Genomic DNA, 288,358 nt, shown 5'->3' with positions numbered 1-288,358 from the left:
TTCAAACTCTTTAAAAGCATCAGTTATTGGTTCTTCGGATACCGATTCTCCTGGCAATCTTTTTCTTTTCCGTACTACTTTTGCAGGGAAGAAATCTTCTATAACAATATCCTGTGTGGGACTTCGCTGATCAAGTTCCTCTGTTGCCCACACAATGAAACCAGAAACTGTCATTTTTATTTCTTCAATGTATTTTTTTCAACTAGTCCAGAGTACCCATCACCATTTGATGTGCCTTTAGCAGATCAATTCCAACTGTTTGCAGGTATTTGGATAAGGGTGTTGTCAGTTGAAAGATGTGCAAATATATGAATCCTGTCATGACCATTTCATACCGCGAAAGTGCTTCTTTAAAATTTCTTGCTTTTGCCCTCATTTCAGATGAGTTGTGTTCACTTTTTTCAATGATGTATAGTGACAGATTTACATCAACATACATTGAACTCTTTGGGTTTCCAAATGAACCAAATATTTTGGTCACTATTGGATCCTTTGCCCACCAGCATGTTTCACTAATGCTTTGCAACCTCCGGTGATGACCAGTGTCACTCTTTCCACTAATCTGATCCCATACATCCATTCTTTTAAAAGATTTCTTAAAAAAACAGCAATCAAATTCAAAAGAAAAAAGAGTGATGTAGCAGCAATAGGTGATCGGGTTGCATCACCAATCACAAGATTTAATATATGGCTATAACACCAGACATGAATTTGTCCTGGTGACTCCACGTTTAGGCATGTTGAAAAGACACTGTATGTGCCTTGCATATTTGCAGCACCATCAGTTGCATTACCAACACACTGCTTTATATCCAAACCATTTGCCTTCAGTGCATTCTTGTTTTGTGTATCTGCTGGCTTTTCTTGACGACTTTGTCTATATGTCTCTTCAACAGTGGATCATATTTACTAAGCAGTATTATTAGCAGTTATTAATTCTAAAAAGTTCCCATGGTCTAGGAGTGAATCAAACAAGGAATGTGCAGCTTCAGATGTACTTCCCCTGTAGCTTAATCCTCGCTTACCAATGAATTTAATGACTTCAATCACTCTTTCCATCACTTGTCTGTTATTTTTAATTTCCTCTCTTCTCTGAAGATTGGTAATTCACCAATGTCCTTATGTGGTGCTTACTGTTTTCATGCTCCAGAATGTGTTGGTATGAATGCATCAAGTCTCTCATTCCATCTATAAATACACTCTTTTCACTTCATTTGCTATATGCCAGGCAAATTGTGCAGTAGAGTGCATTTGCTGAGCTGCTGTAAGATGGCCACTGACGCTGGGAACCATTTCCCCTTAAAAATGACAACACCGGAGCCATAGGCGGAGCAGGAACATGATGGTGCTAAGGGGGGACCTTTAACGCCTGTATTGATGTAAGATGATGGTCCTTGTTAAAAGAACAGAGTAGGTGGGATAGTGTAGTAATGTAAGAAGGAAGGGGCTCAGGAGTAGATGTCACTTCCTGTCCTATATCTCTCTTTCTCTCCCTAGAAGAACAGAAAGAAACATGTCCCTCCCACCCAACCCTGTTCTTTCAGTAATTTACAGCTGGTTATTTACCAATTACATGTATAATGCTATTAAAATGTTTGTCTGTTATTTGTTAAACTTTGACACTGTTTATCTTGTATTATGTAACATTTTTAATTGAACATTGATGAGATGAAGTTGATGTTATCCTCCTAAGGGAAGGGCAATTCTTCAGCCATGTTTCCCTAGTGATTTCCTCCACTGGGGGTTTTTCCTCTCCTGAGTGCTGTGGGATGACTCTATGTGAGTCGGAGGTTGCCCATAGTTAAAGTTTCCGCCTTGGGATTAAAATTTCTCTATGTTATGTTCCTGGCTTTGGCAGAAAAAAGAAAAAAAGAAGAAATAAATATCTAAATAGAAAAATAAAGATATAAAATGGAAAATAAATAAATAAAAGAATATGGATATGAAGAAAATTGAATGAATGGGAGTCAAAGTTTGGTATTTTGTTATCTGTCGCAGCTTTTATTTTGCAGTAGAGGAGTCAGGTGGAAGGTGCAGGCAAGTTATTGGTGGACTAATTTAACTTATAGAGGATGTAAAACCTCATGGGGGTCAACATGCTGAGCTTTGGAAGTGACCAGACTCAAAAGTCTGGTAATGGTAAAAAGCAGCCAGGGGCGGGCACGTTGGTGAAGCACACAATGGATAATCTTCACTAGGGTCATTGGTGCCCTTAAAGTGTACTGGCTCTGCTAGAATGGCAAGCCAGAGCGTGCCACCCCCTTACGTGATGTCTGGCCGCTTGCTGTATGTCAAGCATCTGTAGATTGGGGTATTGGTCAATCCTAGCATGTCACCTGACTGGTTTTACTTTTCACATTATTTTTCGGCCCCACCTTCAGGTTTTCTTTTTCGCTCCATCTATTAAATTAAATACATTTAACTACTACATATTGTGCAGTAGGGTTTGTTTTATATAGGCATATTTTGCCATATATTTATCTTACCAATAGCTGTCTTGAATCCTACTGGCTGTTTCTCTCTGGTGAACTTTCTTGTAGGCTGTATTTGTCAAAGATGGTTTAGAAAATATGTCACTGTATTGCTCCCTGTGGATAAAAATAACTACTATAATACTGCCTCCTATGTACAAGAATATAACTACTATAATACTGCCTCCTATGTACAAGAATATAACTACTAAAATACTGCCCCCTATGTACAGGAATATAACTACTATAATACTGCTCCCTATGTACAAGAATATAACTACTATAATATTGCCCCCTATGTACAAGAATATAACTACTATAACACTGCCTCATATGTACAAGAATATAACTTCTATAATACTGCCCCCATGTACAAGAATATAACTACTATAATACTCCCCCTATGTACAGGAATATAACTACTATAATACTGCCCCCATGTACAAGAATATAACTACTATAATACTGCCACCTATGTACAAGAATAAATATACTTCAATACTGCCGCCTATGTGTAGCAGTTGTTTTAGAGTAATGATGGGGTAATAAGATGGCAGCAGCGCTATTTTTACAATATGGAGCTACCCAAAGGAATGCTGCAACCTGTAGCCCCATGTTTTACATTAGGGCAGCTACATTTCTTTCTTTTCATATAGGACTGCTGCCACTCCATTTATAACATGTAAAAAGTCCCGATTGAATACTTTAAATAAAACGATTGATACTTTACATCTGATTCCTTTACCAAAAGGGAGTGGGAGAAGTCCTGTGTCAATTAAAGGACACCTTTAAGAATCTCCCTAATCCTCGCCCACTTATTGCACAATTTCTAGCTTTATCGAAACATACCGAAAAGCTGTCCCACAATGAGGCACGTAGCAGTTCGATTGATAGACCTAGATTACAGCGGTCCAGCGTATGCATAAGGGGGCCATCCAAGGACCTCCCATCCTTTCAGATTTTCTCCTGGACTGCCACTCCCACACCAGATGCCGGTGGGGAATGTTAGGCTTGATGCTGCCTCCTGAGACAGCTTTAGACTGTCCCAATAAATAGACTGCTGTCCGCTATGTTCCTCAGTGTGGCAAAGCTTTTCAGTATTTTCCAAGAAAGCTAGAAATTGATTGCAATAATTGGGGGAGGGCTAGGGATATTCTTACATTAATATGTGCAGCTATTCTGCTATAGTGAGACAAGTGTCCTTTAAGAAAGGGAGCACTCTGCATCAGAGCAATGTAAAATATAGAGATATGGAGTGCAGCAGTCTTGTGTAATTTATCCACAGGGATAATGCACTTCATTACCCCATATTTAATGAAGAAATACTGCAGCATACGCCCTCAGATGTTGTCGGCTCCTTGCATCACATCTCCAGAAAGCAATCCTAAAGATACCACAGTCACTTTCACTATAGTGTCACTATTCAGTTACCTCCTAAATAATCATACCCCTTGTACCACAACTGAGCACACCCTGAATAAATATTTAATTATGTGTAATATACAGAGGCCCGTTTAATTTACTATTATACATTTACCAGGGTAAGCACAAGACCCTAATTTGGTCACCCATATTGTACTTATCCATTTCTCTGTAGTTTGCAGAATCTCCAGATCAAATTGTACACTAGCAGCAGAACTCTGGACTTCCTTTCATTACTGGATGCACAATAAATGTTCTGGTTACACCCCTCCAACCACTGATATGGGAGTGGTTATATTGTAAGGGTTAACATACATTATTGACTGCATGACCCTACTAGTCCATCCACTGAAAGACAGGAGACTGCTTGTAGTGAATCACGTGACTGTTACTTTTGCACTTGACTTGGTAAACTTACTCATTATCAGTCATTAAGCCAAGGGGGCTGCTTATACTATAAATTATGAGGGGATGTAACTAGTAAAATATTATGTACACCACCCATTTGTTATTTATATAAGCAATAAATTGTCCAGAGCCCCCTCTGCATTAAAGGAAATCTACAGTCAGGAATTTACTGTGCTATGTACAGGATCGGTTCTTTAGGTTTGTACTTAGGTTGAATTTATTTGTAAGTTGGAACTGCTATATTTTATTATTGTAGCTCCAGGGGAAAAAAATTGTCCCAGTGATTATGCTGTCATGGGAACAAGGATTATCAATAAAGCTTCATTAGAGACACTTTACAGCTGATCATTGCAGCCTGGGGCTAAAGTAACATCCAGAGAGCTTCACCAGAGGTCACAGGGGGCAGAGGGGTCCGTCTGTAACTAGGGGTTGTCTGTAAATTAGGTGTTCTCAAGTAGAGGATGGCCAGTATACTTATAATCTATGCAGTGCCCATCCGTCCCAATCCCCCCGCCGCAATATACTCATAACTTGTGCAGTGCCCATCCATCCCAATCCCCCCCCTCCCCGGAATATACTCATAACCTGTACAGTGCCTATCCATCCCAATCCCCCCCCACCCCGCAATATACTCATAATCTGTGCAGTGCCCATCCATCCCAATCTCCCCCAATATACTTATAATCTGTACAGTGGCTGTGGCACAGTGCCCATCAGTCCCAAGCCCCCCACACATACATATTATACTCCTATCTAGCTCTGATACCCCTGCCCCTCAAGCAGTAAGTAAATAATCACCTCACAATTCATTTTATAAGTAGTGGTGGAACTGTGGCAGTAATTATCCAGATTTGACAACCCCCTGAGGCTGCGAGTACTAGTGGCTTAGCGCTTATAAAAAAACAAAAAAAAGTTAAGTTACCTAGCTGACACTGGCACAAGGTCCCACTCCATTTTTTCAGGCCGCTCCTTGTGAGGACGGAGCTCTCAGCGCGCAGCACAGCACAGGATGACGTCTGTGCGTGCCAGAACGGGACTGCTTCACAGTCCGCACGCCGTAGAGCAACCTGCCTGCGCCTTAGAGAAGCGTTCAGTCAGTGTGCTGTGTACACTTGTCGGCCCGGCACCGATCTCTAAAGAGTTTTAATGTGAAGCTGTGAGCATCAGTTATGTATTCACTGCAGCATTATTTTTTTGTATTTTCACTGAGTCATGATATGACATGATATATATCAGGGCTTTTGCGCCACACAAGTGACACTTGCAATTATTTGCCCCTACTTACCAATAAGCACCATTTTTGATAGAACATTGCTACATTCAATAACTAATCCCCGCAGTGACTTCTATACACATAAATACTGATGATTGGGTTTGTTGAAATTTGGGTCTGGATGAATTCCAGTGAAGTTTGGTTTGTATACTGAGGACTGAGGAAACAAAAGATGGCCCAGAGTATCTCTGTGATAAACCCCCACTCCCAGGTCACGGGATGCACCTATGGTAGAGAGCCTCACAATCTAGCACATAAATTTCCTTATGAGTTTACTCATTAACTTATAATAAGAAGTCAGCTAGGTGCCCGTCTACATAAATCCCCCAACAGTTTAGAAACACTAATATATATATATATATATATATATATATATATATATATATATATATATATTAGGGGTTAAGCTCACTGGTGCAAAGACAGTTCACAGAGACACAGAGGCAGACTTGTAGATCCAAACTGGTGTATTTTCCAGACTTTATTAAAAGATTAGTCACAGAACGAGTATATACAGGCTCATCAAGTAAAATAAAAACAAAATACAACCAAAAGACCTAGCTAACTTAGTAGCTTTTCCCTCTCTAGCTACCACACACAAAACAAACGCTAAGGCAATCTGTACTTTCAAACTTGCTTCAATTAGCTCAACCTCTAACTCTGGTAGAGAGACCCTTTGTAATGATCTGCGTCTAATTCTGCTGCCCCAGAATCTGGATTTATCATCAATCGCCATCCCTTTACCAAGCATAGGTAAAAAAACCTAGCTGGGACTTAGATACCATTAATGACCTTTCCAGCCACTGCCTTACAATATAGAACTGTTACACAATTCCCTAAAATTAACCTATTCACGCTCCCGCAGGTGTTAGTTTTGGTATGGACAAGTGCTGCATGTATACCGGACGTCACCATGTCACAAGAAATGGTGATATCACAAAACTTGTGTGATGGAGGCATGAGAACCTCCTTCCAATGTCACCTGGTCAAGTGGATCAGTACTGCCCCGGCAATTGCTAGGACTGGTCAGTCAAATCTGACTGGCCAATTGCAGCATTTTTACAGTAAAATAGCCTTGTTCCCGCTCTCCAGTGGTACCATTTTACTTTGGTATTGCTGGAGAGAGGGTCTGAGCATTAATGTGTGACAAACACAAAACCTTCACTACATTACTACTACTAATATTTTTTGATGAGGAGCTAATAAATTTAATTGTAGTCCAGACAAATCTATATGCTGCCCAAAACCCCTCTTCTTTTTATACATAACCATATTGGGGGACCCCTGTCAGTGCAGCAGAAAAATAGTATTTTCTGTACTATTGGGGTATTGGCGGCATAATACTGATTATGGGACTAGTAAAGAAGCCATCAATCAGGGACTACTGGAGCACAGACATTCTGTATCATACCCCAATGTTCCACATGGCCATGAGTAGGATATGCTTTAAAGCCATCCATAAGTTTTTGCATTATGCCAACAACATTTGCTAAGGGTAAAGCCCACATCAGGTCATTCTAGTGCCAAGTTTGTACAGGCATATACCCCCCAAAAAATTTGTCCATAGACCTGTCCCTGGTACAATTTAACGCCGAGGCACTTTTTTCATTTTTGCGTTTTAATTTTTCCCTCCCCACCTTCAAAAATCTATAACTTTTTTTCTTCCTTGTAAAGAGCTGTGTGAAGACTTGTTTTCTGTGTAAAAAAATTGCACTTCCTAGTGATGGTATTTAATATTCCATCCTGTGTACTGGAAAGTGGAAAAAAAAATTCCAAATGCAGTGAAATTGGTGAAAAAACACATTTGCATTGTCTTCTTGTAGGCTTGGATTTTACGGCTTTCACTGTGCACCCCAAATGACAGTATACTTCATTCTTTGGGAATGGTGAGTTCATGGTTTATTAATTTAATGTGCTGGACTGGCTGGCTGTATACAGTGAGGGGGGGTGGCGGTGGCGGCTGGCTGTATACTGAGGGGCAGTACAAGCTGGCTATTTGCTGGGGAGAGGCTGGCTATAAACTGGGGGTGCTGGCTGACCATTTACTGTGGGGGAGGGGGCATTCTGGCTATTTACAGGGGGCAGGCAATATACTGGGGGGCTGTTTGGCTATATACAGGGGGCTATATGTATACTGGGGAGCTGGCTATATACAGGGTGGGCAGGCTGTATACTGGCAGGGCTGTTTGGCTATATACTGTACAGGGGGGGCTGGCTGGCAATATACAGGGGGACTGGTTGGCTGTATACTGGGGGGTAGCTATATACTGGGGAGGCTGGCTGTCAGTGTTATATGGCATAGTAGTTATATTTCTATACAAAGGGACAGTATTATAGTAGTTATATTCTTGTACATAGGGAGCAGAGATTTAAAGGGCCGGTGCGCTAATAATTGGCCTGATTTAAATTCCAGCCTCTTCCTTTTGCCCTTGCTGGATCTTCAAGTCTTCCCATGTAGTGAAAGCTCCCCTGTGTTTCCTGCGTCCCTGTGATTCCTGCGTCCCTGTGATTCCTGCGTTCCTGTGATTCCTGCGTTCCTGCGTTCCTGTGATTCCTGTGATTCCTGTGTCCTGCGTTCCTGTGTGCCAGCTCCTGCGATTCCTGACGTGAGTGGTGTCTCCTGTATTAGTACCTTGGCAGCCACCGCGGGCTAGTCGCACCTGTGGAACGACCTGGTGGAATCCCGCCGCAGCAAGTCCATCCCGCTTTGCGGCGGGCTCTGGTGAATACCCCCCAAAAAATTTGTCCATAGACCTGTCCCTGGTACAATTTAACGCCGAGGCACTTTTTTCATTTTTGCGTTTTAATTTTTCCCTCCCCACCTTCAAAAATCTATAACTTTTTTTCTTCCTTGTAAAGAGCTGTGTGAAGACTTGTTTTCTGTGTAAAAAAATTGCACTTCCTAGTGATGGTATTTAATATTCCATCCTGTGTACTGGAAAGTGGAAAAAAAAATTCCAAATGCAGTGAAATTGGTGAAAAAACACATTTGCATTGTCTTCTTGTAGGCTTGGATTTTACGGCTTTCACTGTGCACCCCAAATGACAGTATACTTCATTCTTTGGGAATGGTGAGTTCATGGTTTATTAATTTAATGTGCTGGACTGGCTGGCTGTATACAGTGAGGGGGGGTGGCGGTGGCGGCTGGCTGTATACTGAGGGGCAGTACAAGCTGGCTATTTGCTGGGGAGAGGCTGGCTATAAACTGGGGGTGCTGGCTGACCATTTACTGTGGGGGAGGGGGCATTCTGGCTATTTACAGGGGGCAGGCAATATACTGGGGGGCTGTTTGGCTATATACAGGGGGCTATATGTATACTGGGGAGCTGGCTATATACAGGGTGGGCAGGCTGTATACTGGCAGGGCTGTTTGGCTATATACTGTACAGGGGGGGCTGGCTGGCAATATACAGGGGGACTGGTTGGCTGTATACTGGGGGGTAGCTATATACTGGGGAGGCTGGCTGTCAGTGTTATATGGCATAGTAGTTATATTTCTATACAAAGGGACAGTATTATAGTAGTTATATTCTTGTACATAGGGAGCAGAGATTTAAAGGGCCGGTGCGCTAATAATTGGCCTGATTTAAATTCCAGCCTCTTCCTTTTGCCCTTGCTGGATCTTCAAGTCTTCCCATGTAGTGAAAGCTCCCCTGTGTTTCCTGCGTCCCTGTGATTCCTGCGTCCCTGTGATTCCTGCGTTCCTGTGATTCCTGCGTTCCTGCGTTCCTGTGATTCCTGTGATTCCTGTGTCCTGCGTTCCTGTGTGCCAGCTCCTGCGATTCCTGACGTGAGTGGTGTCTCCTGTATTAGTACCTTGGCAGCCACCGCGGGCTAGTCGCACCTGTGGAACGACCTGGTGGAATCCCGCCGCAGCAAGTCCATCCCGCTTTGCGGCGGGCTCTGGTGAATACCCCCCAAAAAATTTGTCCATAGACCTGTCCCTGGTACAATTTAACGCCGAGGCACTTTTTTCATTTTTGCGTTTTAATTTTTCCCTCCCCACCTTCAAAAATCTATAACTTTTTTTCTTCCTTGTAAAGAGCTGTGTGAAGACTTGTTTTCTGTGTAAAAAAATTGCACTTCCTAGTGATGGTATTTAATATTCCATCCTGTGTACTGGAAAGTGGAAAAAAAAATTCCAAATGCAGTGAAATTGGTGAAAAAACACATTTGCATTGTCTTCTTGTAGGCTTGGATTTTACGGCTTTCACTGTGCACCCCAAATGACAGTATACTTCATTCTTTGGGAATGGTGAGTTCATGGTTTATTAATTTAATGTGCTGGACTGGCTGGCTGTATACAGTGAGGGGGGGTGGCGGTGGCGGCTGGCTGTATACTGAGGGGCAGTACAAGCTGGCTATTTGCTGGGGAGAGGCTGGCTATAAACTGGGGGTGCTGGCTGACCATTTACTGTGGGGGAGGGGGCATTCTGGCTATTTACAGGGGGCAGGCAATATACTGGGGGGCTGTTTGGCTATATACAGGGGGCTATATGTATACTGGGGAGCTGGCTATATACAGGGTGGGCAGGCTGTATACTGGCAGGGCTGTTTGGCTATATACTGTACAGGGGGGGCTGGCTGGCAATATACAGGGGGACTGGTTGGCTGTATACTGGGGGGTAGCTATATACTGGGGAGGCTGGCTGTCAGTGTTATATGGCATAGTAGTTATATTTCTATACAAAGGGACAGTATTATAGTAGTTATATTCTTGTACATAGGGAGCAGAGATTTAAAGGGCCGGTGCGCTAATAATTGGCCTGATTTAAATTCCAGCCTCTTCCTTTTGCCCTTGCTGGATCTTCAAGTCTTCCCATGTAGTGAAAGCTCCCCTGTGTTTCCTGCGTCCCTGTGATTCCTGCGTCCCTGTGATTCCTGCGTTCCTGTGATTCCTGCGTTCCTGCGTTCCTGTGATTCCTGTGATTCCTGTGTCCTGCGTTCCTGTGTGCCAGCTCCTGCGATTCCTGACGTGAGTGGTGTCTCCTGTATTAGTACCTTGGCAGCCACCGCGGGCTAGTCGCACCTGTGGAACGACCTGGTGGAATCCCGCCGCAGCAAGTCCATCCCGCTTTGCGGCGGGCTCTGGTGAACACCGGGGTTCCACTTAGACTCCGGTCCCAGGTCGGCTAGTACCACCTCCCGCGGTGGTCCAGAGGGTCCACAGACTTCCGGCCTTGACAGTAGTTATATTCTTGCACATAGGGGGCAGTATTATAGTAGTTATATTCTTGCACACAGGGGGCAGTATTATAATAGTTATATTCCTGTACATAGGGGCAGTATTATAGCTGTTATATTCCTGTACATGGGGGGCAGTATTATAGGAGTTGTATTCTTGTTTAACAGAAGGTATTGTATTAAGTTGTGTTTTTAAAAAAGAGGCTTTATTCCTGTATAAGGGAGGTAGTACGAGTCTCTTTCGCTTTGCTGTACATGTTGATTTAGACAATCTAAAAACAGTTTGTGTGGAGTTTAGTAGCTCCACCCACATCACATGATCACGCCTACTTGTTTTGACCCCACCCACAGAATGGGGCCACTTACATTTTTTTCCAGGGCCACTTTAAATTCCCAGTCTGCCCCTGATTCCATCCCAACTTTTATCTAGTTAATTGACACGTCATTCTAAAATCTTCATTTTCTTTATTATATTAATGAGCCTGGGCACATGGAGAGAGAAAGTGATGTCATCCCTGTCACCCCTCCCCTGCTCATGTGTGTGTGTAATGTGTAGTAAAGCATTGCTAGTTCTTGTGCTTTATCTGCTGCCTGTGAGAGACAGTTGCAAGAGCTGCATGTTAGGCTCTTACAACTACTACAGGCTGTCAGTATCGGAGTATCTCATACACACAGGCTGCAGGGGTTGTGGCCGCCAGAAGCACATAGAAGCAACCATCCCCAGGAGATACACATCATTATATAGGCATTATATAGCCTGTTAGTCAAGCACTGGGGGTATGGCTGTGCCTCACACTCATGAATAAGTTGGACTGCTGATTATGGTAATGACTAGAGATGAGCAAACACTAAAATTCTTGAGTGCTCATTACTCGAGTCAATCTTTTTCCGATGCTCGAGTGCTCTTTTCGAATAACGAACCCCATTGAAGTCAATGGGAGACTCAAGCATTTTTCAAGGGGACCAAGGTTCTGCACAGGGAAGCTTGGCAAAAAACCTGGAAACCTCAGAAAATTATGGAAACACCACGGAAATGGACAGGAAACAGCAGGGGCACCATGCATGGATGCCTCTGAGGCTGCCTAATCGTACCATTATGCCAAAATCCTGGGCAACAGCATGGCGATGACAGAGTGACCGAGTGAGGGTGCTATGGAGACAATTACATTTGGATAGTGCCTGTATGTGGCAGTCTCAAAAAGTTTTCAAAACAGAGGACGGGGTAGGTGGCCCTCCAGAAAAATTAAATAGATACAGTACCGGTATGTGGCAGTCCAAAATAGTTTTCAAAACAGTGGACCAGGTAGGTGACCAGCCAGAAAAATTAAATAGATAGAGTATTATAGCTAGAGCCAGTTGGCCCTGGCAAAAAATAACCAATTGCCTCTGCTTTAGTGTACAAAGAGGAGGAGAAGGAGGAGAATGAGGAGGAGGAGTGAAATCCATGCTTGCTTCATCTTGATAAGCGTCAGCTAGAGCCAGTTGGCCCTGGCAAAGATAACCAATTGCCTCTGCTTTAGTGTACAAAGAGGAGGAGAAGGAGGAGAATGAGGAGTGAAATCCATGCTTGATTCATCTTGATAAGCGTCAGCCTGTCAGTCGACAGGCGTGTACGCTTATCGGTGATGATGCCACCAGCTGCACTGAAAACCCGCTCTGACAACATGCTAGCTAGCGGCAGGGCAGGCAAGAACCTCCAAGGCGTATAGCGCCAGTTCGGGCCAGATGTCCGGCTTTGAAACCCAGTAGTTGTAGGGAGCTGTGTAATTATTTAGGATGAAGGTATGGTCATCTACGTACTCCCTCACCATCTTTCTGTAAAGATCAGCCCTACTCTGCCGAGACTGGGGACAGGTGACAGTGTCTTGCTGGGGTGACATAAAACTGGCAAAGGCCTTGTAAAGCGTACCCCTGCCAGTGCTGGACAAGCTGCCTGCTCACCTACTCTCCCTCGCTACTTGTCCCGTAGAAATATGCCCTCTGCCGCTAGCGGTGTCAGATGGGAAAGACTTTCAGCTTGTGCACCAGGGCCTGCTGGTATTCATGCACTCTCACACTCCTTTCCTCTACAGGGATGAGAGTGGAAAGATTTTGCTTATACCGTGCGTCCAGGAGAGTGAATACCCAATAATCGGTGCTGGAAAAAATTCTTTGAAAGCGAGGGTCACGGGATAGCATGAAATCTACCATATGCGCCAGAGTCCCAACGCGCAAGAATTCACTCCCCTCACTGGCCTGACTCTCCATTTCCTCCTCCTCATCTTCTGCCTCGCCAACATTCTACTCCTCCGATACGCGCTGAGAAACAGACCGGAGGGTGCTCTGGCTATCAATAAGGGAATCTTCTTCCCCTGTCTCTTGTGACGAGCCCAAAGCTTCCGACTTCATGCTGACCACAGAGTTTTTCAACAGGCCAAGCAGCGGGATGGTCAGGCTGATGATGGCGGCATTGCCACTGATCATCTGTGTTGACTCCTCAAAGTTACTCAGCACCTGACAGATATCAGACATCCACGTCCACTCCTCATTGTAGACTTGAGGAAGCTGACTGGAAACTGGAAACCTAACTACCAGTTCTGGTGAAAGTTGAAATCTGGCAGTCTACAATTGCTCTGTGCTGTTGGTAAGCTCTGGATAAGGAGGAGGAGGCATAGTAGGCCTGAGAGACCGTGACCGAGGTAGGCTCCGCAATTCTCGGCATAGGCAGTATATGAGTCACCCCAGGGTCAGACTCGGTCCCAGCCTCCACCAAGTTAACCCAATGTGCTGTCAGCAATATATAGTGGCCCTGCCCGGCAGCACTCGTCCACGTGTCCGTGGTTAGGAGGACCTTGTCAGAAACAGCGTTGGTCATGACACGGATAATGTTGTCTGACACGTGCTTGTGCAGGGCTGGGACTGCACATCGGGAAATGTAGTGGCGGCTGGGGACCGAATACCGAGGGGCAGTCGCTGACATGAGGTTGTGAAAGGCTTCGGTCTCTACCAGCCTATAAGGCAGCATTGCCAGGCTCAGTAATTTGGAGATATGGACATTGAGGGCTTGGTCGTGTGGGTGGGTGGAACTGTATTTCCTCTTGCGCTCCAGCGTCTGGGGTATAGACAGCTGAACGCTGCGCATGGAGACATTGGTGGACGCGGTGGAGGCGAAGATGTGGTTTTTGAGCGGGAGGTGTTTGTGCCGGTGTCCTTGGCAGGGAGCTGACTAGTAGAGGCAGCAAATGACACAGGGGAAGGAGCAGTGGTGGGCCGGAGGTGAATGGCCTTGGTTCCATTAAGTGGAGTGTTTAGCACTCATATGCCTGCGCATACTGGTGGTGGTTAAGCTAGTAGTGGTGGAACCCCAGCTAGAGATGAGCGAACATACTCGTCCGAGCTTGATGCTCGTTCGAGCATTAGCGTACTCGAAACTGCTCGTTGCTCGGACGAATACTTCGCCCGCTCGAGAAAATGGCAGCTCCCGCCGTTTTGCTTTTTGGCGGCCAGAAACAGAGCCAATCACAAGCCAGGAGACTCTGCACTCCACCCAGCATGACGTGGTACCCTTACACGTCGATAGCAGTGGTTGGCTGGCCAGATCAGGTGACCCTGGGATAGACTAGCCGCTGCCCGCGCTGCTCGGATCATTCTGTGTCTGGATGCCGCTAGGGAGAGAGCTGCTGCTGGTCAGGGAAAGCGTTCGGGTGTTCTATTAGCTTACTGTTAGGCAGGAGTGATTCTCCAAGAACCCAACAGCCCTTCTTAGGGCTACAATAACGTTATACTTTTTTTTTTTATTTGCAGCTAGTACCATATTGTGAGGAATTTGCAGGGGGACTTGCTACCGTTGTGTTTAGCTCTTAGTGACACACATATCCACCTCAAACACCAAAGTGGGAAAATGTATTAGGGGTTGGATTTCAATTAGGCACAGTCTGCCATTTACTTTTTATTTTACGTTTATTTTTTTAATAACTCAGTGTCATCTCATCTTGCATAGTAGTGTGCTTTCATACTTGGCTAGAAAATAGCCATAGGAGAATCCAAACGGCTTACTTACGCCTACAGTAGCGTTATATATATTTGATTTCTGGTTGATCTGCTGGTGGCTGTACTTGCTGCAGTGCATCTACTAGCAAATTGTGAGCAATTTGTAGTGAGACTTGCGACCGCTGTGTTTTGCGCTTAGTGACGCACATATCCATTGCAAAGACCGAAGTGGGAAAATTTATTAGGGGTTGGATTTCAATTAGGCACAGTCTGCCATTTCCTTTTTTATTTTACGTTTATTTTGTTTAATAACTCAGCGTCATCTCATCTGGCATAGTAGTGTGCTTTCATACTTGGCTAGAAAATAGCCATAGGAGAATCCAAACGGCTTACTTACGCCTACAGTAGCGTTATATATATTTGATTTCTGGTTGATCTGCTGGTGGCTGTACTTGCTGCAGTGCATCTACTAGCAAATTGTGAGCAATTTGTAGTGAGACTTGCGACCGCTGTGTTTTGCGCTTAGTGACGCACATATCCATCGCAAAGACCGAAGTGGGAAAATTTATTAAGGGTTGGATTTCAATTAGGCACAGTCTGCCATTTCCTTTTTTATTTTACGTTTATTTTTTTAATAACTCAGCGTCATCTCATCTGGCATAGTAGTGTGCTTTCATACTTGGCTAGAAAATAGCCATAGCAATAGGATAGCATCGTTTGGTTTTAAAAACTAAAAAACACAAAAAAAAACAAAAAACACAAAAAAAAGTAAAAAAAAAATTAAAGTTATAACTCTCATTTTCAAAATGTTTAACCCGAGGGCTAGGGGTAGAGGACGAGGGCGGGGACTTGGACGTCCAACTACTGCAGGGGTCAGAGGCCGTGGTCCTGGGCGGGGTGAGACACCACCTGCTTATGAGGGAGCAGGGGAACGCCGCAGAGCTACACTCCCTAGGTTCATGTCTGAAGTTACTGGGACTCGTGGTAGAGCACTGTTGAGGCCAGAACAGTGCGAACAGGTGATGTCGTGGATTGCCGACAATGCTTCGAGCAATTTGTCCACCAGTCAGTCTTCCACGCAGTCCACCCATGTCACCGAAATCGCCACTCCTCCAGCTCCTGCACCTCAGCCTCCTCCCCCCCAGTCTGCCCCTTCCCAGGAAAATTTGGCCTTTGAACCGGCATACTCTGAGGAACTGTTTTCTGGACCCTTCCCACACTCACAAACCACTTGTCCGGTTGCTGCTGAGCAATTTTCCGATGCCCAGGTTTTCCACCAGTCACAGTCTGTGGGTGGTGATGACCTTCTTGACGTAGTGGAAGAAGTGTGTAAAGAGATGTCCGACGATGAGGAGACACGGTTGTCAGACAGTGGGGAAGTTGTTGTCAGGGCACGAAGTCCGAGGGGGGAGCAGACTGAGGGATCGGAGGATGATGAGGTGACAGACCCAAGCTGGGTTGATCGGCCGGGTGAACACAGTGCTTCTGAGACGGAGGAGAGTCCTCGACCAGAACAGGTTGGAAGAGGCAGTGGTGGGGCCAGACGGAGAGGCAGGGCCAGAGCTGGTGCATCAGCGCCAAATGTGTCAACTAGTGAAGCTCCCGTGGCGAGGGCTCTTGCGGCGAGGGCTAGATTTTCAGAAGTCTGGAGGTTCTTTAAGAAAACACCGGATGACCGACGGACTGTGATGTGCAACATTTGCCAAACCAGGCTCAGCAGGGGTTCCACCACTACTAGCTTAACTACCACCAGTATGCGCAGGCATATGAATGCTAAACACCCCACTCAGTGGCAACAAGCCCGTTCACCTCCGGCCGTGCACACCACTGCTCCTTCCCCTGTGTCAGCTGATAGTCAGCCCCCTGCCCAGGACCCTGCCACAAAAACCCCATCGTCGCCTCCACGATCCTCCACAGCATCCACCAGCGTTCAGCTCTCCATACCCCAGACGCTGGAGCGGAAACGCAAATATAGTGCAACCCACCCGCACGCCCAAGCCCTTAATGTCCACATCTCCAGATTGCTTAGCCTGGAGATGCTGCCCTATAGGCTAGTAGAGACCGAGGCCTTTCGCAACCTCATGGCGGCGGCCGCCCCTCGGTATTCGGTCCCCAGCCGCCACTACTTTTCCCGATGTGCCGTCCCAGCCCTGCACCAGCACGTGTCAGACAACATCATCCGTGCCCTGACCAACGCCGTTTCTGACAAGGTCCACTTGACCACGGACACGTGGACGAGTGCTGCCGGGCAGGGCCACTATATATCGCTGACGGCACATTGGGTTAACTTGGTGGAGGCTGGGACCGAGTCTGACCCTGCGGCTGGTCATATACTGCCGACGCCGAGGATTGCGGGGCCTACCTCGGTCCAGGTGTTTCAGGCCTACTATGCCTCCTCCTCCTCCCACCCCTCCTCCACCTCTTCCTCCGAACTACCATCCGTGGGCATGGCGCCATCAGTCGGTAGCTCTAGGCACAGCAGCAGTGCCGTCGCTAAGCGACAGCAGGCGGTGCTCAAACTGCTGAGCCTAGGCGATAAAAGGCACACCACCCAAGAGCTATTACAGGGCATCACGGCGCAGACTGATCTGTGGCTGGCACCGCTGAACCTGAAGCCAGGCATGGTTGTGTGTGACAACGGCCGTAACCTGGTGGCGGCTCTGCAACTCGGCAGACTGACACATGTGCCATGCCTGGCCCATGTGTTAAATCTGATAGTTCAGCGTTTCCTCAAGACGTACCCCAATCTGTCTGATTTGCTCACGAAGGTGCGCCGCATCTGTGCGCATTTCAGGAAGTCCAGCACAGATGCTGACACTCTCAGGGCAGCGCAGCGCCGCCTCCAACTGCCCGCTCACCGACTGTTGTGCGACGTGCCCACGAGGTGGAATTCAACACTGACCATGTTATCCAGAGTTTACCAGCAGCGCAGAGCGATTGTAGACTGCCAGATGTCAACTTCCACCAGAACTGGTAGTCAGGTCAGTCAGCTTCCTCAAGTCTACAATGAGGAGTGGACGTGGATGTCTGATATCTGTCAGGTGCTGAGTAACTTTGAGGAGTCAACACAGATGGTCAGTGGCGATGCCGCCATCATCAGCCTCACCATCCCGCTGCTTGGCCTGTTGAAAAACTCTCTGATCAGCATGAAGTCGGAAGCTTTGCGCTCGTCACAAGAGACGGGGGAAGAAGATTCCCTTGTTGATGGCCAAAGCACCCTTAGGTCTGTTTCTCAGCGCATATCGGAGGAGGTGGAGGTGGAGGAGGATGAGGAGGAAGAGGAGGAGAATGTTGGCGAGACACAAGAGGGGACCATTGTTGAGTCCTTTACTGTTCAGCGTGTATGGGCAGAAGAAGAGGAGTTGGAGGAGTTGGAGGAGGAGGAAATGGACAGTCAGGCCAGTGAGGGGAGTGAATTCTTACGCGTTGGTACTCTGGCGCATATGGCAGATTTCATGCTAGGCTGCCTATCCCGTGACCCTCGCGTTCAAAGAATTTATTCCAGCACCGATTACTGGGTGTTCACTCTCCTGGACCCACGGTACAAGCAAAATCTTTCCACTCTCATCCCTGGAGAGGAAAGGAGTGTGAGAATGCATGAATACCAGCAGGCCCTGGTGCACAAGCTGAAACAGTATTTTCCTTCTGAGAGCGCTAGCGGCAGAGTGCGTAGTTCTGCGGGACAAGTAGCGAGGGAGAGTAGGCGAGCAGGCAGCTTGTCCAGCACTGGCAAGGGTACGCTTTACAAGGCTTTTGCCAGCTTTATGTCACCCCAGCAAGACACTGTCACCTGTCCCCAGTCTCGGCAGAGTAGGGCTGATCTTTACAGAAAGATGGTGAGGGAGTACGTAGCTGACCATACCATCGTCCTAAATGATCACACAGCTCCCTACAACTACTGGGTTTCAAAGCTGGACATGTGGCACGAACTGGCGCTGTACGCCTTGGAGGTTCTTGCCTGCCCTGCCGCTAGCGTCTTGTCCGAGCGGGTTTTCAGTGCAGCTGGTGGCATCATCACCGATAAGCGTACACGCCTGTCGACTGACAGCGCTGACAGGCTGACGCTTATTAAGATGAATAAAGCCTGGATTTCTCATAATTTCCAATCTCCACCAGGTGAAGGAAGCTCAACCTGAATAATTGATCCACTCCTCCTCCTCCTCATTTTCCTCCTTCTCCTCCTCTTTGTACAGTAAAGCAGAGGAAACTGGCTATTTTTTGACAGGGCCCACTGGCTCTAGCTATAGTACTTTATGCATTTAATTTTTCTGGAGGGCCACCGACCCGGTCCTCTGTTTTAAACAATTTTTGGGAGTGCCACATACAGGCACTCAATCTATTCAATTTTTCTGGAGGGCCACCTACCTGCTCCTCTGGTTTGAAAACTTTTTTGGACTGCCACATACAGGCACTCAATCTATTCCATTTTTCTGGAGGGCCACCTACCTGCTCCTCTGGTTTGAAAACTTTTTTGGGCTGCCACATACAGGCACTCAATCTATTCCATTTTTCTGGAGGGCCACCTACCTGCTCCTCTGGTTTGAAAACTTTTTTGGACTGCCACATACAGGCACTCAATCTATTCCATTTTCTGGAGGGCCACCTACCTGCTCCTCTGGTTTGAAAACTTTTTTGGACTGCCACATACAGGCACTCAATCTATTCCATTTTCTGGAGGGCCACCTACCTGCTCCTCTGGTTTGAAAACTTTTTTGGACTGCCACATACAGGCACTCAATCTATTCCATTTTTCTGGAGGGCCACCTACCTGCTCCTCTGGTTTGAAAACTTTTTTGGACTGCCACATACAGGCACTCAATCTATTCCATTTTTCTGGAGGGCCAACTACCTGCTCCTCTGGTTTGAAAACTTTTTTGGACTGCCACATACAGGCACTCAATCTATTTCATTTTTCTGGAGGGCCACCTACCTGCTCCTCTGGTTTGAAAACTTTTTTGGACTGCCACATACAGGCACTATCCAAATTAAATTGTCTCCATAGCAGCCTCCACACGTTGTCTCCATTGCTACCTCCAAAAGTCGTCCATATAGCTGCCTCCATACATCGTCCCTTTATCAAACGAGGTGTGTCAGGCAGAAATTTGGGTTGTTTTCATGGATTCCACATCAAAGTTGTAAACTTTGTCGCCACCCAGCTGTGTTATCCACAAAATATACTGGCAAACTTTTATCATTTACCAATATTATTTCAGCACTTCTTGCGCTTCTGTTTACATTCCCCTCACCCGCCATATCCTATACTTATAAGAACGCTACTACACTTGATCTTATACAAAATGTTCTTAGAAGTGCTGTTTGGGGAGTAGCCTAGAGACAGGGGCTTGGATTGGCGAAAGCTCGCCTGGCAGCGGAGCGCCAGCTCCATGCCAAGATCCAACTAACATAGTTTTAACTGCAGCACCTTTAATCTACTACTAGTTCACTGCCTCCATACATGGTCCCCTTATCAAACGAGCTGTGTCAGGCAGAATTTTGGGTTGTTTTCATGGCTTCCATGTTAACTTTGTCGCCACCCTGCTGTGTAATCCACAAAATATACTGGCAAACTTGTGTACCTCATGTACCGATATTATTTGAGCGCTTCTTGCTCACCTCCTTTGGTTCCTCTCTGCCACCCATTGGTTTGAAGCCTGACTCCATTTAGGGTATGTCGCCATGCCACTCTCTAGCCTGCCGCTGCTGCCGCTGCCTCTGCATGCCGTCCCCTATAGTGTCAGGGTCAATTATTGCATGTTTTAGATGCTATCTAGCTTCATTCTGTCACTCTGTCATGGCCATGCTGTTGCCCATGATTTTGGCATAATGGTGCGATTAAGCAGCCTCAGAGGCATCCATGCATGCTGCCCCTGCTGTTTCCTGTCCATTTCCGTGGTGTTTCCATCCTTTTCTGAGGTTCCCAGGTGTTTGGCCAAGCTTCCCTGTGCAGAGCCTTGGTCCCCTTGAAAAATGCTCGAGTCTCCCATTGACTTCAATGGGGCTCGTTATTCGAGACGAGCACTCGAGCATCGGGAAAAGTTCATCTCGAATAACGAGTACCCGAGCATTTTAGTGCTCACTCATCTCTAACCCCAGCTTATCCTGGTGTGGCACAGGTTGCACACCACAGTCCGTCGGTCATCCGTTGTTTCTTTAACCGGTTAAGGACCGGGCCCTTTCCCGTTTTTTTATTTCCATTTTTCACTCCCCACCTTCAAAAATCTATAACTTTTTTATTTTTACACGTAAAAAGCTATGTGACGGCTTGTTTTTTGCGTAACAAATTGCACTTCATAGTGATTGCATTGAATATTCCATGCCCGGTACTGGGAAGCGGGAAAAAAATTCCAAATGCAGTGAAAATGGTTAAAAAACGCATTTGTGTTGTATTCTTGTGGGCTTGGATATTACGGCTTTCCCTTCACGCCACAAATGACGCATGTAATTTATTCTTTGGGTCAATACGATTACAGGGATTCCAAATTTGTCTAGGTTTTATGTTTTCATACATTTACAAAAACTAAAACCTCATGTACAAATTTTTTTTTTTTTTTTTGCCGTCTTCTTGTGCTTATAACTTTTTTATACTTCGTTGTATGGAGTTGAGGGTGGTGTCCTCTTTTGCGACTTTTGATGATGTTTTCAATGATATTATTTTTAATACTGTACGACCTTTTGATCACTTTTTATAGAATTTTAAATTTTTTTTAAATGGCAAAAAAGTGCCAGTTTTGACTTTGGACGCGATTTTCCGTTACGGGGTCAAACGCAGTGAAAAACTGTTATTATATTTAGATCAGGCATTTTCGGACGCGGCGATACCTAATGTGTTTATGATTTTTACTGTTTATTTATATCAGTTCTAGGGAAAGGGGGTGATTAGAATTTTTAGGTTTTTTATTATAATTTTTTTTTTAACTTTTTTTTTATTTTTACTATTTTTCAGACTCCCTAGGGCAGTGATGGCTAACCTATGGCACTGGTGCCAGAGGTGGCACTCAGAGCCCTTTCTGTGGGCACTCAGGCCATCACCAGAGATGACTCCAGGTATCTTCCTGCAGTCCCAGACAGCCCAGGACTTGCTGTGCACAGAGCTATTTTAAAGTGACAGTGCTACCTGGGACTATTTTCTGCTTTGTTGGTGTCCTTAGGGTGCTGGTATCAATGAAAACTGTGACAGAGAAGGGAGTATAAATCACAAATTAAATTTCTGTGTTGGCACTTTGCGATAAATAAGTGGCTCTTTGTTGTAGTTTGGGCACTCGGCCTCTAAAAGGTTCGCCATCACTGCCCTAGGGTATTTTAACCCTAGGTTGTCTGATCGATCCTACCATATACTGCCATACTACAGTATGGCAGTATATGGGGATTTTACTCCTCATACATTACAATGTGCTGACAGCACATTGTAATGAATGGGTTAACCCGAAGTAGCTTCGGGTCTTTGTGAGACCCGAAGCTACCATGGGGTCACGGTGAGCGGCGATCCTCAGAAAGATGGCGGCGCATGGGCCCCACGATCGGCAAGAAAACACCCGCGATCGGTGCCAGCACCGATCGCGGGTGTTACCGGTAAGCCTTTGCTGCAATATGCAGCAGAGACTTACCGGCTATGGAGAGGGCTCGGCCCGCGAGCCCTCTCCATGCATCGGAACGCGATGGCCGCCGTGAATACACGGCGGGCGGGCGAGAACCGGTTAAAGAACTTCCAGACTTCAGAAAATCTAGCCCTCGCCACGGGAGCTTCACTACGTGAAACATTTGCCGCTGATGCACCAGCTCTGGCCCTGCCTCTCCATCTGGCCCCACCACTGCCTCTTCCAACCTGTTCTAGTCGAGGACTCGCCTCAGAAGCACTGTGTTCACCCGGCCTATCAACCCAGCTTGGGTCTGTTACCTCATCATCCTCCGATCCCTCAGTCTGCTCCCCCCTCGGACTTCCTGCCCTGACAACAACTTCACCACTGTCTGACAACCGTGTCTCCTCATCGTCCGACACCTCTTTACACACTTCTTCTACTACAGCAACAATGTCATCATCACCCACAGACTGCGACCAGTGGAAAACCTGGGCATAGGGAAAGAGCTCAGAAGCAACCGGACAAGTGGTTTGTGGCTCTTGGAAGGGTCCAGAAAACAGTTCCTCAGAGTATGCCGATGAAATTCCACATTTTCCTGGGAGGGGGCAGACTGGGGGGAAGGAGGTTGAGGTGCAGAAGCTGGAGGAGTGCTCACTTGGGTAACATGGGTGGACTGCGTGGAAGACTGACTGGTGGACAATTGGCTTGAAGCATTGTCCGCAATCCACGACATCACCTGTTCGCACTGTTGTGGCCTCAACAGTGCTCCACCAAGAGTCCCAGTAAGTTGAGACATGAAGCTAGGGAGTGTAGCTCTGCGGCGTTCCACTGCTCCCTCATCAGCAGGTAGTGTCTCACCCAGGACCACGGCCTCTGACCCCTGCAGTAATTGGATGCCCACACACTCGTCCTCTATCCCTAGCCCTTGGGTTTGACGTTTTCCAAATTAATGTCTATTTTATAGACAAAACAGAAATATAAACTGTAATTTTTTTTCTTTTTTATAGAACAAAATGTGCAGAAGAAATCAGACAGTAACCTCAGAAGATGAATGCTACGGCTAGTTTCTAACTAACACTGACAGCACACAAAAGGATTTTGTGCTGTGACTGTCAATTTAACTTTTGAAAAATGCTAATGTAGCCCTAACAAGGGCTGTTGGGTTCTTGGAGAATCACTCCTGCCTAACAGTAATCTACTAGAACACCCTAACGCTATCCCTGACCAGCAGCAGCTCTATCCCTAACGGCATCCAGACAGAGAATGATCTGAGCAGCGCGGGCAGGGGCTAGTATATTCCAGGGTCACCTGATAAGGCCAGCCAACCACTGCTATTGACATGTAATTGTACCACGTGATGCTGGGTGTACTGCAGAGTCTCCTTTTTCTTGAGCTGGCAAAATACTCTTCCGAGCAATGAGCATTTGCGAGTACGCTAATGCTTGAACGAGCATCAAGCTTGGACGAGTATGCTCGCTCATCTTTAGTAATGACTCATTGGACCCATCTGAGGTAATTTGCATACAGGTTTAGGACCTGATAGTTTAAGTTTACAGGAATGTAGATGGGCAATGTAGGGATAGGGGCAATGTTTTCCAATGGGAATTTATGAAAATATATTTAGTTTTGGGTGGTTAATTTCCCTGACTGGTTTGAGAGTTGGAAATATATCAAACACATTAAAAGTATAATTTTGTAGGATCTGCTTTTTTTAGATCCACTATTGTTGACTATGCTAGTAAATGTTTTCCTAAGCATAGTTAATTAATATCAGCAACACACTGGGGCAGATTTACTTACCCGGTCCATTCGTGATCCAGTGGCGCGATCTCTGCGGTGGATTCGGGTCTGGCTGGGATTCACTAAGGCAGTTCCTCCGACATCCACCAGGTGGCGCTGCTTTGCTGAAGTTCCCCGAGGCCCGCCGGAATGCACTGAAGTTCACCGGCCTATACCTAGTGAAGGTAATTGCGTGTCCCGCGACCCTTTTTTTTTGTAAATGCGGCGGTTTTTCCGAATCCGTTGGGTTTTTGTTCAGCCACGCCCATCGATTTCCATCGTGTGCATGCCAGCGCCGATGCGCCACAATCCGATTGCGTGCGCCAAAATCCTGGGGCAATATCGGTGCAAATAGGAAATATTCAGGTAACATGTCGGGAAAACGCGAATCGGGCCCTTACTAAATGACCACCATTGTGTTGCCCACTTCATACCAAGCTGCCGTTTACAGCAAGTTCCCAAGAGCCTAAGGCATGCAGAGGGAATGCTTGTGCAGCAAATGCAGCTCTATGCAGGGAAGCTGCATCCACTGGGCAGTGATATTTCAAATTACATAACGTTGAACTCTTTGATGCTATATATAATATGACTCCCATTGGTGCCAGAATGCCAGAACTGGTGTCAGAGGATGGGGGTGTGCATGATAAATAAAGAAACACAAGTTTGTAATGTGCCAAAACTGAGCTACTAGAGCTGGTGGACCTGAAACAGATACACAGTAAAATTCTTATCCTGCATTACCTTGAAGGTGCTCATACATGGAGTAGATGGAGAGAAACAGACAGTGTGATATATGGTTAAGAAAAATGAGATGAGAAGGAGTAGATGAAGTATATACCAATTAACAGCTATTATGCTGAATTTAAGGGACAATAAAATAGGCACATTCTGAAACCTTTGTCTTGTGTACAAATAAAGTTTGTCCTATGAATGGGGTAATTTCTGCCCACTTTCCCTGTTTTAAAATCTTTACCATTTTAATTCAAACATTGTATTCTTATACAAAGTCAATTTGAATATCTGATTGTAAATATGTTTTCATAAAAGTATTTAGGTAAGCAGACAGAGCTTTATTTTCAGTATAACATTCATTGAGGGAGACAGTAATTATGATATATTTAGCATTGTCTAAATCTACTAGAGTATGGAACAATTGCTGGCAGACAAGCATTCATTTAGAAATTGCTGTGTTCATACAAAGAATAAAAATCACCACATAGAGAATAAAATAATAACTGTAAACTCCGGATTGCAATAATAAATTTGTGCAAGAAAAATGTCATGTGCGGTAGAAAAAAGCCGATCTCCAAATAATTGAGAAGCATGTACTTTTCAGTGAAGCAAAATAAATCCTAATTTTTTGCTTCTGTCACCTGATATACTCCATATGGCTACAATTATAGATTATGCTAGTTTCCTCATTTGTAGAGTCAGCAGTTTTTTTACTAATTTTCACCCTCCGGAGAAAGACTGACATCTGGCTAAATAAGAAGAGTGGTTATAATAACATTGGTTAAGAACTGTGTGCTTCATCTAACTTTCTAATATCTAGAAGTAATGTTATTTATCAGATTTATAATAGTTTACAAAGATGTTATTTCTTTTTAACTAAATATAATTGTAGTTTTTTTGCAGTAAATATTTTGCATGTTGATGGAAAGACAAAGACATACTTATTAAAGGGGTATTTCAGCTTCTAAAAAAATTAAAAGTGCTATAATATGTATTAAATAAGACCAGCCATGTTAGTACAGTTATTCATTCCCATGCCCCTACCTGACTGTGTATGATGCTGTGCACTTCTTGGTTACTTTGTGCTGTGCTGATCCCATAACTATTCTTACTCCATTGCTCCTGAATTTCCTTCTCCTTTGGTTTTCTATTAATACTATGATGCACTAGCACAACATTACATGAGTAGATATATGGAAGAAGATTGCGGCACTCACCAAGAAAGCTTCAGTGTTTATTGAGAACAACACAGGTGATACAGGACGCCGACATGCGGCAAGGCGACGGGCCGTTTCGCGCTGAACAGCGCTTCCTCTAGCCTCTGACCTTACATGAGCAGCCAGATACTATGTATAGTCGCTTGGGATGCATTGAATATCCTCTCCATCTATATTCTTTTTAATAAGCTGAGATGTCATAAGTCAATGGTCTGGAAATCTGAAGTGTGAGCTCTTGATTATAACTGTGTGCACTTAAGTAATCATTTGTGACTGTTAGGAGTTTATGTCCTCTGTGCCCGAGGAAGTGTGGTATAGTCCATCGTACAGGAAGATTTAGAGCTTGTGGTGGGTATAGATATTCATTAAAGTATAGAAACCATGTCACCAAAGGAAGATTCACACTGCTGAAAAGCAAAAATCCACTGGGAGATTTACCAAGTGCTGGTCCATTGTGCATCAGTGCTTAATGTTAACCCTGCCCCATAGGTGCCTTAGATTTATCAAAAGGTTCCAGCCTCTTAGATCCACTGCCAGACGCCAGCTGTTGTGTGGGATGTCCCCACTCCATGACAGCCCACTCCATTGCTCCTTTGTGAAAAGATGGCATTAAATGGTAAAGTTACAATTGTTTGAAATGCTCCAGGAACTGTGACTTTTTCAAGGCTTGTAAATTTAAAGTGTAACCTTCATTTCAAAAAAACTTTTGATATGTTGTAGGGCAGGTAATTTTAAGTCCTTTTGCAATTGGATTAGTTACCTGAATCTTGCTCTTTCCTCTTATATTCTGCAGACTTTCCCTAGATGGCAGTGACTGCTCAGATAGCTGTTACTATGGACATTCCGCCTTCATAAAGAAGCAGAGACTACGGAGGGAGAGACACTTCCCCATCCCCCTCCCTGCACACAGCTGATTACCTCTTGTCTCACTACCCCAGCCCTCACTAATGTAGTGAACAAACAACTACACTTATCTCTCGTCAGCTTTCCCTACACTTGTGTATAAACACATAATCCACACAGACACAAGCTGCAGCCCCCCCCCCTACTCTATGGGCTATTACATAGATAGATAGATAGATAGATAGATAGAGAGACATAGATAGATATGAGATAGAATATACATACATAGATATGGGATAAATAGATAGATATGATATAGATAGGATAAAGATAGATAGATAGATAGGATATACATAGATAACTATGATCCCATTGGTCAGCAGCAGGCGCTTGTGATGAGGTGACAGGAGGCAGGCCCCGCCCTTCCATCTTGCTGATTGTAGTTTTTTTGAGAGCTTGGGACCATGGTTGCTACGGGCCAAAAGAAGAACTAAATAAGGACTGAGAGGCAAAACACTTTGAGGAATGATTCCCAGGGACACCTGGAGCAGAATTATGTATTTTAGTTTTTTTTTGCTCATAATGATGGTTACAATTTAAATCCTATCATGCCACTTTTATATATCAAAAACCCATAAGAATATAGTGCCACCTCATATGCGATCAGTCATTTGGGGTATATGATCGATTAATTCATGTCTATGTGAGTTGCTTGACCATTATCACCAACCATTAGAGCAAAGAGTCACTGGTTACCTAGGGAATTAGATAACATTATGAGACACTAGGGATGTTTTATCTGCGATGCGGGACAGAACATGGAACAAAGAGTTTGTTTGGGTTAGTTGCAATATTGTTGCACTATTTACTTCCATTCCACATGATGCGGCATTAACTGTGTTGAAACTTCATATGAATCGTTAAAGTACTTACAGCACAAACCCTCAGAAGTATATTTTGAGGGTTATCACTATCTAAAAAAAACACAATTTTTCTTCAAACAAATTGGCAAACCTGGTGATGTCATGTTGGGAGAAGGAAGCCACACCACATATAGCAAGATGCTCCAGCTTCTTTAGATATCTGGTAAGGTGGGCACCTGTCTGGCATAGAATTTAACTAAAGCCTGTGCCTGGTGCAGGGCGGCTTGGCACCACTCCTTCCTCACTTATGAGGCAAAGAGGCAACAGTCTCAATGCCTGTATCTGTGCCTACTTCCTCCTCAACATTGCGTCTTTCTAACATTTGACTTGTGGATGATATCTTCCCTGTGCTCAGTAACAGGGTCTTGCTTGGTCATGGGCAGCTTTTCCTTTTTTTTCCTCTCTTATTTGGTTCTATATTTTCATATTTTAGGCTATTCACTGGTTTTCACCAAAATTGCTGTCTTGCTATACATTTACACTTGTATCTATATATCAGTATTTAGGTATTTACTTCTTTGTATAACAATTTTACACTAACTTACCTATATGTGGTCTTTTGGTCTGTGTAGCCACCTATATTATTATACACATCCCAATCTTGCATATTTTTGGTGATACATTTAAGGTAGTGGATCTGTGTAGGTGGACTGTTCATGCATTATTGGGTTCTATGGTCTATCTTTGGTTGTTCCTGGGTACATTATGCCTATCCTGGTGTTGGGTCTCTATGTATATGTCTTTATGAATTAATAAATTCTCCCTTCTCTATCCTTAACCACTCTGCTGCCTAAGTCCCATGTATAAAAATCCAGAACCTTGATATTCCCCTTTCCCTTTTCTGTCTCCAGCCTTCCCCTTTCTTTATCCTTGACAGACCCTGCACCTCTCTCTTTAGCTCTCTAACTACTTGTAGATGCAATTTACTGGGTTAGTTCACCATCTGCTTTGCAGTGGTTAGTAGTTAACACCTATCCATCCATTTGATGTATCGCTCTTCATTTTTTCCCCAATCTTTACTACTATACACTATATATAATTGTGCACATGTTCAGGGTCTGTATGTTTTATTGGTCATTGCCTCCCTTTTTCCCTTTTTCACGTGCTGGTATTTAAAGGTTACCCTTATTTGTTATGGGGTCTTTTGTGCCTGTAACTTGTACCCTACCATGAGCTTTACTGCTGCAGAACTTATGACAGCATGGGTGTAATCTCCCTCTTGTGTATTTATTCTTGTGGGTATGTCAGGGATAACCGCTTTATATAATCACACCTGATTCAGTGTGTACTGTTGTCTGTCTCTTTGTTGGTCCTGTTTTAAACTGCCACTTTTTTACCCCTTTGTGTGAACTTGACAATTTTGTATGTATAGCACTCAATAAAGTATTTGTACATTTTTACATTCGTGCCGTCTGTAGTGTTTTTAGCACTAAGTTAGTGTCAATGTCATTATATAGTAAAATACCTTACAATAATTTTCACCACCAATATTTACATTTACTAGAGATAATAATAATGCTTTTATGAATGTATCTACCTTCAAGTTCTTTGGTAGGTGTGTAATGGGTTAATTTGCCAGGTGTGTCTACACACATCTATAATGGTAATCAGAGGCAGATATCATTATAGCATATGTCACAATTATTGGTTTGTGAGTATAGATGGGCAAATTTGTTGAAATTCAGTTCGACCCGATTCACCAAATTATTTTAAAAAATTAGTTTCGACCCGAATCGAATCATGACAAATCACATTAAAAACAGGTATTTCCTGGGTGCAGAGAGCCTGCAGGGTGTTTTAGAATGTTGAGCCATGCTCAAATATGCATAGGGAGCATGGTTTAGTCTTCAAACAATGCTGTGTCTGACATGCACATGACAGTCACCGCTCTTAGAATCGCTTCACTCTTCAATTCCATGGGCACTTACATGGGCCAAGTTCACCAAATAAGTGAAGCGGGAATGCAGCTTAACAAGGTAACGTATGTGCCAGCTCGAAAGGACTGAGCTGAAGGCCAAGATCCCACTATAACGTCAAAGAGTGCACTCTTTTTACAATGACATCAGATGATTCCATAGATTATGACAGACCCTGTTCTGTTAAACACAGATACATTTAAAACCCCCCAAAAGATTGGAGAGGGTGTCGGCAGTAATTGCATTGACGTCACTGATCATTTAGCCCTTCACTTCATCAGTCAGTGTCCGCTTTCAGTCATCAATAATCCATCAGTATTGCTAAAGCCAAAATCAAACAGGAGTGGATCGAAACAGAGATGAACAATAAATGGGATATTTGCATGTCCTTTGTGTTCTGTAACCACTCCTGCTTTTTGGCTATCAATCCTGAGGCTTTTCTTTCCTTCCCAATGAAGGGGAAAACCAAACATAGTGGCAACGTCATAGAGTGGTGGAGGATGAAAAGAGCATTATGAAAATCACAGGGTGTTCCAGGGAGATAGCGGTGAGTTGGCAGCAGCATGAGTAGGCCGCACAGTGGCACAATGACAAATTATGGAGGTGGCAGAAACATAGTAGGCCACAGAGTGGCACAATGACAAAGTTTGTTGGTGGCAGCAACATGGTAGGCCACAGAGTGGCACAATGATAAAGTGTTGAGATGGTAGAAGCAGCATGAGGTCAAAGAGTGGCATGATGACAAATTCTTTAGGTGGCAGCAACATGGTAAGCCACAGAGTGGCACAGTGGGGGTGGCACAATGACAGGTTGTGGAGGTGGGTGACAATTCCAGTCCCTGGTAAAGATGGTGGGAGGCAGATGGAGCAACTGGCAGCAGATGTGTGGCATCAGGCAGGTGGCAGCATCAGAATAGTGGCTGAGGCAGGTAGTTAGAATCCATACTAATTTCTCAACATTTGGGGAGGCGTCATGGCTGATCTAATCTGATGCATAGGGCATTGGTGTGTTGAGTTCCTAGCCGATCCATGGGTAGGCAGGACAGCTTCTCTACTGCAAACTGTGCAAGTCGAGGCCATGCATCAAATTTGGCTGCCCAGTAGTCCACGGGATCCTCTACCTAGTCAGCGGCCATCTGTCTTTTCAGTATTTCTCTATAGTATGCCAGTTGTTCCTGCCTCAATGCGTAGCGAGGATCAGAAGCATATGGACTGGGAGATGATGTCAAAGACAAATAGCTCCCTTCGGCAGAGGTGCTGGAGCCTTGATTAGCTGAAATGGCATGTGTGCCACTAGGTGCTGCTGCTGTTGCTTCAGCGGCAGCATGGACCTCCACATCTGTACCATGTTTCTCCAAGGCCATTGGATGATGACGCTGCATGTGTTCACACACGGACGTGGTACCAACGTTAGCTCCCTGGCCATGCTTCACTTTCTGACCTCAGATTCGACATATACACACGCTCAGCTTCTCTGGTGTCTTAACAAATAACTGCCAACACTCTGCACTGAATGACTACTAATGTCGCTGCCTCGCTGAGTCTCTGTGCCACTGCATACTTGGACCTGCGAAGCGGGGTTTGTACCCAGCAACCGTTTGGCTTCAGTCCTCGCACTGCTGCCACCCTGCTTACTCACGGCCACAATAGTGACTTGCTGCCTGCTTCGCTTCCTGACGCGCAAGCTGACATCCTCTTCTCCTGATGATGATAAATCCGTGTCTTAACCCGGCTCCCAAGTGCAATCGGCTACATCATCATCGATTTGTGTTTCCCTGTCACTGCTTATCTCCTCAACGGTTTCAGTATGCACAGCCCGACTACTTGCAGGTGCAACATAACCTACCGTGCCACTCTCCACAAATCTACTTTCCTGGCTACTGCACAAAGCAGCAGATGTTTGCCCCACCTCTTCCCTGCCAAGCAGCTGCTGACTTTTCTCGAGGAGTTCATCCTCACTGTCTAGTGGCGCTGACCCCAGAGCACCTAGTATATCTCTTGCTGAGGGAAATGAACAGGACATAGGCTGGTTCAGGACAGGTAAATGCCGCTGACCTGCTGCTGGGCCATGCCAACTAAGAGTTTTATCTGAGGAACCCACAGACTTTTGGCTGGGGTTGTCAGATATCATTTGGGAGGAAGTGGATGACCGAGTCAACCAATCAACAACCTTTGGGTTGTTTATCAACACACTGCCGCTAGATGACAACACTGCCGCTAGATCAACACCACTGCCGCGACGTCCCCTTACTGTGCTGCGACCTGTGCCAGCTCCACCTGCCACCTCTCTGTGTGCCATATTGGTTAATCAACTATGTTGATTTAAAACTTTATCTAAAACTTGATTTAAAACTTGAAATTTTAGAACTGACACCTGACATACAAGCAGAAATCACAACAGAAAGTATGTGCATTTTGCACAAATTTCTTCCTCTCTCTTCAGCAACAAAAAAGTGCTTCTATTTGTGTATACAGATCCCGCAAAACGGACACCCTGTGATATGTGCAGAAATCACTACAGAAAGTATGTGGATTTTACACAGACTTCTTCCTATTTACTTTAGCAACAAAAGAAGAACTACTATTTGGGGTATACAGATCCCCTCAAAACGGACACACCCTGAGATACGAGCAGACATCACTACAGAAACGATGTGGATTTTACAAAGATTTCTTCCTATTCACTTCAGCAACAAAATAGAACAGATTTTTAGGGTATGCAGATCCCCAAACGGACACCCTTGGAGCAAAAATCACTACAGCACAGTACAGTACAAGCAACTGGACGCTTCGGACCGAATTCCACTTCGTTAGAATCAATTCCCCCATCTCTATTTGTGAGTGATTTTGGACTGATCTCATCTTTGTGGCTATTATTTCAATAATTCCAGACATATTGTTTATTTTTTGAGCATATTATAGATGCAGAAACAAATATTGCATCTCTTAGTCTGTAAATGTATTTATCAAAGAATAAAATTACTTTTAATCAAACTAAACTTTTTGGTGAAGCTTGGCATGGCCGAATTTCTATTTTTGTAATAAATATATAACACATTTTAAAAGGTAGAAGTACACCCACACATTGAAGCACATGCAATATATGTATTTTAGAAAAGAAGCATTGACATTTTCAAATTTTTTTTCTAGTATTTGCCAAAATATACTAGAAGAAACTGAATTTTGAGAACACTGTTAATGCAAAACAAACAGAAAATGCTTAATCTTTCAGTACTCCTAAAGATATGTATAAATACCAATATAAATTCAGTTTCTTAGCACTTATGAATGTAATGTCCAATATTTTGTTTATCCAGAAAAAAAGTGTTTATTTTTTTTTTACAAGCTGTGTTGAAGGAGATGGCATTATTGGCTATTTATGTCCACCAATCCCCATATTTCCACTCTGTATTGCGTTTAGATATGTGGACGGGTGGGCATGGTTGGCCACCTCAGGTGACCGGAAGCTAAAATCAGGACATGGACCAGAAAATGGCGTTGTGGGACACTGGGACAGACCACAAAGTTAAGTAATTTTTTTTTGTTTTTTAATGCAACCACCTTCCGGCCACATATAATTTTTTTGCGCTCTCAGGCAACACCTTTAATAAAAAAAATATAATAAACTTTTTTTTTTTCAACTTATGCATTTAATTTTTGCTCAAACTGTAAAAAATAGTATATGGTTAAAAGGGTGGGCTGTCAGTACCTGTCCAGCAACCGCACAACCACAACCAGGCTTGGCACTAGCTGTCAGACTAGGTAAGTGGTGGGGAACTCACCCTGTGACTTCCCTGCGGGCTAATGACCTGCCTTCAACAGATAAACTGCCCTAACAAGGGCGAACCCACTATCAGGAACCTAACTGACGGTCCCTGAGTGACCCTACAAGATGATAGGGAAGACTTACTTTGTCTGGCAGCTGCTGGATGGTGGAGCAGACAGGCAACCAGAATACAGATATAGGTCACACAGGTACACACTGGAAAGTGGGGTCAAACTAGGAGATAAATGATACTGAGGGGCAAACAACAGATACAGACAGACAAGCGGAGTCAAACAAACCAGGTCAAAACCAAGATGGCAGCAAATGTACATAATCACAAATAGAATGGTCAGTAGGCAAAGCAGAAGTCAATACACAGAATAACAAGAAACGCAATGGCATGAGATCTAGATACACAGATTAGACTGAATAACCAGCAAGGTCTGATGGGAGTAGGCAGGTAAATAAGACAGTTCCCGGAACTGTCAATCAGGCTAGTAACCCTTTCTGGGCAGGGCTGAAATGCAAGGAGCAGGGTGTATGCTGGTGTATGCTGTAAACTTCTGGGGGCAGGCTGTATACTACTAGGGCAGGCTGTATACTACGGGGGCAGGCTGTATACTACTGGGGGAAAGCTGTAAACTACTGGGGGCAGGCTGTAAACTACTGGGGGCAGGCTGTATACTACTGGGGCAGGCTGTATACTACTGGGGGCAGGCTGGCTATATACTGGGGGGGGCTGTGACCAATGCATTTCCCACCCTCAGCTTATACTCGAGTCAATAGGTTTTCCCAGTTTTTGATGGTAAAATTAGGGGTCTCGGCTTATACTCGGGTCGGCTTATACTCGAGTATATACGGTAAGTTTCCTAAGCAGTTTAAAGGGGTTTTTTCATGAATCCTGATTTGCATTCTGAAGCACTGATTTTTTTTTTGTCACTTGTCACATATGAGGATGTGACATTCCATGATCAATGAAGGCCATTGTTTGACCAAAGCCAGTATCATGATTCTCAGTGTTTCCAGTAAAGCCGTATGTACTGAAGAACCTAAAACCACAAGCATGTACAGTATTTGTAATGAAGAATATATATTGAAATCAATGATTCATAGCCGGGCTATACAATGTATGTTTCAGCGATAATTTTTTAAATCTTTTTTTATGGAGAGCGCTGAATAATAAACACAGATAACTGATAAACTTTTTGTAGAAGAGTTGAAACAAACTGCATTCAATTTAATGTCAAATATGCTTATTAATTTATATTCAATTATGCCACAATCCCAATTATTTAAAATTTTAATATTGAAACAGTTGTGATCACTGCAATGTTTGTCTAAATTTTAATTAATACTTTATTTCAAAGGTAGGAAAATAATCAAGGCAGTGTAAGTATATATGTGTTATATAATATTATAATATTGCTATTTTAGTTTTCTATATGGTTGCAGCTACCAAAATGCTAAATGATGTACAAAATTGGTTTGCTGGGTGGATTTAAAAAAGAAACATCATTTGATCAGGGACACAGCAGCAAGCATATTAGCTATATCACAAGGAATATTCTTGGTCCTTTATGGCTTCCTGTTGAATAAACACTTACTATTAAATGACTTGAAACATGCTTTCATTTACTCTTTAGGTTCTCTCGCACGCATTCAATTGTCCCTCGGCTAATGGACAAAGATGATCTGATGTCTCCCATACACTGCACAGTGTTAGGATTGGGTAAAACAAAAGACAGGGGATAGTGTGCCCTGAGCTTGCCCCAACCTCTGTCCCTTCCTATAGCCCCCCCACGCTAAACCGTGGGGCGACTACTTGAAGACTCGGAATACACTGGATAAGTGTGGGAAGGGAAACACAAACAGACTGACAAACATAAAACACAAAAGAATAGTGAACTAGCCGGATTCACAACGAGAGGGTACGTCAATAGCAAAATCAGAAGGCAAAGAGTCAATGTCAAAAAACGAGCCGGGGTCACAACGATACAGATACAGAGCAAGTCAAACCTAATGCTGAGAGCGAGTGGAGAAGGGATTTCAAACACTGGCACAGGTGACTAGTGAAGCTGCAATTTATGCAGCCAGAACTCCACCTCCAGAACCTGATAGGAGCTGGACAGCTTCTGGGAATTAACCCCTCATGGTGCAGAACAACCAGGCATCATGCAGAGGTACACAAGTCCCAGCAGTTCCGAAAACAACTCCTAGACAGCGCGAGATCTTAGCAGCCGCTGCCCGGGACGGGGGTCGGAGAACGCTGCTGGCACCAGCAGAAGAACCTGAAGTCCCAGCATTCTCCCTAGCGACCCTGACACACAGAGAAAGCAGAGGAGGAAATGGGGGTATGATTTGGCCTCGTAAGTGTTGAGAAGCTCCTGAAAGACACATTTTTTTGCAGCATAGATGACTTTTAGTGACTTATTTTCAGCATTTCTTTCCAAACAAGCAAGCAACAAGTCAAGCCACTTTTTATGACAAAACTGAACTAGCATTAAGATGGTTTCAGTAAGTTCCAAGGCAACTCTAGATTATTGATATTCCTTGCATTTGTCAATGCAGAGAAGGCATTGGACAGAGTGAATTGGTTATAAGTAGTGATGAGCAAGTATACTCGTCCGAGCTTGGTGCTCGGTCGAGTATTAGCATACTCGGACCAGCTCGTTGCTCAGAAGAGTATTTGCCCTGCTCAATAACGAGCATTTAATTAAAAAAAAAAGTGAAAAACAGTAAAAAAAATACAATTAAAACATTTAATTTAATCTTTTAATTGAAGAACACAGTGCAGAATAGATTGCAGATGTTCGCGAACATCTGCGATCTGCTCTGGAGACACGCGTGCAGAACGGTGTTCTCCGCAATAGTATTTGAAGAACGATATGTGTGAAGAACAACTTGCAAATGTTTGGAAATATCTGCAAGTTGTTCTCTACACATATTGTTCTTCAAATACTATTGCGGAGAACATCGTTCTGCACGCGTTTCTCCGAAGCAGATCGCAGATGTTCGCGAACATCTGCAATCTATTCTGCACTGTGTTCTTTCAGTGAAAAATGCTCGGGTCTCCCATTGATTTCAATGGGGCTCTTTACTCAAAACGAACACTCGAGCATCGGGAAATGTTCGGCTCGAGTAACGAGCACCCGAGCATTTTAGTGCTCGCTCATCTCTAGTTATAAGCCTTTTGGGTTTTTGTAAGTTTAGACTTGACAACCTCATTCTGTCTACAATTTGCACATTTTACTGAAATCTGACAGGACAAGTATTAGTCAATAGCAGACTTTAACAAGTAATAACCCTTTCTAATGTGACTAAGGTTTCTACTGTCTCCTAAATGTTTTCCCTCTCTAAATTTCCATTGTAAGCACACTCTGGTACCAGGGATAACGCCATCCTCGACATGTGATGTGTTGTGTGCGCTATATAAATAAAGGAATTATTATTATTATGTGTTTCAGCTTTGATTAGCCTTCACCAGGAACGAAGGTTTATCAAAGCCGAAAAAAAATTCAGGGATCCCTGCTACCGGAGTGTGCTTTGGATTTAATATGGGTAAGATATAAGATTTCTCTTGACATACCATTGTTGTGAGCATCATGGGGAACTCCTCTTCTGTGTTCTACTGCCTTCCATTTTTTACCCATCGAGTAATATTAATAAAGATTGATTGATTCACTATTTTTGTAGTTATTCTATAATATATCCCCAGTTTTGGGGTACAATAGGTAGTATGCCATTTATGTGAACCAAAGAAGTTTGGTGTTAAGACTAATGTGGATTTACTGAGCAGTCATGGCCGCAATTAATTTTCTGAATAGTAACATATTGCAGGAGTAAATATTGCTTTCCTTATTTTTTTTGGTTTGCTTACAAATTTTGGTATTATGTTATTGTTAGTGCAAAGTATGACACAACGCTGACAAGGGATCTGCCTCTTTTTAGTGATAACAAATTGAGTTAAAGGAAACCTACCAGTACAAATGGTCGGTGTAAGCTGTAAATACCGAGCACCAGCTCAGGGTGAGCTGGTGCCGGAGCTTACTTTCGTTAGCGTTCTAAACCGCTGCATCCAGGTTTAAACACTTTTTAATGTTTATAGCTGTAGCTGCTTCGGTGCTTGGTGCGCACGACCGGTTGTACGCAGCGCCGAAGCAGCTACAGCTATAAACATTAAAAAGTTTTTAAACCGGGATGCAGTAGTTTATAACACTTACGAAAGTAAGCTCCGGCACCAGCTCACCCTGAGCTGGTGCTCGGTATTTACAGCTTACACCGACCATTTGTACTGGTAGGTTTCCTTTAACTCACTTTCAGTCATGGTAACCAGGATGTCATCTCTACTAATATGGTAATTACTTACTTATTTATTATATTAAATAACTCCTTGTGTTATTTTATTCCTGATTTCAGCAATTTGTATAAATTGGCTTCCTGATCTGTATTTAACTAAGAGAGAAAAGGAACCTAACAATGGGGATATTTATCTATCTTTTTCTTCTTTTTCTTTATCAGTTTTAATCAATTTTGAATTTTCGCATTCATCTGCAACTTTTCCATATTTGCACATCTCTTGGTGCACAGCTTTTAGACGTATTCATTGTAATTATTTAATAAATCCAGTTGTTTAGACTGTTAGTTGTACTGATCATCTGAGTCTTTTTAAACAGTTGCAAAAAAAAGTCTGCAAAAGCTTGCCTGAGATGGAAAATTTGCCAGGAAGAAGTAGAAGAACAAAATTTGCAACTTTAATACAAAAATGTTGCACACCAGGTAGCAATGTTAGACTAACAGGCACAGCTCCAATTTAAAGGACATCTATCACCAGACCAAGGATTATAAACCAAGCAGACCGCATACTGATGTGCACCCCACTGGCAGGATTTGCTCTTCTTTTAGCTTATGCCCTGCAAATGAGCCTTAGGGGCTCCAGGCTCCTTAGGAGTTAATGGAGCCTGGAGGGCCTAAGGCTCATTTGGATACTTTTTAAAACACTTTTTTTCTTAAAAACAAGGGTATAAGGAGGAAATGAACAGCAGATCTTGCCAAAGGGAACACATACCAGTATGTTTGTATGTTTGGTTTACAATCCTTGATCTGGTGATATATGTCCTTTAACAAAGAAAGATTAGACTAAGAAACAAGAAAAAAAATGGAATTAGACTGACAGGAAAACTAGAAAGAGAAAACATAAATCTCCACGTATGTTTCTAATAACCTAACTTTTTACAGAAAATCACTGGACAGTATAATCTCCTTGGAGAGTTGAACCATAAAGTGAAATTTGCCCTTGGTATGGAAAGTATAAGTACTTCTTCTTGAGGATAAAGAAACAGAGGTGGCACTCACCCAGTAAATATCCAAATAGTCTTTTTTAAATTGCAACCGGAGGTTCATTTGGCGCTATAGAGCGTTTTTTTGGGTGAGTGTCACCTCTGTTTTTAATCCTTGTGATTGCTTTGCTTAACCTGGTTGAAGCCCCTTTTTTTCCTGTTGCCGATTCAGCCTACCTATCCTCAGGGTAGTGGAGATCTGGAGTTTGGTGTTGTCATGTGGATGGTACCCATCCTTTTGTCTTTCTTCTCTCGATAAGTACTTCTTCTACTGAATACAGGACAAAGCATAAGCAGAAAAAAACAAAAAAGAAGCTGTTTTGAATTATATTACAAAGTTAACTTTTATCACCGGTACTATTCATTTCTGGAGACAAAAACGTGCTTCAAATTTTAAGTTATGTGTTAATTGGCTATAGATAGTCAATGGCTTTGGTTTCTTCTGGTACTTTGTTACAGGGGAACATTATTCATAACTGGACCTTCTGCTCTATTATATATATATATATATATATATATATATATATATATATATATATTACATATAGTGTAAATGGATACAGTATATACTGATAGCAATCACTGATATTCTGTGGTGAGATGTGTGCGTACTGAAGCCATTGGGTCATTAACATATCAGAAGGCTTTGAACAGTAAGAAGCCACCATGAACCAGGTGTAAGATTCCCTGTACCCACTGGGGTGTTTCCTAAGACGGTCTTGGGATGAAGTTATAGGGTGGTGGGCAGGGACTACACACAGGGATATTTAAAGCAGGTAAAACCAGAATTCAGTCTCTCTTTCTCTCCTGGCTTCCTGACCATCCCCCCCCCCCCCCCCCCCGGACGGCTAGCACTTAAGAAACATAAGGAACAGGTTATATTGCGTGTGCTTTCTGTGTATGTATATCATTTTATAACAGTAATTATAACATAGTACTTATTATAATATAGTAGACTTTATACGTGTACCTATAGATATCCCAGGTGTTCTGTGTTTTACCACATATATATATATATATATATATATATATATATATATATATATATATATATATATAGCTAAGTGTCTGCAGTGAGTGTGTATATATTAGTGTAACCACATGTACAACCTGTATGCTATTGTGCATACGTCTCTATATGTACTTGTATATGGTCAGGTACTGGGTGTGACTCCTGATTGAGGATATATACAGGAGCTGCTGTAGTGTTAGAATATATTGTATATACATACACATTACTGGGTGTCCATGAGGGGTCAGGAAAAGGAGGTTTGTGTGTAGTTGTGTTCTCTATGTATTTTGTATTGTATTTTATGTAGTTACTTTGTCACATGTATGTTGTTAGTAAAGTCTTTTTGTATATAAGTATCTGCGAGGGTTGTATGTTATTCCTGTGATATATGAAGGACTGGAGTGGGTGCTTATGGTAAATAGCACAGACTAAGGGGCTGGACAGAACCACTGAAACGTATAGGAACTGAGGAAAAACCCCAATCCCCAAATCCCCTTTATCATACTTTATACATTAGAAAGTAACTATATGTTGTTGTTATTGAATATTAAAAGAGAATGACCAGCAGAAACAGAAAGAGTGAAAAGATTCTATAATTATATATTGACAGTGTTATATAATAAATTTCAGATTATTGATTTGTGCCCTAACATGTAGATTATAACTTTTGGCTGCTATATAATGCTAGTTGCATCTCAAATTTATTTTGCGGTATATACTGTGTGAAGCTTTGATGTGCTTAACAATACAAATGGCTTCTGAAATTGCAATTTGTAACATGCAGTAACAGATAATTCACTTAAATTCTTTGGTTGGACTTAAGAGAGAAAACAGATAAGAAACTGCAAGTGCCATCTCCAGAGATCCAGCTAATTTTCACACTGATCTCCACAGTATTTCAAACCTCAAGGAAGTACATTGAATGGATGAGATCTTGTTAAAGAGTTTATTTTCAACATGTTTAAAAGTGAAGTAGAAGGATTAAAGACATTTTTCTGTTTTAGCCATTTTGAGTTTTTCTACGTTTGCACTGTTTTTTTAATTAGATATCTGTGTATTATATTTTAATAGCAATCTGATTTATAGTCAATCATATCTTTTGTTTGAAATAAATAGTAATTAAAAGGGAACTTGTCACCACAGTTTCACAAATAAAGCTAGTGACAGATTCACATAGAGCGTATGACACCCTTCTTTCAGCTAAAAATTGTTTCCCTTACATTCCCATAAAATCAACTTTATAATCTTGCCTGGCATACAGCCAGGTCTAGCATGAGTCAAGCTTAATCCAGCAGCTCCTTTCCTTGCCTCCTCAGCATTCAGCAAATAATGTCATGTGACCAGGGTGACACCATCTAAAGTCCCTTTGTCTCCTAACATTTTCAAACCATACCCCATGCATGTAACTGAACATATGAAACCACAGCATGCCTCCATGGAGGCATGTGTAGGAGTAGAAGCTCTACCAGTGGTCAGCTTTAACACTGACCATGGTCATTTAACCATTTACGTACTATTTTCAAAATTAAATGGATAGGAGCGGAGGAGGAGATAGGAGTTTCCAATGAGTTGGTATTCTGAGTATGAACAATTACGAGAGGAGGTTGAGACAGGAATTTCTAATGAGATGATATTCTGAGTATGAACAATGCATTATTGGAGCAATGAAATGATGGCTGTCAATACCTGTCCAGCAACTGCGCAACCACAACCAGGCTTGGCGCTATCTGTCAGACTAGGTAAGTAGTGGCAAACTCCCCCTGCGACATCCCTGCATGCTAAAGCTCTGCCTAAAGCAGATAAACCGCCCTGGTAAGGGCAAACCCACTATCAGGAACCTAACTGATGGTCCCTTAGCAACCCTACAAGATCAGGGAAAACTTACTTAGTCTGGCAGCTGCTGGATGGTGGAGCGGACAGGTAACCGGAATACAGGTATAACCAGTGTTCACACTGGTAACAGAAACCGACACTAGACAGACAGGAAGGTGGGGTCACACTAGGAGATAAACGATACTGAGGGACAAACAACAAATACAGACAGACAAGCGAAGTCAAACAAACCGGGTCAAAACTAAGATGGCGGCAAAGGTACAGAATCGTATAGCAAATAGAATGGTCAGAAGGCAAAGGGGAACTCAATACACCGAATAGCAAGAACCGCAAGAGCACTAGATACAGAGAAAAGAATGAATAACCAGCAGCCAATGAAGGGCTGGGCAGAATATAAGGCAGTAATGGACACTACATCCAGCACTGACTGGCTCAGCCGCCCATCATTCAAACCGCAGCGGTAGACAAAACGAGTACAAAGACATACTCAGATTTCCCAGGATCAGAAATGGAGCTGTCAATCACAAGCAGCACTGGGTGGGGTTTTCCAGCAAGAAGCCTGAAACCTGATCCTATCAGAACAATTTGCGAGTTCTGACAATGGCATTGTGATGTAGAGGGGCCAAAGAAACAAATAGTTTAAATTAAGTTTATTTAAAATGTAAAAAGCACAAATTAGAAACAAAAAAAATAGCTTAATTGAAAAATGGTTTTATTTTGTGAATTGAAAAAAACATACACATATTTGGAATCCACAGAAACTCAGTGATCACCAAAATAAAATGTCACGTAACCTGTAAATTAAACACTATAAAAAAATAAAACCCACCAAAAATATAAGATTTACATTTTTTCTACCTCTAGTAAGAAAATATAAAAATAAAATCAATAATTCCAAGATATGTAAATGCAATATAAATAAAAAGCCTTCTTATCCCTCTAAAATTAAGCACAATTTAGGTACATATACAAAAAAAACAACACTAATTATTTATTTTAAAAAATCATCACAACATGTAGAATAAATGTAAAATGTTATCTTATTTATGCAGTGGGGGACATGAATCACTCCTATTGCTTGCTCTTTTTTTGTGCAACTTTTTGTGTGACTTTTTGCAATTTAAGACGTTTTAGATGCAGAATCAAGCAGCGTACCAAAGTTAGCTGCCTCAAAGATTAAATGCAGTGTACCACATTTATCTTTGTAGTCCAGATGTTTGACTTACTTTTGGTAAACTACTATTTGGGACTAAAATGTCACAAACAACAAAAGTCACAAACAGACAACTCATCACATGTATCACAAAGGGAAAATGTAAGATACATTGCAATGAGTAGGCCAACTTCAGGAAACTTTAAAAAAGTGGCAGACAAAAAAACTATGATAGATGTGCCCCAGTGACTTACACAATGGGGCAGATTTATCAAGCAGTCTGAAAGTCAGAATATTTCCAGTTGCCCATGGCAACCAATCACAGCTCAGCTTTCATTTCACTAGTGCTCATGAATATCTTAAAGGGGAGCTGTGATTGGTTGCCATGGGCAATTGGAAATATTCTGACTTTCAGACACTTGATAAATCTGCCCCAATGTTTAAGCCTTAGAGGGCTCAGTTTTTTTAGCTTTTGCATTTCTGTTTTTTACTCCCTCATTCCAAAAGCAATAACTTTTTAATTTTTACGTTAACAGAGATGTATAAGGCCTTGTTATCTGCATGACTAAATGTACTTTTTAGTGGCTCCATTTAATATTCCATGCAATTTACTAGAAATCTGGAAAGAAATTCCATGTTTGGTGAAATCGACAAAAAAACACATTTGCTGCTTTTTCTTGTGGGCTCTGTTTTTACAGCTTTTATTTTGTGCTCCAGATTACAATAGCTTTTTATTCTTTGAGTAGGTATATTAACAGGGACACCAAATTTATGTAGGTTTTATTAGGTTTTAATAGATTTTTAAAAATTTAAAATCTTTTGTACAAAAATTTTTTTGCCATTTTTCCAATTCCAAAAAGACCAATAAATTTTTCATACTTTCATGTATGGACCCATGTATGTTTATTTTTTTTTTTTGGTACATTCTGGCATTTTAATTTATATCAATTTAGAAACTATATAAGTGTTTGATTTTTTTTTATTCAAATATTCGTATATATGCTCTATTTTCTTTTATTTTAACGGTTTATTAATTTTTATATGTATTCTAGGGAAAGAGGGTCGATTTAAACTTTTACCTTTTTTTAAATTATTATTTCTCCACCCTCCGATTATATATCACCACAACGGTGTCAAGAGGCTATTTAAGATGGTGGTGCCCACCGGTAGCTCTGTTAGGTACCATGGCAGTTACAGGCGAGTATCAAATGTATTATACAGCTGACACCCACTGTGTATGGAGAAAGTGGAGCTCTCCTCATACACGCCTGCAGCACCAAGTTGTAATAGTATATCCTGGTGCACAAGGCGGTTAAAACAGCAGCAGCTGATACACAGAGAATAAAATTACAACAGAGAGCAAACAGCTCAATTGTAGTGGTGATGCCAAGGCATCAACTCCTATTCATTCCAATGGAAGCTAAACTGCAGTGTATTGTTTAAGCCCCTAGAAAGAGAACAAAGCTCTCCGTTTACTGTTCTATTCTCTTTTAATCAGCATTTTGCATAACAGCAAATTTAAATTTTTTTCAATATGTATTTATTCATTTTAGCTGTCCGTGACTTAACATGCCTTAGTTTAACATAAAGTAATTAAAGCTGTGTGACATCTGTGTGGCTATCCCCTGTAAGCTAGTAATGAAGCTTCCTGTGGAATGCTAGAGTTTAGAAATCTAGAAATACACAAACAATGACATTAATAGGTTGAAATTGGACAACCCTTTAAATGGAACCTGTCAGCAGAAGCTAACCTAATAAATTACTTCCAGTATATTCTCAATCGGATTAACACTTTCCATGTGTTAAATCATGTTTATTTCATGGCCCATTATGGTGCCATTACCGAGAAAATCAACTTTGAAGTGAGATGTAAATTTATAATATAAGGTCACAAAGACAGAGTCGCAAAGTCAAGATCTACCCATCACAGAATTGCTTTCTCTGCTATGATTAAAATAATGAACCAGACTTCACGAGAGATAACTTTTATGTGCCTGAATACTGGACCAGTTACAGTGAAGAGAACATTTTATTGAATGGAGAGATAGATTTTATTGCTGAGCTCTCTGCTTTCATGACTTATACAGCCATATTTTCATTCTTTAAAGTAAAACTTCTGTATTATGCAAACCACAATGGACCATAAAAGAAACATGATCTGGAAGAAGTTAAGCTGTATGTTGTTTATTTGCTGCTGACAGGTTCCCTTGAAGAAGAATTTTGCATCAAAAGTCAAATGGGATATATCAGTTAACTGTTTGCCAAGTATTTGGGCATAAATAATCAAAATGTCTAACACTCATGTATACAGAAATTCCACTGCTCTAGTTTCTGCAACGCACTAGAAAAAAATGCACAAAATCTTCTCACTTATGTGTACCAGAACTCCTCTACCCTTCTGCCCGGTTGTTATCCCAAGAACCATTATAACAGCATAGTTAAAGTTGTATGGATTGTCAGTTTCGTGCCCATTGATGGCATTATTATTATTTATATTATTATTATCAAATTGTTTTGTCAGTTGCCATGAGTGCCCCATGTAATGTAAATAATATTATGTGCATAACGTTAGTTTCATTAACATAGTATTTGAATTGTAAATGATTAAAATGATCTGAAATAAAACTATTTTACATGTCATTTTCAGAATTTACCATTCTTCAGAAAATGTCTCCCTACAGATTTTCACACAAACTAGTATGATTTCACTGAAGCTAAATGAACTGGATTTATATCAATCTAAATTATTTACCTCAAGGACATCATTACTAATTAGGTTTACATGTGATTTTTAATTAAAAATATGCAATACATTTATGTCTAATTATGTAGAGAAATGTCTAGTTGGAAATATATGTACTAATTAGGATCATTTCTATAATTTGTAGGTTGACAGTGGTTCATCTTCTTAGGTACATTTATTTGTGATGGAGATAGTATTAAAATGCTCAGATCAGCAATATGCCACAGACCATCGGTAACAGACAGTCGGGGCTTCACAGTTTGGCACCATGCTGGACATCTGTATACCAATCATGCGTCTGATATATACCGTATATGTCCTACTCACTCAAATAGGTAAGGTCTGTAAGAGATGTAATACCAGGCACTGCCATAAATAACAGTATAGACCTGTGTCTGGTGTCGAGATTAAAAAAAAAAAAGATTTTGTTACTATAAAGGCTACATATCAGCTACAGTGTTGCATCTATTTTTGAGAATTTTTATGTTATTACTTAAAAACATCATACTGTGACAATCTCTGGTTTTCTTCTCTGTACTTGAGGCTTTTACGTTAACACTAGAGATGAGCGAACATGCTCGTCCGAGCTTGATGCTCGGTCGAGCATTAGGGTACTCGAAACTGCTCGTTGCTCGGACGAATACTTCGCCCGCTCGAGAAAATGGCAGCTCCCGCCGTTTTGCTTTTTGGCGGCCAGAAACAGAGCCAATCACAAGCCAGGAGACTCTGCACTCCACCCAGCATGACGTGGTACCCTTACACGTCGATAGCAGTGGTTGGCTGGCCAGATCAGGTGACCCTGGGATAGACTAGCCGCTGCCCGCGCTGCTCGGATCATTCTGTGTCTGGATGCCGCTAGGGAGAGAGCTGCTGCTGGTCAGGGAAAGCGTTAGGGTGTTCTATTAGCTTACTGTTAGGCAGGAGTGATTCTCAAAGAACCCAACAGCCCTTCTTAGGGCTACAATAACGTTCTACTTTTTTTATTTTAATTTGCATCTAGTACCATTTTGTGAGGAATTAGCAGGGGGACTTGCTACCGTTGTGTTTAGCTCTTAGTGGCACACATATCCATAGCAAAGACCGAAGTGGGAAAATTTAGTAGGGGTTGGATTTCAATTAGGCACTAACTCAGTGTCATCTCATCTGGCATAGTAGTGTGCTTTGATACTTGGCTAGAAAATAGCCATAGGAGAATACAAAGAGCTTACTTACGCCTACAGTAGCGTTCTATATATTTGATTTCTGGTTGATCTGCTGGTGGCTGTACTTTCTGCAGTGCATGTACTAGCCAATTCTGAGCAATTTGTAGTGAGACTTGCGACCGCTGTGTTCTGCGCTTAGTGACGCACATATCCATAGCAAAGACCGAAGTGGGAAAATTTAGTAGGGGTTGGATTTCAATTAGGCACTAACTCAGTGTCATCTCATCTGGCATAGTAGTGTGCTTTGATACTTGGCTAGAAAATAGCCATAGGAGAATACAAAGAGCTTACTTACGCCTACAGTAGCGTTCTATATATTTGATTTCTGGTTGATCTGCTGGTGGCTGTACTTTCTGCAGTGCATGTACTAGCCAATTCTGAGCAATTTGTAGTGAGACTTGCGACCGCTGTGTTCTGCGCTTAGTGACGCACATATCCATAGCAAAGACCGAAGTGGGAAAATTTAGTAGGGGTTGGATTTCAATTAGGCACTAACTCAGTGTCATCTCATCTGGCATAGTAGTGTGCTTTGATACTTGGCTAGAAAATAGCCATAGGAGAATACAAAGAGCTTACTTACGCCTACAGTAGCGTTCTATATATTTGATTTCTGGTTGATCTGCTGGTGGCTGTACTTTCTGCAGTGCATGTACTAGCCAATTCTGAGCAATTTGTAGTGAGACTTGCGACCGCTGTGTTCTGCGCTTAGTGACGCACATATCCATAGCAAAGACCGAAGTGGGAAAATTTAGTAGGGGTTGGATTTCAATTAGGCACTAACTCAGTGTCATCTCATCTGGCATAGTAGTGTGCTTTGATACTTGGCTAGAAAATAGCCATAGGAGAATACAAAGAGCTTACTTACGCCTACAGTAGCGTTCTATATATTTGATTTCTGGTTGATCTGCTGGTGGCTGTACTTTCTGCAGTGCATGTACTAGCCAATTCTGAGCAATTTGTAGTGAGACTTGCGACCGCTGTGTTCTGCGCTTAGTGACGCACATATCCATAGCAAAGACCGAAGTGGGAAAATTTAGTAGGGGTTGGATTTCAATTAGGCACTAACTCAGTGTCATCTCATCTGGCATAGTAGTGTGCTTTGATACTTGGCTAGAAAATAGCCATAGGAGAATACAAAGAGCTTACTTACGCCTACAGTAGCGTTCTATATATTTGATTTCTGGTTGATCTGCTGGTGGCTGTACTTTCTGCAGTGCATGTACTAGCCAATTCTGAGCAATTTGTAGTGAGACTTGCGACCGCTGTGTTCTGCGCTTAGTGACGCACATATCCATAGCAAAGACCGAAGTGGGAAAATTTAGTAGGGGTTGGATTTCAATTAGGCACTAACTCAGTGTCATCTCATCTGGCATAGTAGTGTGCTTTGATACTTGGCTAGAAAATAGCCATAGCAATAGGATAGCATTGTTTGGTTTTAAAAACTCAAAAAAAAACAAAAAACACAAAAAAAAACAAAAAACACAAAAATAAACAAAAAACACAAAAAAAAACCAAAAAAAGTTAAAAAAAAAAAAAAAGTTATAACTCTCATTTTAAAAATGTTTAACCCGAGGGCTAGGGGTAGAGGACGAGGGCGGGGACGTGGGCGTCCAACTACTGCAGGGGTCAGAGGCCGTGGTCCTGGGCGGGGTGAGACACCACCTGCTGATGAGGGAGCAGGGGAACGCCGCAGAGCTACACTCCCTAGGTTCATGTCTGAAGTTACTGGGACTCGTGGTAGAGCACTGTTGAGGCCAGAACAGTGCGAACAGGTGATGTCGTGGATTGCTGACAATGCTTCGAGCAATTTGTCCACCACCAGTCAGTCTTCCACGCAGTCCACCCATGTCACCGAAATCGCCACTCCTCCAGCTCCTGCACCTCAGCCTCCTCCCCCCCAGTCTGCCCCCTCCCAGGAAAATTTGGCATTTGAACCGGCATACTCTGAGGAACTGTTTTCTGGACCCTTCCCACAGTCACAAACCACTTGTCCGGTTGCTGCTGAGCAATTTTCCGATGCCCAGGTTTTCCACCAGTCACAGTCTGTGGGTGATGATGACCTTCTTGACGTAGTGGAAGTGTGTAAAGAGGTGTCCGACGATGAGGAGACACGGTTGTCAGACAGTGGGGAAGTTGTTGTCAGGGCAGGAAGTCCGAGGGGGGAGCAGACTGAGGGCTCGGAGGATGATGAGGTGACAGACCCAAGCTGGGTTGAGAGGCCGGGTGAACACAGTGCTTCTGAGACGGAGGAGAGTCCTCGACCAGAACAGGTTGGAAGAGGCAGTGGTGGGGCCAGACGGAGAGGCAGGGCCAGAGCTGGTGCATCAGCGCCAAATGTGTCAACTAGTGAAGCTCCCGTGGCGAGGGCTCTTGCGGCGAGGGCTAGATCTTCAGAAGTCTGGAGGTTCTTTAAGGAAACACCGGATGACCGACGGACTGTGGTGTGCAACATTTGCCAAACCAGGCTCAGCAGGGGTTCCACCACTACTGGCTTAACTACCACCAGTATGCGCAGGCATATGAATGCTAAACACCCCACTCAGTGGCAACAAGCCCGTTCACCTCCGGCCGTGCACACCACTGCTCCTTCCCCTGTGTCAGCTGCTAGTCAGCCCCCTGCCCAGGACCCTGCCACAAAAACCCCATCGTCGCCTCCACGATCCTCCACAGCATCCACCAGCGTTCAGCTCTCCATACCCCAGACGCTGGAGCGGAAACGCAAATATAGTGCAACCCACCCGCACGCCCAAGCCCTTAATGTGCACATCTCCAGATTGCTTAGCCTGGAGATGCTGCCCTATAGGCTAGTAGAGACCGAGGCCTTTCGCAACCTCATGGCGGCGGCCGCCCCTCGGTATTCAGTCCCCAGCCGCCACTACTTTTCCCGATGTGCCGTCCCAGCCCTGCACCAGCACGTGTCAGACAACATCATCCGTGCCCTGACCAACGCCGTTTCTGACAAGGTCCACCTGACCACGGACACGTGGACGAGTGCTGCCGGGCAGGGCCACTATATATCGCTGACGGCACATTGGGTTAACTTGGTGGAGGCTGGGACCGAGTCTGACCCTGGGGCTGCTCATATACTGCCGACGCCGAGGATTGCGGGGCCTACCTCGGTCCAGGTGTTTCAGGCCTACTATGCCTCCTCCTCCTCCCACCCCTCCTCCACCTCCTCCTCTGAACTACCATCCGTGGGCACGGCGCCATCAGTCGGTAGCTCTAGGCACAGCAGCAGTGCCGTCGCTAAGCGACAGCAGGCGGTGCTCAAACTGCTGAGCCTAGGCGACAAAAGGCACACCGCCCAAGAGCTATTACAGGGCATCACGGCGCAGACTGATCTGTGGCTGGCACCGCTGAACCTCAAGCCGGGAATGGTTGTGTGTGACAACGGCCGTAACCTGGTGGCGGCTCTGCAACTCGGCAGACTGACACATGTGCCATGCCTGGCCCATGTGTTAAATCTGATAGTTCAGCGTTTCCTCAAGACATACCCCAATCTGTCTGATTTGCTCACGAAGGTGCGCCGCATCTGTGCGCATTTCAGGAAGTCCAGCCCAGATGCTGCCACTCTCAGGGCAGCGCAGCGCCGCCTCCAACTGCCCGCTCACCGACTGTTGTGCGACGTGCCCACGAGGTGGAATTCAACACTGACCATGTTATCCAGAGTTTACCAGCAGCGCAGAGCGATTGTAGACTGCCAGATGTCAACTTCCACCAGAACTGGTAGTCAGGTCAGTCAGCTTCCTCAAGTCTACAATGAGGAGTGGACGTGGATGTCTGATATCTGTCAGGTGCTGAGTAACTTTGAGGAGTCAACACAGATGGTCAGTGGAGATGCCGCCATCATCAGCCTCACCATCCCGCTGCTTGGCCTGTTGAAAAACTCTCTGGTCAGCATGAAGTCGGAAGCTTTGCGCTCGTCACAAGAGACAGGGGAAGAATATTCCCTTGTTGATAGCCAAAGCACCCTCAGGTCTGTTTCTCAGCGCATATCGGAGGAGGTGGAGGTGGAGGAGGATGAGGAGGAAGAGGAGGAGAATGTTGGCGAGACACAAGAGGGGACCATTGTTGAGTCCTTCACTGTTCAGCGTGTATGGGCAGAAGAAGAGGAGTTGGAGGAGTTGGAGGAGGAGGAAATGGACAGTCAGGCCAGTGAGGGGAGTGAATTCTTACGCGTTGGTACTCTGGCGCATATGGCAGATTTCATGCTAGGCTGCCTATCCCGTGACCCTCGCGTTCAAAGAATTTATTCCAGCACCGATTACTGGGTGTTCACTCTCCTGGACCCACGGTACAAGCAAAATCTTCCCACTCTCATCCCTGCAGAGGAAAGGAGTGTGAGAATGCATGAATACCAGCAGGCCCTGGTGCACAAGCTGAAACAGTATTTCCCTTCTGACAGCGCTAGCGGCAGAGTGCGTAGTTCTGCGGGACAAGTAGCGAGGGAGAGTAGGCGAGCAGGCAGCTTGTCCAGCACTGGCAAGGGTACGCTTTACAAGGCTTTTGCCAGCTTTATGTCACCCCAGCAAGACACTGTCACCTGTCCCCAGTCTCGACAGAGTAGGGCTGATCTTTACAGAAAGATGGTGAGGGAGTACGTAGCTGACCATACCATCGTCCTAAATGATCACACAGCTCCCTACAACTACTGGGTTTCAAAGCTGGACATGTGGCACGAACTGGCGCTGTACGCCTTGGAGGTTCTTGCCTGCCCTGCCGCTAGCGTCTTGTCCGAGCGGGTTTTCAGTGCAGCTGGTGGCATCATCACCGATAAGCGTACACGCCTGTCGACTGACAGCGCTGACAGGCTGACGCTTATTAAAATGAATAAAGGCTGGATTTCTCAGAATTTCCAATCTCCACCAGGTGAAGGAAGCTCAACCTGAATAATTGATCCACTCCTCCTCCTCCTCATTTTCCTCCTTCTCCTCCTCTTTGTACAGTAAAGCAGAGGAAAATGGCTATTTTTTGACAGGGCCCACTGGCTCTTGCTATAGTACTTCATGCATTTAATTTTTCTGGAGGGCCACCTACCCGGTCCTCTGTTTTAAAAAATTTTTGGGACTGCCACATACAGGCACTCAATCTATTCCATTTTACTGGAGGGCCACCTACCTGCTCCTCTGGTTTGAAAAATGTTTGGGACTGCCACATACAGGCACTCAATCTATTCCATTTTACTGGAGGGCCACCTACCTGCTCCTCTGGTTTGAAAAATGTTTGGGACTGCCACATACAGGCACTCAATCTATTCCATTTTACTGCAGGGCCACCTACCTGCTCCTCTGGTTTGAAACATTTTTGGGACTGCCACATACAGGCACTCAATCTATTCCATTTTACTGGAGGGCCACCTACCTGCTCCTCTGGTTTGAAAAATGTTTGGGACTGCCACATACAGGCACTCAATCTATTCCATTTTACTGCAGGGCCACCTACCTGCTCCTCTGGTTTGAAACATTTTTGGGACTGCCACATACAGGCACTCAATCTATTCCATTTTACTGGAGGGCCACCTACCTTCTCCTCTGGTTTGAAAAATGTTTGGGACTGCCACATACAGGCACTCAATCTATTCCATTTTACTGGAGGGCCACCTACCTGCTCCTCTGGTTTGAAAAATGTTTGGGACTGCCACATACAGGCACTCAATCTATTCCATTTTACTGCAGGGCCACCTACCTGCTCCTCTGGTTTGAAACATTTTTGGGACTGCCACATACAGGCACTCAATCTATTCCATTTTACTGGAGGGCCACCTACCTGCTCCTCTGGTTTGAAAAATGTTTGGGACTGCCACATACAGGCACTCAATCTATTCCATTTTACTGCAGGGCCACCTACCTGCTCCTCTGGTTTGAAACATTTTTGGGACTGCCACATACAGGCACTCAATCTATTCCATTTTACTGGAGGGCCACCTACCTGCTCCTCTGGTTTGAAAAATGTTTGGGACTGCCACATACAGGCACTATCCAAATTAAATTGTCTCCATAGCAGCCTCCACACGTTGTCTCCATTGCTACCTCCAAAAGTCGTCCATATAGCTGCCTCCATACATCGTCCCTTTATCAAACGAGGTGTGTCAGGCAGAAATTTGGGTTGTTTTCATGGATTCCACATCAAAGTTGTTAACTTTGTCGCCACCCTGCTGTGTTATCCACAAAATATACTGGCAAACTTTTACCATTTAGGGATATTATTTCAGCGCTTCTTGCGCATCTGTTTACATTCCCCTCACCCGGCATATCCTAAACTTATAAGAACGCTACTACACTTGATCTTATACAAAAGGTTCTTAGAAGTGCTGTTTGGGGAGTAGCCTAGAGACAGGGGCTTGGATTGGCGAAAGATCGCCTGGCAGCGGAGCGCCAGCTCCATGCGCATCATGCGCTTCTTGCGCATCTGTTTACATTCCCCTCACCCGCCATATCCCAAACTTATAAGAACGCTACTACACTTAACTTGGTGCAGGCTGGGACCGAGTCTGACCCTGGGGCTGGTCATATACTGCCGACGCAGAGAATTGCGGGGCCTACCTCGGTCCAGGTCTCAAAGGCCTACTATACCTCCTCCCACCCCTCCTCCACCTCCTCCTCCTCCGAATTACCATCCGTGGGCATGGCGCCATCAGTCGGTAGCTCTAGGCACAGCAGCAGTGCCGTCGCTAAGCGACAGCAGGCGGTGCTGAAACTGCTGAGCCTAGGCGATAAAAGGCACACCGCCCAAGAGCTATTACAGGGCATTCCACATCAAAGTTGTTAACTTTGTCGCCACCCTGCTGTGTAATCCACAAAATATACTTGCAAACTTTTACCATTTAGGGATATTATTTCAGCGCTTCTTGCGCATCTGTTTACATTCCCCTCACCCGCCATATCCTAAACTTATAAGAACGCTACTACACTTGATCTTATACAAAAGGTTCTTAGAAGTGCTGTTTGGGGAGTAGCCTAGAGACAGGGGCTTGGATTGGCGAAAGCTCGCCTGGCTGCAGAGCGCCAGCTCCATCCCAAGATCCAACTAACATAGTTGCAGCACCTTTAATCTACTACTAGTTCACTGCCTCCATAATAATAATAATAATAATCTTTATTTATATAGCGTCATCATATTCTGTAGCGCTTTACAAATCATAGGAAACAAATACAAATGTAATGTAACAGAGCACAACATTTGTATGGAACAACAGGAGTGAGGTCCCTGCTCGCCAGAGCTTACGGTTTATGAAGATGATGGGGTAACACGAGGTAAAAGAATATTTAATGGTCAAGCCATTCTTCTTAGGGAATAGAAAAAAATATAATAAATGGAATTGCTGTCGCTTGAACCACTCAGCCGTCATCTTATATACCAGGTCCAGGGTGAATGGGACTGCAGAGAAGTCTGGTGCCTGTTGGTTGCTGGATAACAGATGGGAGGACGACACAGGACGGGTTAGTAGAAGAGTTAAAACTTCATGCAGTTAATGAGTGTTATAGGCTTGCCTAAAGAAATGGGTTTTAAGAGCACGTTTGAAACTTTGGAGGTTAGGTATTAGTCTGATAGTCCGGGGCAGAGCATTCCATAGAATTGGTGCAGCTCTAGAGAAGTCTTGGAGACGCGAGTGGGAGGTCCGCACTAGGGTAGAGGTTAATCTAAGATCACTGGCGGATCTAAGAGCACGGGTTGGGCGATAGACTGAGATAAGAGAGGAGAGGTAGGGGGGTGCAGCATTATACAGAGCTTTATGGATGAGGGTTATTATTATTTTAAACTGTATTCGAAAGGAGACTGGCAGCCAGTGCAGCGACTGGCATGAACTGTAAGCATACATGGTCCCCTTATCAAACGAGCTGTGTCAGGCAGAATTTTGGGTTGTTTTCATGGCTTCCATGTTAACTTTGTCGCCACCCTGCTGTGTAATCCACAAAATATACTAGCAAACTTTTATCATGTACCGATATTATTTGAGCGCTTCTTGCTCACCTCCTTTGGTTCCTCTCTGACACCCATTGGTTTGAAGCCTGAGTCCAATTAGGGTATGTCGCCATGCCACTCTCTAGCCTGCTGCCGCTGCCTCTGCATGCCGTCCCCTATAGTGTCAGGGTCAATTATTGGATGTTTTAGATGCTATCTAGCTTCATTCTGTCACTCTGTCATGGCCATGCTGTTGCCCATAATTTTGGCATAATGGTGCGATTAGGCAGCCTCAGAGGCATCCATGCATGCTGCCCCTGCTGTTTCCTGTCCATTTCCGTGGTGTTTCCATCCTTTTCTGAGGTTCCCAGGTGTTTGGCCAAGCTTCCCTGTGCAGAGCCTTGGTCCCCTTGAAAAATGCTCGAGTCTCCCATTGACTTCAATGGGGTTCGTTATTCGAGACGAGCACTCGAGCATCGGGAAAAGTTCGTCTCGAATAACGAGTACCCGAGCATTTTAGTGTTCGCTCATCTCTAGTTAACACCTGACTACCTGATTTCTTGACCTCTCTGATAACACCAAGGGCCAGGTGAAGTTCTCATACCGTATTTCTCTATAGAAAACTAAATATAGTCTCCATGGATTGCACAAATACTGTTAAATGCACATGCCATCTTTTTTTTTCTAAATTTGAATAATTTTGTTCAGAGAGCACTTACAGTTTAAGTGCCATTCTTGAAAATATATTTTGATTTTAAACACTACAGTACTTTATTCTCAAGAATTTCCATTTTATATCAGTATGCCTTGCAATGAGGAGAAGTAACCTTCCTCTTACTTATATCTTGCTTACCAAACAAGTCCTTCCCTGTTCAAACATTAAAAGTAAGCTGTTATCTATCTAAATCTATTCTGAAATGTAAGCTGCTTGTTACAGAACAGATTGATTTATAGTTTTGTGTGAAACGTTTCAGAATAACTTTATATTTTTCCATGTATATCATAAATATAATTATGCTTAAAAACAATAATCGATTTAGGATTCCAGAGTGAGGGGTGGTTCAACATAATTTCTTCCTCTTTAGTTTATGTGTAAGGAAAAGTGTAGAGGTATGAATTACATCATTGTTAACTGGTTCGCTACCGCCCGCCGTGTATTAACGGCGGCGGTTGGGTCCTGCTGCATGGAGAGGGCTCACAGGCTGAGCCCTCTCCATAGCCGGTAAGTCTTTTCTGCATATTGCAGCAAAGACTTACCGGTAAAACCCATGATCGCTGCTAGCACCGATCGCGGGTGTCATCACAGCGATGGCTGCCGGCAAAGCTGCCGGCAGCCTCAAAAAGATAGCGGCGCATGGGCGCCGCCATCTTGCCTAGAATCGTCGCTCCCCGTGACATCATCGGGGAGCGGCGATTCATCTCCATGGTAGCCTCGGGTCTTCCGAACACCCGAGGCTATTTCGTTTTAGCCCTTTTCATTACAATGTGCTGATAGCACATTGTAATGAATGAGGAGGAAAATCCCCATATACTGCCATACTATAGTATGGCAGTATATGATAGGACTCCCTAGGGAGTCTGAAAAATAGTAAAAATAAAAATAAAAAAAAGTTTAAAAAAAAAAATTATAATAAAAAAAACCTAAAAATTCAAATCACCCCCCTTTCCCTAGAACTGATATAAATATAAATAAACAGTAAAAATTATAAACATATTAGGTATCGACGTGTCCGAAAATGCCGATCTATCAAAATATATTAACGTTTTTTCACTGCGTTTAACCCCGTAACGGAAAATAGTGCCCAAAGTCGAAAATGGCAATTTTTTTTTCCATTTTGAAAAATATAAACAAAAAAATCTATTAAAATTGTGTACAGTCCTAAAAATGATATAATTGAAAATATTATCAAATGTCGCAAACAATGACATCACCCACAGCTCCGTACAACAAAGTATAAAAAAGTTATAAGCACCAGAAGATGGCAAAATAAAAAGCTCAGTGTAAGCTGTAATATCCAAGCCCACAAGAAAATGGCGTTTTTTTAACCATTTTCACTGCATTTGGAATTTTTTTCCCACTTCCCAGTACACGGCATGGATTATTCAATACCATCGTCATGAAGTGCAATTTTTTACGCAGAAACCAAGCCATCACACAGCTCTTTACGTGTAAAAATAAAAAGTTATAGATTTTTGAAGGTGGGGAGTAAAAAATGGAAATGAAAAAACAGGAAAGGGCTCTTTAACCCGATTTTACCCAATTAAAAACTACTAGCCCTCTCAGATATAGTATCATTTGTGGAATTCCCTCTTTTATGTTAAATCTCACGTCTTACCTGTAAATAATCTGAAAGATGAGATGCATATCTTTAACACCTTCCAAAACCTTTTGGATTAAGATTTGGCTGCCCACCTTCAAAAATCTATAACTTTTTCATTTTTCCATGTGCTTTTTGATGGCATCATTGTGTATTAAATTGATGGTTTTTGTTACTCCATGCCATGTAATTGGAAGCGGGACAAAATTCCAAGTGTGGTGAGTTTGGTGCGCTCTAAAGGATACATCTCTTTTATTCTGTAGTTCAGTACAGTCATGGAGACACAAAATGTATACCGGTTTTAAGTTGTTTGAATACATTTTTTTAAAAAATTAAAACCTTGTGTACAAATATATGTTCTGCTATATTCTGAATCTAACAACTTTTCCATACTTCAGTGTACTGAGCTGTGTAAGGTGTCATTTTTGTGGGATGTGATTTTGCTTTCATTGCTATTATTTTGAGGACTGTATAACCTTTGATCACTTTTATTATATTTTTATATGATACAAAATGGCAGCGTTTCAGACATTTTTCTGCTATTTTCCATTACAGGGTTCCCCGCTGGGAATAATCATTTGTATATTTTGATAGACTGGGCATTGTGGGAGACAGCAATACCTTACAGGTTTAAGTTTATTTCTAAGAAAAAGGGGTGATTTGAACTTTTAGATTTGTTTATTTATTTATTTTTTTACTGTATTTTTACATCTCAAAGGATACTTTAATCAGATTAAATCAGATTGTTACTGCTACCTACTGCAATATCTGACAGATCACTTCCAATACTGCCGTCTACTGCAATACAGTAATATTGCAGTAGACGGCAGTATTGGAAGTGATCTGCCTGTAATACAAAGGCAGTATAAGATCTCCCCTAATGACATGTCCTTAAGTCTGATATAGACTCCAGGCTATCATGGAAATACATTGTTGCTCCTCTAAGACATAAAAGGTCTGCTGATTTTCCCAAGATGGTGAAATGCCAGCTGCATTTAAAAGCTTAACACCTGGGATTGGTGCCAGCACTGATCATAAATGTTACTTACCGCTGAGTGTTTGCTGCATATTGCAGCAAACCCCTGGCCTGTATTCATATGGATTACCCAGAAAGCCCTCTTCATACATCTTTAACAGCTCCATCATGTACATATATATCATGAAGCATTAAGAAGTTAATATGACACCATATACATATTTCTAGGTACTATAGAACCAAAAGAGAGGGGTGATCTGAAGTGACATCCCCCTGTAAGGTTTTGAAACATGGCTCATCTTAAAGGGAACCTGTCACCAGTGACTTCATTTTCACTTAAGACAGGTTGCAGAAGCTCTTTACACCTGCAGTGCAAAAATGCCTTTTTACCTTTTATAAGTATTTGCATTACAATATAATTGTGTGTTATAACTTACCTTGCACCCTGTCAAAATCCAGGGGTAGTCACAGGGGCTGGGCTTTGTTTTGGATGCATTTCAAAAAACAACATGTGACTTGTCTGTGTTACTCACTCCTCAGATCCTAGCCCCCTCTTTGTGTTCCTGTACAGATCCACCCTCCCCCACTGATGTCAGTTCACCAGGCTGTGACCTCTGTCAAGGAGCAGGAGGGATGAGCTGTAACATCAATACACAACATGTTACACACTCCTGAATGTAGTCTTTAAGCAACCCTTCCAATATTTTTCCTACAATGGAAGTTAAATATTGGCACAACATTTGCCTTGCGTCAGTCACTTGGCACCCAACCAGACATTAGGGAATTCCTGAAGACTTTAGATAGCAGTACAGCAATAACAGAACAGTTCTTTAAGAACTCTGGGGTGTAATCCATCTAGTCCAGGAGCCTTGTACACATTGATTGTATTGAGCCTTTAATGGATCATGTCTACATTCAGCCAGTCTAATATATTACAGGATGCGTGACCCACACTGGCACCACCCACCGCAGAGGTTCATTCTTCTATAGTATAAGTAGAGCTAAAAAACCCATTTAGTATCTCTGCCTGCTCTTGGTCTCCACCCCTCAATTCCCCATTTTCAGAACATAGAGGTCCTACTTGTTCTGATCCATTTTTTCACATTGATATACTTAAATAATTTCTTAAGATTTGTTTTTCTATCTTTGCTTAACTATTGTAAAACACTGGAAGTGTTTCCATCAATGTACTTTTGGTAAAAGTCACAGAGCACCAAGTAGTCAATAATCACATTTTCTCCAATAGCCAACTGTCAGCCCCTGTAGTCAATCGTTTTTTGGGGGTAGATTTATTAATGTGCCGCTGTCTGCAACAGTGCAGAGCAGGACAAAACTAGTATTTGTGCCAGCTGTGCCAGATTTATAATTGTGATGAATTTGGCGCAGTTTAAGACTGTTGGTTTCTATTTTAGAAATGCATTTATCTGCTCTAAACTGTACTCTACAATGTGAGGCACAAGCTTTTCTTTTTAGTTTTGGCACATTCACTATTTCCCATCTAACCATGCCCTCTTTTCCAAAAACAAGCCCCTATTCTGAGATATTTAGGAAAAAAAGCCTTCATAAATGGGTGGGGAGGTATATGTCATGCAATTTCAGCTATAATTTCAGCTTCAATTTGAGTTTACAAAAGTAAATTCAGTATTCTTATTGCAAGACATCAAAAAATCAATTGCTCAATAGTGGCTTGTGAGCATAAGTGAAGAGTTGAAAAAAGATGGTTTTTGTTTGTGTTAAGAGTGAATCTGTTGTTTGGGTGATTGTGGACTGAGTATATAGGTTATAGCAAGGCACTTTTTTTAGTGTCATAATTGAAATAGCTTTTTTTCCTTTCTTTGCTTGGTCTGCTAATTGAGAGGAGGGATTAGTGTTCACACCTGATAAATTAAGTGGGAGTTACTCAGTTTTAAGCTTGCTCATTTTGGCTTGTGGTTCTAAGTGGCTTGTGAGCATAAGTGTAGAATTGAAAAAAGCGGAGTTTGAAAAAGAGAAGTCCACAGAACTGTAAGTAATCTACATTTTATATCTCTTAGTCTATATACTCATCACAGTTTTGTCTCTAGGATATGGCTTGCAAGATTGGTGGTATGCTCCAGTGCACACTCTGCCATATGTATACACTGCTGGAGCAGGAATTCCATGGTTAATACCGCTGCAACATATGTGCCCATATTTTTCTTCTGGAAGCTTGTGTTAGAGATCTGGAGGAATATATTGTACGGCTGCGAGGAGTGGAGAAGTGGAGGGTGGAGAGGAAAGCCAGCAGGGCCAGGTGGGTAGCTGGGTTACTGTAAATAGAGGGGGGTAGAAAGGAGTCAAAAAAAGGAAGGCCAATTCTGACTCTGAACATCCAAGCAAAATTGCAAAATTGTGCAATGATGTAAGGACATCAGTGTCTAAATGGCAGCCTAGCGGATCCTACTCTCCCTAACAGCGGGGGGAGCAGACCAGCTAGTAGTAGGGTGGATGGGAGTGCAGGTAAGTGTGGTTGTAGGGGACTCTATAATCAGTCCGACGGATAGAATAATTTATCGCCAAGACCGCCTCAACCAAATGGTTTGCGGTCTCCCTGGTGCCAGGGTTCGGCATGTGGTGGAAAGGGTGGATCCTAGCAGGGGTGGTGGAGTATTTAAACTAGGATCGGGGCAGGAGGAAAAGGAAGACACTGAAGGGGTAGACAGGTCAGAGAGAGGGCAGGTTATGTTGGTGGGTGGTGAGGTGGACGGTGTATGTGGGACCAAGGCAGTGGATAAGGAGATCGACCAGTTGCAAAACAGTAGTGAGGATATATGTGCCGGTAAAATTACTTTAAATCAGATAAATAAATGTGGAAAATTAAACTGTATGTTTACAAATGCCAGAAGTATCACAGGCAAAAAGGGCAAGCTTGATGCTCTGGTATTGGAAAAACAGTTAGATGTTGTTGGTGTAGCAGAGACATGGCTCAAGGCATCACATGATTGGGGTGTTAATATTCAAGGTTTTACACTCTTTCGGAAAGACAGGGCAAAATGGAGGGGAGGTGGTGTATATCTGTATGTCAGAAGAGACTTAAAAGCGATTGTGAAAGAGACACTGGTCTCAGAAGAGTGTGAGGAGGCTGAAACTTTGTGGGTTGAAATTCAAAGCCAAGAGAGCTTTGAGAAAAATTATTTTTGGTGTAATATATAGACCCCCTAACATCTCTGAGGAAATAGAGGGTCACCTATATAAACAGATGGAGCGGGCCGCACAGGAGGGGACCGTCGTGATGATGGGAGACCTTAACTTTCCAAATATAAATTGGTGTCAGGGCTCTTTCTGCAGGATACTTTTATGGTGTAGCTTGTAGAAGATCCCACAAGAGGTGATGCATTGTTGGACCTTGTGATTTCTAACAATGAGGAGATTATCCAAAATGTCTGTGTCTGGGAACTCCTTGGGAACAGCGATCATAATATAATTCTTTTCCTCTTAAACTGTAAAAAGCAGAAACAGATGGGAAAATCAAAAACTTTCCAGAAATTCAGGGCTGAACTACAGGATATAGACTGGGATTAGATTCTGTCAAATGATGATACTAATGTTAAATGGCTATCCAAAAGAGTGTAACAGGGTGGTATAGGCAAGAAATAAACAAGTTTACCCCCAGTTAAACTAATAATGATAACCAAAAGTTTGTAAGTCAGAAAAAAATTACACCAAAAAGCATAATTCAACTTTAAATATTTATTCAGTTCACAAAACATGATTAAAATTTAGCCATTGGCAAAGAAAGCCAACAAAATTAAAAAGGTGTGTGTTATAATCCATATCACTAATTAACCCGAAGTATAAATATGGTACAAAGCATATTCCAACAGAACAGACCTAATCACTCTAAATTTAATTGTATTATACTAATAACAACAGAATTCATACATAGAAAACAATGGGATAAATCATACCAGTAAATAGGACACCACACCAGCCAGCACCGACACGTGTTTCGCAATAAGCTTCCTCTGGGGGGAGTGTCTGGTCTCTAGTATTCTCCTCCTATTTAAACCACCTACAGCCAATCAGTATGTAAGAAAATTTACCTACGTCAGATGCTTTGTCAGTCAGGAAATGACGAAGACCGGAAGTAAAAGAAACCACTTGCGCCAGAAGCAAAGTTACGCGGGACCCGATCAGAACAATTGTGGCGCATGTGCACAATAGAGCCGAATGTGCCGTGCGACACAAAAATGCGACGTAAAAATGTGGCGCGCGTTATGAACATCAGGTGGCGCTAAAGGCACAAAGGATGAAATACCACCCAATAGGAATACCTAAAAATGACATATTGCAAAAAAAGTCTATAAAAGTGATGTGTTTATGTGTAAACAACTGGGACATAATCAATCAAGTCTATTGCACAATTCCCATGTGTAAACCATTAAAACTGCCTAGAGATATTGCATAAATCCCAAAAATAGCAGCATTTATAAATAAATAAATACATATCATAAGTGACAAGTGACAACAAGTGCAAGCGAGAGTGCAACAAACGTGAAATAGTGAGGTGAAACATAAAAAATTTTAGTGATGAAAATAATGTACAACGTAGTAATGGCCAAAGAAAATGGTGGCCCTTCATGTGCAAGTAGATATAGGTTCGCCTGGAATATGTCCTAGGAATTGAAGAGATGGCTGGGAAAATTTTTTGGGGGGGGAAGTGGAGGTGGAAAAAAAAAAAGATTAAAACAACAAAAACAACAAAAGAACATAGTTAATAAATACCAAACACTGTAACAAAAAAGTTAAAACATTTATAAAAGATCCGATTTTTATATAACAAGCTATTTATAGGAATGGAGCATAACTTATTTGCTCATTAAGTCCCTTAGGGGCCACCGTATCCAGTATGTATATCCATCTGGCCTCCCTCTGGGCCAAATTCTTTTTCCAATTTCCCCCTCTAGTGGAACCCTATCTATTCCCCTTACCTTTAATTTGGACCTATCACAGTTGTGGTGCTCTTTGAAATGACGTGGAATTGTCTTCAAGGTGCTTGTGTCATGCTCGTTTTTGGCTGCCTCAATACCCAAAACATGCTCTCTCACTCTGCGGCGAAGCTCTGTGGAGGTAAGTCCGATGTAAATCAAATCACATGGGCATGTCGCAAAGTAGATTACTCCTATCATAGTACATGTGATGGTATGAGTGATGTTATACTGTCGTTGCATGTTGGAGTTAAAAAAAATAGTAGTATTCTCGACATTGGGGCAGGCGACGCAGTTGCCACATGGACGACTGCCCCATCTCAGACCTCGAGATCCAAAAGTCTCTTGTGGTGTTTTGCCATTGTAAAGGCTTCTAACCAGATGATCTTTCAGATTTTTAGATTTACGGTATGTAATGGATGGATTTTTGGGTAAGTATTGTTGTAATGTGTGGTCACTTGTCAACAGTGGCCAATATCTAGCCAGAATTTCTTTCACTTTATCCCACTGGGGATTATAGGTAGTTATAAACCTTACCATCTCTTGCTTCTTACCTTTGTCATGTTTTGGGGTGAGTAGATCCTCCCTTTTGCTTCTTTTTGCTCTAAGATATCGATTTTTGATAGAGCGGTTAGAATAACCTCTTTCTCGAAAGCGTTGTTGTAAATCAGCAGCCTGTCTTTCGAAATCTGTCTCGTTGGAACAAATCCGCCGGATTCTGAGGAACTGGCCTGTCGGAATACTATCAATAAGTTTTCGTGGGTGTGAAGAGCTGGCATGAAGAAGTGTGTTACTTGAGGTCTTCTTCCTAAAAACATCAGATGACACTGTACCATCGTCCTCAACATTAAAGAGAACGTCTAGGAACTCCATGTCTTGTCGTCCCATTTTGTAAGTTAAAGTCACATTGATTGTGTTGTTATTCAGGTCCTGTATGAATTCGTGAAGTTCGGTCTCTTGTCCCTGCCAAATCATAACAATATCATCAATATAACGTGCAAAAAGATGAACTTTGTCGATGTGGCAAGGGGGGTTAGTCAAAAATATCTCCCTCTCCCACAGCCCCAGGAATAAGTTAGCATATGAGGGTGCACAAGGCGCCCCTATAGCTGTACCCTGGAGCTGTAGGTAAAAATTCCCTTTGTAAGTAAATAAATTATGTGAGAGGGCAAATTCCAAAAGTTTTACCAAGAACTTCACTAAATCAGGGTCAAGGTCTGAGGACTCAAGGAAGAATTTAGTGGCTGATATACCGTTACTGTGGCGAATCGAGGTAAATAATGACTCGACATCACATGTGACGATATACATATCAGGATTAGAGATGAGCGAGCACTAAAATGCTCGGGTGCTCGTTATTCGAGACGAACTTTTCCAGATGCTCGAGTGCTCGTCTCGAATAACGAGCCCCATTGAAGTCAATGGGAGACCCGAGCATTTTTTTAATAAATCTGAACAGTAAAAGAACAGTGCAAAAAAAAAAATTTCAGATGTTTGCAGATGTTTTACTTGTAAGAACACATTGAAATAACACTATTCTTCACTTTGCAGGTGTTCGCGCGTGTCTCCCGCTAAGTTAGGAGATGTGCACGAACATCTGGAATGTGAACCAGGTGTGCGCGCGTATCTCCCGATAGGTTCGGAGATAAGCGCGCATAGCTGCAAAGTGAAGAATAGAATTAAAACATTAAAAACAGGGAATACAGGACCATTTAAGTGCAGAACACATTGAAAGAACAATATTCTTCACATTCCAGATGTTCTGAACATCTCCGAACCTAGCGGGAGACACGCGCGAACACCTGGAAAGTGAAGAATAGTGTTATTTCAATGTGTTCTTACAAGTAAAACATCTGCAAACATGTGTAATATTTTTTTTTTACAATAAAAATACTTTTATTCAATTTATTTTATTAATTTACTGCTCGATCTCGAGCCGGCGAGATACTCGTCCGAGTAACGAGCCGGTCCGAGTATGCTAATACTCGACTGAGCAGTATACTCGGACGAGTATACTCGCTCATCTCTAATCAGGATCTAATTGAAGGCCATTGAACTTCCTCAACACATCCGTGGTGTCTTTCAGATATGAGGGTAGTGTTTCTACCAATGGGCGAAGATGATGATCGATAAATTTACAAATAGGTTCACAAAGGCTCCCCATGCCCGAGACAATTGTGCAGCCAGGTAGATTTTGGGGGCGTTTATGAACCTTGGGGAGTAAGTAGAAACACGGAACCTTAGGGTACTGAGGTATTAAACCTGTAATTTGTTTCTCCGACAGGATGTTGTTTTCCACAGCATCTCTTAATGTGGCACTCAATTCATCCTTAAATATTAGGAGAGGATTATAAGTGAGTTTTTTGTAGCATGTGGCATCACGTAATTGGCGAAAGACCTTTTTTTCAAAATCCCTAGTGGGCCACACTACTACATTTCCCCTTTTGTCAGAGTGTTTAATCACTGCATCCCAGATCATGCAAGTTTCCGGTACTATCCAATCATCCTAATATTGAGTTATTTGTGTACCTCGTAGGTTTAGTAGAGACAGTAACTGCACTATGGTGCAGAGAAGAGCTATTTTTGAACTCAGCAGAATTAAGGATGTAGTGATTAAACCCTCTGACAAAGGGGGATATGTAGTAGTGTGGCCCACTAGGGATTTTGAAAAAGAGGCCTTTCGCCAATTACGTGATGCCACATGCTACAAAAACTCACTTATAATCCTCTCCTAAAATTTAAGGATGAATTGAGTGCCATATTAAGAGATGCTGTGGAAAACAACATCCTGTCGGAGAAACAAATTACAGGTTTAATACCTCAGTACCCTAAAGTTCCGTGTTTCTACTTACTCCCCAAGGTACATAAACGCCCCCAAAATCCACCTGGTCGCCCAATTGTCTCGGGCATGGGGAGCCTTTGTGAACCTATTTGTAAATTTATCGATCATCATCTTCGCCCATTGGTAGAAACACTACCCTCATATCTGAAAGACACCACGGATGTGTTGAGGAAGTTCAATGGCCTTCAATTAGATCCTGATATGTATATCGTCACATGTGATGTCGAGTCATTATATACCTCGATTCGCCACAGTGACGGTATATCAGCCACTAAATTCTTCCTTGAGTCCTCAGACCTTGACCCTGATTTAGTGAAGTTCTTGGTAAAACTTTTGGAATTTGCCCTCTCACATAATTTATTTACTTTCAAAGGGAATTTTTACCTACAGCTTCCTGGGGCTGTGGGAGAGGGAGATATTTTTGACTAACCCCCCCTTGCCACATTGACAAAGTTCATCTTTTTGCACGTTATATTGATGATATTGTTATGATTTGGCAGGGACAAGAGACCGAACTTCACGAATTCATACAGGACCTGAATAACAACACAATCAATGTGACTTTAACTTACAAAATGGGACGACGAGACATGGAGTTCCTAGACGTTCTCTTTAATGTTGAGGACGATGGTACAGTGTCATCTGATGTTTTTAGGAAGAAGACCTCAAGTAACACACTTCTTCATGCCAGCTCTTCACACCCACGAAAACTTATTGATAGTATTCCGACAGGCCAGTTCCTCAGAATCCGGCGGATTTGTTCCAACGAGACAGATTTCAAAAGACAGGCTGCTGATTCCTCATTCTCCTGGATCTATCGGCAGCGTTCGATACTGTGGACCACCAGCTCCTCCTCAGGATGCTTCACTCCATTGGCCTAAAGGACACTGCACTCTCTTGGTTTTCTTCCTATCTCTCTGACCGCACTTTCAGTGTCTCCTTTTCTGGCTCTTTCTCTTCTCATCTTCCTCTCAGTGTTCCTCAGGGATCAGTCCTAGGTCCTCTTCTCTCTCTATACTGCCCCCATTGGACAAACCATCAGCAGATTTGGTTCCAGTATCATCTTTATGCTGATGACACCCAGCTGTATACCTCAGCACATAACATCACCCCTGCCTTAATCCAGAACACTAGTGATTGTCTCTCTGCTGTCTCTTACATCATGTCCTCTCTCTTCTTGAAACTTAATCTTTCTAAGACTGAACTTCTTGTCTTTCCACCATCTACTAACCAAACCACCCCTGACCTCTCCTTCTCGATCTGTGGGATCACTATAGCACCGAGGCAGCAGGCCTGCTGTCTTGGGGTTGTGCTGGACTCTGACCTCTCCTTTTTACCATATATTCAATCTCTTGCTCGCTCTTGCCGTATGCATCTCAGAAACATCTTCAGAATCCGTCCGTTTCTGACATTTGAAACTTCTAAAATGCTAATTGTTGCACTTATTCACTCTCGACTAGACTACTGTAACTCCCTACTAATTGGTCTTCCACTCTCTAAACTCTCTCTTCTTCAATCTATTCTTAATGCAGCAGCCAGGCTCGTCTTTCAGGCCAAACGCTACACGGATGCCTCCAGTTTGTGCCAATCACTGCACTGGCTACCTGTCTCTTTCCGTATTCACTTTAAAATAATAACCCTCATCCACAAAGCTCTGAATAATGCTGCACCTCCCTATCTCTCTTCTCTCATCTCAGTCTATCGCCCTTCCCGTGCTCTTCGATCTGCCAGTGACATTAGATTAATCTCTACCTTAATTCGAACCTCCAATGCACGTCTCCAGGAATTCTCCCGAGTTGCACCAATTCTCTGGAATGCCCTTCCCCAGACTCTGAGACTAATACTCACCCTCCAAAGCTTCAAACGTGCTCTTAAAACCCATCTCTTTAGGCAAGCCTATCACACTCGCTAACTGCATGAAATGTCAACTCTCCCTTTACTAATCCATCCTATGTACTATCCTATCTGTTATCTGGCAAACAGCTGATATATACCAAGCTCCAGGCTTCTCTGCAGTCTTTTTCACCTAGGACCCTGTAAATAAGATGGTGGCTGATGGCTGGTTCAAGCAGCAACATCGTTGTTTAGTAAATTATTTATTAAATGATTTTATATTGTTCCCTTATAAAGAATGGCTGGACCATTATACAACCTCTTGTGTCACCCCCTCATCCTCATAGTCTGTAAGCTCTTGTGAGCAGGGCCCTCACTCCTAATGTTCCATATGACTGTTTGTTCTTTGTAATGTAATATAGTTGTATATGTCCCCTATGATTTGTAAGCGCTACCTAATTTGATGGCGCTATATAAATAAAGATTATTATTATTATTATTATTATATATTATTATTACAACAACGCTTTCGATAAAGAGGTTATTCTAACCGCTCTATCAAAAATGGATATCTTAGAGCAAAAAGAAGCAAAAGGGAGGATCTACTTACCCCAAAACATGACAAAGGTAAGAAGCAAGAGATGGTAAGGTTTATAACTACCTATAATCCCCAGTGGGATAAAGTGAGAAATTCTGGCTAGATATTGGCCACTGTTGACAAGTGACCACACATTACAACAATACTTACCCAAAAATCCATCCATTACATACCGTAGATCTAAAAATCTGAAAGATCATCTGGTTAGAAGCCTTTACAATGGCAAAACACCACAAGAGACTTTTGGATCTCGAGGTCCGAGATAGGGCAGTCGTCCATGTGGCAACTGCGTCGCCTGCCCCAATGTCGAGAATACTACTACTTTTTTTAACTCCAACAGGCAACAACAGTATAACATCACTCATACCATCACATGTACTACGATAGGAGTAATCTACTTTGCGACATGCCCATGTGATTTGATTTACATCGGACTTACCTCCACAGAGCTTCGCCGCAGAGTGAGAGAGCATGTTTTGGGTATTGAGGCAGCCAAAAACGAGCATGACACAAGCATATTCCAGGCGAACCTATATCTACTTGCACATGAAGGGCCACCATTTTCTTTGGCCATTACTACGTTGTACATTATTTTCATCACTAAAATTTTTTATGTTTCACCTCACTATTTCACGTTTGTTGCACTCTCACTTGCACTTGTTGTCACTTGTCACTTATGATATGTATTTATTTATTTATAAATGATGCTATTTTTGGGATTTATGCAATATCTCTAGGCAGTTTTAATGGTTTACACATGGGAATTGTGCAATAGACTTGATTGATTATGTCCCAGTTGTTTACACATAAACACATCACTTTTATAGACTTTTTCTGCAATATGTCATTTTTAGGTATTCCTATTGGGTGGTATTTCATCCTTTGTGCCTTTAGCGCCACCTGATGTTCATAACGCGCGCCACATTTTTACGTCGCATTTTTGTGTCGCACGGCACATTCGGCTCTATTGTGCACATGCGCCACAATTGTTCTGATCGGGTCCCGCGTAACTTTGCTTCTGGCGCAAGTGGTTTCTTTTACTTCCGGTCTTCGTCATTTCCTGACTGACAAAGCATCTGACGTAGGTAAATTTTCTTACATACTGATTGGCTGTAGGTGGTTTAAATAGGAGGAGAATACTAGAGACCAGACACTCCCCCCAGAGGAAGCTTATTGCGAAAAACGTGTCGGGGCTGGCTGGTGTGGTGTCCTATTTACTGGTATGATTTATCCCATTGTTTTCTATGTATGAATTCTGTTGTTATTAGTATAATACAATTAAATTTAGAGTGATTAGGTCTGTTCTGTTGGAATATGCTCTGTACCGTATTTATACTGTGGGTTAAATAGTGATATGGATTATAACACACACCTTTCTAATTTTGTTGGCTTTCTTTGCCAATGGCTACATTTTAATCATGTTTTGTGAACTAAATAAAGATTTAAAGTTGAATTATGCTTTTTGGTGTAATTTTTTTTCTGACTTACAAACTTTTGGTTATCATTAATGTTAAATGGCAGAAATTTGAATCTATCCTGGGTTTTTATACTTCTGAATTTATTCCAATAGGTAACAAGTATAGTCGGGCTGGATCACACCCTGCGTGGCTTACGGCTAGAGGTAAAAGGGCAATTATTGAGAAAAAGAGGGCATTCAAAAATTATAAATCTCACGGGTCACCTGAGGCTTTCAATACTTACAAAAAACTTTCCAAGATCTGTAAAAAGGAAATCAAATCAGGCAAAATACAAAATGAAAGACAGGTGGCTAAAGATAGCAAAACAAATCCCAATAATTTTTTTAAGCATATGTAAGCCAAAAAAAGATGGGTCAGAACAGGTTGGGCCTTTTATTCAGAAAATGGGGCATCAGTGACTGGAGACCAAGAAAAGGCCTAAATAGTTAATAGGTTTTTTAGCTCCGTTTATACGATAGAAGAAAAAACTTCTGACGTGGGTGGCGCAAATGCGGGTCATGCATCCTGTAATATACTAGACTGGCTGAATGTAGACAAGATCCAATCTAAGCTCAATAAAATTAATGTGTACAAGGCTCCTGGACCAGATGGCTTACACCCCAGAGTTCTTAAAGAACTCAGTTCTGTTATTGCTCTACCGCTGTCTAAAATCTTTAGGGATTCCGTAATGTCTGGTGTGGTGCCAAGTGACTGGCACAAGGCAAATGTGATGCCAATATATAAAAAGGGCTCTAGAACTGCGCCAGGCAATTACAGGCCTGTAAGATTAACTTCTGTTGTGGGGAAAATATTGGAAGGGTTAGTAAAAGACTATATACTGGAGTATGTTACATCAAATAGTATAATAAGTGACAGCCAGCATGGGTTTACTAAGAATAGAAGTTGTCAAACTAACCTGACCTGCTGCTGGACCTGCTGCTGGATGCCTGGATAGAGGAGCTTCTGTGGATATTGTGTTCTTGGACTTTGCAAAGGCATTTGACACTGTACCTCATAGATGCCTGATGGGTAAAATTAGGGCTATTGGTTTGGCAGAAATCATTTGCAATTGGATTGAGAACTGGCTGAAGGATCGTATCCAGAGAGTTCTGGTCAATGATTCCTACTCGGAATGGTCACCAGTTATGAGTGGTGTACGACAGGGTTCTGTGCTTGGCCCACTACTATTTAATATATTTATTAGTGATATAGAGGTAGGAATTAATAGCACTGTGTCTATTTTTGCAGATGACACCAAGCTGTGTAGTGCAATACAGTCTATGGAAGATGTTCATAGGCTGCAGGGGGACTTGGACAAACTGAATGTTTGGTCATCCACTTGGCAAATGAGGTTTAATGTGAATAAATGTAAGGTTATGCACCTGGGGGCTAATAATCCAAAAGCAACATATGACCTTGGGGGAGTAAATCTGGGAGAGTCCCTTGTTGAGAAGGACCTGGGGGTACTAGTAGATCATAAATTGAATAACAGCAAATTGAATAACAGCATGTAATGTCAATCAGCTGCCTCTAAAGCCAGTAGGATCTTGTCATGTATCAAAAGTGGTATGGACTCTTGGGATAAGGATGTAATATTACCACTGTACAAGGCATTGGTTCGGCCTTACCTGGAATATGCTGTCCAGTTCTGGGCATTGGTCCATAAAAAGGATGCCCTGGAGCTGGAGAAGGTTCAATGTAGAGGCACAAAAATGATAAGGGGTATGGAGGGTCTCAGTTATGAGGAAAGATTAAAAACAACTAGATTTATTTAGTCTGGAAAAGACTATTATGAGGTGACATGATTAATTTATTTAAATATATGAATGGTCCATACAAAAAATATGGTGGTAAGTTGTTTCAGCTTAAATCAAATCAAAAGACGAGAGGGCACTATCTTCGTTTGGAGAAATCAAGGTTTAATCACCGGAGGTGACAGGGCTTTTTTACTATGAGAACTGTCAATCTGTGGAATAGCCTGCCTCAGGCGCTGGTCACAGCAGGGACAGCAGAGAGCTTCAAGCAGGGTCTAGATGCCTTTTTACAACTAAATAACATTGATGGCTATGTTATATAGAAATGTTTCCCCTAAATCCCTCCCTCATCGAATCCCTTCCCTTCATTGGTTTGACTAGTGTCTTTTTATCAACCGTATAAACTATAAAACTATAACTCATATCTCATAAAATGTCAAACTCTTACTAAACAACCACTCAGAACAACAGAATTTCAAAACTTTTAATACAGAAACATATGCAATAGATTCTAGCCGCTTTCAGCTGGCTAGAAGAATTCCAAGTGGCGCATGGAAACCCCCACCATTTTCCATAGGGTATATTATGAGTAACTTGTTTTCAGTGGAAAGCATATGTATTTATGAAAGCTTCCTAGTGTCCTTGTTAATCCATTTTAAAGTAATTTTGAAGCTGTTCCTGATAAAGAAAAGTTTATCTTAAATGGTCATATATTTTAATATGTATCCTATTTATTTTACTTAATGGAATAATCCTTATGCAGCTGTTTTGTATATTAAACAATCTAAACAAGCTGTAACAGTTCTAATAATCATCCTTTATGATTATCCAGGATCCATAAAAAATAATGTTTATAGTGCTGTTGTTTTAATGTTGTAATGCCAAGCTAAGTGTATTCATACATACATTGATAGATTAATAATCTTTATCTTGGCCTCTCTATATATGTATACATAATTATAATAATTCCAAATGTATTAAATAGTGGGAATAAATGCTAGTAAAAGAGGACTTATTACATAAAATAGATTTATATAGAAAACTACATACATGGAGGTAGAAACAGAAAAGCTCAGGTCATATATTTTTTTTAATAACGTGCAGTTAAATCATTATTTCAATAAAGTATATAATTTAGAGCATAAAAAGAACCTTTAAAAGTATGATTTAGAAATGTCAAGTACTGCCAAACTCATCACAAAGTTGTCATGATGTTCAGAGCTGTTAATAGATAATGAAAAATAATGACTTTTCTTCTAAATGTGCTGTCAAAATTGCAATGCAGGACAAATGTACATTTACAACCTATAAGATCTGAAGCCTATTCTTTATCAAGCTAAGTACAAGAGTACAAGGTACTGTATATACTCTTATGTGTGGGTAAAAAATGTATTGATTCATGAGGCACTGACTTATTTTTTTTCAGAAGGATAATCAGATGTAGCACTGGATATGATGATTGGCTTAACTGGACTGTAGTCTTAAAGGGGTATTCCCGTTTCAGAAAATTCATTTGTTATGCAACTGTTTTGCAATATTCCAATACACTTTCTGTATCAAATCCTCATTGTTCTCTGCTTGCTGTCCTTCTATAGAAGATTGTAATCAGAGCTCTGTGTTTGTAAAGAGTTGTGCAACTGTGTGTCTGTCAACTGTAAATATAGAAACTTTTTATAGAATGACAGCAAACGAAGATATAAAAAACAGATGAAGAGGAATTGATACAGAAAGTATTTTGGAAAATTGTATAAATTTTTATCATGCAAACAACAACATTCATTTGCCAACACAATTTACTGACACTAATTTAGGTTGTTTTAACTGTTTACTGAAACATTTTCAAATCATAGTTACAGTATATAATGGACATGGACATAATGTCCAGACTTTCTGGTTTCATTTAAGGCTATCCATATTAACCCATTAGTGACCAAGCTCATTTGCGCCTAGATGACCAAGGCCTATTTTTAAAAACCAGCATGTGTCACTTTATAAGGCTCTATAACTTTAGAAGGCTTTAACTTAAGTGTTTTTGAGTTTTTCCATGACATTTTCTACTTCAAGTTAGTGGAAAATTTTGGTTGATATATTTAACATTTATTTATGAAAAAAGGTGAATTTGGTAAACATTTTGATGTTCTATTTTTAACTTCAAAATGTTCTGTTTTTCAAACTGATAGTTGGGTAGTAAACTAATTTGGGTAGTAAGACTAACATTTACCATATCTCAACTTTGTGTTGGCATAATTTTAGCAGTGTCCTTTTTGTTTTGTTATCATGCTAGAAAGAGCACAAATCGAACAGCATTCTCTCAAATTTTCAAGAATCTTTAAATAATAAATTATTTTAGGGACCATTTCATTTCTATAGCGGTTTTGGAGGTTCTGTTAATAGAACCCCCCACACATCCCCCCGTTCTATTAACTTCACCCCTCAAACTATTCAAAACAGCAGAAAGGCAGCTTGTTAACCCTTTATGTATTTTACAGAATTGCAAACAATATGAAGGTTTCATTTGGAATTCTCTAATATTTATCATTAATGCATTCATTTAACCGCAGTTTTTTCTGAGTAAGAGGACTCCTAACATAAGGATGTAACCCGCTGTCAGGGCACATGGCGGGCGTGGAAGGGAAGGAGCCATTGAGCTTTTGTAGGGCAGAATAGTTTTTAGGCGTCATGACGTGTCTGGGGCCACATTCATATGTGGCATTTTGGTTGCATTTTTAAACACAATCTAAAGGCTCTACCTGCGATCGCATGTTGAGGTAAGATTGCATTTACTTTGCATTTAGTTAACTTGTTAGAAACACAATGTTGCCAAAATATGTTATCACAATTGCAGCTTTTAAATTGTGTTTCCGAGGACAACCTTAATGCCACGTGTGAACGTGGCCTCAGGTACCACAAACCTTTATCCCAGAGAATTTGTAAACTTTTTATCATGTAGTATATTAACCCCTTGCTACTGATGGGCTTTTTCTTTTTAACTTTCTGTTTATCATTCCCCACTTAATAACTTTTTTATCTTTCCATGTGCAGAGCTGTTTGAGGGCTTATTTTCTACATAAGAAATTGTACTTCCTAGTGACAGTATTTTATGTTCCATCCCTTGTACTGGGAAGTGGGAATACAATTCAAAATGGGTTAAAATTGACAAGAAACCGCATTTGCGCCATTTTCTTGTGGGCTCTGTTTTACCTCTTTCACTGAATATTCCAAATGACATCTCTAATATATTATTTTGTTTAGTACGATCATAGGGATACCAAATTTATATAGGTTTTATTATGTGTTAATAGATTTGACCAAAAATGTAAAACTTGTAAAAATTATTACCTTTTATTAACTTATTACCTTTTATTAAAATTATTAACTTTTTCACTTTTATTATTATATTTTTCCTTTTTTTTTCTTTCATATTACAGGGGGTGGACCAAGCAGGAAGATGCTGTAGGCAGACCCAGGGACCTTCGTTAGGACCCCAGCTGCCCAGCTAAGAAGACGGCATCCAGAGATTGCATCACGGGTGCCAGGAGGAGAGGTAAACAGATCCCAAGGTCAAAACATTGAATGCGGGATCTAATGGGTTAACCTTTCCAATCCGGCTGTTAGAGCAGGATCCCAGCTGTCATAAGACAATTGGCAACACTACTCCTCCCTGCATGGGGGCCATGCAGAACTTAGGTTAGGCCGGAGTGTCTAGCCTAAGGGACCGATCATCTAGTGATTGATGTAGAAACCTGTATGGGTGCTTACTAAGGGGTTAAAATTGAATGAAGGTTTAAGAAATTTCAGCTCCTTAACATGTGCAACATCCCCCAACGTGGCCTAGCCTTTTCTTGGGGCCTGGAGGCAGCCTGGGCATGAAATACTGGAGTGGGTGGCAGTTGCGGCCTAGGCACACTGATGTCACAGTGCTTGGTATGGGGAACGGAGGGCTGTCCTACACCCTGGCAGGTCTCCAGCAGTTGGTGTGTGCATGAAATAAGGAGGGAGAGGCTGAGGTACTGTTTCTCCCTGGGGCAGCCCCTTAGGCTGTGGGCCTAAACAATCTCACAGCAGAACTGGTACTGGAGTGGTCTTGGAGAGGGTCCTCAGGAATGGATCACCAGCCTTGTAGTAGATGCAGCCTAGGAGGGAGCTGTGTCCAGTTGTGGAAGCTGCAGCTCTGAGTCTTCAGACTCCGGTCCTGGGATTAGCTAAATGTCAGCCCTGGTGGTGGACTGACACCGTCTCTCTCTCTCTCTCCTCACTCTGTGTGCGGTGTTCTGTCTGACTGGACTGAACTCTATCCCCTCCCTGTCCAGGGGTTTTATTATCCTGGTCAGGTGGTGGCTAACTCTCTAATCACAGTCCAGTGTACATGGTAAAACACAATTAGTTGGAAACTTACATCCACTTAGCCCTTGCCTTTCCAGGCAGGATCTACAGCTGCTAATTTCCTAATACCAAGTGCTAGAACCTTCTAGAGGGTTCATGACTCCCTCTGACAGCTCCTAACCTGGAGAGGGCACTGTTTGCAACTCCTCCCTTGCCCGTGTATTGGCAGGGGTCTTGCACATGTTCATCATAGTCAATAGTAACAGGACAATGTCATTCTCAATTAAGCAGACATAATTTGAAGAGTAGTGAAAACATGCGGTCAAAGCAGATCACCATGCAGGTGAAACAAGCAATCCTTAAGCTGTAAAACAGAAAGAAATCAGAAAGAAAGAACTGGTGAACTCTTAAGTGAAAATAGGAAGCCCACGGTAGACAACAGCGGTGAATCATCATAGACTAATTTCCATGTCAAAGAGAAAAAAAAAGGGGGGGGGAGCTACAGTGTTAGATATTTTAGATCAGCAGTGAGATTGTACAGCTCAAGTGGGATATGAATGAAATTATGACCTACGTAGTTTAGATCAATCAGAATACTTACCTGAGCGTTGAGACAGGGCAAAATAAGGTAGAACCACTTCCGTCCTGTAGGCATGGAGGACATATCTTGTAGGGAAACACTACCCTGAACCCAGTTTATACTTACCTGGAACTTACTTACCTGGAACTTAGGGAGGACCCACGTACCCCCTCCTAATATTCTGAGGGGAATCTTAGGGAGGACTGATGTACCTCCTATAGAGTCCTAAATACTAAGAAAAATAGCCCTGTATATCAACACTTGACAAATGAATTACATGAACTCCTGATAAGGGGCTAAAGTAAACACGAGTTGTCGCGTACTGTCGCGTACTGAGCAGAACAAACGATCACGATGATCATACAGAATAGCTCTTAATTTATAAATGCAAAAAAACGACTATTACCAGTACTAACATAGGTCATCTTCCTACCCATTACTACATGGAAGCTGTGATAAATCACTGACTGTAATTTTAAACCACATTGTGTGTTGGACGAAGTTGCACCCTACTTTATACTTCTTTATTTTTTATAAGCATTAATAAAAGTTAAGTCTTAGTGACAATTGGGTAGATACGAAAACCCTTCACAACAGCCAACCAAAACACTCTCCAGTATAAAGGTATATCAATATCCAAATCTACCATAAAAGAGAAGACTGAATGAAAGTAAATTCACTGGCACTTATAAGCCTCAAGAATAAAACGGTTAGATTAGACTATGCTAAAAAGCATCTTAAACAGCCTGCACAAATCTGAAAGAACATTAATTGAACTAATCAACATCTATCAGAATGATGGAAAGAAGGCGTGGTATAGCTTATGATCCAAAGCATAGCACATAATTTGTAATACACAGCAGAGTTAGTGTGAGGGCTTGGGCATGCATGGTTGCCAGCGGCACTGGGTCACTAGTGTTGACTAATGATGTGACACAGGAAAGAACCAGCTGTACAAATTCTGAAGTATTCAGGAACATAATGGGGGTAATTTACTAAGGGCCCGAATCACGTTTTTCCATCGGGTTACCCGAATTTTACCGTTTTGCGCCGATTTTCCCTGAATTGCCCTGGAATTTTGGTGCATGCGATTGGATTGTGGTGCACGCAACGGAAATCAGGGGCCGTTGCTATAAGAAAACCCGACGGATTTGGAAAAACCGCCGTATGTTTTTTTTTAAAGTGTTACTTGACACGCGCTTACCTGCACCCATGATAGCTTGGTGAACTCCGGCGGACTCCAGCGGACTTCAGCGCAGCAGCGACACCTAGTGGACATTGGGCGCACTACCTTAGTGAATTGCCGGAAAACCCGAATCCTCCACAGAGAACGCGCCGCTGGATCGCAAATGGACCGGGTAAGTAAATCTGCCCCATTGTTCTCAAATACAGCCACCAAACTAAATGGTCAGCAGATTGGCAATGACCAAAAAGATAAAGCCAAAGGAACGTAGGGGTTTATTAAGGCAAAAAAGCGGAATAGTTTTGTATGGCCAAGTCAGTCACCTGATCTCTGCCTAATTGAGTGAGCATTTCACTCAGTTAAGACTGAACTTCAGACAGACAGGCCCAGAAACAAACTATAACTAAAAAACACTGCAGTAAAGGCCTGGTAGAGCATTAAAAAGGAGGAAACACATCATTTGTTGGTGTTTTCAAGTATTAGAAATTAACATTTTATTTACCATTAATTAATTTGTTAAATTACTTTTGATGTTCTGAAATGAAGGGATTGTGTTTAAAACATGCTTCAGTCCTTTACATTTTTATTCAATCATTTTGTTCAAATTACTGAATTACAGCTGAAGACTGAACCTCAATTACGTCTGAATTGCTTTTTTCAAACTTGTGGTAGTTATGTACAGAACCAAAAGTAGAAAATGTTGTTTCTGTCCAATTCTTTATGGAACTTACTTTATGCAAAGGTCATAGTGCAATCACTTTTAGCATCAGGGCTACATTTGGGGGCACTTTGAAGGACATTGTTGCTATCTAGGGAAAGTGACTGTGTTTTTTTCTGGGTAGAGATGTGTAGCAAGGAGCTGAAAACATCTGGGCAGTCAATTTGGTAGCAATAAATCAGAGCCATAAGTCACCATGAATTACTTTATAGAGATTGTGAGTTCACATCACAGTTGAGAGTATTCCAACATGATGAAGACCATGGCAGACCAATCCATTATGAAACCAGCAAAAACTTTGCGCTTATTACGAACCTGTCAAGCAAACAGTGCAAACACAACCAGACTTGGTGCAAGATGTTAGACTGGGTAACTGGTGGTGAACTAACCTTGTAACATCCCTGCACTATGGCACTACCAACAGCAGATAATACCGCCCTAATGAGGGTGAACTCACTATATGGAATCTGATTATAGAGCTGAAGAGATTCTTCAAGGTGACAGGGAAAACTTCCTTTGTCTTCAAGCTGCTGGATGGTGGAATGGACAGGTAGCAAGAGGACAGAGACAGGACAGTTTTCACCCAAGTACACAGAAAAGCATCAAGAACCGGTATAACATGGGGTCAAATGCAAATCCAAGATGATGTCAAGGCACAGAGTCGAATAGTAATATAATGGTTGATTAAATGTAGCTGAGGTCAGACATACAGAATAGCAAACATAGAAATAGCACTAGATATTAATAAATAGTGAACTGAAATATACAACACAATCTGATAGAACTGGGTAGAATATAAAGGGAGGAATGGACACTTCATCCAACACTGACTATTTTCAAGCAAGAAGTCTGAAACCTGATACCAATTGAGTTCTGTCAACAATGCTTTGTTTTTTTCATTTTCTAGACTACATTTGATGTAATCACATCAGATACACTGCAACTATAAAACTCAGCAGGCTAATCTGCTGTGATTATGCAATGGCTAATATGCTGTGTTTTCAAATACATGTGGCTCAAACAAATACTTTATGGCAAATCTAGACGAAAGCGCTTTTCTATTTTATTGGGTAATACAAAGTGACATGGGCTATTACCATATATATTCAAGTATAAGATGAATCCCACTGAGCTTATACTCGAGACAGAGTCACGTCTATGTGCTCTACCCAAGCACACACTATGACACGACTGGGATACCCAGCAGTGTTTGCCAAATACCAGACAGTGTTAGCCACTATCTTCAGATTATGCATTCATAACTGAGATTCACGCATAGATACGTGTTATGAAGTGTATTTTTTGACCTTGTGAGGGTGTCACTTGTTTTGGATCTGTGCGATTTTGTTATTTTAGTTTTTTAGATTATTTTGTATTTTATGAACCTGTTGACTATATGTGATTTCATAAAGCAATAGTTTTAATATTTACATGATATGTCTAAGATTCTATTAGTAGGTTATATTGTTATAATACTAAAAATTATCCACATGATGCTTATAGTACATCAGTTACTTGAGGCAAAGATTGCCACTAAGTTAATCTTAGGTACACCAGAAGTCTTATGGATGCTCCATTTAGGTTTCTGGGTAAGGGACATGCAAATATGTTTTCCAAGAAGTATTGTAACATAATAATGGGATCATTTCCAAAGAAGTAAGTCTCTTTTAAAACAAATTGACACCCAATTGTTCCAGTTGCTCCTTTGGAGGCATAAAACTTCTGAGCATACTGCTCACTCAGTTGATCAATGAGAGATACTGGAAACATGTTTCCACATGAATGCAATGGCCTTTCTAAATCTTTTATTTCCCACATATTTATTATATTGTCTTCTTCAACTTTTTTTACAGTATAGAAAAAAATTAAAGCAGGTGTCATCATGGTAGATATAAAAATAGAGACTTGAAACTTATAAACAGGATTTAAAGAAACAGCAGAGCTATATTGTTTTGTAACTCCCATAAATAAGACATTTCTGAAACAATGTATCATAGGGAGCTGAATTGTTTCCATGGCATTCTAGTTTTTGAAACAAAGTACAGCACCAAACTGTGACATGTTTTTTTTTCAAAAGCTCATATTCCTGTCTATGGGAGTTAAGGAAAAAAGCGTAGTAGCTTGGGCTACTCAACCATGACTTACTAAAATGGGAAAACCTATTACGCTCAACTAAAAGAAAAAAACATGATAATTAAAGCCCCAACACTTACAATTTCAATATTCTCATTATGTGTTGATGTTCATTTTTTTTTATTTTTTATAGACACTTTGAGGGTATTTTGCCATATGAAGGCTATTCTATATGACACCGCATTTCTTAAACCTAACTGCTCAGAGAATGAATTCCATGTCTGACTGTAAAACATTGTCTTTCAACTAAAAGGAAAATTGCACTGGAAATGTCTTTGTAGCTGCTATTGTTGTTTTTATATAAAATGAAACTTCATAAAACACTAGACGGGCTCTATCTTTCTTGCTGCCAATTTCAAGTAGAATTGAGAAACTGAAGTAGCATGTAGAGAATAGCTAGCATAGCAGAGGTTATTGAGAAAAAGGCCAGATACTCAAAACAGAACTGTATGAAATTAGAGGTAATACACTATTATGGATTTATTATACACCACTAAAGGCTATGGAAGGCATTTTGCTGGAAAAAGGAGATTTAGCCATATGAGTATCGTATGTAATAATATCCCTAGAGGAGATAAGTGGAATTGGTTGTCAATGTACTGCCATAGTAAAATAAAAAACAAAATCTCTGCACAAAGCTTTTTACTCTCCCTGGTGTCCCTTATCTAGTAGAACATTTACTTTTTTAAGAATGTTTTTTTTTTCACTGCACACTGGAAAACAAAAAAATAAAGGTAATATTAAATGGTTATTTTATAAAAAAACATTTTCTTTTCATATCAAGGCTTGGGGAGGAGGGGTGACTACAGAAATGCCATTAATGTATTGAACAATTGATACTTTGGTTTTGAAAGCATTGCTGCAGGGTGACATCTTCAGTATGTACCACTCTCCTTATATCCAAGCCAAAAGAGGATTGGCACTACCCCAAATATAAAACAAGTTTCAAATCCATACTTAACTATATTAATCCAGTTTTAATCAATATTTCAAATAAGATAAAGAAAATGCAATGACACTTATCATTTTCCTGTGACACATTTAATTTGTTTTACTTACATAAGTTTATAAAGGGGAGGGTGGACAGACATAGTTCCTTCCCAGCCACTCAGGTGGGAGGTATTCCCTATATTACAAATAATCAGAAGTGTACTGTGTATAGTAGATTATAGAAAAATGCACATTACATTTGATAATCAATTTGGGAGCAATGTATAGAAAATACAGGCAGTCCCTGGGTTACATACGAGATAGGGTCTGTAGGTTTGTTCTTAAGTTGAATTTGTATGTAAGTCGGAACTGTATACTTTATCATTGTAACCCCCAGCCAAATTTTTTTTGGTCTCTGTGACAATTGGATTTTAAAAATGTTGGATTGTCATCAGAACCAGGATTAACAATAAAGCTTCATTGCAGACACCTGTGAAAACTGTTATAGCTGTTTATTGTAGCCTGGAACTTAAGTACAGTAAATTACCAACATCCAGAGGTCCGTTACCCTTCAATCCCCTACCCAACGCCTCAAAATCTGATGTAAAAAACATCTTTTCTTCACAGCAATTTTACTCACACTGATCATGACAATTAGGCTGGGTTTACATAGTTTTCTTAATATACGATCAGCATTTACATTTGAAAGCTGAGTATACCGACTGACATACTGACTGGAGGAATAGATGTTTCTTCTGCCTGCTCAGTATACAATGTACCTGTGTCTTTCCATCCTGTTCCCTCCATGCAGAGTCCACCAGCTTCTGCTGAGTGGTTACACTGCACACTGTTTGTCTGCCATGAGCCTATATTAAATGTTTTTGAACAGATGACTGGAATCAGGAATAGCAATCAAATTTTCTTTATATATATATCAAAAATGTGAAAAGACATAAAACACATGTACATCACCAAATCTTCGGCGAACTGTGCCAATTGTCCATAAGATAGTTGCACACTAGGAGATCATGGCCTTTCACTGAGCCGCCAACGCCCGTATGTCTTTTATGTCTTTTCAAATTTTTTATATATATATAAAGAAAGTTTGATTGCTATTCCTGATTCCGGTCATCTGTTCAAAGATGTTTGTGGATGGGGTATGAGAGCCCTTATCATTAGACCGGTGTACACACTAGGAGCTGCATAAAACAGAGCTTATGTTGTTTTTTTGAATGGTTGCCTGTATTAAATGTTAACTCACAGTAAACATGCATCACTATTTGGGATCTGATTCAGTAAGTGCCATGCTGCCTTATTCACTGTTATCCTTCTCTGGGTGCTTAGGTCTTTAGAGGGGGCTGCTATTGTTAAGGACAGGCGGAACTCTGAAATAATTGCCCTTAATAGGGCACTCTGAAGAACTGCATGAGGCTGCTTGCGTGCAAGGACATTCTTATTGCTTATAGAGGATTATACAGAAATACAGACAGAAAGTGCTGCTGGTACTGGTGAGGGAGCTGTTGGTACAGAAAGAGGATGGGTTCCCTCTCTGCCTGCTCTAAGATAATTGATTAGATGGCAGACAGTGCATCAACTTCCATGGGATTATCTTTACCATGCTCAGCCTCAGTTGTAGAGCCCTTCACCTCACCCTTCTTCAAAGTAGCAAAGCCGTTTCAACCACGAGTCATGGTGCTGTCAGTCATGCTGTACAATGACTCTCCTAACTGGGAATCTGTAGCCCATCTACCTGCCCCAGGCATAGAGTTGCAAGACTATTTTATTGGAGGATGAAGAGTTTGGGCGGAGGACCATCAGAAGAGACTTATGGTACTGATGAAACACAACTGCCAATGGCTTACTGCAATGTGTAGATGGAAAGGAGGGTGGTTGTGAGGGCTCAGTGGTTGAAGAAACGAGGGGTAATACTGAGATTTTCCACCCAACATGGGTAGTAGGCAGTGAAACTCTGGACAAAGAGGTGGTGGTAAATAAGGTGGTAGGAAAGTGGGCAAGCTGAAACAGTCAGCTAGTAGCCACATTGTCAACTGCTACTGCCATGGCATGCTGCTACTGAATGACATTTTTGCTCACAGAATGCAGAAGACTAAAAATGTGTTATTTCTCAATTCCACATAGTGTGAACATTGCCTTAATAATCTGAGCACTTTATATATGAGCAGGCACCTGGAGTGACTGAAGCACCAAAAAAAGCCTGGAAACACCTAAGGCTTCCTTGCTGGTTTAGTCGCCCTAGCCTGTTTCACCACCTTCTACATCACAAGGCAACCTATCTCCCCACAAAGGGTGGATGTGACGCCACCAATACCACTACCGCCACCAGTAGAAACACTATCACCATCACCAAACCACAAGTTCAGCTCTCATTCCCCAAATCATGGAGAGAAAGCAAATGTTTGGCCCATCAAATGCACAAGGTCTCGTCCTGAATAGTAGCATTACCAATCTACTGTCCTTTAAAATGATCCCATTCTGACTGGTGGATATGGACTGCTTTAAAGATCTGATAGCAATAGCCACAGTATGAAGTTCCTAACGGCCACTACTACAAAAGGTCGTGGACAAAATCAGATGTGCACTATGCAATACTGTTAGTCCCGAGGTGCGCCTCACAACAGACATGTTCACCAGTAAGCATGAGCACAGACATTAATGTAATGTGATGGCTGGTTGCAAGTCAGGAAGTGCTCTAGCTCATATTCTGTCCCCTCCTATAATGCCAAATATCATTCCTTGCCTCCAGTTGCTTCCTACTCCACTTCTTCCTCACCTTCCTCTCAGTCAGCACCACTTTTAGCCATAGAGAAATGGCAGCAGACAGTGATAAAACTCATCTGTCTGGGTGAAAGACCACACATGTCCAGGAAGCTGTGGAATAGGTCACTGAACCTCAAACCTGGCAATGTTGGTGAAACTTGCAGCAGCTTTAGGCCAAACCTTGTTGACAAATGTCCCATGTATTGCACCTGTGCTCAACTTGGTGTTGGAATGGTTCCTGGTCGACTATACAGACCTCCCCAGAAGACCACCATGGTCACAATGTGGAATGCAATGTTGACTTCTGCTTAAACTCCCCCTCTATTGGATGGGGCACCTAGTACCGGAAGGGAGAATGTGTCACATATGGTGGAGGATTGTCTGCCCACAAGTCACCCGGTACCAAAATATCGGTCTTTCCCTTAATATTTCGGGGTCTGAAATGGACATGTGCTGTCCTCCTTGTGGCTAGTGTGTTCTCAGGGCAGGTGTTCAGCACTGCAGTCATGATATCACCAACAAGAGGATCTGCCTCTCTACAGCCAACATACAGTAGATATCCTAGATATTGATTTTACCAGTGACTAAGTTCTGCATTCCCAGTATTTAACTTTATAATTTTTCAGTACTGCATTCCCGAAACGATGATTCCAAATGTTTCAAATGCAGATTCCCAAAATGTTCATTTCAAATCTTTCATTTCTGCATTCTCATTAGGTCAATTTCAAATTTTTCATTTTCGCATTCCCATAATGTCAATTTCAAATCTTTCAAATCCGCATTTCCAGAACAACAATTAGATTTTTTTTAAATCTGTATTCCTGAAACGCCAGTTTCAAATCTTTTATTTGTGCATACCCAAAACGTCAATTTCAAATATTTCATTTCTGCAGTCCCAGACTATTAATTTCAAATCTTTCATTTACCAATTCCCAGAACATCAATTTAAAATTTTTCAATTCCCAGAATTTTAAATGCAGTGAGAGAAAGGGTGTCTGGTTTTACAATTGGCTCTTAAATCCTTTATGTATATAAGGTTTCTGGTTTTCCCATTGTTTCTTTAATCCACTCTTTAAATAACATGCACAGAGAGCCACTAACCACTGAGACATTATTTATTCATAATTTTTTAATAATATTTTTTGTCTTTTATGAGACTTTTAAACATTTTTCCTCAATTTAATGCTATAAAAAATATCCACTGTGAAGCATAATTTGTCTGAGAAGCCACATTATAGCTGTTACCTATATTGAAAAAGAGGCTAATAGGGATGAGGAGAAAGAAAATAGAACAGCTCCACTAATTTAAAGACACATATAGCGCTCCAGAACAGAAAAAGTCCACTTTCAGTTTTGGGTCACCACAGTCCCCTGGCCCTCATGGGTTTTTTTCGACAATCACTGAAAAATCCCTTAAAGGGGTGTTCCCACGAAGCCAAGATTCTTAAATGTACTCAGGATAACAAAATAACCCATTCTCTAATTCAATGTTATTACATTGTTTCACAGATATAATTCCAACCTGCCTCTATCGGTCCTGGTGTACACAATTTTGGACCGATAGAGACAGGCACATAGAACTAGAGGAATAATGAAGTGTCTCCTTTGAGAGTCCCTGCCCACACTCTGGACTCTTACACTGACCAGCCCAAGTAGTTAAAGGAGCTAAAACAGAAATAAAACTGAGTAAAATTGTAAAGTTATGGGTTAAAATGATCTTTATTGTATAAGCATCAGTAGGGGATAGAAATTTGAGAATTTTATTTCATGGGCAAACCCCTTTATGTAGTTTATCTTACTTCAGTGCTTATTTTAAATCTGCATTATTCTTTTACCTCAGTGCTTGGTTTAAAGTGGAAGTGCTTATTATCACTGTACAGTTTCCTCCATGTAGTTTCCAAGTGTAAGAAAGATCTCCTTAAATGGTTAAGTCAGATTTCTTATATGTACTCAGGATAACAAAATAACACATTCTCTAATTTACTGTTATTAACAAAAATTCAACATTTCACAGATATAAGTCCAACCTGTCTTTATCAGTCCTGTGTGTATATAAATCACAATATCATTAGGGGATTTCAATTTGAGAATTTTCTGAATGACATTCCCAAAAGTGGAACTGAGTGGAACACTGAGAACCTAAAGAAAGGTTATATATATCATGTAAAATCCATAAATAATCTTCACATGTACACACACATGAACCTTTTCTAAAAAGTCACCTCAAAAATTGTGCATGCTTTAAGAGTTTATCCCATGCATACATTCTTTTATCATCTAAAAATTGGGCCCATGGTTTTCTTTTACAGGACTTGCCATGATAACTATTATTGCCAGATAGTCACAGATTCATAAGATCTTATATCAATTGTACGACTGGCGTCTTTGAAATTAGTTATAGAATGCATAGAATGCGTAAAAACCAGCCTTTCCTTTTCATGAAAAGAGCTAAATAATTAACCAATCACTAAGCATGCAAAGACCAATGTTTGTTTCTAAATGCTAGATTTCACAAAATAAATGCAATATTATTCGGTGTGTATCTTTGATGACTGCTAACATCAATAAATACTGCATGTAAATTAAAGTTTTCAGGCAAATCAATCCCTGGTGCTGAATTATAATTAAAAAGGATCACTTATCTATAGTGACTGTAGTATAAGAATGCTTTTAAGCTCAAGAATTCAAAATGTAATGCATTTTGTAATCGTAAAATATATCTGTTCATAAAATAGATTAAAAGCATTCTTGATTAATATTTAAGAATATTATCACATGTCCACAAAGAGTATAATAAAGTGGTACATGTATTTGATTATCATTATGATAGATAAAAGTATAGCCTTTAGCAAAGCAATTGAAAGAGTTTTAAACAAATTAAGTCCAGAATTTGCGAACTCTCTTCAGCCAGCTCTACAGTCATTAAACACAGCAGGTGTCCCCACTGTGTGTCTTCCTTAGGAAATACTTAAAAATATAGAATTGTTCATGTTTAACTGGACTTCTAATAAGTCTCAGACTATTTTTTACAATAAATCCATATGCTTCTGTCAAAACATGTATGGAAATAGTCCATATTGGTCTCTTTAGAATTGAACACAAATTTAGTTTAGAGGTGCTAGCATTGATATAGTAACACAGAACCCAGTAATATTTGAAATGCATGTCCATTTTTAAAATAATTTATCACCAGTTGCTATGTAATATTTTTATAAATTTTCTGCAGATTTGTCCTTCTTTAACTTTCCTCAGGATGACAAACTGTAAGAACATTATTTTAGTGAAAGTGTGTCAAGATCCCTGCACCATAATTATTTGCTATATTTGTGGCCACTAAAACCTCCCAGTATTTATAACTGTAACCTTACTTGCCTGCCTCCTTGGCTGCACTTGTCCAGGTACATTGAGGCAGAATTATCAGTCCGTTTACAACATAATTCTGTAGCAATTTGTGCCAAAAATTGAGATTTTTTTCAAGGGTTTAGTACAGCTGTTAAATTATTTTGTACAGTTTGGCTCCATGCATAATGTGAGTCAAATACATTTAAAACACATTTGCAAATACAAAATTAAAATTGCTACTTTTGCTCTATTTTGAGACATTAAATTTGAATACAATGTGATCAAAAAAGTCTTACAGTTCCAACACAGTGCAACCTAGTTCTCTTCTTGCAGCTTTTTGCTTGGGGTTCTTTACAAATATCCCTATATTAATGCACTCAAGCTTGTTCAGTTTACCTGAACCTTTTGGTGGTCCCAAAATCTGTGCAACATGCCTTTAAACCAGGTGCTCCCTATGACCATAGCTTCACCCCCAGCAACACTGACGGAGGTGCAGTTAAGTGTGGACTAGAGATGAGTGAGCACTAAAATGCTCGAGTGCTCGTTACTCGAGTCAAACTTTTCCCGATGCTCGAGTGCTCGTTTCGAATAACAAACCCCATTGAAGTCAATTGGAGACTCGAGCATTTTTCAAGGGGACCAAGGGGACCATTAAAATGTGTCATTTTATTGCGAAATAAGGAAGTCAGTCCTGTTTCTTCATTTTTTTTTATTCAATGGAATATTCGTGGAACTTTAAAAAGGAGAATGACCCGTGGTAAACATCTGCAATGTGTTCTTTACACATATTGTTCTTCACATACTATTGTGAAGAACACCTTTCTGTACCAATGTCTTCTGATAAGTTAGCAGATGCTAACTTATCCAAAGACACGAGTGCAGAACGGTGTTCTTCACAATAGTATGTGAAGAACAATATGTGTGAAGAATCTTCACACATATTGTTCTTCACATACTATTGTGAAGAACACCTTTCTGTACTAATGTCTTCTGATAAGTTAGCAGATGTATGGAAACATCTGCAATATGTTCTTCACTGAAGAACACATTGCAGATGTTTCCATACTTCTGCTAACTTATCCAAAGACACGAGTGCAGAACGGTGTTCTTCACAATAGTATGTGAAGAACAATATGTGTGAAGAATATTCACACATATTGTTCTTCACATACTATTGTGAAGAACACAGTTCGGCACTAATATCTTCTGATAAGTTAGCAGATGTACGGAAACATCTGCAATGTGTTCTTCACTGTGTTCGTCACTTAAATGATCCTGTGTTCACTGTGTTCACTGTGTTCTTCACTGTTCTTCACTGTGTTTCCTTAAGTGAAAGCTCGTTATCGAGCAGGCGAAATACTCGTCCGAGCAACAAACTGTTTCGAGTACGCTAATACTCGAATGAGCATCAAGCTCGGACGAGTATACTCGCTCATCTCTAGTGTGGACCAATCAATCCGCTGCTGGTAACCCAACAGAGATGCTCATTATGAGACCGTGTTGATTGATGGACATCTTAGGAGGTTTTCCACCATACATGCAGCACTCCCACCAGTGTAATTCTTTAAAAATAAAATATACTGCATTTTTTGCATTTTATAAATCTGTCTAAATATGTGTATATATTGCTAAATGAAATAACATGATTTTACAATTTCCATCACAAAGTAGTGTATATATAGTAAGTGTGACATACCTGTAATTGAAAAAAAGGGTTCTCCGATTAGTCCAATTAGTTATGTTTATCATTTTTCCTGCAATCGTATATAAAGCAGTGGTATATGTATTGTAAAAAATCTGAAATGTGTAGTTAAACTGATTGAGCAATGGAAGCACAATACTGCTGGTAGTAAACAGTTAATCACATACTGTAGTATACATTTAGCCTTTATAATAATATATACATAACTTACAATTTACATAATGTATAATACTAATGTTATAATGAATGCAGACAGAGTATTTTTACAATTTAAAAAATACATAGGTTGTTAGAAAAGCTAGATCTTGCTAAATACTTGTAGATAAACATTTGGAATTTGAGTATTTTCTTGAGCAAGCTTCAATTCCTTAGTGGTAAACCATAAGAAAAACTGAGATTGTTTTCATAAAATAATTAACGTCAATGGGAGTTTTACAGTTGGATGCATAAGCATTCAGAAAGTCTAACGTATTATATTTTATTCATTTAATGAACTCCATCTGTGCTATATTAATGTGATGGCAGACAGGCAGGGAATGCATGCTCTTAGACAATGGCAATGAGTCTGTGGGCATTGATAAAAGAGCATTAATGCATTTGTAATACACTCCACTCAGCTGCTTTCTCCTAATTAATGTTTGTCTTTGCTAGATTTTCCTTTGTAGGAAGGTATCTTCTTGATTCTTCAATTGAACCATTTTGGTTGTTTATTGATTAATTATACACAGAGCTGAAAATAAAGCTGCTAGAGAGCAGATTGAGAATTTGGAGGCAACAGTTGCTAACAAAACAACACAAGGATATCTTAAATTTCAAAGAAAAATAAATACATGAGAAAATTATTTCCTTATTGTAGAATAGATGTTAATTGTTTATTTCATGTTTACAGATAACATGAGTTTGTATAAAAGACTTGTTCTTATTAATTTTTTGTTTTTGACAGCATATTCAACCTATTCATAATTGTGTAAACTCTGTGGCAGTTCCAATTTTATGGTCTTATGTTGAGTTATTTTCACTATCAATATCTTCTAGTCCAGAATGTAACAATAGTTTTATAGCTTCTTCATTTTTGTACATACAGAGACATAATTAAAATCTAGAAATTACTACATGCAGTAAGGCAGAAATGGTGGAAATGTGTTAATCTGCTTCTAGATTTAAAATCATTTTTGGAAAGTTCAAAAAGCATATGGCCTTTTTGGTGATTGTGACAATGAGCATCATTTACTTGTGGATCCTCTCAATTTAAGTGGGACCAGGGAATGTAGCCTTGGAATGTCAGCTCCATATTCTTTAACCCCTTAAGGACCAGGCCCTTTTTCGTTTTTGCGTTTTTATTTTTCACTCCCCACCTTCAAAAATCTATAACTTTTTTATTTTTCAATGTACAGAGCTGTGTGATGTCTTATTTTCTGCGTAACAAATTGCACTTCGTAGCGATGGTATTAAATATTCCATGCCGTGTACTGGGAAGCAGGAAAAAAATTCTAAATGCAGTGAAAATGATGAAAAAAACACATTTGCGCCATTTCTTGTGGGCTTGGTTTTTACAGCTTTCACTGTGCGCCCCAAATGACAGATCTACTTCATTAATTGGGTCAATACGATCACAGGGATACCAAATTTGTATAGGTTTTATAATGTTTTCATACATTTACAAAAATGCGCTAATAACTTTTTCATACTTTAGTGTACAGAGCTGTGTGTCGTGTCATTTTTTGCGAATTCTGATGACGTTTTCAACGCTTTTATTTTTAGGACTGTGCAACCTTTTGATAACTTTTTATAGAATTTTTTCTATTTTTCAAAATGGCTAAAAAATGCAATTTGCGACTTCGGGCGCTATTTTCCGCTATGGGGTAAAACGCAGTGAAAAACGTTTTTTTTTATATAATTTTTTTTTTAACTTTTTTTAAATTATTTTTTTTACTATTTTTCAGACTCCCTAGGGTACTTTAACCCTAGGTTGTCTGATTGATCCTACCATACACTGCCATACTACAGTATGGCAGTATATGGGGATTTTGCATACCATCTATTACAATGTGCAGATCGCACATTGTAATAGATAGCCTCGATCATGACAGCCTGGGATCTCTGTGTGATCCGAGGCTGTCATGACAACGGATCGCCGCTCCCCGGTGACGTCACGGGGAGTGACGATCGGAGCCAAGATGGCGGCACCCTACTACAATATATAAGGTATGTTTATCATAAGCCCTGAAGTAATAAATGTGTTACCAACCACAGGCCACGTGCTGCTTGTGATGTGAAGTGCATGTTAAAAGAAGGACAATTAGGGTTATATTGTTCCATGTCTTGTATATGGTTTTTAGAACATGAATTCAGCTTCAGTTGAGCAGTATACCTGCTTACTTTGGTGTATACTTTCTTAAAATATTTATCAACTGTGTTGGCAAAGCACTATGTTATAGTCTTGGCTGTCAGAAAAATGATGCAGAACCAGGAAACATGGCAATTGCTTGAAAAAAAAGACAAAGCTTTTAGCCTGCTGTATTTTCTGAAGAGGCTCAAGCAGCAATAAACTATATTTCTAGGTGTTTACTCAGACACATCATCCATAAGTCTGTCAAACTGTGCCCGTCAAACTTCTACCTGCAAGTTAATATTCCTTTAGATATATTGTTTCTGCAATCAGCTCCACTTTGGTGGTTCCATAACAATATGACTTTATGATTGCTTTATATACATTATTTTAAAATTCTCTAACAATCTTTTAATTTTTTTTTTCTACTTAAATAATGTTCCAACTAATGACATTCATGACAAGGGTCTGATCACAAGAATAGGGAACTGCAAGTCCTCCAAGTATTTCAAAAGAGTTACACTCCGGTCTGCATTCTCCATCAATGTTGCATGCACTAAATAGAATTGTGAACGGTCAAGCGCGCACAGCCATGTGCCTTTAATATGGATTACCTACCCTTGGTTCCTGTTCTCATGATTACTAGACATCCCTATGTTCAGACAATTGTGAGTGTCGCTTGTGGTGTCCCTAGAGGGAAGACTCAAGATCAAAAGCTTTCTTCACTAAATTACCAAACACAGCACATATAGTACCAGATACAGCACACATGTCATTTTCCTTGCAGTATGAAAAAGAGCAGCATCTTGATTTGAATAGTTTGCTGCAACAGAAGTAAAATAATTAGACTTGCATGAATAGTTGCAGGCAAATAGATTTAACCGATTGAAAGTGGAATAGAAATATATTTACATAAACAGTCACAGGAATGAATCTTGTGAAATCAGCTCACCCACTCCGTTCAAACAATCCACATGGTCTTGACTCTGGACACTCCAGCACGGACAACCTCGGCCACAGGTGCATACAACGATGAAGTAAGAAGAAAACTGTTTCCAGCTGGACATCAGAAGTCGGTTTTTGAGTAAAATATAACAAAATGTATTTGGAATCCATTAAAAATGACACAAATAGTGCATGACACAGCATAAGGAGTAAAAATAGCGTCAAAGCTTACGCGTTTCGGTAGTTACTATTTGTGTCATTTTTAATGGATTCCAAAGAAATTTTGCTATATTTTACTCAAAAACCGACTTCTGATGTCCAGTTGGAAACAGTTTTCTTCTTACTTCATAGAAATATATTTGCAATTATTGACCGGGGCCTGACATAGACTTTGAACTGGGACCTATAGTATCAGCATCAAGTCACACCACTATATTTGCTGCAATGTAAAGGGAAATTATAACACAAGTATAAACTAAGGATGTTCTTTTATTTGGAATCAGAATCTGTTGGTGCAATAGAAAAGTGGAATGTTTAGTTTAGGATCCACAACCTTTAGATAAGTAGAGTGCCCACAGTTTGTCAGTTTGGGAAACCTACACACAAGGCTTTGTACTGAACATGCAGACGGATTTCCAGCTCTTGTGATCTGACACTAAGAGCATCCACATATTTGTATGCAATAACCTACAGGTTTTGCAATGGTAAATTACATCTTTTTGTAGTGGTCTGTGTAGATGTATTTTTATGTATTAGAGATTATTGGGTGTCTATGGGCCCTGTTATAATAAACCTTCCCATTTATTTATTGATCCCAATTGATGAAACCTTCCTATTGTTGATCCCAATCAACTAATGGGGTTTGTGGAGCTTAGTCCACTCCTATGGAGTCCTTTCCTATACATTGAGCCAGTTTACATCAAATAGTGCTGTAGTTAAAATAGATAGGAGATTTTGATTAGTGAGAATCACAAAGAAGAAATTTCCAGTTGGACGTGAGGAGTCGGTCAGTAGGTAAAAATAAGCAAAATTTATTTAATCCATTTAAAAAGAAATATACAGCACAGCATGTGGGAAGGATAAAAGGACATGAAGGCAACAAGCCTACGTGTTTCGGTATAACACCTTTTTCATGACTTCTGCGTTACTTTTTGCAGCGTTCCCTTATACACCCAACTTCCAGATCACATGACCGCGCAAACAGATTTAACTCTTACCATACTCAAAAACTTAGAAAACAATCCACTTCATGAATTTCATAAACAACACATAATGAACAAAGTCATATATGTTTTAGCAAAAATGAATTAGATCTTGATTTTTGTTTAGACCATATGGGACTCTAGTTTGCAATGTAAATATCCCAAAAGTTTTGTGATTTAGAAGAATTCGTTTAAGATCCCTACCCTTTTTTGGTCTAATAAATTTTCACTATTCCCCTGCATCTGCGATTACTGTAATCACCTGCATGTCAGTCTCTGATAAGTTTTGAGACTGCAGAGATCTTAACTGCATTCTCTGCGTTAACATTTGACAGGTTTCCTCTATTGCGCGTTTTAAGGCTGTCGGTGGTACATCCAATGTAATTTATGCAGCAAGAAGTGCACTGAATTTGATACACTACATACTTAGTGTTACAATTAATGAAATGCTTTATTTCATATTGTGTACTAGTAGAGTTGGATGAGAACATTTTACTCGAAGCTGCAACAGAGCAACATTTGCATTGTGCGTCTCCGCATTTAAAAAAAGCTCTTGGAGCTTAGCGAGGTGGTTTTCGTTTCTTTGGTTTGATACAGACTTGACGATAATAGGTTGCCACCATACCTGGCTTTCTTAAAGACACCAAGAATGTTATTTCACTCTTAGATGGCAAAAGCTGGAGACAGGAATATATGTGGTTATCTTTAGATATCGTCAGACTGTATCCATCACATAACATTGCGTCACAATATCTTTCTTATTGCCTTGGAAGATACAGTGATATTCACCTGAAGTTAAAGAATTTATTGTGGCATCTGTGGAATTCTTGCTTAAAAATAACTATTTTGGATTTGATGATACATTCTTTTTACAGCTGTGCGGCACATCCATGTGGGGAATATGTTCCCCATCTTTGGCTAACTTATATATGGCCAGATGGGAGGATCTCTACCTCTTCATGTTTTCTAATCCTTACCTCTCCCATATCAGGTGGTATGGACGTTATATTGATGACCAGCTACTGATATGGGAGGGTACGGTACTTGAAGCTGAAAAATTCATTCAATACCTTAATTCTAACGAGATGAAGTTAAAATTTACTTATAAAACCAAAAATATTTTTTGGACATTGAGCTAAAAAGCACAACTACAGTGCAAATGTTTCCCTATGAAAAACCTACTGCGTCTAATTCTATTCTCTTAGCCAGTTCCTGTCATTCCAGCCACGTTATTTAAAACCTTCCAACAGGTGAACTAATATGTACCAAAAGGAACTGTACTATAGCTGCTACGTATGAACTAGAGGAAAAGAGGGCATGCAACAAACTGACAGATAGGAATTATCCAAAATGGAAGTTAAATAGAGCTTCTCACATTGTCAAAAAATTCCTCTTGCCAATTTGTTGCGTTCATTTAGAAATAATTCCAAAAATTCGAACCTACACCAGAAAAACATTCTTCTCCAATGATTTTTTCCACTGTTTATAGTGCTCAATACATAGAAATTGAGAAAATAATATACAAAAATCTTCCAATATTGTATACTGATCCAACACTATTAGAATTAGCTACATTTTTGTACACTATAAGTGTAGCTAAAAAAGCCCCCACTCTAAGCAACCTATTATCGCCAAGTCTGTATCAAACCAAAGAAACGAAAACCACCTGGCTAAGCTCCAAGGGCTTTTTTAAATACAGAGCCGCATGATGCAAATGTTGCTCTGTTGCGGTTTTTAAGTAAAACATTCTCATCCAACTCTACTTGTACACAATATGAAATAAAACATGCAGTTAAGATCTCTGCGGTCGCAAAACTTTTGGGATATTTACATTGCAAACTAGAGTCTAAACAAAAAGCAAGATCTAATTCAATTTTGCTAAAATATATACGACTTTGTTCATTATGTGTTGTTTATGAAATTCATTGTTTTCTAAGTTTTTAAGAATGGTAAGAGTTAAATCTGTCTGCGGAGTCATGTGATCCGGAAGTTAGGTTTTAAAGGGAAAACGGCAGAAAGTAAGCAGAAGCCATGAATAAAGTGTCATACCGAAACCCCTAGGCTTGTTGCCTTCATGTCCTTTTATCCTTCCCACGTGCTGTGCTGTATATTTCTTTTTAAATGGATTAAATACATTTTGCTATTTTTTACCTACTGACCGACTCCTCAGGTCCAGCTGGAAATTTCTTCTTTGAGATTCTTGCTCTGTGTGCACCTGTGGCCAAGGTTGTCCGTGCTGGAGCTATTGAAGTCGGAGAGTTGAGGACTTTTTGAGCAGTATGGAGAGCTGATTTTACAATATTTTTTGTCAATTTGTTTGTATGTTGATAAGTAGTTATACAGTGGAGATATCATAAATACTAGAATGAATCCAAACAATTGAAGAGCAATTTCCCTCTAAAAGCACAATGAAGGATAGGACAAATAAAGGGAAAGTGGTGACAAATTGTCTTCAAGTGTTTTATGTATCTAATATTGGATGCATGTTAAACCATACTAAAGAACTTCTAAAGAGGTCTGCTACCTGATTGAACATGGAGAGCATTATTACTACCATTTTTTATTTTTTCTGAGAAAAGTAATAACTACTGAGCCCTGAACTCTCATTTCCACATTTAACGAAACATGCAAAGCAATTTCCAGCAAGAGCATTTATTGTAAATGATGTGATTGCAAATGTAGAGAAAAAATATATTTTCAGAGATGTAATTGACTAAAGAAGGCATGATTGATTTTTTTAAAAAGAAAATGACAGTAAAAAGAAGAAAATTACTATGTATTTCTCATTTGTTAAATGTTTTAATTTTGGCTATGGAAAACTGTAGACAACATTTGCAATTTTAACAGATTTTACATTGATGTATAAGTTTGTTGTAATGATTTTTCTTACTTTTAATCATGTTTCAGCAAGGCTACAGTGTCAATTTAATAATTTCTATACTAGATGAAGTTCATTATTTCCAAACTATTTGCAATGAACAACTTCAGGATGCAGGCAGTTTCGACCAACAGCAGTTGACACTGCTTAGTTTTTTTAATAAAAAATTTAAAAAGTAGTGACCTTTTTCCTCTTTCCTACATTTTAGTTGGTTGAGAATATTTTTTATATTTTATTTAGAGTACTTTAAACAAAAACACAAAAACAACAACACAATAGATTTTTTTTAAAAATAAAAATCAGTTTATACAGCATAAAAACAAAAATAGACAAAAATATGTCCAATACTCACACTATCAGTATCCCCACTGCCTCCTGATCATCCATGTGCTCTGCCCACTCCACCTCCCTTTGGCATCTGGCACTTCCCAACCCTTCCTCCTCTCACCGAACTCTCTCACCTGCTCCGTCATTCTCTGGCTGCATATGCTTGAGATATCCGTACAACTGGGGAGTGACAGAACTGGATAGTGACATTGGTGAGATGAGCCAGGGCTGGTAAGTGCCAGACCTTTTAAGTAAAAGAGTATATTTTATTTTTTCTCATCACAATAAATAGAAAACAGGCAATCATGAAGACTAGAGCTGCCACTCATTGGTTAAAATTAATCAGTGGTGCTATAGAGGGTCCCAGTGTAGACCTAGGGAAAAAGATCTACATAACCTCCTATGTGATGTGTGGAAGGATATGGTTAGCAAATTTCTTTTTACAGTGGTCAGTTCCATAGATTTATTTCACACACAAACGCTACACAAATTCTATTGCAATCCTGTCGGATTACTGCACTTAATATTTTTGACAGCCAATATAAAGTAATCTGTACTGTACTTTCAATGCCACTTGAATTTTACAGTAAGTTCAATATGGTCTTGGTTCTACTGTGATCTGAGCTGAATATTGCAATTTAAAATATTTCACTTCCTTTTAATACAATTTTCAATTTTATATTTAAAAAAAGACAATTTAATGGCTCTAACCCTGCGTGACTTCAAAGCTATGTTTTTACAAACATCAATAGACCCTGCCAACAGCCACACATGCCTGCTTGGCAACCAAATGATCCTTTAGCTCTTGTTCACTCTAAGTTTGGATAATGGCTCCACTGGATTGAGTGAGGTAGGTGAACACTCATAGAGTTGTTACTGTATGACCAAACCTTTTCACACTCAGTAGAGGCTAATATTCTTATTTGTGCTGTGGATTCATTGGAGCAGATTTATCAAGCTGTCTGAAAGTCAGAATATTTCTTGTTGCCCATGGCAACAAATCACAGTTCCCCTTTAAAATATTCATGAGCACTGGTAAAATGAAAGCAGAGTTGTGATTGGTTGCCATGGGCAACTAGAAATATTCTGAATTTCAGACAGCTTGATAAATCTGCCCCATTATGTCTTTTTAAGATGAGTTTTCCACTATTTGTGCTTACTGTTAGGCTTACTTGAACAATCTCATTAGTGCAAAATGACCTATGACCTGATCAAAATTAGACCTATTTCACCTGGTAATAAACAAGGTAAACATGGTTTGTGTGCCTGTTCCATTTCTCAACCCTATCACAGCTCCTGTGAATAGCATCATTCATAATGCAGCAAGCTATAAAGTTACTGATAGTATAAAATATATAATATAAATATTATATAATATATATTCCACAAAAAGGATTTAAGTCCAAAGAAAACGTACTTTTATTCCAACATGTCAAGCAACGCTTCAGATCTTATTATCCAGAGCCTTTTTCTTAGAGTACTGCCTTTTTTTTGGATTTTATACATGACAGAGTAGTGTATTACTAATGGTAATCGTTAAGACTGTGTTCCCAGTTGGCTACAGGTTATTGACCAGGTCCTGCTGTAAACTTCTGGTGTGATTCCTGACCTTTCTCAAAATCATCCTAAGCCCACAAGGTGAGATCTTGCATGGAACCCCAGATCAAGGAAGATTGATGATCATCCAGTGTTTCTTCCATTTTTTAATAACTGTGCCAACAGTTGCTGTCTTCTCACCAAGCTGCTTCCATATTGTCCTGTAGCCAATCCAAGACTTGTGCAGGTCTACAGTTTTGATCACGGTTGCCTTAGACAGCTTTTCAGTCGTTGCCCATGGAGGAGAGGTTGGAGTGTGATTGATTAAGTGTGGTGCAATTAGAGTGCAGGCTAACAGAACAGAGCAAGAGGGCGAACTAACCCTGCGCTGTTCTACCAACTAGACCCTACCAAGGCTGAACCCCCCTTGAAGGTAGGGAGCCTCTGCTGCAGGAACCTCCTATCTACCCTGCAAGGCCCTGGGAGGTGAGAGGAACCTAAATAGGTCTGTCAGCCGCAGTGAGGTGCTACAGACAGAAAACTGCAATGTTAGGACATTATTCAGACAGGGGGAAAAAATAGGACGAACACGGATGAAACAAGCGGGGTTCAAGACAGCATAAGAAACTGAAGCAGACACGAGGAAAGAAAACTAAAGATGTAAAGACACTGAACATAGAAAGTTAATCCAAACCGCTGGGTCACACCAGAGGGTACGTCAAGGTCAAACCACTAGACAAGGGAGCGTAACCTAACTGGTGAATACAATACCAGGGTGAAGCAAACAATGCTACAGGAGACCAGGAATCCAGCTAGGCTGTAAGTTCCAGAAGGACAAACACTGGCACAGGTGGAAGGCCCAGATCCAATTTGTGCAGCCTGAGATCTGCCCCAGAATCCCATAGGAGCAGGTATCCAGGCTGACTCAGAAGACAGACAGCTTTAATTTCCCTAAAGCGCATGCGTCTTGGATGCCCGCTTCCCCGCGTGTGCAGCAGGGTTAACTCGCTGTGAACTGGGGGCGGAGGCAGCGCGGAGACGCGCAGAAACTCAGGGAGGACCGCTAGCATTGTCAGCATGGAGGGTAGAAGGACCAGCAGACGCGGTGTCCCTTCCAGCGGATCTGACAGTGATTTTTTGGATTTGTTTTAGATTCTATCACAGTTGAACTGTACCTGTTGATATCCATGATATATGATATCCAGTCTTGAAATTGGGTATTAACTAGAGATGAGCGAACACTAAAATGCTCGGGTACTCGTTATTCGAGACGAACTTTTCCCGATGCTCGAGTGCTCGTCTCGAATAACGAACCCCATTGAAGTCAATGGGAGACTCGAGCATTTTTCAAGGGGACCAAGGCTCTGCACAGGGAAGCTTGGCCAAACACCTGGGAACCTCAGAAAAGGATGGAAACACCACGGAAATGGACAGGAAACAGCAGGGGCAGCATGCATGGATGCCTCTGAGGCTGCTTAATCGCACCATTATGCCAAAATTATGGGCAACAGCATGGCCATGACAGAGTGACAGAATGAAGCTAGATAGCATGTAAAACATCCAATAATTGACCCTGACACTATAGGGGACGGCATGCAGAGGCAGAGGCAGCGGCAGCAGGCTAGAGAGTGGCATGGCGACATACCCTAATTGGACTCAGGCTTCAAACCAATGGGTGTCAGAGAGGAACCAAAGGAGGTGAGCAAGAAGCGCTCAAATAATATCGGTACATGATAAAAGTTTGCCAGTATATTTTGTGGATTACACAGCAGGGTGGCGACAAAGTTAACATGGAAGCCATGAAAACAACCCAAAATTCTGCCTGACACAGCTCGTTTGATAAGGGGACCATGTATGCTTACAGTTCATGCCAGTCGCTGCACTGGCTGCCAGTCTCCTTTCGAATACAGTTTAAAATAATAATAACCCTCATCCATAAAGCTCTGTATAATGCTGCACCCCCCTACCTCTCCTCTCTTATCTCAGTCTATCGCCCAACCCGTGCTCTTAGATCCGCCAGTGATCTTAGATTAACCTCTACCCTAGTGCGGACCTCCCACTCGCGTCTCCAAGACTTCTCTAGAGCTGCACCAATTCTATGGAATGCTCTGCTCCGGACTATCAGACTAATACCTAACCTCCAAAGTTTCAAACGTGCTCTTAAAACCCATTTCTTTAGGCAAGCCTATAACACTCATTAACTGCATGAAGTTTTAACTCTTCTACTAACCCGTCCTGTGTCGTCCTCCCATCTGTTATCCAGCAACCAACAGGCACCAGACTTCTCTGCAGTCCCATTCACCCTGGACCTGGTATATAAGATGACGGCTGAGTGGTTCAAGCGACAGCAATTCCATTTATTATATTTTTTTCTATTCCCTAAGAAGAATGGCTTGACCATTAAATATTCTTTTACCTCGTGTTACCCCATCATCTTCATAAACCGTAAGCTCTGGCGAGCAGGGACCTCACTCCTGTTGTTCCATACAAATGTTGTGCTCTGTTACATTACATTTGTATTTGTTTCCTATGATTTGTAAAGCGCTACAGAATATGATGACGCTATATAAATAAAGATTATTATTATTATTATTATGGAGGCAGTGAACTAGTAGTAGATTAAAGGTGCTGCAACTATGTTAGTTGGATCTTGGGATGGAGCTGGCGCTCTGCAGCCAGGCGAGCTTTTGCCAATCCAAGCCCCTGTCTCTAGGCTACTCCCCAAACAGCACTTCTAAGAACCTTTTGTATAAGATCAAGTGTAGTAGCGTTCTTATAAGTTTAGGATATGGCGGGTGAGGGGAATGTAAACAGATGCGCAAGAAGCGCTGAAATAATATCCCTAAATGGTAAAAGTTTGCAAGTATATTTTGTGGATTACACAGCAGGGTGGCGACAAAGTTAACAACTTTGATGTGGAATGCCCTGTAATAGCTCTTGGGCGGTGTGCCTTTTATCGCCTAGGCTCAGCAGTTTCAGCACCGCCTGCTGTCGCTTAGCGACGGCACTGCTGCTGTGCCTAGAGCTACCGACTGATGGCGCCATGCCCACGGATGGTAATTCGGAGGAGGAGGAGGTGGAGGAGGGGTGGGAGGAGGTATAGTAGGCCTTTGAGACCTGGACCGAGGTAGGCCCCGCAATTCTCTGCGTCGGCAGTATATGACCAGCCCCAGGGTCAGACTCGGTCCCAGCCTGCACCAAGTTAAGTGTAGTAGCGTTCTTATAAGTTTGGGATATGGCGGGTGAGGGGAATGTAAACAGATGCGCAAGAAGCGCATGATGCGCATGGAGCTGGCGCTCCGCTGCCAGGCGAGCTTTCGCCAATTCAAGCCCCTGTCTCTAGGCTACTCCCCAAACAGCACTTCTAAGAACCTTTTGTATAAGATCAAGTGTAGTAGCGTTCTTATAAGTTTAGGATATGCCGGGTGAGGGGAATGTAAACAGATGCGCAAGAAGCGCTGAAATAATATCCCTAAATGGTAAAAGTTTGCCAGTATATTTTGTGGATAACACAGCAGGGTGGCGACAAAGTTAACAACTTTGATGTGGAATCCATGAAAACAACCCAAATTTCTGCCTGACACACCTCGGTTGATAAAGGGACGATGTATGGAGGCAGCTATATGGACGACTTTTGGAGGTAGCAATGGAGACAACGTGTGGAGGCTGCTATGGAGACAATTTAATTTGGATAGTGCCTGTATGTGGCAGTCCCAAACATTTTTCAAACCAGAGGAGCAGGTAGGTGGCCCTCCAGTAAAATGGAATAGATTGAGTGCCTGTATGTGGCAGTCCCAAAAATGTTTCAAACCAGAGGAGCAGGTAGGTGGCCCTCCAGTAAAATGGAATAGATTGAGTGCCTGTATGTGGCAGTCCCAAAAATGTTTCAAACCAGAGGAGCAGGTAGGTGGCCCTGCAGTAAAATGGAATAGATTGAGTGCCTGTATGTGGCAGTCCCAAAAATGTTTCAAACCAGAGGAGCAGGTAGGTGGCCCTCCAGTAAAATGGAATAGATTGAGTGCCTGTATGTGGCAGTCCCAAACATTTTTCAAACCAGAGGAGCAGGTAGGTGGCCCTCCAGTAAAATGGAATAGATTGAGTGCCTGTATGTGGCAGTCCCAAAAATGTTTCAAACCAGAGGAGCAGGTAGGTGGCCCTGCAGTAAAATGGAATAGATTGAGTGCCTGTATGTGGCAGTCCCAAACATTTTTCAAACCAGAGGAGCAAATAGGTGGCCCTCCAGTAAAATGGAATAGATTGAGTGCCTGTATGTGGCAGTCCCAAAAATGTTTCAAACCAGAGGAGCAGGTAGGTGGCCCTGCAGTAAAATGGAATAGATTGAGTGCCTGTATGTGGCACTCACAAAAATTGTTTCAAACAGAGGACCGGGTAGGTGGCCCTCCAGAAAAATTAAATGCATGAAGTACTATAGCAAGAGCCAGTGGGCCCTGTCAAAAAATAGCCATTTTCCTCTGCTTTACTGTACAAAGAGGAGGAGAAGGAGGAAAATGAGGAGGAGGAGGAGTGGATCAATTATTCAGGTTGAGCTTCCTTCACCTGGTGGAGATTGGAAATTCTGAGAAATCCAGCCTTTATTCATTTTAATAAGCGTCAGCCTGTCAGCGCTCTCAGTCGACAGGCGTGTACGCTTATCGGTGATGATGCCACCAGCTGCACTGAAAACCCGCTCGGACAAGACGCTAGCGGCAGGGCAGGCAAGAACCTCCAAGGCGTACAGCGCCAGTTCGTGCCACATGTCCAGCTTTGAAACCCAGTAGTTGTAGGGAGCTGTGTGATCATTTAGGACGATGGTATGGTCAGCTACGTACTCCCTCACCATCTTTCTGTAAAGATCAGCCCTACTCTGCCGAGACTGGGGACAGGTGACAGTGTCTTGCTGGGGTGACATAAAGCTGGCAAAAGCCTTGTAAAGCATACCCTTGCCAGTGCTGGACAAGCTGCCTGCTCGCCTACTCTCCCTCGCTACTTGTCCCGCAGAACTACGCACTCTGCCGCTAGCGCTGTCAGAAGGGAAATACTGTTTCAGCTTGTGCACCAGGGCCTGCTGGTATTCATGCATTCTCACACTCCTTTCCTCTGCAGGGATGAGAGTGGAAAGATTTTGCTTGTACCGTGGGTCCAGGAGAGTGAACACCCAGTAATCGGTGCTGGAATAAATTCTTTGAACGCGAGGGTCACGGGATAGGCAGCCTAGCATGAAATCTGCCATATGCGCCAGAGTACCAACGCGTAAGAATTCACTCCCCTCACTGGCCTGACTGTCCATTTCCTCCTCCTCCAACTCCTCCAACTCCTCTTCTTCTGCCCATACACGCTGAACAGTAAAGGACTCAACAATGGTCCCCTCTTGTGTCTCGCCAACATTCTCCTCCTCTTCCTCCTCATCCTCCTCCACCTCCTCCGATATGCGCTGAGAAACAGACCTGAGGGTGCTTTGGCTATCAACAAGGGAATATTCTTCCCCTGTCTCTTGTGACGAGCGCAAAGCTTCCGACTTCATGCTGACCAGAGAGTTTTTCAACAGGCCAAGCAGCGGGATGGTGAGGCTGATGATGGCGGCATCGCCACTGACCATCTGTGTTGACTCCTCAAAGTTACTCAGCACCTGACAGATATCAGACATCCACGTCCACTCCTCATTGTAGACTTGAGGAAGCTGACTGACCTGACTACCAGTTCTGGTGGAAGTTGACATCTGGCAGTCTACAATCGCTCTGCGCTGCTGGTAAACTCTGGATAACATGGTCAGTGTTGAATTCCACCTCGTGGGCACGTCGCACAACAGTCGGTGAGCGGGCAGTTGGAGGCGGCGCTGCGCTGCCCTGAGAGTGGCAGCATCTGGGCTGGACTTCCTGAAATGCGCACAGATGCGGCGCACCTTCGTGAGCAAATCAGACAGATTGGGGTATGTCTTGAGGAAACGCTGAACTATCAGATTTAACACATGGGCCAGGCATGGCACATGTGTCAGTCTGCCGAGTTGCAGAGCCGCCACCAGGTTACGGCCGTTGTCACACACAACCATTCCCGGCTTGAGGTTCAGCGGTGCCAGCCACAGATCAGTCTGCGCCGTGATGCCCTGTAATAGCTCTTGGGCGGTGTGCCTTTTGTCGCCTAGGCTCAGCAGTTTGAGCACCGCCTGCTGTCGCTTAGCGACGGCACTGCTGCTGTGCCTAGAGCTACCGACTGATGGCGCCGTGCCCACGGATGGTAGTTCGGAGGAGGAGGTGGAGGAGGGGTGGGAGGAGGAGGAGGCATAGTAGGCCTGAAACACCTGGACCGAGGTAGGCCCCGCAATCCTCGGCGTCGGCAGTATATGAGCAGCCCCAGGGTCAGACTCGGTCCCAGCCTCCACCAAGTTAACCCAATGTGCCGTCAGAGATATATAGTGGCCCTGCCCGGCAGCACTCGTCCACGTGTCCGTGGTCAGGTGGACCTTGTCAGAAACGGCGTTGGTCAGGGCACGGATTATGTTGTCTGACACGTGCTGGTGCAGGGCTGGGACGGCACATCGGGAAAAGTAGTGGCGGCTGGGGACCGAATACCGAGGGGCGGCCGCCGCCATGAGGCTGCGAAAGGCCTCGGTCTCTACTAGCCTATAGGGCAGCATCTCCAGGCTTAGCAATCTGGAAATGTGCACATTAAGGGCTTGGGCGTGCGGGTGGGTTGCACTATATTTGCGTTTCCGCTCCAGCGTCTGGGGTATGGAGAGCTGAACGCTGGTGGATGCTGTGGAGGATCGTGGAGGCGACGATGGGGTTTTTGTGGCAGGGTCCTGGGCAGGGGGCTGACTAGCAGCTGACACAGGGGAAGGAGCAGTGGTGTGCACGGCCGGAGGTGAACGGGCTTGTTGCCACTGAGTGGGGTGTTTAGCATTCATATGCCTGCGCATACTGGTGGTAGTTAAGCTAGTAGTGGTGGAACCCCTGCTGAGCCTGGTTTGGCAAATGTTGCACACCACAGTCCGTCGGTCATCCGGTGTTTCCTTAAAGAACCTCCAGACTTCTGAAGATCTAGCCCTCGCCGCAAGAGCCCTCGCCACGGGAGCTTCACTAGTTGACACATTTGGCGCTGATGCACCAGCTCTGGCCCTGCCTCTCCGTCTGGCCCCACCACTGCCTCTTCCAACCTGTTCTGGTCGAGGACTCTCCTCCGTCTCAGAAGCACTGTGTTCACCCGGCCTCTCAACCCAGCTTGGGTCTGTCACCTCATCATCCTCCGATCCCTCAGTCTGCTCCCCCCTCGGACTTCCTGCCCTGACAACAACTTCCCCACTGTCTGACAACCGTGTCTCCTCATCGTCGGACACCTCTTTACACACTTCCACTACGTCAAGAAGGTCATCATCACCCACAGACTGTGACTGGTGGAAAACCTGGGCATCGGAAAATAGCTCAGCAGCAACCGGACAAGTGGTTTGTTACTGTGGGAAGGGTCCAGAAAACAGTTCCTCAGAGTATGCCGGTTCAAATGCCAAATTTTCCTGGGAGGGGGCAGACTGGGGGGGAGGAGGCTGAGGTGCAGGAGCTGGAGGAGTGGCGATTTCGGTGACATGGGTGGACTGCGTGGAAGACTGACTGGCGGTGGACAAATTGCTCGAAGCATTGTCAGCAATCCACGACATCACCTGTTCGCACTGTTCTGGCCTCAACAGTGCTCTACCACGAGTCCCAGTAACTTCAGACATGAACCTAGGGAGTGTAGCTCTGCGGCGTTCCCCTGCTCCCTCATCAGCGGGTGGTGACTCACCCCGCCCAGGACCACGGCCTCTGACCCCTGCAGTAGTTGGACGCCCACGTCCCCGCCCTCGTCCTCTACCCCTAGCCCTCGGGTTAAACATTTTTAAAATGAGAGTTATAACTTTATTTTTTTTTTAACTTTTTTTTGTTTTTTTTTGTGTTTTTTGTTTTTTTTTGTGTTTTTTGTTTTTTTTTGAGTTTTTAAAACCAAACAATGCTATCCTATTGCTATGGCTATTTTCTAGCCAAGTATCAAAGCACACTACTATGCCAGATGAGATGACACTGAGTTAGTGCCTAATTGAAATCCAACCCCTACTAAATTTTCCCACTTCGGTCTATGCTATGGATATGTGCGTCACTAAGCGCAGAACACAGCGGTCGCAAGTCTCACTACAAATTGCTCAGAATTGGCTAGTACATGCACTGCAGAAAGTACAGCCACCAGCAGATCAACCAGAAATCAAATATATAGAACGCTACTGTAGGCGTAAGTAAGCTCTTTGTATTCTCCTATGGCTATTTTCTAGCCAAGTATCAAAGCACACTACTATGCCAGATGAGATGACACTGAGTTAGTGCCTAATTGAAATCCAACCCCTACTAAATTTTCCCACTTCGGTCTTTGCTATGGATATGTGCGTCACTAAGCGCAGAACACAGCGGTCGCAAGTCTCACTACAAATTGCTCAGAATTGGCTAGTACATGCACTGCAGAAAGTACAGCCACCAGCAGATCAACCAGAAATCAAATATATAGAACGCTACTGTATGCGTAAGTAAGCTCTTTGTATTCTCCTATGGCTATTTTCTAGCCAAGTATCAAAGCACACTACTATGCCAGATGAGATGACACTGAGTTAGTGCCTAATTGAAATCCAACCCCTACTAAATTTTCCCACTTCGGTCTTTGCTATGGATATGTGCGTCACTAAGCGCAGAACACAGCGGTCGCAAGTCTCACTACAAATTGCTCAGAATTGGCTAGTACATGCACTGCAGAAAGTACAGCCACCAGCAGATCAACCAGAAATCAAATATATAGAACGCTACTGTATGCGTAAGTAAGCTCTTTGTATTCTCCTATGGCTATTTTCTAGCCAAGTATCAAAGCACACTACTATGCCAGATGAGATGACACTGAGTTAGTGCCTAATTGAAATCCAACCCCTACTAAATTTTCCCACTTCGGTCTTTGCTATGGATATGTGTGCCACTAAGAGCTAAACACAACGGTAGCAAGTCCCCCTGCTAATTCCTCACAAAATGGTACTAGATGCAAATTAAAATAAAAAAAGTAGAACGTTATTGTAGCCCTAAGAAGGGCTGTTGGGTTCTTTGAGAATCACTCCTGCCTAACAGTAAGCTAATAGAACACCCTAACGCTTTCCCTGACCAGCAGCAGCTCTCTCCCTAGCGGCATCCAGACACAGAATGATCCGAGCAGCGCGGGCAGCGGCTAGTCTATCCCAGGGTCACCTGATCTGGCCAGCCAACCACTGCTATCGACGTGTAAGGGTACCACGTCATGCTGGGTGGAGTGCAGAGTCTCCTGGCTTGTGATTGGCTCTGTTTCTGGCCGCCAAAAAGCAAAACGGCGGGAGCTGCCATTTTCTCGAGCGGGCGAAGTATTCGTCCGAGCAACGAGCAGTTTCGAGTACCCTAATGCTCGACCGAGCATCAAGCTCGGACGAGCATGTTCGCTCATCTCTAGTATTAACCCCTTCCCGACATTTGACGTAATAGTACTGCATGGCGGGAGGTGAGTTCCCGCAAAATGCAGTACTATTACGTCATGGCTTGTAATGATCACTGTGTCTACAGACACAGTGATCAAGGGGAGATGGTTGCTGTCCCTGACAGCAGGGCATCTCCCCTCAAGGACTAGGGGGGTCACTCTCCCCCCCATGCCCACGATCGCTGCAATCAGCTGGTCAATTCAGACCAGCCGATTGCAGCAATGTAATAGTTAAAAGACGCTGTATCAGCATTTTTACAGCATAGAAGGAGGGGATCGATGCTGATTGTGGAAGCTCCAATCCCCTCCTTCTGTCAGGCGCATTGGTGGCATCGTGCCATCCCCCATAGCGATCCGATCTGTCGGTCTGTAAAGACCGACATGTCGGATCGCGATCGCTGCCGCCGCGGTGCAGTGCTGGGAAGATGGTGACATCACACCATCTTCCCTGAGTCTTCCGGGGGTGGTGCCGAGTGGTGCCACCTCCAACCCCGCCCCCCCCACCAGTCGCATGTCGGAAGCGACGGAAGGGACAGGCAGCATGGAGGGACAGGAAGCATGGAGGGACAGGTAGCGAGGGACAGCATGTGGAATGGTGGTGATCGGTGCTGCGCTACACAGCACCCGATCACCACCTTGTGTCACAGAATAGAGGTGGCATCCTGCCACCTCTCAGATCGATCCGATCGGTCGGTCAGTAGTGACCGACCGATCGGATCAATATAAAGTTTTAAATGTATCAAGATGGCTGACAGCCATCATACCTCGTGGTCCCCCTCCCCTTCTTCATCCTCCCCCCCCCCCCACACTTCTTCTTCCACCCCCCCTCATCCCCCTCCCCTTCTTGATGACGAGGTGGCATCATGCCACCTTCCTGATTGATTTGATTGGTTGGCCTGTACTGACCAACCAATCAGATCTGTGGGGGGAGATTCAAAGTACTGCACACTGATCTGCACGTTGCATTCTAGTCCTGAACAGCGTACAGATCAGTGTGTGATACCCGTCTGTGCTTTGTCTAGCTAGATTTTGCTCCAGTTGGCACCTTTAGTGGCATCTGTCACATTTCCGAGTGTTGCGAGTAATTGCTGAGCTATTGTTGCTGCTGCTGTTTGTCTTTTTTTTGCATACAGCAGTCGCAGCGTCCTGATCCCTGTCCCTATCCCTGTTCCAGACCCTCCCCTCCCCTCCCTTTGTGTGTGTGGCGACTTTGAGCCTCTGTGCTCTTTTTTTTTGTCGCTTTTTTCTTTTTTTGTCACTTTTGTAGCAGTCGCACCCCCTGTGTGCGTTCTGCAAACCGCAAGCCGCTGATCAGTGCCAAAGTTGTCTGGTCAGTGCCTGTGCTCTTTTTTTGCGCAGTTTTTTTTTTTGGTGTGTGGATCCTGTGACCGCTGAGCAGTTGATTGTATCTCTGTTCATTTTTTGGTACAGGCGCAGTTTTTTTTTATTCTTTTGTCAGTTTTGTAGCAGTCGCACCCCCTGTGTGCGTTCTGCAAACCGCAAGCCGCTGATCAGTGCCAAAGTTGTCTGGTCAGTGCCTGTGCTCTTTTTTTGCGCAGTTTTTTTTTTGGTGTGTGGATCCTGTGACCGCTGAGCAGTTGATTGTATCTCTGTTCATTTTTTGGTACAGGCGCAGTTTTTTTTTATTCTTTTGTCAGTTTTGTAGCAGTCGCATACCCCTGTGTGCGTTCTGCAAACCAGCCGCTGATCAGTGCCAAATATAACTGGTCAGTGCCTGTGCTCTTTTTTTGCGCAGTTTTTTTTTTGGTGTGTGGATCCTGTGACCGCTGAGCAGTTGATTGTATCTCTGTTCATTTTTTGGTACAGGCGCAGTTTTTTTTTTATTCTTTTGTCAGTTTTGTAGCAGTCGCATACCCCTGTGTGCGTTCTGCAAACCAGCCGCTGATCAGTGCCAAATATAACTGGTTAGTGCCTGTGCTCTTTTTTTGCGCAGTTTTTTTTTGGTGTGTGGATCCTGTGACCGCTGAGCAGTTGATTGTATCTCTGTTCATTTTTTGGTACAGGCGCAGTTTTTTTAAAAATTCTTTTGTCAGTTTTGTAGCAGTCGCATACCCCTGTGTGCGTTCTGCAAACCAGCCGCTGATCAGTGCCAAATTTAACTGGTCAGTGCCTGTGCTCTTTTTTTGCGCAGTTTTTTTTTTGGTGTGTGGATCCTGTGACCGCTGAGCAGTTGATTGTATCTCTGTTCATTTTTTGGTACAGGCACAGTTTTTTTTTTTATTCTTTTGTCAGTTTTGTAGCAGTCGCATACCCCTGTGTGCGTTCTGCAAACCAGCCGCTGATCAGTGCCAAATTTAACTGGTCAGTGCCTGTGCTCTTTTTTTGCGCAGTTTTTTTTTTGGTGTGTGGATCCTGTGACCGCTGAGCAGTTGATTGTATCTCTGTTCATTTTTTGGTACAGGCACAGTTTTTTTTTTTATTCTTTTGTCAGTTTTGTAGCAGTCGCATACCCCTGTGTGCGTTCTGCAAACCAGCCGCTGATCAGTGCCAAATTTAACTGGTCAGTGCCTGTGCTCTTTTTTTGCGCAGTTTTTTTTTTGGTGTGTGGATCCTGTGACCGCTGAGCAGTTGATTGTATCTCTGTTCATTTTTTGGTACAGTTTTGTAGCAGTCGCATACCCCTGTGTGCGTTCTGCATCAGTGCCGAATAGTCTGTGCTCTTTTTTGTGCAGATTTTTTTTCTTTTGTGTGCTGTGACAACTGAGCTGTGCTCATTTTTTTGTCATAGTATCTTTTTGTCTTTTTGGCATTGGAGGATAAAAGTTACTTTTTCTTTTACTGTAGTAACTTTTTCTACTACAGTTTTTTTGAAAGCACACAGGTCGTCTTTCTTTTTTTTTTTTTTTTTTTTTTTACTAGTGTTATTGGTTCCCATACACGTGTTGAATCACAACATACACACCCCCTTGAATAAAGTTTTTACACGTGTTGAAGCACTACATTTACACACCCCCTCCCAATAAAAAATGTCCCATTCATCCCAAAGAACCTTTTCAGCAGAGGAGGCATATGCCTTTCTTGCCTCCGATACTGATTCAGAAGGGGAGGATGCCACATTCCTCTATTTCTCATCCTCCTCTTCCTCCTCATCCGGTGATGAGGGGCCCTCCAGAAGGCGCCCCAGGGCATCGGTTGAGGTTGTTACCCAGCCCCCAAGTGACCCTGAATGGATCCCACCCCCTGATAATTATGAACCTCAAATTCCTGAATTTGTGGGAAGTTCAGGAATTAATTTTGAGGCAGAAGGCTTCACAGAAATTGACTTTTTCAAAGTCCTTTTCTCTGAGGATCTTGTGGATTTGATGGTGGTACAAACAAATTTGTATGCCCAACAATTTTTTGCACAAAACCCCGCTTCATCATTTTCTAGGTGGACCCCTGTAGATGCAGTAGAGATGATGAAGTTTTGGGGTCTTGTGCTCCACATGGGCATTGTCAAGAAACCAGAGATACGGCAGTATTGGAGTTCTGATATTTTCTACAGTACTCCTATTTATCGCTCAGTAATGAATCGCACACGCTTTGAGGCAATTCTAAAATTTTTACATGACAATGACAATTCGCAGTGCCCCCCTCAAAGCGATCCATCATTTGACCGTCTATACAAAATTAGGCCAATCCTTGATCACTTTAACACAAAGTTTTTTGAGGCCTACACCCCTGAAAAATTCATTTGTGTAGACGAGTCACTTGTACATTTTAAAGGAAGACTCCGGATACGCCAGTACCTGCCCAGCAAAAGGGCAAGGTATGGAATTAAAATGTACAAGCTGTGCGAGAGTACCACAGGGTACACCCACAGATTTAGGGTTTATGAGGGAAAAGATAAACAAATTATCCCCCCAGAATGCCCCCCTGTCCTAGGAGTTACTGGGAAGCTTGTCTGGGATCTGATACACCCGCTGCTGGATAAGGGTTACCACCTGTATGTGGATAACTTTTATACCAGCATTCCACTCTTCAAGTCCCTAATTTCCAGGGGTACTGTAGCATGCGGCACTGTACGCAGAAACCAGAGAGGCCTCCCTAGGACCCTGATAACTCAACCATTAAGAAAGGGAGACATCAAGGCTCTCTGTTGCGAGAACTTGCTGTTGGTCAAATATAAGGACAAGAGGGATGTCCTTATTTTGACCACAATTCACAAAGACACCAGCACCCCCACTCATGTACGAGGTACCACTACCACTGCCCCCAAGCCAGACTGCATCCTGGCTTATAATAAGTACATGGGTGGGGTAGATCTTTCAGATCAGGTGCTGAAGCCGTACAGTGCTCTACGGAAAACAAAGATCTGGTACAAAAAGCTGGTCGTGCACATTGTACAGATGGCACTGTATAATTCCTATGTGCTATACGAATGTGCAGGTCATGTTGGATCATTTATTTGCTTTCAAGAGGCGGTGATCAAGGCCCTCTTATTTGGTCATCAAGAAGGACCCAGTACTTCTGATGTCCCCCGTATTGTACCAGGGCAACATTTCCCTGGCGAGGTACCCCAAACTGGAGGACGAGGAAGGACACAAAAAAGATGCAAAGTATGTTACAAAATGGGGAAAAGAAAGGACACAATTTATCAATGTGACACCTGTCCTGAAAAACCTGGCCTCTGCATGAAAGAATGCTTTAGAATCTATCATTCACCTGCATTTCAGTTATAATTTATTTGCCCTGGTTATTTATACCCATCTGCCCTTCCACCACCAAAAACCCATCCTCACACTATTTGTTCCATTCCACATCCTGCTGTGTGTCCCTACAGAAGTTTATATCCACATGCGGGGCATTTCCTTGTTCAGGAGAAATTGTTGAACAATATCTGTGGACCAATTTCTCTTTTTGCCCCTTGTGGATGTCAAAAATTTGGGGAAAAATGAATTTTTGATGGAAAAATATTCATTTTTTCATGTTTCAGCCCAAATTTCTGAACTCCTGTGGGGTCCAAATACTCATTATTTTAATAAGAAGTGGACCAATTGTCGCGGCAGGGAGTTTAACTCAGAAGGAACTAAACTGCCATTGGCAGAAAATAATACCCATATCCGGACAGAACTGTAAATGGTGTTCTTGTAAATAAAACTTAACATTTATTGATCACAAAATTAAGAAGGTTGGGTAGTAGCATTGCTACAAAAAATGCTCAAGGGAAAGAAGTGTATTAAAAACACAGTAAGGTCGGCTCAATGAGTCAGGAGTGTATTGCCCCTATAAGGTGGGCTAAATAATCATGTACAGTGTTCATGCACTAAATGGCCTCAGGGACATAGATATTATATTGCTATGGAGCACGTATTGCCACTGTAGTAAGAGGAGAATCAGTCGTTCTCGAGGGGCTCAGTAGGAAATGCTGTAATAGCAAGCATATATCTGTTGATAGCCACAATATAGAGTAGTTGTGGGGAACTTTAGACAATCAAGTATTGTGCTGGCCCTATGGTGATATGGGCCAGTTAGTCATGTAAGGTAGTGACCCGATCCCCACTATCTATGGTGTATCAAATGCCAGGTTGTAAGCAAATAGCCTCACTGAGCTGTCCCTAAGAGATCAATGTGCTCAGTCCATAAATGTAACACTGATTCCGAGCCTAACCTAACTGCTGGTTAAAATAAAGATCGCACTTTTAGCCCCCCGACATGTTTCACCAGCTACGCTGGCTTCATCAGGGGTAGGGCTATTAGTGATAGCCCTACCCCTGATGAAGCCAGCGTAGCTGGTGAAACATGTCGGGGGGCTAAAAGTGCGATCTTTATTTTAACCAGCAGTTAGGTTAGGCTCGGAATCAGTGTTACATTTATGGACTGAGTACATTGATCTCTTAGGGACAGCTCAGAGAGGCTATTTGCTTACAACCTGGCATTTGATACACCATAGATAGTGGGGATCGGGTCACTACCTTACATGACTAACTGGCCCATATCGCCATAGGGCCAGCACAATACTTGATTGTCTAAAGTTCCCCACAACTACTCTATATGGTGGCTATCAACAGATATATGCTTGCTATTACAGCATTTCCTACTGAGCCCCTCGAGAACGACTGATTCTCCTCTTACTACAGTGGCAATGCGTGCTCCATAGCAATATAATATCTATGTCCCTGAGGCCATTTAGTGCATGAACACTGTACATGATTATTTAGCCCACCTTATAGGGGCAATACACTCCTGACTCATTGAGCCGACCTTACTGTGTTTTTAATACACTTCTTTCCCTTGAGCATTTTTTGTAGCAATGCTACTACCCAACCTTCTTAATTTTGTGATCAATAAATGTTAAGTTTTATTTACAAGAACACCATTTACAGTTCTGTCCGGATATGAGTATTATTTTCTGCCAATGGCAGTTTAGTTCCTTCCAAATACTCATTATACACCTTGATAAAATCTCTGAAGGGTGTAGTTTCCAAATAGGGGTATTTTAGGAGGGGGTTTTCACTGTAATAGTACTTCAGGAGTCACTGAAAACTATTTTGGTCCAAATTGCCTTCTAACAGTCAAACGGCGCTTCTTCCCTTCCACGTCCTGCTGTGTGTCCCTACAGAAGTTTATATCCACATATGGGGTATTTCAGTGTTCAGGAGAGATTGTTGAACAATTTCTGTGAAGCAATGTCTCATTTTGCCCCTTGTGGATGCCAAAAAACTGGGATAAAAATGAATTTTTGATGGAAAAATATTCATTTTTTCATGTTTCAGCCCAAATTTCTGAACTCCTGTGGGGTCCAAATACTCAATATACACCTTGATAAAATCTCTGAAGGGTGTAGTTTCCAAATAGGGGTCTTTTAGGAGGGGGTTTTCACTATAATAGTACTTCAGGAGTCACTGAAAACTATTTTGGTCCAAATTGCCTTCTAACAGTCAAACGGCGCTTCTTCCCTTCCACGTCCTGCTGTGTGTCCCTACAGAAGTTTATATCCACATATGGGGTATTTCAGTGTTCAGGAGAGATTGTTGAACAATTTCTGTGAAGCAATGTCTCATTTTGCCCCTTGTGGATGCCAAAAAACTGGGATAAAAATGAATTTTTGATGGAAAAATATTCATTTTTTCATGTTTCAGCCCAAATTTCTGAACTCCTGTGGGGTCCAAATACTCAATATACACCTTGATAAAATCTCTGAAGGGTGTAGTTTCCAAATAGGGGTCTTTTAGGAGGGGGTTTTCACTGTAATAGTACTTCAGGAGTCACTGAAAACTATTTTGGTCCAAATTGCCTTCTAACAGTCAAACGGCGCTTCTTCCCTTCAACGTCCTGCTGTGTGTCCCTACAGAAGTTTATATCCACATATGGGGTATTTCAGTGTTCAGGAGAAATTGTTGAACAATTTCTGTGAAGCAATTTTTTCTTTTGCCCCTTGTGGATGCCAAAAAATTGGGGAAAAAGTGAATTTTTGATGGAAAAATATTCATTTTTTCATGTTTCAGCCCAAATTTTTGAACTCCTGTGGGGTCCAAATACTCATTATACACCTTGATAAAATCTCTGAAGGGTGTAGTTTCCAAAATGGGGTCCTTTGGGGTGATTTTCACTGTTATGGTACTTCAGGGGCTCTCTAAATGCATCATTGCCACTGAAAACTATTTTGGTCCAAATTGCCTTCAAAAAGCCACAGGGTGCTTCTTCCTTTCCACGTCCTGCTGTGTGTCCCTACAGAAGTTTATATCCACATGTGGGGTATTTTTGTGTTCAGGAGAAATTTTTGAACAATTACTGTGGAGCAATTTTTTCTTTTGCCCTTTGTGGATGCCAAAAAATTGGGGAAAAAGTGAATTTTTGATGGAAAAATATTCATTTTTTCATGTTTCAGCCCAAATTTTTGAACTCCTGTGGAGTCCAAAAACTCATTATACACCTTAATAAAATCTCTGAAGGGTGTAGTTTCCAAAATGGCGTCCTTTGGGGTGATTTTCACTGTAATGGTACTTCAGGGGCTCTCTAAATGCATCATTGCCACTGAAAACTATTTTGGTCCAAATTGCCTTCAAAAAGCCACAGGGTGCTTCTTCCTTTCCACGTCCTGCTGTGTGTCCCTACAAAAGTTTATATCCACATATGGGGTATTTCAGTGTTCAGGAGAAATTGTTGAACAATTTATGTGGAGCAATTTTTTGTTTTGCCCCTTGTGGATGCCAAAAAATTGGGGAAAAAGTGAATTTTTGATGGAAAAATATTCATTTTTTCATGTTTCAGCCCAAATTTTTGAACTCCTGTGGGGTCCAAATACTCATTATACACCTTGATAAAATCTCTGAAGGGTGTAGTTTCCAAAATGGGGTCCTTTGGGGTGATTTTCACTGTTATGGTACTTCAGGGGCTCTCTAAATGCATCATTGCCACTGAAAACTATTTTGGTCCAAATTGCCTTCAAAAAGCCACAGGGTGCTTCTTCCTTTCCACGTCCTGCTGTGTGTCCCTACAGAAGTTTATATCCACATGTGGGGTATTTTTGTGTTCAGGAGAAATTTTTGAACAATTACTGTGGAGCAATTTTTTCTTTTGCCCCTTGTGGATGCCAAAAAATTGGGGAAAAATTGAATTTTTGATGGAAAAATATTCATTTTTTCATGTTTCAGCCCAAATTTTTGAACTCCTGTGGAGTCCAAAAACTCATTATACACCTTAATAAAATCTCTGAAGGGTGTAGTTTCCAAAATGGGGTCCTTTGGGGTGATTTTCACTGTTATGGTACTTCAGGGGCTCTCTAAATGCATCATTGCCACTGAAAACTATTTTGGTCCAAATTGCCTTCAAAAAGCCACAGGGTTCTTCTTCCTTTCCACGTCCTGCTGTGTGTCCCTACAGAAGTTTATATCCACATGTGGGGTATTTTTGTGTTCAGGAGAAATTGTTGAACAATTTCTGTGGAGCAATTTTTTCTTTTGCCCCTTGTGGATGCCAAAAATGTGGGGAAAAAGTGAATTTTTGATGGAAAAATATTCATTTTTTCATGTTTCAGCCCAAATTTTTGAACTCCTGTGGGGTCCAAATACTCATTATACACCTTGATAAAATCTCTGAAGGGTGTAGTTTCCAAAATGGGGTCCTTTGGGGTGATTTTCACTGTTATTGTACTTCAGGGGCTCTCTAAATGCATCATTGCCACTGAAAACTATTTTGGTCCAAATTGCCTTCAAAAAGCCACAGGGTGCTTCTTCCTTTCCACGTCCTGCTGTGTGTCCCTACAGAAGTCTATATCCACATGTGGGGTATTTTTGTGTTCAGGAGAAATTGTTGAACAATTTATGTGGAGCAATTTTTTGTTTTGCCCCTTGTGGATGCCAAAAATTTGGGGAAAAAGTGAATTTTTGATGGAAAAATATTCATTTTTTCATGTTTCAGCCCAAATTTTTGAACTCCTGTGGGGTCCAAATACTCATTATACACCTTGATAAAATCTCTGAAGGGTGTAGTTTCCAAAATGGGGTCCTTTGGGGTGATTTTCACTGTTATGGTACTTCAGGGGCTCTCTAAATGCATCATTGCCACTGAAAACTATTTTGGTCCAAATTGCCTTCAAAAAGCCACAGGGTGCTTCTTCCTTTCCACGTCCTGCTGTATGTCCCTACAGAAGTTTATATCCACATGTGGGGTATTTTTGTGTTCAGGAGAAATTGTTGAACAATTTCTGTGGAGCAATTTTTTCTTTTGCCCCTTGTGGATGCCAAAAATTTGGGGAAAAAGTGAATTTTTGATGGAAAAATATTCATTTTTTCATGTTTCAGCCCAAATTTTTGAACTCCTGTGGGGTCCAAATACTCATTATACACCTTGATAAAATCTCTGAAGGGTGTAGTTTCCAAAATGGGGTCCTTTGTGGTGATTTTCACTGTTATGGTACTTCAGGGGCTCTCTAAATGCATCATTGCCACTGAAAACTATTTTGGTCCAAATTGCCTTCAAAAAGCCACAGGGTGCTTCTTCCTTTCCATGTCCTGCTGTGTGTCCCTACAGAAGTTTATATCCACATGTGGGGTATTTTTGTGTTCAGGAGAAATTGTTGAACAATTTCTGTGGAGCAATTTTTTCTTTTGCCCCTTGTGGATGCCAAAAAATTGGGGAAAAATTGAATTTTTGATGGAAAAATATTCATTTTTTCATGTTTCAGTCCAAATGTTTGAACTCCTGTGGGGTCCAAATACTCATTATACACCTTGATAAAATCTCTGAAGGGTGTAGTTTCCAAAATGGGGTCCTTTGGGGTGATTTTCACTGTTATGGTACTTCAGGGGCTCTCTAAATGCATCATTGCCACTGAAAACTATTTTGGTCCAAATTGCCTTCAAAAAGCCACAGGGTGCTTCTTCCTTTCCACGTCCTGCTGTGTGTCCCTACAGAAGTCTATATCCACATGTGGGGTATTTTTGTGTTCAGGAGAAATTGTTGAACAATTTCTGTGGAGCAATTTTTTTTTGCCCCTTGTGGATGCCAAAAAATTGGGGAAAAAGTGAATTTTTGATGGAAAAATATTCATTTTTTCATGTTTCAGCCCAAATTTTTGAACTCCTGTGGGGTCCAAATACTCATTATACACCTTGATAAAATCTCTGAAGGGTGTAGTTTCCAAAATGGGGTCCTTTGGGGTGATTTTCACTGTTATGGTACTTCAGGGGCTCTCCAAATGTATCATGGTAACATAAAAGTATTTCAGCTAAATCTACTATGCAAAAAACCTGGTCGTGCTCCTTCCTTTCTATGCCCTGCTGTGTGCCAGTACAACAGTATACCACCACATATTGGGTGTTGGCATATTCAGAAGAAATTGGGTATTAATTTCTGTGGAGCATTTTGGTATTTTAACCACTGAGGATGTGTAGATTTTTTGAAAAATACATTCATTTAGCTATAAAAAAATTAAATTTGAAAATTGAACCTGATTTTTTTTTAACTCCTGTGAAACCATTAAAGGGTTAACAACTTTCATAAAAGTTGTTTTACATTCTTTGAGGGGTACAGTTTCTAAAATGGGGTCATTAAAGGGGGTTTTCTCTCATTTAGGCCTTTCATCGTCACATCAAACTTATCTAGCCCTGCAAAATATAGATTTTGTCGATTTTCACAAAAATCTGAAAAATCACATGTATAGTTATAAGCCTCCTATCTTCCAAAAAAAAAGCATAATATGCTTAAAAAATCATGCTAACGTAAAGAAGACTTTAGGGTGATGTTAGTTAGTAAGTTATTTGGGGGATATGACAATCTGCTTGAAAAGTAGAAATTTCCAAAGTTTGAAAATAGCATTTTTTTCAAAATTTTCACCAAATTTCCATTTTTTTCATAACCAAACGCAAAAGTTAGCACCCAAATTTTTCAACTAACATAAAGTACAATGTGTCACGAAAAAACAATATCAAAATCAGCGGGTTATGTTTAAGCGTTCCGAAGTTATAACCATTTATAGTGACACAGGGCAGATTTGAAAAAATGGGCCGTGTCAGGAAGGTGAAAAGTGGCTTCAGCGGCAAGGGGTTAATGGGTCAAAATGATCTTTATTGTCCTTATGGGCTGCCATACTGCATACAAATGAGTAAAATACATTTTTGTAGAAGTGCAGCCTTTCCTCTGAGACCAGGTACTTGCATAGTAGTAAAACTACCACTGTGTAAATGCCTAAACTGCATATAATGAATTATCACTATACTATTACCTTCCCAAAAAATGTACTGGAATTTAAATGCTTAACATTTACTCATAAGGTAAGTTTTTGTGGAGGATTTTGGTGTTGACATTTAATCTAAAAAAATATGTTTCAAAATTCTGTCTGAAAGCCTGACAGTGGATTTTGATACAAAATTTGATGCTGATTTTCCGGCAGAGAATTAATGAATCTAATAATGAATCATCATTTTCAACCTCAAATTTAATAATATCGAAAGAGGTAATTATAAAATAAAATTTAAATGTAAATTGCTGTGCTGTGAAATATATTGTCCATATAAAAATTATGAAAATTAATTTTCATTTAAGTTTGATATTATATTTTACACACACATTTTAGCACTATGCAGTGCCAACCAACGTATCATATTTTAAGTGAGTTGCTTTTAATATCCATTCTGTTCTATGATTTAGGAATTCAGCAGAATAAGACCATTAGCAAAAATGAAAGCTAGGCTCCCTGTTGTTTTTTCACACTGAACTTTTTTAGGATAGGATGATCTGATCTTGTGGGAAAATGTGATTATGACTATTCAGAGTTAGCTCTTCTTCAAATGGGCCCCATAGTAGCTGATCATAGTTTACTAATATTCTATTTTGAAACATCAGCTTATTGCTTAAAAATTATGCAACAATTGGGAAATCTGAGAAACCTTTTTTATATTATACATGTACAGTATCCATTTCTTATTTACATTACACCAAGTGAAATGATAATGTTCTTAATATTATGCATTACCGGAAGCAATTTTCAAGTTACATAATAAAATAATTTTCAAATTAAAAGGCAGTTAATAATTTAATAGCACAGGGCTTTATCTCAATACATATTGAAAAAAAAAGTTTAACATAATTGAACCAGACATCAGAGGAATCCCTAAAAGAATGTTCTCCAGCTCAAATTTTGTCTTTTTTCTGCTCACAAGTAATAATTAACCTTGACATTTAAAAATAAACTTGAAATTCTGTTCTCACATATTGTTAACAGGGAAGCTTAGTTTAATCATCACTGGGACTTATGTAGCTCAGTGCTTATTTGAAGACTAATAGAAGCTCTTTACACTTATTATTCCATTGCTGATTTGATACCAGCATAAATTCCATAATCTTCATAATGGCAGCAATAAGCCAGATGGAAAGGGCTTAAAATATTTTTTGTAACATACAGTTGCTGACATAAGGTCCCTTGATAATAATGTTGTTTACAGCATAAGTTTCCACTCTTTGACTGCACCACAGAAAACTTATTTGTTGATAGTCTATCATTTATATAATACTTTAGATAGAAAATCAAACATGAAACATAGCTCTGAAACTACTGAAGCAAACTGTAATAACTGTAAATAATACTTAATTCTGTTCATGTGCAATTTAATAATTAGAAGAAAACATATAGATACCATTCTTATTGCCGCAGCTGTTTTCATTCTCAAGAATGGAAAAGTTAATTTTGAATGATCAATATTATTCATCATACTATTTCAAAATTCATCCAGATTTAAATACAAAACAAGATTTTTTTTCGGTGAAATTATACTTCCTGAAAGGATACCTGAGTTTTGATTCATATTTTTAAATACATATGCAGTATACCAAGACAGGTTCAACTAATAATAATAATAATCATCATCATCATCATTATTTATCTAACACCATCATATTCTGGAGCGCTTTACGAATCATAGGGGACATATACAAATAAAATAAGACAAAACAGAGTAAAAACATTCTTACAGTTTATGAGAATTAGGGGGTGATACAATATATCTTGTCTAAGAGCTTGTATAATGTTGCTGCCATTCTTTACAACAGAATGAAATAATTTAATAAATAAAAATGTTGCTGCTAGAACCAGTCAATAGCAGCAATTTTATATACAAAGTCCAAAGTCATTGGGACTGCAGAGAAGCCTGTAGCTTGGTATTTGGTGTCTATTGGATGACCGACGAGAGTTTAGACACAGAATGGGTCAGTAAAGAGAGTTGAAGTTTCATGCAGTTAAAGAGATGGGTTTTAAGAACTGCTTACTCCCCATTTCTGATCTTGATAGAAACATTAAAAGAAAACAGTGTGGTCAGCTCACCCTTATGAGGTGGCTCATAGCACCTTGGACCATCCGAGCAAGGATCACTCCAGCTTGAGAGTAATACAATTACAGAAGAAAAAGAAAGATTATGATCCAGCTTCCAAGGATGCACCAGGAAATAGGTAAAAATTTCAAAGCTTTATTCTATATCTTAAAAACGCATAATTACCAAGGGATACACACACAGCAGGATCAGTTACCATATTCATGACTTCCTCTAGCATATACCTCCAGTAATATATACTAATTGGATGGAGTCGCATGGTAAAACCTGCACCAATCAGATCAACATAGATAACTAAACATGGTAAATACATAAAAACATGAGAACAAACACAATATCATCATAATATACATATACTTAATAATGACTGTGAAGGAAACCGCGAGGTTCCGGACCCCTAAAGGGTATGCAAGGTCACTCAGTTATCCTTTTACAGACACTCCCAGAATGCACGGGTTCTGAGAGGCACAGGAAGTGATTTAAAGTTGTCCACACAACTTCCGGATAAGGCACAACCTGAAATCAAATCCATGAATGGCTATAAGATCCCTCTCACTAGTCACAGTGAGACAGAATATTATCAGCCTTATGCTGCCAACAGTTCTCCTTTAATATAAGCCTGGTCCGTAACGGGATTATATAGGGTGAGGAACCAACATGGTAGCATGTATATAAGCGAGAAACCCGGACGTAATATTCGTGATCGAGATAAAAGAGCAACACAGATTAGATTTTATATTTAATTGCCTTAAGGGCACACTAGACAATACAGTACACACAATAGATATATACAGTAAACAGAGCACAAATTACACGGGTAGCACTACAAGTCTAAGCAGTTCAGTGAGTCAGTTACCTTGGTGTGTGCGGCCCTAATGGAAATGGATAGTGCACACTTTTAGATCCTCCCTGCCCTTTGTTGATGTTAAAGTTTCCCCCAGGTGAAAGACAAAGACCCCTTCAGTGGTGCCTGATTATATCAGGTGTGGACACACCTCTGTCCACCCTAAGGAGGAGTCATGGGTCACTCCTACCTGGTATTACATCCAGAGCCCTGGAGAAGCCACAGCTGCTCCAGGGGAAGTCCTGGGGTCATGGTTCTGGTATCATTGGATCCGGGTGGATCCCAGGATCGTATTGATACCGAACCTGACCCATTTGCTATGGTCCTATCCAGAGATATTAATATCTCTGGAACCGAGTATCCTAGAGCCACGAACAATGGATTGTTATGATTTCCTGAGAATACATATCCAAAAATGTATTTGGTGTTCTGGTGAGACGGACCATAACTTCATAACTGTCTCTATTCATGTTGGTGATTTGAGAGTTTTAACGGCTCTTTGTCTGTATAGAGTGGGGGGTGCCTGGAGTCGGTTTGTCTGCATAGGTCTTTGAAGCATGGCCACATGCTGTTTCTGTCAACAATCTGGTTCAATTAGGTGAATTCCTAGCAGGCCTCCCATCCCCATGGTCACATTATCACAATGACAAATCATATCTAACCTTTTATTCATGCCATTGGGGACCCTGGCATCCAAGGTGAATGGTCTCGCGATCAAGCAACTTCTGTCTGTGATCTCCACCTTGGACAGGTTTCCACACCTTCTCTATGCCCATGAACCCAAAGGAACTTCAATCCCCATGATGCACCACTTGAAAATGAAGTGAAGCCCTGGACACATTGACCGTGTCCAAGTTCCTTGCATCAAGTAAGTGTTTTCTGATACAAATTTTCAAAGAACCTCCCATGCATCCCACATATTGAATGTTGCACTAATTACACAGGATCATATAAATAACATTTGAAGTGTTAAAATTCATAAAGCTGCCAATATTATAATGTGCACCTGTACTACAAAAAGAAAACATTTTAACAGAACTTACAAGTTTGCAACACAAACGCATGTTATGTCCACATTTGTAAAATCCTTCGGTAGATAACCACTAGAGATGAGCGAACACTAAAATGCTCGGGTACTCGTTATTCGAGACGAACTTTTCCCGATGCTCGAGTGCTCGTCTCGAATAACGAACCCCATTGAAGTCAATGGGAGACTCGAGCATTTTTCAAGGGGACCAAGGCTCTGCACAGGGAAGCTTGGCCAAACACCTGGGAACCTCAGAAAAGGATGGAAACACCACGGAAATGGACAGGAAACAGCAGGGGCAGCATGCATGGATGCCTCTGAGGCTGCTTAATCGCACCATTATGCCAAAATTATGGGCAACAGCATGGCCATGACAGAGTGACAGAATGAAGCTAGATAGCATGTAAAACATCCAATAATTGACCCTGACACTATAGGGGACGGCATGCAGAGGCAGAGGCAGCGGCAGCAGGCTTGAGAGTGGCATGGCGACATACCCTAATTGGACTCAGGCTTCAAACCAATGGGTGTCAGAGAGGAACCAAAGGAGGTGAGCAAGAAGCGCTCAAATAATATCGGTACATGATAAAAGTTTGCCAGTATATTTTGTGGATTACACAGCAGGGTGGCGACAAAGTTAACATGGAAGCCATGAAAACAACCCAAAATTCTGCCTGACACAGCTCGTTTGATAAGGGGACCATGTATGCTTACAGTTCATGCCAGTCGCTGCACTGGCTGCCAGTCTCCTTTCGAATACAGTTTAAAATAATAATAACCCTCATCCATAAAGCTCTGTATAATGCTGCACCCCCCTACCTCTCCTCTCTTATCTCAGTCTATCGCCCAACCCGTGCTCTTAGATCCGCCAGTGATCTTAGATTAACCTCTACCCTAGTGCGGACCTCCCACTCGCGTCTCCAAGACTTCTCTAGAGCTGCACCAATTCTATGGAATGCTCTGCTCCGGACTATCAGACTAATACCTAACCTCCAAAGTTTCAAACGTGCTCTTAAAACCCATTTCTTTAGGCAAGCCTATAACACTCATTAACTGCATGAAGTTTTAACTCTTCTACTAACCCGTCCTGTTTCATCCTCCCATCTGTTATCCAGCAACCAACAGGCACCAGACTTCTCTGCAGTCCCATTCACCCTGGACCTGGTATATAAGATGACGGCTGAGTGGTTCAAGCGACAGCAATTCCATTTATTATATTTTTTTCTATTCCCTAAGAAGAATGGCTTGACCATTAAATATTCTTTTACCTCGTGTTACCCCATCATCTTCATAAACCGTAAGCTCTGGCGAGCAGGGACCTCACTCCTGTTGTTCCATACAAATGTTGTGCTCTGTTACATTACATTTGTATTTGTTTCCTATGATTTGTAAAGCGCTACAGAATATGATGACGCTATATAAATAAAGATTATTATTATTATTATTATTATGGAGGCAGTGAACTAGTAGTAGATTAAAGGTGCTGCAACTATGTTAGTTGGATCTTGGGATGGAGCTGGCGCTCTGCAGCCAGGCGAGCTTTTGCCAATCCAAGCCCCTGTCTCTAGGCTACTCCCCAAACAGCACTTCTAAGAACCTTTTGTATAAGATCAAGTGTAGTAGCGTTCTTATAAGTTTAGGATATGGCGGGTGAGGGGAATGTAAACAGATGCGCAAGAAGCGCTGAAATAATATCCCTAAATGGTAAAAGTTTGCATGTATATTTTGTGGATTACACAGCAGGGTGGCGACAAAGTTAACAACTTTGATGTGGAATGCCCTGTAATAGCTCTTGGGCGGTGTGCCTTTTATCGCCTAGGCTCAGCAGTTTCAGCACCGCCTGCTGTCGCTTAGCGACGGCACTGCTGCTGTGCCTAGAGCTACCGACTGATGGCGCCATGCCCACGGATGGTAATTCGGAGGAGGAGGAGGTGGAGGAGGGGTGGGAGGAGGTATAGTAGGCCTTTGAGACCTGGACCGAGGTAGGCCCCGCAATTCTCTGCGTCGGCAGTATATGACCAGCCCCAGGGTCAGACTCGGTCCCAGCCTGCACCAAGTTAAGTGTAGTAGCGTTCTTATAAGTTTGGGATATGGCGGGTGAGGGGAATGTAAACAGATGCGCAAGAAGCGCATGATGCGCATGGAGCTGGCGCTCCGCTGCCAGGCGAGCTTTCGCCAATTCAAGCCCCTGTCTCTAGGCTACTCCCCAAACAGCACTTCTAAGAACCTTTTGTATAAGATCAAGTGTAGTAGCGTTCTTATAAGTTTAGGATATGCCGGGTGAGGGGAATGTAAACAGATGCGCAAGAAGCGCTGAAATAATATCCCTAAATGGTAAAAGTTTGCCAGTATATTTTGTGGATAACACAGCAGGGTGGCGACAAAGTTAACAACTTTGATGTGGAATCCATGAAAACAACCCAAATTTCTGCCTGACACACCTCGTTTGATAAAGGGACGATGTATGGAGGCAGCTATATGGACGACTTTTGGAGGTAGCAATGGAGACAACGTGTGGAGGCTGCTATGGAGACAATTTAATTTGGATAGTGCCTGTATGTGGCAGTCCCAAACATTTTTCAAACCAGAGGAGCAGGTAGGTGGCCCTGCAGTAAAATGGAATAGATTGAGTGCCTGTATGTGGCAGTCCCAAAAATGTTTCAAACCAGAGGAGCAGGTAGGTGGCCCTGCAGTAAAATGGAATAGATTGAGTGCCTGTATGTGGCAGTCCCAAACATTTTTCAAACCAGAGGAGCAGGTAGGTGGCCCTCCAGTAAAATGGAATAGATTGAGTGCCTGTATGTGGCAGTCCCAAAAATGTTTCAAACCAGAGGAGCAGGTAGGTGGCCCTGCAGTAAAATGGAATAGATTGAGTGCCTGTATGTGGCAGTCCCAAACATTTTTCAAACCAGAGGAGCAGGTAGGTGGCCCTCCAGTAAAATGGAATAGATTGAGTGCCTGTATGTGGCAGTCCCAAAAATGTTTCAAACCAGAGGAGCAGGTAGGTGGCCCTGCAGTAAAATGGAATAGATTGAGTGCCTGTATGTGGCACTCACAAAAATTGTTTCAAACAGAGGACCGGGTAGGTGGCCCTCCAGAAAAATTAAATGCATGAAGTACTATAGCAAGAGCCAGTGGGCCCTGTCAAAAAATAGCCATTTTCCTCTGCTTTACTGTACAAAGAGGAGGAGAAGGAGGAAAATGAGGAGGAGGAGGAGTGGATCAATTATTCAGGTTGAGCTTCCTTCACCTGGTGGAGATTGGAAATTCTGAGAAATCCAGCCTTTATTCATTTTAATAAGCGTCAGCCTGTCAGCGCTGTCAGTCGACAGGCGTGTACGCTTATCGGTGATGATGCCACCAGCTGCACTGAAAACCCGCTCGGACAAGACGCTAGCGGCAGGGCAGGCAAGAACCTCCAAGGCGTACAGCGCCAGTTCGTGCCACATGTCCAGCTTTGAAACCCAGTAGTTGTAGGGAGCTGTGTGATCATTTAGGACGATGGTATGGTCAGCTACGTACTCCCTCACCATCTTTCTGTAAAGATCAGCCCTACTCTGCCGAGACTGGGGACAGGTGACAGTGTCTTGCTGGGGTGACATAAAGCTGGCAAAAGCCTTGTAAAGCGTACCCTTGCCAGTGCTGGACAAGCTGCCTGCTCGCCTACTCTCCCTCGCTACTTGTCCCGCAGAACTACGCACTCTGCCGCTAGCGCTGTCAGAAGGGAAATACTGTTTCAGCTTGTGCACCAGGGCCTGCTGGTATTCATGCATTCTCACACTCCTTTCCTCTGCAGGGATGAGAGTGGAAAGATTTTGCTTGTACCGTGGGTCCAGGAGAGTGAACACCCAGTAATCGGTGCTGGAATAAATTCTTTGAACGCGAGGGTCACGGGATAGGCAGCCTAGCATGAAATCTGCCATATGCGCCAGAGTACCAACGCGTAAGAATTCACTCCCCTCACTGGCCTGACTGTCCATTTCCTCCTCCTCCAACTCCTCCAACTCCTCTTCTTCTGCCCATACACGCTGAACAGTAAAGGACTCAACAATGGTCCCCTCTTGTGTCTCGCCAACATTCTCCTCCTCTTCCTCCTCATCCTCCTCCACCTCCACCTCCTCCGATATGCGCTGAGAAACAGACCTGAGGGTGCTTTGGCTATCAACAAGGGAATATTCTTCCCCTGTCTCTTGTGACGAGCGCAAAGCTTCCGACTTCATGCTGACCAGAGAGTTTTTCAACAGGCCAAGCAGCGGGATGGTGAGGCTGATGATGGCGGCATCGCCACTGACCATCTGTGTTGACTCCTCAAAGTTACTCAGCACCTGACAGATATCAGACATCCACGTCCACTCCTCATTGTAGACTTGAGGAAGCTGACTGACCTGACTACCAGTTCTGGTGGAAGTTGACATCTGGCAGTCTACAATCGCTCTGCGCTGCTGGTAAACTCTGGATAACATGGTCAGTGTTGAATTCCACCTCGTGGGCACGTCGCACAACAGTCGGTGAGCGGGCAGTTGGAGGCGGCGCTGCGCTGCCCTGAGAGTGGCAGCATCTGTGCTGGACTTCCTGAAATGCGCACAGATGCGGCGCACCTTCGTGAGCAAATCAGACAGATTGGGGTATGTCTTGAGGAAACGCTGAACTATCAGATTTAACACATGGGCCAGGCATGGCACATGTGTCAGTCTGCCGAGTTGCAGAGCCGCCACCAGGTTACGGCCGTTGTCACACACAACCATTCCCGGCTTGAGGTTCAGCGGTGCCAGCCACAGATCAGTCTGCGCCGTGATGCCCTGTAATAGCTCTTGGGCGGTGTGCCTTTTGTCGCCTAGGCTCAGCAGTTTGAGCACCGCCTGCTGTCGCTTAGCGACGGCACTGCTGCTGTGCCTAGAGCTACCGACTGATGGCGCCGTGCCCACGGATGGTAGTTCGGAGGAGGAGGTGGAGGAGGGGTGGGAGGAGGAGGAGGCATAGTAGGCCTGAAACACCTGGACCGAGGTAGGCCCCGCAATCCTCGGCGTCGGCAGTATATGAGCAGCCCCAGGGTCAGACTCGGTCCCAGCCTCCACCAAGTTAACCCAATGTGCCGTCAGAGATATATAGTGGCCCTGCCCGGCAGCACTCGTCCACGTGTCCGTGGTCAGGTGGACCTTGTCAGAAACGGCGTTGGTCAGGGCACGGATGATGTTGTCTGACACGTGCTGGTGCAGGGCTGGGACGGCACATCGGGAAAAGTAGTGGCGGCTGGGGACCGAATACCGAGGGGCGGCCGCCGCCATGAGGCTGCGAAAGGCCTCGGTCTCTACTAGCCTATAGGGCAGCATCTCCAGGCTTAGCAATCTGGAAATGTGCACATTAAGGGCTTGGGCGTGCGGGTGGGTTGCACTATATTTGCGTTTCCGCTCCAGCGTCTGGGGTATGGAGAGCTGAACGCTGGTGGATGCTGTGGAGGATCGTGGAGGCGACGATGGGGTTTTTGTGGCAGGGTCCTGGGCAGGGGGCTGACTAGCAGCTGACACAGGGGAAGGAGCAGTGGTGTGCACGGCCGGAGGTGAACGGGCTTGTTGCCACTGAGTGGGGTGTTTAGCATTCATATGCCTGCGCATACTGGTGGTAGTTAAGCTAGTAGTGGTGGAACCCCTGCTGAGCCTGGTTTGGCAAATGTTGCACACCACAGTCCGTCGGTCATCCGGTGTTTCCTTAAAGAACCTCCAGACTTCTGAAGATCTAGCCCTCGCCGCAAGAGCCCTCGCCACGGGAGCTTCACTAGTTGACACATTTGGCGCTAATGCACCAGCTCTGGCCCTGCCTCTCCGTCTGGCCCCACCACTGCCTCTTCCAACCTGTTCTGGTCGAGGACTCTCCTCCGTCTCAGAAGCACTGTGTTCACCCGGCCTCTCAACCCAGCTTGGGTCTGTCACCTCATCATCCTCCGATCCCTCAGTCTGCTCCCCCCTCGGACTTCCTGCCCTGACAACAACTTCCCCACTGTCTGACAACCGTGTCTCCTCATCGTCGGACACCTCTTTACACACTTCCACTACGTCAAGAAGGTCATCATCACCCACAGACTGTGACTGGTGGAAAACCTGGGCATCGGAAAATAGCTCAGCAGCAACCGGACAAGTGGTTTGTGACTGTGGGAAGGGTCCAGAAAACAGTTCCTCAGAGTATGCCGGTTCAAATGCCAAATTTTCCTGGGAGGGGGCAGACTGGGGGGGAGGAGGCTGAGGTGCAGGAGCTGGAGAAGTGGTGATTTCGGTGACATGGGTGGACTGCGTGGAAGACTGACTGGCGGTGGACAAATTGCTCGAAGCATTGTCAGCAATCCACGACATCACCTGTTCGCACTGTTCTGGCCTCAACAGTGCTCTACCACGAGTCCCAGTAACTTCAGACATGAACCTAGGGAGTGTAGCTCTGCGGCGTTCCCCTGCTCCCTCATCAGCGGGTGGTGTCTCACCCCGCCCAGGACCACGGCCTCTGACCCCTGCAGTAGTTGGACGCCCACGTCCCCGCCCTCGTCCTCTACCCCTAGCCCTCGGGTTAAACATTTTTAAAATGAGAGTTATAACTTTATTTTTTTTTTAACTTTTTTTTGTTTTTTTTTGTGTTTTTTGTTTTTTTTTGTGTTTTTTGTTTTTTTTTGAGTTTTTAAAACCAAACAATGCTATCCTATTGCTATGGCTATTTTCTAGCCAAGTATCAAAGCACACTACTATGCCAGATGAGATGACACTGAGTTAGTGCCTAATTGAAATCCAACCCCTACTAAATTTTCCCACTTCGGTCTTTGCTATGGATATGTGCGTCACTAAGCGCAGAACACAGCGGTCGCAAGTCTCACTACAAATTGCTCAGAATTGGCTAGTACATGCACTGCAGAAAGTACAGCCACCAGCAGATCAACCAGAAATCAAATATATAGAACGCTACTGTATGCGTAAGTAAGCTCTTTGTATTCTCCTATGGCTATTTTCTAGCCAAGTATCAAAGCACACTACTATGCCAGATGAGATGACACTGAGTTAGTGCCTAATTGAAATCCAACCCCTACTAAATTTTCCCACTTCGGTCTTTGCTATGGATATGTGCGTCACTAAGCGCAGAACACAGCGGTCGCAAGTCTCACTACAAATTGCTCAGAATTGGCTAGTACATGCACTGCAGAAAGTACAGCCACCAGCAGATCAACCAGAAATCAAATATATAGAACGCTACTGTATGCGTAAGTAAGCTCTTTGTATTCTCCTATGGCTATTTTCTAGCCAAGTATCAAAGCACACTACTATGCCAGATGAGATGACACTGAGTTAGTGCCTAATTGAAATCCAACCCCTACTAAATTTTCCCACTTCGGTCTTTGCTATGGATATGTGCGTCACTAAGCGCAGAACACAGCGGTCGCAAGTCTCACTACAAATTGCTCAGAATTGGCTAGTACATGCACTGCAGAAAGTACAGCCACCAGCAGATCAACCAGAAATCAAATATATAGAACGCTACTGTATGCGTAAGTAAGCTCTTTGTATTCTCCTATGGCTATTTTCTAGCCAAGTATCAAAGCACACTACTATGCCAGATGAGATGACACTGAGTTAGTGCCTAATTGAAATCCAACCCCTACTAAATTTTCCCACTTCGGTCTTTGCTATGGATATGTGCGTCACTAAGCGCAGAACACAGCGGTCGCAAGTCTCACTACAAATTGCTCAGAATTGGCTAGTACATGCACTGCAGAAAGTACAGCCACCAGCAGATCAACCAGAAATCAAATATATAGAACGCTACTGTATGCGTAAGTAAGCTCTTTGTATTCTCCTATGGCTATTTTCTAGCCAAGTATCAAAGCACACTACTATGCCAGATGAGATGACACTGAGTTAGTGCCTAATTGAAATCCAACCCCTACTAAATTTTCCCACTTCGGTCTTTGCTATGGATATGTGCGTCACTAAGCGCAGAACACAGCGGTCGCAAGTCTCACTACAAATTGCTCAGAATTGGCTAGTACATGCACTGCAGAAAGTACAGCCACCAGCAGATCAACCAGAAATCAAATATATAGAACGCTACTGTATGCGTAAGTAAGCTCTTTGTATTCTCCTTTGGCTATTTTCTAGCCAAGTATCAAAGCACACTACTATGCCAGATGAGATGACACTGAGTTAGTGCCTAATTGAAATCCAACCCCTACTAAATTTTCCCACTTCGGTCTTTGCTATGGATATGTGCGTCACTAAGCGCAGAACACAGCGGTCGCAAGTCTCACTACAAATTGCTCAGAATTGGCTAGTACATGCACTGCAGAAAGTACAGCCACCAGCAGATCAACCAGAAATCAAATATATAGAACGCTACTGTATGCGTAAGTAAGCTCTTTGTATTCTCCTATGGCTATTTTCTAGCCAAGTATCAAAGCACACTACTATGCCAGATGAGATGACACTGAGTTAGTGCCTAATTGAAATCCAACCCCTACTAAATTTTCCCACTTCGGTCTTTGCTATGGATATGTGTGCCACTAAGAGCTAAACACAACGGTAGCAAGTCCCCCTGCTAATTCCTCACAAAATGGTACTAGATGCAAATTAAAATAAAAAAAGTAGAACGTTATTGTAGCCCTAAGAAGGGCTGTTGGGTTCTTTGAGAATCACTCCTGCCTAACAGTAAGCTAATAGAACACCCTAACGCTTTCCCTGACCAGCAGCAGCTCTCTCCCTAGCGGCATCCAGACACAGAATGATCCGAGCAGCGCGGGCAGCGGCTAGTCTATCCCAGGGTCACCTGATCTGGCCAGCCAACCACTGCTATCGACGTGTAAGGGTACCACGTCATGCTGGGTGGAGTGCAGAGTCTCCTGGCTTGTGATTGGCTCTGTTTCTGGCCGCCAAAAAGCAAAACGGCGGGAGCTGCCATTTTCTCGAGCGGGCGAAGTATTCGTCCGAGCAACGAGCAGTTTCGAGTACCCTAATGCTCGACCGAGCATCAAGCTCGGACGAGCATGTTCGCTCATCTCTAATAACCACGTGTTACTTGACTTTTGAGAAGAGGAAGAGAAAAAACTTGGACTTGACTTTTTTACCTAAGATTTTTGACACCTTGCTGTCAGTAAGCAGTAGTGATAGATATCTCTGTATGATGTGAACCACATCCTTATATTGGTTACTGTAAGTAGTTGAATGCAGAAAGTCAGAAATTATGCAATAAATTGTCCAAAAGAAAATATCCTAATTGGATGTTTGACAGGGCTCAACATACGGTTGATAATATAATAGAGACAATTTTGTACATAAGGTAAGAAATCAAAGAAATGATTGGTCTGAAGGCAGGGCATCACAAGTTTTTTCAACTACTTACAGTAACCAATATAAGGATACAGAGATACCTACCACTACTGCATACTGACAGCAAGGTGTCAAAAATCTTAGTTAAAAAAGTCAATTTTGTTTCAAGGAGAGCCCGACTCTGAAATCTATTCTTTCTCTTTCTCTTCTCAAAAGTCCAATAACATGTGGGTATCTACCAAAGGATTTTACAAATGTGGACACAACTTTTGTTTGTGTTGCAAATTTCTAAGTTCTGTTAAAATGTTTTCTTCTTGTAGTACAGGTGCACATTATAATATCGGCAGCTTTATGAATTGTAACACTTCAAATGTTATTTATGTGATCATGTGTAATAAGTGCAACATTAAATACGTGGGATGCACGGGAGGTCCTTTGAAAATTTGTATCAGAAAACACTTACTTGATGCAAGGAACCTGCACATGGTCAATGGGGGATATTTATCATACGCTGGCGCTCGTGCGCCAGCGTATGATAGCCCCGCCGCTGCAAATTCGCAGCCCGATACATGAAGAGGCTTCTGCCTCTTGATGTATCAGGCTGCCAGCTGCGCAGCGTTTTTCCTACGCCAGGCAGGGCCTGGCGTAGAAAAAAACGCAACTGGCGACTTTTCACGTATGAAAAGTCGCCGGCAGCAGCGATTGCGCAGGCGGGGGGACAGTAACGTCCCGCGCCGGCCCACTCCAGTCCGGCCGCGCCCCCCGCTCGGCCGGCCGCGCCCCCCCCTTCACGCCCCACTGGCGTGAAGGTGGCGGATTGGTGAAAATAATCGCAAAAGCTAGCAATAAGCTAGCATTTACGATTATTTCAGGGCCTCTGCGCCACTGGCGGTGCGCAGAGGTCCTGATAAATATCCCCCAATGTGTCCATGGCTGCATGTCATTTTCAAGTGGTGCATCATGGGGATTGTAGTTCATTTACATTCATGGGCATCTTCACCTTGGACACCAAGGTCCCCAATGGCATGAATAAAAGGTTAGATGTGATTTATCATTATTAAGTACATGTGTGTTATTATGATATCGTGTTTGTTCTCATGTTTTTATGTATATATCATTTTAGTTATGTTTGTTGATCTGATTGGTGCAGGTTTTACCATGTGACTCCATCCAATTAGTATATATTACTGGTGGTGTATGCTAGAGGTAGTCATAAATAAGGATATCTAATATCCGAAATGCATAGACTGTTCCTGCTGTGTGTTCCATCTTAGAAAATGGTCATCAGGAAATGCAGTAGTCACCACAATTGTGTAATATAAGAAGTAATCCCGGCACTGTAGTATAAAAGTCGATAGCTTTATTTGTCCATATTAAACCGTTTTCATGACCATCATAGCAAGGAACTTCTGTTGCTTTTCAGGAAAACAATAGCTCTTAATATTTAATTAATACTTTTTATATTTTTTATTAATTAACCCCTTAACGCTGAAGCCACTTTTCACCTTCCTGACACGGCCCATTTTTTAAAATCTGCCCTGTGTCACTACAAGTGGTTATATCTTCGAAACGCTTTAACATATCCAAGTGATTTTAAAATTGTTTTCTCGTGACACTTTGTACTTCATGTTAGTTGAAAAATTTAGAGACCTAAATAAAAGTAAAACCCCATAAATTACCCCATTATAGAAACTACACCCCTCAACGTACGTAAAACAACTTTTATGAAGTTTGTTAACCCTTTAATTGTTTTACAGGGGTTAAAACTAAATCGGATACAATTTTGAAAGTAGACTTTTTTGGCTAAATGAATGTGTTTTTCAAAAAAATGTACAAATTCTCAGTGGATAAAATACCAAAACGCTCCACAAAATTTGATACCCAATCCCTCCCGTGTATAACAATACCCCATATGTGGTGGTAACCTGCTGTATGGGCACACGCCAGGGCATCGAAGGGAGCTGCGCCATTCAGAACAGATTATGCATTGTCACTTTTTATTGGCTATACAATCTTTATTTTTTTGGCAATTTGGACTTATAAGGGCTTATTTTTTGCGACATGAGATGCACTTTACAAATAATTCATTTTTGTGGGTCATTAGCTTATTGATGAGATTTTATTAACTCTTGAATGTATGGGTGAAAAGAAAATTGTCAATTGTGGTTTACTTTTTTTTCGTATTTTTTGGGGGTCGTACACCGTTCACTAAAAATACTATATTATCTTTATTCTATAGGTGATTACGATTATGGTGATACCTCATTTATACAGTTTTTCATTTATTTTTACAATTTTACTGGATAGAAACATTTGTTTTTGCATCGCCATATTTTCGGAGACGTAACATTAACTTTATGTTGCGCATGCTCAGTGTGTTACAGCCGGGTCCTGCCAGAAGGCACGGACCCGGCTCACAGAAGAGGATCGCGCAGCCCCGGGCACCGGCAGTCCCCGGGCTGCGATCGGAGCAGCGGACCCCCCCAGTAAGCGCCGCGGGGGGGTCCGATTCTTCTCAAATGCCCATAGCACGCCAGGGTCAGCGCGACCGCGGCGTGTCAGGGGTTAACACCCGCGATCGGAGAAATCTCCGATCGCGGGTATTAGAGGCGGGTGTAGGCTATAATATATAGCCGACACCCGCACCTCCCGCCATGCAGTAATAGTACGTCAAATGTCGGGAAGGGGTTAAAAGCTCTTAATAATTTATTCAGGCATAAAATTAAGGGGTTTCATTGAAAACTGTGGTGCTGGAATGACTTGTATTATGTTTTGTGGTCTAAATGGATTTCCTGTCCCATTGAATTGTGGAAGACAGGTTATATGTGGATAATTTGTTTGTCACAAGAAAAGAAGACAAGAGAAGAGTTGTGCTGGGCAACTGATCTTTCTAGACAATTGTTTAGTATTCTACCGGTGTTGTGTCTAACATTATAACCTTATAAATTGATCTCCATACTTTCACTTTCCTCTAAACCATAGAGCACTATAATGCATCTACTTCAATAAGCAAAGCAGTGCCAAAAGTGTTTTTATGCATATATACATCAGTGCACTTTTACATGTCAGTGTAAACTCAATTTAATTTAACATTCTGTTCTTTACTATGAAGAACATTTATTGATATCATATTATATTGGTCTATACTTTCTTTAATTAAAACACTAAGATGTATTTTTACTGGATAGAGAAAAATATTCTTCAAAAATATGCAATGGAATCTGGAAAGTACTTTACATGTATGAGCTTAAATTCTAGTATCTCTAGCGTCTGTTCATGGTTTGGTTTTATGGCACTGATTGCCATTTAGGAAAACATTTCAGACTATTTTGAGTTTTCCTGCTTGGCGCCAGAAATAGCTTCCAAGTTTTGCAGTCAACCTTTATCTCCGTTTTTGTGAAATGATATAAGGGAGATAGTAGTAAAGTTAGAATAGCTGAACATATTATCAGGCAATCAATATCAATCAAGAAAAGTTTTTCTGAAGACATAGTCTACAGTGAGAAATAGAATGGTAAAATTTCTCCCTTAACACCTTAAGTTTTCTGATTTCTTTTCATTTCTAAGATTCAATAGTGCATGTTAAATATGCCTCATCTAATTTGGTTTGATTTAAATTAGATTTACTTGGCTAACTATCTGCCACAGAGTTAGTTTTCTGGATTTGATAGCTTCAATAAAACTTTGATTTACATATGCATCCTTTGCTGCAGTTTTCAGAAAGCTAAATAAACAAACTTTATATAAAGGTTCAGCTCAGAATTAAAATATGATATATATATATATCCACTGGTTTTACCGCAATTGTTTAATCGATGTCACTGATGCAGAAATTTTGAGATCTTGAACCTATAACATTTAGTTTTTTTAAGTTATGCTATATGAAATTTACATTCTCATAAAAGCCTTTTAATTGAATAGCATTAAAATGTAGAAGTAAATCTCTAGCAAGATAAACTGGCAGCTAATTTGTTTATATAACCACAGCATGCTAATGACCAGATGTGATCTCTCAGTTTTGTAAATGAGAATAAATTGAGATTGGTCTGGAGTTTAGGTACATTTTCACCTTACAAAAAAAACTGTACTAATATTTAGAATCAAACCAGTACTTTCGTGGCAAAGGAATATTATTGAAGCAAGGAAAAGTGGTGTAATATTAATCACATAGCTTTTTGAAAAAAAAAACATTTGTTTTAAAAGTTCCAGATTTATGGTTTTGGGACACGTATCCCTATATTACATGCATATTTTCCATACATATACATTTGCCTGTTTATCATGCCAAAACTCTTCAGCGATCATAAAAGGGAAATCTGTGAATCATCCCAGTAAGGTAAATTCTATTCTAGGGCCTGCAAACGAGGACAGGAAAGTTCCGGCAGAGGTAGGTCTTCCCGGTAAGAACTCGCTACATGGCCCATCCCCAACCGGGCTATCAAAGGACAGGGTTGTTCTGTTTGCCTTGGAGACTGGGTTGGGAGCATAGAGGGAGCAGATGCTACTTGCAGTCACGGCTACCATCGTTGCGTTGATGTGCAGCCATTGCATCGAGGCCCCTCGGGGGTCCGCTGACTTCCTCACTGCCAACCAAGTGGCTGCTAAGTCAGACAGAGGCCAGGAGACAGATCCAGGGAAGCTGGCAGAAGATACTGGGGTTTTTTCTACTCTCACCATGTTGAGTCAGTGGTCTCAGGTAGGAGGGCCTGACAGTGAGGACAGGAAAGTGCCGGGAGAGATAGGTCTTCCTGGCAAGGACCCGCTTCAGGACCCATTACCAACCAAACTGTCTCTGGACAGGGTCGCTCTGCCTGTCTTGGCAACTGGATTAGGAGTGGACCATCGTCGGGGTGACATGCAGTTGAAGCATTGAGGCCCCTCGGGGTGCGCTGACCTCCTCCCATCTGACCAAGTGGCGACTAAGACAGACAGAGGCCAGAAGCTGGCAAAAGATGTGGCAGTCCCACCAATTCTTGCCATGTCGAGCCAAGAGTTGCAGGCAGCACTAGATGCTGACGCTAGCCTCAAAGTTATGGAGGAACAGGTGGTAGAGTCTTCCTTGGATTCAGACTTCACAAGGATGACTGTACCAGGGAATGGTCCAGCAGGTTACACTAGAGGTGGGGCCCAGTGACCCACAGGTAATGTTACAAGCATCAGCAATTCAGTATGTTAATTACCTTGTGTGTGCCTAATGGAAACTTATAGGCCACAGTTAAAGATTCTTGTGCTTTGTGATCATCTATTACAATGGGCAAATCCAAGGTCAAGGTGTCCCTCACTGCTATGCTAACCCCTGCTACATTTGCCTCTGCGTTGGCAGGAAATTGGGGTGAGAGAATTTGGGGCTGTGTAAGATGGGTTTCCAGCAATCACATGATGTCTTCTTTGTCTTTTAAAGTGTCATTCCAAACTAAGACCCTTTTCAAAGGGAAGTTAAGATTAAGACTCTCACCCACATTGTCGTAATAGAATATTGATGGTCAAGGGTGGTGTAAGTCTCTACTCTGAGAATGATGATTTTGTATGCCCAAAACTATTAACAACAAATAACAACAATGAATCTTGGAAATGGAGAGAATTCTTGGTTCCCATTACCATCTCCCTTTACGAGGAATAGAACATAAGAAACCTGAAAAATTTACCCTGCATGTAAATGGGGTCAAGTTCACCTAGGGCCTTTTGGCCTGCAGACCAAGGTACCATGGTTATGTCTTCAAAGCATCAAGCAAGGTCCCAGTCCTTGGATAACACAGAAGGGCAAGATAGTCTATGTTTAAGTTGGGTCTCTTCCTGGTGAATACCCAAGGAAGTCAGGAATGGTGGGCCTTCATCCAGATTTGCAAGAGGGTAAAATGGGTAACGCCATCTCTTCTTATTAACAATTTCAGTAAGAATCCCCACTGCTGTAATTGGTCTGAATATCTTCCTTGTTGCTAGCAAAATATCTACAAACAGACAGACATCAGAAAAAGGGCCTGGTAGAGATGGAAGTTTATGGGAGGGGAATATTAGCATTTCTTTGACATGGAAGAGGTGAAGCCTAGCTTTTTTGTCTCTTGGAAGGCTATCTGGAATCGAATTTGGCATTGGTAGCCTATGGGCTTTGTCAATCAAGCATTCCTGCTTTGGTGTGTTTGGGAGGAACATAGAAATAAGCTGTGAAATAAAAGTGCTTAGTACAGCTGGGGTCAGGGATTCGAGGATCCCTCTGAACTTGACATATTTGTTTCTTCTTCCCCTATCATCCATGTTTGCCAATTTTAACTTCAGTATGTCAACCTCCTCTTCCAGGCTCTATTGGACCTCTTTGAGCTCGTTGTGTTAGCAAATCACTTCCACCATCTTCTTTTCCAGATGGTCCACCCTGCTTTTGAGGTTAGCTATAGAGGTGGCCAAAGTGGTTGACAACTGGGAAAAGTCTTTGTGGATGGACCCTTTAAGCGCCAGGATAATGGTGTCAATAAATGTCTCGGGGGCAAGTTAGTCAGACAATGGGAGATCTTGTGGTCAGGTTCAAGCACAGGGTCAGGGCAGGTGGCAGAGATGCAAGGTCAAGTCCAATCCTAGGCCACCAACAGGAGGTCCAGGCAGATGGGAATGGGAGCACAGGAATACGGGACACAGGAACACAAGAACGCAGGAACAAAGAAGCAGGAACACACATGGAAGGAGTTTGGGATGCGCATGGTGAGAGGGCGCAGCTTGTAGGACACCAGACTGATGCGACTCAGGACCCAGGAAACAAGGACCTAGCTTGTAGCCAGGGATCTTAAGCCAGACATACTTGGAGGACAACCAGACTTTGTCAGCAGGAGCAAAGACAGGAGTAGGCCTGTGTCTTTTATTGGCCTGGAACTTGGTTCAGGCCAAAGCCTGTAATAAGGAAAGGAGAGTCTGCTCCCAGATGGTCTTCAGCTCCTGTGCCAATTCCTCAACAGCAGTAACATCTGATGACACAGACAGAGGAAGAGTAGGGCCTGATGCAGTCCATAATTGACAAAAAATGGAGCAAAGCCCGTGAATGCAGAGTCCAAGGAGTTGAAAGAGAACTCTGCCCACGGCAACAGCGTGAACCAATCGTCTTGACGGGCAGAAACAAAATGGCGTAGATAGCAGCCCAGGGTCTGGTTAACTCTTTCCACCTGCCCATTAGACTGAGGATGATAGGTGGAAGAAAAGTCCAATTTCACTTAAAGTTGGTTGTAGAAAGAACGCCAGAATTAAGAGATGAACGAAACTCCACGGTCAGAGACGATGTGCTTGGGAAGTCCATGGAGTCGGAAGTACTGGCTGGCAAGACGTGGACCAGATGTCAAACCTGGCACAAGAACAAATGGGTATTTTTTTTGAAAAACGTTCAGTTGCCACTCAGATGACGGTATTGCCTGATGAAGGCGGCAGGTCCGTGATGAAGTCCATGGCCGCATGAGTCCTCGGACAGCTGGGTATCGGCAATGGCAGAAGAAGACCAGCAGGCTTGAGATGTGGCAGCTTTTTCTGGCCACAGGAAGCACAGGAACCCACAAAGTCCCGAACATCCTTGGCCAGATATGGCCACCAGTAGAATATGGAAATGAGGGCAACAGAATGCTGCACACCAGGGTGCCCAGACACACGTGAGCAATGTCCCCAAGTCAGAATCTTCCTCTGTAGAGCAGGTTGTATGCAGCTCTTGCCAGGAAGTAGTTGTCGGTAGTGCCAGTCGCTCAAGAGGGATTACATGCCTAGGATCCGGCTCTTCCCCAATGACATCTGTGAGACGAGAGAAGGCGCCAGCCTTGATGTTCTTCTCAGCTGGAGGGAAATGTATGAGGAAATCGAATTGGGAGAAGAAGAGTTACCAGCAAGCTTGAAGTTGATTGAGTCACTGAGCAGTTTTGAGTTTTGGAAAACTGGCACTGGATGAAGAATCTTCGCACAGCAAGACTGGCAATCAGGACCCCACTGAAGGATCTCCCCCATCTTCCAGTTAAGAACAGGTGCTTGGAGTTGCAACCATGGTAGACCCAACAGGATGGAGGACTGGGACTGGGGTAGTACAAAAAAAGTCTCTCCTTGTACAGCACACAGACCTGCAAGGACAGAGGCTTGGTGCACTACTGGCCTGAGTCAGAGAGGATTTGGCCACTGACAGAGGAGATGACCAAAGGCTTCTCAAGGGGTGGGGTACCACCAGATCGTCCCATGGCTGCGACTAGCCCACGGTGGCAGCCGAGGTCAGGGTACCTTAGCAGGAGACAGTCTCGTGGTCAGGGTCAAGGACAGGGTCAGGGCAGGCGGCAGAGATGCAAGGTCAAATCTAATCTGAGGTCAGCAACAGGAGGTCCAGGCAGATGGGAACAGGAACACAGGAAAACCGGACACAGGAACACAGGAACGCAGGAACACAAGAATGCAGGAATACAGGAACATCGCAGGGGAGCAGACACAGGCACAAAGATCTGGCAGGGTTTGCATGAAGAGGCAGGTTTGAATAAATTTCCTGAAAATGGCCAGTGCCAATTAGTGGCACGCTTGCCCTTTAAATCTTTATAAGCCGGCGCGCTGGCGAGGGCAAAGAGGCACGGGTGAAAAGTTTTACCTGATACATTTGCAATGTGTTTCAAAACCCAATCAGTTATTATAAAACCCCTTCTCAACACATGACATACTGTTATGGAACAATGACGGGAAGCAGCTATGGAAAGGGCTCACACCTCTCCATACAGGGTGGGTGTTTGTTGCATATTGTAGCACACACAAAGGAAACTTCCACGGTTGGTGCTTGCATCAATTGTTGGTTATAACCAGATAAATGCAGCCAGCATATCTGCCGGAGGTTATTTATTGCTGGTGGTACATGCACACCACCATCTTGGTCTTGGTAATTGGTTCCTTCCACCCAGGTATATTATGTACAGTACATTCCACTTATATACACAGATCCCCCTAGTTATATTATATACAGCCCCTAGAGTAGGGGCGTCGCTAGGTCAAAAGATCCGGGGCTCGTGCCCCGGATCTTTTGGCCTGTGCCCCGGATCTCCCCGGGCATCCTCCCCTCTTTCAACACGATCCGTAATGATGGTAATGAGAATGTTTGCTGTCACTGCTTTCCCCTGCAGTTCAGCCTCCGGGTCAATAATAGTGCCGGAGGCTGAAGGACCTTTGATGATGTCATGGTCACATGACCTGCTGGGGAAAGCAGTGACCACACAGAGAGAGCTGCATCTGTGAGGTCAGGGGGAGACATGACAGGGGCCAGGGAAGGGAGAGAATAAAGGAGGCTGTATGAGGACATTACTGGAGGGCTGTGTGAGACACATTCCTTACTGGGGGCTGTGTGAGGACATTACTTACTGGAGGGATGTGTGGGGACATTACTTACTGGGGGGCTGTGTGGGCACATTACTTACTGGGGGGCTGTGTGGGGGATATTACTTACTGGGGGGCTGTGTGAGGACATTACCTACTGGGGGGATGTGTGGGCACATTACTTACTGGGGAGGCTGTGTGAGGTACATTACTTACTGGGGGGTTGTGTGGGCACATTACTTACTGGGGGCTGTGTGTGCACATTACTTTCTAGGGTTTGTGTGGCGACATTACTTACTGGGGGGCTGTGTGAGGACATTACTTATTGGGGTACTGTGTGGGCACAGGGGGAGACATGACAGGGCCAGGGAAGGGAGAGAATAAAGGAGGCTGTATGAGGACATTACTGGAGGGCTGTGTGAGGCACATTCCTTAATGGGGGCTGTGTGGGGGATATTACTTACTGGGGGGCTGTGTGAGGACATTACTTACTGGGGGATGTGTGGGGACATTACTTACTGGGGGGGCTGTGTGAGGACATTACCTACTGGGGGGATGTGTGGGGACATTACTTACTGGGGGGCTGTGTGGGCACATTTCTTACTGGGGGGCTGTGTGGGCACAATACTTACTGGGGGGGCTGTGTGGGCACATTACTTACTGGGGGGCTGTGGGCACCTTACTTACTGGGGGCTGTGTGGACATTACTTACTGGGGGCTGTGTGGACATTACTTACTGGGGGGCTGTGTGGGCACATTACTTACTGGGGGGCTGTGGAGACATTACTTACTGGGGGACTGTGTGGAGGAGATTACTTACTGGGGGCATGTGTGTGGGCACATTACTTACTCAGGGACTGTGTGGGCACATTACTTACTGGTGGCGTGTGTGGGCACATTACTTACTGGGGGACTGTGTGGGCACATTACTTACTGGGGCGCTGTGTGGGCACATTACTTACTGTGGGGGCTGTGTGGGCACATTACTTACTGGGGGGCTGTGTGGAGGACATTACTTACTGGGGAGGCTGTGTGGGGACATTACTTACTGGGGGCTGTGTGACCACATTACTTACTGGGGGGATGTGTGAGGACATTACTTACTGGGGGGATGTGTGAGGGTATTACTTACTGGGGGCTGTGTGAGGATATTACTTACTGGGGGGCTGTGTGAGGATATTACTTACTGGGGGGCTGTGTGTGCACATTACTTACTGGGGGCTGTGTCGGGACATTACTTACTGGAGGTCTGTGTGGAGGACATTACTTACTGGGGGGCTGTGTAGGGACATTACTTACTGAGGGGCTGTGTGGGCACATTACTTACTGGGGGGCTCTGGGGTCATTACTTACTGGGGGGCTGTGTGGGGACATTACTTACTGGGGGCTGTGTGGAGGACATTACTTACTGTGGGCTTGTGTGTGAGCACATTACTTACTCGGGGACTGTGTGGGCACATTACTTACTGGGGGCTGTGTGGGCACATTACTTACTGGGGGGATGTGTGAGGATATTACTTACTGGGGGGCTGTGTGGGGACATTACTGGGGGGCTGTGTGTGCACATTACTTACTGGGGGCTGTGTGGGGACATTACTTACTGGGGTCTATGTGAGGACATTACTTACTGGGAGGCTGTGTGCGCACATTACTTACTGGGGGGATGTGTGAGGACATTACTTACTGGGGGCTGTGTGGGCACATTTCTTACTGTGGGCTGTGCGATTCACAAAGCCCAACATCATGTGCACAATATCCTGCATGTGTTCCCTTCAGGTCCACCAGAGTTCACCTTCTTCTTCCTGGTGCATGTAAGTGCATTGTTTTGGGACACAATTTGAAAGTTAAATCCCACTCTCCATACGAATCAGTTGGATCGTCCGATGATACGCCCCCCCCAATTTCTGTCGCATGAAAGCTACAGCAGCTGTGCCAAAAATCAATCATGTGTGACACAATCCCAGCATAGACACCCGTTAAATACCTGTCAAAGTCCTGACAGGCAGAAATAATCAATCGCTGCACCATCCCCCAGCTGCTTTTTATTAATCATCCAGCTCAGGTTGATTAGTCCTGTCAGCAGTGTTAACTGAATTAATTAAAAGGGGGTGTGTTAAATTCACAATTAATTATGGAGGCTGCTTAACTTATTAACCCCTTAAAGGAAATCTACCTTCTTTTTCATGCTTTCAATGTTTTCATGCATTGTGAACCAAACATACAGTGACATGCAGTAGCTGCATATAACCCAGCTTTCCCAAAGTCCTGAATTTTATAATTCTCTTTTGAGCACGACTTGGATCAGGGATTGAACATTAAGGGGCTTATTTACTAAGGGTCCACGGACCGCACTTTCATCAGATATTCCGATGATTTTGGGTTTCGCATGGTTGGGACAGGTATTTAAAGGGTATTGTGTCGCACTCGATCAGATTTTGATGCAACAGAAACCGGGGGGTGGGCTTTCGGACAATCCGATGGATTTGGACTGAGGGCGGGATTTAACTTTAAAATTGTGTTGCAAGACATGCACTTACATACACTGGGAAGAAGAAGGTGAACTCCGGCGGACCTGATTGGGGAAGCGACACATGCAGGAAATTGGACGCATGATCTAAGTGAATCGCAGCAGAGTTCATTATCGTCGGACATTCCTGATCAGGGATCGTGCCAGGGACAGGTAAGTCAATGTGCCCCTAAATGTTTCTGCATCAGTGTACCTACAGCATTCTCATGGTATGGTTGGTTCACAATGCATGAAAACAAATGGTAGATTTGTTAAGTTAAGTTAAGCAGCATCCCATATTTAATAGTGCCCCCTGTTAATTAATTTAGTTTAACACTGCTCTACCTTTATTAAAGGACATTTACCACCAGGATGAAAGGTGTTATGCAAATGAGCCCCAGGGCTCCAGGCTCCATTAATGTCTATGGAGCCTGGAGCACCTCAGGCTCATTTGCATACAATCTTTCATCCTGGTGGTGGATGCCTTTTAAGAAATGCAGAGTGAAGCAGCCTCCCTTTCCTCCGCATTAAGTAATGCAGATTTGAGCAGACTTCCTGATACCCCAACTGAATAATGCAGGGTTTTGGCCCCTTGTCTGTCCCCAGTGAAGTAATGCAGAGTTCAACTGCCCCTGCAACAAAAAATAACTTGCATATGATAACTGTCCCTCTATATATTGATCCTAACCTAAATACTTCTGGTTTTTACATTTGTTTAAAATCAATTGCTACATAGCACAATGTTATCTACATAGAAGACAAGCCATTTCTAGAAAAGAACTTCAGTTTCATTTATGCTTTGCTTCAGTGTTAAGATTTTGCTTAAAATATGAATCATCTGATATAATATGCTAATACGGTGACAGAAGGATATTCATACATTTCACATTATTTCCATTTTTAACTGATCTTAAAGGTTTATTAGTTTGTCCTCTTGTGACTGACTATATCTGAATGGTCCAGTAGACCATTACATCAATATCCTAATAAATGCAAACATCATATCCGCAAAGGTCGTAATTGTGCTGTTTCAAAGCACTTTACAGAAATAAAGCATATCACTTCACAGCAGTATGGAAGTAGTATAAAACCACAGAAAAAGGGCAACAGGATACTGATGCTAAAAAGGAGATCTTGTATTGAGTGACCTATGTTAGCACTTCTGTCTTAGTGATCACAAATGGCTAGATTTATTTCTAGCAGTTTGAATTATTTAAGTAAAAAGTTATATCTTGTATGTGTGAGCTTTTTTATACTATAAATACAGTATACACTGTGTAAGGACACAGCAAGTGGGTAAGTTTCTATGTATAGTTTTGTAATGGTTTCTAATAAAGAGCAACACCATAATAATTTAAATAAATCAAATAGGCATATATACTCATGGGGGGAGGGGTATTTTTCAGGGCTTCAGAAGCTTCAGAATAATCACAAATGCTAGCTTATTGCTGTTGCTTTAAATTTCTTTTTAACAAAAGGTCTCCAAAAAGTAATAGAATTAAGATATTTTCTATGCCTCGTAGAGTGCTAGCCTGGATTGGCAACAAAAGTTTTTACTTTTTTGCAACTTTTTTTTGTAAAAGTCAAAAATAAAGAAGGAAAGGCCAAGCCAAAAATTACTCAAGGAAAATCTTTAGCAGCTTAGAAAAATATATACATGGGTGCACAACTTTTAAGGCCAGGTATAAAGTCCTTCATAAATACATACAGGAAAAAACAGCACTACCGTCAGGTCAAGGTACTGTTAAAAGTGGTCCTTTTATTCCACTTTACAGCAGCAAAGTTTCGGCTCCAACTTTCTCAAGCAATGTGATAAGTGAAGTACACACCAAAAGTTGGGACACACCTTCTCATTCAAAGAATTTTTCGTTTTATGACTTTCATTTTTGAATTCTTTACTCTTTCATTTTTATGACTATAACAATTGTATATTCACACTGAAGACATCAAAACTATGAATTTACACATGTGGAATTTTATTCCGTATACTTGAGTAGAAGGCAAGTTTTTCAGCACAAAAAATGGCTGCAGGTCATTAAGGGACAGAGATGTGGCAGTGGTGCTGGTGGGAGTAGTGATGGAGATGTGTTTTGTCTCTGCCTTCTCAAGTTCCTCTAGTACATGTACCTACCAGGGTGTGCTACCTGTACTGGTAGGCCCCAATTGGCAACACAAAGATGAGGCATTTATCAATTACATGGCAGTCAGTGCATCAACTTCTGTGGGATTATCTTCGTCACATTCATCCTCCGCTGGTGCAGAGCCTTCCACCTCACTCCCCTTCAATGTAGCAAAGCTGATACAGCCACAAGCCATGCCTTAAGTTGACTCTCCTTGGATTCTGCGGCCCATGAACCAGCCCCTATAGCAGAGATAGAGTTTCAAGAGTCAAGATTACTGAAACATGAGGGTTTGGATGGTGGACCATCAGAAGAGACCCAGGTTGACAAGGAATTGTACACACAGAGAAAAAGGGCAATAGTGAGGGATCAGTGGTAGAAAAAAATGAGGGTCGGTGGTGAGATGATTGGAGACCCATCATGGGTGAAAGGCTGTGAAACTTCAGAAATGGAAGCAGGCCATGCTGCCAGGGAGCTGTAGACTGTGATCCAGGAGCAGACAAATGAGTGGTTGCTGCTGTTGAACCTCAAGCCTGGAAATTTGGTGTGCGACTATGGCCAGAAATGTGTAGCATCTATTGACCAAGGCAAGTTGATTCCCCAAGTATTGCACTTGTGGTCAACCTGGTGGTAGAAAGGTTTCTGGCCAGTTATACAAACCCCCCCATAGCTGATGCTTATGTGCTGCTTGTGTGCTACTGCTTTTTTGCATTCACACCCTGCTGCTACTCGCCTATCTGCACTGCACTGTCCAGCCTTGAAACAGTTTTGGAGCAGGGGGATGAAAAGGAGGAGTTGGGTGACATCGAGAGCAGCTTCTGGTCATCACTGGAGCATGGCTTAGGAGATGCAGAGGAGGGGGACACCTATCACCAAGACCACCTTGTCCTTGCCTGGCCCACATGAACCATTATATGCTCCGTTGCCTATGCACTCTCACTTAAATTGTCCACATACTCAACAGTGCCAAATAGATGGAAGCACAGCATTTTTTCCAATACTAAAACATGAGAATAAAATGAGCAGGCACTACTGGCAGAGTTCCCATCCCACATTGAGAGTTTAGTGGCAGCATGAGGAGGAGGTAGAATGTAGAATGCAGAATGCAGAATGTAGACCACCATGGCCGTAATGTGGAATGCCATGTATAGTTTTGTTCAACCTCCGCCATCATCTTATGGGGTACCCATTACCGGGAGGCATAATTTGACTCACATGGTTAGCATTACCCGTCCAAAGTTTCCTGGTACTGAAGGATAGTTCCTTCCTGTTCAATCTCTGAGTTGTAAAATTGAACACTTGGCCCATGCTTGCTATCTATGCCCTCTTGGTGCTGTCCTGCCCTGTGACTAGTGTTCTGTTCTGAGTGCGTGTTCAGCACTGCCAGTGGTGTCAATAAAAGGAAGGTGCCAAACATTTCAATATCTCCTAACAGCACCCATGTACCTCTGTATGTGTTTTTTTTATCCTGAACTGAAAACTGTAAACTTTATCTGAAGAAGGTCCCACTTGTAGAACAGAAACACATCATGTTGTGTTTGTTGTAGAAAATAAAAAAGATTTATGGAAATTTTATGAGTGTACTGGAATCCATTATACATGCATTTTTTTTTTTGGGGGGGGGGGTTGCTACCAGCATGAAACTCTTTACCAGCATGGACCTCTTTGTGTAATATCAATCATTTTCTATGACATTAAACAGTTAAAACTCTTTTTTGATAAAGATAATAATCTCTTGCATGTTCTCCTATTTCCATCAGCATTTAAAAATTTTGGTGCAAATGAGTTCGATTTAACCTATTAACGCCAAGGCTCTTTTTCATTTCCATTTTTTACTCCCCACCTTCAAAAATCTACAACTTTTAAATTTTTCATGTAAAGAGCTGTATGAGGGCTTGTTTTCTGCATAAAAGACATTTGCACCATTTTCTTGTGGGCTTGGATTTTACAGCTTGCACTGTGCACCCCAGATGACATGTCTTCTTCACTCTTTGCATTGGTGCGATCACAGAGATGCCAAATATGTACAGGTTCTATAATGTTTTCATACATTTTGTATTAAAACCTCTTTTAAATAAAACTCTTAATTTTGCCATCTGGCGCTAATAATCTTTACATACTTTGGTGTACAGAGCTCTGGATGGTGTCATTTTTGAAACATTTGATGACGTTTTCAATGCTATCATTTTTAGGATTGTAGGGACTGTTGATCACTTTTTATTGAATATGTTGTATATTTTTCAAAATGTCAAAAAGTGGTATTTTCAACTTTGGGTGCTATTTTCTGTTACTGGGTTAAATATTGGGGGAAAAAAATATTATATTTTCATAGATCAGACATTTTCGGATGCAGTGATACTTTACATGTTTCTAGGGAAAAGTGGGTGATTTGAATTTTAAGTTTGTTTTAATATAAAAAAAAAAAGTGGCACTCAGAGCCCTTTATGTGGGCACTCAGGCCATCACCAGAGATGATTCCAGGTATCTTCCTGCAGTCCCAGACATCCCAGGACTTGCTGTGCACAGAGCTATATTAAAAGCAACAGTGCTACCTGGGACTACTGGAGGAGTGGGAAGGTGTGGACAGATCTGGATTATCATTGCTGCTCCAGCCCTGACAGTTCTTCCTGTTTATGGGACCCTGGAGGGAAGCTACAATGATCACCCAAATTTCTTCTATTTTCTGCCTTATTGGTGTCCTCAGGATGCCGGTATCAATGAAAGCTGTGACAGAGCAGGGAGTATAAATTACATTTCTGTGTTGGCACTTTGCGGTAAATAAGTGGGTCTTGGTTGTAGTTTGGGCACTCGTTCTCTAAAAGGTTTGCCATCACTACCCTAGGGTATTTAATTCTAGGTTGTCTGATCCTACCATATGCTGCCATACTACAGCATGGGGATTTTCCTAATCATTCATTACAATGTGCAAAACACTACAGGATGTATTTAGGATGTACAGTAACAAGGATCTAATTTTAAATATAAAAACGAAAAATAATGGTGGTCATGTAGACAGGGCACACCTACTACACCACCCGTGGTCAGTACAATAACACATTTTGAAACGAAGCAACCGCTTTTCCACTTAAAAAATGCTTTTTTTATCGTTGTATGATGATAACATCTTTTATGATTTTTACTGTGGCAACCAAGAGCCCTGAGTTTATTATTCTTTGTTAATAAAACTGTGTGAAGGCTTGTTTTTTGGCACTACAAGTCACGAGTCATGATAAAGACATAGTTTTGCTGTTATACAAATCACTGGTCAGACCACACATGGAATATTGGGGCACATTTGCTTACCCGGTTCTGTCGAGATGCCCGCTGTGCGTTCCCCAACGATCATGGACTCTGGCGCAAGTCACTAAGATCGTGTGCCCGATATCCTGCATGTGTCGGCTCCCCGCTCAGGTCCACCGGAGTTCACCTTCTTCTTCCCAGTGCATGTAAGTGCATTGTCTTGTGACACAATTTAAATGTTAAATCCCGCACTCAATCCGAATCCCTCGGATCGTCCTACTGCCCGCCCTTCGATTTGTGTTGCATGAAAGCCGACACCAAAATTTGATCGCGAGCGCCACAATACCCTTTTAAATGAGGCGCAGATTGGTAATCATCGGAATATCCGATCTTTGTGCGGTCCGGTGACCCTTAGAAAATGAGCCCCATTGTGTACAGTTTTGGGCACCAGTGTTTAAAAAGGGCATAGTAGAACTGGAATGGGTGAAAGGGAGAGCACCCAAGATTATTAGAGGAATGAAGGGACTAGAATACAATATCAGATTACAAATTTTGTGATTATTCAGTTTAGAAAAAAAAATCGGCTGAGGGGAGACCTCTTTACAATGTACAAATACTTGAACGGGCAGTACAAGTGCAACACCCTCACCGATGCAAGACAGAGTGGTTGTTGCGAATACGTCCCACCATGTAGTTTGAAGGCTGTGTAGGGTCTGATCAGCCCCACAGCATGTCACTACATAGTCACTACATAACACAAATGAGCACTGCAGAGGTAGAGCCTGCCTGGTAAGGCAGGAGTTAATTGTTTTATGTGATGTAATTCCAGCAACCACTCACATGTGTTATACTGTATGTCTGTGAGCTGAGATGTAATTGGAGGAGTAGCCACCACCTGACCAGTGGGAGTAACAAGACTCTGGTCAGGAACCTTCCAGAAGGCAGTCAGACCAGGGAGTCTGAACAAGTCAGTTCTCTCTGAGAAGAGAGTGCAGTGTGAGGAGAGAGTTCACTCTCTCAGATAAGAGACTCTGAGGAGTCAGTGCAGCTTGCACATCAGACCAGAGCAGGTGCGCCAAGCTCCCTGCTGAAGACTGTAGTGAGACAGTTAGTTAGGAAAGGGATATCATCCTACCTTCAAGGGTGATCTGAAGCAACCCAGGACAAGCTGAAGCATCCTTCTAGGACACAGCTACCTCCCAGCCTGCCTTTGCATCCAGGCTGATGATCTACATCCTGTGGCTCCCTCCAACTGCATCTCAGCAATCTACCATTCTGTTAAGGCACGTTGCTGCGGTTCCTGTCGGTTCCAATAAAGAACTGTAAGTTGTTTTTGTTCAACGTCTGCCTCCGTCTGGTCCCTGCTACTACGGCTGTCACCATCACGGGCACCCTGTCCACCACACAGAGACCCATACTCTAGACACCAAAGGGTTGCCCCAGGGAGAACCGCTATAGCAGCCTCTCCCTCATCATTTCTTGCCAACACCACCCTGCTGGAGACCTGCCAGGCTGTAGGACAGCCCTCCGGTTCCCCATACCAAGCACCGTGACACTAGCGTGCCTAGGCCGCAATGGCCAGCCATTCAGGTACTGCGGGCCCCGGCTGACTCCAGACCCCTGAGAAAAGGCTAGGCCCGGTGGAGGATGTTGCAAGTGGCGTCACAAACAGGATTTATACTTCTGTGCCTTATTCTATAGACTGTACTTTATTACAAAGACTGTGCTGCCTAACCCTGCTGCCATCCAGGTTTAGGCCCAAGTGATTGTGTGTTTCTGCATTGAACTGTGTTACTGCTGCCACGTGCTGTCGCGTACAGCTCCAGCACTCAAGAGGTTAAACCCTGCAAAGAACTTTGTCAGCTCTGCTTCATCCGGCGCTGCCGCGCCTGAAGATTTTACCTTAGGGGCTGTGGCGCAGCAAGTATTTCCAGCCCGCCAAAAATCTGCACTGGCGGGAAATCCAGATGACACACCAAGCTCCACCCACGCGCGAATGGCGCGAACCTCTCCTCCTGTGGCGCAGAAAAAAATAGAGCCCGCCACAGCTCTTGGCGGGAAAGACTTGGACTCCTCACTTTGGCACGAAGCGGACTTCCTGCCCCACCTCAACGAAAAGCCAGAACTAGTGTGGATCTTGCGCAGTGAGGTCAACACCATGTGGGGTCCTCGGCCTTTCCCCTCCGTGGAACAACCGGAGTTCCTAGAAGCTCTTGAGACCATGATTGTGGTCTCTGCTCAGCCGGTCCGGAGGCCCTTCGCTGGGCACCGGCTGCATCGTGGACTGAGCCTTCGTCACGAGGACGTACCTCCAGTCTGTGACGGAGCGCCAAGCACCACCCGGGCGTTTCCTAGTGCCTCTCCCGGCTACCATGCTGGTACCGCGGGCCCACGTGGAGGTGCCACGTGGGGAGGCCCCGACTCCTGTTGAGCCAGCACCAAGGCCTACTGCCACTGCCGACCAGCCTGCCATACCTGCTGTTGTGGTTCCTGACCCTCCGGCTGCTCCCGCTCCAGTTCAGGCACCTGTCCGACCATCTGTGAGACCAGAGCCTGCACCGGAGAGACCTACGCCAGCATCAGCACCTCCGCAGCCTCGAGGCCGAGGTGAGGCCCTCCGCCGGCATCTCCGAGACGCTGTCTCGGAACAACGACGCAGAGAGAAGGAGGCCCAGCGTTACATGGCCGATCTAAAGAAGGCGCCTGGGTAAAGCAGAACCGCACCACCGGCATGGTCCGCTACTTCGATCGGCAGCGGGGTTATGGTTTCGCCACCCAAGACTACACTGGACGGGAGGTGTTTATCCCCCGCCGGTCCGTCAAGAGGCCCGATTTGCCGGAGAGACTCCATAACCTGAAGCCGGGAGAATACATTGAATTTTCCCTTCAGGACGGACCCCGAGGGCCATGGGCGGCTGGCGTGATCCGGATCCCGGACCCTGATGAAGACCGATACCCATCTTGTGATGAGCTCTATGAGGACGACGAGTGGCCAGAGTCTCCGAACTCATCTTCATCCTCGATGGTGAGTCCCTGGGTGGTGACCCATGTAAATGCCCCATCCACGGTCATCGTGAGTACAGGCCCCATTGCCATCCACGGGCTGGGCATGATTCAGGGAGCCACCCCCATCGTCTCCCCTGCAGGGAGCGCTGCCGGATCCCGCGGTTCCTCCGTGGTGGAAGATATCCCGGCTGGTGAGCCTTATCCGGAGGTTCCATCTAGAGCGCCATCTCCACCTGCCGGTTACCAGTAGGGTGACGACCCGGCCCCGGAAGTATTGGAGCTGGAAGGAGCCGCGGCGGTCCAGAATTTATTTCTGGACCGCTCCTTGGTCCCTGGCTCTGTTGAGCCCCCGGCTGGAACAGCCGACACCCTGGGCGACAGCGCCCCTCCCCCTGAATGTCAGGAGGATGTGTCCGAGCCTGCAGTACCTGCAACTGCCACCGGGTGTCTCCAGCCGGCTCCTACTTCCGCTGAAGATACACAGGATTCCCTGCTGATTCTGGATCCTGTCCCTGCTGAAACCAGCGATGCATCTGATTAACCCCTGATGGGCTGTAGCCCTCTTCAGGTATTGTGCCTATTGTAAATATTATTTCTGCTATCCCATTTGGGCTGAGCGCCCCTATCCAAAAATAGCCAGAAACTGTCCTGAGACTCTTCCCCTACTTATTTATCTCAGTTAACAGACTCTCCTTGAACTGCCCACTGTCATGTGTTATGATAGCACCCCTTCCTCTGCCACAGCAGAGATTCCTTCAAAGGACTCTGTCCCTCTACACCTAGAGGAGACCCTTTTCATCTTTTATTGCACTTTTCCCCACATCAAGGGCTGTACCCAGAAGATGGACTTTGTTATTAAAGACCTTCTGTGAGACTTTTGCCAACTCCAAGGAAAAGTTGCTACTTTACTGACTTATTTTTATATTGCACTTAATGCCTTCCTTTTTAGGTACGGACATTCTGCATGCACTACTATGCCTTTTTCTTTTCAGGTAAAGAGACATTTTATCCTGCTACTCTGAGTAGCCTACCTGAGTAACGTTTGTAACGTTCAAGATGTGCACCCATTGGGCTTCTGAGCCAATGAGAGTTTACCAAAATGTTTGCACACTGTCAATTTATGCCAGTAGTTTGCACTAACCTTTTATAGGCTTTTCAGATTGTAGTGTGGCTGTGTCGGACCATTTATATGTAAACCCTGACCGCAATCTTATGCCTCAAACCGAAGCTTCGTAAGTGGGGGTAGTCCGTAAACTGCGGGTCCTTAGGGGACCGGGGGTGTTACAGAGTTAGCACCTGGATGCCACTCATATAAGGGTAAGAATGTCATTCGTCAGGTACTTATACATTTGTATAATGTCTCATTGTGTCACATATGCCAATGTAATGCATATACACACTATATATTTGTCGCTAGGGAAGAAGTGTTTATATAACAAATATACAGGCCCTGGTGCAATGAGTGGATTACAGTACATGACACCACACCTTTCCTACTGTACAGTTTGGTCTAATGGCGTCAGCAACCAACTGTCACACATGTCCTTGTCTTAGTCCGACACCAACCCAGGTGCCTGTCTCCAGGACCATGGGCGGTTTGTCCCTACAGATAATGTAGCCTGCACTTCACAGAAGTGCCTTCTTTATATCTACCTTTACCGGCCATCACTTGCACGGACTCCCCAGAGGCTCCCCCGTTGCTGTCCAGCGGTTGGTCCTCTGCACCCCAATCAGTCCGAAGTCGAGCCGAGGTCGGCTCTTTCAATTGCCCCGGGGGTATGCAACACCCTCGCCGATGTAAGGCAGAGTGGTTGTTGCGAATACGTCCCACCATGTAGCTTGAAGCCTGTGTAGGGTCTGATCAGCCCCACAGCATGTCACTACATAGTCACTATATAACACAAATGAGCACTGCAGAGGTAGAGCCTGCCTGGTAAGGCAGGAGTTAATTGTTTTATGTGATGAAATTCCAGCAACCAATCACATGTGTTATACTGTATGTCTGTGAGCTGAGATGTAATTGGAGGAGTAGCCACCACCTGACCAGTGGGAGTAACAAGACCCTGGTCAGGAACCTTCTAGAAGGCAGTCAGACCAGGGAGTCTGAACAAGTCAGTTCTCTCCGAGAAGAGAGTGCAGTGTGAGGAGAGAGTTCACTCTCTCAGATTAGAGACTCTGCAGAGTCAGTGCAGCTTGCACATCAGACCAGAGCAGGTGAGCCCAGCTCCCTGCTGAAGACTGTAGTGAGTCAGTTAGTTAGGAAAGGGATATCATCCTACCTTCAAGGGTGATATCTGAAGCAACCCAGGACAAGCTGAAGCATCCTTTGCATCCAGGCTGATGATCTACATCCTGTGGCTCCCTCCAACTGAATCTCAGCAATCTACCATTCTGTTAAGGCACGTTGCTGCGGTTCCTGTCGGTTCCAATAAAGAACTGTAAGTTGTTTTTGTTCAACGTCTGCCTGCTGCGGTTCCTGTCGGTTCCAATAAAGAACTGTAAGTTGTTTTTGTTCAACGTCTGCCTCCGTCTGGTCCCTGCTACTACGGCTGTCACCATCACAGGCACCCTATCCACCACACAGAGACCCATACTCTAGACACCAAAGGGTTGCCCCAGGGAGAACCGCTATAGCAGCCTCTCCCTCATCATTTCTTGCCAACACCACCCTGCTGGAGACCTGCCAGGCTGTAGGACAGCCCTCCGGTTCCCCATACCAAGCACCGTGACACTAGCGTGCCTAGGCCGCAACAGCCAGCCACTCAGGTACTGCGGGCCCCGGCTGACTCCAGACCCCGAGAAAAGGCTAGGCCCCGGTGGGGGATGTTGCACAAGTATCTCTCCAAAGTTCTTTTTATACCTTGGCCTGTGACCAAGAGGAGAGGTGGTTCCACCATCACCATAGACAAAGGTTCTTTACTTTAAGAGCAGTGAGACTTTGGAACTCTCTGCCGCAGGAGGTTTTTATGGAAGACTCTATCTACATGTTCAAGAGAGGCCTGGATGCCTTTCTGGAGAGCAAAAATATCACAAATTATGGGAAAAACATTTGTTTGATAAAAGGTTGGCATGCTGGACTTTCTAGACTTTATGGACTTGCGTCTTTTTCCAGCCTATAATACTATACTATGATAAGGTTTAATGGCACTATTTATGTCATGACCTTTTGGTGGCAGGTTTGTGAACACACAGCTTTCCTGTGTCTTTGGAAAGCTGGGTTGCTGGGTTGTGATCCTGCTAGTGCTGGAACCCTGTTAACAATGTATCCTGCCAGTGCTGGAACCCTGTTATCCATGTATCCTGCCGTTGCTGGAACCCTGCTATCTGTGTATCCTACCAGTGCTGGAACCCTGCTATCTGTATATCCTGCCAGTGCTGGAACCCTGCTACCTGTGTTTCCTGCCAGTGCTGGAACACTGTTATCTATGTATCCTGCCAGTGCTGGAACCCTGCTATCCGTGTATACTGCCAGCACTGGAACCCTGCTATCTGTGTACCCTGCCAGTGCTGGAACCCTGTTATCTGTTTATCCTGCCAGTGCTGGAACCCTGCTATCTGTATATCCTGCCAGTGCTGGTACCCTTTTATCTGTATATCCTGCCAGTACTGGAACCCTGTTATCTGTATATCCTGCCAGTGCTGGAACACTGTTATCTGTATATCCTGCCAGTGCTGGAACACTGTTATCTGTATATCCTGCCAGTGCTGGAACCCTGTTATCTGTATATCCTGCCAGTGCTGGAACTCTGCTATCTGTGTATACTGCCAGCACTGGAACCCTGCTATCCATGTATCCTGCCAGTGTTGGAACCTTGCTATTTGTGTATCCTGCCAGTACTTTAACCCTTTATCGTACTGGGACTCTTTATCTGTATATCCTGCCAGCACTGGAACTCTGTTATCTGTGTATCCTGCCAGTGTTGGAGCCTTCCTATCCATGTTTCCTGCCAGCGACCGTGGAATCTGGCATCCTGCCAGTAATGCTGGAACCCGGCAGCCTGCCACCCTACTAGTGGTCCTGGAACCTGGCATCCTACAATTTACATGTTAAAACAGGGTCCAAGGAAAAAAAATACATTCCATATCCTTCCATAGGAAGTGTAAAACCCTTGTGTGGCAAGTAGCTCAGCAGCTGTACCTTATTAGGGGACACAAACCTTCTCTGCAACTAACCTGGACCAGATGCAGATTTTCACCTAAAAAGTTGCACAAAATAGAGAAAAAATGACACATGAAGTAAATGTTGCACAGAACATCTGTAAGATAAAGATACATAAGACACAATGCACATAGTGCGGACCAATGTATAGTCGCAGAGAAAAGGCGCAAAACAACAAAGTCACCAAAATAAAATTAAAATTAAAAAAACAGGAGGAATAAAGATATGTGTCCTCCATTGTGTAACAAATTATGCAAGGTAATTACATAACGCTGACTGCACTGTCAGCACCGCTGGTAGATTCTCTTTATGCTATAAACACAACTAATGTTCTACTTCATTGAAGACATTTCAAATATTATATTTATAACTACTTGAAAATGTCAATTTGTAAAACCATGAAAATGACATTTCATATAATCATTTTCTGTTTTAAGTATTAAAGCAAAGTCACAGTAGATATAAAACATACTGAGAAGTTTCTAGCAAAGTCGCCAGACTAGACTTTATTTTGCTAGTTTTAGATCAGATGTTTTCTCTTTCTGGTGGCAGCTAATCATACCAAGATATAACAAATCGTTTCGTGTAGTTATCTCAACACACTTCACTCCCTGGAGATATTGATCTCATATAGCCTCGAGGAACATGCTTCTTAATTGACTGCTACAATAAATGTTTCAGGGAAAGTAATTTTTTGTAGATCTCGTGAAATCGACACATGAAATAATGATCAGCTAGAAACCATTACTCATTCCATAATAAATGGAATAAAAATGTGCTTCTTTAACAGAAGTCTAGTGGTCATAAAATGAATTAGTTTGTTGTGCTGCAAGGCCTTAGAGAACTCATTACATTCTTTATATACGTTATTTTTCAAAGTGAAGATTTGTGATCAGAAATTCTTTAGCTTAATTGTTTATGATCTAAAATTTTAGAGATTACTATCTGAAATAATGAGATATTTGTTTTAGTTCATCAGGAATGCCAACATCATTACAAATTTTGTTCACTTATGTTTAGTTTTTTAAAGTGTCAACCTAGTGTCAGCTTACCACTAGACTCCTCTGTCCCTTGAAAAAGTGAAGTGTATGCTGGTGATTTGATTTATTTCCTCTCGAGTGAAAAACTGCAGAAAGCTTTCTATGCACAACATTCTTCACGGTTGTCACAATCATAGAAAGCAGACCAGGCATCTTACATTGTGAGCTAAATATAATTCATCAGTTTCATAATAAAACAAAACAAAACAAACTATATATATATATATATATATATATATATATATATATATATATATATATTGAAAATGTTTTTGGTTCCTTTTAGAGATGAGCGAGCACTAAAATGCTCGGGTGCTCGTTATTCGAGACAAACTTTTCCAGATGCTCGAGTGCTCGTCTCGAATAACGAGCCCCATTGAAGTCAATGGGAGACCCGAGCATTTTTCAAAGGGACCATGGTTCAGGAATAAAATGTGTTATTTAATTGAAAAAGAATGTCTTCTGATAAGTTAGCAGATGTATGCAAACATCTGCAATCTATTCTTCACTGTTCCACGCGTATATTATCTCCCGACAAGTTAACAGATGTGAAGAACAGTGAAGAATAGAATAAAAACAGTGAACACAGGATCATTTAAGTGAAAAACGCAGTGAAAAACACAGTGAAGAATAGATTACAGATGTTCGGCACATCTGCTTACTTGTCGGGGTGATACGCTGTCCCGGGATCGCTTCTCTTCTTCCACTGAAGTCTCCCCGTGCTGCCCGATGTCTCCCCGTGCTGCCCGATGTCTCCCCCGTGCTGCCCGATGTCTCCCCGCGCTGCCTGATGTCTCCCCCGCGCTGCCCGATGTCTCCCCCGTGCTGCCCGATGTCTCCCCCGTGCTGCCCGATGTCTCCCCCGTGCTGCCCGATGTCTGCCCAGTGCTGCCCGATGTCTCCCCGTGCTGCCCGATGTCTCCCCCGTGCTGCCCGATGTCTCCCCGCTGCCCGATGTCTCCCCGCTGCCCGATGTCTCCCCGCTGCCTGATGTCTCCCCGTGCTGCTTGATGTCTCCCTGCTGCTTGATGTCTCCCTGCTGCCGTTCCACGCGTATCTTCCGACAAGTAAGCAGATGTGCCGAACATCTGTAATCTATTCTTCACTGTGTTCTTCACTGTCTTTTTCACTTAAATGATCCTGTGTTCACTGTGTTCACTGTTTTTATTCTATTCTTCATTGTTCTTCACTGTGTTTTTTTAATTAAATGCTCGATCTCGAGCAGGGGAAATACTCGTCCGAGCAACGAGCCGTTTCGAGTACCTTAATACTCGAACGAGCATCAAGCTCGGACGAGTATACTCGCTCATCTCTAGTTCCTTTCAATCTTGAAAAAGGCTCCATTGTGTAGCAGTTGAAACGTTGCATGGACATTATGGAATAAAAGGGACTTTACATTTTTTCAACTTGCAGCCAATTTATATTTTTTGTATGCTGATGGGTCAAACCATCCACTCTTATTATTCTCTGTGCTACTTTTCTAGGCTTAATATATATATATATATATACATGAAACCACTGCAGAAGACCACCCCATTGAGGTGACCCCCACCTGTCAGAGGTGTTTTTAGCAGCCATTTTTTTCCATTACACTCTATGGTAGCTCAGATTTTTTTATACAATTTAGTCTATTGAAAAGGTGGGGATGCCTAGTGTTTCTAGCTGCCTGTACACCAGATTTATTAACCCCTTCCCGACGCGCGGCGTACTAGTACGGCGCGCGCCGGGTCCGGTGCATGGAGAGGGCTCGCGGGCCGAGCCCTCTCCATAGCCGGTAAGTCTTTGCTGCATATTGCAGCAAAGGCTTACCGTTAACACCCGCGATCGGTGCTAGCACCGATCGCGGGTGCTTTCACGGCGATCGCCGCCGGCAATGCTGCCGGAGGCTTCAAAGAGATGGCGCCGCATGGGCGCCGCCATCTTGCCGCGGATCGCCTCTCCCCGATGACGTCACGGGGAGCAGTGATCCGTTGCCATGACAGCATCGGGTCTCACGAAGGCCCGATGCTGTCTCGTTTTAACCCATTCATTACAATGTGCTATCAGCACATTGTAATGAATGAGGAGTAAAATCCCCATATACTGCCATATTGCAGTATGGCAGTATATGGTAGGATCGATCAGACACCCTAGGGTTAAAGTACCCTAGGGAGTCTGAAAAATAGTTAAAGTAAAAGTAAAAAAAAGTTTAAAAAAAAAAATTATATAAAAAAAACCTAAAAATTCAAATCACCCCCCTTTCCCTAGAACTGATATTAATATTAATAAACAGTAAAAATCATAAACACATTAGGTATCGCCGCATCCGAAAATGTCCGATCTATCAAAATATAATAACGGTTTTTCACTGCGTTTAACCCCGTAACGGAAAATAGCGTCCAAAGTAAAAAATGACATTTTTTGCCATTTTGGAAAATATAAAAAAATTAATAAAAAGTGATCAAAAGGTCGCACAGTCCTAACAATGATAGAAATGAAAACGCCATCAAAAGTCGCAAAAAATGACACCACCCCCATCTCCGTACACCAAAGTATGAAAAAGTTATTAGCGCCAGAAGATGGCAAAATCAAAAAAAAAATTTTTGTACAGGAGGTTTTAATTTTTTTAAATGTATGAAAACATTATAAAACCTGTACAAATGTGGTATCCCTGTGATCGTAGCAACCCAAAGAATAAAATAGACATGTCATTTGGGGCACACAGTGAAAGCTGTAAAATCCAAGCCCACAAGAAAACGTCGCAAATGTGTTTTTTCACTGCATTTGGAATTTTTTTCCCGCTTCCCAGTAAGCACCATGGAATATTAAATACCGCCACTACGAAGTGCAATTTGTTACGCAGAAAATAAGCCATAACAGAGCTCTTTATGTGGAAAAATAAAAAAGTTATAGATTTTTGAATGTGGGGAGTGAAAAATGGAAGTGAAAAAACTAAAAAAGGCCAAGTCGTTAAGGGGTTAAATGTGCCTTATTAAGTGTCGCAACAAATATAGAAAAACTATTCAAGTGGATAAAAATCTCTGGATAGAAGTGCTAGACTTATAGTACCAAATGTATCAATATAATTAATTGGGTGCAAATTACACAATTTCCCCACCTGACGGAAGCGAGATTAGAAAATAAAAACATTATTTACTAGGGAATAGTGGGGGCCTGAGAGAAAATTCCATCTACTGTGGAGCTGAACTATTACAGAGTAAGTTGATGGAGGTTCTCTTTAAATGTTATGATTTTGGTCAATGACACACCAGGAAAAAGAGGAGAATGAGAGTCATATAGAAGAGTAAGGCCTAGTCCACAACTGCATTAGAGGTTTCCATTATACTCTGTTTAAGAAAACTGTAATGGAAAGTAAAATTGGCTGCTGCACTATTTTTCGCTATAATGAAAGGTCATAATGTAACCTGCTGAACACAGTTTTGAAGGTAAGCTATGCTGAGGTCCAGAAATGAGAGTGGAACGATGCCAGGTATCAGAAAATAGTAGACTGCTAGAGACCAGCAATCAGAAACATGCTTAACTAGAAATGAAAAAAGAGCCATGTGTTGGCCTAAAAGTAAGTTGGATGCCATTCTGGGAAGCAAGAATTACATGGTTACCATGGACTAGAAAATGGAAATATCATCATGATGGGCAATATGTAAATGGAAAAAAAGAAAAAACAGGGTTACTGTGTGACGTGCTACAACTAAGATGGGAGTCAGTATTTGCGTAAATTAAATATTTTTTATTTTTTGACAAGGGAACGTGTTTCAACATCGAATTGGCATCTTCATCAGGTCAAAATGTACAACAACTGCAATAAAGAAAAGACAAACAAAACAAATTCAACTTAAAATTAGAAAGTAATAGATTAGTAAAAACATAAATAGTTAGTTTATAAATGATATGCGGATCATAAAATAGTAGATAAAAAGGGTCATGATGATAGGTGATGATTATGGGTAATGGGCAATTATATGTAAATAAATAAAAAAAATAAAGATAAGTATAAGTAATAACTGGTTGTCTTAATTCATAAACACTCATTACTTAAATAAAAGTTAAAGCGGTTATCCGGGTTAAAGAAATAACTTACGTCCGGGCTGGGGCGATCTATTTAAAAATTATAAACATGTACTTACCTCCTCCGGTGCTGCTGATGCCCCACGCCATGGTCTGATCCGTGCCCCTCATTGTTTACAGGGGCACAGAATCCTTGCACAGGGACCCTACGGCCGGCAAACTGGCCGAGTATGTCCATCCGTCCCTATCTCACAGCATTGTAGGGGACTGGGAGATGGTGTCGAATGGGAGCTTTATTGTCTGGTATGATGCAGAAAATACCAATAATACTACTACTACAGTGATGCTTATGGAGCCAGTATAGGAAAGATATTGGTTTAGGTATGAAAAATATGGAGGGATAAATAAACCAATCCAGTAAGGTGGAGGAGCCTGTGTTGTTGGTGTATGCGTGCGCACCTTGTCTGCAGCAAATAAACCCAGTGATGCCTGCTCGGGCGTGGGAAAGCAGAAGTGTAGAGTGCGCAGGTGCAGGGCCCTGAGGAATGGATGGTCGAAGAGCGCAGGCGCAAAGTGTAGCAATGCTGAGAGGACAAATCTGTGACGAGAATGGGAATAAGAAAGAGATGTGATGATGTTGTTGGTCAGGAAGAATAGTTGGAACATATATATGGATGTAGAAACTGATGGGAAAAAGAAGATGGTTTGCAGTTGTATACAGTGTGAAGAAGTAGTAAAATAATGTAATGAAATGAAATAATGATATAATGTCCAAGGATGATGCATGGTCAGTGGAGTAAAGGAAGACTGAAAAACTGAATTGATAAATGATAGATAAAATGTACGAGCCATATCTTATAAGGGAAGTGTGCAGGTATGGTATAGGTGAGAATACATGTCACAACAGACAAATGAAGAAGGGAGAGGTCTATATCTATATATGATCACATGGGGAATGGTGGGGTCACTACATAAATGTTGAGACCATTTTCTGTGCAAATCTGGGTGGTCAGGTCAAAGAGGTCTCATAATATATTTATTGTGAGAAGGCACAAGGGGCCATTATTGATCGTAGAAATGTTTCACAGGGGTGCCTGGCCTCAGTAAAGTGAGCAGTTAGGCCGCGGTCACATGTTCCGCTAGCTTGCATTAATAACGCGACTCTAGCACACAGGGGATGGGGCTTGGCCCGGTCACATATGTGTTTCCAGGGAAATGCATGCAATCAGTAACAAGGCCACAGTGTCTTGTACTGTTTAAATGCAAGACACTGGTCCTGGTTATCGATCGCAAGCGTTTCCCGGGAAACGCATATGCAATCAGGCTACGACCCACCCCCTGTGTGCTAGCATCACGTTATGAATGTAACGCAAGCGGAACGTGTGACCGCAGTCTTAGTATTTGGTCAGAAATACTAAGGTTTCTAACATTTTCAATGTAGTACAGCTGCTTGTTGCAGTTCATTCAGGCCAGGTTTTATTGGAGCACTCAAAGAGCAGGGTGGGTGACGACTCCCACATATGTAGGCCTGGTTTTGGTTGACAGATAAAGCCAGGAAGCTCAGCTGAGCTGTGTGTAGTGTGTATTGCAGTTTAGGAGTCTGCTATACTGTGTGCAGAGCTGGATGTGTGACACAGCCAAGGATCAGCAATTGTGACATTGACTGTTGCATGGAATACATAACCATCAAAGGACTATGAGTAAAGCCAGTTTATATGGACTGTGTTTTTTTATATATGCTGATGCAAGTTATTCTGTTATTTAAACTGTTTTTGAAGGAATTAAAAAGGTTACCTGGACTGTGCATCAAAGCAGTCTACATGGACTGTTTGTTTTTTCCATGGTTTTTTTCGCTTGTTAAAGCAAGATATTTTGTTTTGTTAAAGTGTTATTCCAGGAATAACCATTATTCATGTACAAATGTGTCCATAAAATATAAGCTAATATGTAATTAGTTGTTATTTAAAATGCTGTTGACATACACTTTGAAAGAGTATTAAAATGCTACTGGCCCTATAATCAGTCCTTTGACTTCTGTCCTTGACTTGTCCTGCACTTGCCTGGGCAGGTTCCCTGATCATCACTATGTTTGGCTGTAGAGGGTTGGTTGTAGTGCATCCAGTGTTGTGGTGAGATGCCATCTAAGTGAGGCAATGTGTTGTGATGGCAGTTGCACATCATATCTATGGTAACAGATCAGGATACTCTGTTAGATCATTACTGGGAGCAGAGCATAAGCAGGGGGGAGCTGTTACTGAGAACTAAAGGGTCACGGGACTTGTACTTTCCAGTGGCGGCCATCGTGTGATAACTCTGCCTACTTTAGAAAGCCCATAACATTTTGTGTATCATAAAATCAAACTATTTAAGATTCTCTCAATGAACTGTAGCTCTTGACATTGTGGAATGCCTCCACATAAGCATGACACCATCTGATCTAAATGAGTTTATCATGGTCTTGGCAGATCACAGGACATGGTTGCAATATCCTAATGTTTCCAATAACCTCCTTTTCTTCAACAAACCATTTGGTTCCTTTCTTACGCTTTATTTAAAGAAGAGGATTCCTTCTGAGACAACAGCCATGCAGTTTGTGATGTATGATCGGAGCACTGACAGGCTGACCCCCCCCCCCCCCTCTAACCTCTGCAGAAATACTGGTAGCACCATTACATTTATCTGTAAATGACAACCACTGGATCTAACACTGAGCACATGCACTTAATTTCTTTGATTGACTATGATGAGACCTGTTCTGAATGGAGCTTATCCTGTTAAGTGTCGTCAAGTTTCATATCTTTATGGTTATACCTCATTAAAAATTTTAGAATTTTTTTTTTAAATGTGCTTGGTGTAGTCATTTTGAAGATATTGTTTTATGCAGCACTAGGCATAATGGGTCCAGTCACAATGCTAAAAAATTGTGGTCTATTGCTTGATGCTGATGTTCAATTACTAAAGATGTAGTAACAAATAATAAAATGTACCAAAGTCTTTCAGACATCGATACAACTAATTATAATAACAGCATATATAGGTTCTTTCTCATATTTATGCATTGCAATGAACCTATTGTGCCGCCTTCATCATTACATCAAGATGCAGCTAACAGGAACCAATGCTGCAGGAAGAAGCGCTGAGGTCAATCATTTTACTTCTTTTTATCTAAATTTGTTATATGGTGGACAAATGGGGAAATGTAAATAGATATCTATTTAAGGGGTCTGGTCCCTATTATGGGTGCAGTATAAATTATTTGTGGGGAATCTGTTTATGGAGGTATAGTATACCATATATACTCGAGTATAAGCCGACCCGAGTATAAGCCGAGACCCCTAATTTTACCACCAAAAACTGGGAAAACCTTTTGACCCGAGTATAAGCTGAGGGTGGGAAATGCATTGGTCACAGACCCAGCCAAATACATAGCCAGCCAGCCCCCTATAATATACAGCTTGCCCCCAGTAGTATACAGCCTGCCCCCAGTAGTATACAGCCACTCCAGCCTGCCCCCAGTAGTATACAGCCACCCCAGCCTGCCCCCAGTAGTATACAGCCACCCTGGCCTGCCCCCAGTAGTATACAGCCACCCCAGCCTGCCCCAGTAGTATACAGCCAACCCAGCCTGCCCCCAATAGTATACAGCCACCCCAGCCTGCCCCCAGTAGTATACAGCCACCCCAGCCTGCCCCCAGTAGTATACAGCCACCCCAGCCTGCCCCTAGTAGTATACAGCCACGCCAGCCTGCCCCTAGTAGTATAAAGTCACCCCAGTCTGCCCCCAGTAGTATACAGCCACCCCAGCCTGCCCCCAGTAGTATACAGCCACCTCAGCCTGCCCCCCAGTAGTATACAGCCACCCCAGCCTGCCCCCAGTAGTATACAGCCACCCCAGCCTGCCCCCAGTAGTATACAGCCACCCCAGCCTGCCCCCAGTAGTATACAGCCTCCCCAGCCTGCCCCCCAGTAGTATACAGCATGCCCCCAGTAGTATACAGCCACCCCAGCCTGCCCCCCAGTAGTATACAGCATGCCCCCAGTAGTATACAGCACTGCCCCCAGTAGTATACAGGACTGCCCCCAGTAGTATACAGCACTGCCCCCAGTATTATACAGTCAGCCCAGAATTAAAAAAAATAACTTATTTACTCACACTCCGGTGGCCCCGTTGCGCAGCGCTGCTCCCCCGATGTCATCGCGGCTCCTCTTCTGGCTTCCCGGCTCCTCTTCTTGCTTCCGCGCCGTCTTCTGTCTTCTTTAACATCGCGTTGGGCACCGCAACTGTTCTCTCCCGTGTGGCGCCTAGTATAACGCGTCGCTGCTGACGTCATACTAGGCGCCGCACGGAAGAAGAACAATGGCGGCGCCCAACGCGATATTAAAGAAGACAGAAGACGGAGCAGAAGCAAGAAGAGGAGCTGGGAAGCCAGAAGAGGAGCCGCGATGACATCGGGGGAGCAGCGTTGCGCATCGTGATCACCGGAGGGTGAGTAAATTATTTTTTTTTTTTTGCCCATTTTTAATTTTTTCAGCACATTTTTTGTTTTATATATAGGCACATTTGGCAATATATATTATTATGGGGGTTAATTTATTATGGAGGAAAAATATAAATTGTTCTTCTATTAAGGGTCTCAATGTATTTTTAAGACAATGGGGGTCATTTACTAAGGGCCCGATTCGCGTTTTCCCGACGTGTTACCCGAATATTTCCGATTTGCGCCGATTGTACCTGAATTGCCCCGGGTTTTTGGCGCACGCGATCGGAATTTGGCGCATCGGCGCCGGTATGCACGCGACGGAAATCGGGGGGCGTGGCCGAACGAAAACCCGACGTATTCGGAAAAACCGCCGCATTTAAAAAAAAAATTGTGTCGCGAAAATTTCACTCACCTTCATCCTGGATAGGCCGGTGTATTTCGAGGCATTCCAGCGAACTTCAGCGCAGCAGCGCCACCTGGTGGACGTCGGAGGAACTGCTTTGATGAATCCCGGCCGGACCCGAATCCAGTGCAGAGAACGCGCCGCTGGATCGCGAACGGACCGGGTAAGTAAATGTGCCCCAATATATAATATTAATTATGTGCTCAATTTATTACGTGGGGTGGGGTATGTAGTATAATGCTTTAGAGGGCATGGCATCTTATTGAATTGGTGTAGCATAAAATGAAATATTTTATCTGCATTACATTATAATATAAGCACTTTCAGTGTTTATATGGGTGCAATGTAGAGTTTTTCTGAAAGAAGTTGAAGACATCTGGAGGCAAATTCTGCAGTAATAAGTCATGAAGAGGGCTATGTTTCTCATTTGATTCATGGTGGTAAACTGTTGTGCACATGTTTTGACTGGGAAGGGGCTACAAAGTTTGCATATGTGTTGGGTCAATTGTTTGTCATGGATCAAATTTCACAAAAACTTCTACTTTGCTATATTGATCAAAAGTATTGCATGTCTACCTTATAGATTCTAAAATATTTTAACATTCAACATGTCATACATTTTTCAAAATGAAAGATTATACGGATTAAACACATTATACACTATATTTGTACACTATATCGAATGCAGTTTTTAATATCTGCCTACCAATTATCATTATATTGTGATGTTTTTAGCACACTAATAATTCAATTGGCTACTGCGAACAGTAATTTCTGTTCAATTATCCCATTTATTATCTTATTAAATTGAACAGTTATGGAAAAACCAACAGTAAGTTAAAATGCCACACTCATTTGCCTAAAGCAAATTGTTTTAAACACATTGTTATTATAATAAAGGAGCCTAATTTTACTGAATATACTGCATTGTGTTAAAAATAGTAGCTGCTTTAGAGGAAAATCATTGTATTTTCTATTCATTATTTCAAATCATTTTCATGGATTTTTTGTCTTTGAATTTATGTATTCAGTTTATTCACCACAATGAAAAACTTCTATATTAAGAAATTCTGGCATAAACAGTCTGATAAATAGCCACAAAATCTTTAGATTTAAGTTTTTTACACAGATGCCAGGTGGAAAAATGCAGTTGATTGTTGGAGGGCTGCAATACATAGAGACTGCTCTAAGGTAAATATACAAATTGAAATTTTCTATGCAACCCCCTTTGTATTTAAATGAGGAATAGAGATAATCAGACCTGGTAAAATTGGGATTTGTCCTAGTTCAGCTGAATCCAAATTTTAACACCTGAACTGAAACCCAATCATTAACACCCCAGTAAACACATCAGTAAACCAGTGTTAACTGTTTAAATGCTGCTGGCAAAGTCTCCAGTGGTGTTTAAATTACTAGAGCTGTTGCAAGCTGCCATTTTAGGTGGGGTTGCTGTTCACGATGACATCATTGGGGAGTGATGTTCCTCCTCAAATGGTGGTACCCTATGTTGTACCAGTAATAACAGCATTGTTGTAACAGTAATGTAATTAGGCAAATTACCAACTGTTGTAACGTGTTTCAATAAAAAAAGGAGGTGAAAGCGCAACGTGTTTGTATTTCTCATGTTTTGGTCACTTGTGTAGGTTGCAAGCTTCCTTTTATTTTAAAAACTGACTTTTAGAAATGCTTTATACATTTATGTGTGAAATGTATCTTATTTGGAATACTTGTTGTGAAAGGTGCAACCCAAAGGTATATCCCTTTAAAACTCTAGTAGTCTGGGAATAATTGCGTATATAATGACACCTGTGTGTACACAGATTGGCTCTAGTTCCGATTGTCTGAGCTGACAACTGGGGAGCTGCTTGTTCCCAGGTTCTTGTTATGTTTTGTTTATTTTTTACTCAAATAAATACAAGCCTTCTTTTGACCTGAAGTCTAAGGCCCCTTTCACACTTGCATTTTTCACGCGCGTTTTCTGCGCATGCTTTTGACGTGTAGAACTTGCATTGCACTCTGACCCATTGTAAGCAATGGGTCTTTTCAGACTTGCATTTTATTTCATGCACACACGCGCGTTTTTTTAACGCGTGCTTAAATCTCAACATGCTCTACTTGTGCAAGTCACGCGCGTGAAAAACGCACCGTACAAGTCTATGGAGATGCATCAAAAATGCATTGCACTTAGAGACACTTGCAAGTGCAATGCGTTTTTCATGCATCAATTGCCATTGAAAAGATAGAGCTCAGTCCTGAGTCCATTTCAAAACTGAGACACTGAACAAACTCTGACTGAAAGCTGATTGCACTCTGATGCAAAATGTGCGTTTTTCACTGACCAAACCCTGATCCCACCCTGATCAAACTCTGACATGATCTGCAACGCAAGTGTGGAAGGGGCCTAAGTGAAGAGCTTTTTTTTAAACTTCCAGAAGAATCTACATCTCAACATCCTGCACCGCTAAACCTCACATCTGACCAAATCGGTTTAAACGCTGCTGGTGACTTTGCCAGTGGCATTTAAAGAGTTAACATGTTCGGTGTTGTGCTTTGATAGCAGGGATGTTTAGCTGAACCCGACCTCAAACTTCTAATGAACTTTGGTTTAGGTCAACTCCACTAACGAGGACCACTACTCTACTAGTTTCATTGATTAGTGTTTTTAAATCAAGCAACTTTTCAAATCCAGCAGAAAGGCTTTTCTATAGAAATAGAAAACTTGTTTTCATGAAGATTTACTTCAGCAAAAGCACAAGGTAAATACAGCTAATTTGTAACTGGAAAGCCAAAGAGTAATGTAAAACAATCAGTGGAATACAATTAATAACAAAAGAGTCTCAAAATCAGTTTGATAAGTTAAAGTGTTTAAAAGTTATTACCACACAAAGAGATACTGGTCAGATTCCGAAAAATGTGCAAACTTACTGCATCCATAATGTTTTTTTTTCCATGTACAGAGCTGAAAGAAGACTTATTTTCTGTGTAGCAAACTGTACTTCCTAGTGACCATATCCACTATTTCATGCCGTGCAATGGGAAGCAGGAAAAAAAATTCCAAAGGCAATAATATTGCAGAAACACCACATCTGCAACATTTTTTGGTTGATATTATTTTTTCAGCTTTTACTGGCAAAGTGAGCAAAGTCATCCACTTGGCAAGTGAGCTTCAATGTGCATAAATGTAAGGTTATGCACCTGGAGGCTTATTATCCACATGCAATATTTGTCATTGGTGGAACAATTCTGGGAAAGTTTCTGAGAAGGACCTGTGTGTACTAATAGATCATAGATTAAATAACAGCAAGAGCTTGTCATTTATCAAAAGTGGTATGGACTTTCGGGATATAGATGGAATATTACCACTGTACAAAGCATTGGTTCAACCTCACTTGGAATATGCTGTCCAGTTCTGGGCACTGGTACATAAAAAGGATGCCCTTGAGCTGGAGACGATACAATGAAAAGCCACAACAATGATAAGGGGTATGGAGGGTCTCAGTTATGAGGAAAGATTAAAACAACTTGATTTATTTAGTCTAGAAAAGAGACGACTAAGAGGAGACATGATTAATTAATATAAATATATGAATGGTCCATACAAAAAATATGATGGAAAGTTATTCTAGGTTAAATCAAAGTAAAAGACAAGAGGAAACGATCTCCATCGGGAGACAACAATATTTAATCACCAGAGGGTTTTTTACTATAAGAATCTGTGGAATAGCCTGCCTCAGGCAATGGTCACAGCAGGGATAGCAGAGAGCTTTAAGAAATGCCTAGATGCCTTTTTACACCTAAATAACATTGATGGTTGTGTTATATAGAATTGTTTCCCCTAAATCCCTTCCTCATCCAATCCCTTTCCTTCCCCGGTGGAACTTGAGTGACATGTGTCTTTTTTTTCAACCATATAAACTATGTAACTGGAAAGATAGTAAAAATTCCAAATACTGTGGAATTAACAAAAAATACATATATTCTTATGGCTTTTATTCTTATGTAGTTTTGTTATGTGCACATACCTTTAACCCCTAGGCGCACCAGGACGTTATAGTACGTCCCCGGGGCTAGATGCTTAGCGCACGGGGACGTTCTATAACGTCCTGCTTCTGGCACCGGCTCACGAACGGAGCCGGTACCAGAAGCAGCGGCTGTCAGCTGTCTAGTACAGCTGACAGCCTGCGCTAACACCCGCGATCGGAGCCGGCTCCGATCGCGGGTGTTAACCCCTTACACGCCGCGGTCAAACATGACCGCGGCGTGTAAGGGTGTTTGCGCTGTGGATCGGATCCCCCGTGCCGCTTACCGGGGGATCCGATCCACTTCTGGGCAGCTCCGAGGACTGGCATGTGCCCCGGAGCTGCCCGGTCTCCATGGCAGCCAGACCCCTTCCGGGTCTGACTGTAAACTGTCTGAGCATGCGCAAGCTTGCTCAGACAGTTTACACTGCTCTACAATAAAATAGTATTGTAGAGCAGTGTATTGAACTTAAACCAGTGATCAGAGCATCACTGGTTCAAGTTCAAGTATGTATAAGTAAAAATATGCAAAAACACTTAACACTACACATTATAATAAATAAAAAATAAATACATAAAAATATAAGCCCCTAAAATGTCACTTTCCCATAAAAACACTTAATAAAGTATAAAAAAACACAAAAACACAAAAAACCCCGCATATTTGGTATTGCCGCGTCCGTAACAATCTGTATAATAAAACAGAATCATTACTGGACCCGCACGGTACACGCCGTAGAAAAAAAACGCAAAAACGTTCCGAAAAAAGATAATTTTTGATTAATACCCTATAAAAAAATGCTCTAAAAAGTAATTTAAAAAATGTTATGCACTCCAAAATAAGCCCACTAAAAAGAACAACTCTTCTCGCAAAAAATAAGCCCCTAACCAGATTTGTCAGCCGAAAAATAAAAAAGTTATGCATATGAAAAGATGGTGATGCTAAATTGAACAAGATTTTCTCCAAATTGGTTTTTATTCAGTACAATTGAATAAAATACACAAAACCCCCACATATTTGGTATCCCTGCGTCCGTAACAATCTGTATAATAAAACAGAATCGTTATTAGATCCGCAAAGTGAACCCCGTAAAAAACAAAACAAAAAAAAGCTCCAGAAAAAAGATCATTTTCAATTAATACCCTATAAAAATGCTCTAAAAAGGGATTTAAAAAATGTTATGCACTCTAAAATAAGACCAATAAAAAGAACAATCCTTCTCGCAAAAAATAAGCCCTTAAACAGATTTGTGAGGCGAAAAATAAAAAAGTTATGCATATGAAAGACGGTGATGCTAAAATTAACAACATTTTTGCCAAATTACTTTTTATGCAGTAAAAATGGGAAAAAAATAAAAAATCTATATAAATGAGGTCTTTTTGTAATTGTGGCGACACATAGAATAAAAATAATATACTATTTTTATGGTATGGTAAACAGCCAAAAAAAAAAAACCCATAAAAATCTTCCTGAAAAGTGATGATTTTCATTTCCTCCACCAACAAAGAGTTAATAAAATCTCACCAATTAGCCTATAGATTCCCCCAAATTACGTACCAGAAAAGTGCATCTCATGTGGCAAAAGAAATAAGCCCCTATAGGTCCACAATAAAAAAAAGAAAAAAATTATAGCCTGTACAATGTGACATAGCAAATCTGATCTGGATGGCGCCTCCTTCCCTTCTATGCCCGGCCGTGCGCCCATACAGCAGGTTACCAGCACACATGGGGTATCCGTGTACTCGGGAGAGATTGGGTAACAAACTTTGTGGAGCCTTTATTCATTTAATCCATTGTAAATGTTTAATTTTCCACCCAAAATGAGTGTATTGTGAAAAAATATTACAATTTGGAGACTGCACCTCCATTTTGTTTTAACCCCTATAAAACACGTAAAGCGTTAACAAACTTCTTAAAAGTGGTTTTTCATACGTTGAGGTGTGTAGTTTCCACAATGGGGTAATTTACGAGTCTCACTATTATTTAGGCCTCTCAGTGTCAATTAGAAGTTGAGCAGGTCCATCTAAATACAGGTTTTGGTGATTTTACAAAAAATGTGAAAAATGATACCTAAATTCTGAGCCTCAGAACATTCTAGTAAAATATGTGGAATCTTAAAAAACCATGCCAGCATAAAGCAGACACTTGGGAAATGTAAGTTATGAATTTATTTGGGAGCTATGACTATCTGCATCAAAAGTAGAGAATTTAGAACGTTGAAAATAAAGAATTTTTCCAAATTTTTGCCAAATTTTGTTTTTTTTCATAACTAAACACAAAAGATTTCATCCAAATTTTTAAACTAATTTGAAGTACAATGTGTCACGAGAAAACAATCTCAAAATCCCCTGGATATCTCATAGCGTTCCAAAACTATAACCACTTATAGTGGCACAGGTCAGATTTGAAGAATGGGGCCGCGTCCTTAAGGCCAAAAGAGGCTGCGTCCCGTAGGGGTTAAAAAAATTACAGCGTGCAATAGGAATCTTAGCATCTGAAGCCTGGAAGCCTTGGCAAGTCATGGCAATTGATTGTTCACCTGTTGAGATTGCCAGCGGCCCTTAATAGATAATCTGTCCTAAAAACACCAGCAACGATTAAAACAAGGTGTCCTTTGTATATTTAGAATATAATAGAGGTTAAAGAGATGTACTATTTAAGTCCTGCAAAAAATAAACAATAAAATGGAACAGGTTTAAAGGCAGGCTACAAAATGGATGAATGGATTTGATACCTGTGCATATAAACTTTTTGAGCAACTCTAGTATATTCAAAACACACAATTTTTAATTGTGTTAATTGTCATGATATCCATTATCAATATGACAGGAATAACTTTGTGGACCTGTGGCAGTTTTGAACTATGACTCATGTGATTAACAAATGCATGGTTTATATTGTTAAAAGTATATCAGGGCTTCTACTGATTTACAGAGTGTCTTAACAGAGTGTCCACAATTAGAAAATATGGGGGGCATTCCCAATAAATATATGTTCACAAACATAAGAAACTTAAAAAATAGAGATGAGCGAACACTAAAATGCTCGGGTACTCGTTATTCGAGACGAACTTTTCCCGATGCTCGAGTGCTCGTCTCGAATAACGAACCCCATTGAAGTCAATGGGAGACTCGAGCATTTTTCAAGGGGACCAAGGCTCTGCACAGGGAAGCTTGGCCAAACACCTGGGAACCTCAGAAAAGGATGGAAACACCACGGAAATGGACAGGAAACAGCAGGGGCAGCATGCATGGATGCCTCTGAGGCTGCCTAATCGCACCATTATGCCAAAATTATGGGCAACAGCATGGCCATGACAGAGTGACAGAATGAAGCTAGATAGCATCTAAAACATCCAATAATTGACCCTGACACTATAGGGGACGGCATGCAGAGGCAGCGGCAGCAGGCTAGAGAGTGTCATGGCGACATACCCTAAATGGACTCAGGCTTCAAACCAATGGGTGGCAGAGAGGAACCAAAGGAGGTGAGCAAGAAGCGCTCAAATAATATCGGTACATGATAAAAGTTTGCCAGTATATTTTGTGGATTACACAGCAGGGTGGCGACAAAGTTAACATGGAAGCCATGAAAACAACCCAAAATTCTGCCTGACACAGCTCGTTTGATAAGGGGACCATGTATGGAGGCAGTGAACTAGTAGTAGATTAAAGGTGCTGCAGTTAAAACTATGTTAGTTGGATCTTGGCATGGAGCTGGCGCTCCGCTGCCAGGCGAGCTTTCGCCAATCCAAGCCCCTGTCTATAGGCTACTCCCCAAACAGCACTTCTAAGAACCTTTTGTATAAGATCAAGTGTAGTAGCGTTCTTATAAGTTTAGGATATGGCGGGTGAGGGGAATGTAAACAGATGCGCAAGAAGCGCTGAAATAATATCCCTAAATGGTAAAAGTTTGCAAGTATATTTTGTGGATTACACAGCAGGGTGGCGACAAAGTTAACAACTTTGATGTGGAATGCCCTGTAATAGCTCTTGGGCGGTGTGCCTTTTATCGCCTAGGCTCAGCAGTTTCAGCACCGCCTGCTGTCGCTTAGCGACGGCACTGCTGCTGTGCCTAGAGCTACCGACTGATGGCGCCATGCCCACGGATGGTAATTCGGAGGAGGAGGAGGTGGAGGAGGGGTGGGAGGAGGTATAGTAGGCCTTTGAGACCTGGACCGAGGTAGGCCCCGCAATTCTCTGCGTCGGCAGTATATGACCAGCCCCAGGGTCAGACTCGGTCCCAGCCTGCACCAAGTTAAGTGTAGTAGCGTTCTTATAAGTTTGGGATATGGCGGGTGAGGGGAATGTAAACAGATGCGCAAGAAGCGCATGATGCGCATGGAGCTGGCGTTCCGCTGCCAGGCGAGCTTTCGCCAATCCAAGCCCCTGTCTCTAGGCTACTCCCCAAACAGCACTTCTAAGAACCTTTTGTATAAGATCAAGTGTAGTAGCGTTCTTATAAGTTTAGGATATGCCGGGTGAGGGGAATGTAAACAGATGCGCAAGAAGCGCTGAAATAATATCCCTAAATGGTAAAAGTTTGCCAGTATATTTTGTGGATAACACAGCAGGGTGGCGACAAAGTTAACAACTTTGATGTGGAATCCATGAAAACAACCCAAATTTCTGCCTGACACACCTCGTTTGATAAAGGGACGATGTATGGAGGCAGCTATATGGACGACTTTTGGAGGTAGCAATGGAGACAACGTGTGGAGGCTGCTATGGGGACAATTTAATTTGGATAGTGCCTGTATGTGGCAGTCCCAAACATTTTTCAAACCAGAGGAGCAGGTAGGTGGCCCTCCAGTAAAATGGGATAGATTGAGTGCCTGTATGTGGCAGTCCCAAAAATGTTTCAAACCAGAGGAGCAGGTAGGTGGCCCTCCAGTAAAATGGAATAGATTGAGTGCCTGTATGTGGCAGTCCCAAAAATTCTTCAAACCAGAGGAGCAGGTAGGTGGCCCTGCAGTAAAATGGAATAGATTGAGTGCCTGTATGTGGCAGTCCCAAAAATTGTTCAAACCAGAGGAGCAGGTAGGTGGCCCTGCAGTAAAATGGAATAGATTGAGTGCCTGTATGTGGCAGTCCCAAAAATGTTTCAAACCAGAGGAGCAGGTAGGTGGCCCTCCAGTAAAATGGAATAGATTGAGTGCCTGTATGTGGCAGTCCCAAAAATTGTTCAAACCAGAGGAGCAGGTAGGTGGCCCTGCAGTAAAATGGAATAGATTGAGTGCCTGTATGTGGCAGTCCCAAAAATGTTTCAAACCAGAGGAGCAGGTAGGTGGCCCTCCAGTAAAATGGAATAGATTGAGTGCCTGTATGTGGCAGTCCCAAAAATTGTTCAAACCAGAGGAGCAGGTAGGTGGCCCTGCAGTAAAATGGAATAGATTGAGTGCCTGTATGTGGCAGTCCCAAAAATGTTTCAAACCAGAGGAGCAGGTAGGTGGCCCTGCAGTAAAATGGAATAGATTGAGTGCCTGTATGTGGCAGTCCCAAAAATTGTTCAAACCAGAGGAGCAGGTAGGTGGCCCTGCAGTAAAATGGAATAGATTGAGTGCCTGTATGTGGCAGTCCCAAAAATGTTTCAAACCAGAGGAGCAGGTAGGTGGCCCTCCAGTAAAATGGGATAGATTGAGTGCCTGTATGTGGCAGTCCCAAAAATGTTTCAAACCAGAGGAGCAGGTAGGTGGCCCTCCAGTAAAATGGAATAGATTGAGTGCCTGTATGTGGCAGTCCCAAAAATTCTTCAAACCAGAGGAGCAGGTAGGTGGCCCTCCAGTAAAATGGAATAGATTGAGTGCCTGTATGTGGCAGTCCCAAAAATTGTTCAAACCAGAGGAGCAGGTAGGTGGCCCTGCAGTAAAATGGAATAGATTGAGTGCCTGTATGTGGCAGTCCCAAAAATTGTTCAAACCAGAGGAGCAGGTAGGTGGCCCTGCAGTAAAATGGAATAGATTGAGTGCCTGTATGTGGCAGTCCCAAAAATGTTTCAAACCAGAGGAGCAGGTAGGTGGCCCTCCAGTAAAATGGAATAGATTGAGTGCCTGTATGTGGCAGTCCCAAAAATTGTTCAAACCAGAGGAGCAGGTAGGTGGCCCTGCAGTAAAATGGAATAGATTGAGTGCCTGTATGTGGCAGTCCCAAAAATGTTTCAAACCAGAGGAGCAGGTAGGTGGCCCTCCAGTAAAATGGAATAGATTGAGTGCCTGTATGTGGCAGTCCCAAAAATTGTTCAAACCAGAGGAGCAGGTAGGTGGCCCTGCAGTAAAATGGAATAGATTGAGTGCCTGTATGTGGCAGTCCCAAAAATGTTTCAAACCAGAGGAGCAGGTAGGTGGCCCTCCAGTAAAATGGAATAGATTGAGTGCCTGTATGTGGCAGTCCCAAAAATGTTTTAAAACAGAGGACCGGGTAGGTGGCCCTCCAGAAAAATGGAATAGATTGAGTGCCTGTATGTGGCACTCACAAAAATTGTTTCAAACAGAGGACCGGGTAGGTGGCCCTCCAGAAAAATTAAATGCATGAAGTACTATAGCAAGAGCCAGTGGGCCCTGTCAAAAAATAGCCATTTTCCTCTGCTTTACTGTACAAAGAGGAGGAGAAGGAGGAAAATGAGGAGGAGGAGGAGGAGTGGATCAATTATTCAGGTTGAGCTTCCTTCACCTGGTGGAGATTGGAAATTCTGAGAAATCCAGCCTTTATTCATTTTAATAAGCGTCAGCCTGTCAGCGCTGTCAGTCGACAGGCGTGTACGCTTATCGGTGATGATGCCACCAGCTGCACTGAAAACCCGCTCGGACAAGACGCTAGCGGCAGGGCAGGCAAGAACCTCCAAGGCGTACAGCGCCAGTTCGTGCCACATGTCCAGCTTTGAAACCCAGTAGTTGTAGGGAGCTGTGTGATCATTTAGGACGATGGTATGGTCAGCTACGTACTCCCTCACCATCTTTCTGTAAAGATCAGCCCTACTCTGCCGAGACTGGGGACAGGTGACAGTGTCTTGCTGGGGTGACATAAAGCTGGCAAAAGCCTTGTAAAGCGTACCCTTGCCAGTGCTGGACAAGCTGCCTGCTCGCCTACTCTCCCTCGCTACTTGTCCCGCAGAACTACGCACTCTGCCGCTAGCGCTGTCAGAAGGGAAATACTGTTTCAGCTTGTGCACCAGGGCCTGCTGGTATTCATGCATTCTCACACTCCTTTCCTCTCCAGGGATGAGAGTGGGAAGATTTTGCTTGTACCGTGGGTCCAGGAGAGTGAACACCCAGTAATCGGTGCTGGAATAAATTCTTTGAACGCGAGGGTCACGGGATAGGCAGCCTAGCATGAAATCTGCCATATGCGCCAGAGTACCAACGCGTAAGAATTCACTCCCCTCACTGGCCTGACTGTCCATTTCCTCCTCCTCCAACTCCTCCAACTCCTCTTCTTCTGCCCATACACGCTGAACAGTGAAGGACTCAACAATGGTCCCCTCTTGTGTCTCGCCAACATTCTCCTCCTCTTCCTCCTCATCCTCCTCCACCTCCACCTCCTCCGATATGCGCTGAGAAACAGACCTCAGGGTGCTTTGGCTATCAACAAGGGAATATTCTTCCCCCGTCTCTTGTGACGAGCGCAAAGCTTCCGACTTCATGCTGACCAGAGAGTTTTTCAACAGGCCAAGCAGCGGGATGGTGAGGCTGATGATGGCGGCATCGCCACTGACCATCTGTGTTGACTCCTCAAAGTTACTCAGCACCTGACAGATATCAGACATCCACGTCCACTCCTCATTGTAGACTTGAGGAAGCTGACTGACCTGACTACCAGTTCTGGTGGAAGTTGACATCTGGCAGTCTACAATCGCTCTGCGCTGCTGGTAAACTCTGGATAACATGGTCAGTGTTGAATTCCACCTCGTGGGCACGTCGCACAACAGTCGGTGAGCGGGCAGTTGGAGGCGGCGCTGCGCTGCCCTGAGAGTGGCAGCATCTGGGCTGGACTTCCTGAAATGCGCACAGATGCGGCGCACCTTCGTGAGCAAATCAGACAGATTGGGGTATGTCTTGAGGAAACGCTGCACTATCAGATTTAACACATGGGCCAGGCATGGCACATGTGTCAGTCTGCCGAGTTGCAGAGCCGCCACCAGGTTATGGCCGTTGTCACACACAACCATTCCCGGCTTGAGGTTCAGCGGTGCCAGCCACAGATCAGTCTGCGCCGTGATGCCCTGTAATAGCTCTTGGGCGGTGTGCCTTTTGTCGCCTAGGCTCAGCAGTTTGAGCACCGCCTGCTGTCGCTTAGCGACGGCACTGCTGCTGTGCCTAGAGCTACCGACTGATGGCGCCGTGCCCACGGATGGTAGTTCGGAGGAGGAGGTGGAGGAGGGGTGGGAGGAGGAGGAGGCATAGTAGGCCTGAAACACCTGGACCGAGGTAGGCCCCGCAATCCTCGGCGTCGGCAGTATATGAGCAGCCCCAGGGTCAGACTCGGTCCCAGCCTCCACCAAGTTAACCCAATGTGCCGTCAGCGATATATAGTGGCCCTGCCCGGCAGCACTCGTCCACGTGTCCGTGGTCAGGTGGACCTTGTCAGAAACGGCGTTGGTCAGGGCACGGATGATGTTGTCTGACACGTGCTGGTGCAGGGCTGGGACGGCACATCGGGAAAAGTAGTGGCGGCTGGGGACCGAATACCGAGGGGCGGCCGCCGCCATGAGGTTGCGAAAGGCCTCGGTCTCTACTAGCCTATAGGGCAGCATCTCCAGGCTAAGCAATCTGGAGATGTGCACATTAAGGGCTTGGGCGTGCGGGTGGGTTGCACTATATTTGCGTTTCCGCTCCAGCGTCTGGGGTATGGAGAGCTGAACGCTGGTGGATGCTGTGGAGGATCGTGGAGGCGACGATGGGGTTTTTGTGCCAGGGTCCTGGGCAGGGGGCTGACTAGCAGCTGACACAGGGGAAGGAGCAGTGGTGTGCACGGCCGGAGGTGAACGGGCTTGTTGCCACTGAGTGGGGTGCTTAGCATTCATATGCCTGCGCATACTGGTGGTAGTTAAGCTAGTAGTGGTGGAACCCCTGCTGAGCCTGGTTTGGCAAATGTTGCACACCACAGTCCGTCGGTCATCCGGTGTTTCCTTAAAGAACCTCCACACTTCTGAAGATCTAGCCCTCGCCGCAAGAGCCCTCACCACGGGAGCTTCACTAGTTGACAGTGGCGCTGATGCACCAGCTCTGGCCCTGCCTCTCCGTCTGGCCCCACCACTGCCTCTTCCAACCTGTTCAGGTCGAGGACTCTCCTCCGTCTCAGAAGCACTGTGTTCACCCGGCCTCTCAACCCAGCTTGGGTCTGTCACCTCATCATCCTCCGATCCCTCAGTCTGCTCCCCCCTCGGACTTCCTGCCCTGACAACAACTTCCCCACTGTCTGACAACCGTGTCTCCTCATCGTCGGACACCTCTTTACACACTTCCACTACGTCAAGAAGGTCATCATCACCCACAGACTGTGACTGGTGGAAAACCTGGGCATCGGAAAATTGCTCAGCAGCAACCGGACAAGTGGTTTGTGACTGTGGGAAGGGTCCAGAAAACAGTTCCTCAGAGTATGCCGGTTCAAATGCCAAATTTTCCTGGGAGGGGGCAGACTGGGGGGGAGGAGGCTGAGGTGCAGGAGCTGGAGGAGTGGGGATTTCGGTGACATGGGTGGACTGCGTGGAAGACTGACTGGTGGTGGACAAATTGCTCGAAGCATTGTCAGCAATCCACGACATCACCTGTTCGCACTGTTCTGGCCTCAACAGTGCTCTACCACGAGTCCCAGTAACTTCAGACATGAACCTAGGGAGTGTAGCTCTGCGGCGTTCCCCTGCTCCCTCATCAGCAGGTGGTGTCTCACCCCGCCCAGGACCACGGCCTCTGACCCCTGCAGTAGTTGGACGCCCACGTCCCCGCCCTCGTCCTCTACCCCTAGCCCTCGGGTTAAACATTTTTAAAATGAGAGTTATAACTTTTTTTTTTTTTTTACTTCTTTTTGGTTTTTTTTGTGTTTTTTTGTGTTTTTTTTTTTTTTTGTGTTTTTTGTTTTTTTTTGAGTTTTTAAAACCAAACAATCCTATCCTATTGCTATGGCTATTTTCTAGCCAAGTATCAAAGGAAGCACACTACTATGCCAGATGAGATGACACTGAGTTATTGCCTAATAGAAATCCAACCCCTACTGAATTTTGCCACTTCGGCCTTTGCTATGGATATGTGCGCCACTAAGCGCAGAACACAGCGGTCGCAAGTCTCACTACAAATTGCTCAGAATTGGCAAGTACATGCACTGCAGAAACTACAGCCACCAGCAGATCAACCAGAAATCAAATATATAGAACGCTACTGTAGGCTTCAAGAAGCTGTTTGTATTCTCCTATGGCTATTTTCTAGCCAAGTATCAAAGGAAGCACACTACTATGCCAGATGAGATGACACTGAGTTATTGCCTAATAGAAATCCAACCCCTACTGAATTTTGCCACTTCGGCCTTTGCTATGGATATGTGCGCCACTAAGCGCAGAACACAGCGGTCGCAAGTCTCACTACAAATTGCTCAGAATTGGCAAGTACATGCACTGCAGAAACTACAGCCACCAGCAGATCAACCAGAAATCAAATATATAGAACGCTACTGTAGGCTTCAAGAAGCTGTTTGTATTCTCCTATGGCTATTTTCTAGCCAAGTATTAAAGGAAGCACACTACTATGCCAGATGAGATGACACTGAGTTATTGCCTAATAGAAATCCAACCCCTACTGAATTTTCCCACTTCGGTCTTTGCTATGGATATGTGTGCCACTAAGAGCTAAACACAACGGTAGCAAGTCCCCCTGCTAATTCCTCACAAAATGGTAAAAGATGCAAATTAAAATAAAAAAAGTAGAACGTTATTGTAGCCCTAAGAAGGGCTGTTGGGTTCTTTGAGAATCACTCCTGCCTAACAGTAAGCTAATAGAACACCCTAACGCTTTCCCTGACCAGCAGCAGCTCTCTCCCTAGCGGCATCCAGAGACAGAATGATCCGAGCAGCGCGGCCAGCGGCTAGTCTATCCCAGGGTCACCTGATCTGGCCAGCCAACCACTGCTATCGACGTGTAAGGGTACCACGTCATGCTGGGTGGAGTGCAGAGTCTCCAGGCTTGTGATTGGCTCTGTTTCTGGCCGCCAAAAAGCAAAACGGCGGGAGCTGCCATTTTCTCGAGCGGGCGAAGTATTCGTCCGAGTAACGAGCAGTTTCGAGTACCCTAATGCTCGACCGAGCATCAAGCTCGGACGAGCATGTTTGCTCATCTCTATTAAAAAAGCTTTTTTTAGGAATGAAAATGAGAGAAAGAGAATAGTAACCAACAAAACAAGAGTGACATTATAAAGACAGAATCTGGTAATCTACGACTCCTGGGATGTACAGTAGGGGTTATAGAAAAGATGAAAAAGAAAGAATTAGTGTAGTAAATATGTTGTAGCTGTGTGGGTATAACACTCAGATAACATCATCCCAAAACAGCAGAATATGGGCATAAAAAGCTAAAATAAATCATAAGAGCCACAGGAAGTCATACAGCAAGCTGTTACTAGCAACCACAGGCTTTTACATTTTTATTATGCAATGAAAACTTCCAATATCACTGCTTGGTATCAGGAATCACACTTTTTACTAAATTCCTTAATCATAATAACAGTATGGCATACAATATGAAAAAAACTGGAATTGTAAAACATTATTGCTGTGATTTCTGGCATGCTTTGACAACAAAGCTTATGTGAAACAAGAAGGAAGGTGAAATCCTTATAACTGATTATTATCACTCAGATTTAAAAAAAAAGATTGTGGAGGATGCTGTCGGCAATGAGGCTGCTTGGGGAGCTTTTTACCCCAAGGGACTTAAAGCAGGCACAGCAACAAATCTGCCTTTTTTTCTTTCTTGTGCTTAAGGCATATAGTATAAAATGCAAGACAATAAATAAATACTGCATGTAGACTTTAACCACTACATCCATGGTAAGAACAACATGCAATTAACTCACATGTCAGAGGACATTGACATTTCATTATACACACCAGAAAGTAGTTCTCTGTTAACATACTATGTGTTAGGAGACTCTTAAGGCTTGTAAAACATCATGGCATTTTTTTACAGCAATTATAGTACAATTTGTTGCACTTTGTGGCAAGGTACAGTATAAATGAAAGTTGCAGTATTGTTGTGTATTACGCCTTTAAAGTGAAACATTACACATCTATACCTCATGTTGTATAGGACAACTTTGCCTATCCCATCAGTTTCTTTGCTATCCTCTTCAGTTCACCCTGGATCTGCAGTTGCTGTCTCCCCTGGTTGTGCTGCTTTTGCCTGTGAAACCTTGCTGTGTTTACACAAGAAATTCTACAGGTTATAACTTCCGAAGGGTAAGGGCTGCTATTATCAGCTCACTCTCAAGAAAGGAGCAAGTCATGTAACTAGCAGAACAGCTGTATAGCGCTCCCCTATTCCCTATCATTCCCTGCATCCCAGTTCCTAGTTCCTAGTGCTCTAGTTCTCAGTTCCTCTTTCCCTGTTGCTCCACTCCTTCCTTGATTGAACATCCCATTTAAACCTAGCCTTGTGCTTCCTTCCTTGCAAGATTATTGTGCTCCAAGCCTGTAATCTCGCTTGTCTCTTACTCTCCTGCTATTGATTTCTACACAGGGTGCTATATATTTCAAACAAGTACAAATAAGTAAAACAGACACAAAACTAGACTGATCTAGCAGAAGTAAACACTGCACTTCAGATGCACAAAAACTCATTAGCTACACTACTATAGACCTTTACACTTTGATCTTGTGAAACTTGAACTAACTTCAAGAACTCTTATCATGCAATTACATTTTTGATACAATATGTGAAGAACTTCAATTTAAAAATTCATTTTACCTGTGTCTGCCTTTCATGGTCACATGTCTTACCCTAAACATATGATCACTTGATGGCTTTCAGGTTTCAGGTTGACATTGAGGCTTTCAGGTTTAATATGTACTAGCTGTAGATCCCCGTGCTGCCCGGGATAGGAAATAACTGCTCTTAGCTATAACAAAATAGAATGGGTTGAAAAAAAATATTTTAAATGTATCTAACTCTCTCTCTGATTGTCTCTCTCTGACTGTCTCTGTGTCTCTTTGACTGTCACTGACCATCTCTATCACTGACCGTATCTGTTTCTGTCTGTCTCTTTGAGTGACTGTCTCTGACTGTCTCTTTGAGTGACTGTCTCTGTCAGTTTGTCTGGGAAGATTTATCTAAGAGCACAACTGCTATACTTGGCCATGGCAATCAATCAGAGCTCGTTTTTTTTCTTACAGCTGATCTCTGGTTGCCATGGGCAATTGGAAAATCAGCTTTTTATATTAAATACTAAATGAATTACAATGGATTGCAAAGCCCTTACAAATTGATTTCAATACTGTACCTCTCCTAATACAGGGATTTAGATCTTCACTTTTTAAAATGTACTGTAGTATATATGAGACGTATGTTTTTTTTAGTATGTACATATATTTTTAAATGCATATGTCTATTGCGTTTACTCCTATTAAGTATGCTTGAATTAAATATTTTGTCGGACTTTTTGTGATATAGTTTGTAGCATTCTAAAAATGTAATTTTTACTCATATTTTCAAATAGATTATGTTTTAACACAAAATGACAGTCTACCAGATGATCATTAATCCAGATAAATTTAGGTAGCAATGTTTGTATAAAAGCAGTTACATTTAGAATTATACCTTTGTCATTTGGATTTTTTGTAGTATTAAGTACTCAGAAGTATTAAACATCTTAACTTAATTAGTTTTTGCAGTGCCTTTGACATTACGATGTCCTTCTGCATGTTTAACATTCGAATCATATAAGGTAATTTTCCAGAAAATTCTAGCACATAAGAGATCACCTTTTATGCTGTAGACTACTTGGCAAATACAGTATAGGTTGCATATTAAACAATAGCCTGCAGTCTTGGATTCTTATCTCAAATGCACTTCACTAAAGATTTATGCATCTACTTAAAATTAAAGAAATTCAGAAGTATTTAAGATCTTTTACTGGATAAATAATAATTGTCATGAGGTGCTATAATCAGCATATTGTCAAGGTCATTAAGGTTATTAACCCCTTCTGGTTAGCCATTTTAGGGCTTTTGGAACTGGCCTGAGTTTTAAAATGTGCCCTGTGTCATTATCGGAGGTTATACCTTTGCAGGGGCATAACAATTGAAGTTGCAGGGGGTGCGATTGCAACCAGGCCCCAGAGATGGAATGGACCCGCATCTGCCAGCTGGCAAATACGAGCCCATTTGTAGAATTACATAATCAATTATTTGTGTATCTTAAGACACACATACAATTGAATACCCCACAGACAGATGCGCCCGGCACCAGCACACTCCATCTCGGCGCACACTATGCTTCAGTGGTAGCGTGATGACGTCACCACGTAGCCACGCGGGTCATGGTGTGTCCGCACAGTGTGGGGATGCGTCTCTGTCTGCACTGCTGCAGTGGAGAGCCTGACAGCAGATGGAGCCACAGGGTGAACGGAGCGGTGGAGGTGAGTAGTGAGGATTTTTTTCAGTGCAGGACAGGACATCATATAGAAAGGTCAAATAAGCATTGGGGTTGGCTGCTAGGCATTTTACAAAGGAAGGGAGGGTAACTGGCTGCTGGGCATTTTATAGAGGATGGGGGGTAACTGGCTGCTGGGCATTTTAGAGAGGGGGAACTGGTTGCTGGGCATTTTATAAAGGGGGGGACTGGCTGCTGGGCATTTTATAGAGGGGGGACTGGAGATTACATATAAAGCTGGAGGTTGGCTGCTGGACATTATATAGAAGGGGGACTGGCTACTTGAACTTTATATAGAAAGGTGGAGGCTGACTGCTGGACATTAAACAGGGGGGGGGGGGTTGCTGGATATTATACAGGGGGGGGGCTACCTCAACATTATATAGAAAGGTGGGGGCTGGCTGCTTGATAATGTATATAGGGGGCATGGCTACTGTACACTTTATAAATTAAGATGAGGTTACTGAACTTTGAATCAACTTATAAGAGGGGCTGCTGACAACATGCGGATTTGTTAGGAGTTGCTGCTCTGCTTCTTTAATGACGGGTACAGTGTTACATATGACTTCTTTTCTAAATATTATTGCTGGTGCTGTATATAGATTAACAAGGTAGTGATGGTGTGTCCAAATTAATACAGGGATGTTGTTGCTGAAAAAAATTGTGAGAGATGTTTGTAAATAGGGATGAAGTTTTAATCCAGGTGACATTGTACTGTAAGTAACTGTGGTATTTTTAGGATCACAGTTTTGAGATGTGCTGTACGGAGCTGAACCTGTATAGTGTAATCTATCACGGAGTCCACCTGGATGAAGTAAGTGATGTCTATATCTCTCTTATGAAAACTCTGGTGTGCAGTACATTTTTTGGCGCTATACAGTAATGTTACCCAGAAAAGGATGCGTATACAGTACCACATAAATATCGAATTTTATTTATTCAAATTTGTTAACCAAGTAGGAGTAGCATTAGACTATCTCAAGCAAATAAGGCTGTATCAAGTATGAGGTACAAAAAAAAGGGGGAGGATGGCTATAAACCCAAATGGCCAAAGATGCTCAATTACTAACAACCTAAGCCTGCAGGGAACACACAATGTAAGTACACATACAAACCACGGACCAAAACAAAGAGAGCCCCGACATGTGTTTCGCCACACACTGGCTTCTTCTGGGGGAGCACTGTTGGTAATTGTGCATCTTTGGACATTTGGTTAATCAGCCATCCCCTCTTTTCTATCTCATACTTGATACAGGCTTATGTGGTTGTGACTGCTGTATGGACACACGAACGGGCATTAAAAAGAAGGAGCGCCATTCAGGGCAGATCTGCACTTTCACATTTTACAGGCTATAAAATGTTTATTTTTTTCTAAATTGGTCATATGGGGGATTCTTTTTTTTGTTGACAAGATCCACTTTTCAGATACATCATTTCTGGGAGGTTCAATTGCTGATTTTATTAACTCTTGGTGGTTTAAAAAAATTATCAAATCTTGTTTATGGTATTTAGCATTTTTTTTCCTGGACATTCACTATACCATAAAAATAATGGGGCAGAATTATTTACCCGCTCCATTCGCGATATGCACGCCCCCCGATTTCCATCGCATGCATGCCAGCGCCGATGCGCCACAATCCGATCGCGTGTGCCAAAATCCTGGGAAAATTGCCGCAAATCGGAAATATTCGGGTAACACGTCGGGAAAACGCGAATCGGGCCCTTAGTAAATGACCCCCAATGTGTTGTCTTTATTCTATGGGTAATCATGATTATGGCAATACTGCATCTATATAGCTTTTTATCGTTAACTTTTTCTCATTTTTTGAGAAATGTTCCTGTTTTTGCATCACCATGTAACCATGGCCACAACATTTAGATTTTTCTGTTACAGAGCTATTTTAGAGCTTATTTTTTGCGGGACAAGCTGTACTTTGTCTTGGTATCATGTTGGAGTAAATGTTACTTTTTTATGCGCTTTTTATGAGGTCAGAAGTGAAAATTTCATAATTTTTGTGTGTTTTTTTGCTACTGAAGGCTGCCCTGGGGTCGTTATCAGACCTCAGGGTTGGCATGGCAGGGTCCCCATCGTAGCACCGTGCACTATAGACACCGGGGTCACTAAGCCGCAGCATCTATAGAACTAAACATCACGATAGTTGCGATCTCAACTGTTGTTACACGATCCTTGAAGGAAATGGGGGCTGGAGTTTATATATTTGTGTCTGATCAGGTGTTTGCGTTATCATGCATTTTCCTAAATTGTCTGCTATTTCTTCTGCAGTGTTAGCAATTTTCTGGTCAAGGATCTGCATAATAAACTGCGGGAAGGGGTCTGTATTATCACCCATTGCTTATATGGGGACTAAAACATTAGCCATTGTCTGCTCTGGGGTCTGTAATTTTAGCTATTGTCTGTAATCTCTATTATTGTTTGTATTCTGAGGTTTGTATTATTTAACTGTTGTGGGGCATCATTTGTAAATCATTTTTGGAATGGTATTTGTCTGCTTTGCCGTATTTAGTTCACCATGCTTGGGATGCAGTTCATGCGGTAGTGTATTATTTAGTTTTTTTTATGATCTTGGTTGTAAGCGCATGTTGCTGCTGTTTTCATACAATAAAAGTTTGTTGAAATCAGAAAAAAGAAAATTAGTACATATGTATCGTAGTTTTTCAGCTGACACTTTTTCAAGTTTCCTGACATTGCCCTAGTTAATTATCGCAATTAGAGATGAGCGAACATACTCGTCTGAGCTTGATGCTCGATCGAGCATTAGCGTACTCGTAACTGCTCGTTGCTCGGACGAGTATTTCGCCCGCTCGAGAAAATGGCAGCTCCCGCCGTTTTGCTTTTTGGCGGCCAGAAACAGAGCCAATCACAAGCCAGGAGACTCTGCACTCCACCCAGCATGACGTGGTACCCTTACACGTAGATAGCAGTGGTTGGCTGGCCAGATCAGGTGACCCTGGGATAGACTAGCCGCTGCCCGCGCTGCTCGGATCATTCTCTGTCTGGATGCCGCTAGGGAGAGAGCTGCTGCTGCTCAGGGAAAGCGTTAGGGTGTTCTATTAGCTTACTGTTAGGCAGGAGTGATTCTTAAAGAACCCAACAGCCCTTCTTAGGGCTACAATAACGTTATAATTTTTTTTTTTTTTTATTTGCAGCTAGTACCATATTGTGAGGAATTAGCAGGGGGACTTGCTACCGTTGTGTTTAGCTCTTAGTGACACACATATCCACCTCAAACACCAAAGTGGGAAAATTTATTAGGGGTTTGAGTAGAATTAGGCACAGTCTGCCAGTTTCTTTTTATTTTACGTTTATTTTTTTCATAACTCAGCGTCATCTCATCTGGCATAGTAGTGTGCTGTAATACTTGGCTAGAAAATAGCCATAGGAGAATACAAACGTCTTAATTACGCCTGCAGTAGCGTTATATATATTTGATTTCTGGTTGATCTGCTGGTGGCTGTACTTGCTGCAGTGCATCTACTATCAAATTGGGAGCAATTTGGAGTCAGACTTGCGACCACTGTGTTTTAGTGACGCACATATCCGTCGCAAAGACCGAAGTGGGAAAATTTATTAGGGCCCGGGGTTGTATTTCAATTAGGCACAGTCTGCCAGTTTCTTTTTATTTTACGTTTATTTTTTTCATAACTCAGCGTCATCTCATCTGGCATAGTAGTGTGCTGTTATACTTGGCTAGAAAATAGCCATAGGAGAATACAAACGTCTTAATTACGCCTACAGTAGCGTTATATATATTTGATTTCTGGTTGATCTGCTGGTGGCTGTACTTGCTGCAGTGCATCTACTATCAAATTGGGAGCAATTTGGAGTCAGACTTGCGACCACTGTGTTTTAGTGACGCACATATCCATCGCAAAGACCGAAGTGGGAAAATTTATTAGGGCCCGGGGTTGTATTTCAATTAGGCACAGTCTGCCAGTTTCTTTTTATTTTACGTTTATTTTTTTCATAACTCAGCGTCATCTCATCTGGCATAGTAGTGTGCTGTAATACTTGGCTAGAAAATAGCCATAGGAGAATACAAACGTCTTAATTACGCCTACAGTAGCGTTATATATATTTGATTTCTGGTTGATCTGCTGGTGGCTGTACTTGCTGCAGTGCATCTACTATCAAATTGGGAGCAATTTGGAGTCAGACTTGCGACCACTGTGTTTTAGTGACGCACATATCCATCGCAAAGACCGAAGTGGGAAAATTTATTAGGGCCCGGGGTTGTATTTCAACTAGGCACAGTCTGCCATTTCCTTTTTTATTTTACGTTTATTTTTTTCATAACTCAGCGTCATCTCATCTGGCATAGTAGTGTGCTGTAATACTTGGCTAGAAAATAGCCATAGGAGAATACAAACGTCTTAATTACGCCTACAGTAGCGTTATATATATTTGATTTCTGGTTGATCTGCTGGTGGCTGTACTTGCTGCAGTGCATCTACTATCAAATTGGGAGCAATTTGGAGTCAGACTTGCGACCACTGTGTTTTAGTGACGCACATATCCATCGCAAAGACCGAAGTGGGAAAATTTATTAGGGCCCGGGGTTGTATTTCAACTAGGCACAGTCTGCCATTTCCTTTTTTATTTTACGTTTATTTTTTTCATAACTCAGCGTCATCTCATCTGGCATAGTAGTGTGCTGTAATACTTGGCTAGAAAATAGCCATAGGAGAATACAAACGTCTTAATTACGCCTGCAGTAGCGTTATATATATTTGATTTCTGGTTGATCTGCTGGTGGCTGTACTTGCTGCAGTGCATCTACTATCAAATTGGGAGCAATTTGGAGTCTGACTTGCGACCACTGTGTTTTAGTGACGCACATATCCATCGCAAAGACCGAAGTGGGAAAATTTATTAGGGCCCGGGGTTGTATTTCAATTAGGCACAGTCTGCCAGTTTCTTTTTATTTTACGTTTATTTTTTTCATAACTCAGCGTCATCTCATCTGGCATAGTAGTGTGCTGTTATACTTGGCTAGAAAATAGCCATAGGAGAATACAAACGTCTTAATTACGCCTACAGTAGCGTTATATATATTTGATTTCTGGTTGATCTGCTGGTGGCTGTACTTGCTGCAGTGCATCTACTATCAAATTGGGAGCAATTTGGAGTCAGACTTGCGACCACTGTGTTTTAGTGACGCACATATCCATCGCAAAGACCGAAGTGGGAAAATTTATTAGGGCCCGGGGTTGTATTTCAATTAGGCACAGTCTGCCAGTTTCTTTTTATTTTACGTTTATTTTTTTCATAACTCAGCGTCATCTCATCTGGCATAGTAGTGTGCTGTAATACTTGGCTAGAAAATAGCCATAGGAGAATACAAACGTCTTAATTACGCCTACAGTAGCGTTATATATATTTGATTTCTGGTTGATCTGCTGGTGGCTGTACTTGCTGCAGTGCATCTACTATCAAATTGGGAGCAATTTGGAGTCAGACTTGCGACCACTGTGTTTTAGTGACGCACATATCCATCGCAAAGACCGAAGTGGGAAAATTTATTAGGGCCCGGGGTTGTATTTCAACTAGGCACAGTCTGCCATTTCCTTTTTTATTTTACGTTTATTTTTTTCATAACTCAGCGTCATCTCATCTGGCATAGTAGTGTGCTGTAATACTTGGCTAGAAAATAGCCATAGGAGAATACAAACGTCTTAATTACGCCTACAGTAGCGTTATATATATTTGATTTCTGGTTGATCTGCTGGTGGCTGTACTTGCTGCAGTGCATCTACTATCAAATTGGGAGCAATTTGGAGTCAGACTTGCGACCACTGTGTTTTAGTGACGCACATATCCATCGCAAAGACCGAAGTGGGAAAATTTATTAGGGCCCGGGGTTGTATTTCAACTAGGCACAGTCTGCCATTTCCTTTTTTATTTTACGTTTATTTTTTTCATAACTCAGCGTCATCTCATCTGGCATAGTAGTGTGCTGTAATACTTGGCTAGAAAATAGCCATAGGAGAATACAAACGTCTTAATTACGCCTGCAGTAGCGTTATATATATTTGATTTCTGGTTGATCTGCTGGTGGCTGTACTTGCTGCAGTGCATCTACTATCAAATTGGGAGCAATTTGGAGTCTGACTTGCGACCACTGTGTTTTAGTGACGCACATATCCATCGCAAAGACCGAAGTGGGAAAATTTATTAGGGCCCGGGGTTGTATTTCAACTAGGCACAGTCTGCCATTTCCTTTTTTATTTTACGTTTATTTTTTTCATAACTCAGCGTCATCTCATCTGGCATAGTAGTGTGCTGTAATACTTGGCTAGAAAATAGCCATAGCAATAGGATAGCATCGTTTGGTTTTAAAAACTAAAAAACACAAAAAAAAAAAAAAAAAAAAAAGTTAAAAAAAAAATACAAGTTATAACTCTCATTTTCAAAATGTTTAACCCGAGGGCTAGGGGTAGAGGACGAGGGCGGGGACGTGGGCGTCCAACTACTGCAGGGGTCAGAGGCCGTGGTCCTGGGCGGGGTGAGACACCACCTGCTTATGAGGGAGCAGGGGAACGCCGCAGAGCTACACTCCCTAGGTTCATGTCTGAAGTTACTGGGACTCGTGGTAGAGCACTGTTGAGGCCAGAACAGTGCGAACAGGTGATGTCGTGGATTGCCGACAATGCTTCGAGCAATTTGTCCACCAGTCAGTCTTCCACGCAGTCCACCCATGTCACCGAAATCGGCACTCCTCCAGCTCCTGCACCTCAGCCTCCTCCCCCCCAGTCTGCCCCCTCCCAGCAAAATTTGCCATTTGAACCGGCATACTCTGAGGAACTGTTTTCTGGACCCTTCCCACAGTCACAAACCACTTGTCCGGTTGCTGATGAGCAATTTTCTGATGCCCAGGTTTTCCACCAGTCGCAGTCTGTGGGTGATGATGACCTTGTTGACGTAGTGGAAGAAGTGTGTAAAGAGGTGTCCGACGATGAGGAGACACGGTTGTCAGACAGTGGGGAAGTTGTTGTCAGGGCAGGAAGTCCGAGGGGGGAGCAGACTGAGGGATCGGAGGATGATGAGGTGACAGACCCAAGCTGGGTTGAGAGGCCGGGTGAACACAGTGCTTCTGAGACGGAGGAGAGTCCTCGACCAGAACAGGTTGGAAGAGGCAGTGGTGGGGCCAGACGGAGAGGCAGGGCCAGAGCTGGTGCATCAGCGCCAAATGTGTCAACTAGTGAAGCTCCCGTGGCGAGGGCTCCTGCGGCGAGGGCTAGATTTTCAGAAGTCTGGAGGTTCTTTAAGGAAACACCGGATGACCGACGGACTGTGGTGTGCCACATTTGCCAAACCAGGATCAGCAGGGGTTCCACCACTACTAGCTTAACTACCACCAGTATGCGCAGGCATATGAATGCTAAACACCCCACTCAGTGGCAACAAGCGCGTTCACCTCCGGCCGTGCACACCACTGCTCCTTCCCCTGTGTCAGCTGATAGTCAGCCCCCTGCCCAGGACCCTGCCACAAAAACCCCATCGTCACCTCCACGATCCTCCACAGCATCCACCAGCGTTCAGCTCTCCATACCCCAGACGCTGGAGCGGAAACGCAAATATAGTGCAACCCACCCGCACGCCCAAGCCCTTAATGTGCACATTTCCAGATTGCTAAGCCTGGAGATGCTGCCCTATAGGCTAGTAGAGACCGAGGCCTTTCGCAGCCTCATGGCGGCGGCCGCCCCTCGGTATTCGGTCCCCAGCCGCCACTACTTTTCCCGATGTGCCGTCCCAGCCCTGCACCAGCACGTGTCAGACAACATAATCCGTGCCCTGACCAACGCCGTTTCTGACAAGGTCCACCTGACCACGGACACGTGGACGAGTGCTGCCGGGCAGGGCCACTATATATCTCTGACGGCACATTGGGTTAACTTGGTGGAGGCTGGGACCGAGTGTGACCCTGCGGCTGGTCATATACTGCCGACGCCGAGGATTGCGGGGCCTACCTCGGTCCAGGTGTTTGAGGCCTACTATGCCTCCTCCTCCTCCCACCCCTCCTCCACCTCCTCCTCCGAACGACCATCCGTGGGCATGGCGCCATCAGTCGGTAGCTCTAGGCACAGCAGCAGTGCCGTCGCTAAGCGACAGCAGGCGGTGCTCAAACTGCTGAGCCTAGGCGATAAAAGGCACACCGCCCAAGAACTATTACAGGGCATCACGGCGCAGACTGATCTGTGGCTGGCACCGCTGAACCTGAAGCCAGGCATGGTTGTGTGTGACAACGGCCGTAACCTGGTGGCGGCTCTGCAACTCGGCAGACTGACACATGTGCCATGCCTGGCCCATGTGTTAAATCTGATAGTTCAGCGTTTCCTCAAGACATACCCCAATCTGTCTGATTTGCTCACGAAGGTGCGCCGCATCTGTGCGCATTTCAGGAAGTCCAGCACAGATGCTGCCACTCTCAGGGCAGCGCAGCGCCGCCTCCAACTGCCCGCTCACCGACTGTTGTGCGACGTGCCCACGAGGTGGAATTCAACACTGACCATGTTATCCAGAGTTTACCAGCAGCGCCGAGCGATTGTAGACTGCCAGATGTCAACTTCCACCAGAACTGGTAGTCAGGTCAGTCAGCTTCCTCAAGTCTACAATGAGGAGTGGACGTGGATGTCTGATATCTGTCAGGTGCTGAGTAACTTTGAGGAGTCAACACAGATGGTCAGTGGCGATGCCGCCATCATCAGCCTCACCATCCCGCTGCTTGGCCTGTTGAAAAACTCTCTGGTCAGCATGAAGTCGGAAGCTTTGCGCTCCTCACAAGAGACAGGGGAAGAAGATTCCCTTGTTGATAGCCAAAGCACCCTTAGGTCTGTTTCTCAGCGCATATCGGAGGAGGTGGAGGTGGAGGAGGATGAGGAGGAAGAGGAGGAGAATGTTGGCGAGACACAAGAGGGGACCATTGTTGAGTCCTACACTGTTGAGCGTGTATGGGCAGAAGAAGAGGAGTTGGAGGAGTTGGAGGAGGAGGAAATGGACAGTCAGGCCAGTGAGGGGAGTGAATTCTTACGCGTTGGTACTCTGGCGCATATGGCAGATTTCATGCTAGGCTGCCTATCCCGTGACCCTCGCGTTCAAAGAATTTATTCCAGCACCGATTACTGGGTGTTCACTCTCCTGGACCCACGGTACAAGCAAAATCTTTCCACTCTCATCCCTGGAGAGGAAAGGAGTGTGAGAATGCATGAATACCAGCAGGCCCTGGTGCACAAGCTGAAACAGTATTTCCCTTCTGACAGCGCTAGCGGCAGAGTGCGTAGTTCTGCGGGACAAGTAGCGAGGGAGAGTAGGCGAGCAGGCAGCTTGTCCAGCACTGGCAAGGGTACGCTTTACAAGGCTTTTGCCAGCTTTATGTCACCCCAGCAAGACACTGTCACCTGTCCCCAGTCTCAGCAGAGTAGGGCTGATCTTTACAGAAAGATGGTGAGGGAGTACGTAGCTGACCATACCATCGTCCTAAATGATCACACAGCTCCCTACAACTACTGGGTTTCAAAGCTGGACATGTGGCACGAACTGGCGCTCTACGCCTTGGAGGTTCTTGCCTGCCCTGCCGCTAGCGTCTTGTCCGAGCGGGTTTTCAGTGCAGCTGGTGGCATCATCACCGATAAGCGTACACGCCTGTCGACTGACAGCGCTGACAGGCTGACGCTTATCAAGATGAATAAAGCATGGATTTCTCCTAATTTCAAATCTCCAGCAGGTGAAGGAAGCTCAACCTGAATAATTTATCCACTCCTCCTCCTCCTCATTTTCCTCCTTCTCCTCCTCTTTCTACAGTAAAGCAGAGGAAACTGGCTGTTTTTTGACAGGGCCCACTGGCTCTAGGTATAGTACTTTATGCATTTAATTTTTCTGGAGGGCCACCGACACGGTCCTCTGTTTTAAACAATTTTTGGGAGTGCCACATACAGGCACTCAATCTATTCAATTTTTCTGGAGGGCCACCTTTCCGGTCCTCTGTTTTAAACAATTTTTTGGGACTGCCACATACAGGCACTCAATCTATTCCATTTTTCTGGAGGGCCACCTACCTGCTCCTCTGGTTTAAAAACTTTTTTGGACTGCCACATACAGGCACTCAATCTATTCCATTTTTCTGGAGGGCCACCTACCTGCTCCTCTGGTTTAAAAACTTTTTTGGACTGCCACATACAGGCACTCAATCTATTCCATTTTTCTGGAGGGCCACCTACCTGCTCCTCTGGTTTGAAAACTTTTTTGGACTGCCACATACAGGCACTCAATCTATTCCATTTTTCTGGAGGGCCACCTACCTGCTCCTCTGGTTTGAAAAATTTTTTGGACTGCCACATACAGGCACTCAATCTATTCCATTTTTCTGGAGGGCCACCTACCTGCTCCTCTGGTTTGAAAAATTTTTTGGACTGCCACATACAGGCACTATCCAAATTGAATTGTCTCCATAGCAGCCTCCACACGTTGTCTCCATTGCTACCTCCAAAAGTCGTCCATATAGCTGCCTCCATACATCGTCCCTTTATCAAACGAGGTTTGTCAGGCCGAAATTTGGGTTGTTTTCATGGATTCCACATCAAAGTTGTTAACTTTGTCGCCACCCTGCTGTGTTATCCACAAAATACACTGGCAAACTTTTACCATTTACGGATATTATTTCAGCGCTTCTTGCGCATCTGTTTACATTCCCCTCACCCGCCATATCCTAAACTTATAAGAACGCTACTACACTTGATCTTATACAAAAGGTTCTTAGAAGTGCTGTTTGGGGAGTAGCCTAGAGACAGGGGCTTGGATTGGCGAAAGCTCGCCTAGCAGCGGAGCGCCAGCTCCATGCGCATCATGCGCTTCTTGCGCATCTGTTTACATTCCCCTCACCCGCCATATCCTAAACTTATAAGAACGCTACTACACTTGATCTTATACAAAAGGTTCTTAGAAGTGCTGTTTGGGGAGTAGCCTAGAGACAGGGGCTTGGATTGGCGAAAGCTCGCCTAGCAGCGGAGCGCCAGCTCCATGCGCATCATGCGCTTCTTGCGCATCTGTTTACATTCCCCTCACCCGCCATATTCCAAACTTATAAGAACGCTACTACACTTAACTTGGTGCAGGCTGGGACCGAGTCTAACCCTGGGGCTGGTCATATACTGCCGACGCAGAGGATTGCGGGGCCTACCTTGGTCCAGGTCTCAAAGGCCTACTATACCTCCAAATCCTCCCACCCCTCCTCCACCTCCTCCTCCTCCGAATTACCATCCGTGGGCATGGCGCCATCAGTCGGTAGCTCTAGGCACAGCAGCAGTGCCGTTGCTAAGCGACAGCAGGCGGTGCTCAAACTGCTGAGCCTAGGTGATAAAAGGCACACCGCCCAAGAGCTATTGCAGGGCATTCCACATCAAACTTGTTAACTTTGTCGCCACCCTGCTGTGTAAGCCACAAAATATACTGGAAAACTTTTTTCATTTACGGATATTATTTCAGCGCTTCTTGCGCAGATGTTTACATTCCCCTCACCCGCCATATCCCAAACTTATAAGAACGCTACTACACTTGATCTTATCCGAAAGGTTCTTAGAAGTGCTGTTTGGGGAGTAGCCTAGAGACAGGGGCTTGGATTGGCGAAAGCTCGCCTGGCAGCGGAGCGCCAGCTCCATGCCAAGAACCAACTAACATAGTTTTAACTGCAGTACCTTTAATCTACTACTAGTTCACTGCCTCCATACATCGTCCCCTTATCAAACGAGCTGTGTCAGGCAGAATTTTGGATTGTTTTCATGGCTTCCATGTTAACTTTGTCGCCACCCTGCTGTGTAATCCACAAAATATACTGGCAAACTTTTATCATGTACCAATATTATTTGAGCGCTTCTTGCTCACCTTCTTTGGTTCCTCTCTGCTACCCATTGGTTTGAAGCCTGAGTCCATTTAGGGTATGTCGCCATGCCACTCTCTAGCCTTCCGCTGCTGCCGCTGCCTCTGCATGCCGTCCCCTATAGTGTCAGGGTCAATTATTGGATGTTTTAGATGCTATCTAGCTTCATTCTGTCACTCTGTCATGGCCATGCTGTTGCCCATAATTTTGGCATAATGGTGCGATTAAGCAGCCTCAGAGGCATCCATGCATGCTGCCCCTGCTGTTTCCTGTCCATTTCCGTGGTGTTTCCATCCTTTTCTGAGGTTCCCAGGTGTTTGGCCAAGCTTCCCTGTGCAGAGCCTTGGTCCCCTTGAAAAATGCTCGAGTCTCCCATTGACTTCAATGGGGCTCGTTACTCGAAACGAGCACTCGAGCATCGGGAAAAGTTCGTCTCGAATAACGAGTACCCGAGCATTTTAGTGCTCGCTCATCTCTAATCGCAATGTATCTTAAGTCTTTTTCCCCTTTGTGATACATGTGATGAGTTGCCGCTTAGTCTCACTTTTGTGATTTTTGTTTTTGTGGTGTGCGACTTTTTACTCCCAAATAGTATCTCCCATTTATTCTGGGTCTAGCATGCTCTGTTTTGGGACTTATAAGGCACAAGAATGGGACAATTTCAGAGCCCTTAAGTCTCACAAATTAAACAAACATCTAGGCTACAAAGATAAATAGGCACACTGCATTACATCCTGGAGGCAGCTAACTTTGGTACGCTGCTTGATTCTGCACCTTAAAGGAAACCTACCACTTGTAGTGGCAGGTTTCCGATGGAAATACCGGGCACCAGCTCAAGGTGAGCTGGTGCCGGAGCTTATTTTAGTTAGTGTTTTAAACCGCGGTATCGCGGTTTAAAACACTTTTTAAACGCTGTAGCCGGCGCAGGCAGGTACGCGCTCGGCGCTTACCATGCACGCGGCTACATAGGAAGTGAATGAGAGCCGCGTGCACGGTAAGCGCCGAGCGCGTACCTGCCTGCGCCGGCTACAACGTTTAAAAAGTGTTTTAAACCGCGATACCGCGGTTTAAAACACTAACTAAAATAAGCTCCGGCACCAGCTCACCCTGAGCTGGTGCCCGATATTGCCATCGGAAACCTGCCACTACAAGTGGTAGGTTTCCTTTAAAAAAGTCTTAAACTGCGAAATGTCTCACAAAAAGTAGCACAAAAAAAGAAAAAGAAAGCAATAAGAGTGATACATATCCCCCATAGAGTTTAATTGGATAGGACAGCAAGTGGTAGGCATAAGGAGCATCCCACACGTTATGCTGCCATCTGTGACTTTGTCAGTAGTAGAATATTATCTTCTACCAATCACAAGGACCTGGACTTATTTCTCATAATTGATTTAGCATCAAAATAAGCATGTGTCCCACTCTAATAACTTTTTGTGAGAGTTCTGAAGATGGTCCAGTGCTGTGTGCTCAACTATTTCCAACTCTTCATTAGACAATGAAGCAAGAGGATGCAGGCCTAACAAATCATAAAAAAAAAACTTGTTAACTTATTTTATCCTTATTTTTGTTTATTTTATTCTTATTTATTCTCTATTTGTGTCATGTCATTATTAGATTCTACAATCTTATCCACCATGCTGCTACTATACCGAATCCACTGCAAACCTATGTGTACACAGCCCTCATCCACACAAATGTACTGTAGCTCATTTTCATCTGTGCCAAGAATCTACATGTGTGTTCTGTCTGCTCTGGTGTTATCACAGAACCAATTCACTTAAATGATTGAATTAGTCTGTGGAAATGGGTCCAATAGTCTAATTTACAAAATAAAAGGGTACACACTATCTGGAAACAATGGCCTGCACACAGCTGAAAACAATGGCCCTGTGCAAGCAGTAGGTAATCCTGGATCTTCATGTGTGTGTGGAGATGAGTATATTTCCCATTTTGTTAAGGCACAGGTGGCCCCTATTTTTGATTCACCAGATTCTATTTATAAAAGACTGTGACAATCATCTTGATTTTCGCCATTTACCTCACGGTATATGTTGTACAATGCTATTTCATTATAATACAATGGTTCTTTCTGAAATACCTTGCATTAAAACACACAGAATGTAACATGTCCTGTTTATACTGAATATCTTCTTTCCATGGAAAATTAAGTTTCCAATTTCTCATAAATCGGCAATGGTCCAATGATCCTGCCCTCCATCATTTTGCTAGATAATACGTTCAGACAATTTAATTTAAAATATGCAACGTGCATCTACACACACACACACACACACACATATATATATATAGAGAGAGAGAGAGGTCATGGAAAGCATTTCAAATTGCAAAACAGATTAATGTCCAATCCAATCTGTCAAAGTGATTCATGAAAGGTATTTATTAGGAAGAGAGTAAAGTTAAAAGAGTTAAAGGTCCTTAAAGAAGAGCACTGTGGTTTACAAGTGTCACATCCATTACAAGTAAAATAAATTACAGTACATCCCTTGGGATTTGTTCCTTTCATGAATACCTGGGAAAAAATTCAAGCTATAGAGATGTATAGACCCAATCTCTATGGTTCCTTCTTCACTTTATAAAGGTCATGAGGTTGCACACTAGAGCCTTACCCATAAGAGTATTTATTCCGAGTTCTCTGATCTTTTCCTTGCTCGTTTTTTAGATTATTCTCAAAAGAAACAAACAATATATGAAAGTATTAGAAAAGAGACTTTTCTTCCTGTCTGGACAGATCAAACAGATTAAATATATCCCCTTCATTCGCAAGAGATGAATAATTTATAGCTATAAAGAAAATTTAATACTGGATAGATTTGCTAGGAATTATGAAACCAGTGTGCAACAAAAGACATATTTTTAAAGAGTCTATAAGTGTTTTATTTAAAAGGCATCACATTTCATTAGATACTCAGTGTGTTATGCTTCTTTATTATAGAATATTTTGTATTCTGAAAAATGTACAAGTACAGCAGCTGCTCCTTTGTTTAGATGTAATTGTGTTCCTGAATAGAAAATCTTAGATAAAAGTGTATGAAAGTGAGAAAAAAAATTAAATCACATTTTGTTCCAACAAATAAATGAATTAAATGGCACACATTTTATTCATATATTAAGTCTCCCATTCTGAACATTTTTACATAACAATCTTACAGCACAAATGAGTCCTGGAGCCCTTATAATGCATTCAGGGCTAATGGAACATATCTAGATACAGATATCCAAAAGAGAAACAATCTGGGCAATTTTCATTTACATACACATATGGCTTTATGTAAGCATAAAAAAGCTGTTATTTATTAGAAATGTAAGATATTTTAAAACATTTTGTGTCGTCAATATATAGGTATTTCCAATTATCCGCAAACTCATTGAGAGAGCAATTGATTGACAGCAGCAACTATGACACTAGCTGCTACAACAACAATGGACCTGCGACCACAATGAGAGATATTTCAATCTTGCAAGGAACCAATATCTATGATGGCGGCAGCAACAGGAGAATGATAGGTTTAGAGATAAAATTGGTTAGTATTCATATAGTATTTATGTATAACATATGAATTTACGATATTTTACAATTGTATATATATTAATTTTACAATGTATTTACTTATTATTATAAACAGAAACTAATGTATATATATATATATATATATATATATATATATATATATATATATTTCACCAGTGGGGAAAACAATGTTTCAGCTAGCTCAATGTAGCCATTTTCAGGTATAAAGTAAAGTGATACAAGGCGGGTTTATATCCCCTGCAGGACGTGACATCATAATTACATCATATAGGTGAGACAATACAAAACATGTCTCAAATGAGATCACAAAGTGTATCAGATACAACTGTATACATAATTAGTAGTTTAAACAAGGTATACACCAGCCCTAAAGTGTATAATACAATTACTACCAATGGACAATCTCCCTGGCGTACCGTCATGGCAGTGTTTGTTGACAACATCATAGCGCATGTCAGAGGGGGTTGCTAGGCAACATAATGCGCAACTCACAATATTAAGTGTACATGGGGGTTAAAAAACAAAAACCATGATCGGCTAACGTAAGGGCAATCAAAGTTGCGTGCACCACAACACAAGTGAAAGCCATACCTATTATTAGTAGGAAAGAGGCACCAAGAGGACTGTCCGGATGCTGCGATCACGCCTCGATGCTACGGCCATCAGCGCGGTCTGCTGCGCCACACGGAAACGTCACTAACTCAGATGTCACTCAAACTCTCGCGAGATCCACCCTGGCAGGTAGCGGCCATCTTGGATGTGGGCACATGTGCGAATAGCCCATGGTTAAAGAACGGGAGACGAGGGAATAATGAAAAACAGATTACAGGTATCACTGGGCACTTGAGGATGGGTGCCTCTGATCGGCATGTTCAGTCCAGATTGACACATGCACGGGCGGACCACAATAGACATCCAGTGCTTCATGTGTCTTTGTGTCCATCGGATAGATCACTAGACCCAGATGTGCCCATAGGTTCCATTCTCCTAATATATTCCCCTAGGAAGGTGTTCACAAAAAATAAAGGTATATTGGACATGCAAAAAGGTGGCAGATGGTTGTCGCTCAGGCTTCATTGACCAAGGTTCTGTGTGAACAGTGATCTGTGTAAAGAAAAAAAAAACAATTACTCAAAAGAATAAAGGATAAAAACTTACACTCTCTTACATCGTCATATGTACAATCAATATGATTGGTAGGACTTTAGCGGGCATACTAATTCAGTTTTCAAATTGAACTCAACGTTCAAGCCAGTCGGTTGTAGAGAAATGAGTCTGTAAATCCATTGAGTTTTCACGTCTTTTCAGAATTTTTGTTCTGTCACCACCTTGCCTGGGTCAATGATACAAAATTTAAGCTGGTGTATTTTATGCCCCAGCTCAACAAAATGTCTAGGGACCGGTAGATCTAATTTGGAGGTATTAATGGACAATCGGTGGCTGTGTTGTCGTAATCTGCACTCATTGGTGGTTTTCCCTCCATAAATTTTGGGGCAGGGGCACATCAAAACATAAATTACGTGAGCGGACCTACATGTTAGGTAATATTTGATATTGTATGTTCAATCTGTCATGGGGTTTGTAAAAGAATCTCCTTTCTGCATATAACTGCAATTTCACAGTTCATGCAAGGATAACAGCCTTCTTTCAAACTGGATGCCAGATTATATTTTTTATCGATGGGGCCAAAATCGCCTCTCACTAGGCTATCTCTCAAATTCTTAAGTCTCTTGTATGAAAAGAGAGGAGGGACCTGAAATTCTTTGATGTCACTATAGTAACGAAAGAGGGTGGACCAATGTTTACGAATCAAATTAGAGACAGATTGGCTATGTGGACCAAAAGTGGATATAAAAGAGACCCTGTCAGGTTTAAAGTATATATAAAGGGGGGGGGGGGGGTTGGGGAAGAGGGAAAAGTTGTGAGTGTATCACTTTAAAATGTAACTTTTATTTGTTCTTATATTAAAATAACCAAGACTCGTGTGTGTCTACATACACCATGAGGTTCCAGTGTGGTAATGCAAACCACACTTAATCAATGTCACCGTGGCTATATACTTTAAGCCTGGGACAGTAATACAGGAGGAGGTCCCCTTAGTTTGAATAGTCCTCCTGTAATCCAATGTCACGTCCGCTTAATAATTTTTATAAGAGGACAAGAGGAGAGGTATATCGTTTGCATCATCCAGCGGCAGGTGCTAATATTCTGCAGGCCGCCTGAGAGTACAATGCTTCTATGTGTGAATAGAGACACAGTGCCGTGCTGTGTCAGATTCCTTGCTGGTACTGCTGCGCTTCGCCGCATGTGTCTAGACACAGTGCGCCAGCAGCTTGCTGTAGCTAGTCTCCTCGCACTCACACACGGTATGAATTGTATCAGCCGCAGAATCCCATTCTGTGAGCATTGATTAGTGAAGAGTGTCCCGACACGTTTTTCGCCAGGTCACCCTGGCTTCTCCTAGGGGCGGGGACGGCCAGGTTCGGCCATCTTTTATGATGTGATATATTTATTTTTTTTGATTGATAGGTTAATTGTCCAATCGGAAGTCACCATTGGTATGGTAATAGTAAACAATGTAACCAGAGTTTAACCCCTTAACGCTCTGCGCCGTAGCTCTACGGCGCAGAGGTATAAGGGATGTATGAAGAGGGCTCACGGGCTGAGTCCTCTTCATACAGAGGTGGGGGTTTTTGCATTTTGCACAAAACCCCCACCGCTAATAACCGCGGTCGGTGCTTGCACCGATCGCGACTATTAACCCCCTAAACGCCGCCGGCAAAGTCGCCGGCGGCCGTAATCGGGGGGCGGCGATTGGTTGCCATGGTAGCCTCGTGTCTTCTTTTGACACTAGGCTATCTGGCAGCTGCATATTCGTTACAATGAGCCAGTGGCTCATTGTAATGAATGTGCTGCAAAAATGCCATATATTGCAATACAGAAGTATTGCAGTATATGGTAGCAGCGATCTGACCATCTAGGGTTAATGTACCCTAGATGGTCTAAAAGATAGAAAAAAAAAAAGAAAAAAAAAAGTTTAAAAAATAAAAAAAATTAATAAAATATTAAAAGTTCAAATCACCCCCCTTTCCCTAGAACGGATATAAAACATAACAAACAGTAAAAATCACAGACATATTAGGGATCGCCGCGTCCCAAAATGCCCGATCTATCAAAATATAAAAACGGTTACGGCCGGCGGTGACCTCCGAGGCGGGAAATGGCGCCCAAATGTCCGAAATGCGACTTTTACACCTTTTTACATAGCATAAAAAATGAACTAAAAAATGATCAAAATGTCGCACAGACCTCAAAATGGTAGCAATGGAAACGTCGCCTCATTTCGCAAAAAATGACCCCTCACACATCTCCGTGCGCCAAAGTATGAAAAAGTTATTAGCGTCAGAAGATGGCAAAATTTTTTTTTTCTTTTTTGTACACATTCGTTTAATTTTTGAAAATGTATTAAAACACAATAAAACCTGTATAAATTTGGTATCACCGCGATCGCACCCAACCAAAGAATAAAGTAGGCATGTTATTTGGAGTGAAGAGTGAAAGTCGTAAAAACTGAGCCCACAAGAACGTGACGCACGTTTTTCCATTTTTTTCAATTTTTCCACATTTGGAATTTTTTTTCAGCTTCGCAGTACACGGCATGTTAAAATAAATAACATTACGGGAAAGTAAAATGTGTTACGCACAAAATAAGCCCTCGCACAGGTCTGTACACGGAAAAATGAAAAAGTTATGGATTTTTGAAGTTGGAGAGCGAGAAATGAGGCGAAAAACCCTCCGTCCTTAAGGGGTTAAGGAGCTTTGTAAATGTTAGAATGTTGTTATTTATGTTCTGGATTGTGTAACGACTGCATACCTTGTAACAAATACGGGATACGAGGAAATATATCCTTGCATCTATTATGTTAAAGCTAAAAGTAAAAAACACACATGGCTGGTTTTAGTGTACTTGTAATGACATGTTCAAATGTACTGTGTTTAAAAGGAAGGTATGCTTGTTATAAGCATTATTACCATGAACAGAGCCAAGAAAATCGGCCCATAATTCTTGAAGTGGATATTTAATGTACTTTTATTGTGGGGTAACACAAGCAGATCAGTTCAAATATCAGTGGAGAAAGAGAGGCATTTTACAAAAAACAGCCAAACCAAAATTATCATTAAAGCAATTGGGTTTAAGGCTCCCCATCCTGTATATCCAACGGCTCTCAGTTTGAAGGAGCAGAGTGTCCAGGTCACCCGCTCTGATCCCTAGGCTAACATGGGTGATGACCCATTCTCTCAAACCTCTGGGATTACAGTTATGGACTTTCTTGAAGTGCTCAGCGATCGGGGTCGGTTGAAAAGGTTTATTCTGCTTCAAGGCTTCTTCCTGTGTTTTATCATAATTTCTAATGGAACTAAGATGTTCCCTTATTCTGATTCTCATCCCTCGGAAGGTTTTCCATATATATCTCAGGCCACATGGGCACTGAAGGGCATAGACCAAAGCAGGCATAGAGCAGGTAATGTGTTCCTTGATCTCATATTTGAGGTCATCCTTATCTTCAAAGGATTTGGTTTTCACAAGAACTTGGTATACTGTCCCAGGCTTACAGTATATAGCCACGGTGACATTGATTAAGTGTGGTTTAGAGACACTGGAACCTCATGGTGTATGCAGACGCGCACAAGTCTTGGTTATTTTAATATAAGAACAAATAAAAGTTACATTTTAAAGTGATACACTCACAACTTTTCCCTCTTCACCAAAACCCCCCCTTCATATATACTTTAATCCTTTGGTGGTGCACATCGTGGGTGTTTGCTCTGTATAGTGTGAACACACTTCTACCCATTCCCTGTCAGGTTTAGTGTGATCCTTACTTGGATCGCAGAAGAGTCGATTTGTCCAGGGCCATAGCCCTATCTCTGTTTGTCGACTAGGCGAGCGGGATACCCCCATGCTAGAAATTTAGCAGACATCTCAGCAAGTCTAATGTTAACCTGTTCAGGGTCATCAACTATCCTTCGAACCCTCACCATCTGGCTGAAGGGAAGAGAATCCACCACACGTCTTGGGTGTGCACTGTCATACATAAGTAATAAATTATTATGATCGGTATCTTTAACATATTGATCGGTTTTCAATCTATTACCATCAATGTAGATATATATAGGATATAGGACTTGGCCATTGTGGCAAAATCATGTAAGATCTTGTCTAAAAATGGCAGCAGGGGATAGAATTGAGTTCCTGCCAGACACAATAGGTCTACCAGGAGGGTCACTCAACCTCTTGTGAATTTGTGAATTTTAGGTAAACAATATAATACCGGAGTGACTGGTTTATCAGGAATCAGAAATAGATGTGTGGCTTGATCAATAATGTTGTTTTCAAAGGCATTGTCAACAAGAACCCTGAGTCTGTTAGTAATGTTTTTCATTATTCCCTCTTCTCCCGTTCTTTAACCATGGGCTATTTGCACATGTGCCCACATCCGAGATGGTCGCTACCTGCCAGGGTGGATCTCGCGAGAGTTTGAGTGACATCTGAGTTAGTGACGTTTCCGTGTGACGCAGCAGACTGCGCCGATGGCTGCAGCATCGAGGCGTGATCGCAGCATCCGGACAGTCCTCTTGGTGCCTTTAGTCTACTAATAATAGGTATGGCCTTCACTTGTGTTGTGGTTCACGCAACTTTGATTGCCCTTACGTTAGCCGATCATGGTTTTTGTTTTTTATCCCCCATGTACACTTAATATTGTGAGTTGTGCATTATGTTGCCTAGCAACCCCCTCTGACATGCGCTATGATGTGGTCAACAAACACTGCCATGACGGTACGCCAGGGAGATTGTCTATTGGTAATAATTGTATTATACACTTTATATATGTATACAGTTGTATCTGATACACTTTGTGATCTCAATTAAGACATGTTTTGTATTGTCTCACCTATATGATGTAATTATGATGTCACGTGCTACGGGGGATATAAACCCGCCTTGTATCACTTTACTTTATACTTGAAAATGGCTACATTGAGCTAGCTGAAACGTTGTATTCCCCACTGGTGAAATAAATCACTGTTTTTCACGGAGTGCTGCCTCCCTGTTTTGAATAATGGACTACCGGGGTCGGGAGTCGAAACCCCTGAAACCTCCACCCACATATGGATCTTAATCCGAGTTTTTCACTGTGCTGCTTTGCCTTTTCTTCATATATATATATATATATATATATATATATATATATATACCGGAAGTGATCATGGCCTCCGGTAATCAAAATCAATTTGATGTGGGCAATCTACTATACAAAAAGAAATATATACATGTATGTGGACTCTTGGTCTTAAAGTATTTATGTTACTGGCTTCCGGTAATTACGTGAACCGGATATGATTCATGGTTACCGACAACTACGTACATCCAGTACCTATGTATTTATGTTGTATGTGGAAATGGAATGTATATGTATTGCCTGAGGAATGTGTCGCAATTTTATCAATAAAGTCCGATATTGAAAATAATATCAGCGGTCTGGAGTATATCTCACGATTTGGAGTATCAGTTGGATCTTTACAATTTTCAGTAAACGAATTTAACACATTTTTTGTCTGCTATCAGCTTCCAATATACTTGTCCTTGCTGTATTTATAGGTGGGTAATTCTCACCATAGTAATTCCATTACCCAGAGTTACATGAAGGTCTTTTTTGAATGTACAAAATGTATGTTTTTGTATGTACTTTCTGTGTCCGTTTATTTCTCATATTATTTAAAACATTTTTAATTTTTTTAAATTATTTCTATTTATATAAAATAAAAGATGTATCTTTTAGTCAATGATATGTTAATAAACATTAAAGGACTAGATTACCTCCAGGGTTAAAAACAGGGATTATACCAGGGCTTGCTTTCTAGGAGAAGTGTGGAGAAGTATTGTAAAAGAATATATCTACTGTACCTTTTCCAGAATTTGATCAATGGGCTGGGAATTTTGTAGGGGTAATAACCTGGCAAAAGCGAAAAGACCCAAATTTAAACAAAGGTAATTCCCTAGCTATTTCCAAATAGAAAGTCCCTGGATTCCTGTCAGTTAACAGCAAGTGTCTTCCATAAAATACAGTTGACATCTTATGTGCTTGGCCCTTGAGCCCACTCCATGATTGGTTATCATAGCCTGTAATTCAGCAGTTTCTGTGTGCTTCTGAACGCACGTGATTCCTCAACTGAGAAATAAATAAATGGTTAATTTCTTCCTTCTATTATAACCAAATGTTATGAAAAATTCCAGGAAGACTTTGCATTGATTTTCGCTAGGATCTAATGTGTAATCCTCAGTTACTGTACCCATCAAAAATCTGATGTAAATACTTTTGTGTAAAAACTACAAAAGTGCTTAAGGAATGATACCTTTATTGGCTAACCAGAAAAATTATATTTGGTGCAAGCTTTCAGGGCACACAGGCCCCTTCTTCAGGCACGGATACAAATGAAGCACTGAGAGAAAAACACAATATTTGAGGGATGTTACAACAAGACAATTAGTACATATGGTGAGACTCAATTAAGATAAGCTGGGGCAATAAAACTAGAGGTTATGTTACACAGAGAAGGGTGATGGGCAGGGGGTGGGGGGCTAGGATGGCAGGGGTCTGGAGTTAGTCTCTTGTGGTGATTGAAGCGAGTCCATGTAATGGGCCATAAACCCAGGTGCAATATTGAGGCCTTGTGTCAGTGACTGGAAGGTCATCATCAGTTTGAACTCCCAGGTTTTACTTTCTCTGTTGTCCTTAAAGAGGACCTGTCACCCTTTTTTTAGTCACCAAACTAACTATACCGCTGCAAAATACCTGACACATAGTCACTAAACCTTTTTAAATAATCTCTCAATGTGATCTAGAAGTTTTCAATTTAGTACCTGAAGTTGCATTGTACTCTCCTCTGAAGTGTCCGATCGACGCAGTCCAGGGCAAAGCTGTCCGATATATTCATGAGCCTGCCCTCCTCAGCTCACTTAAAATTCATAACACCTCCCCCACTCTCTCAAATCTCGTATGTGCTGACTGGCTGCTGGTAAACTTGTCTCTGATGACATCAGAGTGGCGGGAAATTGTCCGTGTCTCAGAAGCAGCCGACCAGGGAAGACTTCAGTGGCAGCAGCATAGGAAGAAGCCGACCAGAGAAGAGATCACAGGAAGCAGCAGACAGAGGAGGAGGGAGCCAGAAGACTTCAGGGGAGTAGCTGAAGAGAGAAGTTGCGTGTGACAGCTGTGCAGGGTGAACTACAGGTAAGTTCCTTTTCAGCTAAAATCAGCCTATCAGTCTGTATTTGAGTAATGGCAGTGGACACAGCACCCAACAGAAAAGTAAAGATGGTAAATCATACCTCCCAACTTTTATTGAGGAGAAAGAGGGACAAAATTGCGGCGCGCGTAGCGCGCCGCGGTGATTTTTTTACCCACAGAAGCCACACCCTGGCCACGCCCCCTAACCACACCCGCTGACCACGCCACTGCTTATACCTCCAACGCATCCACTGACACCAATGTATATATAGCAGCAATATACATATATATATATATATATATATATGCTGATTAACCCCACTGGCACCAAAGTATATTTATGTATATAATTGGGGGGCATATTCCACTCCCCCTAGACAACGAGCGTGTCCCCCCTAGACAACGAGCATATCCCCCCCCCTAGACAACGAGCATGTCCCCCCCCAGACAACGAGCATGCCTCCCCCCTAGACAACGAGCATGCCCCCTCCTAGACAACGAGCATGCCCCCCTCTAGACGAGCATGCCCCCCACTAGACAACGAGCATATCCCCCCCCCTAGACAACGAGCATGTCCCCCCCCAGACAACGAGCATGCCTCCCCCCTAGACAACGAGCATGCCCCCTCCTAGACAACGAGCATGCCCCCCTCTAGACGAGCATGCCCCCCACTAGACGACGAGCATGTCCTCCCCTAGACAACGAGCATATTTCCCCCCTAGACAACGAGCATGTCCCCCCCCCCTAGACAACGAGCATGCCCCCCCCCCCCATGGCTGCGTGCCCTTTTTTGTGTGTTTGTGTTATTTGTGTCTTCCAGGACCGTGCCTGCTGTGGACTGCTTCGGATTCGAAGGATTACATCGATGACCGACATTTCTAACAAATAAAATGGTCAACGAGGGTGTGTCTGCGTTCTTTGTTCAATTAAACTTAGATTTGTTAAAAACGGTGTGATTTCTTTTTTTGCGACACTCTTCATAGTTTGCCGTAGTAGTGGTGCCGGCTAGATGACGGTGCTCATTACTAAGGGCTGGCCTTAGTGTTTGCTTTAATTTTTTTGGCAAATTCACACTAACGCCCTTACCATTACCCCGGTACCCACCGCCACCAGGGGTGCCGGGAAGAGCTGGGTACAAACCAGTACCTGACCGTCTATAGATGGTCAGGTAGTGGGGCGGCTGCAGGCTGTTATTGTTGCGCTGGAATAGCCCCCTAACAGTGGCCTATCCCAGCTCAGTAATGGCAGGCTGCTGCTGCTTTTTTGTATCTGGCTGATTTGAAAAATAGGGGGCACCCCATGCCGTTTTTTCTTCAAATTTTTGATAAAAATATGCATGGGGTCCCCCCTTACAAGGGGGCTCCCAGGCTGTTTCCCTCATTTTTTCAAAAAAATGGGGAATAAAAATGGCATGGGGTGTCCCCTATTTTTCAAATCAGCCAGCTACAAAAAAGCAGCAGCAGCCTGCCATTACTGCGCTGGGATAGGCCACTGTTAGGGGGCTATTCCAGCGCAACAATAACAGCCTGCAGCCGCCCCACTGCCTGACCATCTATAGACGGTCAGGTACTGGTTTGTACCCGGCTCTTCCCGGCACCCCTGGTGGCGGTGGGTACCGGGGTAATGGTAAGGGCGTTAGTGTGAATTTGCCAAAAAAATTAAGGCAAACACTAAGGCCAGCCCTTAGTAATGAGCACCGTCATCTAGCCGGCACCACTACTACGGCAAACTATGAGTTTGTCGCAAAAAAAGAAATCACACCGTTTTTAACAAATATAAATTTAATTGAACAAAGAACGCAGACACACCCTCGTTGACCATTTTATTTGTTAGAAATGCCAGTCATCGACGTAATCCTTCGAATCCGAAACAGTCCACAGCAGGCACGGTCCTGGAAGACACAAATAACACACACTGTGGCAGATGCACTGAATTATTGTGACATGTCCCCAAAATGGTATTAATTTAAGTGTCATCTCATACCGCATAAATGACACCTTAAAGAGGACCTGTCACCCAGAAATTCGCCACTAGATGTTACTAAAGTAATCAGCTCCTAGTGCTAAAACAAACGCAGCGGTGTTACACAGAAACCTCTGATAACGCTGATTAACACTGCTGCGCTGTACACTACAAACGCCGGACCGCTCTCAAAGTGGCGTATTCATGAGGGGGTGGGATTGTGGGCATGACACGCGGCAGTCACTGCCGGCCTATGGAACGAGCGGGGCAGTCAGGGGAAGAGGGACCGCCCCCTCATGAATACGTCGGACCCCTTTGAGAGCGGTCTGGCGTTTCTAGGATACAGCGCAGCGGTGTTTGTTAGTGTTATTGGAGGTTTCCGGTAACGCTATCAGTATAGCACCGCTGCGTCTGTCTTAGCACTAGGAGTAGCTTACTTTAGTAACATCGCTGGGCGCGATCACACGGTGCGTATTGCCTGCGTTTTCATTGCGTTTGAAATGCATTACAACAGCTGAGAGGCGATTTAATTACTAATTAAATTACTGTTTACGCTTGTTAACGCATGCGTTGACATTGCGTTTAGAGTGCATTCTGTAAATGGAAACGTTAACAGTAATGTAATTAGGCAAATCGCCTCCTCAGCTGATGTAATGCGTTTCAAACGCAATGAAAACGCAGGACATAACGCACCGTGTGAACGCGCCCTCCTAGTGTTGTTTTTCAGGGTGACAGCTCCTCTTTCCACAGCTCCGCACACCGAAGTATAGAAAAGGTTTTGGTCTCAAAGTATGGCAAAATGAAGAATTTTTTTTCTACAAAAGATTTACATTTTTTAAAAAATCTAAGACACAATAATTCTTTTCAATGTTACCATTTTTAGGACAGTATGGCCTTTTAAACTATTTTTTTACATGTTTTATATTTTTTGCAAGAAGAGTTGTTCTTTTTAGTGTCTTATTTTAGAGTGCAGAACTTTTTTTTTATCACTCTTTAGGAAATTTTTTTTTAAAGGTATTTATTAAAAATGATCTTTTTTCAGAAAGTTTTTTCCTTTTTTTTCCCTGGCGTTTACCGTGCGGGTCCAGTAATGATTCTGTATTATTATACAGATTGTTACGGACACGGCAATACCAAATATGTGGCGTTTTTTTGTGTGTTTGTGTGTTTTATACTTTATTAAGTGTTTTTGTAGGAAAGTGACATTTTAGGGGCTTATATTTTTATGTATTTATTTTTTATTTATTCTAATGTGTAGTGTTCAGTGTTTTTACATGTTTTTACTTTTCCATACTTGAACCAGCGATGCTCTGATACACTGCTCTACAATACTTCTTCATTGTAGAGCAGTGTAAACTGTCTGAGCGTGCAGACTGGCAGGGACATCGGGCAGCTCCGGGGCACATGCCAGTCCTCGGAGCTGGCCAGAAGAGGATCGAATCCCCCGGTAAGCGGCGCGGGGGATCCGATCCATAGCGGGAACCCCCTCACACGCCGCGGTCATGCTTGACCGCGACGTGTAAGGGGTTAACACCCGCGATCGGAGTCGGCTCCGATCGTGGGTGTTAGAGCGCGGTGACATTGCGATTATTGCAGGGCTTGTACGTCACAATGCTGACATACAAGTCCTGATAGATGTCTCCTGTCACACAGCTACAGGTTACTGTGGGGGTCAGGCTGTGTCCTACCTCATCCCATGCTGGACGTCTGCAGCTCCTTTGGGGGGTAAGCACATCACACAAGGTGCTGCTCCCTGCACCTCCACAGCTTCAGGAGAAGGAGCAGAGGAGTGTGCAGGGTCCATGGCCGGGGCACACAGCAGCCGCTCTGCAGGTGACCCCCCCCCCTCCTCCTCACACATCCCTCGGCACAGATCACACAGGGGGAGGAGGGGTGGCCGGGGGAGGATAGGGGCCGTGCTGTGAGCTCATACTTCACAGCAGCCGCTCTGCAGGTGACCACCCCCCCTCCTCACACATCCCTCGGCACAGCTCACACAGGGGGAGGAGGGGTGGCCGGGGGAGGACAGGGGCCGTGCTGTGAGCGCACACTTCACAGCAGCCGCGTTGTCTCCTCTGTCTCTGCAGCCGATGTGTCCCGGGACCAGGAGACGGGACTCAGTCTCTTGGCCCAGGACAATGCAGAGCAGAGCGTGACATTCTCTTAACCTCCCGGGGCGGCGGGACACGGCTTAAAAACCGTGACAGTCCCGCCGAAAGCGGGACGGTTGGGAGGTATGGGTAAATGTTAAACAGCACTTTCTGCAGGCTGAGCCCTCACCTCATAGAAGATAAGCTGGGGGAAGGGCAGGCAGGTCAGCACAGCCTGACAGTGTAAGCTTTCCTCCTGCTGTCATCCTCCTAACTTTTAATAGCAGTCTGTTACTGCCTTCTTTTCTATGTGGCACATGTCTGTGTGTAATGTATATAGCTTGTATATAACAACCATGTGCACGGCTCTATGTCTGTGTGTAATGTATATAGCTTGTATATAACAACCATGTGCACGGCTCTATGTCTGTGTGTAATGTATATAGCTTGTATATAACAACCATGTGCACGGCTCTATGTGTAGTCAGTGCTGTGCACAGCTCTGTGTCTCTATGCTCTGTATTTAGCTCTATCCACATCCATTATAGCCCCAACACTGTTCTTTGTTAGACTTTGTAAGTTCTTTTTTTTTTTCAGTTCAAACTGCCGCGCAGGTGTTTGCCGCAGTTCTTAGTCACGGCTGTTCTCTGTCCGACAATACAGAAAATATATGTGCCTAAAGGGGCTGTTACTGCTTAGTCAAAGTTTGCTCCAAATAGCCCTATGCTATGGTACACAGTTTAAAAACCTATTTTTACGTGTGTGTGTGTGTGTGTCTGTGTGTTATAAATATATATATTTCACAAATCCGTGTGAACTAATTCTTTTTATTTTAATCTCCCTACAGGTTTATAGTGCATTTCTCACTTTTCTTTTATTTTGAATTTTATATAAATTTTTTTTTTTTTTCTTTGGTTCTCTCTATTTCCAAAGTTGTTCCAAGCTGCCATCGTGATGGTTGCTGTTGTAAGCTTATAGAAATAAATAATTGTTGAGAATCAAAAACTGTCTTTTTATTTTATTGATGAATACACTTACAATAAAGAAAAATGTTTTCTGGTGTTACACTTATGAAAAATATACCTTGTATGACTTGTATACAAATTCAACTTAAAAACAAACCTAAAGAACCTATTTTGTACGTAACCCAGATTCACCCGAGGTTTTTAAAATTTTATTCATAAGCCATGAATTCAGCTGGGAAATCATCTGGGTACAAAAATCCAGTGTAATTTGCATCTGGATCAGGGAAAGCTAACCGCACTTTAGCAACGGTGCATGAGGGAATAGGCCGCCGATTCCCCAAGCCCAAATATCCATGGATCCAAGTCGTGAACATTCGCTATGCTGCTTTTCGCAAGAGTCTATGGGAAAAAAAAAATAGAGTAAGCATAAACTAATAAAAATAATTCCATAAGCTGGATACTGTGAGAGGACCTGTCTGGGTGCTTCGGGACAATTAACCACCCACATGTCCTTTATGGAATGGTGTGGGCTTTTTTGTTGTCCAAATTCGCCCTATAGAAAGTCCCTATGTACTGTTATTCAAATTATTCTTGACACTTTTTGTTCCTCTCCATACCTGCACAGTACCCATGAAGCTGCTATACTACAACCCAGGATGTACTGCTCTTGCTTCATTGCATCACTGCGCTGAGAGCACCAAAGATGAGACAGATGCGCCATTTGGCAATTTCAAACGGGCGATCTGGGACATTAAACCACTGGTCCATTAGGACCTAAAGATGAAAAGGCACCCTCACACGTCCTCTATGGAAAAAAGTTAGGTTTGGAATGACCTTCTTTTGAATAATCCATTTTATACATAACTTGCTATAGCCTCTGGTGTTGTCTGGCATAGTAAATTAAACTCCATCACAACTAGCGCTATAGGCATCTGTGATGATTTAACAGTAGACAGAGGATTGCAGCTCTGCATGTGACAGGAGTAACACAGATGACATAAGCATCGTAATTGAGAACATATTACCTGATATCACCTTACATGTCACCTTGCAATTTATATTACATATCAGCGTCTTATACTCATTGCCTAAAGTAACCAATCAGAGCTCATATTAATGACCTGGCAAAATATAAACTGAGCTTTGATCGGTTGCCAACTGCCACAGCAGACAATGGCTGCTGTATATAGTGGTTAAAGGAAACCTACCACTTTAAAATGACCCCTCTGACCCACAAATACCTTAAGCTAGCTCAGGATGAGCTGATGCCGGACCATATTTTCAATTAAACCAGAAACCGCTGTATTTGTAGAAACATTATTTTCTTGTGGTAGTAAAATCTCTCTTCGGCGCTTCTATAAGCGTCATACAGCGCGCACCCCGGACCCTGCTCCGCGATCACGCTGTCGTCAGCGCCGCTCCCGTCACTAATTTTGCTGTGCCCGAGAGCCGGTGACGTCACCGAGCTCTCGGGCACACTAGCGCATGCGCACCACCTCCTCCTGGCGCGTCGCGGCCGGATCCCATTGCGCATGGGCGAAGTATAGCGGCGAGCATAGTGGAGGTGGTCTTCTCGGTCTTCTCTCCGAAGCCTCGCGATACTACGAGGCTTCGGGACTTCGCCCATGCGCAATGGGATCCGGCCGCGACGCGCCAGGAGGAGGTGGTGCGCATGCGCTAGTGTGCCCGAGAGCTCGGTGACGTCACCGGCTCTCGGGCACAGCAAAATTAGTGACGGGAGCGGCGCTGACGACAGCGTGATCGCAGAGCAGGGTCCGGGGTGCGCGCTGTATGACGCTTATAGAAGCGCCGAAGAGAGATTTTACTACCACAAGAAAATAATGTTTCTACAAATACAGCGGTTTCTGGTTTAATTGAAAATATGGTCCGGCATCAGCTCATCCTGAGCTAGCTTAAGGTATTTGTGGGTCAGAGGGGTCATTTTAAAGTGGTAGGTTTCCTTTAATAATTGAAAATTTCAACTCCAAACCTAGTCTTTCCCTGGTTCACAGAGAGCAGCTTTGCAAAATTTGGGGATTGGCAATGTGATGGTGCAGATTACTTTAGCAAACATACATTTATAATTGCCATAAAGCTCTTTACCTGTTCTCCTGACGCTGTGGTGGGGGGTCGATGAAATTCTGCAATCCCACAGAGATTTATTCGGACTGTTTTCGGACGTGTACAATAAAATGGAAAAAATTCATGTTCTGTGATGCATAATTTCTGGTCAAGATACTTCATTACATTTTCAATCTCCCTGCAGCATATGTTGGCATAACAACACATTGTGTGCACCTACACCAGTCCACTTTACCGAGTCGGCCTTCCACAAGTGGATTGTAAAACTCCACATAACGGAGATTTTCACTTAGTAGGGGATTCTGTGGGAAACAGCCTGCATTTTTGTTGGAGTTCTACCATTAATTGTTGCAACTGTAAAAAAAAAAAAAAAAAAAAAATTGTTAATTACTTTGTAATTGCAAATGTGCTTATTTCTTGTATCTCACATCTATATGTCTATAGGTGATCTCTATAACCATGGAAATCTATATCATTTCTCCTGTTTCTATGGGTTTTTCCATTTTGGGTAAAAATATATATTAAAGAGAACCTGTCACCAGTGTCCTGTTTTTTTTTTCAGGAGACAGGTTGTTTTAGACCAGTATTTGCCAACTATGTGTTGTAAAAATGTCTGTTACATGGTATTTGAAATAAAGTGTGAAACTTTACCTGGCTCCTAACCAATAAGTCACAGAGGAAAATTTCATCTGCTTTATAATATATTCACTACAATCCTAGCTCCTGTCCCTCCCATGTTACCTCACTGCAGACAATATCTCTGCATCTCGGTGCAAGGAGAGGATGTGGGAGAGGAGCCAGAAGAGCAGTTAAAGGGGTTATCCGGGTTTAAATTTTTTTTTATGTCCGGGCTGGGGAGGGCTAGTTAAACATAATAAACATGTACTTACCTCCTCCGGTGCTGCCGATGTCCCGCGCCGCGGCCCGTCTTCTCTGTGCGCCGGTTTCATTACACCGGCGCACAGGGAGCTTCCGGCCGGCCGGAAGCTCCCATGCGCACCATCTCTCAGCGCTTACAACACTGAGAGATAGGGACGCATGGGAGGAGCCGTCCACATCGTGGACCGGAAGCTCCCTGTGCGCGGCTTCCGTGCCCCTGTAAACAAACAGGGGCACGGATAGAAGGGACCGCGGCGCGGGACAACGGCGCCGCCGGAGGGGGTAAGTACATGTTTATTATGTTTAACTAGCCTTCCCCAGCCCGGACATAAAAAAAAATTTAAACCCGGATAACCCCTTTAATACATAATAGCAGACGGATATTGTCATTTGAAATTTTCCGATCTGGCGCTCACTGACTGGGAGCCAGTTACATTTTCATATAACTTATTTTGCCATATATAGTACTTTGTCTAGAGCAACATCTGGTGACAGGTTCCCTTTAATGGACATATATAAAAGATAATCTATTACGTACTTCTTCATCATTATCATTTCTAGTATTACTTCCTGAAATAGGATATTCTCTTGAAGGGCCTGCCACTTCAAAGGTCTTGTTATCCAGAGTTGCTTGCTGGACCTATTGACAAAAAAAGTTGATAAAAATTTAGAGTCACCTGTTGTCACCTGTACAAAAGGCACTAGAAGCTGCTATCTCAGACGCAGCAGTGTTCCACTGCTAGTGTTATCGGAAACCTCCAATAACACTAGCAGACACTGCTGCGCTGTACAATAGGAACGCCAGACCGCGCTCGAAGTGGTCCGGCGTATACATGAAGGTGCGACATCAAGCCTGACAGTCACGCCGGCCTATGGATTGGTTAATTTTCCAGAGTGGTGCCAGCAGTATGCAAATATGTGTCACTCTTCAATAATAGGTGACAGGTTATATACATTTTCACATTTTTAAATGTAAGTATGGTAATGTGTGAACATACTCACCGTTGGAAGATCATCCGCAAAAAGTCTGGCTAAATCAGATGAATCTTCCTCAAGGTCAATTTGGCAATCAATTATTACGCCATTATTCATTGCTTCAGCTTGTAGCATAATTTCATCCTTAGAAAAGAATTTAAAATTGTGCAAAAAATATAAATAGAGAAGGGTACAAAGAGGTCCATCTGACCCATCTCTGGTTTTGCCCATGCCTGCGCAGTGGGGCTATAAAGACAGCAGTACACCCCAGCTGTATTGCACCATGGCAGTACCCATGATGCACAAGCAGTGATGTTTTGGTGTAGAAAGATGGCTTCACTCTGCGACTGCAAAGAAAAGGGGAGCGTCAGTACGAGGCAAGTTTAAAATGTTTTTCATTTGAATAGCGGGGAACATAGAGACTTGATATAGTGTGGTCGGGACACTAAACCACCAGTCCATAAGGAACAATAGGGTTTTTTTTTTGTTCTGAATCGCACTGAGAGGTCCTGTTAAAAAGGTCACTAATGTCAATGTTACATTCACTTTTGAAGGTAATATACTCACAGGATGTTCTGAAGAATTTGACTCATCTAGGCAATTGTTTTCCATTATTCAAAAATGTGTTTGGAATATTTTGATTTCTTTATGACTGCAATTGAAAGAAAAATTATTACCGTATAAGACGACTTTTGAAGACTGAAAAATCCTCTGTCTAGTCTGGGGTCGTCTTATACGCCGGTAATGTTTCTTCTCACCTTTCCCGCGATCCACCGAAGCTCCGCTGCTACACGCCGGCCGCCGGTGACAGCTACGTGGGTGCCGGCGTCGCAGAGAATATGACAACGGCACGCGGCTGACGTCATATTCTGTGAGCTGCCAGCGTTCAATGAGCTGTCACCGCCGGCCGGAGTGTAGCAGCGGAGCTTCGGTGGATCGCGAGAAAGGTGAGAAGCTGTTGTAATACAACGTGGCCGCCTGGCCGTTACCTTGGACCCCTCAACGCTGCTCCCGCGGCCTCCCGGCTGCCCGGTAGGCTTCCTGGTCCTGCGGCTGAGTGTGGACTGGTGAGGACATGTGCTATCTATATATACTGAGTGGGCATGTGCAGTAGGATCCTGCCTAGCTTGTCATAACTCAAAAATGTTTTGACCAAAAAAAAATTGTGTATAATCTTATGTATCAATGTGGTAATGGACACCAGTGGGGGCACAAAAATCTTCCATTCAGGGGCTCTAAAATTCCTAGTGGTGGTCCTGGATACAATTCCTGCATTTGGGAGAAATATTTTAATGCAGAAACAAATAACTATCAAAACCTGTAGCCTTACCACTAGAATATTTGCATATGACACTTGCCTAAAGCTGTCAATTTCAAGAAGCCCTGTTCTGCTCAGACCTGATGTTGGTAGATGATTGCTGTAAAAATAATTTAAAATCTGCCTTTGCAGTAATTTTTTATTACTCTTTATTACTTATTACTCTGTGTGCTTTCTCATACAATAGGTCACTGTAATGTATCCAGACTCCAATCTCATCAAAACCCTCCTACCTGTGTGTCCCTGCTTGCCTTGTCTCCAATGTCAGCAGCAGTCTCTCCCCTGCTCTCACTGTCACTCTCTGGGTAAACACACACACATGTCTTGTGCTGGGAGGCGGGCTCCTCTCCCTGGGCAGAGAGGTCATGTGACAGTGACAGTGCCTCTGACTTCACAGGCTCTTATCTGCACATGTGCGAGATTTGAGATGAGATTTCAAGAAAGGAGGTGGAAACAAAAGAGAGGTAGGCTGTGACAAATGAATTTATGTACACCCCAGTGTGATGTCATGAGGGAAATTAGCATATGAAACAAAGCTAATTTATAAGGTAACTGTAGGGTCTAAAGTGCTAAAAAATAGATGGATAGGTTTGCTATAGTCAGTAGATTGTGGTAATATTAATGGATTGCAATACATTAATCGCATGACAGGTCCTCTTTAAAGTCACTTTTCAGTATTAGGACCTTTAAATCCTCCACGCTGTGGCCTGTTCCAGAAAAGTGTTTTCCCACAGGTGTGTCCATCCCCTCACTTATGGTGTGTCTGTGAGAATTCATCCTGCTCTGAAGTTTTTGTTGGGTCTCCCCAATGTATAATAATAATAAAGGTATCATTCCTTAACCCCTTAATGACCGCCCTATCGGGATTCTACGTCGGTCATTAAGGGTACTTCTTCTGATGCGACGCCTTTCTACGGCGGCGCATCAGAAGAAGTTTTCGGGACACCGGGTCTCGCTGGTGCCGGTGTCGGGCTGTGATATCACAGCCCAGACCCGGCACTAACACCCGGGATCGGAAAAACTCCGATCCCGGGTGTTTAACCCCTTGCACGCCGCGGTCAAGCATGACCGCGGCGTGCAAGTGTGTCCCCCGTGGATCGGACCCCCCCGGTGTGCTTACCGGGGGATCCGATCCCTCCTGCCGCTGCCCCGGGTTCCGACGAGTGACCCGGGGCTGTCGGCTCCTCTTCTCACCGGGTCCTGCCTTCCTGGCAGGACCCGGCTGTAAGTAACTGAGCATGCGCAGCATGCTCAGTTACTTTCACTATACACTGCAATACAAGTGTATTGCAGTGTAAAGGCTTGAATAAGCGATCGGATGATCGCTTATTCAAGCCAAGAAGTAGAAAATGTAAAAAAGTAAAAAAAAAAAAATTAAATCTTTTTATAATATAATTAAATAAATAAATAAAATAAAAGTCCCATAATCTCCCCAGTAACACATAAAATGCAAATAAAGTATATAAAACACAAAACACGTACATATTTGGTATCACCGCGTCCGTATTAATCTGTACAATAAATCTAAATCAATATTGAACCCGCTCGGTGAACTACGTAAAAAAAAAACTCGAAAAACTTCCCATAATATACAATTTTTCATCAAACACCATGACAAAAAATGTTCTAAAAAGTGATCAAAAAAAGTTACGGTACCTAATATAATACGACTGAAAAGAACAACTGTTTTCGCAAAAAATAAGCCCTCAACCAGATCTGACAACAGAAAAATACAGAAGTTATGGCCCTGAAAAGTTGTCAATAGTAAAAACAATGCGATTTTCTCCAATATTGGTTTTGCTCAGGAAAATTGAGCAAAATAAGAAAAACTATATAAATGAGGTATCACCGCGTCCGTATTAATCTGTACAATAAATCTAAATCAATATTGAACCCGCTCGGTGAACTACGTAAAAAAAAAACTCGAAAAACTTCCCATAATATACAATTTTTCATCAAACACCATCACAAAAAATGTTCTAAAAAGTGATCAAAAAAAGTTACGGTACCTAACATGATACGACTGAAAAGAACAACTGTTTTCGCAAAAAATAAGCCCTCAACCAGATCTGACAACAGAAAAATACAGAAGTTATGGCCCTGAAAAGTTGTCAATAGTAAAAACAATACGATTTTCTCCAATATTGGTTTTGCTCAGGAAAATTGAGCAAAATAAGAAAAACTATATAAATGAGGTATCACCGCAATCGTAGTGAACCAGAGAATAAAGATAAAATATTATTTTTACGTTACGGTGAGCGTGGGGGGGGGGGGGGGGAAATGCTCACAATCCAAAATAAAAATTGATGATTTTGTTTGTGTCCCCCTTGAAATAGTTAATAAAATCTCATGAATAAACTTTAGACTCCCAAAATAAATTATTTATACATTGTATCTCATCCCATAAAAAATAAGCCCTCATATGATCGCATTACCAAAAAAAATAAAAATTTATAGGTTGTACAATGTGACAATACAAATCTGCTGTGAATGGCGCCTCCTTTCATTCTATACTCGGCCGTGCGCCCGTACAGCCGTTTACCACCACATATGGGGTATCAGTAAACTCGGGAGGAATTGGGCATCAAGCGTTGCAGTGCGTTTCATCATTTAATTTATTCTGAAAATGTCAGTTTTGGCCTAAATGAATGTATTTCCAAAAAAATTCCATAGTTTCTAAATCGCAGGTCCATATTTTTTAACCCATGTGAAACACTTAAAGGGTTAATGGACTTAATAGAAGTTGTTTTACATATGTTGAGGGGTGAAGTGTCTATAGTGGGGTAATTTATGGGGTTTTACTATTATTTAGGCCTCTCAAAGTCACTTGAAAGCTGAGTTGTCCCTCAAAATGTGAGTTATGGCAATTTTCATGAAAATAAGAAAAATCGCACCTAAAGTTCTGCGCCTCATAACATCCTAGAAAAATGACCGGAAGCATAAAATATCATCCCAACATAAAGCAGATATTCTGTAAATGTTAATTATCAAACTTTTTGGGTAGTTTTACTTCCTGTCTGGAAACCAGAACATTTCAAACTTGGAAAATGAAGAATTTTTACAAACTTTTGCCAAATTTTCACTTTTTTTCAGAACGAAACGCAAAACTTATCACTTAAATTTTATAACTATCATGAAGTATAATGTGTCACGAGAAAACATTCTCAAAATCACCAGGATATGTTAAAGCGTTCCGAAGTTATAACCAATTATCGTGAGACATGTCAGATTTGAAAAATCGAGTCTGGTCATTGAGCTGAAAACTAGTGTCGGTGATAAGGGGTTAAGCACTTTTGTAGTTTTTACACAAAAGTATTTACATCAGATATTTGATTTTTCCTGGCTAACACGGTACGTCAACAATTTTCTCAACTTACTGTACCCATATGTACAACATACTTACCCTGCAGGACACAACATCTCACAAAAGTAACTCAATGAAGCCAACCTCCAAACTATCTAAATTCAGATGGACAATGATGCTGTAGTAACTGGACAAGGATAGTAAGCCCTAAAACTAAGCTCCCCCTGAACTGTTCCCGTCTGCTTGCTGGGTCACCGTAACCAGTGGTCAGTAACTGACAGAGTTGTTTCATTTTTTGTGAAGGGGATCAATGAGCCATATAAAAGACGACTATTCGTCATATTATGCGTCATTGAGCAAATTTTGCTCTGCTTCAGGTGACACATCCAAAAGAGAGGAAGTTCCGACTTTTCTGATATCAGATTTTAATAAATAGTTGCATTGTACGTTTTCATCGGCATCAAAAGGGGTCAGCATTGCTTTCCACAAAAATACTCCCTTTGCGATTTTGATATATTTTATTTAGAGATATATATTTCTTAAAGGCAAGGTGTGTTCTGAATAACTTTCTACTGCAAATCTTTACGCCTCTAACATAGAGCAAGTATGACGGCTCAATGATACTTTAGAAAAATTTTACCTCTTTAGAGTGGGTATAGTAGGAGCATAGTAGGAAAAGATTTTAACCTCATTCTAAATCCAATACTGGATGCTTCAGTATCACACCACATCTCATATAGACAGCTTAATGCTCTCCATAATACTCTCTCTAGACTCCAGCTTACAGACTACTTGAGACTGCACCCATACAGAAAGACTTTACTTATTTCACAGGCTTACACCGATCACATAGATGAGTTCACTATATATTCATCCACCCTGTAGTAAGCACTATTAAAAGGGGTTTTCCCATTGAAGAAAGTTTTCAAGCTTAAAAGGGGTTTCCAACAAACAAAGTTAGGCCCTTCCCACAGGATTGGACCTAACTTGCTGATCGGTGGGGAACTCAGTCCAGGTACCTCAATTGGATGCATCATTGCTCCCGGAGATTAATGGAGCAGATGGCCATGCATGACCGTTCTGCTCCATTCATCTCTATGGAGCTGACGGAAATTGCTGAGCACCGAGCTAAGTCTAAGACTTAGATGCTGGCTTTCTAAAAGATCCGATAGACAAAAAATCTGAAGCATTACTAAGAAGGAATTGGGAGACTTCCACCGCCATGCTCAGGCCTGTACAGCAGGATCAATTAATTTTTGGTTGGAAAAATAAGAACACCTAGCATCAGGTACGCCAAGAGAAGAAATTTTGGCATCCCTTTCACTCTTCAAAAAGGTAGTTAATTACACTCACCGGCCACTTTATTAGGTACACCTGTCCAACTACTCGTTAACACTTAATTTCTAATCAGCCAATCACATGGCGGCAACTCAGTGCATTTAGGCATGTAGACATGGTCAAGACAATCTCATCATTATGGGGAAGAAAGGTGATTTGAGTGCCTTTGAACGTGACATGGTTGTTGGTGCCAGAAGGGCTGGTCTGAGTATTTCAGAAACTGCTAATCTACTGGGATTTTCACGCACAACCATCTCTAGGGTTTACAGAGAATGGTCCGAAAAAGAAAAAACATCCAGTGAGCGGCAGTTCTGTGGCTGGAAATGCCTTGTTGATGCCAGAGGTCAGAGGAGAATGGGCAGACTGGTTCGAGCTGATAGAAAGGCAACAGTAACTCAAATCGCCACCCGTTACAACCAAGGTAGGCAGAAGAGCATCTCTGAATGCACAGTACATCGAACTTTGAGGCAGATGGGCTACAGCAGCAGAAGACCACACCGGATGCCACTCCTTTCAGCTAAGAACAGGAAACTGAGGCTACAATTTGCACAAGCTCATCGAAATTGGACAGTAGAAGATTGGAAAAACGTTGCCTGGTCTGATGAATCTCGATTTCTGCTGCAATATTCGGATGGTAGGGTCAGAATTTGGCGTCAACAACATGAAAACATGGATCCATCCTGCCTTGTATCAGCGGTTCAGGCTGGTGGTGGTGGTGTCATAGTGTGGGGAATATTTTCTTGGCACTCTTTGGGCCCCTTGGTACCAATTGAGCATCGTTGCAACGCCACAGCCTACCTGAGTTTTGTTGCTGACCATGTCCATCCCTTTATGACTACAATGTACCCAACATCTGATGGCTACTTTCAGCAGGATAATGCGCCATGTCATAAAGCTGGAATCATCTCAGACTGGTTTCTTGAACATGACAATGAGTTCACTGTACTCAAATGGCCTCCACAGTCACTAGATCTCAATCCAATAGAGCATCTTTGGGATGTGGTGGAACGGGAGATTGGCATCATGGATGTGCAGCCGACAAATCTGCAGCAACTGTGTGATGCCATCATGTCAATATGGACAAAAATTTCTGAGGAATGCTTCCAGCACCTTGTTGAATCTATGCCACGAAGAATTGAGTCAGTTCTGAAGGCAAAAGGGGGTCCAACCCGTTACTAGCATGGTGTACCTAATAAAGTGGCCGGTGAGTGTATATGGCTGATGCATCTGCAGCCGGCTTGTCAGACTCAGCAAGATGCTGCACTTGGATGTGAACCATACAGGAGACACAGGATCCAAGGACAAATTAATAGGCATACCTTGCAGAAGTGATTGGCTGTTTGAGTCAATCTTAGACAATATCCTTGGAAATGAAGAAAAAGGATGAACATTAAACAACAAAAAGTTTGATTCCTAGCCTTGGTATAATGTCTTTCCTGCCATAGGAAAAAAATAGATTGTGTACTGTGAAATGAGAAAACAAGAGTCCATTCAAGACATCACGAAGGCACTAGGGTTGATATCCACACTCCCTGCTGTTCCGTGGTCTTAAGCTCAGGCTCATTCAAGACCATTACAAGAATTTCTCCTCTCGGTTTGGGATAAAGAACAATCTTCTTTGAAAAGAAGGTATGGGTTCCAAAAAAGGTCAAAAAATCTTAGAATTGGTGCTTCCCAAGGAATAATGTGAGAAGAGGAGTTGCATGGATCCTTACACCCCAAGAGGTGATCACCACAGATGCTAGCCACAAAGGTTGGGGGACCCATCTGAACTCTCATCTAGCCCAGGGAGTTTGGAATTGGGAGCCCCTTCCAATGTCAAGGAACTATTAGCAATAAAAAAAGCCCTGTAAGTGTCCCAAAGTGAAACTCCTGACAGACAATAGTGGCATACAAACAGGGAGGAACCAGAAGTAATGGACTACAGAAGGTGTCAGAGCAAATATTCAAGTGGGCAGAGTTAAATATACTCTCCTTGTCTGCAGTGCATCTGAAAGAAAAGCTGAATATCAAGGGGGAGGAGTCAGCAGAGGCGCTCGGCAATTTCCGTCAGCTCCATTGAGATATATAGAGCAAAACAGTCATGCACGGCAGTCTGCTCCATTAATCTCAGAGAGTGACCAGGGGTTCAACTGTGGTACCTGGGACCTGATCATACCCCTTGTTTTTGTGATATGTGGGTGTCTCATCACTGAAACCCCCACCAATCAGCAAGTTAGGCCCAATCCAGCAAGTTTACCACATTACTTTGGGCAGCTTACAAAACAGCACTGAGAATCACAATGGAGACCTTCCTCTGGTGTAATCAGTTGGAGGATAGGGTTCAAGGAATCAATGTGAGAGGACACAATCACAAAAAAATGATGATTTATTAATCTTTACATGTAACCCTAAAGAGTATTTGACATTTCTGAACCACCTCTTTGAGAAATTTGGGGATATGTCTTATTTTAAGGTAAATGTGGGAAAGTCTGAAATCCTAAATGTCATTATACCCGCCCTCCAGCTGTATGACTTTTAGGACATATCCTCCTTGTATTGACCACAAGAGACAAATAAATATCTAGGTATCAGACTCTAGTCTAACTCCCCAAAATCAGTGTCAACTTATAGTTTTAGAACTAAGCTTGCTCATAGTAGGATAAAATTTAGATTATTCAATCTTATATTGTAAAAGATTTATCCTCATTAGTCACTTTAATAACCCAACACAGACTTTACTTGTTTATTTATTCATTACAGGCAGTCCCTGGGATACGTACAAGATAGGTTTCATAAGTTTGTTCTTAAGTTGAATTTGTATGTAGGTTGAAATTGTATATTTTATGATTGTAGTTTCAGAAAAAAAATATTTCCCCAGTGACAATTGGATTTTCAATTTTTTTTGCTGTAATGTGATCAAGGATTATCAATAAAGCTTCATTACAGACATTTTACAGCTGATCATTGCAGCCTAGCACTATAGTAAAGCATTCAGAGAGCTTCATTAAAGGTCACAGTGGGCAGAGGGATCCGTCTTTAACTAGGGAACGTCTGTAAGTCGGATGTCCTTAAGTAGGGGACCGCCTGTAATGTGTCCTAGGTCATAGTATATATAAGTCCGGAAAATGACGCAAGTCCATCAAGTCCAACCTTTAAGAATTATAAAATAAATGTTTTATCCACACAACCCGTGTTACTTTTTCTATTTTTTATCTCCAGAAAGTCATCCAGGCCCCTCTTGAACATGTACATAGAGTCGGCCATAACAACCTCCTGCGGAAGAGAGTTCCATAGTCTCACTGCTCTTACAGTAAAGAACCTTTGTCTATGTTGATGGTAGAATCCCCTCTCTGTTAGGCGTAGAGAATGCCCCCTTGTCCTGGTCACAGGCCTAGGTATAAAAAGAGAGATTGGAGAGATCCTTGTACTGCCCATTCAGTACATTGTAATGAGATTTCCCCTCAGTTGTCTTTTTTCTAAATTGAATAATCCCAAATTTTGTAATCTGCCAACGTATTCTAGTCCCCCCATCCCCCTAATAGACTTGGTTGCTCTTTCCTGCACCCGTTCCAGTTCTACTATGTCCTTTTTATACACTGGTGCCCCAAACTGTACACAATATTCCATGTGTGATCTGACCAGGGATTTATATAATGGCAAAACTATGTCTTTATCATGAGCATCATTTCCTCTCTTGATACATCCCATAATTTTATTTGCTTTAGCAGCAGCCGCCTGGCTATGGTCACTAAAATTAAGTTTACCATCCACCAATACCCCAAGTCATTTTCAGCTCCAGTTTTACCAATTAATTATACTTTCTCTTTCTATGGCCCAAGTTAAACCTCATCAACCATTTCTCTGCCCACTCCTCAAGCTTCCACAAATCCCTCTGTAATGCAAAACTATCAACCTCAGTATTTATTACTTTACACAGCTTAGTATCATCTGCAAATATTGAAACTTGACTGTGTAAACCCACTACAAGGTCATTAATAAAAATATAAAAAAAGAAGCGGCCCCAATACTCACCCCTGTAGCACTCCACTGGTAATGTCAACCCAATCTGAGAATGTGCCATTGATGTACAGCTACCATATTTGCTACTCGCCAGTCTTGTGGAAAATAACTAGCCCTCAGTTAATCTTCAAATAATAAAAATAACAGTCTGTCTATCACGGTACATAGTACATGTAGAACCCTGGGGTGTATGCAATCTGGCCGCTGGGATTTATCTATCTTAGTGGTTGCGAGGCGGCGCCGTACCTCTTCCTGAGTTAAACTCTTGACATTCCAAAGAGAATTTACGTCATTCCTCATTTTGTATTCCACCAGGATATTTTCCTGGGTAAAGACAGTCGAGAAGGCGACATTCAGTAGATTGTCCCTTTCCTCATCTCCTTCCACCATAACCCCCATGTTATTCCTAAGTGGGCTCACATTCTCCGTTTTTAGTTTCTTATCATTTATATACTTGCAAAATAATTTGGGATTATTTTTGCGGCCTTTATCTGCTTTTTACAGGATTAATTTTTCTCTCTATAATCCTGTAATGCCTTCACTACCTTCACTGTTTAGCACCTTAAACGCCTTATCTTTCTCGCTTATTGCTTTCCTTACAGACTAGTTAGCCACATTTTTCTTGTTCCTCTTGTAGCTTTTTCTTGTTCCTCGTATGCTTTTTCCCATATGGTATGTGTTTCTCACAGGACATTTTTAGAGAAAAATTCCCATTTTTTGGCGGGGCTTTTGTCTTTGAGAATATTGTCCAAGTTTATGCCTATACAGTCTTCCCTTAGTTGCTGAAAATTTCCCCTCCTGAAGTTTAGAGTGTGCTGGTGCTTGGCATAATTGTTTCTCTTCTGTTAACCATGGTTATCTCTAAAGAAACATGTGCAGTCATCCTTGTACTGCACAAAACTGTCCTAACAGGGAGGAGTATTGCACCTAGTCAACAATATATCGCATCATCAAGGAATTCAAGGAGAGAGGTTCCATTGTTGCCAAAAAGGCTCCAGGGCGCCTGAGAAGGACCAGAAAGCACCAGGACTGTCTCTTAAAAGTGTTTCAGCTTCGAGATCGGACTACCAGCAGTGCAGCGCTTGCTCAGGAATGGCAGCAGGCAGGTGTGCGTGCATCTGCACGTACTGTGAGGCGGAGACTCTTGGAGCAAGGCCTGTTGTCAAGGAGGGCAGCAAAGAAGCCACTTATCTCCAGATAAAAACATCAGGGACAGAGTGATATTCCACAAAAGGTACAGGGAGTGGACTGCTGAGGACTGGGGCAAAGTCATTTTCTCTGATGAATCCCCTATCCGATTGTTTGGAAAATCTGGAAAACAGCTTGTTCGGAGAAGACAAGGTGAGCGATACCACCAGTCTTGTCTCATGCCAACTGTAAAGCATCCTGCAACCATTCATGTGTGGGGTTGCTTCTCAGTGAATGGAATTGGCTCTCTAACAGTCTTGCCTAAAAACACATCTATGAATGATGTGCTTTCTGGTCCTTCCAGCATGATGGAGCACCTTGCCATAAAGAAAAGGTGATAACTAAATGGCTCAGGGAACAAAACATAGAGATTTTGTGTCCATGGCCTGGAAACTCCCCAGATCTTAATCCCATTGAGAACTTGTGGTCAATCATCAAGAGACGGGTGGAAAAACAAAAAACAACAAATTGTGACAAAATGCAAGCATTGATTGTGCAAGAATGGACTGCTATCAGTCAGGATTTGGTCCAGAAGTTGATTTAGAGCATGCCAGGGAGAATTGCAGAGGTCCTGAAGAAGAAGGGTCAACACTGCAAATATTGACTTGCTGCATTAACTCATTCTAACTGTCAATAAAAGCTTTTGTAACTCATAATATACTTTCACTTGTATTTCTGTATGTGATAAAAACATCTGACAAACACACATAAAAACCAGAGGGCAACAGATCATGTGAAAATATAATATTTGTGTCATTCTCAAAACTTTTGGCCATGACTGTAGCATTGCCACTTATAGAGTCCATCGTGCTAATGGGGATTACAAGAGAAATACGGAAAAAAAAAAAGATTCAAGGAAAAGTAACACAAGAATACAGCAGTTACCTGCTAAATTCCCTCAAATTAACTCCCATATCCCTACGTACCACTTTGGACATTGCACACACTTAGGATCAATGCAAACTCGCCACAAAGCTCACATACTCGCTTTTCTGAATGCCCTTAAAAAGGTTATTTGGCACAAAAATCTGCTGTGTTCGCTGCAACAAGATCTGGCTGCAATAAAGGTCCACTTTTTTAAATTAAATAACATACACTGTATTTTTCGCATTATAAGATACAACCAGGACATCAAAAAATTAAAAATATATTAGACAGCTAAATAAAATATTCTCTGGTGGTCACTCACTCTACAATAGCTCCATTACTTTCACACACAGAGATCTCTTCTAAGGTCATTCATATACAGTGTAGATGCAAGTCCCCCCAACAGACACCATTAGCTGTTAAACGCTGTCAAACCTTTAAAATGACTAACCACTCCTTCTCATACCCTTAGCTTCCTATGCACCATATTTTCTAAATCCTATCGGCTCCCCATTCCCTCCCACTACCCCCCAATACATACCATCAGCTATCAAACATCTATAATTAAACCCCCCCCTAACCATCAGCTCTTTATCTCCCATGTATAACAATCCCCCGCTTCTCATTCCTCAGTATATCCTTCCCTCCCGTTTCCTCCAGCTCCTTAGCTTGCAGCTCTACAGCTATTCACATTCTCAATGTAGTTGCAGGGTACAGATTTTAAAAAGTGTGTCTTATAGTCTGAAAAATATGGTATATATAAAGGTTACATTTTTTAAAAATTTCTTATGTAGATTTTGATGCCTAATATAAAAATACTGCAAGACTGTAGTAGAAGGGCCTAGAAGATGCTCAAAGAGGTTGCACCTCTATTTAGGTGCAATGGTTGGGTTTAAAAGGCCATCTATGTTAGCATTGTTTGTGGCAGTTAAAGGCCAGTGTCTGTATCTATTAATTTTATCTCGAGCAAAAACCTTTCAGGATTTTAACCTATCAGTGTGATCTACATTAATAATTAAAAATATTCTTTTATTTTGTCTTTTAGTTAGCTTTGACCACAGTTTAACTTCTGTGTCAAAGTTAAGTACTTGCCACTTATTTGTCTATTGTTGTTAGAAATACCCATATTTTCTTTAATAAATTGTGAAGAAGCCAACAATTATATTTGCACATTGCAATTATTTAAACAATTTAACTTCTATTGAAATAACATAATTTACTCTACTTAAACATTAAAATATAATACAAGAATAACAAAGAATAATGAGTTTCAACTTTTATGGCCCATATTGTAGTAATAAGAAAAATGCTAGCGGGTTTCAATAAGATGGTGTTTTAAATTACACTAAAGTCCTTTACGATACTGTAATGATGTGTTAAACTTTAATGCTGTTTTTAAATGGAAAAAAATAAGTAGTTAAATCTTTAGAGGTAATTTGTTGAAACATATTAAAAATGTTGTTTTCGTTGAACACCGTATATACAGAGTGTGTCTTTGACTGCAATAAAATACATCAAACTTATAATATATACTGTATATAGTGTATATAATCTCCCTGATGCTTAAAGGAAACCTACCATCACTGATCTACCTAATAAGGTAGATCCGGTGGCAGGTTCCTCTAATCCAGTGTAGCCATATGCATTATTTAGCTAAAACTCTAGTGGCCAAAAGCTTAATAAATCTTTTATTTGATGTATATGCAAATTTTATTAAGAGGCTACTGGGGCGTGGAGTAGCCACGCCGTGGAGAGTCGTGCAGTCTTCAGCGTGCAGTGCACAGCAGCTATGTGCACTCATTTGAGGAGTTTGAGGAGCCAGAGTTCTACACATGTACAACAGTTCCAGCTCCTCAGACGAGTACTTGCAGAAGACTAGGGTAGGAGGGGTCAAAAGAGGCTACTAGGATGTGGAATAGCTGTAGCTCCCGCTCCACGTAGCCTATTTAATAACATTTGCATATACATCAAATAAAAGATTTATTAAGTTCTAGGCCACTACAGAAGATAAGGCATAGGGCTACACTGGATTAGAGGAACCTGCCACCAAATCTACCTTATTATTTTATTATTTTCGTTTGGGTCTGATATTTTTTCAAACAACTGCATGTTTACTTGTAGCATTTATCTGCTTAACTTCTGTGTCTGGGCATGAGTTTTTGTTATGTGGTGCAGTACACATTACTGCCATTAGGAGCAGCGCTCCCTTTGTACTACTCTATATACAGCTGTGTACCCTTACCTGGTTTGTTCATGCATTGTCTCTCCTGGAATTTTTTAGTAAATTTTAAAGAATTAATTTGTTCATTATTGGCATGGATTTCCCTCTTTTTGTCTAGTTTTTGGTATTTATTCAATAATTGTGAGGGCCACCTATGACCACTCTGGCATAGTGGAGTTACCTTTATGATTAGGTCTTAAATGACCTCTGTTATTGTTAGTACTGTTAATCGTTGTTGTGTTGTTCTGTTATTTTTAGTTCCTACTATGAACTAAGTATGAATTTCTATTAACAAATACGAACATTGTTGATCAACTAATTGACAGGTACATTTTTATATAGATGCATTTTGGGATATTTATCATACGCCGGTGCTCCTGCTCTTTCGCAGCCCCATAAATCAACAGGCTTCGGGCCTATTGAAGTATCTAGTGGGCTCCTGCACAGCGTTTATTTCTACTTCAGGCCTTGCCGCTAAGGCGTAGGGACAGTAACTGGCGCGAAGGTGGTGGATTGGGGAAAATAGTCACAAGTCCTAGCAATAAACTAGCATTTGGGATTATTTTCAGGCTTCTACACCACTGCTGTGGCACAGAGGCCCTGATAAATTCCCCCCATTCACTCTTGAATAATTGGATGAATATTAACCCCATAGCGCAATAAGACGTACCCTTACGTCTTACTGCGCATGGGGGAGTATGAAGAGGGCTCACGGGCTGAGCCCTCTTCATACTCACCGGGCATTTGCTTCATAATGAAGCAAATGCCCGTCGCTAACACCCGCGATCGGTGCTTGCACCGATCGCGGGTGTTAACCCTTTGATCGCCGCCGGCAAAGCTGCCGGCTGCATTAAAGAGCCGGCGGCGCGTGGGCGCCGCCATCTTGGCTCCGATCGTCACTCCCCGTTACGTCACCGGGGAGCGGCGATCCGTTGCCATGACAGCCTGGGATCACACAAAGATCCGAGGCTGTCATGATCGAGGCTATCTATTACAATGTGCGATCTGCACATTGTAATAGATGGTATGCAAAATCCCCATATACTGCCATACTGTAGTATGGCAGTATATGGTAGGATCAATCAGACAACCTAGGGTTAAAGTACCCTAGGGAGTCTTAAAAATAGTAAAAAAAATAAATAAAAAAAAGTAAAAAAAAAAAAATTATATTAAAAAAACATAAAAATTCAAATCACCCCCCTTTCCCTAGAACTGATATAAATATAAATAAACAGTAAAAATCATAAACACATTAGGTATCGCCGCGTCCGAAAATGCCCGATCTATCAAAATATAATAACCGTTTTTCACTGCGTTTAACCCCGTAGCGGAAAATAGCGCCCGAAGTCGCAAATGGCATTTTTTTGCCATTTTGAAAAATAGAAAAAATTCTATAAAAAGTGATCAAAAGGTCGCACAGTCCTAAAAATAGAAGCATTGAAAACGTCATCAGAAGTCGCAAAAAATGACACCACTCACAGCTCCATACACCGAAGTATGAAAAAGTTATTAGCGCAAGAAGACGGCAAAATGAAGAATTTTTTTTCTGTACAGGAGGTTTTAATTTTTGTAAATGTATGAAAACATTATAAAACCTATACAAATTTGGTATCCCCGTGATCGTATTGACCTAATGAATGAAATAGACCTGTCATTTGGGGCGCACAGTGTAAGCTGTAAAAACCAAGCCCACAAGAAATGGCGCAAATGTGTTTTTTCATCATTTTCACTGCATTTAGAATTTTTTTCCCGCTTCCCAGTACACGGCATGGAATATTTAATACCATCACTTCGAAGTGCAATTTGTTACGCAGAAAATAAGCCATCACATAGCTCTGTACACGGAAAAATAAAAAAGTTATAGATTTTTGAAGGCGGGGAGTGAAAAATAAAAACGCAAAAACGAAAAAGGGCCTGGTCCTTAAGGGGTTAATCAATGTTCATGCTGATAAATGAGAAAACACATAAACATTTACTGGTCAGTGACATATTTAACTGTCTTCTAGGTAACTATTTCATTTAACAGTAATTCATCCAATAATTCAGAGCGAATACATCTACCCTGTTTCCTTAAATATAACACAACCCTGAAAATAAGACCTAATGCAATTTTTTTCAAGCTTAACCTCTTAACGCTCAGCGTCCGATATATCGGACGCTGAGCGCAGTGACTTAGCGCTCAGCGTCCGATATATCGGATGCTGAGCTGATGCCGGTTCAGCTCAAGATCTGAGCCGAACCGGCATCGGGAAAGACGGGGTGCCGGCTGTGACTGATAGCCGGCACCCCAGTGTAACACCCGCGATCGGAGTTGTCTCCGATCGCGGGTGCTTAACCCGTTAAATGCCGCGGTCAGCGCGACCGCGGCATCTAACATGTATCTGGGGGATCTTTCCCCCACGATCGCCCCCCCCGAACCGTTTTCGGGGTGCGCCGATCGTTGCTATAGTAACTCTGGGGTCCGATCTGGACCCCAGAGTTACCTGCAAGAATTGCCAGTAAGATGGCGTCTGTGACGTCATCTTACTGGCACAGTGCCAGCCTATGCAAGTGTATAGGCTGACACTGATAATACTCTGCAATACATGAGTATTGCAGAATATTATCATGAAGAAGCAATCAGATGATTGCTTCTTCATGTCCCATGGTATAAAAGTGAAAAAGTAAAAAAAAAAGTTATTCAATAAAAAAATAAAGTCATAAATCACTAAAAATGCCCCAAACCCCCAAAACATATAAAGAGACATATAACTCAAAAAAAAGTCTAAATCATAACACAAACCCCACATATATAGTATCACCGCGTCCGTAACAACCCGTAGAATAAAAGTAAATCATTATTGAACCCGCACGATAAACGCCGTAAAAAAAAACTGTTATAAACCCTCCAAAAATTATGATTTTTACCTTTTCAATCCCACAAAAAATGCTATAAAATGTGATCAAAAAACCATATGTACTGCGACATGATACTGGTGCAATGTACAACATGTCCCGCAAAAAACAAGCCATCAACCAGCTCCGTAGCCAAAAAAGTAACAAAGTTATGCCACTTGGAAGACGGCAATACATAAATCATAGATTTTTCCCCACATTAGGGTTTTGTTTGACAAATTTAGTAAAACGTAAGAAAATATATTCATGTTTGGTATCCCCGTAATCGTATCAACCCATAGAATAAAGATAACATGATTATTAGTCTATACGGTGAACACCAAAAAAAAAAGAAGTAAAAAATCCAGTACAGAATTGATGCTTTTCTACTCCTGTCCTCAAAAAACGTTCCTAAATTTTCAACAATAGGTGATACAAACCCCAAAATGGTAACATTGGAAAAAGCATCTCATCCCGCAAAAAAAATGGCATCACATGGCCCCAATAATGAAAAAGCAAAAATTTTATAGCCTTCAAAAGGGGCCAATGAGGAAACTAAAATCCTGGCAGCTGCAGCGCCCTCCTTCCCTTCTGCACCTCGCTGTGCCCCCATAACACAAGTCACAGCCACATGTGGGGGGTCTTTGTACTCAGGAGAAATTGCAGAACAAATTGTTTGGTGGGTTTTCTCTTTTTATCTTTTGGAAATGTGTAAATTTTAGGGCTAAATGAACGTATAAGGGAACAATATGACCGTTCTAAATTTCACCTCCATTTTGATTCAATTACTATGAAGATCTCAAGGGGTTAACAATCTTCGTAAAAGCTGTTTCTGATAGCTTGAGGGGTGCAGATTTGAAAATGGGTTGGTTATATAGGGGGTTTTGATGCTAAATATGTAAAATTTCATTCCAAACTGTATTTATCCCCAAAATAGTCAATACTGAAAATCCGGAAAAGCGATATTCTATTTGCAAGCCGCGTGACATCAAAATAAATTATCCAGACATTTCAGAAATTATGAAAATGTAAAGTAGACAAATGGGAAATGTTATTCAGCAACTTATTTAGGTGGTAAATCGATCTGCCTGAAAACGCAATGATTTTGAATTTCGAAAATGGCAAATTTTTCCAAAAATTTATCATATTTTCTTTTTTTTTGTAAATAAATGCAAAACTTATCTGCCAAAATTTACCACTAAAATGAAGTACAACATGTGGGGAAAAAACAATCTCAGAATCGCTTTGATAAGTAACAGTGTTCAAAAGTTATAACCGTATAAAGAGACGCAGGTCAGAATCCAAAAAATCGGGCTGAGCCTTAAGCTACAAAATGGCTGCGTCCTTAAGGGGTTAAAAATATAAGGCCTCCTTTGAAGATAAGAACGAAAGGCAGTCATTGAATAGAATCACTGACTTTTGCAGCGTGAATGTGCTACAAGCAGCTACCTAGACAAGAAGGGGTCATTTAAAAGTTATAAAGATGTTATAGAAGTTGTTGATATGATGGTCTATAAATTTTAAAAAAAAGAAGCAAGTTCTAATGCAGGTACTGCTCTATGATAAGACACACTCTTGTCATAGAGCTTTTATGTAGTAGCAGCTTAGCCTCCTGACCGTATACTCCTGTATACTCCTACAGGATTTAACTTTCTCCTCCAGGCACGCAGATATAGCACAGATCCATGTGGCCACAGATCCATGTAATGCAATGGTCTGATAGATAGTATAGATAGGAGGCTGTTCCTTTATTTTTTTACATTGTAATAAGGTAGGGGTGCTGGAATTTTTTTTTTAGTTTTCTGGGTTTCTTCTTTGATAAACATTTTACTTTGAGTTATATTTTTATTATTTTTTAGACATTAGGAATTAAAGTGGGACAATAAAGTTGAATTAAAAAACTAACAAGGGGGGGAAACAGAGTTGGGCTGTAGATTCTTGTGCCTAATGAGTCTGCTAAGAAAAATGTATCTATAAAAGATGATTTGTGCTTCCATATTCTCAAGCAATTATGTATTTTTGATGTCAGCAACCCAAATAATGCCCTAAGCTTTAAAGTGGAACCTGTCATCAGAATTGTACCTAATAATCCACTACCAGTTGCTAAGTAGCTGAACAACTTCCAGATAATGTTTCTTTCATGTCCCAGTGTGGTGGCATCATTCAGAAAATCAACTTTGAATTGAGATATAAATTGGTTGTATAAAGTCAAGGGATGGAGATTTTAATGCTGAAATCAAGCTCTCTCTGCCTCAGAAAGCCTCCTTCAATGTAATTGATGCTCCTACATCCCGAGATATGACTAACCAGATCTACTAAAGTCTGATGCACAATGTCAATCACAGAGGAGGAGGCATTCAGAGCTCCCTACCTTGACTTCAGGAGAGTTAAACTCTCCTCCTCCTTGACCTTTATACAACCAATTTACATCTCACGTCAAAGTTGATTTATAAGACCAAAACACTGGACCATGAAAGAAACAAAAAATAGAAGATGTTACTCTACCTGACATATACTAGTAGTAATTTATTCAGCCAACATCTGATGAAGGGCTCCCTTTAAAGAGTAACTGTAAAGGCTTTTTTTCCACAAATCAAAAGCTCTTTGGATAATTACTATTATTTTTGTTACCCAAATTCCGCAGTTTCCTTGCTATCCCCATTAGATTATCTAAGTGCTGCAATGGTTGCTCCTCTGCCTGTGCTGCTGGGACTCTGTATTATAAACAATCTCTACAGACTGGATGGTTTCATGGGAGGGGAGGAGCTGCTGCTCCCTGCTCACAGAGGAGGAGGTCATGTGACATAGCTCTCTGTGTATGAAGCAGAGCTAGATGTGTTCCAAGACTGTGGACACAGATGTCTCCTGCACAGAATAGTGAGGTACAAGACTTTGTCTCTGCACGTCATACTGCTCTCTTCCCCACCATGTCATCGGCACTGTGCAGATAATCTATGAACCCTTAGTGCTCACCCAGCACAGGCATAGTCTTCATTTGCTAATTATTTCTACCACTTATTACCTTCTCCTTCATGTGATGGAAGCTGCCAGGCTAGTCACCATATACATCCTGTATGCACACTATGCAGTGTTCAGTGGATTTATGTGAGGTAAACTAAATTAATTTAATGCTAAAAAGACAACACAAGGCATCATGGGATCTATGGGCAAGCGAACCAGCCTCAGCCTGAGGGCAAAGACTCATAGACATTAGTCTCCGCTCACTTCACCTCTGGCGAGAAAGATTTTTGTCAAACACTTTCAGAACAGAAAATGTCATAACTTCGGAAAGAAAAGGACGAGCAGCACAAAGTAGGCATAGTTCTGTTTTTTTTTATAGGGGGGAATCGCATATAATAATTTTGTAAAATCATTATAACTTTCCAGTTGCACTTTAATGTGCACTGATTGACACTTTTAATATGTAAGATTTGTGAAAGAGATGAGAGGCAGCCAGGAGGGAAGACCCAAAGGTGCTAGCAGTGTTGTGTCTGCAAAATCTCTGGGACCCAGTCACCCATTAAGAGATTGTGACCCATGAACAATGAACAGTAACAGCAAGCGTCAAACACAAGAAGTCACAGGGCTTTGCACCAAAATTACAGCATCTGTTGCCAGGAAAGAGTGGTGGTAGTGTGGCTACAGGATCCCCAGCAGCAAATTGCAGCCCCCAGAGCCATCACCTGAGCTCCAGTTGGCTGGTCAGATCCCTGGACTGGTCAGGAAGATGGAAGCCTGACAAAAACAAAAGCTATACCTGCAAAAACAAATAGATGCTACATAACAAGCTAAACTCCCTGGCTAAACAACTATCTGACATTGTGAGGGAGATTAAATCTGTTATTGACCAAATGGGACCAGTTGGAGAGACCTACAGGAACCAGCAAAGGTATGAAAAAGACAAGATATCTGCATCAACGTCCAGGTCTGGGACCCAGCAGTCCTATGTAAGGCCAGTACTACAACCAGCAACACTTCTTTTTGATGAGAGAGAAGTATAAATTATAAGGCAACAGCAACAAGGTCCTGCAACAGCTCCTGATGAGGCACTACAAGTCCCAGCAGCCCATGGCAAGGCAACACAAGTCCCAGCAGTGAGTGGACTTGATGCCAGCAGTGAAGTTGCAATGCAAGTCCCAGGTGGCAGCCCACAGCAGGAAAACTCTGGACTCACACCTGAAGGTAACACCATAGCATGTCAGGATGTTTCTGGGGAGGACATTCTGGACTCTGATCTGCAAGGGGTTAATGCAGATACTAATAATGTTGCTGATGTGTCTAATATTGTTGTTGCTGATATGTCTGATTTCTCTGTGAATGATAATATCCCAGCTTAGGAGTCATCCCAGGTACAATGCATGGCAGCTGGTGACACAGAGAGCCTGATGTTGTTGTGGAGGCTGAGGGACAATCAACAGCTGAGGAGTTCTCCCCTTTAGTCACACCACAGGCAGCAGAGGCCAAGGGTCCGGGTGGTCAGCAGCCCCTTGTACAGATGGTCCACATCGCCCTCAGCAGGACAGGGGACAGACATCAGGAAAACCTTGGAGTTGTGGTTCCCCATTCTTCTCCTCTAACGCCAGTTACACCGGCCAGGCTTTCAAGAGGAGGAAAGTAGTCAGGTTTAGGCATAGAGGGGCTAAAAAAGATCTACTTGACAGGAGACATGTGGTGAGGGACATGTTGTGCACCCAGATGGGATTCTAGCCAGCCAACATCCTGGCAGTAATAAACCATCCAGACAGACAGGGGTATGATATCAGCTTCAAGCTAATGTCTAATCTGGACCAGTTCTGGGCTCTCTATCCCCGGGTCAGAGATGTTGAGGGGTGGAATAAGTTCAGTTTTATTCCTATCTCCAAGCCAGATACAGCTAATGTCACCATAATGTTCTGGAATGAGTCTGTTCCCCCTCAGGACATCATTATCTGGCTGAGGAGACATTGCACCCTCTTGTCAAACCTGACCAAGACTAGGGATGGAGATGGAATCTGGACCGGAGAGTGGAGGGTCCTGGTTAGACTATATCAACACCAGAACATCACCCATCACCTCAGTTCAAACTGTGCCAGAGACCCCTGACATTAGTGGTAGTGCCCCGGACCACCCAAACACAGGTAACACAGAGGGGGACATGGAGGTAGTGGAGCAGTCTGTGGAGCAGCCAGTGCCCATCTCATCTCCTGCCCCAGCACCTGCCACTGGAGAAAATAGCAGTGTGAAAAAGAGGAAAAAGGACAAGAGCACCCGCAAACCTGAAAGTGCATGGACCACTGTCCAAAAACCATCTAAAATAAGAGTGGAGAGTCAGGCTGATGTCACTGTAACTACTAACAGATACAGTGTACTGATGGAGAGGAGGAGATAGAGCGAGAACTAAAGCACATGATGGAGGAATATGATGTAGACCCAAGGGGGGATCCTCCCACAAAAAGGGGACCCCCCCAAGATGTTTCTGTATGGAATATGGAGACTGGTAGTCAGCAAGACAACTCTGACTCAGATAAATGATGATGGGGATGGCCTTTCTATTTCTTCTTCTGATGGCAGACTTCCATCTTACCGTGTTTACCAGTAATGTGAACAGTATGAGAGCCAGAAGGACCAGTCATGTTGTAAATGAGAGGCAGTGAGAGAATGACAGCCTGGTCCTTCCTTTTGGTCTCTGGCTGTGGAGCCTTATACAGGAGTCTCTATCTTGTTTAACACACATGATGTCACTGTCCACAGACTCACAGAGGTATCGATGGGGCAATGCTTGCTGCTAGAGATCACCATCAGAGGTAGAAGATTCCGGCTCATAAACATATATGGCCCAAAGACAGTGACCGAAAACTCTGAGCTTTTTAATGATGTGAAGACATATCTGTTCACGTCCATTCTTGTCATCATGGCTAGGGACTTTAATGCCAGCACTACCACCATGGACAGGAACACTAGGCCCCTTACCAGGGACTGTAAGGTCCTTAACAGTATAATTCAGCAGGCTGGCCTGTCTGATGTTTTTGTACAGGGTGGTAGGAGTCCTACATTCACCTACACATGTGGAGGACACAGCAGTAGGATAGATCTTGCTCTGGTGAGTCCTTACCAGGGACTGTAAGGTCCTTAACAGTATAATTCAGCAGGATGGCCTGTCTGATGTTTTTGTACAGGGTGGTAGGAGTCCTACATTCACCTACACATGTGGAGGACACAGCAGTAGGATAGATCTTGCTCCGGTGAGTCCTACTGAAGCCAGAGAGAACGGCAAAAAATGTCCCATATTCCCATCATTTGGCCTCATACTTTTGTTTGTGTGCCACTAAGTATCCTAAAGCTGGTAGAGGGCTATAGAGACTAAATTGTAGTCTACTAGATGATAATTCTGTACAGGAATACATTTACTCTTTTTTCCAAAATCAACTTGAAAGAATAGATTTTTATGACAACATGGCTGACTGGTGGGAGGACATCAAGGGGGAGATCTGGTCCCTCCTACAGAGGCTGTCAATTAAGAAGGGGAGAAGTAAGTACAGCCAGTATCTGACACTGCATGAAGAATTGGAGTCGCACTATTTGGCGTGTGGGGATGACCAGCAAAGGATTGACTGGCTAAAATCTGAGAAAACAGTACAGTAGGTACACCTCCATGGTAGTTGAAAGGGACTATGGGACCCTAGGGGCACCTGTTCCGTTTGAGAATTACTGGGAGTGTGTGGAGAAAAAACTGATTGCAGGTCTCACTTACTCCCAGGGTGTTTTACAAGAGTCTCGGGAGGGAATCCAGGGAGTGCTGAGATCTTACTATACTGACTTCTTTCAGAAAAAGGTTTTGGATAAAGTAAAAGTGACCCAATTCTCGGAAGCAACTCCAGGCCCTTATACTAGAGAATTGGACTTTTCTCCTTTGAGAGCAGAAATAACGGTGGAGGAGATAAAAGAGGCTATTAATAAGTTAAATCTGAAGAAGGCACCAGGTCCAGATGGTATAACAGCAGAATTTTATAAGACGTTCAGTGACCTCTTGGCTTCAATCCTCATGGATCTTTACAGAAATTGTCTAGAGAAACACTTGATGCCTCCATCCATGAGGGTCTCAACTCTCAACTAATTCTGCTGTCTAAATGGAAAGAGCCTACTGGCATCAAGAACTGGAGGCCGGTCACACTCTTAAATGTTGGCAGGAAGATTTTGGCAAAAATTTTGTTTTCTAGATTAGTCTGTTTGTCCCCAGCACTGTTAGCAGGCTCTCAGTACGGCACAATCAAATGGTGGAACAGCTCTGAGGTGTGGGAGATATGTTGTAGGTCTGGACCAGGCTAAAGCCTTTGACAGGGTTGACCATGAATATCTATGGGCAACTTTATCAAAGTACGGTATTCCGGGAGAATTTGTGTATTGGCTCAGGACTTTGTATAGAGCGGCTGAGAGCTTTCCTCTGATCAATGGTTGGCAGGAGGGTAGAGGCAGGGGTGCGACAACTCCACTGCTGTATGTGTTAGCTATCGAACCATTACTGAGATCACTGCAGTGGTGTGAATTTCAGGGGGCGCCAGTCCCCCATTGCTTGCCCCTGGATGTTGTTGCCTACACGGATGATGTGACTGTGGTGATATCTGAACCTGGTGAGGTGGCGATGTTATCTGCAGCCATCAGAAGTTACTCAGAGGCCTCCAGGTCTTTGGTCAACCTTGAGAAGAGTCAAGCTTTCTTGGGGTTAAATTCAGAAGGGAAGATGATTCCACACTAAATTGGGAGGAGAAGTTGGAAGTCAGAAATGTAAAGGTTCAGTGATGGAAGAATTAGAGGCTGACCTATAGAGAAAGGGTTACTCTGATGAAGACTTACCTGTTCCCTGTCTTCCTTTACGTCTCTGTTGTCTTTCCTTTGCCAGAATCTTTCTCTGCTAGGCTCTTTAGCCTGTTCTTCCAACTTTTATTGAGTAACAGGTTGAACCCAGTAAAAAGAGGGATCACCTACCTGCAGATGAGAGAGGGTGGACTGGATATGTTATATCCAAGGGTTTTCTTTGACTTCATGTTTCTCAAAGTTAATTTTGGTTGCCAAGACTCAAATAATTGTCTCCTGTGGGTAAGTAGTGTCAGGGACTCGATATTGCCTTTTGCAGAATCCTGGATGCGAGGTGGCAGTCTCAAGAGTGCCCGATGGACTCCTGGCTATCTCCCCCAGTATCTGTTGTAGGGAATAAGGTGTTTAAGGAAATGGGGGATAGAAAAGCGGAACTGAAGGGTACATCGGAAAGATGAATATATGGTTTCTTATTTTTAGACCGGCACAACACCAGTCCTAGGCCAGTTGGCCCAACTGGATTTCCCCCAGTGGCTATATGGCTAGTCTGCCCCTGGATGCAATTTTTCAGCAATATATACTTTGCTTTTTGCTTTTTTTTTTACCTTTGGTGGGATTTTATCTTTGTCTTCCACATTCCCATCTATTTCCCCCCTTCTTATATATGGATTTACCACTTGTTCTATGTTTTGTGGTGCTTTTTGGTGTTTTGGAATTTGGAATTTTTATCCTGCTTCCCAGTACACAGCATGGAATAATAAATAGTTTGTTTTAAAACCATTGTTATTGGGTACAAATGCATCATTTTCCACACATACATTTGTTACAGTTGTACCATTTTTTTCTTTTTTAACAGTTAACATCGTAGTAAATTAAACTTGTCCAAACATATAAATTTAAGTTTTAGGAAAAGAGGGGGGGGGGGGGATGTGGTGGAGCAGGTAAATGGGGAAGTATAACTTGGGGGGGGGGGTCAAGGTAGGTTCTGTTGTTCCTTTTCTGTCTTTTGTCTGTCCAGGGTGACCATATACGTAGATATTTTGTTCGAGTACCATTTGCCCAGTGGAAGAGTTCTTCAAATCTGCAAATCTCGCTTACTTTCATTTTCCATTGTGCTATGGTTGGTGGTGTTGTGGTTCTCCACTGTGTGGGAATTAACAGTTTAGCCGCAGTTAATAAATGTGTGTGTAGGGTGGTCTTGCTCAGAGTGAAGTTTGAATTGGTAAGTCCTAAAAGTATAACCTTTGGCGATTTGGGTATGTCTATGGAACATAATTTCCCAGTGGCCTCTAACACTGCGTCCCAGTAATCAGTAATTATTGGGCAGGACCACCAGATATGAATCATATCCCCTGTATCGAGCCCACATCTCCAACATTTTTCTGGTATTTATTTATTTATTTTATTGAGCCATGCCGGGGTTTTATACCACCTGCTGACTATTTTATAGTGATTTTCTTTTATTCTGATGCATCTTGAAAAACCATTTGAAATTCTCTGTAGAGTTACAACCTCTTCTTCTGTGAATTTAGTCTGTAGCTCCTCCTCCCACTGTGTTATATAATGGGGTTTTTTAGGCCTTTCCACCTTTAGGACTGCGTCATAACAAGCTGACATCTGTATAAGGGCCCCTTGGAAACTAGTTGTTGAAGGTATTCTCTGCTGGCTTCTCTAAATGCTCCTAGGTGCAGAAAATTTTTGTTTATGGACTAGTGCAGACATCATTTTGTTACCTTTATCCCCATGGGCATATTGTTTGAATCTCAGGGTCTGTAGTGATTTAAATGCTGCTGTATTTAGGAGGTCTTTTACTTCGTTTCTCAGTGTTGACAGTGTTTCTAGGGTTTCAGGTTTTGCTGACTTTTTATGAGATGATTCTAGGGCAGATATGCGGGAGAATAAATCATTTAAGTTTTTTTAACATATGATCCAAGAGAGATCATTTCCCCCCTAACCTGCATTTTATGGGCATCCCACAATATGGGTACTGGGATTTTATTCTCCTTATTTTCCGTAAAACATTTTATTATAAGGGCTTCTATATGTGATTTATATATTGGGTTAGCTATGATAGACTCATTTAACCTCCAGCACCACTCTCCCTTGTATTGTTCTTGCATATTAATGTTGAGTGAGATGGGTGCATGATCTGAGACATGTATGGAACCTATCTCTGTTTTTCTCACTAGTGGAAAATGCTTTTTCCCTATGAAGAAGTAGTCTATTCTGTGATATGTTTTATGGGTTGGGGAATAATATGTGTAATCTCTGTTTAAGGGGTTAAATGCTCTCCATGTGTCTACGAGGCCCAATTCTCCCAAGGATCTCATAATTTTAGCAATTTTCCTATGTGGCGGGGGTTGTTTACTAGTGGAGTCTAAAGAAGGTTGCAGTGCAACATTTATATCTCCCCCTACTATAACCACACCATCTGCAAAGTATTTTAATTTTGATAGGGTCTGAGCAATCCACTGAGCTTGTCCGTTATTAGGTGCATATACAGTAGATTGGCTATTGTTATAGTTAAGCCTTCTAGTATATGTGCTATGATACCACCATTTAAAGTTTTTTGTTGGTAGATTAGGAATCCTATCTCTTTTAAAATGAGTTTCCTGTATCATTAATATATCCGCTTTGATCTAGTTGGCTACGCAGAGGATTTGGCTTCTCTTTTGTGGAGTACTCAGCCCACGCACATTATATGATACTACATTACATGTACTCATTAGATAGTAACAGGTATATATTCAAGCTATTCAGAGGTACACAGATCCTTGTGCTTTTTCCATTTTGGAAAAGTTTTCTTTGAATAGGACAAGGAACAGAGGTTAAGGGAAGGGAGAACCAACATATGGGGGAAATGGAGATAAAAGGTTGGCTACTGCTTCTACTTTCTCTGATGTTCAAGTTTGTTGAACTCTTAGTAGCCTTCTTATGTTCGCTAAATGAACCATGGCAAATTAAAATGGGTATTACCTTAGGTCTCACAGGCAGGCTGACCCTAGAACCTCTTATCCCATTGTCATAGGGAAGGTATAATAGGTGGTGGGGGGGGGGGGGAGTCAGCCATCTCTAATTTAGCCGTAACATGTACCTCCCCGTATGGGACCTCAGAAAAGGGGGAGGGCACCTAAGTTGCATACTCTAGTTAACCAAAAGAGGAATGTGTATCTTATTAACCCAATATGTATGCATATAACATTTCTAGCTACATACAAGATACATTCAACCTATGAAAACATCAAACAGTGTTGGTCAGCACTGGGCTGTGGTGACCAATTTAGGTATTCATACGATACCACCAACAGGATAGAGTTTCCTACATCAATTGTGGTGAAGTGACACTTTCCAGGAACAGTCCGTTGTACATCACGGTGTCACTGGGTGATCTCATCCCTGTTTCTTGCTTCTTGGTGAGCTATGCTTTGTTACCACGTTCCATGGTGCGATGATGGGTAGAGGTGGCATCTTGAGATCTTGTTCTGCCAGGAGCCACGATGTAATCTTGATCGGTTGTATCCCCAGCAGTGGCCAAATGTTGTTTAGATCCTCAGGTGTGCGTATAGTTAGCTGTTTGCCATTTTTATTGATGCTGAGTCTGAATGGATATAACCAGCGGAAGGGAGTGTTTGAGGCCCGTAGGGCATCTCGCAGGTGTTTCAATGCTCGTCTTTTTGTGAGTGTTGATGGAGCTAGATCTTGGTAAAAGGTTATGATGGCGTCTTGATATTTAGTCTCGCCTTTCTCCCTGCTGGCTCACAAAATAGCTGCTGCGTCCATGTAGCTTAAAAAGCCGCAAACAATGTCTCTCGGAGGTTCATCCGATCTGGGTTTAGCTCTGAGAGCCCTGTGAATCCTCTCAATCTTCACCCCACTTGCTCTGTCAGGGCCTAATAACATCCCAAATAGTTTTTTTTGCCACCGCTGGTAGAGCTTCGTGAGGCCTCTTATGCGCACGTTCTGTCTCCTACTTGTATTCTCTAAGTCTTCAGCTCGAGCTAGTGCGTCATTTATTAAGTTATAATGTACCTTTAGTGAGGCCGAGACTCCTGTCTCAAACGTCAGCATGGTGACCTGAACATTCTCTACCTGTTCCAGGCGGTGGCCGATTTGTTTCATATCAGTTTTAATTTCTGCCAGATCCCTGGCTAATGGGCTCAAGGTCTGGAGTAAAATGCGGCGCATAAAGCCTTGTGTGGCTGGGGCTGTGTTCTTGCCCCCTCTCTCACCTCCTTGATCCGAGAATTCTCCCACGCTCTCGGCATCCGATTCCTCCTCAGTGCCTGTGCCTGTAACGTCTGCGGGCGCCATCTTGGATGACTGTGCTGGAGAGGCCCAGACCTTTTTTCTCAGGTATTTCTCTAGGTCGGTTTTTCTCTAGGTTGGTTTTTAGGCGTTTTAGTCATACCGGGAGTTTCTTTGGACTTTTCTTTAGTAGATTTGCCCAATTTGAGCTTGTTTGTTAGCTTTTAGCTGAGGTCCCGAACGGCTGGCAGTGAGAAGCACTAAGCTATGCGTCCATCACCATCAGCGGCTAAGCTCCGCCTCCTGGAATAATAAATAGCATCATGGAAAAGTAAAATTTGTTACGCACAAAATAAGCCCCCAGCTCTCTACACGGAAAAATTTAAAAGTTATGGATTTTTGAAGGTGGAGAGCGAGAAATGAGAGGTAAAACCCTGTATCCTTTAGGGTTAAAGCAGGTGACAACCTAGCAAACTTTGGAGAGGGAGTCACGGGTATTTGGAGTGAGAGGATGGACATTTGACAAGTGGATTTGAAAAGGAACGTTCGAAATTAGTCAACAGATATTTCAATATAATTTGCATTAAAAGCAGGAGAGGAAAGTAGCTATACAATTAAGGCTACACTCACACTGCCAAATGGGGGACGTATATATAGCCAACCTATATACGGCCGATGTATATATACGCTGTATATACTCCCCCCACAGAGGGCAATGGGCGCACAGCGCAGTACGGTAGCGGAACGGGACCATACCATCCAGTAGCCGGGAGAAAGATAGGACATGTTCTATCTTTCTTCAGAATACGGCGCCATGCAATTCAAAAGCAATGTGTGAATGCGTCCCCCTACATGCGTTTAGAAATCACATCAGCTGAGAAGAGAAGGTTTACCAGATTACATAATGCTATAAACATTTCTTTTAAATAAACAATGTGTTAACATCATGTTAACTTATACATAAATACACTTGCTTATTTAAGCCATGTTAACTCATGTGTAAACATTGCAGTTACGCATGCTTTTTATATTCACAATGTTAAAAGCAATGCAATCTTCTCAGCTGTTGTGATGCGTTTTAAAAAACATGCATCACTGCCGCTTGTGAACGCAACCTGGCATTTTTGAAATTTAAACAAACAAAAAGGAACATTCAATTTGAACTTTGAGGGATACAGCAAGGACGGGATAAGTAGCTTTGCCAGCTAAACAAGAGACCTAGTTGGTGATGTACTGTACCTATAACACATCAACCCTAACAAATGGGCTTAAAAGTAGCAGTATGGTCACTAATAATCTATTACTTTCTACAATTACAAGGTTGCCCAATGGATGCTTGGGCAACCTTGTATATAATATATACTGTATATATGTTCTGGCTCTGTACATAAAATATAAGATTTTGTTACATACCTGAACAGCAATAAATTTAATCTATGATTCACTTTTGTGACAAATACTGCTTTTTTAGATTTGTTTTTATTGAAGTTAGGACCTGAATGGTTGTCACCAAGACATTAAAAAAAAAAACCTAATATTGGTAACTCTATATTGTATGCCGATAGCTTTCATCCATGTCATGTTATATACAATTTGCCAATTGATGTGTTCATTTGGGCCAAAAGCAACTGTAGTAAAAGCCTGAGTTTATTGAAGAAGATAAAGTTATTTCTAAATCATTGCCAACAGAAATCCAGATTTCAGTCACAGCCCAAAGTGAAAGTGGGGACAAAACAAGAAATAAACAGGTAATTTTTAGAACAATTTTTAGTGCAGATTTGGGTGAATTCACCAACATCATTAAGAAAAACGCCCCATTTTATTTTGTGATGACAGATTGCATGAATTCTATGATGCTGCTGCAAGTTTCTAGTTGGACAAGCCCACTACATCGTTAACATCACGTCTCCTTCCATCTTTTAACCCCTTGCCGCCAATGGCCCTTTTCACCCTCTGTGTGAGGGTGTCAAGATTCAGGGGTAGTGGACCCACTGTACCACCGCGAGCCATGATGTAAGCCGACAGAGAGAGGAGTCTAAGTGGCACGCGGATTTCACCAGAGCCTGCCACAAGCGAGTTTAACTTGAGGGGTACCACCAGGTTGCTCCACAGGTGCCTTTGCTGGTGTTAGCAGCCAAGGCGAGGTACAGAATCACGAGGAAGAATCATGGTCAGGAACGTGCAGGAGGTCAGGACAGGAAGCACAGGATCAAAGTCAATGGCAGAGCAGAAGGTCAGGGCTGGCAGCAAAGGGGAACATAATCAGGAAAGGAACCAGGTCACAACAGGAAATAAGGATAAATGCACAGGGAATCAAATACAGCTTTTCACTAGGGCACGAGGCACAAAGATCAAGCACGGGACACAGGAAGGGGCTGGGTATTTAACTGGGAAGGCCCGATGGCCCTTCAAATCTTAGAAAGTCAGCGAGGACGCGTGCCTGAGCAAGGAGACTGCTGCTGGATCCGGTAAAGGTAAGCACTGCTGCTGTTTAGGTGGCAGGGCACAGAGAGAATCACGCTTGCGCAGGAGCACCAGTGACAGAGGGCTTGTGCTCTGCATGACATATTGTGCTACCCAATGCTGGTATTTAATATTCCATGCTGCTTACTGGGAAAATTCTTAGCTCCCAGTCACAGAATTTGTTTTCTATATTCCATAATTCTACTACCTACACCTCATATTCATTTACTGTGTTTTTTGCATTTCACGGTGTCTGTCATTTCAATGAAAGTCTTTGACAAAAACAACACTGGTCTATGAATTGCTGTTCTACTTAACTGCAAAAAAATGTGAAGTTACGTATTTGAAGTCCCAAGTTATTATTTTTGCAATAAAAAGGAACATTTTCTTACTTGGGTACCATTGGCTCCTTATGGAGTGGCATGTATAATTAGCTACTATGATAAATCTGTTTATATCAATAATACAATTCTAATGAATAGGTATTCTTCTGCATCATTGGTTCAGATGAGTAAGTGTATGTCTGCAATACCCATGTCTTTTTTTCCTTTGGAATTCAGTTAAATCTACTGAACTCTCTTAACTTAAAAAGAGACAAGATACACAACAGAAATTGGTAAAATACTACTTCAGCATTCCTGTATCCAAAATTCAGCACGACTGCTAGTTAGTTTGCGAGCTTTTGTTGGCAACAAACACCTTCACGGAATGCTTGTGTCTGACATATCTTTGGAGTCTCCAGCACTTATCAACATGCTTCTGGGATGTTAACTTCTGATATTATAGTCTGAGTATGTGCCCTGTGTGATCATTAGAACTGCAACACAAGGGTAGAGTATATTGATAAGGATTTTTATCTTCTGCCTGCTTGCATCTCACTAATAATGATTCTCAACAGTTTTCCTGGGTAAAGCAAAATATTGAACAGTTCACAGTAAAATGTTTAATACCTACAGCAAAACATCCAAGGTTTACTCACAAATATAAATAATATTAGTTTACACATACTGTAGCAAGAAATATACAGTACCATGTATAAACACTTTCTCTTTTTTTTAATATAGGAATACAACAATTGATAGGTAGTCCCTGGAACTATTTAGAAATGTGTGTAAAATTTGATAAATTGCTTCTAACAACATATTTACTCAACAAACATGGAAGGACATTATTTATAGATGTTCCTGTTCTTAGCTGAGTAATGGCCTGAAAATTAACATACACACATATCAAGTCACTGACAGTGACATGGTTGCACACTATTTGTCAGAGGTTTGACAGCAAGTTTATAAAAAAAAAAAGGGAGCTTAGACGGATCATCTTTCATCCATTACAAATATAAACAAGTTAAAAAATGAGCCATAAATAGAATGTTTACTTAAAGGTACTATTATAATGAACTGGTTTACATGACATAATCTAAGGCTGCCTCTACCTAATGATTTGATAATATGTAAATGCTTTCTAAGGTTTCATGAAAGGCATTATCTGTGACCTATGTCAAAATGGTAAATGTAAACAGAGGACTATACTTTTGATGCATGATGAATACAGGGCAGTTTCTAGGTAATTTAGTCTATAGGGCAGATTTTTAAAAAAAAGTGCCAACCACATTGGGCCATGGGCAACTGGAAATATTCTGACTTTCAGACTGCTTGATAAATCTGCCCCATTGTGTTTAAAATATGTAAAATGCCCCCCCCCCCATTTAATTATAGTGCTAGTAGCAAATAATAAGTAATATATATAATGCTTCCAGATGTATAGATTATAGTATATGCAGCACCATCCCACTACATTGATCTAGATCATGGAGAGGGGGGATTATAAAAGGAGGAAAAATGGAGGGGCCCCAATATATGGTGGCCTAATGGAAATGGCATAAGGAGAGGGTGCTTCATAACAGGAGGAATAATGTTGAAAACTGCCATCAGACAGGTAAGTAATTTTGTTTTTGCTTTTTTTCTGGAAATGGAGGGCACAAAGACAGGGGGCATTATAAAAGGGGGCAAAATAGAGGGGACACTACATATGGGGGAATAGGGGAAGGGGCATAAGGAGGATGAATATTATAAAATGGGCTTTAAGGGAAGGGGCTTTATAAGGGGGGCATCATGTAGGGGGCATTATAAAAAGGGACAAAATTGAGGGGACACTATATGGGGGCATAATGGAAGGAGCATAAGGCAAAGGCATATTATAAAAGGGGCATAAGGAGAGGGGGCATTATAAAAGGGGGCATAATGGAGGAGGGACTATGTATGGGGGCATAATGGAAGGTGCATATGTAGAGGGTGCATTATAAAAGGGGGCATAATTGAGGAAGCACTTTGTATGGGGGAATAATGGAGGTGGTGCTATATATGGGGGCATAATGGAAAGAGCATAAGGAGGGGAAATATAATAAAAGGGGATATAATGGAGGGGGCACTATATGTGGGGGCATAATGTAAGGAGCATAAGGAGAAGGTACACTATAAAAGAGGGCATAAGAAGAGGGGGCATTATAAAAAAGGACATAATGTGGGGGGAGCAGTATATGTGGGAGCATAGTGGAAGGACCATAAGGAGAGAGGGGCATTATAAAAGGGGTCATAAGGAGAGATTACATTATAAAAGGGGGCATAATCAGAGGGGACATTATGAATGGGGACATAATGAGAGGGGGCCTTAGGTAGAACTAAGTATCTAAGTTTAGCCCTCTCAAATCATTCCACTGTCTCTTGTGGCCCCAAGGGACACTGCCTCCTCAGAATTAATTTCAGCAGTTGCAGTGACCCTATCCTCCCTTTAATGAAAACTTGTACAGGCTGCTGGAGGACAGGAGGAGGCTGGGGGACTGGATGCTGGAGGAGACTGAAGGGCTAGGAGACTGAAGGGCAGGAGGCTGGAGGACAGGAGGATACTGGAGGGCAGGAGGAGGCTGAGGTACAGGAATATGCTGGAGGACAGGAGGAGAATGCTGGAGGGCAGGAGGAGGCTGGGGGACAGGAAGCTGGAGGGCAAGTGAAGGAGGAGATTGAAGGACAGGAGGCTGGAGGAGAGGAGGAGGCTGGGGGACAGGAGGCTGCTGGAGGACAGGAGAATGCTGGAGGCTTCTGTAGGACAGAAGGAGGAGGCTGGGGGACAGGAGGAGGCTGGAAGACAGAAGGATGCTGGAGCAGGCTGAGGACAGAAGGAAGAGACTGGAGGACAAGTGGAGGCTTGGGACAGGAGGAGGATGCTGGAGGAGCAGGCTGGGGGACAGGAGGAGGAGGCTGGCGAAAAAGAGGAGGAGGCTGGAGGACAGAAAGAGGCTGGGGACAGGAGGAAGCTGGAGGACAGGAGGAGGCTGGAGCAGGCTAGGAAATAGGAGGAGGATGCTGGAGGAGGAGGTCGGAGGATAGGAGGATTCTGAAGGAGGCTGGGGAACTGGAGGAGCCTGGAAGACAGAAGGATGCTGGAGCAGGCTGGAGGACAAGAGGAGGAGGCTGGGGGACAGGAGGAGCCTGGAAGACAAGGATGCTGAAGCAGGCTGGAGGACAGGAATCTACAGGAGGAGGCTGGAGGACAAGAGGAAACAGGAGGCTACAGGAGGAGGCTGGCAGATAGAGAACAGGACCACACAATGTGAGGAGGGATAGGGGTAGGAGTACAAATAGTATTATGTGTAAGTTAAGGGAGATAAATAAAAGTGGAAAACCAAAGGTAAAGGAAGGATTCAATTAAATAGGGGTTTTATATGTTTTATATGTTGCAGATTTGCATTATGGGGACTGTCAAGGTTGATATTATACTATGCTTGTGGGCAGGGCCAGCGCTATGGGTAGGCAAAGTGGGTGATTGCACAGGGCCCCCTGAAAGGGGAGAATCTCTTCTTTCAAATGAATCTAGAATTGTGTTTCTAGGCTACAGAAGGAGGCTGGAGGACAGGAGGCAACAGGAGGAGGCTGGAAGACAGGAGAAAGATGGAGAACAGGAGGCTACAGGAGGAGGCTGGAGGACAGGAGGTTACAAGAGGAAGATTGAGGACAGGAGGCTGGAGGTCAGGAGGCTGGAGGAGGCTGGAAGTCAGGAGGCTGAAGGAGACTGGATGACAGAAGGCTGGAGGACAGGAGGCTACAGGAGGAGGCTGGAGGACAGGAGGTTACAGGAGCAGGCTGGAGGACAGGAGACAAAAGGAGGCTACAGGAGGAGGCTGGAGGATAGAGAACAGGACCACACAATGTGAGGAGGGATAGGGGTAGGAGTACAAATAGTATTATGTGTAAGTTTAGGGAGATAAATAAAAGTGGAAAACCAAATGTAAAGGGAGGATTCAATTAAATAGGGGTTTTATATGTTTAATATGTTGCAGATTTGCATTATGGGGACTGTCAAGGTCGATATTATACTATGCTTCTGGTGGGCCAATGGACGTGGTTTAGAAAAAGGGGGAGGGGCTTTTGTCCCTCTTTCTCTCACCCAAAAGTGGGAGGTATGTGGTTAACCACTTACTGTCTGTGGAGTAGTCTAACACTGTGCAGGATCTAATACCTGCAGGCAGCAAGTTGATAGATTATCTCTCCTCATATCAGCCTTTCCTTGATAAGTAATAACAACAGTCCACATGGAGGAGGAGGGAAGATTCCTGCAGCTATTATATCAGCCCTGCCTGCTAGCCACCTTCTACAATAGAAAGCTAGCCACTTCCAATTATCCTCCATTAAACATATTAAGTTATGTGAGGATGTCCATACTGTAGTTGTTGTACACATTGAATGTATAATTCTATTTATGTGTTTCTGTTTATGTACATTTATAGCTGACTGAGCATGAGGAGAGCTGCAAGCGAAAGAACTTATTCTCTTGCTTGCGGTCCGTCAGACATCAGTGAGTGAGCCTATGTCAATAGTCAGAGATGGGCACCACATCGTATCCTCTAATGGTGAGGTGTACTGTGCCTCACACACAATAGAAGTCTATGGGGCACATTTGTCATATGATTATATGAGGATGTCCAGGCAATCGCCGGATCTATCAGAATGCTCCAGCCTCCAGAAAAATCACAACGGGTACCTGAGATGTGCACTTCTACAACAGGTTTGACCTGGCATAAAGTGTGCCTGAACGGGTGCAGGCGCAGATCAGTAACACCAAGCGCTGACCCACTGCATTGCCGGGCAGCCTCCATGCCCAACCAGCATAGTTAGCGAAGTATTTGCAATTCCCAGCTCTGTGCCGGGAATTTCCATTAAATCAAATATTTTATATGTTTGCACGTGTACAAGCCATGATAAATCTCACTTATGTGTGCTATGAGTAAGACACAGTTTGTGTGCTAACACACAGCACACATATACAGTCATGCAGTCATGCGTGTGCAGCCATAGCTTACATTCACACGATGTGTGCCCGCCGTACCGTATTCACGGCGGGCACAAGCTCTGGGGATTAGAGGAGGGGATGCTCACCCTCACCCCTCTTCATAGCGTTGCATGGCGCATGGGGCCATATTCTAGAGAAAGATAGGACAAGTCCTATCTTTCTCCCGGCTATAGGACGGTATGGTGCCGCACGTGTGCTACTCCATACTGCTCCCATACGGCGTTATGTGTCCATTGCCGTCTGTGGGGGATATATATACAGCGTATATACGTCGGCCATATATATGTCCCCCATACGGTCGTGTGAATAAAGCCTAAGAATGTATAATTTAAAGGACATCTTCCATAAGATTAATTTCTCATATCTTTGCATGACACCAATTCTGTAAAAAATGAAGTTTATAAGATATGCAAATTAGACTCTGATCAGGCTCCACCTTCTCTCAGAACGCGGCTGGCATAAATTAGATTGCGTGGAACCTGATGTTGCTCTGCAGAGCACCACAGGCTAATTTCCATATCTTATTAACTTATTTTTTACAGAAATGCGACCATGCAAAGATATAAGAAATTAAGCTGGGGATGGGGAGGTACGTAATGGTTATCTACCATCAGGTAATCTGATGGTAGATGTCCTTTTAAGATATACATATCATTTAAAACTGCATTTAAAACATGTTCCTCTGGACCCAGAGTTTTGTACTCTATAGGAGGTACCTCCTACATTCATACATCACATCTCCTATTTCAAGCAGCTCACTGCTGTGACCTAGAGCAGGAGGCATGAAATAGTGATATCATAACACCTCATCCTTCACAGCGAGAAGACAGAGAATGAATTGGGAATAGAGGCAAGTATTAATATTTATTTATTAAATTATACAGTGGGGGGGTCAAATTAATGGGTCTTTGGCATGGTAACATTGACAAACATTTACTAAGGGCTGTGCACCAGTTTTCTGTCAGACTTTGCAAATTCGTTTCAGTACAAACTGCTTGCACAGGTAATTAAAAATTGTCTGAGACACATTTGTGGCGCTCATGGTCATGCTGCACTATACCCAATGCAACACAAATTTCTGCACTGGTATGGGCGTTCTAGTGCTCAGTTGGACCTTGCACCACATTTATTATGCAACGTACGACAGAAATGTGTCACACGCCCCAAGTTAAAGCTGCACCAGAAAAAAAATGCACTTAGTACCCTCTGCACTGTTATTAGTAATTGTGCCCCATTAATCACTGTGAGCATTAGTGAATATGGGGGTATTATTCAGTGTGTACGGGGAGGGGGAACATTGAGGGGACTTTTGTGTGCCAGCATTTTTTAGTGGGAGCATTATTTAGCATGGGTATTACTAGGTGGTTGGTTTCTTACAGTCTGCTTTATTAGAAAGTTGGCCACATTTAGGTGGCAAATGTAGATGTTTTATTGAGGGGCATTATAAGGTGGAGAGCATATCCACAGGATATGTCTTAAATACATGACAGGTGCAGATCCCTCAGGGCCATCTCTAAAACAGGGGTCTGATGAAGTCCTTTGTGCGGCCAGGTCAAATGAAAAGTCAATTTGCTCTGCTTTTTCCATAACTCCCATAGACTTAAGTGGAAAGTATGCATGTAAAACTCTGCATTCTGTGTGAATGGGGGTCAGCTGCCCCCCATTTTTGAGATGTTTGTATCTTTGAGATTTTTGTATCTTTGACATATTCTATGGATATGTTGTAAGTACTATCATTCTTAATACCCGTTTTAGTGTGATTGCCTCAATGACCCCAATATCACTAGATGTAATAGGTACATCTGTACATTTCCTGTGTTTTCTATAGCTGTAAATGATTTGTACTGTTGCTTGTAGCACAATGACACGCGGGCAGAGGGTATGTAGAGGAGTTAACACTACTGAGAATTCAACGTATATGCATTGGGGCCCGTGCCCCGAATCTTTTACGACCCTAACAGTGCCCCTGCTCTATACAGTAACTGGAGATATGGGGCATTGATGATAATATAGGAATCATTATCTACTTGAACCTGTAAAATAATATTGTTATATCTTATTAGCAGACAGCTAATCAGATGAATATATATATATATATATATATATATATATATATATATGAGATGGTAATGTGCTTTGGATAAATTAATTGTTCTTCCTTGAACAGTTGGAGCAATATTTTAGAAGTAATGATATTACTACTTTAGAAATCATAGTAGTTTTATGAAGTCCTATGGGGCTGGAGCATTTGTCTAGCTATTCAGCCTCACTACCCCTTTTAAACCTGCTAAATTCAGTTTTGTTAACCTTGTAAAGATCATATAAGAGCATCTGGCGTCTGCACCTATATTGACTGCAGAGTGTTTCAAATTTTACAAACAAAATCAAAGCAAAGCAAACCTGGCGAAACATGTGTGGTTGAATTTTCAAAGAATGTATGAACAGTGCTAGTTTGGAGCAAGTTGTATTTGTGTCTTATTGAAAGCATCTAGAAAAGACTTCTAACAGAGACTTTCCAAAGGTTGCTGGTCATAGCAATATCCAGGGAGACAATGGAGATAAATATGCAGTCAACAGTAAAAGTGAACATAAATAAGCAGATCACAATTGCTAAATGAGATATATCTGTTATTGTTGCATTGTTTACATACCTGTCCTTTGTAGTAAATGGTTAAAAAGGGTTAAAGTGGAAACATTGAAGATTACACAAAAGGGTAATCATGTATCAGATATAGAACCTGATAAAGATTACATAGGATATTCTCACCCTATTAAATAGCCCGTTTTCTTGTTTGCATTTCCCCACCTTCAAATATCCATCACTTTTTTAAATTTTAGATTTGTTATATTCATTGCTTTCAGCTGCCTGAACTTCCATTGCAACGCCAGTGATCAGGGCGGCACCGCTGGTCTCTGTAAACAGAGGTTGGCAGTTACTTGTGGCGCCGTCGGAGAATTGCGCCACAATTGTCCCTAATTGATCTACACATTATGAAATTTCAATGGTACAGATCCAATTCATGTTCAAATTATAAAATAAGCAATCAGGATTGTAACTGTCCTACAAAACTCTTCGGGGGATTTATCATTCTAGTTATGTCAGTTGTCTGTCTCCAAAATTTCTACAATTTACAATTTACTCCAGATCTATGATGAGAAGCCAGATTTGGTAGACAATTTTATGAAGTTTAACTTTTGGAAAAAAAAAAACAAAAAACAAATCCACTCCAGTCTTTCAGTGGTGTAAGCTTAACTTGGGAACTAGATGAAACAAATTTTTGACTTGTTCAACTTTTTAACCCGTGAATGAACAGTCCCTTTTTTGTTTTTGCGTTTTCATTTTTCACTACCCACTTTCAAAAATCCATAAGTTTTTAATTTTTCCATGTAGAGAATTATATATTTTTTCTGTATAACAAATTTCCCTTCATAGTGAAGGCGAGACCCCAAATTTTACCACCAAAAACTCGAGTATAAGCCGAGGGTGGGAGATGCATTGGTCACAGCCCCCCCCCCCAGTATACAGCCAGCAAGCCCCCAGTAGTATACAGCCAGCCTGCCCCCTGTAGTATACAGCCAGCTCAGCCTGCCCCCTGTAGTATACAGCCAGCTCAGCCTGCCCCCTGTAGTATACTGCCAGCTGACCCCTGTAGTATACAGCAAGCCCATTCTGCCCCTGTAGTATACAGCCAGCTGCCCCCTGTAGTATACAGCCAGCCCATTCTGCCCCCTGTAGTATACAGCCAGCCCAGCCTGCCCCCCCCCCTGTAGTATACAGCCAGCCCAGCCTGTCCCTTGTAGTATACAGCCAACCCATTCTGCCCCCTGCAGTATACAGCCAGCCCATTCTGCCCCCTGAAGTATACAGCCAGCCCAGCACTTAAAAAATAAAAAAACCTTACATACTCACCCTCCGTCATGCCCAGCACTGCTCCCCCGATGTCATTGCGGCTCCTCCTCTGGCTTCCCCACGGCTCCTCATCTTTCTTCTGTAACAGGCGCAGGAAGCGACCATGTTATCTGTCGGCAGGCGCATAGTTCTAGAGAAAGAGGGGTGATTTGAATTTATTTTTTTAATTTAATTTTTTAAAACTTTTTTTTTTTCTATTTTTCAGACCACATAGGGTACTTTAACCGTGGATTCATCCTACCATATACTGACATACTACATGTGCCACCAGGATTTAAATGCCTCCAGCCTTTCCAAGAGGCATTTACGTGATTAACACCCGTTACAAAATAGAATGATACTATACAGAAAAAAGGTCACAAAATAAAAAGGGAGGAAAATAACAGAAACTTACATATTAAACTAAATCCTCATTCCTTCCCATGAGGTGGGAGAGCCATGGGAAACTTTATCTGGCCTGTCCTCCTCCAACAAGTGAACTCAGTATTCCACTATATATATTTGGCAGAGTACCTGTTTGCAACATGCACCGCTACTAGTGCTATATATCACAGCGTGTGAACACTAGATAGCGCAGTACATAAAACTAAATAGATAAAACTGTGTGTGCACAAAACAAAAATAGTCACTGAATAACTGAGATTCAGACCAGGATATGGGACATGATACTACATGTAAAAGCGTCTAGCAACTAATTCAGACAGACTTACCTATCGTTGTTCTATCTCTGAGTATAGGTGGATGCATTTAATTAAGTGGGAGACAATTATCTCAAAAGGAAGCCGGCTTCCATCACGCGAGACACCAGCACTAAGACCCGGAGGAAATCAGTCGTACGCTCCAGCATGCTCCAACACACATGTAGTATCAGAACACGGGAATAGGAACGAGAGCACGAGTACACAGCGTCCTGAGTCTGCAGTGGTGGCGTAGCCCAGTAGAGACATTGCGGCAGCAAAAAAACCGAGGCAGGTAATACATAACCTATAATGATATTACCCAACTGGAATAACCCGAAGTGACCTAAGAGACAAATTCTAAGCTTTGTGAAACAATCTATCAGAGATAACAAATACATTGTTTACCAACTATTGGAAGTACTGTAATAACATGTCCCATATCCTGGTCTGAATCTCAGTTATTCAGTGACTATTTTTGTTTTGTGCATGCACAGCTTTATCTATTTGGTTTTATTTGGTGACATCAACTGTTTATGTACTGCGCTATCTAGTGTTCACACACTGCAATATATAGCACTAGTAGCGGTGCAGGTTGCCAAAGGTGCCATTTGACACCAATACTATCCAAAACAATACAAATCAAAATCTCATATTACTTACCCAATACTATGCTGATGTCCCACTGATATCATATACAACAATATGATTTTATGTCCAATTTTATGTTTAATCTTATGGTTCATTTTATGATATGCAGAATAACTGTTAGTGATGTGCTTTTTTAAACACATGTTGAGTAAAAACAGTAAGTAGTGCATGGTATACATTTTTATCTAGTTTTTTTTTATATTTACCGAGGGGCACATGATATTACCAGAGCACTCTTCCCACTAGGGGTTTGTCCAACAGGTTGTGAGTGCAGTCTAGAGATTCATATATTGTTTTACTGTTCTATTATTGACTCCATTGAGATTTATATGTTTATATCTTTTTTAACCATTATTAAAAAGATATGCCATTGAAACCAAGTACATTTTTTAAAGTAAAAATGCTGTGGGTTCATGTTTCTATAGCAGGCACAAACTGACTATCACAAAACCTACATAAAGAAAAGATATAATGAGAAAATTGTACTGGCACTGTAGTCAGTCTGTGAAATCTGATTAGTGTATGGTTTGTTTATCACAGGGTAAAATTCCTTTTCTTTAAAAAAAAAAAACTAAAACTTTAGTTTGCTGTTTTTAGTGCCAGCTACAATTCATCCATTCATGTGATATTTGGCATTTTGATCATTTTGGAAATATAAGTGGTCTTATATTGTACACAATGCTGTGAGAGCCAACAGCAATCGGTTGTAAACTGTGCTTAGATTAGTATAAATTAAGAGTACCTTTGGACCACCCTGGTCCTTGGTGGTCTGGATATTTTTAGTTTTTTCTTTTTATAAGATTCTGTGAGAGGCAATCCTAAATGTATCAATCCCTATTGTAATCAAGGTAAATCCAGAAGAGGAGAGAAAGACTTGCTGGACCATAGGAGGTGATGGCCAGTAGCAAGTATTCATATTCGTATTCATGGTCTGTGTGCGAAGTGCAGCGCGAGTGACGTCACAAGAGTATGGTAAGCAAGAAAAGTCCCACTTTCTCCTATGCATTTCCATACTAGGTACAACCATTGCTATTTGTTGGTCAGGGCAGATGAAAATATAATTTAATATAATATTGCTATCCCATATACAAAGAACAGGAGATAACAATCTGATTGGCTATTGTTACCACCAACAAACAGGAGAACCTAGGTCCTTCCATCATCAGTTAACTGAAGCAGTGAATTGGAGTACCAGAGATACCTGATCCCCAAGTTCAGCATACCTGATGTTTCATTCAATTAGTGCGAACCCAGTTGTTTTGAATGGTGAGGGTCTGTTCTTGTGATTAATCGGGACACCATGTATCTTTAATAGTTTGTAAAATTTGATTACTTTTATTGATATGAGAAATATGCATGCCTTTCTAGGGTGCTAATAAGTAAAGAAAATAAAACTGAGAAAAAGAAAACGTGGCCTCCCAAAAAACTGCTAAATTATTGTGGTTTTTTTTCCCGTTAAATAAGGATGCCATTGCACATAATTACATCAGTTCAACATTGGTCATAATGATAGTTCACAAAAAGTTCCATAGTTTCTAGCATACACATTTACCACGTGTAATCTACTGAAGTAGTTAAATGCAGTTCCCAAACGGTCTCTAATTTTTCTTACAGAATTCAATAACTGAACAAAGTGAGCACAATTTATTATTTCTTTCCCAAGCACTAAACGTAATCAGACTCATTAACGGAAGCCGCATTTGTTGCTAGTTTTAGTTATCTGCAACATTTAAAAAAATCTCTCTTCTGATAAGTGTTTCAGTTAAAATATGTTTGGCATTAGGGTACATTTGTTCTTATGTTTGTCTGAATACATTTATTTCATTTTTTTTTAAATTAACCAAAAGGTTTACTGGTATGGAATTATTTACATGTATTTTGAATATGCACAGACTTAAGAAGCAGAGTCATTATTTCTTTGTTTTAGACAGTTGAAATATATCTTCGAAAACATCCGTTTACACTGTCTAGTTGTTATATGAATAAACTATCAATAAGGGCTCAAGTTGGGCATATCATACAATGTAAATGAAACACAATACAGATTTACATGTTTCTAATGTCATATTGGTCAAATAGCACAATGACTGTTTTGAGTGATTTATAAACTGGCACACATTAAATTGTCTTGAAAGATCATAGACAATGACTCATTATGTGAATGTCCCCAGATTTAATAGCAATGGATAAAGAATTTATAAAGTTTCCATCTGATATAAAAAAAAAATATTATGTCCAGTCCATCATAATGACTGCTTTAGTTTGCATTACAGAAATGTGAAGTCTGGAAAAAGAAGATTTCCAGGATGATTTACCTTAAAATTTTATTTGCAAATAAAACATATGGAGCTCCATTATGAATTCAGAAATAAAGGCCCGTATTGTTATTGAGTTGTAGTAATACAAACATGCAAACTTATTTTCACAAAATCTACAGTAAATGATAGAAAAGACAAATTTCAGGGAGACAGAATAATAGAGAATGGCTCCTATGTATAATCACTTGTGCGCCAGTTTTCTGACCATTGATCAACAGAATTTGAAACTTTTTGGCCCATTTGCAAGGCAAAGGACTAGAAGGTCCAGAGCAGTCAAATTTTCTATATCCTTGCAAAAAAAAAAAAAGCTGTCTGTAACCTATGCTAGGTCTAACTTGGTGCAGGTCAACAGTGCTTAACCCCTTCACGACGCGCGCCCTTCACGACGCGGCGATCGGGACAAGATGGCGGCTGTCCCTGACAGCCGACATCTTGCCTCGTGGTACAGAGGGGTTTCGCCCCCCCCCTCGTCCACGATCGCTGCTATTGGCTGGTCGATGCGACCGACCAATAGCAGCAGTATACGTCACCAGGGGGTCATGCTAGTTAACACAGGATGATGATTGGTGCTGTCTAGGACAGCACCAATCATCATCATAAGGGGGCATGTCTGGTGGCATCATGCCACCTCCCTTAGACATCCGATTGGCCGATCTGTACAGATCGGCCAATCGGATTTCAGGTGGGAGGTTCAAATTAGTGATCACTGTTCTGCACGTCTCATTCTAGTGTGAGACAGCGTGCAGAACAGTGTATATCACCCACCTGTGGTGCTGGACCCTCTAGAATTGCTGGCTGGCACCTTTCTGGGCACCACCAGTGTGATCCTCAATTGCTGCTGTGACTACTTCAGTAAGATCTCACTTCTGTGTGATGTTATTTTTTTTTTTTTTGTGTGATCCCTAATTTCCCTACATCAATCCCTGTTCCTGATCCCTTCCACCCCTTCCCTGTGTGCGTCCTGCGACGCCGAGCACGTGTGCTCATTTTTTGGTCGCAGTTTTTTTTTTTTCTCGTATTTTCCCCTGCACCACCTTCGTGGTTGCATCCTGTAAGCTGGGCACTGATCAGTGACTTGCATCACTGATCAGCTTTAGCTTCAGCTTTTTTTTTATACAGGAGGGTTTTTTTTTTTTGCTCAGTTTTGTGCCAATTTTTTACTGCTTTTTTAAAAAATAATTTTTGCCCACACAATCCATCTTGTGAGTGCGCTGCGGCAACCGAGCGCTGATCAGTAGCATCTTACTGCTCAGCACTTGCTCCTTTTTTGTCGCTTTTTTTGGTTGTAAAAAGAGAGGGATTTTTTAATAGTTTTTGCACACACAATCCATCTTGTGAGTGCGCTGCGACAACCGAGCGCTGATCAGTAGCATCTTACTGTTCAGCACTTGCTCCTTTTTTGTCGCTTTTTTTGGTTGTAAAAAAGAGGTGTTTTTTTTTTTAATAATTTTTGCGCACACAATCCATCTTGTGAGTGCGCTGCAACAACCGAGCGCTGATCAGTAGTATTTTACTGTTCAGCACTTGCTCCTTTTTTTGTTGCTTTTTTTTGTTGTACATTTTTTTTTTTCCTGTAGTAAAAGTTCTAGTTACGGTTACGGTCTATTCTTTCATCGCCCCACACGTGTTGAAGCACAACATACACACCCCCTTGAATAAAGTTTACACGTGTTAAAAGCACAACATTTATACACGCCCCCACCCCACCCCAATAAAAATGTCCAATACATCCCAAAGATCTTTTTCAGCAATGGAGGCTTATGCCTTCCTTGCCGAGACTGATTCAGAAGGGGAGGATGCCCCATTTCTTTATTTTTCATCCTCCTCCTCCTACTGCCCTTCCTCTTCCTCTGGTGATGAGGGGCCCTGAAGAAGGCGCCCCAGGACCACTGCCGAGCATGTTTCCCAGCCCGCAAGTGATTCATCATGGAACCCACCCCCTGAAAATTATGTGCCCCAAATTCCTGAGTTCGTGGGCAGCTCAGGAATTCATTTTGACACTGATGGCCTCACTGAAATTGATTTTTTCAAATTCTTTTTCTCTGAGGACCTCCTAAATCTCATGGTGTCACAGACAAATTTATATGCCCAACAATTTTTTGCACAAAACCCCACTTCATCATTTTCTAGGTGGACCCCTGTAGATGCAGTAGAGATGATGAAGTTTTGGGGTCTTGTGCTCCACATGGGCATTGTTAAAAAACCAGAGGTTAGGCAGTATTGGAGTACTGATGTTTTCTACAGTACTCCAATTTACCGCACCGTAATGACACGGCCACGCTTTGAGGCAATTCTTAAATTTTTGCATTACAACGATAATGCACAATGTCCACCTCAAAGTGACCCATCATTTGACCGGCTATATAAAATTCGGCCAATCCTCGACCATTTTGGCACAAAGTTTGCCGAGGCATACACCCCTTTACAAAACATCTGTGTAGACGAGTCACTGGTACATTTCAAAGGCAGGTTAAAATTCCGCCAGTACCTGCCCAGCAAGAGGGCCAGGTACGGAATTAAAATGTACAAGTTGTGTGAGAGTACCACAGGGTACACCCATAGGTTTAGGATTTATGAGGGAAAAGACACCCGAATTAGCCCTCCAGAATGCCCCCCTGTCCTAGGAGTTACAGGGAAGCTTGTGTGGGATTTGGAGCACCCACTTCTGGATAAAGGTTACCACCTCTACGTGGATAACTTTTATACCAGCATTCCACTTTTCCAATCCCTAAACTCCAGAGGTACTGTAGCGTGCGGCACTGTATGCAAAAACCAGAGAGGCCTCCCGGGATCCCTTGTTAGGCAACCACTTAGAAAGGGGGACATAAAGTCACTCTGCAATCAGAACATGATGTTGGTAAAGTATAAGGACAAAATGGATGTCCTTGTTCTGACCACCATTCATGGGAACTCCAGCACCCTCACCCCTGTACGAGGTACCACCACCACTACCCCTAAACCAGACTGCATCCTGGCTTACAATAAATACATGGGTGGGGTTGATCTGTCAGATCAAGTGCTGAAGCCGTACAGTGCTCTACGGAAAACGAAGATATGGTACAAAAAGCTGGCTGTGTACATTGTACAGATGGCACTGTACAACTCTTACGTGCTGTTCCAATGTGCAGGCCATGCTGTATCATTCCTCCATTTTCAAGAGGTGGTGATTAAGGCATTAATATTTGGACAGGAAGGACAGGTCCCCAGTACCTCTGGATTAGATGTCCCCCGTGTTGTGCCAGGGCAACATTTTCCCGGTGAAGTGCCCCAGACTGCATCTAAAGGAAGGACTCAGAAAAGATGCAGAGTCTGTTCCAAAAGAGGGGTTAGGAAAGACACTATATACCATTGCGAAACCTGCCCTGAGAAACCTGGCCTTTGCATGAAGGAGTGTTTCAGGATATACCATACAACTCCTGAGTAATAAAATTTTAATAAAAATTCTTGGGCATCCATAGCACATTATATTGGGAAAACCACCTGTATGTTCAAAATGCTCACTACACCACTTGTATTACACTATACCACATATTACACCTTGCTCAATTCTTCAAGGGGTCACTTTTTAGGTTTTACTCTGTTTTGTACCACTGGGGCTCTCCAAATGCATCCTGACACATGTAAAGGATTTCTGGGTTCTAAAAGACCAACATCACTCTTTTCCTCTACTTTGCACCCAAATCACATTTGATATGCACATGTGGGGCAATTCTACATTTGGGAGAAATAGTCTTACAAAAGTTGGGGTATTGTTTCATCTTTTATCCCTTGTGGCTTAGAATAATTTGGGGTAAAAGTGACTTTTTTGGGAAAATTTTCACCTTTTTCCTTTTGGGGTCTAATTGGATCATACACCTTTAGGGGTACATACACATATTACACCTTGAAACATTGTTGGGGTTCTCTTCTGTTTTGGTAACACTAGGGCTCTCCAAATGCACTCTGACCCATGTATAAGATTTCTGGGTTCTAAAAGACACACATCCCCCATTCCCTCTACATCATACCCATACCTTTTATCTGCACATGTGTGGCGATTCTATATCCAGGAGAAATATGGTTACACATTTTGTGGGGTTGTTTCATCTTTTGACACTTGTGGCTTAGAATAATTTGGGGTAAAAGTGACTTTTTTGGGAAAATTTTCACCTTTTTCCTTTTGGGGTCTAATTGGATCATACACCTTTAGGGGTACATACACATATTACACCTTGAAACATTTTCCAAGGGTGTATTTTCCAAAATTGGGGTCACTTGTTGGGGTTCTCTTCTGTTTTGGTAAAACTAGGGCTCTCCAAATGCACTCTGACCCATATATAAGATTTCTGGGTTCTAAAAGACACAAATCCCCCATTCCCTCTACATCGTACCCATACCTTTTATCTGCACATGTGGGGAGATTCTACATCCAGGAGAAATAGTTGTACACATTTTGTGGGATTGTTTTATCTTTTGACACTTTTGGCTTAGAATAATTTGGGGTAAAAGTGACTTTTTGGGGAAAATTTTCACCTTTTTCCTTTTTGGGGTCTGATTGGATCATACACCTTTAGGGGTACATACACATATTACACCTTGCTAAATTCTCCAAGGGGTGTACTTTCCAAAATGGTGTCACTTGTTGGGGTTCCCTTCTGTTTTATACCACTAGGGCTCTCCAAATGCACCCTAACCCATGCATAAGATTTCTGTCAAATTTGGCTTCTAAAAGACACACATCCCTCTTTCCCTTCTGAGCCCTACTGTGTACCCATACAACATTTTATCTGCACATGTGGGGCAATTCTACATCCAGGAGAAATAGTTGTACACATTTTGTGGGATTGTTTCATCTTTTGACACTTGTGGCTTAGAATAATTTGGGGTAAAATTGACTTTTTGGGGAAAATTTTCACCTTTTTCCTTTTTGGGGTCTGATTGGCTCATACGCCTTTAGGGGTACATACACATATTACACCTTACTAAATTCTCCAAGGGGTTTGCTTTCCAAAATGGTGTCACTTGTTGGGGTTCCCCTCTGTTTTGTACCACTAGGGCTCTCCAAATGCACCCTAACCCATGTATAAGATTTCTGTCAAATTTGGCTTCTAAAAGACACACATCCCTCTTTCCCTTCTGAGCCCTACTGTGTACCCATACAACATTTTATCTGCACATGTGGGGCAATTCTACATCCAGGAGAAAAAGTTGTACACATTTTGTGGGATTGTTTCATCTTTTGACACTTGTGGCTTAGAATAATTTGGGGTAAAATTGACTTTTTGGGGAAAATTTTCACCTTTTTCCTTTTTGGGGTCTGATTGGATCATACACCTTTAGGGGTACATACATATATTACACCTTGCTAAATTCTCCAAGGGGTGTACTTTCCAAAATGGTGTCACTTGTTGGGGTTCCCCTCTGTTTTGTACCACTAGGGCTCTCCAATTGTATCCTGACACATGGAAAGTATTTCAATAAAATTTGTTCTCTAAAAACTGAACAGCGCTGTTTCCCTACCAAGTGCCACCCTGTGCCCGTACAGCAGTGTATAGTAACACAGTGGGTATTGGAATACTCAGGAGGAATTGCACCAAACATTTTGAGATGCATTTTCCTTTTTAACCCCTTGTGAAGGTGCAAAATTTAGTGTTCAATGAATATATTGTTAAAAAAAATTAGATTTCCGTAATTTCACGTTCATTTATTTTTCACGCTCGTGAAATGCTCAAAGGGTTAACTAACTTTCCAAAGGTTATTTTGAGGGGTGCAGTTTCTAAAATGGTATCACTTGTGGGGGGAGTACTATCATAAAGTCCTTAAAAAGTGACTTCTAACTAACTTGGTCACTGCAAAAATAGGTTTTGACGATTTTTGTGAAAATCTGAAAAAAAAGGAAATAATGTTTGAAAAATGATGCCAAGTTATAGCAGACATATGGAAAATGTTAGTTATCAAGTTATTTTGGTGATATGACCAACTTTCCAAAAAGTGTAAATTTTTGAATTTGGAAAACATCATTTTTTCAAAATTTTGACCAAATTTCCATTTTTTTTTATAAATGAATACTAAACATATTGCCTTAATTTATCCACTTACATGAAGTACAATGTGTCACGAAAAAACAATCTCAAAATCACCCAGATATATTAAAATGTTCCAAAGTTATTACCAGATAAACTGACACATGTCAGATTTAAAAAAAAGGGCCGTGTCAGGAAGGTGCAAAATGGCCAAGTCGTTAAGGGGTTAATACATCATCCCTATTATCTTTTCAGTTTTGTTCTAATTTATTATGTGTATCTTTAGTATAGAATGCAGCATTGATCTCAATCTTTTAAATATGTTGTCATGTACACAAGAAAAAAGAAGTGTGCTAAAATGGGCCTGAAATGAAAACTAAAGTTTATTAATTCATGAGAGTACACAAAACACGAACATTTAAAATTAATTAAAAGTACACCAGTACTACACAGAACACAGGAGAGAGAAAGCACAATACTTGTATTCTCCCTCCACCACCACTGACCAATAGTGTTTGGCAAAAAGTAACTCTCAAATCATGAGGTAAGTAGCTGTATCAAAAAATGTCGATAACCACAATCTCAATATATGTATATATACTGTACATGTCAACAAACAGCCTCCCAGCTCACCTACAGAAAGTGTCACATGTGCTAATGTAAGTAAAATGCATGTGCTAGAAGTCCTTTCCTGTGTGGAAAAGAAAAAACAGATAATCAAACGAAGGGTTACAATTTGCCGGGCCCAGAATCTAGGTAGAGCAGCAAAAAAATAGCATGAAAAAAGGCATCGAACTACACCCACACTACACCTTGAACGGGTGGGAGGCTCCCCACGGGTATCGTGACTGGAAGTGACTTCCTCTGGGATATAGAGCCTATAAAGTCCACAGCTCACCTTGTATTGCAATTGCTAGGTTCATGAGAGTTACACCGCGCGTGTCCGGAAACAACATGGCGGTGACTCGGAAGTGATCTTGCATAAGATGCTTAGGATACAATATATTACTTTGCATCATGTAAACCAAATGTTGGGGGTCTGTATTCATAAATTAGGGGTGTTGTATATTGATTAGTGTGCTGTGCATGCTGTAATTCTAGTAGAATATATATAATATATAATGAAGGGATGTTTTATATGTGTGGGAGAGTGAGGTCAGTTGTGTTGTGAGGGGTATATATTTTTTAGGAGAACAGTGTTTTTATCCAGCAGACTTTATACTGTGACTGTGGTATTCGGTTAAATCCCAAATTATATCAAAGGCCTTTTTAGAGGCTCAGCATTTTCTGTTCAGGAAATCTTATTTGCATCTTTTTGAATTTAAAACACCTTCTACAGCGAGTGATAAAAAGGTATTCTGTACTTTGCAAACTTTAATATTTTTATTACACATTTCCATATGTAGAAGTTTCGAAGTTTGAGTACATGTGATAATAAAACATCAAAAACTAGGATAAACTGTAATCACCTTAGATAAGTTTCACCTGTGGATGATTTTGGAAGCTGCATAGACAATGGAAACTGCTCTGGCACAGGTAAAAAAACAGGTTTTCTTGTTGTAGAATTCAACACACTTCCTACGTTAAAAGAAAATTCTCAAATCTCAATCCCCAAGTGATGTTTAAACAATAAAGATAATTTTTACTTAATTATTTCTGTTTTGGCTCATATCACTTAGTGTAAAATTTCAGATTATGGGCCGGTCTCACATTAAAATTAGAGATAGCCGAATTTCTCAAAAATTTGATTAATTGTGGCAAAATTCAGTTCGACCATAATTGAATCATGGTGAATCACGTTCACAGGTATTTCCTGGCTGCAGAGAACCTGTAGGGTGTTGTATAACGTTGTGCCATGGTCAAATATGCATAGGGAATGTGGTTTGGTCTTCAAAAAATGCTGTGTTTTAGTATGACACGCACATGACAGCTGCGGCTCTTAGAATCACTTCACCATTCAATTCCATGGGCACTTACAGGGGCCAACTTGACCACATAAGTCAATCGGGAATGCAGCCTGACAAGGTAACGTCTGTGCCAGCTCGAAGGACTAAGCTAATGGCCATGATCCCACTATAACATCAAAGAGTGCACTCTTTTTACACTGACATCAGATGATTCCATAGATTACGACAGAACCTTATTTTCATCCGCCTGTGTCCGCTTTCAATTGGTCAATAATCCATCAGCATTGCCAAAGACAAAAACAAACAGGAGTTGATCAAAAGCAGAGATGACCAGTAAATAGGATATTTGCATGTCCTCTGTGTTCTGTTTCCACTCCTGCTTTTGGCAGATGAAATGAAGGGGAAAACCAAACATAGTGGCAACGTCATAGAGTGGTGTAGGATGAAGATGGCATTATGGAAATTACAGGGTGTTCCAGGGAGACAGCGGTTAGTTGTAGCAGCATGCATGGGCTGCAGAGTGGCACAATGACAAATTATGGAGGTGGCAGCAACATCGTAGGCCACGGAGTGACAGAATGACATTGTGTGGTGATGGCAGCAGCAGCATCATAAGCTCAGAGAGTGGCACAATGATAAATTCTGGAGCTGTCAGCAACATGGTAGGCCACAGTGTGGCACAATGACAGTGTGTGGAAGTGACAGCAGCAGCAGCAGGTGGTCATAGAGTGGCACAGCAACAGAGTGTGGAGGTGAGTGACAATTCCCGTCCCTGGTAAAGATGGTGGGAGGCAGATGGAGCAACTGGCAGCAGATGTGTGGCATCAGGCGGAGGCAGGTAGTTACAATCCAGACTCATTTCCCAACTTTTGGGGGAGGCGTCATGGCTGATCTAATCTGATGCATAAGGCATTGGTGTGTTGAAATCCTGGCCGATCCACGCCTGATTGATCTTGTCAAAGGTCAGTCTCTCCACATTTCGTGTTCAAGCGGGTTCTCCTGACACCCTGGACTTTGAGAAAAAAATCTCTCCAGCAACTATGTGGATTTGACACAGATTTCTCTATATCTACTTTAGCAGCAAAAAGGAATGGAAATTTGGGGTATACAGAACCCCCAAAACACACCCTGGACTTCGCGAAAAAATCAATCCACCAACTATGTGGATTTGACATGGATTTCTTGATATCAACTTTAGCAACAAAAAATAATTGAAATTTGGGGAATACAGAACACTAAACACTGACACCCTGGACTTTGAGCATAAATCACTCCAGCGACTATGTTGATTTGACATGGATTTCTTGATATCAACTTTAGCAACAAAAAAGAAGCTATGTTGGGGTGTATACGGTGTTCTCGATCAGTATAATCTGTGTGAAAAATAGCTAACCCAATTCAAACCTATAAAAAAGGTTCTTAAAGAAAACCTACCATTTGATTTGATGCATTATGAAGCTAACATACCTTGAGAATGCTGTAGCTACACTGATTCAGGAACATATCTTGGTTAATCCCTGAGTGGTTTTGCTGATAAAACAGATATAGAATTATGATAATTAAGCTCTTTTACTTCTATGGCTGTTCAGTGTTTGTATGTGAGTTATTCTCTGTAGGAGAAGATGATGTAATCCCTGGGTTGTGCCTGAAGACAGAATAATCAGCAGCACCATCCCCCAGCTGCTGTGTATGAGCAATCCAGCTCAGGTTGATTAGTCGTGTCTTGACTAACCTTCATTTGTAATTACAAGCTCCCATGTGTACCCAGCATTCTCAAGGTCCTGAATGGTATAATTGTTTTTTCAGCAAAACCACTCAGCTCAGGGATTAACCAAGATATGACCCTGCATCAGTGTAGCTACAGCATTCTCAAGGTATGTTTGCTTCATAATGCATCAAATCAAATGGTAGGTTTCCTTTAATCATAGCTTAGAGTGCTACATCAACCTAAAGTCTATTTAATAGGGGTGAGGTATCTGATAATATCCTTATTAAAATGTAAGATTGAAGTAGGAATTAACAATAGTATCTATGGGGACTATGTGGCTAAACAAATGTAGCAGAGCTTAAAGGGAGTCAAGCAGTTGTATAGTCCATACAGAAGTTCAAATGGCAGCAGCCATGGATGGATTTCCACAGCTTTGCATGTTTTGTTAGTGGCCCTAGGACTATGAAAACTGTTACACAACTATTTCCTTCTTCTCTGAATAAGAGCAGTAGCAGACTTCCAGTACATATTAAAGCATATGGGACTGTGGTGTAGTTTTAATTCAGAATGGTAAGAAAACAGCAGTAATTCCCCCAGTGCTCCATGTCCACGTGGAATATACATGAAGTTTTATAGCCCTGTTGCTACTATCATAATGATGACTGAATAGCTCTCCAGGCCTGGTACACAACTCTTTTTTATGGTCAAATCTTCTGGTAGACTCCCTTTAACTCAAAACTCCTTGTGACAATGGATGTTAGCTCAACCCTTTTCTTGCCTTTCAGTGGCTTTTGTTGTATTTGAGATAAAATCAGAGAACAGAAAGTCATGTTAAATGGCGTGGCTTGGCTGCCGAACAGAATGGCAATGTGATCTGTGAGCTCCTGCACAACCCTGGTTGCACAACCCAACACCAAACCATCTTTCCTCTTCAGAATTAAGAGGTTGAAATGCCACAACCACCCTCAATGAGGTCCCAAGCTAAAAGGAAGCTCAAAAAGCAAGAGAAATTGGAGTTCTTCTTGGAAAAGGATAGAAACAAAGATGGCGCCTGCGCGCACTACCTCAACCTCACATGCCAGGAGTATCACTATGTTCTCTCCTACCTGCTCTGGGAATCAGCTCTACAGGTCCGCACTGCTGAATCAGGGGACACCAAATTGGGGTGTCCCATCTCCGGGATATCTCAGAAAGTCAGCAACCCAGGGCAAGGAAGTCCATCACTGTATTCTCCCTCCTTGAGGAGTCCATCCAAATGGACCAAATGGTAAACGACTAAGTAGCCCACATAGTGAGCTTGGCACACTTGTATGATGCATTCTCTGGATTCTACACTTTGGAGGAACCCGCCTCAAGTAACATCACGAGAAACATGTTTGTGACATTGGGCACCACCCTGCAAAATTATATGGCCTGATACAGGCTAACATCTGAGAACTGGACTCCAGAATCTCTTATGTGGAAGATAAAATGGGTGATTTTGCCTCTACTTTCACTAAGTAAGCTGATGGCCATAAAGCTCTGGTTGAGAACTTTCACTAATTAAAAGCTAAACCCATCATTGCAGAAGATTGCTCTAAGCGAAATAATTTAAAGGTCAGGGGGGTGCTGGAGGACATTCCCAACCAAAATCGCACTGCCTATCTGCAAGACTTGATAAAGATCAATAATAATTGTCAGGAACCACAGGGTTCCCAGTCCTTCCAATCTTTCGGACATTGTACCCAGAGACATTCCGGCCCGCATTAATTTACCCACATTAAGAATAAAATAATGTCAGCTGCCAGAAAGAAAGGGGATTTACTTGCTCCTTAATAGAAGCTGAAAATTTTGGCTCACTCATCAAATCACTTCACTGAATTACGGTTGAGGACTTAGGACCTGTTGTATTTCTTATGTTTCTAATAGGGTTATATTCTGTTAAGTTAACCGGTTATGGCACCTACAGATACTGCTGTTTTATGTGAAGTTTACAGTGGGGAGATGGGAGGAGAATCTGGGGGGGGGGGCGGTGAGTGTGGAAGTACCTACCGCTATATAATAATGCTGATACCCATGCTCTATATATACTTTTTATACATTTAAAACAGGGTTGTGTTTGTAGAGGATGTGGGGGAAGGGGGGGGGGGGCGGCATGGCTTATTGCCAAGAGAGCAGGGCACACAATCTCAGAGCTCCTGGGATAGAGATAGAATCCTCTGTCATCTGGAGACTATAGTTACTCAATAGTGACACAAACCATCAGCACTAGCCCTCTAATATCACGGCAAACATCCCAGACAGATTGGCATATTACCAATTCTCCGCTCCAGTTCATCTGCAGCCTACAGTCCTGAAAAGCCAGGGCCTCGATTATCTACTCGCTCCCGACGATGTGCCTCCCAATAACCTAAAATGACATGTATGATGCAGGTACTCCATATCATATTACCCAACCACTTCTTTAATACATTGAGGAAATCTGCTCTTTCATATATATTGGATAAAAGGGACACAGGCTAGCCTACTCAATCATGACTTTCCTACGATTGAAGGGAGGGTTAGGCCTAATAGACTTGAAACAATTCTATACATACATTCCTTATTCCTACCACAAAGGTCTACGACCTACTAGGCCCAGAAGATAACCAATCCACAAAATGGCTCCAAGCTCAAATATTGATTGAACAAAAATGTATGTAGCATATTACAAGAAGGCTCCTTCTCATCCCTTACCTATTTTAAACAACATTTTTTAAAATTCATTTGGTATTCCCAAATCAAAGCAAACTTTTAAGAGCTAATAAAAACAGGCCCTTTTGAAAGAAACCTAACATGGTTCGAAGAACTTTTGTCCACTGCCTCACCTCACACTGAACTAACATCCACAATAGACAAAAAGATCGCACTACCAGCCCACAATACATCACAGTCTGGGAAAAAATATTACAGATACATTTAGAGCGCAAGGTAGTCAAACATGTACTTAAAACCAGCTGCAACCCTTCAAAATGCATCACCCTGCAAGAAACCAATTTTAAACTCACTTCTAGGTGGTACAAAACACCTTGTGCCTTGCACAAAATCAACAATGACAATCCAGACACCTGTTGGAGATGCAACACATATACAGGGTCCAACTCCCATATCTGGTGGGACGGTGACAAAATAAAACCTATACTACAGAGAATTCCTCTCCCTTTTGATATTTATAATCTAATACACACATACTGTATATAGGGGCAGATTTATCAAGTGTCTGAAAGTCAGAATATTTCCAGTTGCCCATGGCAACCAATCACAGCTCCCCTTTAAATATTCATGAGCACTGGTAAAATGAAAGCTGAGCTGTGGTTGGTTGCCATGGGCAACTAAAAATATTCTGACTTTCAGCCCGCTCGATAAGTCTGCCCCATAATGTTTATGCATTGGTTATGCTGTTGTTCATTATGTAAGAAATAAGTCAGCCTTAACAGGCGACTTGTTTCCAATCTGTCTATGTTATCAGCTTATGTAATAATTGCTCATTGATTGCTTAAGTGAAGTTTTGCTAGCTATGAAAAATGAAAAAAATCTATATAAAGATTTTAAAAACAACAACAAAATAAAACAGGGTCAAGTGGTATAGTGTGGGGATTTTAATTACGTCAACAAATCATCTCTTGACACAATTGCTATGAACAGACCTGTGGAGCAGCCTTTAAACAGCTCTCTCTTCCAGAATAATCTTTATGGCATTAAGACATTCAGACTTGGAACATAAAGAGACTAGTCATTCTTTTTTCATAAGTGTAAAACCTACTCGCGAATAGACATTTTTCTTATATCCCAGTCTCTCCAGTATCAGGTAAAACACTGTGAGATAGATATCATTAAATGGTCGGATCACGCTAGACATAAAAGAGAATTGTCTCCTCATATAATTAAATATGGAGATCCAATGATTATATTCTTGAGGATACCAAGGTAGTAGACAAATTTTCAAAAACGGGACAAGATTATTTCGATCCTACCACTAGGGTAGTTTCCAACCCATTTCTAGCCAGGAATTCCTTCAAATTGGAAGTTGAAAGTGGAAAGGGAAAGAAAGTCAACTTCTTGCTTCTCCAAATTATAAATATGGAATTCAGAAATGAACAGAGCCCTTATTCTCTGGTACCAGACCCACTGAGGGACCTCAGGCAGGATCTCAGGAATTGTTTCTTATACAAACATGAAATACAAACATGAAAGAAATCTTCAAATCTTCAATGATTTAAAGTCAATGATTACTCTTAGAAAAATAAGGCCAGAAAACTACTAGCTAAAAGGGTCAAATGCCTAGCTAACAAAGCCAAATACCTTCATAGAAGATATTTCAGGCTCCAAAATTCTTGAGCCAAAGGATTAAGCCCACAAATTTAGAGACTGCTGTACAAGGTGACGACTAAAATGGTAGAAAAACATTTATTACAAAAATCAAAACACAGGAAAACAAAACTCCATAAACAGAATAGTGGATACAAAAAACTGATCGGAAAGTCCAAGAGCAGGGTGTCAGGAAATTTTGGCTCTAGGACAGGCTGGCAGGAATGCTAAGCTCCACGGCAGGCTGGCAGGAAAGCTGGACTCCAGAGAAAGTTGGCAGAGATGCTGGCAGGATACACAGATAGCAAGGTTCCAGCATTGTCCAGATACACAGATAGCAGAGTTCCAGCACTGGAGGAATACATAGATAGCATGGCTCCAGCACTGGCAGGATATACAGAACCATAGTCTATTCCAGCAACAGGAACAAGTCCATAACAGGTAAAATGATCTGTCCTGAGACACCAGTGCCCCAGCCTTTTATCAGCCCCAAGTCCTTGCCCACCAAAGCTGAAACAGCTCTGATCACAATTAGCAGCAACCCATCTTTCCAAAGACACGCTGTCACTACACAACTCCCTTGATCTCTAGGCGTTATATGCGGAGCACTTACACTCACTTATTTCCCCATTCTCCGAGAAGGAAATGCAAAAAATAAGTATATATCGCTGCTAGCAGACAAGTTCCTAAGCTGGATAGCCTTACCATCAATATTTTAAGATATTCGAGGACTCCCTTCTTACAAGTTCAGGTATATTCTGAAGCAGCAACAAAACCAAATTAGCCCCTACACTCCTTCACAGATCATATATGCCTCTCCAACTAAATACTCTGAAAACCAAAAAGAATCAGAGCGGCAAACAACAATTGTTAGCATAAAATAATACTCTTTATTGAAAGCAAATACACAAATTCAACATGTATATACCTCAAATGGGAAAGTATGAATACAGTATGTGGGGGACACAAGTAGCCCCAGATTGAAGATAGGGCAGCACAGAAGACCAGTGGCCACCCCTATTAGCCCAGGGTCCTAGTAGTATGTTTAGCAGTATTAACAATGCAGTCAAATGTGAGACCAAGGCAAGAAGGTGATAAAGTGGCAATAGTGCAGTGGAGAGTAAACTATACACAAACTGGAGGTACCATCCAGTATTCAAAAATTCATGTTGCTATTGCACACTTACCCGCAAACATGATGAACTGACACTGGGCAGATCAGGGGAAGGCCAAAGGATACACCTTAATACTGCTAAACATACTACTAGGACCCTGGGCTAATAGGGGTGGCCACTGGTCTTCTGTGCTGCCCTATCTTCCATCTGGGGCTACTTGTGTCCCCCACATACTGTATTCATACTTTCCCATTTGTGGGATATACATGTTGAATTTGTGTATTTGCTTTCAATAAAGAGTATAATTTTATGCTAACAATTGTTGTTTGCCGCTCCGGTTCTTTTTGGTTTTCATATTCTGAAGCAGCAACTACTGGCAGCTCCCCAAAAGAAATGCTTGAGGCCACAATTATCACACCATAAAAAACCCTACTTTCCCACAGAATTTTAGGCCTATCTCCCTATTAAATATTGATCTAAAGATATATTTGAAAACTATAGCCATGCATTTAGCCTCAGTAATTCTCAAACTGATTGATACTGACCAATTAGGTTTTGTACAGGGTAAAATATTAAATAATACCTGCTGGATAATCAATATCATTGATCATTTGGAGAGGTCGGAAAAGAAGAGGTGTTAGTTACATTGGACGCCAAGGGCATTCGACTGCATATGCTGGTTGTTCGCATTCTCGGGGTTAGGAAGAATGGGCTTTGAAGCCATGGTCTTACATGGGATCAAGGGTTTATATTCCAATTCGTCAGCGTGGGTCCTAGCAAATGTTTTTCCCAATTTAAGGGTGAAAGAGAAATCCAGCTCACCTCCAGGAGTGCTAGAGGATCCGGCACGGGCCACCCATCTGCGTGGGTATATTAATCCGATCAGGAAAGAAAGCACGGTCCAGCCTGGTTCCAAACTCCAATAACTTCTTTATTCAATGCATAAATAGCAAATAAAAATTTCCACTCAGAAGGACGTTTCAAGCCTACACGTTTCGGACATCAAACCTGTCCTTAGTCATGGCTAATGCTTGAAATCACACACATCCAATATATAATAGAAGAACACTCCCCTACTATGAACGTACCTCCCCTCACCCTTACGTCATTTCCTATCCCGCTCCACAGATAGTTAAAATATACCAGTGACATGCCGGCCAGTATTTAGCAAACAAAGGGGGATCATAGGAAAACTCATCATAAAGCAAAGTACAATCATACTAATATGCACATGTCCATAAATAATCTTGGATCCTGTATGGTGTGGCCCTTTCATCAATAACAGTCCGACATGGCAACATCTGTGGGAGGTCCCGCGTGGTCACGTGATACCGATTCCATGTTTGTCTTTTAGTTGGCCGGCAACATGTGCGTCCAAGTAACATCCTGTATACAAATGCCCGTTGCTAAGCAATGTATTAACAAGATCCCAGTTAGTACACACGTGGTATCTCATGTGACAGAAGTACACAGAAGTGTTACAAGTACGTGATGGGTACTTGTAACAGAAAGACGAACATCAGGAAAGGTTCACATACAGAGCGAGTCCCATCGACAGCGCAGCGGAGACCCCCGGATCGGGGCAGGTGCAGGTCCCGAAGTGCACATGGAAAGGCCCCAGAACGAAGACCGGGAATCACCGGAGCACGGCCGAGGTGACTACACGGGGTGGGTAGGAGCGAAGAAATCTAAAAAAGGAGGGTACAATAAGAGTGTATGAATAAAAACAATCAGTATAAAAACAACAATATTATAGGATAAAAATGGACACAGAAAGAACAGTGAGGTACAGTAAACCATTGAGGCATGCGGTTTAGTTGATAGGGAAAGTATGGCGACAATGATTAGCCCACAAAGTTTTTACCACCTCTAATAATGATACATAAGTTCACGTCTACAGTTGAGCCCTTGGGGGGAACATGTTTCCAATGTAAAGATCCAAAATGCTTCCCTATTGGCCAGAAGTGTTCCTATATTGCCACCCCTAGTATTACGTTTGATTTTCTCAAAAGCAAATGTGACCAATGTACTGGTGTCTCCCCCATGTACCCTGACAAAGTGTTGGGAGGCTCCGGACAGATTGCTGCCGAAAGGGTTCGAAATATCGTGTAAGTGCTCCGTAAACCTTACTTTGAATTTACGGGAAGTCTGTCCAACGTACATTAGACTACATTGAATGCATTGTAAGATGTACACTACATTTGCCGTGTTGCCATTAATCAATTTTTTGATGGAGAAACTCTTTTGGCCATTACTACTTGTAAATGACTTAGTTTTGTTGGCAGCAAAATTACAGGTAAGACATCTCGAAGCACCGCATTTATAAAAACCCTTGGTGATGAGCCACGTTGGGTTTGATTGTGTGGTGTACAGAGAAGGAGACAGCACGTTGCCCAAGCTTTGACCCCTTCTCGAGACAATTCTGCACCCGTTGTTCAGAATTTGTTCTAATATTGGGTCTGCTTTTAATAAAGGGATATGGCGTTGTACTATGTCCGAGATATGTTTAAATTGGGGGCTGAATTGGAGCACTAATGTGGGAACATGTCTGGAAGCCAAGGTCTTGGTATGTTTGTTGGCCTGACTGTGAGGGTGTCCAGTATGGATGAGTGATTGTCTATTTTTACTTGATGCCTTCTTGTAGGCTCTCTTTAGGGACCATTCCGGATAGCCTCTATTTCTTAATCTGTTACACACCTGTGTTGCCTCAATGTCGAATAAATTGTCAGTACTACAATTCCTCCTGACTTGTGTTAATTCACCAACTGGTATACCTCGGATGGTATGTGAGGGATGTTGGGAACTGGCGTGTAAGATGGTATTCCCCGCCACAGGTTTCCGATATGTCTTTGTGATAATGTTTTCCCCACTGACACCCTTAAGTTGTAGGACTAGGAATGAAATTTCTTTGGGATGGGTTGCATACGTGAACCTCAAATTGACAGTATTGTTGTTGAGGTAATCAGCAAAGAGTGGCATGGCAGGCACATCTCCACGCCAGACGATCAAAATATCGTCGATGTACCTGCCATACCACTGGATGCATTCGAAAAATGGGTTGTCATGTGAGTAAATGAATTGCTCTTCCCACCATGCCATGGTGAGATTCACTAGTGACAGTGAAAATTTAGCCCCCATGCTCACCCCCTTGGTCTGTAAATAATAGGTGTTGTCGAACATAAAAAAGTTATGGGTAATTAAAAATTGGCAGACCATGATGACATATTCTTTAAATTCAGGTGTATAGTTAGTATACTTCTCAAAAAGAAAATGTAGTGCCCCGAGAGCCACATCGTGGGGAATGGATGTGTACAATGACACCACATCACAGCTCAACCAGTGAAAGTTATCCCTTCAGCATTTTTTATCCAACGAATGTAAGACCTCTCTGGTATCCTGTAAATAGCCGGGTACTCTTCGCACCAGAGGCTGCAAAACCCAATCTAGCCAGCTGCACAAGTTTTCGTTAAGGGATCCGATACCTGATATTATAGGGCGCATTGGAGGTGGTGTAGTACCCTTATGGGTTTTTGGAAGAGCATGCATAATAGAAACCACCGGATCCTTAACAAAAATTTGTTCAACCTGGTTGTTAGTCAATGCACCCACACATAAACCCCCCTCCAGCAGTTTTCCCAATTTAATTTTCCCAATTTTTTTTCCCCTTTTTTGCATGATATCATCTTCTATGGTAAATGTGTGGATGACATCTTATTGGTGTGGCAGGACAAAAAAAAAATCAGGTCAAAGTGTTTGTATCATACATTAACAATAACAACATCAACCTAAGGTTTACCTTTGAAAATCCTTCCCCTAATACACATTTTCTAGACATCAGTTTATCTATCTCCACTAATCAAGATCAGGTTTATACCACAATGTTCTCTAAACCACTGGCAGGTAACTCTATTCTATCTGCATTAAGTTGACACACCTCCCACTTTATCCTTATGGGAAATTTTTACATGCGAAACATATATGCTCTGAAGACATTGGATTAATAAAACAGGCTATTAACAATGAAAATAATCTAATAAAAAGGGGATATCCAAACCAAGTATTGTCAAATGCATACAGGGAAGCAAAGGCTGTTAATAGAGGAGATTTATTGATTGGGCAATGTAATAAAAAGATTTCAGTTTACTGCCATTAAAAGACTAATTCATAAATACATGCCAATTCTCAATCAGGACACGATTCTATTCTACACGTGGTCAGAAAAAATAGACATAGATGTGATGCTAATAGGGGTAAAACCCTTGCAAACATTTTATCTCCCTGTATGATCAATACAAGAAATAATACTAAGTCCAAAGATTTTATAGAAACGCACAACAAAGATCTTTTTTAATTTCGTTGATTCAGTATCAAATGTGTTAATTATCCGATTCATGGAGGTGATTGGGGAAAGATGTACTAAAAATAGAAGCTTTATGAATTCTGGCCCTAAATTCTAGATATCCCAATGGCATGAATTTAAAATTGATTTATCGAATATATTCGTTGATTTGTATCATTTTTATATCATTATGTGTAATTTTTCTATGTTCTTTCAGTCTACTACTTGTGGTTTTCTAGTATATATGTGTTTCCCCATGTTCCCCCAACCAGATATGATGGGGTAGATTTACTTACCCGGTCTATTCACGATCCAGCGACGCGTTCTCTGTGCTGGATTCGGGTCCGGCCGGGATTCACTAAGGTAGTTCCTCCGCCGTCCACCAGGTGGCGCTGCTGCGCTGAGGAGCATCGGAACGCACTGGAATACACCGAGCCAGGCTGAGTGAAGGTAAGTGCAATTTTCGCGACACATTTTTTTTTTTTAAATGAGGCGGTTTTTCCGAATCCATTGGATTTTCGTTCGGCCACGCCCCTCGATTTCCATCGCGTGAATGCCGGCGCCGATGCGCCACAATCCGATCACGTGCGCCAAAATCCCGGGGCAATTCAGGTGAAATCGGCGCAAATTGGAAATATTCGCGTAACACGTCGGGAAAGCGCAAATCGGGCCCTTAGTAAATGACCCCCGATGTGTTTAATTAGGTGTTTGAAGGTATAAAAGTGAATGGGACCCCCGACAGTATAAGGAGGGTACCCACTGACAGGCATGTGTTTAGGACATGTAATATAAAGGAGTGATTGCACTTTAAGAGGGGTGGGAATTTCATCTTCCTCCTCCCTCTCTCCTCCCCTTCCCCAGCCCTTATAATTCCTCCTTCCTTTCTTCGAGGCCTCTGCCTGTAATTAGTCCCTCCCTCCCTACTGTTTTCTTGTTTTCTAGGGTTCTTCTACTCGCAGCTAGGGGTATTAAGGAATGTGTCATCGCCTGGAAGTTCATAGTGTTGGGTGGGAGTCCATCTGGGCAGTCCGCTTCAGATTATTAAAATTATTATTATTTAAAATAAATTGAGCTGCAGCCTTTTCCACCCAATATGGAGTCTTTATTCTTTTATTTCTAGGCGAACTTAGCCTAGTACAAATATGGTTTATTCAGTCATAAGAGTATGACTTAAAATGCCTACAGTGGGTACATTTCCCTACCCACCAGTCTATGTTTTACTTTGATTTTAGTATACCATGAGTAAGGATTGGAATATAGCTGAAACACACAGGTTTTTACTTACACCAACTATGTACATTGGCATGTATTTTAGTGGATGAAAAATAAAGAATCATGATTTTATCTGCCACAACAAACATTTTTGAACTGTTCCTAGGCAAAGCCAGCAATTGGTGTACACTCCCACCTATACGGCCTCCATCTCTTCAGCACAGCTAGGGCATATGAGACGTGTCTTTCTATATGTTTCTGTCTTAAAAAAAAAAACAGTTGTTACGGGTACACAGACAACAGAAGGTACATGGGAGTACCAGGGAGGAAAGTCTCTGTGGGAAGAGTCCGAAAAGAGGAGTCTATGGATCAGTGGACCCTCTGGACCACCGCGGGAGATGATGATGGTACTAGCCGACACCTGGGACTGGAGTCTAAGTGGAACCTGGACTTCACCAGAGTCCGCCCCAAAAGCGGGATGGTCTTGCTGCGGTGGGGTGCCACCAGGTCGTTCCATGGGTTCAGGGGGTGTAGGACTTAGTCCGAGCCTGGGATGACAGCAGGAGTACGACTTGGAAGGATAAGCTGGAACTCACGGCAGGCAAGCAGGCAGCTGGCACACGACCCAGTCAGACAGGAACGGACAGGTCCACGGAGGAGAGCTGGTGGCTGTGAACGCTGGAACACAGGAGCCACCAGGAGCACCTGGGAATGCTGGAGACACAGGACACAGGAGACATGGAGGTGTCTGGAAACGCTGGAGGACAGGAAACACGGAGGCATCTGGAAACACTGGAGGACAGGACACACGGAGGCGTCTGGAAATGCTGGAGGACAGGAAACAGGGATGTGTCTGGAAATGCTGGAGGACAGGAAACATGGAGGCGTCTGGAAATGCTGGAGGACAGGAGTGTCTGGAAACGTTGACGGGCTTCAACAGGGAACCGCTATGGAAAGCGAGGAGTGAAAAACATTGGAAGTTCCAACAATGCTGCTGCAATGCTGCCCCGCGAGGCAGGAAGGGAGGTGCCGGATTATAAGGGCAAGCCGATTTGTTTGTTTACAGGGTCACAGAAGCTGCACTGAGTTCAGTTTGTGGCTGGCCGAGGTGGCCTGCCAAGCCCATTCATCCCCATAACTCAGTGCCTATACAGTGTTGGGAATAGCGACGGTTGGGCTTGGCGACCCCTTTTACTAGTTTCATGGGTGAAGAAAGGTATCTCCCATTTAGGTTACATCATTCAAGAGCCCTACATTCTCCAGTTCTCTGACATAATGAAAAGTTTTCATATCCCCTCCAAAGATCACTATATTTATCTTAAAATAAGACGTGCAATACAGAACAATGGGTTTTGGTTAGTGGAGGTAAATGACAATATCTTTACTCTGTGGTTTAACCCCTCCAATTCCAGTAAGCGACTTCACTCTATGTATCACATACTTTCCTACAAAGACATTTTTGTTAAACAACTCCTTTGCTAGCATGGGAAAGGGCATTGGGTTAATCTCTTACCACTTTTCAATGAAGACCAGCATGTTGGTTTATCATGCACACATTCACGTGCATGAATCTATATGAGGCAGCTTTCAAAACTAACTTATGGTGGTACATGACTCCTGACAGACTTGGTCTTAAATTTCTGGGCTCCTCCTGTCGTTGCTAAAGGGCCTGTAGCTGCAGGGGATACTTTACTCCACATACTTTGGAGTTGTCCGTACACTACGACAATATGAAACTAGGTTTATACCTTCTTGTGAGGGCTAATTGGGAGGACCATTTGGCCATCACTGGCCCACGAACTACTATTTTTAACTATAGAGTATATCACAGTCCAAATTCAAACTCTTGCAGCCATTCTTTTTCTTACTCCGTTACACATTATTGGAAGTCCACAGATCCCTTAATATGAAGAAATCTTATGAACCATGAATCAATCCTACAACTGACGGGCCATACGCATGGAGCTTTGTGTCCTCCCCTGCCAAGATCAGCTTTACGGTAATGTGATCAGGTGTATTTTGCATTGCTTGCACCTAGTTCTTTTCTACAGCTGTCCTGACTTTTGTTATTGGTCTATATTTACCATTTTCTCTATTATTATTTTCCATTGTTATCACCAGCTGTCCCGGTTAATGATATATTTTTTCACCTTTACTCTATGTGTAAAAGCGATCTTTTGGTCAGGATTTGGGGATGACTTTGATGTACACCCAGTTAGGGTTTTTTAATTGTTTTTAATGATTGTGTGTATATTTAATAAAGATGTCAATATTATTTCCATACACATCTGCATTTTCTTTTTTGTTATTAGTATAGTCTCAATTTTGATGTGGGAATATTCATTTTTTTTTTTATATATTTTTACCCCAATCTATGTTTCTTCAATCCTACAACTATTAGCACATGTAGGCTCATGAGACTCATAATCTTGGATACTTTCAGAGATCTTGGGTAGGATAGCTGGAGGTGTTATGTATCCCTTCCTCTCTTTTTGCCCCTCCTGATGTGTACAACTGTATCATTGCCTATCAATGTGCGATCAGCACATTGTAATGAATGAGGAGGAAAATCCCTATAGTGCAGTATGGCAGTATATGGTAGGATCGATCAGACAACCTAGATTTAAAGTACTCTAAAAATAATAAAAAACATAGAAATTCAAATCACCCCCCCCTTTCCCTAGAACAGATATAAATATAAATAAACTATAGAATATCACAAACAAATCAGGTATAGCTACATGTGAAAATGCCCAATATATCAAATTATAAAAACTTTGTTTAACCCTGTAACGGAAAATAGCACCCAAAGTCGAAAATGGCACTTTTTGCCATGTGATAAAGTGATAAAAAGGTTGTAAGTCCTAAAAATGGTAGCATTGAAAACATTGTCAAAAGTCACACAAAATGACACCACCCACAGCTCCATAAACCAAAGTATATAAAATGTATTAGCACCAGAAAATGGCAAAATAATTATTTTTTTTTTTTTGTACAGGAGGTTTTAATTTTTGTAAATGTATGAAAACATTATAAACCTATACAAATTTGATATCCACGTGACCATACCGACCCAAAGAATAAAATAGTAATTTGGGGCTCACAGTGAAAGCTGTAAAATCCAAGCCCACAAGAAAATGACCCAAATGCGTTTTTTCACCATTTTCACTAAATTTGGAATTATTTCCTGCTTCCCAGTACATGGCATGGAATATTCAATACCATCATTATGAAGTGCAATTTGTTACGCAGAAAACAAGCCTTCACAGAGCTCTTTACATTGAAAAATACAAAAGTTATAGATTCTTTAAGGTAGGGACTGAAAAATGGAAGTGAAAAAACAAGAAAGGGCCAGATCTTAAGGGGTTAAAAAGAAAGTCATGTTACAGAGTACTACTTTTAATATCTGTACATTATTCCTCAGGGTGATTTTGATGTTTGATATGATAAGATGATGATTGAACTGCAAAGATTCAGAACTCAACCGTTTCTGCGTTCATTGGGTAAAAAAATGTTTAAAATATTTCTGTGTGAATCTTGTCAAATAATTGTAACATGTAACATACTGCAGTTCTGCTGAGGTACTGTGCCTTTAAAATTCCATCTTTAGTTTAGTTTAGTAACACAAAGCAAAGTTCAAAAATGTGTCCTTGGCATCCCTGCCAGCTGTTGTTTATGCCCTCTCATTTGTTCATTAGGTAATGCTTGAACAGGTCTTGTTTATTTTGCCTTATGATCTGTTTACATTGCATATTTATGTCAATTTTCTTTTCAGAAGCAGAATAAGCCTATGAACACTCACCATATGCTCTATTCCAACTTAATTAACTTTTTATTTTGCTATCTCAGAATATGCTCCTAATTGCTCATGTTTACAATTAAGTAAGTTAATCCATACATAACTCCAATGACTAGACATGACAACCAAAATAAACTCAAATCAGATTTATAAAAATAAGAAAGTTTTACAAAATCATAGCTTGCACTGTAATAAGGAAAAACATCAAACACATCATGCATTTATTTACTATTTTATCTGACAAAGTGACGGAAGATAACTTGTCGACAGTGAGGCCCATTTAACCCCTTGCTGCTCCATGGTGTTCATGTCATAGTGTTGCAGCTTATGTATGAAGATGGCTCACAGGTTGAGCCCTCTTTATACACACTTGGTGGTTGCTGTTTAATGCATAATGCAGCAAACACCCATCACTAACATCGGCAATCATTGGTAGTATCGATTGTGCATGTTAACCATTTAAATGCAAAGCCGCAAAAGACATTTAAATGTTGGTAGCGCATGGACACCTCTGTCATGGGCAGGATTGTTAAACCCATGTTAAGGCATCCCGAGGTGATGATTCATTGCTGTGACTGATGGGAGTCTATAGGGAAAGACGAGGAACTGGGTTTATCAGCAGAGTCCACTGTCTTTGTCATCAGTCTGTCCCCTAGGTCTGCCTTACAGATACCTATTTATTAAATATAAATCTATGTATATCTATATATCTATATATTTCCTTTCCCTTATATTATGGGATGAATGGTCCCTTTTGTCATCTTCCCTCCCATTTTTATCCTCTTCTGTTTTCCCTTCTTTTTTCTCTCTTATTTAGGTATTTTTTATTTATCTACATATACAGGTTATCTCTCATCTCAGAATATTTTGTCCATACTAAATTTTACCACATTAAAGGGGTTATCCGAGATAAGCAATAAATTAGTGATGGGCTGGGTTGGGCTTTTAAAAAAAAAAAACATGTACTCACCTCCTCTATCGCTGCTAATGTCCCGCTCCTTAGCCCATCAGATCCGTGTCCGTTTTTGTTTACAGGGGCACGAAAGCTATACTCGGGGAGCTTCTGACTGGCCCAGCCACTCCCATCCATCATCATATCCCAGTGCCTACAATGCTGAGAGATAATG

The sequence above is a fragment of the Engystomops pustulosus genome, chromosome 5 (genome assembly GCF_040894005.1).
Source record: "Engystomops pustulosus chromosome 5, aEngPut4.maternal, whole genome shotgun sequence".
Lineage (NCBI taxonomy): Eukaryota > Metazoa > Chordata > Amphibia > Anura > Leptodactylidae > Engystomops > Engystomops pustulosus.
This window is presented reverse-complemented; position numbering follows the sequence as displayed.